Source organism: Scyliorhinus canicula, chromosome 4, assembly GCF_902713615.1.
Source record: "Scyliorhinus canicula chromosome 4, sScyCan1.1, whole genome shotgun sequence".
Lineage (NCBI taxonomy): Eukaryota > Metazoa > Chordata > Chondrichthyes > Carcharhiniformes > Scyliorhinidae > Scyliorhinus > Scyliorhinus canicula.
In genome coordinates, this window is record NC_052149.1 from 29,919,855 (window position 1) to 30,149,596 (window position 229,742).

Here is a 229,742-nt window from a genome sequence, read left to right on the forward strand (position 1 = left end):
ATTCATCGGTGGTGCAGTGGTTAGCACTGCTGCCTCACGGCGCCGAGGTCCCAGGTTCGATCCCGGCTCTGGGTCACTGTCCGTGTGGAGTTTGCACATTCTCCCCGTGTTTGCGTGGGTTTCGCTCCCACAACCCAAAAGTGTGCAAGGTGGGTGGATTGAACACGCTAAATTGCCCCTTAATTGGAAAAAATTAATTGCGTACTCGAAATTTTTTATTTTTTTTTAAACGTGGCATTCATCTGTTTCTCACAGCTGGGCCTCATTACTCTAAGTTCAAAGGGGGCATCCCTGACTTCCAAGCAGGCTGACCAGTAACTCTACTTTAAGATGCAAATGGATAAGTGAAGAGAGATTGCTGAGGGACAAAAGTCATCATGGAAGCTGCCCAGGAATTTCGTACATACCTACATCAACATCTTGTTATGGTCGCACACTAGTTGGGCATTGATGGAGCAGACTCCCCTGCATTGGACAAACGCTCTGAGGTGATCTGAACTGTCTTAATTGTCACATATATGCAGTTGATGACGCCCTGCACCTGTGGGAAGCCAGCCAGAGCCCCAAACCCTCACTTTGACTGGGAGTGTCACAGGCAAAGTTGAGATAATTGCTGGCCCTGACAAAGAGGCCATCAATCGCCCATCATTTGCATTCTTGGACCACGAACTGCAAGATCCCTTCAACTGACTCTGGCAGAACCCTTCAGCAAGCTGCAAGTGTCTGCCGCCAACTGATGCCTCAGCCTGGACAGCATGTGTCAGACAGAAGTGTTTAGAATTGTCAAGGAAACGTGACCTACATGTACATGCTATGTGCTGGTACATCCTATCCTGTGAGCTGCACCTCACTGCTTTGCAACTCTCTCTTGTGGAGGTGAAGGTCGGTGAGCAGCAGATTGCTGGTACACCTATGGGCTGTGCCAGTTCCGATAAAGTCTAAACTAGGACAGCATATGAACGGCATCCATGCTGATTTGACATATCAGAGCTTCAAATTGTGGATAACACCTCCAAAGTATGTAAAGTTACTCCAAAGTAACCCCTCAGCACAAGTGGAACCAGCTTCCCAACATACATCTCTGGCAGATTTAACTCTCCACTCAGACCTAGAGCCACAAACTCGTCCAGGTTAAAATTCCCCGCACACCTTCGTTTCTATGGTAGAAATGAGGTGAGTCTTGGAGCTATGGCTAGCATCTAATTTGTTACAGGCAATAAAACTCTGAACTAGAACTTCATAGAATCCCTACAGTGCAGAAGGAGGCCATGCAGCCCATCGAGTCTGCACCGACCCTGTGAAAGAGTACCATACCTTGGCCCACTCCCCATAACCCCGCCTGTAACCCCACCTAACCTTTGGACACTAAGGGGGTAATTTAGCATGGCCAAGCCACCTGACCTGCACGTCTTTGGACTGTGGGAGGAAACCGGAGGAAATACACACAGACACGGGGAGAATGCGCAAACTCCACACAGCCACTGACCCCAGTCTCTGCTGCTGTGAGGCAGCAGTGCTAACCAATGGGTAACTTTACAAACATTTGGGGACAAATGGGAAAAGGGTATCAACTCAGCAAGGTCACAAGATGAAGAAAAAAATCTGCCAAGTCTCATGAGAATAGAGTAGGGAACTTTACTTGTTGTATTGCACTCAACCTTGGAGTTCTTGATGCTGACATGAGCTGCTCCAAATGGAAAGTCTCATTCCTCAGCATTAACCGCACTTACCTTCGCATAATTTTTCAAACAAAATCCTGCATGCAACATGAATCATAGAATCCCTACAGTGCAGGAGAAGGCCATTCAGCCCATTGACTCTGCACTGGCCCACTCCCCCACCCTATCCCCATAACCCCACCTAACCTTTGGACACAAAGGAGCAATTGTTAGCATGGCTAATCCATCTAACCTACACATCTTTCGACTGTGCGAGGAAACCAGAGCATCCAGAGGAAACCCACGCAGACATGGGGAGAACGTGCAAACTCCACACACAGTCACCTGAAGTCAGAATCAAACCAGGGTCCCTGGTGCCGTGAGACAACAGTGCTAACCACTGTGTCACTATGCCATCCCCAAATTAAACATCCAAATTTTATTTTCCAAGTAGGTTTTTGTGGCTATCATTTCTTTACGGCATCCCAAGTACTGTCTTACTCCCTCTCACAAGCCTGGATTTTTCACCTAATTCTGTTGACTCAGGAACATTTTAAAAATGGCAGGCGGGTCCTGATTCTGGGATTCCCAACCCCATCTCTGGGCTGAACAATTCTCGGGAGTGCCTTCAAATGCTGGTTCCTGTCGAAAGCTTGCACCCTGCATTCCCGACCTGACCGGCTGCATTGCAGAGATCGGCATCTCTTACACCGTTGCAAATTCCATGGAAGCAGGCCACGTTTTGAAGAGTTGTGTTTCACAGCCCCTCAAACGACTTCAGAAGGTAAGTTCAAAACGTCCCCCTCGAGCCCCCCATTCCAACCGCCCAATCACTCACTGTCTCCCCCCCCCCCCCCCCCCCCCCCCATGCCCCCAGGCTAAGTTCTGCACACCACAGGGATCAAAGAACCTGAGCTGCCAACAAACAATATTTCCCCTGGGGAGCTGTTGTTCTGGTATTTTAATAACTAGCTGGGCTCTCTGCCAAGTCTCATTATGTATGCTTGGCTGAGACAGCTATTGTGTGGTTTATGGTTTTTGAAACTTGAAAAGGCTGGGTGACTGACACTTTTAGCTGGTGCTTAAGATGTTTTTTTACAACTGGAGCAAATTCTCAGTGTGTGCCGTTTTGTAGTTCTTTTATGTATGCCACCTTAAACTAGAGGGTTCGTTGGTTCTACAAAATGTCCATTGGGTCATTAGGGCTGGAAATGCCAGAGCTTGGCAGAGGGTACTTCAGGGGTTATGGGAAGCGGGCGGAAGGGCAGAACTTGGCACAAGGAGCATGAAGGGACATAGACGTTAGGTGGAAAGGCAGAGCTTGGAATACATAGAAATCTAGGAAATAGGAGCCGAAGGAGGCCATTTGGCCCTTCGTACCTGATCCACCATTCATTATAATCATGGCTGATAATTCACCTTTTCCCTCCATCCTTTGATCCCATTAGCCCCAAGGGATCTATCTAACTTCTTCCTGAAAACATACAGGGTGAGATTCGCTGGGCTCCTTGTGAGGTGTTCCCTTGCAGTGGGAGATGGCCTGCCGTTGATCAGGAGCAGGATCGTCTAGATAAATGCCGGGGGTGCATCATCGGTGGGACCGAAAGATCCCACTGGTGTGAACAGCTGGAAGATCTCGCCCACAATGTTTTGCCTCAACTGCTTTCTGTAGTAGTGAATTCACCACTCACTGGGTGAAGAAACCTCTCCTCATCTCAGTCCTAAATGGCTTTAGACTGAACCCTGGTTCTGGACTTCCCCACCATCTGGAACATCCTTCCTGCATCCACCCTGTCTAGTCCTGTTAAAATTTTATAGGTTTCTATGAGAGTCCCCCCTCATTTTTCAAAAGTACAGTGTCGGAGCTTGGCATAGGGTACTTAAGGGATTATGGGAAGCGGTTGGAAGGGCAGAACTTCGCACAAGGGGCATGAAGGGACATACATGTTTGGTGGAAAGGCAGAGCTTGGAATACATAAAAACCTAGAAATAGAAGCAGTTGGAGGCCCTTTATACCTGCTCCACCATTCATTATAATCATGGCTCCACTCTCAGTCTCACTCTTTCCTGCGCTCTTTTATGTCCCCAGCTCTACTGAGTCTCACTTTTTCTTGCGCGCTTTTATTCTCCTGGCTCTGCTCTCAGGCTCACTCTTGCGTTTTTACCCTCCCAGCTCTGCTATCAGGCTCACTGTTTCTCACTCGCTTTTATCCTCCTGGCTCCGGTCTCAGTCTCATGCTTTCCGGCGATCTTTTATCACCACTGCTGTTCTTTGTCTCGCTCTTTCTCACGCTCCATGACCCTGGCTCCACTCTCAATCTTGCTCTTTCTCACGCTCCTTTTATCCTCCCGACTCTGTTCCCAGTTTCGCCCTTTCTCATGCTCCTTTACCCTCCGGGCGAGGTCAACACCTCCACCCTATCCCCATAACCCAGTAACCCCACCCAACACTAAGGGCAATTTTGGACACTAAGGGCAATTTAGCATGGCCAATCCACCTAACCTGCACATCTTTGGACTGTGGGAGGAAACCGGAGCACCCGGAGGAAACCCACGCACACACGGGGAGGATGTGCAGACTCTGCACAGACAGTGACCCAAGCCGGGAATCGAACCTGGAACCCTGGAGCTGTGAAACAATTGTGCTATCCACAATGCTACCATGCTACCATTCTTTCATGTTTTTCAATTGATTTTACGTTATAATATTTTTCTGCGCAGTTGGAAGAAAATGTGCTGATGATTTGCATTGAGAAGCAAAGTGGTTTAATCTTGAACATTTTAAACAGAGTTTTCCTTGAGCAGGACTATTTCCCTTTAAGTGGACGTTACCACATTTGTAGCACGTCATGGTATCTCTCTGACTCATGAGTGATGTTCACGCATGCGCAGATTACTTTTGCGGAGTCTCGCATTTCAGTACGAACTGCGCATGTCCCGAGTTGGAATATGCACGCGCAAGATAGCTGCCGTCTCGAATATGCTTCTTTTTTACCTGCGACACATTTTTAACTTTCTCAACCCTGTGGTGGACTTTCGCACCTTTTTCTCGTGGACAAAATTCTAAGTATTGATTTTTACTCTGCTCGTTTGAAATGCACTTTTCGACAGCAAATTTTAAAGTTACTTCATTTTGCTGTAATAGAGCCTGTATCTAAGGAAGGATGTGCTGGCCTTGGAAAGGGTCCAGAGGAGGTTCACAAGAATGATCCCTGGAATGAAGAACTTGTCATATGAGGAACGGTTGAGGACTCTGGGTTTGTACTCGTTGGAGTTTAGAAGGATGAGGGGGGATCTTATTACAGGATACTACGAGGCCTGGATAGAGTGGACAAAGAGAAGATGTTCCCACTTGTAGGAAAAACTAGAACCAGAGGACACCATCTCAGACTAAAGAGACGATCCTTTAAAACTGAGATGAGGAGGAATTTCTTCAGCCAGAGGGTGATGAATCTGTGGAACTCTTTACCACAGAAGGCTGTGGAGGCCAAATCATTGAATGTCTTTAAGACAGAGTTAAATAGGTTCTTGATTAATATGAGGATCAGGGGTTATGGGGAGAAGGCAGGAGAATGGGGATGAGAAAATATTAGCCATGATTAAATGGCGGAGCAGTCTCGATGGGCCGAGTAGCCTAATTGTGCTCCTATATCTTATGGTCTTATGGTCTTCTCTGAGACTTTCACCCTTTATCCCATATTACATGATTTCTGATCATAGAGTCATGCAAATCCACAAAATTACAAGCTTGGGCTAGAAGTTTAAGATCAGTGATGAAGCTAGTGATGGATTCTCGATTCTTTGTAAACGCTTGTGAAACCTGAATCACTCCAGGATTTCATTGGTTTGCATTTTGCAATGATCATCAAATTTTGCGACAATCACTCCGAATTTACTTTTATCTTTGCCTTCAGCAAAAATAAACAAATTACAAATTTCAATAGCTTGCTGACCTGCCAGGGACAGAAGCAAAGCTATGCGTCTAGCTTCAGAGGCTGTATTTAAATCGTGAGCTTCTAAATAGAGCTGGAATTGTTGTTTAAATAACTTCCAGTTAAGATTTAAGTTACCTACAGGTAGTTTTCAGATGTCTGGGAGCCAGCACTTGGTCCATTGAATCGATTTGCAGTCGAGGATCTGTTTGCTGCGATGACTTCCGCAGTCGAACAGTTAATATCAGAGCTTTATCTTTTCTTTTCTAATTTTCTTACTCGTCTTTCTTAAAGCTTGTTTTGACATGATACCATGTTATATTACTAAATTGTAATATAAATATTACTCTTTTGTCTTGCCGAGTTGTCTTGAATTCTGATGAGAAAGTCAAAGTCTTCCAGATGATGACAAAATGTTTATTGAGTAATATATAATAAACTAGTGAGTTCTACCACTTCAATACTAAAGCAGTAAAACAAGTAACTTTATATTAAATTAACAATTATAATTATAATACACTTGTTGACTTCTTTCTATGTGAACCACAAGCTGTTTCTTATATTGACCGAATGACCACACAACCAGTATATTAGTTCAAAGACAGTTTATTAATAAGACAAGACTTATTTCTGTATGCAATAATACACGCGACTGCGCACTAAACTAGACCTAATAACTAAGATGACCTTTACTTAACTTTGGGGTGACCGGCACTGTGCGAGATAAGGCCTTCATCTGTGTCCACGTGGGTCGGTTGGAAGTCTTCTCGGTTGGGCTCATCCTTCAGGTAGCGATCGCGGGTCCTTGAACTTGGCTAGTTGATATGCTGCAATTTGTCGCACACAGACCGGTCCAAAAGAGGCTGATCCCTAGTGTGCAGGGCTTCTTATCCTTCTCTTTCGTGCCCATTTGGGCGGTCCTATCTCCACCTCCAATGGATCGTAGGGTTTTGATCACCCTTATTGATCCTGGCCAATTAGGGGGCGGATACCTCGGTGGCTGGGCGGGTCCTAGCTATCATTTTCCTAGGCACGTAGGCCTTTCCAAACAAGGGGAAGTGGCGCCAGTTAGTCTGCTACTGTTGTAACTCCCTGATTCAAACTCTATTGTTCTGGGGGAAATGTTGATTGACTCTTAATGCATATAAGTTTTGGTCAGGTCTGGATTCTTTGCACAATACACAGAGGCTGTGTACTTGTCTGTGTCCAAGTTGACCACAATTCCCATGGTCCTTTGCAGGTGGCTATTTTAGATGGCTACACACTGCACTCTGATCCAATCACATCTTCATTCTAGCTGCTCTCTACCCACACTAACTCACACACACCAAGAAAGAGCGGGAAACTTCTTTTCATAGGTCCTGTTAGTGTTGACATCTAGTGATCATTTGTCTGTATTACTTTACATTAACTAACACATACATAGATCACTACAGCACTCCTTTATCTCCCTGGCTTCCTTCTGTCTCATTCTTTCTCACACCCCTTTATCCTCCAGGCTCCGTTCTGTCTCGCTCTTTCTCACACTCCTTTATCCTCCCGACTTTGATCTCGACCTTGCTCTTTCTCGTGCTCCTTTATTCTCATGGCTCCATTCTTAGTCATGCTTTTTCTCGCTCGCTTTTATCCTCCCGACTCTCATCTCAGCCTTGCTCTTTCACTTGCTCCTTTGTCCTCCAGGCTCCATTCTGTCTCACTCTTTCTCATATTCCCTTATCCTCCCATTTCCATTCTCAGTCTCGCTCTTTCTCGCATCCCTTTGTCCTCCCTGTTCTCAGTCACACTCTTTCTCACGTTCCATTATCCTCCCGGCTCCGTTCACAGTCTCGCTCTTTCTCACACTCCTTTATCGGGTCGGGTCCCTTCTGTCTCGTTCTTTGTCGCATTCCTTTGTCCTCCTGACTCCGTTCTGCCTCACTCTTTCTTGCTCTCTTTTATAATCCAAGTTCTGTTGTTGGTTTTGCTCTTTTTCACACCCCTTTATCCTCCTGAGTCCACTCAATCTTGCTCTTTCTCATACTCATTTATCTCTCCGGCTCCGTTCTGCCTCACTCTTTCTTGCTCTCTTTTATAATCCAAGTTCTGTTGTTGGTTTTGCTCTTTTTCACACCCCTTTACCCTCCTGAGTCCACTCAATCGTGCTCTTTCTCATACTCATTTATCTCTCCGGCTCCGTTCTGTCTCACTCTTTCTCACTCGCTTCTATCCTACCGGCTCCATTCTCAGTCTCACTCTTTCTTGCTCTCTTTTATAATCCAAGTTCTGTTGTTGGTTTTGCTCTTTTTCACACCCCTTTATCTTCCTGAGTCCACTCAATCTTGCTCTTTCTCATACTCATTTATCTCTCCGGCTCCGTTCTGTCTCACTCTTTCTCACTCGCTTCTATCCTACCGGCTCCATTCTCAGTCTCGCCCTTTCTTGTGCTCTTTTATCCTCCCAAACTCTGCTCTCAGTTTCGCTCTTTCTCACACTCTTTTATCCTCCCGGCTCCGCTCTCAGTCTCGCTCTTTCTTGCCCTCTTTTATCCTTCGTGCACCACTCTCCTAGGGGTATGACATAGGTGGGTCGAGGGGCAGAGGTGGCATGAGGATCACGGGGTTGGGTGGGGTGCACGAGGTGGCATGGACAGGACATGGAATTTGGAGGGTGAAAGCGGGGTGACGATGGATTGTCTTTGTGTTTTTAGCTTAGCTGTGACAATTCCCAAGGCACCCATTAAAGCAGCTTGTTTCAGCACCTGACTCCAGCCCACACCTACCCCCTCCAGGAATGAAGATCCTTTGCGTTCTAAGCTGGGAATTTCCCAGACTCCTCCTATTCACCCATGAGGATGAAAGTTCAGGGCACTGTGGCCCACAATCTAACTCCCTCTTTGTCGTTCTCAGCCTCTTTCTCCTGGTCACAAATATACTTTTCTACACACAAGGGAAAGCTATGGATGGCGATTCTTACCCACCCTAAACATGACACAAGTGCAATGTAACCAGTAAACCAGTATAACTTTATCATCAGGAGCAGAGATGTATGGACTTCCATCAATGAAAATCAAACTGCATTGTTAAAAAGAATATCAATGACAGGATGAACTGTGAGGGGTGAGTACTTTCATAGAACATAGAACATAGAACGATACAGCGCAGTACAGGCCCTTCGGCCCTCAATGTTGCACCGACATGGTCCAAAAACTAACAGCCATCTAACCTACACTATGCCATTATCATCCATATGCTTATCCAATAAACTTTTAAATGCCCACAATGTTGGCGAGTTCACTACTGTTGCAGGTAGGGCATTCCACGGCCTCACCACTCTTTGCGTAAAAAACCCACCTCTGACCTCTGTCCTATATCTATTACCCCTCAATTTAAGGCTATGCCCCCTCGTGCTAGCCACCTCCATCCGCGGGAGAAGCCTTTCACTGTCCACCCTATCTAACCCTCTGATCATTTTGTATGCCTCTATTAAGTCACCTCTTAACCTTCTTCTCTCTAACGAAAACAACCTCAAGTCCATCAGCCTTTCCTCATAAGAATTTCCCTCCATACCAGGCAACATCCTGGTAAATCTCCTCTGCACCCGTTCCAAAGCTTCCACGTCCTTCCTATAATGAGGCGACCAGAACTGTACGCAATACTCCAAATGCGGCCGTACTAGAGTTTTGTACAACTGCAACATGACCTCATGGCTCCGGAACTCAATCCCTCTACCAATAAAGGCCAACACACCATAGGCCTTCTTCACAACCCTATCAACCTGGGTGGCAACTTTCAGGGATCTATGTTTTCCTCCCACTCCTGCAATCTTATCGGAAGCAAAAGATAACATGTCAACACAAAGTTGTAATTCAGAGGGAGTATCAGTTAGCAGATTAATGCTCTGTTTCCTGACAGTTTCCTCCTTCTGGTCACTGAGCTGTGAGGCCACTTCCACAAATCTGTCGTCTCAACTGAGTGAACAAATTAACCTCAACACAGTGTTCCCTTTTAAAGCGACAAGCACATCAGCATTTATCAGAGTTGCAGGAAATTCGTTTTGCCATTGTTATGTATCCCTGCTGGTGTCATGTCATGTGATCTGTAGCAATGTCAGCAGAGTGCTGTTTGAGCTCACTTCAGTTATACATCTTTGATTGTATCAGCAACATTTAACAAACCACTCATCGTATATGTAAGTAATCCAACAGTGTGGCACCTCCATACCTTTTCGCTTTGCAGTACACATCGAGAATACAACAGCCACGCATTGGCACAACCTCTCGCCTTCAATGGCACAATGGGTAGTGCCTCTGAGCCAGATACTATGGACGCGATCTTCCTAAAAGGGAACAAAGTCCCATAGCGAGCGCGTTTAACCGTGTGTTTCCCGGCGCTCGCAGCACTGAGAAATACAAGGCTATAAAACACCACTCGCATTTGATAGGGGCCTCATTAGGCAATGCGTACCCAAGGCCGCACATAGCCCCTTTTTGGGCACTGAGGAGATTCGCATGCCGGAATTCCTCAATGTAGCAGGAGATCTCCAAGGCCCCCAAAACGATCCCCCCCAAGCCCCAATGCATTATGGGAGAGTCCCCAGACACCCCCAGCCCGATCGCCAGCACACAAAAATTATCTGCTTAGCACCACCACCTGGGCACCTTGTTAGTGCCAGGTGGTCCTGCCTGGACACCACCCTGCCCATAGGGCATGGCATGCACCAGGAGCCTTGGAGACCCCCCCCCCCGAGTGCCATTCTGTCTGGTCTCCATTTCTGGAGACCAGTACAGAATGGCACTCACCCAAGGTCTCTGAGGTGAAGTGGATTGATCCTACACCTCAGGTAACTCAGGAATCTGCACAATAAAGTGAGACTAGCTGCCTCACTGTGATATGCAGATTTGCTAAAACGTGATCCCGCCCACAACAGGCAGGATTTACATTGCAATGTATCGCGAGAATGCTTTAGATCTCGTGAGGCTTTGCGTGCTGGGTAGATCACGGAGCGGGGTCTCCCGGCTTCTATCGCTCACATTGCACCATGGTGAGCCGCTTTTATGGGGCAGCCGTACAATTGCGCCCTATGTGTTCACGTCCACCTCGAGGACTTGTTGGCCATTCATGATGTAGCCAAACAACTTCATCAACTTTCCTAATCCTTCTAACATGCCCATGGCAGGTAAATAAGAGTGAGAGAGATTCCTGGTTAGCCATGCTTGATGTGGAGTGCTGACCCACAAATTAGAACTGTTTGTCCCCGCTCTCTCTCTCTCCCTAACAGAGAAAGATGCCTAGAGCTTGCTGTGTACTCCTGTGAAGTCAGGCTCCATTCAAAAGCCCATCCAGTTTCCATCCCACTTATTTTACCACTGGATGTATTGAAAAAAATTAAATTGGAATCGAGACGTAGGATAGCAGTTGTGACATGAAAATCCAGTTAGTCTCTCCCTCCTATGACTCAGCACCATCTGTGTAGCATTAAAGAAAATGTGTCAAGTTCAAGGCTCCTACCAAACTAGCAGAAAGGAAATAGGTTTGAACTCAGTACTGTTGGGCTAGGTAGGTAGCCTGTTGTTGTTTGCGATCTAATGAACAATTGGAAAGAGTGGGGAGAATGTTGGCTCCCCGACTGCCAACTATCCCCTTCCCCACCCCTCATGCTCTTTGAGTAGGGAATTTACAATGGAGCTGAACACTTAACCGATGGCTTCCACCCTTAACCAGCTCAAGCCACTGTTGTCCTTGTTTAACTATGACAGCCTTAACCCTGAGGCCTAAGTGTAGAAACTGTGATGACTGCACTCCCACCCCCAGACTACAACTGTGCGGCAGGGAATCCATGGTCAGCAGAGGTTCAGCAAGAGTTTTTGTAGCATTTCTTTGTGGACCAGGACGAGGACTGGTCTTCCACTCGTGCCTCCCCTGCGCTGGGCTTCATTCCCCTCACCCCACTGTGATCCCACCCCTCCCCCTCCCCCCCTCCCCCTTAACACTTACTTCCATGAATTGTATTAAAAAATTATATGAATATGGCAGAATTTACAACAATTGTCTGCATTGCAATTTTTTTTAAAGGTTTCATAATTCGATATCACCCAGGGATGCCCAAAGATGCTCAATGGCAAATGTGTAGAGTGAATCTTCAGTTACATTTGTATGGTGCAAAAATGAATGCATGCAGTTAAAAGTTCGGAATATGCAACAGACATGCTTACTTAAATGTTGGTTAACTTGTGTAAGCAGTACCTGCCGTATTGGAACTTCAGAAAAATAGATATTAAGCTTGATTTAATAGTGGGTCATCAGTGGTACTCTTTCACTTCAGCTTAATAATTTTTTTTTTTAGTAATCTTTATTGTCACAAATAGGCTTACATTAACACTGCAATGAAGTTACTGTGAAAAACCCCAGGTCTCCACATTCCAGCGGCTGTTCACGTACACAGAGGGAGAATTCAGAATGTCCAATTCACCTAACAAGTACGGGACTTGTGGGAGGTAACCGGAGTGCCTGGAGGAAACCCACTCAGACACAGGGAGAACGTGCAGACTCCACACAGACAGTGACCCAAGCCGGTAATCGAACCTGGGACCCTGGTGCTGTGAAGCAATAGTGCTATTCACTGTGCTACCGTGAAGCCCGCTGGGTACCTACCCACACAATCAAGAAGGAAGAGCCCTCAGAACACTGAACGCAAATCACTCTCCTATTGATTGAAGATTTGGTGCACACTTTGTGTCGACACTGCGGACTGTTAATTCACACAAATGGACAGCAACTGTCCCCACTCTGAATATCTGGGGCGGGATTCTCTGGCCCCACTGCCATGTCAGAGAATTGCCAGGGGGGGCGGCGTGAATCCCGCCCCACCGCTCCGACGCCAGCTGCCGAATTCTCCGGTTTTTGGGCGGGGACAGGGATCACACCGTGCCGGTCGGGGGCAGTTGGCAGCGGCCCCCTCGGCAATTCTCCGGGCCCTGATGGGCCGAGTGGCCTCCCGTTTTCGGCCAGTCTTGCCGGCGTGAAATAGACATGGTCCATCTCGGCGGGACCTGGCTTGGACGGCGGCTAGCGGAGTCCTCGGGGGAGGCGCGGGGGGATCCGGCCCCGGGGGGGGGGGGGGGCACCCACGGTGGCCAGATCCGCGATCGGGGCCCACTGATCTGCAGGCGGGCGCCTGTGCCATGGGGGCAATCTTTCCCTCCGCGCTGGCCTCTGTAGAGCTCTGTCATGGCCGTCGCGGAGAAGAAACCCCCAGCGCATGTGCAGGGAACACGCCGGCGGTTCTGCGCATACGGCAGAACATGCCGGTGGTTCTGCGCATGTGCCAATTCACGCCAGCCCACGCAGCGCCAAACCCACCGGCGCTGGCCTAGCCCCCGGAAGTGCGGAGGATTCCGCAACATCCAGGCGGCCCGACGCCGGAGTGGTTCACGCCGCTCTTGGTGCCGGGCCGTCCCACCAATTGCGGGAGAATCCCGGCCCTGGTGTCTTTATATAGCAATACGCTTGATACACTGAACGCCTGTTTAGAATGCAAGATGAAAGCTTCTCTAAGGATGTAGTTGCATTTATGTAGTGGCTCCCACAATCTCAGAGTGTCCAAAGTGCTTCATAGCCAATGTAGCACTTGTGAAATGTAGTCATAGTTATGTTGTAGATAAAGTGGCAACCAATTTGCTCACAGTAAACTGCTGCAAATGGCAATATGGTGATGGGCAGATAATTTGTTTCACTGATGTTAATTGAGGTTAATGATCATTGGCCACGATGCCAAGGATAATTCCCCTACTCTTGTTCAAGATGTTGCCATGGGACCTTTTACATTCATGTGTAAGAGCAGACGGAGTCTTGCTATCCTGTCATATCCAAGAGATGCCACCTCCGACATTGCAGCATCAGCCAGCATAGCTCAGTTGGTAACACTCTGCCTGAGGTTGTGTTCAAAGCCCACTGCAGGTCTTGAATGTGAAAATCAAGGCTGCCGCTCTGAGGGGTGCTGCACCATTAAAGGTGCGACCTTTGGATGAGAGAACACGTAACCCTGTCAGCACTCTCTCAGGTGGGTACAAAGAATCCCAGGGCACAATTTCAAAGAGCAGGGGTGTTATCTCCGATATCCCAGCCAGTATTTATCTCAGCCAACATCACAAAACAACAAATTACATGCTCATTATCACGTTACTGTCTGTGGGGAATTTGCTGTGTGAAATTGGCTGCCTCTTTTTCTACATTACAGCAGTGACTACACTTCAAATGTACTTCATTGGCTCTAAATTGTTTTGAGATGTCCAGTTATTGGGATAGGTGCTTCTGGACACAGGGATGGGTCTGGTCAAAGACAAAAAGCTCTTGAAAGTTTTTGTGTGAAGTACCCAGCTTTAGACTGCATCCCTTCAGCACAGCTGCAGTCTGGGCTGACTGGGTGAGAGGCAGGAACAAGCGCACTCACAGAGTGGCAGCGGTGGGAGCACGAATGCTGATCCTCTGAGAGAGGATGGCAGGTCCTTGCATAATGGAGCTGTTCCCCACAGAGCTGCACTTCTGCAATCTTTTGGAGGACAGATTGCTGAATTATTATAAAGAGCCTGCATGTTTCTTTCAGCACCGGTACCCAGTCATAGAATCATGGAATCGCAGACTACACTGCAGAAGAGGCCCTTCGGCCCATCGAGTCTGCACCAATGCATGAAAGGCTCTCACCCGCCCACCTAATCCCACTTGCCAGCACTTGGCCCATAGCCTTGAATACTATGGCGTGCCAAGTATTCATCCAAGTACTCTTTGTTTTTTTTTAAATTTAGAGTACCCAATTAATTTTTTCCAATTAAGGGGCAATTTAGCGTGTTCAATCCACCTATCTTGCACATCTTTGGGTTGTGGGGGAGAAACCCGCGCAGACAAGGGGAGAATGTGCAAACTCCACATGGATAGTGACCCAGAGCCGGGATCGAACCTGGGACCTCAGCGCCGTGAGACTGCAGTGCTGACCCACTGAGCCACCGTGCTGCCCACAAGTACTCTTTAAATGATGTGAGGTATTCCACCTCTACAGCCCTTCCAGGCAGTGCATTCCATACTGTCACCACCCTTGGGTAAAAAAGTGTTTCCTCAACTCCCCCCTTAAAACTCCAACCCCTCATTTTGAACTTGTGTCCCCTCGTAACTGACCCTTCAACTAAGGGGAACAGCTGCTCCTTACCCACCTGTCCAAGCCCCTCAATCTTGTAACCTCAATCAGGTCACGTCTCAGTCTTCTCTGCTCCAGAAAAAACAAGCCAAACCTATCCAACCTCGCTTTACAACTTTAATGTTCCATCCCAGATAACATTCTGGTGAATCTTCTCTGCACCCGCTCCAGTGCAATTACATCCTTCCTATAATGTGTTGACCAGAATTGAACACAATACTCCAGCTGTGGCCTCACCAGAGATCTATACAGCTTCATCATGACCTCCCTGCTTTTGTAATCTATGCCCCGATTGATAAAGGCAAGTGTCCCATATGCCTTTTTCACCACCCTATTAACCTGCCCTTATGCCTTCAGAGATCTATGGACAAACCGGCCAAGGTCTCTTTGTTCTTCAGAACTTTACAGTGTCAGATCTTTCACAGTATACTTCCTTGTCAAATTGCTCTTTCCACCATGTTAAGAACAAAGAACAAAGAAAATTACAGCACAGGAACAGGCCCTTCGGCCATCCCAGCCTGCGCCAATCCAGATCCTTTATTTAAACCTGTCGTCTATTTTCCAAGGATCTACTTCCCTCTGTTCCCTGCCCGTTCATATATCTGTCTAGATGCATCTTAAGTGATGCTATTGTGCCCGCCTCTACCACCTCCGCTGGCAAAGCGTCCCACGCACCCATCACCCTCTGCGTAAAAATCTACCCACGCACATCTCCCTTAAACTTTCCCCTTCTCACCTTGAAATCGTGACCCCTTGTAATTGACACCCCCACTCTTGGAAAAAGCTTGTTGCTATCCACCCTGTCCATACCTCTCATAATTGTGTAGACCTCAATCAGGTCCCCCCTCAACCTCTGTCTTTCCAATGAAAACAATCCTAATCTATTCAACCTTTCTTCATAGCTAGCACCCTCCATACCAGGCAACATCCTGGTGAACTTCCTCTGCACCCTCTCTAAAGCATCCACATCCTTCTGGTAATGTGGTGACCAGAACTGCACGCAGTATTCCAAATGTGGCCTAACAAAAGTCCTATACAACTGTAACATGACCTGCCATCTCTTGTACTCAATACTTCGTCCGATGAAGGCAAGCATGCTGTATGCCTTCTTGACCACTCTATCAACCTGCGTTGCCATCTTCAGGGTACAGTGGACCTGAACTCCCAGATCTCTCTGTACATCAATTTTCCTCAGGACTCTTCCATTGACCATATAGTCGACTCTTGAATTAGATCATCCAATTTGCCTGGATTGAACTCCATCTGCCATTTCTCTGCCCAACTCTCCAATCTATCTATATTTTGCTGTATTCTCTGACAGTCCTCCTCACTATCTGCAACTCCACCAATCTTAGTATCATCTGCAAACTTGCTCATCAGACCACCTATACCTTTGTCCAGATCATTTATGTATACCACAAACAACAGTGGTCCGAGCACGGATCCCTATGGAACACCACTAGTCACCTTTCTCCATTTTGAGACACTCCCTTCCACCACTACTCTCTGTCTCCTGTTGCTCAGCCAGTTCTTTATCTATCTAGCTAGTACACCCTGAACCCCATACGACTTCACTGTTTCCATCAACCTGCCATGGGACACTTTATCAAACGCCTTACTGAAGTCCATGTATATGACATCTACAGCCCTTCCCTCATCAATTAACTTTGTCACTTCCTCAAAGATTTCTATTAGGTTTGTAAGACCTGACCTTCCCTGCACAAAACCATGCTGCCTATCACTGATAAGTGAATAGATCTTATCCCTCAGTATCTTCTCCAAAAGCTTGCCTACCACTGACGTCAAGCTCACAGGTCTATAATTCCCTGGATTATCCCTGCTATCCTTCTTAAACAACGGGACACGTTAGCAATTCTCCAGTCCTCCGGGACCTCACCCGTGCTCAAGGATGCTGCAAAGATATCTGTTAAGGCCCCAGCTATTTCGTCCCTCGCTTCCCTCAGTAACCTGGGATAGATCCCATCCGGTCCTGGGGACTTGTCCACCTTAATGCCTTTTAGAATACCCAAAACTTCCCCCTTCCTTATGATGACTTGACCTAGAGTATTTAAACATCCATCCCTAGCTTCAACATCCGTCATGTCCCCCTCCTTGGTGAATACCGATGCAAAGTACTCATTAAGAATCTCACCCATTTCCTCTGACTCCACGCATAAATTCCCTCTTTTGTCTTTGAGTGGGCCAATATTTTCTCTGGTTACCCTCTTGCTCCTTATATACAAATAAAAGGCTTTGGGATTTTCCTTAACCCTGTTTGCCAAAGATATTTCATGACCCCTTTTCGCCCTCTTTATTGCGCGTTTGAGATTTGTCCTACTTTCCTGATATTCCTCCAAAGCATCATCAGTTTTGAGTCGCCTCGATCTTATGTATGCTTCCTTTTTCATCTTAGCTAGTCTCACAATTCCATTCGTCATCCATGGTTCCTTAATCTTGCCATTTCTATCCCTCATTTTCACAGGGAGATGTCTGTCCTGCACTCTAATCAACCTTTCCTTAAAAGGCTCCCACATTTCAAATGTGGATTTACCCTTAAACAGCTGCTCCCAGTCCACATTCCCTAGCTCCTGCCGAATTTTGTTATACTCGGCCTTTCCCCAATTTAGCACCCTTTCTTTAGGACCACTCTCATCTTTGTCCATGAGTATTCTAAAACTTACGGAATTGTGATCGCTATTCCCAAAGTAATCACCAACTGAAACTTCAACCGCCTGGCCGGGATCATTCCCCAATACCAGGTCCAGTATGGCCCCTTCCCAAGTTGGACTATTTACATACTGCTCTAAAAAACTTTCCTGGATGCTCCTTACAAATTCTGCTCCATCTACGCCTCCAACACTACATTAGTCCCATTCAATGTTGGGGAATTTAAAATCTCTCATCACAACCACCCTATTGCTCCTACATTTTTCTATAATCTGTCTGCATATTTGTACCTCTACTTCATGCTCGCTTTTGGGAGGCCTGTAGTAAAGTCCCAACAATGTTACTGCACCCTTCCTATTTCTTAGCTCTACCCATATTGCCTCAGTGCTCGAAACCTCCATCGTTCCCTCCTTAATCACAGCTGTGATATCATCTCTGACTCGTAATGCAACTCCTCCACCCCTTCTACCTCCCTCTCTATCCCTCCTGAAGCATCTTTACCCTAGGATATTCAGTTGTCAGTCCTGCCCTTCCCTCATCCAAGTCTCAGTAATACCAATAACATCATATTCTCAGGTACTAATCCAAGCCCTAAGTTCATCTGCCTTACCTGCTACACTTCTCGCATTAAAACAAATGCACCTCAGACCACCTATCCCTTTGCGCCCATCATCTCTTCATTGTCTATTCTTCCCCTTAGTCACATTGAATTTATTATCTAGTACCTTACTGGCTTTAGTTGCTGCCTCTTTACTGACCTCTAACTTCCTAATCTGGTTCCCATCCCCCTGCCACATTAGTTTAAAACCTCCCCAACAGTGTTAGCAAAAGCACCCCCTAGGACATTGATTCCAATCCTCCCCAGGTGTAGACCATCCGGTTTGTAATGGTCCCACCACCCCCAGAACCGGTTCCAATGTCCCAAAAATCTGAACCCCTCCCTCCTGCACCATCTCTCAAGCCATGTATTCATTCTGACTATTCTTGAATTTCTACTCTGACTGTCTTGTGGCACTGGTAGCAATCCTGAGATTACTACGTTGGCAGTAGTATGAGTTTACATGGCATCAAGTGGAGCTGCATGGTAACAAACGTGATCTATGATCTAAGTCTGAGTTTCCACTGCAGTACATAGATGTTGGGTAGCTTATGCCTGTGCTGTAACGGAAGCCAACACATCCTGTCTGCATCTACAAGTATTCAAATGGAGTTGTGCACCTTTTCAATGCTGGGCAGGGTTGGCTGCAAGCTCATCACAATACCCTGTACTTGGTTGGAGCCAGACACCTCAATGTTCCTCAACACTGACAATAGGTTCTGTGCGAGGCTTGCCAATGAACAAGCTTCTCTTGTGTTCATGCCCATCTCTCTTATTCTGTACACAGAAGGAAAGAATACTAAAATGCAGAAATAAGAATACTGGTCTGAACTGGCCTTGTATACTTTAAAATGGAACATCAGTAAACCGAGGAAATAGGAATATTGATCTGAACGTTTTTTTCCTTCAGGGTATATGCCTTTCTTGGCTGCAGCCCCAGCCTCTGGGGAGCTGGCACACACACAACCCTTTCCACATAACACGCTCATAGTGAGAAGATTGAAAAGCCATTGAATCATAGAATAGTAGAATTCCTCGGTGTACACATCATCAACAATCTGCCCTGGTCCACCCAGGTCGATGTTACAACCAAGAAAACACAACAGCGCCTATACTTCAAGAAACTAAGGAAATCCGACATGCCCACATTGACTCTTCCCAATTTTTACAGATGCACCATAGAAAGCATCCTATCTGGCTGCATCGCAGCCTGGTATGGCAACTGCTTGGCCCAAGACCGTAAGAAACTACAGAGTCATGAACACATCCCAGTCCATCATACAAACCCGCCTCCCATCCATTGACTCTGCCTATACCTCCTGCTGTCTTGTGAAAGCAGGCAGCATAATCAAAGACTCCTCCCAATTGGGTTATTCTCTCTTCCAACCTCTTCCATCAGGCAGAACTTATAAAAGCCTGAAAACGTGCACGAACATTCCAAAACAGCTTCTACCCCAGTTACCATATTCCTGAATGACCTCTTATATGGACTGAACTGATCATCCTATGCATCTTGTCTACTGTTGTTAGTAATACTCTATATATGCTTCACCCAATGTCTATGTATTTACATTGTGTATTTATCATATGTCCTATGTTTTGTGATGCATGGAACGATCTGCCTGGATTGTACACAGAACAATACTTTTCACTGTACCTCGGCACACGTGGCAATAAATCTAAGTCTAAATCTAGTACAGGAGGCCATTCACACCCCACTGGATCTGAAAGGACTCTTCAAAGAGTAATCCAATTAATCCCACTCCTAATGCTTTCCACATATCCCTGTAATTTATTTTTCTTTTCAAGTATCCAATTTCCTTTTGAAAATTGACATTATTGCTGGCTACTTGTGAGAACATGCACTAACAAGTTCAAAAACAGCTTCTTCCCCACTGTTACCAGACTCCTGAATGACTCCCTTATGATGTGAACTGATCTCTCCACGCACCTTCTCTACTGAGTAGCACTACACTCTGTATGCTTTGCCCGATGACTGTGTCTATCGTATGTCCTATGTTTTTTCATGTATGGCGCGATCTGTCTGCACTGTACATAGAGCAATACTTTTCATTATACCTCAGTACACGTGGCAGTAAATCAAATCAATCAACCAATCAAATGGAGATGGATGTCCATGTCCACAGATACATCATCGAACAATGTGGTGAGTGTGAGGCCACTATCGTCCCTTGAAAAGTTCTTGAGAAAACATGGCCAATCATAAAGAGTTAATGGTTAGTTTAGATGGTTACCTGACTCTCATGGAGCCTCAGGAATGGGGAAGAATTGTTCAGTTTTCTAGAAGTGGTCACATTTCTTTGTCCATTCCCAGGAGACAACAATCCTGCCACAGTATGTGTTGATCACTTTTAACTGGATGGGACAAGGTTGATCAGCCTGATGGTCTTTAAGTTGCCAATGTTATTGTATATTTATAGTGTGCAGATTGGACCTTGCCAGGTCTGTGTCCCATTGAGTTTACCCAGTAAGTAATGGTTCCCAGTGACAATCCACAGGCTGCAATCCACCATCTGTGAACCCATCTCTTCCTCTATCTGTTCCTCTCTCGGATCGGTGCAGAAATCAGACCACACACACAATTAGTTACTTTTCCTTCCTCGTTTATTTCCAGATGTTAAACTACTTGTATTTAAGTCACTGAAATGAAACATAAGCACATACAAAAAAAAGAGAGTCAGCTGCAATGTTTTAATATATAGGCTTGCCAGCCCAGTCGAGACCATGTTAATTCCTGGCAGAGTTGCCAAAATAGATTAAGTAGAGATAGGTTTCTGTGAATTTCCTCTCCGACTTCCTGAGTTAATAGGGGATTGGCCCAGGAAATCACTCTGGTTCCACTTAGATTATGAATTGGGCAGTGATTTTCCATTCCTATTTTGCAGCCAAACACAAGGGGCTGGATTGTCCAATCTCCGATGCCGAAATCGCGTCCGGAACCGCCACAGTCGGGGGAGGGCCGATCCACGGGCAGGGGGGGGCTTCATTCGGGGCTGGGGCACTGTGGGCAGGCGGTCCGGGGCGCGCAAGTGGCCGAAGAGGGGCACTATTTTTGCAGTCCGGCTCCGTGGGCTGAGTCCGCCATCAAGCGGGACGTGGCCGTTGCAAACCGCCGCCGTGCGCATGCGGGGCCACGGAACTGGAAATGCTCAGTGCCATATCGGCAGCTAGAGTTGCTAGCCCTATGCTGCCTCCCTGCTAGCCCCCAGCAAAACGAGGAATCGGTGGCTATTTTGCGCAAGTTGCCCTGGCGTAAAAGACTATCGTTTACACGCCGGCGTGTGGACTTAATTTCCAAAACGGAGAATCCAGCCCAAGGCCTCGGATCCTGGACTCCATCGATCCCCAGTCCTACTCAGTATCTCCAACAACTTCCTCAACATTCATCAATGATTAGAAAACTGTTGATGTGTTGTCCTCTCTGTCATATAATTGAACACAAACTGTTCCAATGTCATTATTTTAAATGCCAGCTAGTAAGCTCCTTTAATTAACTGGGATCTGATCCCAATGCTTTCATCACCGGTATGGTGGCTTAGTGGTTGCGTTACTGGATGTATTATCCAGAGCACTGGACTGATAATCAGGAGACGCGAGATCAAATCCCACCGTGGATTTGGATTTGGTTAGTGAAATAAACGTCTGAAAAAAACGTACGTTCAGTAATGGTGACCATCGCGTTATCAGACTGATCTGAAAACCCAACTAATGACCTTTGGTGAAAGAAACTGCCGTAATTTCCCAATCTGGCGTATGTGAGACTCCAGGTCCATTATGAATGGCCCAGCAGATTCCATAGTTGTATCAAAAATCACTTCAGAATTATACAAGAGGAATAATATTGGCCGGGCCACCCAACGGACCTGTGCACTGGATTTGGAAAACACAACTAACGCATACTCACCTCAGTCAATCCTGCAAAATGCTCCTCAGAAACATATGGGGACTTGTGCTAAACTCGGGAGAGCTGTTCCACAGAATAGTCAACCATCAGCCTGAGCTCAGCATTACTGACAGAATCACATCCATCATGCAGCATCCCAGAGATATTTTACCATCATCCCTGTCAATGTCTTAAGGAGGCAGCACAGTGGTATGAATGACCCTGGAAAATTTGAAGTCTCATTTCGGACCCCATGAAATCTCATGGCATCAGGTCAAACATGAGCCTTCATTTGCCTAAGTTATAGAATTCTCGCTAAAGTCCTGTCTTCTTCTTTAACGTCCTCATCCCTCCATGTCAAACACCATCTGGAAGAAATAATAATAATATTCTTTATTAGTGTCACAAGTAGGCTTAACACTGCACTGAAGTTACTGTGAAAATCCCCTAGTCGCCACACTCCTGCGCCTGTTCGGGTACACTGAGGGAGAATTCAGAATGTCCAATTCACCTAACCAGCATCATCTTTTGGGACTTGTGAGAGGAAATTGGAGCACCCAGAGGAAATCCACGCAGACATGGGGAGAATGTGCAGACTCTGCACAGACAGCGACCAAAGCCGTGAATCGAACCCAGGTCCCTGGCGCTGTGAAGCTGCAGTGCTAACCACTATACTACAGTGCCCACCCACTGAACTAATCCGCCCCGCCCCTGCACTCACTTAATGGGTCCAGTGATCACATTTCTTGTAATTATATTCACAGGTTACGATGATACTATTACGGATGCCTGGTCTCAACAAAGGTTAAGATACAAAACCAGGCGTGTAACGTTTTTAAGTTTTAAGACTGTGCAGAAAAGATAGACTAATTCTGGGAGTGATAATATATAAATTTGGGCTTTGTTATTTTATAAACAAAACTTTATTAAAATAAAATATTTAAACTTTCAAACTTCACTTCTAACACTGACACATTATATGCAGTTTCTTAGCTTTAACACAAGATTCCATTAAAATACAGCTCTCGTTCAACTTACACATCCAAGCAAAGTCAGCCCTTTCATTTGGGAAGCAATCTTATTATTCTGTTTGACATCTCTTTCAGAACCCTTTTTCAAAGCTTTCGCTCTGTGTGGCAACTTTTCATGACCTGTTCCATGGCTGCTTACATCTTTAAGTTAGCAGGCTTCATGACCAGACTGGCTACTCTCCACAACCTTCTGCTTTCAGGTTTCCTGACCTGTCTTCTTGGCTGTCCATTTGCTTTGCCTTTGTTCTCAAAGCTCTGTCCAGCCCATAAAACAAAACTTCTCTCCCGAGGTGGCCAAGCTTGAATCTATTCTCATTATTTGACTGATAGCCCATTCCTGTTTACACAAAAGATTAGATTTATGCCATTCATATGGAACTACCATCCATCAATAGACAATTAGGTCACCAGACTCTGTTAATGGGATATTGGTTGGTCATGTAGGAATGTCCCGAAAGAAAACCAGTGGAGTCTTGGAACCCCCACCAGGTCGGAGAATTCCCCGGGGGGGGGGGGGGGGGGGGGGGGGGGGGGGGGCGAATCCCGCCCCGATGCCGGCTGCCGTATTCTCCGGCGCTGGTTTTCTGGCGGGGGCAGGGTTCACGCCACGCCGGTCATGGGCTGATGGCAGCGCCCCCCCCGGCAATTCTCCGGGCCCCGATGGGCCGAGCGGCCATCCATTTCTGGCCAGTGCCGCCGGCATGGATTAGACATAGTCCCACACGGCAGAACCTGGCAGATAAGTCGGCTGGGGCGGTCCTCGGGGGGGGGTCAGGGGAATCCGGCCCTGGGGGGGGGCCACGGTGGCCTGGCCCGCGATCGGGGCCCACCGATCTGCGGGCGGGCCTGTGCCGTGGGGCACCCCTTCCTTCCGCGCCGGCCCCTGTAGGGCTCCGCCATGGCCGGCGCAGAGAAGACAACACCCTGCACATGCACCAGAATACGCCGGCCGGTCTGCGCATGCGCGGAACCACGGCGGCAGTTCCACACATGCAAGAGATCACCCTGGCCCTTCAGCACATACGCTAACTCGCGCAGTCCCTTCGGCGCTGGCTGGCACAGCGCCAACCCCTCCGGCGTCCACCTAGCCCCCCAGGAAGTGCAGAAAATTCCGCACTTTCGTGGGCTGTTGACGCCAGAGTGGTTAACGGCGGTTTTCCCACCAGCGTGGCGACTTAGTCCCCAGAAAGGAGATTCCCGCCCAATGTGTCCTTGGTGAATCACACAATGCATTCCCTAACAGGTTTAAGTCTGAATGGGAGCATGTGACTCAGCCAGGTATGGGCGAATCCCTTTGAGTTCAGGCATTTTCCTTCAATCTGTTTAAATCTTTAAATTATCTGCTTTATTTTTGGACCCCATTTCTAAACCAATTTTCTCGTTTCTCCCTTACCATGATAATACAAGGCAACAGTGTCGACAGCCTCCTGCCTAACCTACTGCGGGAGGCTACACATCTCTGCGTAATAAAGCCTCTATTACACTCTACTCTGATTAACCATCAGAGATTATTTAGGTGAGTGCCTATAGCAACATTTAGAAATAATTATGAAGGCTTTTTGCTAAATTTCATTCTTCCACCCAGAAAAACTAGCACCCCTGTAATGACGCAGAGAATGTTGGCGGTAAACGTAAAATAGATTTATTTACAATGGTCTGCATAACGCAGTATTTCACTCCCAATGCAACCCTAGCAGATCCTGATCTGGGCATGCATTTAACCTTTGCTCATCACGAACCCCAGGTGAAAGGCTTCCATCCCCGTCCTAAGGAGCTTGTACTGCATGTGGTAGTCACCACTGTTGCATATACATCGCATACAAGGGTATTACGGTAAGGCCCCTGTACTACAGGTACGGGGGTAGATCCCTGCCCTCTGGCTCCACCCAGTAGGCAGAGTATAAATGTGTGTGCACTCCGAGCTGCAGCCATTTTGGCAGCAGCTGCGGGAGGCTACACATCTCTGCGTAATAAAGCCTCTATTACACTCTACTCTCGTCTTGTCGTAATTGATAGTGCATCAATTTATTACGTGGAGATTTTACAACAATGGATCTCTGCATCAAGCCTGATCGCCTGCAGCTGCACCCTCAAGCAGACAATGCCAAGTCGGCCTTTGCACATTGGCTAGCTTGCTTTGAAGCATACATCGGATCTGCGACAGAACCCCTCTCAGAGGCACAGAAGCTCCAGATCCTGTACACGCGGCTGAGCTCCGATATCTTTCCCCTCATCCGGGAGGCGCCTACCTACACTGAGGCCATGGCGCTACTGAAGGAGAACTACACTCAGCAGACCAACAAAATCTACGTCAGGCATCTCCTGTCCACGCAGCATCATCTCCCCGGTGAGTCTGTGGAAGATTTCTGGCGTGCCCTGCACGCCCTGGCGAGGGACTGCGATTGCAAGGCTGTTTTGGCCATTGAACATTCTGAACTTCTAATTAGAGACACTTTTGTTACGTAAGTGCGTGTTCAGCACTAACCGATTAGCCATCCTCGGCTATGTGGTTCAAAATGGAGTTCTAGGACCCGGCCCCGATCGCATGCGCCCCCTCATGATACTCCCCCTTCCCCACTGCCCGAAGGCCCTCAAATGATGCCTGGGGTTCTTCTCGTACTACGTCCAGTTGGTCCCTAACTATGCAGACAAGGCCCGCCCACTCATTCACTCCACCGTTTTTCCACTGACGGCCGAGGCTCACCAGGCCTTCAACCGTATCAAGGCCGACATCGGCAATGCCGCGATGCACGCGGTCAACGAGACGCTCCCCTTCCAAGTCGAGAGCGATGCATCAGACGTCACTCTGGCCGCCACCCTCAAACAGGCAGGCAGGCCCATGGCATTCTTTTCACGCACCCTCCATGCCTCCGAAATTCGGCACTCCTCCGTCGAGAAGGAGGCCCAAGCCATAGTAGAAGCTGTGCGACATTGGAGGCATTACTTGGCCGGCAGGAGATTCACTCTCCTCACTGACCAACGATTGGTTGCCTTCATGTTCAACAACACACAACGGGGCAAGATCAAAAATGATAAGATCTTGAGGTGGTGGATCGAGCTCTCCACCTACAATTACGAGATTTTGTATTGCCCCAGTAAGCTCAACGAGCCACCCGATGCCCTATCCCGAGGTACATGTGCCAGCACACAAGTGGACCGACTCCGGACCCTTCACGGCAATCTCTGTCACCCAGGGGTCACCCAGTTTTTTCGCTTCATAAAGGCCCGCAATCTGCCCTACTCCATCGAGGAAGTCAGGGCTATCACCAGAGACTGTCAGGTCTGCGCGGAGTGTAAACCGTACTTCTACCGGCCAGACCAAATGGACCTGATGAAGGCCTCCCACCCCTTTGAACGCCTCAGCGTGGATTTCAAGGGACCCCTCCCATCCACCGACCGAAACATGTACTTTCTTATCTTGGTCGACGAATACTCCAGACTCCCCTTCGTCGTCCCATGCCCCGATATGACATCTGCCACCGTCATCAAAGCCCTCAACCAACTTCGCTCAGTTCGGTTTCACTGCCTCCGCCCACAGCGACCGGGGATCCTCATTTATGAGCGATGAGCTGCTCAGCAAGGGCATTGCCTCGAGCAGGACGACCAGCTACAACCCCCGAGGAAACGGGCAGGTGGAGCGGGAGAATGGGACAGTCTGGAAGGCCGTCCAGCTGGCCCTATGGTCCAGTAATCTCCCGGCCTCCCGCTGGCAGGAGGTTCTCCCCGACGCCCTTCACTCCATTCGGTCGCTCCTGTGCACTGCGACTAATGAAACCCCCCATGAACGTCTCTTTGCCTTCCCCAGGAAGTCCACCTCCGGGGTTTCGCTCTCAACGTGGCTGGCAGCTCCAGGACCCGTTCTCTGCAAGCACATGCGAATCCACAAGGCGGACCCGTTGGCCAACAGGGTACAGCTACTTCATGCGAACCCGCCGTACTCCTACGTGGCATACCCCGACGGCCACCAAGACACAGTCTCCCTCAAGAACCTGGCTCCAGCTGGGTCCCCTCACCTCCCCCCCCCCCCCCCCCCCCCCCCGTCCCAACGCCACCCTCCCTCACCCCAGCGCATCTCACCACAGGCCCCGCTCCAGGACGATCCGTCCTCCCCTTGGTCCCACCTGGGGATGAAGATGAGGTCGACACACTCCCGGAGTCACCGGCGACCAAACCGACGCCTGCATCGCCACCAGGACTGTGGCGCTCGGAACGAAGGATCAAGGCGCCCGATGGTCTGACTTTGTACAACATTTGCATTTACATAATCTTCCACCACCACCGCTGGACTCTTTTTTAACAGGGGTGAATGTGGCAGTCACCACTGTTGTATATATATCGCATATTAGGTGTATTACGGTAAGTCTCCTGTACTACAGGTACAGGGGTAGATCCGTGCCTGCTGGCTCCGCCCAGTAGGCGGAGTATAAACGTGTGGGCTCTCCGAGCAGCAGCCATTTCAGCAGCAGCTATGGGAGGCTACACATCTCTGCGTAATAAAGCCTTGATTACACTCTACTCTCGTCTCGTCGTAATTGATAGTGCATCACTTCACGAATCCCACTGGGAGATCAATGAAGGTTTCCCCATGGTCCTTGTTGGGGTTATGACAATCCCCAAGCCTCTCATTACTACACCTGTGTTTTTCAGTACACATCTCTACCATCTGTTGAATATTGGTTTCAGTGTGGCAATGGAGCCAAACAGTGCTGATGGGAACCGTAGTTGGAGCAGAATCTAATTCTTGCTGGGCTATTTACATGTTGGAGCCAAGACATTTCAACAAGCCATTGCCAAGAGAATGGCCAGGATAGGTGAACCAATTCCATTAGGCTCTATTCTGTCATTCAAATAGCAGGGGTTAAATGTCTGCCTGGGACTTTAGAGTGTGTCTATCAAAGATGAAAACCTTTTGCCCAACCTCTAGAATATCTCAAACAAAACCAATGATGTTAAGCAGCAGAATGTAGTTACACAACAGTGCCTGAGAACTAAACTCACAGACTGGCGGAGCTGGTCAGTCAGAGACCGATTAACCATCAGAGATCAAGGTCCAGGCACCTGACTACCCATGAGGAATGAGATGGAGAATTTACTCATGACAACAAACACAACTGTTCTATCCCACCTTGCAGCAATATTATTAGCTGAGTTTATATGATCCTTCACAAAATGCAGGATAATCATGTTGAAACAAAGCTTCCATGTAAGGGCATTTAAATGGTCATTGGATAAACATATGGATGATAAGGGAATAGTGTAGATGGGCTTTAGAGTGGATTCACAGGTCGGCGCAACATCGAGGGCCGAAGGGCCTGTACTGCGCTGTAATGTTCTATGTTCTAAATCTATGGGTTGATGGTATTGTTCACGCTTCCTTTGCATAGTAAAGTTGTTCAGGTCTTCATGCTGATTGCATATCAGCCAGTAAGTACGTGTGCAAGCTCCATTTCTTTCATTTATACAGTCTCCTGCCTCAGATATACAGTTTGCAAACCTATTGTGATGTTTGATCTCAATGTTATACACATTGCGAGGGTGAGACTTGCTCTGTGATGTCACTGTTTTGCCACTCAGTTCAAGGTAGCTTTTGATCCTGATGAAATTGTGTTTGACAAACTGCCTTACACTTCATTTAGGAAACTGCCGATAGCAACATTTATCCATCCACAAATTATAGTCCCCCCAAAATCCCTCAATGCTACATCTCAGTGTTCCCAGTGTTAAGCTCCAGTGGTATCTCTGTAATAAGAACTAGAAAGCAAATCTTGACTTCTTCAACTCCAATGTTATTGTGTTCTACAATCACTTCTCCTTTAACTCCACAGTGCTATGTTGTGTTCCCTTTATATAACTGTGCCGTCAATCAAACAATAAGTGTGGTCTATTAAACAAAGCTCCAATTCTAACTTAAACACTGGGGAACATTAATTCTTACACTGTCTAAAAATGGGCCTATAGTCTGTTTCAGCCTCACAGAATTAAGCTGCATGCGCAGAACAGTAGTTTACAATAAACGTCAGTCTTCCTGAGGCTATGTCTGGCTGAGTGCATTACAAAATCAAATGTTCTCAATACAGGCCCCTGCAGAAGGCTTTACTTAAGATAATTATACTTAGTAATTGACAAACGACTTGGAATTCAAAATACAGTAATGGTTTCTTTGCTCAAAGCAAAACAGCTGTGCAGATTAAAAGTAGAATGGAAATATGAAAATACGAAATAAAGATAGTAGATAGTGAGGAAAACAGGATAAGGTGATTCTAGAATGAAATAATAGCCTAAAGCTATTACCTTTAAGGAATTTGTTATCAGTCTAAGTCAATCTATTCCTACCCCTGTAACATGTTTATTGGTTTGGATGAGTCATCTAGAAAACACTCATCATTTTAGCCCAATGCTGGAATATCTCAAACAATGCAAATCATATAAGTAGCTGAATACAATGGTTATGATCACCAAACTCAGACTGGCTGCATTGGTCAGTCAGGGACGCCGAGCAGTGATTTGAGAGTGGAACTGATTTAACATTCAGAGATTAGGCTCCCGGCATCTGATAACCCATGACTCAAGACCACAAATACAACTATTCCGGGGGCGATTCTCTGATATGGCGGCCAAGTGTTCGCGAACAGGGCCCGGGCACGACCGATTCTGGCCCCCACAGGGGGCCAGCATGCCACTGGAGCGGTTCACGCCACTCCAGCCTCCATACGCAGCGCCAAATGGGCACCACGCCAACCCGCACATGCGCAGTTGGGCCAGCTCAATCCTGCACATGCACAGTTGGGCCAGCTCAATCCTGCACATGCGCAGTTGGGCCTGCTCAATCCTGCACATGGGGTTGGTGTTCAGGGGCCGGCTGCGGCGGAAAGTACGCCCGGGGGGGGGGGTAGGCTGGCCCGCCGATTGGTGGGCCACAATCGCGGGCCAGACTCCTTCGGAGGCCCCCCTGGTGAAGAAGACCCCCCCCCCCCCCACAGACCTCCCCCTCTGAGCGTTCCCGCAGAGTTCCCGCCGGCAGCGACCGGGGTGAACAGCACCGGCGGGCCTCTGTCGTGTCGGAGTGGCTGCTCAGCCAATCCGGGCAGGAGAATTGGCGGCCCCGCCAATTCCAGCGGCCCGCGGCCAGCGCTGCGCAAAACGCGCCGGTGCAAATGGCACTGATTCTCCGCACCTCGGAGAATCGCGCGCCGGCATCGGGGCGTCGTGGCGCAGTTGCTCCGATTATCTGGCCCGGGAATTGCCCCCTCCATCTTACTGTGGACAGCAGTATTAGCTGAGTTTGCAAAATCCTTCACAAATTACAAGATAACCAAGGTAAGAGTGATGAAGAGTGCCCTTGTGTTAATGTATTCTCCTATACAATTAACGAGGCAGGAATTTGCACTAGACTTCTCGAATGCAAAATTAAATTGTACTGGTATCTATTGATTATAAAGAGAGTAATCTTCTTGTGATTACAAAATCAAATATTCTCAATACAGGCCCCTGCAGAAGGCTTTACTTGAGATAATTATACTTAGTAATTGACAAACGACTTGGAATTCAAAATACAGTAATGGTTTCTTTGCTCAAAGCAAAACAGCTGCTCAGATTAGAAGTAGAATGGAAATATGAAAATACAAAATAAAGATAGTAGATAGCTAGGCAAATAGTATAAGATGATTCTAGAATGAAATAATAGCCTAAATCTATTACCTGTAAGGAATTTGTTATCAGTCTAAGTCAATCTATTCCTATCCCTGTAACATGTTGATTGGTTTGAATGAGTCTTCAATCTATTTGGTTCGATAATTGGGTTGTCAATCTTCAATATGCAACATTAACTTAGAATTATCAGCCAGAGGGCAGCACGGTGGTACAGTGGTTAGCATTGCTGCCTACGGCGCTGAGGACCAGGGTTCGAATCCCGGCCCTGGGTCACTGTCCGTGTGGAGTTTGCACATTCTCCCCGTGCCTGCGTGGGTTTCGCCCCCACAACCCAAAGATGTGCAGGTTAGGTGAATTGGCCACGCTAAATTGCCCCTTAATTGGAAAAAATAATTGGGTACTCTAAAATTTAAAAAAAAAAAGAATTATCAGCCATGTTGCATCTGTGAACTCTTTAGTGGGCATTGGTATGCAAAAATCTGTTCTTATCATGGACTGGTATGCACTTTATCCTTCTTTCGGACAATGGAAGGCTCATATGTACCCTAATGTCAACCTGACCTTCAATAGAAATGTTGCATTTGCTTAGCTCATTTGCAAACTGTTTCAAATGCTGTGCCTTCGCTTTGACTTATTTCTGCAAGCTATGTGCTTTGTAACCTGATGTTAAATTTGTACAGTTTTGCAGTGTCATGAAGGAATCCATTTTAAAATGACTTTTGAACTGAGTTTTTAAACTCTATAATCAAAGGATCATTAATTAACATTTTTACCTATCAGAACCAGTGGGTTTCCTTCAGAGGCACCTGATAACCCATGACTCATGACTACAAATACAACTATTCCATCTTACTGTGTACAGCAAAATTCTTCACAAGTTACAAGATAACCGGGGTAAGAGAAACTTTCCAGTATCAACAATCTGCCATCGAATCTACCAGTTCATGACATTACCATTGTTCACACTCCCTGCTTATCGTGTTCTGTCACAGAATAATCAACTAGTAAATACATCTGGACAGCTCTATTTCCTTTACTTAAACTGGCTGTGCAGCCTCCTGTCTCAAACGTGCATAGTTTGTAAATCTGTTACGATGCTTGATCTCCACGGTGACTTGCTCCGTGATGTCATGGATTAGTCTTTCAGTTAAAGGTGCCTTGATCGTGATGAAATTGTATTTGGCAAACAGCCTTGAGCTTCATTTTGGGAACTGCTTATAGCAACATTTGGAAAGAATTATGGAGCATGAAGCTAATTTGCTGAAACCTCATTCATCCAGAAAGATTACAGTTCCCCCAAACCCCTCATTGCTGCATCTGTGTGTTTCAGTACACACCTCCACTATCCATTGGACATTGTTTTCAGTTTGGTAATAGGCAAATACAATGGGTCAATTTACCAGCCTCATCGCACCTGACCTAGTGCAACAAAGCTGATGAATCTCGTGAGAAGCCACACCGCGCAATTCTCAAAACTTGAGATGATGAATCTCGCGAGACTCTGTGATCTGGATCTCATCCGATCAGCATATTTTTGAATGAGCCATTAGACTTATTTAGATATGTCTGCGCCGGATTCTACTGAGCCCAGGAACTAACGGCCTTGCCTGGGAGGCCTGGACAAGGCACTGTTTAATACTAGTCTACACATGCGGACCAGGCTAACGGCACCTGGGTGGGGGGGGGGGGGTTCTTAGGCCTTTGGAGACCCCATGGTGGTCAGGGACAGGGCAAAGTGGCCCCCTGGCTGTGCCACTAGCACCCGGACACCCTGACACTTCCAGCCTGGCATCTTGGCCAAGGTGCCAGGGTAGCACTGCCAGGCTGGCTGGAGCACTGCCAGGGTGCCCAGGTGACAGTGACCTGGCTGCCATGGTGGCACTGCCAAGGGTCTGGGGTGTCATTCCCATGAAACAGGGGATGAAGGAGGGTATGAAGGGTGGAGGGGTGAACGTTGGGTATTGCCCATGTGTGAGGGGAAGCGAAATGGTCTGTGAGTGGGGTGTGTGATGGACCCTCAAGCACACTTAGAGATCAGGGCACCCTTTCAAAATGTCGCCCTGATCGTTGAGGAGCCGGTGTCACCAGCGAGTGCAGGTGTTGAAAAAATGTTTTCCCTGGTGTTGAAAAAATTTCAAAGTGTGGGCTTGACCAGGAAGAAACTCCCCAAGCCCCAAAAAAAATGATTAAGTGTGGTTGAATAATGGTGTGGATCTCACCCAAAAAGCCGGTAAGAAGCACCCCACGAAACTCACCCAAAATGATTTAGAAATGCTTTGGTTGAACACGCCCCTAGTGTCACGTAAATCGCACTAGTCTATTTAACTCTCAACCAATCAAGCTACATTTCCACATGCATACAAGCAGAATTACGTATTTACAGCAGCTATGCAGGCTGCTGCGGGAAATGCCGTGGATCCATCCAGCAGCCAAACCAGAGGAGTTACACCTTCTCTTGGCACTCCTACACCTCTTTCCATCCAAACATTTTACCCCTCAGACAGGGAAAGGACCGGAAAATTCCACCAAACTCACAGACTGGCAGCACTGGTCAGTCAGGAGAGAACCAAGAGTGGGGGACTGATTAACAATCAGCAACCAGGTTCCAGACATCTGAGACCTATGAAATATGGCACATAACATGTGGAGACAAATCAACAAATATGAACAGACAATTGTATGTTTTTACGTTCTTAAACCTCCATTGAATCTATTGGTTTTCAACGTTACCATTGTTCATGCTATCATCACAAAATAAACTGGTTCAGATCACGTCCAGTCCTAGAACACAGACCATTGAACAGTAGAGCACAGTACAGGCCCTTTAGCCCATGATGTTGTGCCAACCATTTATCCTAATCTAAGTTCAACCTAACCTACACCCCTTCAATTTACTGCAGTCCATATGCATGTCCAAGAGTCGTTTAAATGTCCCTAATGACTCTGACTCCACCACCCCTGCTGGCAGTACACTCCATGCACCCACCACTCTCTGTGGAAAGAACCTAACTCTGACATCTCCCCTATACCTTCCTCCAATCACCTTAAAATGATGTCCTCTTGTAACAGCCATTTCCACCGGGGAAAGTCTCTGGCTTTATCCACTCTATCCATGCCTCTCATCACCTTGATGTTGCCGGTGTTGGACTGGGGTGAGCACAGTAAAACGTCTTATAACACCAGGTTAAAGTCCAACAAGTTTGTTTTGAATCACTAGCTTTCGGAGCACTGCTCCTGAAGGATTTGAAACAAACCTGTTGGACTTTAACCTGGTGTTGTAAGACTTTTAACTGTTCTCATCACCTTGTGCACCTCTATCAAGTCACCTCTCTTCCTTCTTCGCTCCAGTGAGAAAAGCCCTAGCTCCCTCAACCTTTCTTCATAAGACATGCCCTCCAGTCCAGGCAGCATTCTGGTAAATCTTCTCTGCACCCTCTCCAAAGCATCCAGAACTGGACACAATATCCCAAGCGTGGTCTAACCATGGTTTTATAAAGCTGCACCAAAACCTCGCGACTCTTAAACTCAATCCCCCTGTTAATGAAAGCCAACACACCATACGCCTTCTTAACAATCCTATCATCCTGGGTGTCAACTTTTGAGGGATCTATGTACGTGGACCCCCAGATCCCTCTTTTCCTCCACACATCCAAGAATCCTGCCTTTAACCCTGTATTCAGCATTCAGAAAGAACCGGTTGTGCAGCCTCCTGCCTCAAACGTATCCAGTTTGCAAACTTATCATGATGTTTGATCTTACCCTGGTGAACATTGTGAGGGTGAGATTTGCTCTGTGATGTCATGGTTTGACCGTTCAGTTAAAGGTGGCTTGATCGTCACTGTTCACGCTGTCTTCACAAAGTAAAGTGGCTTGGATCTAGGAGGCAATCGCTTTCAATCCGAGAAAGGTCATCCAGTTTTGAGTGCAGCTTAATGTTTTTTACCTAAACTGATTGTAGCCATGAAGTGGAGATGCTGGTATTGGACTGGGGTGGGTACAGTAAGAAGTCTTACAACACCAGGTTAAAGTACAACATGTTTATTTGGAATCACTAACTTTCAGAGCTTAGCTCGTTCACCAAGTGATGAAGGAGATACGCTCTGAAAGCTAGTGATTCCAAATAAACCTGTTCAACTTTAACCTAATGTTGTAAGACTTCTTACTGTACCTAAACTGTTTTACTGTGCAGTCTCATCCTGCTTCCAAACGTACCCAGTCTATCAGACTATTGTGATGTTTGATCACACAGCGATACACATTGTGAGGGTGTGACTTGCTCTGTGATGTCACAATCTGACTTGACCAGTTAGAGGGGCTAAACCTTGAAATTGTGTTTGATAATCATTGGGCAATGGAAATCATCTCCAATCAATGATACCTGAGAGTGGGAATGCGGTAACCGTTGGTAACTGGGTTGCAAGACCCTATAACATATGAGCAACAATATTGAAAATTTACTAACAAGAGCAAATTCACTTAATCCACCCGAACCTGCATTAATCGGCTGGGTCTAATGATCACATTATGACATTCAAAAATAACAAAACAAGATAACCATTTCCGCAGCCTCCTGTCTAATCTACTGGTCCACGATATTGATGTTGGCCATGCTTCTTTCACAATTCTAACCAATCAGTTTCAGTCCCAGAATGATCAGCCAAATAATAGCAACTGTTCAGTTCCATTTCTTTCACTTAAACTGAATGTACAGCCTCCTGCTTCAAATACATAAAGTTCACAAAACTATTGTGGTGTTTGACCTCACTGTGATGCTCATTGTGAATGTGAGGCTTGTTCTGTGGTGTCAGGGTTTGACACAACCAGCTAAGTACCTCACCGTGACGAAAGGGTTGGACAAACACCCTTCGATTCCATTTCGATCACAAGGAGAGAATGAGTAAAATTTTTAAAAACTGGTTTCCATGTAGTTACAGCCCAGTGAACACGGCCAGTGGGCAACGGTAATGGGGATATTTGCCTTCTCCATTTTTCATTTTCTAAGGATGGCTCCAATATTTCCATGTTATATTTCAAAGCAGTGTAGAGCTGGATACTGCCGCTCATATCAGTGGTGCTGGATACCATTGATCAGGACCCTCTGAGTCTGGTTTCGTGCCAGAGGTAAGGCAGCCAAACAGTGCTTACTTAGTTGGAGCAGAATAAATTCTTGCTGAACTATATATGATGTTGAAGCAGAGTTATTTCAACAAGTCAATGTTAAGAGAATGTCCAGAAATTATTCAGCTCCATTAAGCTATATTCCATAATGCAGACCATAGGGTTTAAATGTCTGCCTAGGACTTTAGAGATGGTCTATCAAACATTAATAATTTTAGCCAAATCTCTAGAATATCTCAAATAAAGCCAATGATGTTAATAGAACATAGAACATAGAACAGTACAGCACAGTACAGGCCCTTCAGCCCACGATATTGTGCCGAACATTTATCCTAATCTAAGGTCAACCTAACCTACACCCCTTCAAATTACTTCTGTCCATGTTCCTGTCCAAGAGTCACTTAAATGTCCCTAATGACTCTGACTCCACCACCTCCACGGGCAGTGCATTCCACGCACCCACCACTCTACATGTTAAGTAGCTGAATGTTGAGACAGAACAGGTCCTGAGTACCAAACTCAGACTGGCAGCTCTGATCAATCAGAGATTCTAAGAAAGAACGCAGACTAAGGGATTAATTAGCCATCAGGGATCAGGCTCCAGTCACCTGACAAACCATGAAGAATGACATGGAGGATTTACTCATGACCATAATTACAACTTGTGGTGAACGTAACTTAGTAATTCACACTGTATTTACCAATATCATTGTAAACGCAGTAGCGTTATCTGACCACTAGGGGGAGTAGCTCTGGGAATGCTCAGGAGTTTGTACAGGGCTCCACCCTTAGCTCCGCCCACAACTCCTCCCCCTAGACTGCTCTATAAATAACCGTGTCCAGAGCCAGCCTGCAGTTCATCGAGAGTTCAACGGGTAACAGGCTGGCTCTGTAGTAAGTAGATTAAAACCACTGTTCATATCTTAAAGCCATGATGTGGATTACATTCGGCCCCCACCAACAAGCCTGGACTTGCAGAGGCCTACCGACTGAACTGGCTTGGGACAATTCACACCTCTTTAACCTGGAGTTACCTCTCTCTCTGCATCTTTGATGATTTGATTGCCTGCAGGTGCTCGCATTCCGGGGCATCTCTGACTGTGTCTATATAAACATTTCTGGAACAAGCCTTTCCATTCACCTGAAGAAGGAGCCGTGCTCCGAAAGCTCGTGTTTGAAACAAACCTGTTGGACTTTAACCTGGTGTTGTAAGACTTCTTACCATATCTTAAAGCACGTGTCTCGTGAATTGATGGTTCCATCACTATTCCATCCTACTGTGCAGTACGACTAGCTGAGTTTGTAAGGTCCTTCACAAATGACAAGATAACGACGTTGAGACAAACCTTCCACATCCAGCAACTTTCCTTAAGTCTACGGGTTGATGACATTGTTCATTCCCTTTGCAAAGTAAACTTGCTCAGATATTCCAGCTGATTACATTCAGTCACAGATCAGCCGTAAATATACGGTAAATATACCGCACTTCTACCGGCCAGATCGAGCGCACCTGGTGAAGGCCTCCCGTCCCTTTGAACGCCTCAGCATGGACTTCAAAGGGCCCTTCCCCTCCACCGACTGCAACGCGTACTTTCTGAACGTGGTCGATGAGTACTCCCGCTTTCCCTTCGCCATCCCATGCCCTGATATGACTTCTGCCACGGTCATTAAAGCCCTCCACAGTATCTTCGCCCTGTTCGGTTTCCCCACTTATGTTCACAGCGATCGGGGATCCTCCTTTATGAGCGATGAGTTGTGTCAGTTCCTGCTCAGCAAGAGCATTGCCTCGACCAGGACGACCAGCTACAACCCCCGGGGAAACGGGCAGGTGAAGAGGGAGAACCGGTCGGTCTGGAAGGCCGTCCTGCTGGCCGTACAGTCTAAAAATCTCCCGATCTCCCGCTGGTAGGATGTCCTCCCCGAAGAGCTCCACTCCATCCAATCGCTCCTCTCTACCGCAACTAACGAATTCCCCCATGAACGTCTCTTTGCCTTCCCCAGGAAGTCCACCTCCGGGGTCTCGCTCCCAACATGGCTGGCAGTTCCTGGATCCGTCCTCCTTCGCAAATATGTGCGGACCCATAAGTCAGACCCATTGGTCGAAAGAGTCCACCTCCTGCACGCGAACCCACAGTATGCCTACGTGGCGCACCCCGACGGGTGCCAGGACATAGTCCCCCTCCGGGACCTGGCACCCGCTGGATCCCCACCCATGGCCCCCCCTCCGACACCCCCCCTCCGGTTGCCCCTGCGCCACTCACCCTCCCCTCAGCACACCTCACCGCAGCCCCTGCCCCAGGTGGATCTGTCCTCCCACTGGTTCCACTCAGGGCGACGAAGATGAGGACAACACACTCCTGGAGTCACAGGTGACCAAGTCGGTGCCCACATCACCACAAGGACTGCGGCGATCACAGCTGAGGATCAAGGCCCCTGACAGACTGAACTTGTAACATTTTTCCACCAACCCCGCCAGACTTTTTTTTAACAGGGGGTGAATGTGGTAGTCACCACTAACTGTATAAGATGTAGTACGGTAAGACTCATTTACTGGAGGTACATGGGTAAATCCCTGCCTGCTGGCTCCACCCAGTAGGCGGCATCTAACTGTGTGTACTCGCCGGTGCTGCTCCCATTCTGATAGCAGCTACAGGAGGCAACACATCTTTGCTCAATAAAGCCTCGATTATTCACTACTCTCGTCTTTGTAGGAAGTGATAGTGCATTAGCTATATCTAAATTCTTCTTGGAAGCAAACAATGTTTTGGTCTATTTCCTGTGGTAACAAATTCCTCAGGTTTACCACTCTCAAGATGAGTCAATTTATCCCCATCTCTGTCCTAAATGGTCCACCCCATATCCTCAGATTGTGACCGCTTGTTCTGGACACACCCACCATCGGGAACACCCTTCTTGCATCCACCCTGTCGAGTCGTGTTAGAATTTTATAGGTCCAAATGAGATCTCCTTTCATTCTTCTGAACTCCAGCGAATGCCATCCTATTTTTAAATAAATTTCAAGTGTCCAATTCATTTTTTTGCCAATTAAGGGGCAATTTAATGTGGGCAATCCACCAACCCTGCATATTTTTGGGTTGTAGGGGTGAGACCCACGCAGACAAATGTAGAATGTGCAAGCACCACATTGACAGTGAAGCCAGGGCCTGGATTGAACCCGACTCCTCGGTGCCGTGAGGTAGCAGTGCTAACCACTGCGCAACCAGCGAATACAATCCTAACCGATTCAATCTCTCCTCATACATCAGTCCTGCCATCCCAGGAATCAGTCTGGTAAACCTTTGCTGCACTCCCTCTGGAGCAAGACCATCCTTCCTCAGATAAGGAAACCAAAACTGCGCACAGTATTCCAAGCATGACCTCACCAAGGCCCTGTATAATTGCAGCGAGACATCCCTGCTCCTGTACTCAAATATCTCGCAATGAAGGCCAGCATTCCATTTGCCTTCTATACCACCTGCTGTGCCTGCACGCTTACTTTCAGTGACTGGTGTACAAGGACACCCAGGTCTCGTTGCACATTCCCTCTCCTAATTAATGGCCATTGAGATAATGAGTTGCCTTCTCGTTTTTGCTACCAAAATGGATAACCTCGCAGGAGTAGGATTGATTAAAAATCAGAAACTAGGCCCCAGGCAATCGACTACTTACGAAGTACGATATGGAAGATTTACTGCTAATCTTCAGCAGCATTAATTGAGTTTGTAATGTCTTTCACAAATTACAAGGGAAGATTACCACGTGTAGTCAAGCCTTTCAACATCAGTAATTTTTCATAAGATGGTATGTTGATAACCCTCGATTGAATCTATTCGTTTAAGGCATTCATGCTTCCTTCACAAATGAACTGATTCAGATCTTACAGCTTATTGCTTTCAATCCGAGATCGATCACCAGTAATTTAATCTGTGCAGCTTCATTTCCTTCACTTAAATTGGTTGTACAGCCTCCTGCTTCAAACATACCCAGCTTACAAACCTATTGTGCTATTTGATCTCCACTCTGATCCTCACTGTGGGAATGAGGCCAGTGGCGGACTGGCCAGGGTGTCAGCTTGCCCGGTGGCAAGTGGGCCCCTGATGAAGTGGGCCCCCTATATCAAATAAAAATGCAATAAAGAAACAAACACAGACAACTGTTTTAGTAATAAAAAGGAATAAGAAAAAAAAGAGAACAGGACACAAATAAGCAGTGCATGAAAAGGAATGAAGCAGGGGAGGTAGTGGAAGGATGTGGAATAGGGGGGCCCGGGTCGGGCATAATTAAGGAAATTCCATGTTTTCAGCAAGAGTGAGTGAATTTAAAGATAAAGTTACAATTCGTGATTTGAGATGGTCGGCAACTTCAAAGGATATCAAGCAGTAGTCTTGGTTCAGCCGGTACATCGGTCCGGGGCCCGGAGAGCCAAGAAGGGGCCCGTGAATCTCTGAAGGGCCCTTAAAAATTATAATTAATTAGATAAATAAATCTCCAACTTCTTTCCTAAGATTTGTATTCTAACTTAATAAAATATAATTGTTTTTAAAAAGAGCAATACCAAATAAAAATGCAATAAAGAAACAAACAAATAATCACTCAGTGTATGAAGGAACGAAGCAGTGTTAAATGGATGTGAAAAGGAGTGGATGGGGGGGGGGGGGGGATGGTTCACCCGGGTCGGACATAGTTGGAAATCCACGTTTTCAGCAAGAGTGTGTGAATTTAAAGATAAAGTTACAGTTCGTGATTTGAGATGGTCGGCAACTTGAAAGGATATCAAGCAGTACATACGGTCGTGAGGTCACCAAAAAGGAGAAGCGGTACCTTTGACCGTGAATCATGAGGTCAAAGATATTGAAGTGATCGGTAAACTCAAAGGGTTGCGGCTTGTAACACTACACTGGTATCAAACTGGACATGTTAACTTTGGTCGTGGGACCATTCTTAATGTCTTACTATAGTCGGACCAAACTTCTAAGTTTCAACAGTTGTCTCAGTTGCTTGCTGGTGTGAACACTGGACAGTGGATTGTCTCCTCTTCTGAAGCTGCATAGGCCACAGTAGTATTGACTAATGAACATAGCCTATTTTCCCGTACCAGCCTCCCCGGACAGGCGCCGGAATGTGGCGACTAGGGGCTTTTCACAGTAACTTCATTGAAGCCTACTCGTGACAATAAGCGATTTTCATTTTCATTTTCATATTGAAGTGTAAGTAAGTTATTTTATATTTTTTATCAAGTAGGGGTTTATCTGGCGTTATTCTTGCAATCATCAATATTTATTTTCCCCAATGTGGGCTATTTTTAATTAAGTTTTTATTTCAGGAATATTACCCCTACCAGCATGGAAAAGAAAAAGCATAAATCTGGGTCACTAAAACGCAAAGAACAAAAAGCAGCAGAAAGGAAGGAATCAGCCAAGCGATGCAGGCCTATTACAGAGTTTATAATACCACAAGCACAATCCACATCAATATCCAGTTCTGCAACAAATAATAAAGAAGCAAGAAACAATGCTTATGGTGATTATGCAATGACATGCGAGTTGCAAGAACAGAGAAGAGCTACTTTGAATGTAGAGGCAAATACAAGTGCACCCATTACTAATCAACCCAGGCCCAATATTTCTTCTGGCTTCCTTGTTCTGGTATCTGTACTGCCTGTAGTTGCAACATCTGAACACATAGCTTCAACTAGTGACAGGGAATCAGATATTCCTTCAAGCATAAATGACTTGGTTTCTGAAGCACATCCTGTAAATGAACCTACGCAAGAAAATGAAAGATCAATTACTGGAATCTTCCAATATCCATCACGAGCAAAGCTAAAACAGTTTTTTGCTGAACATCCACTTCAGCCACTTGATGATCTGCCATTTGATGCTCGTTAATATGAGAGGAAAATTATGAATGACTCAGTCCCAAGAAAATGGCTAACATATAACAAAGAAAATAGATGCTTATATTGTTCATACTGCTTAGCCTTTGAGTTTCCCAACACTTGTAATCCATCACCCTTTGTACGTGGCATTAGTGACTACAGGCGTATTAGCCCGAGCTTGACTTTACATGAATCGACAACAACACATGTCAGAAATGCTCAGCAAACCTGGATCAATGACATGGCGGGTTTCATTAAGCTAGAGAAGGTCAAATTCGCCCTGAGAGGGTCGGTACAAGGGTTCTTTAGGCGGTGGCAACCTTTTCTCGACTTTCTGGCTCAACGATAGGGTACGGGGACAGTAGCAGCAGCAACCCGGGGGGGGTGGGGGGAAGGGGGAGGGAAAAGGTGTTTGGGGGGGGGGGCGGACGATGACTATGTTTGTTTATTTAATTTAAATTTATTTTTAAGTTCTTCTGTTGTTCATTGGGGTTGGGGGGTTGGGGGATGGGATACATGCGTCGATACGGTCTGGGGGTGTTACAGTTATTATGGGTTATTTTGTTGCATTTCATTGTTTGTCGTTACGTTTTATATTTTCTGTAAAAAATTCCAATAAAAATTATATTAAAAAAAAAGAAATGCTCAGCAATATATCAGTGTGGTTAATGATGGCACTTTAGATAAAATTTTTGCAACATAACTAATCAAAAGGAAAGAAGAAGTATTGAAGCAGAGAAGTATTGTCATGAGGATTATAAAGAACAAAGAAAATTACAGCACAGGAACAGGCCCTTCGGCCCTGCCAGCTTGCGCCGATCCAAAATTATGGGACAATTTAGTGTGGCTAATCCACTTAACCTGCCCGTCTTTGGGTTGTGGAGGTAAAACCCACATAGACATGGGGAGAATGTGCAAAGTCCACACAGTCAGTGACCAAGAGCCGGGATCGAACCCGGTTTCTTAACGCCGTAGGCAGCAGTAATAACCACTGCTCCGCTGCGCCGCCCAACCAGATGGGTTTTTATGACAATCAACAATGGTTTCATTCCAGGTTTATTTTTATTGCATTCAAATTTCACCATTTGCCGAGTTGTGATTTGAACCCGGGTCTCCAGAGCATTACCCTGGATTACTAATCCCGTGACAATAACACTATGCACTAGTTAATCTACATTAATCTACATTAATCCATCCAGAAATTCAACGGTCTCCCAAAGCCCTCATTTTTTAATTTTTTTTCTAAATAATTTTTATTGAAGTTTTTACAAAATATAAACATCTCAACTCTATTAACAAAACAACCGCGGTAACACCCCAAGAACAATACCCACCCAACTTCAAAAGCAACTACAAACAAAAGAAAAAAACAAAAGAACACCCAAACAACTAAAGGGAAAGAGATAACACCCGCCACATCCCACAAACCCATGTTCTCCCTCCCACCGATCCAAAACTCCCCCCCTCCACCTACCCCCCCCCCCACCCCCCACCCCCCACCCCCCACCCCCCCCCCCCCCACCCCCCCATCCACCCCCCCCCCCGGTTGCAGCTGCCGCCGGCCTATTTCCCTACCGTTCCGCCAGGAAGTCCAGGAAAGGCTGCCACCGCCTAAAGAACCCTTGTACTGATCCCCTCAGGGCAAATTTCACCTTCTCCAATTTAATGAACCCGGCCATATCATTGATCCAGGCCTCCACGCTTGGGGGCCTCGCATCCTTCCATTGGAGCAAGATCCTCTGCCCGGGCTACTAGGGACGCAAAGGCCAGAACACCAGCCTCTTTCGCCTCCTGCACTCCCGGCTCCACTGCAACCCCAAAAATTGCGAGTCCCCAGCCTGGCTTGACCCTGGATCCCACCACCCTCGACACCGTCCTTGCTACCCCCTTCCAAAACTCCCCCAGCGCTGGGCGCGCCCAAAACATATGGGCGTGGTTCGCTGGGCTCCCCGAGCACCTAGCACACCTGACCTCTCCCCCGAAAAACCTGCTCATCCTCGTCCCAGTCATGTGGGCCCTATGCAGCACCTTGAAATGTATGAGGCTAAGCCTCGCACAGGAAGAGGAGGAATTCACTCTCTCCAGGGCATCCGCCCACGTCCCCTCCTCAATCTCCTCACCCAGCTCCTCTTCCCATTTACCCTTCAGTTCCTCCACCGAGGCCTCGTCTACCTCCTGCATTACCCGGTATATGTCCGAAATCCTCCCTCCTCCAACCCACACCCCCGAGAGCAACCGATCCCGCACCCCTCGTGGGGGCAGCAAGGGGAACCCCTCCACCTGCTGCCTGGCAAACGCCCTCACCTGCATGTACCTAAGCATGTTTCCCGGGGGGAGCCCAAACTTCCCCTCTAACTCCCCCAAGCTCACAAACCTCCCCTCCACAAACAGGTCCTTCAACTTCCTAACCCCTGCCCTGTGCCAGCCCAGAAATCCGCCATCAATGCTCCCTGGGACAAACCGATGGTTCCCCCGTATCGGGGCCTCCATCGAGCCCCCCACTTCTCCCCTATGTCGTCTCCATTGACCCCAAATTTTGAGGGTACTCGCCACCACCGGGCTCGTGGTATACATCGTTGGAGGGAGCGGCAACGGCGCCGTTACCAGCGCCTCCAGGCTCGTGCCCACACAGGATGCCATCTCCATCCTCTTCCATGCTGCCCCTTCCCCGTCCATTACCCACTTACGCACCATCGCTGCGTTGGCAGCCCAATAGTACCCACAGAGATTGGGTAACGCCAGCCCCCCCCCCCCCCCTATCCCTGCCCCGTTCCAGGAACACCCTTCTCACCCTCGGAGTCCCATGCGCCCACACAAATCCCGTAATACTCCTGTTGACCCTCCTCAAAAAGGCCTTCAGGATAAGGATGGGGAGGCACTGGAACAGGAACAAAAACCTCGGGAGCACCGTCATCTTAACGGACTGCACCCTCCCCGCCAGTGACAGCGGTAACATATCCCACCTCTTAAACTCCTCCTCCATCTGCTCCACCAACCTTGTGAGGTTGAGCTTGTGCAGGGCCCCCCAACTCCCAGCCACCTGGACCCCTAGGTACCTGAAGCTCATCCCTGCCTGCTTCAGTGGGAGCCTATCAATCCCCTCCTCTTGATCCCCCGGATGCACCACAAACAACTCACTCTTGCCCAAGTTCAACTTACACCCAGATAAACCCCTAAATTCACTAAGAATCCTCATCACCTCCGGCATCCCCCCCACCGGGTCCGCCACATACAGCAACAGGTCATCCGCACACAGCGACACTCGATGCTCCTCCCCACCCCGCACCAGGCCCCTCCAGTTCCCTGACTCCCTCAATGCCATGGCCAGGGGCTCAATCGCCAACGCGAAGAGCAAGGGGGACAGGGGGCACCCCTGTCTCGTCCCCCGGTACAGCCGAATGTTCTCCGACCTCCTCCTATTTGTGGCTCCACTCGCCATCGGGGCCTTGGAGAGCAGCCTCACCCACCGGATAAACCCCTCCCCAAACCTAAATCTCTCCAACGCCTCCCACAAATACTCCCACTCAACCCTATCAAAGGCCTTCTCCGCATCCAATACCACCACTATCTCCGCCTCCCCTTCCATGGCCGGCATCATAATGACATTGAGGAGCCTTCGCATGTTCGCATTCAACTGCCTTCCCTTCACAAACCCTGTCTGGCCCTCATGAATGACCCCAGGCACACAATCCTCTATTCTAGTGGCCAGGATCTTTGCCAGCAGCTTAGCATCGGCGTTTAGCAGCGAAATCGACCAATATGACCCGCACTGCAGAGGGTCCTTGTCCCGCTTCAGGATCAAGGAAATCAGTGCCCATGACATAGTTGGGGGCAAAGCCCCCCCCCCCTTGCCTTGTTAAAGGTCCGGACCAACAGGGGGCCCAACAGGTCCAAATACCTTTTATAAAATTCCGCCGGAAATCCGTCCGGCCCCAGCACCTTCCCCGACTGCATGCTCACTATCCATTTGACCACCTCCTCCAGTTCGATCGGCGCCCCCAGGCCCTCCACCTGCTCCTCCTCCACCCTCGGGAATCGCAGCTTGTCCAAGAAGCGCCCCATTCCACCCCCCTCCACCGGGGATTCCGACGGGTACAATTCCCCATAGAAGTCTCTGAAGATCCCATTAACATCTACTCCCCTCCGCACCACCTTCCCAGCCTTATCCGTCACTCCCCCAATTTCCCTGGCCGCATCCCGCTTTCGGAGCTGGTGTGCCAACATCCTGCTCGCCTTCTCCCCATACCCATACACCGCCCCCTGTGCTTTCCTCCACTGAGCTTCCGCCTTTCTGGTAGTCAATAGGTCGAATCTGGCCTGAAGGCTACGCCTCTCCCCCAGCAATCCCTCCTCTGGAGCCTCCGCATATCTCCTATCCACCCGCACCATCTCCCCTATCAGTCTCCCCCTCTCCCTCTGCTCCCCCCTCTCCCTATGGGTTCGGATGGAGATCAATTCCCCCCTCATCACCGCCTTCAATGCCTCCCAGACCGTCCCCACTCGGACCTCCCCGTTGTCATTGGCCTCAAGGTACCTCTCAATACACCCCCGTACCCTCTCGGCCACCTCCTCATCTGCCAGCAGCCCCACCTCCAAGCGCCAGATCGGACGTTGGTCCCTCTCTTCCCCCAGCCCGAGGTCCACCCAGTGCGGGGCATGATCTGAAATGGCAATGGCGGAGTATTCCACATCCTCCACCCTCGAAACCAACCCCCTGCTCAGGACAAAAAAAATCAATCCTCGAGTAGGCCTTATGTACGTGGGAGAAAAACGAGTACTCCCTGGCCCTTGGCCTCGCAAACCTCCAGGGATCCACCCCCCCCCCCCCCCCCCCATCTGGTCCATAAATCCCCTCAACACCTTAGCCGCCGCCGGCCTCCTACCCGTCCGGGACTTGGATCGATCCAATGGGGGATCCAGTACGGTGTTGAAGTTCCCCCCCCCCATGATCAGGCCACCCACCTCCAGGTCCGGAATGCAGCCCAACATATGCCGCAGAAACCCCGCATCGTCCCAATTTGGGGCGTAAACATTCACCAACACCACCCGCTCCCCCTGCAGCTTACCACTCACCATCACATATCTCCCGCCACTGTCAGCCTCAAATGATACCTTCTTCCCCACCAGGATCGCCACCCCCCTACTCTTCTCATCCAGCCCTGAGTGAAATACTTGGCCCACCCATCCCTTCCTCAGCCGAACCTGGTCCACCACTCTCAGGTGTGTCTCCTGGAGCATGGCCACATCCGCCTTCAGCCTCTTCAGGTGCGCAAATACCCGGGCCCGTTTGACCGGCCCATTCAGCCCCCTCACATTCCAGGTTATCAGCCGGATCAGAGGGCTCCCTGCCCCCCTCCCCTGCCGATTAGCCATACCCCATCCCTTGCCCACCCCCGGCCAGCGTCCCCCGCTCTGCCAGTTTCCCACGGCGGCAACTCCCCCCCTCCAGAACCCCCTGCATCCTCCAGCTCCTTCCTGACCGTTTCAGCAGCAACCCTGTTCCCCCCCCCCCCCCCCCCCCCCCCCCCCCGCCCAGGCTAGGACCCCTCCTAGCCGTGCCCCTCCCTCCATAGCACTCCCGTGAGCCAGCTAACTTCTGCTGACCCCGGCGACTCCCGCCCTACCTCCAACTCCTCCCCACGTGGGACTACCCCTCCTCCGTCGTGTCCGTCAATGGGTCCTCCTCCCCCCCCCCCCCCGCTCTTGCGCGGGAAAAGAAAACAGCCAGCAACGACCCGCGCTTCTCAGCCCCGACCCCACCCCCACCATCTCCCAGCACGGGAAACCCGCAGAAAGCCCGCGCTTTCGCCCTGCCCGGCCCCGGCCCCGGCCCCTCCAGGGCAACTCCCATTGTCAGTCCACCCCACCAGCTCCCCGAACTCCCCGTTTACCCCCCTGCCCGAACCCGTCCACCAGACCCCTACAGAAAAACCCATATAGAAAAGACAAATCGACATCACCACACCCACCCTAAGGCCAACCCACATCTTACATTAAACCAAGCAAATACAAATACAGTATTATACAGCATCCCCCATCTTAGACCCTCAGTTGGAGTCCAATTTCTCGGCTTGCACAAAGGCCCACGCCTCCTCCGGGGACTCAAAATAATGGTGCCGATCCTTATAGGTGACCCACAGACGCGCCGGCTGCAACATGCCGAATTTCACACTCTGTCTATGGAGCACCACCTTCGTCCGGTTTAACCCGGCCCTCCTCCTCGCCTACTCCGCATTCCAGTCCTGGAAAATCCGCACCTCTGTGTTCTCCCACTTGCTGCTCCGCTCCTTCTTGGCCCACACTCACGATCCATGAACCGATGAAACCGCACCAACACTGCCTGCGGCGGCTCGTTCGGCTTGGGCCTCCTAGCCAGAATTCTCTGGGCCCCCTCTAACTCCAGGGGCCCCTGGAAGGACCCAGCCCCCATCAGCGAGTTTAACATAACCGCCACATAGACCGCCAGGTCCGACCCCTCCAGCCCCTCCGTGAGGCCCAGGATCCGCAAATTCTTCCTCCTCGACCGGTTGTCCAGCTCCTCGAACCGCCCCTGCCATCTTTTATGGAGCGCCTCGTGCATCTCCACCTTCCCCGCGACGGCAACGGCCTCATCCTTTCGGAGGCCTGCTGCTGCAGCTCCCGGATCGCAGCCCCCTGGGCTGTCTGGGTCTCCATCAGCTCCCTGTTGGTTACCTTCAGCGACTCCAGCAGCTCCAACTTAAGCTCCTGGAAGCAGCGCAGCAGAGTCGCCTGCTGCTCCTGAGCCCACTGCCTCAGCTCCTCAAGGCCTCTGCCGGCCGCCATTTTGTCTTCCTTCCCCCGCTTTTTCAGGGGTGCTTTCTCCGTTTTTCTCCTTCCCCCACTCCTGGTCCGGACCATAGGACCGTAGGGGCCGACTCCTGTCCTCTTCCCACGTCGGGATTTGCCGACACAGCTCCGTTGGGGGCCCTGAAAAGAGCCCCAATGTCCGTTTTCAGCGGGAGCTGCCGAATGTGTGGCTTAGCTCCGCATTGCCGTCACCGGAAGTCATCCCCAAAGCCCTCATTGCTGCATCTCAGTGTTTTCAGTTTGCACCTCCACTATCTGTTGGATATCAAGGGCTGTTTAGCACAGGGCTAAATCGCTGGCCTTGAAAGCAGACCAAGCAGGCCAGCCGCACGGTTCGATTCCCGTAACAGCCTCCCCGAACAGGCGCCGGAATGTGGCGACTAGGAGCTTTTCACAGTAACTTAATTTGAAGCCTCCTCGTGACAATAAGCGATTTTCATTTTTTTTTTCATAATGTTTTCAATGTGCTCGTAGACAAGGAGTCTGCCCAGTAATTGCACTGGTCTGTTTAAGTCTCACACAAGTAAGTTGCATCTTGCACATGAGCAGAAGTATTGGTTGACAGTACATTAGCGGTAGGTGAGGGTAAATATCTACCTAGGAATTTAGAGTGCATCCAGTCAGCCTAACTCCTAGAATATCTCAAACGATGCCAATGAATGCTGAGTGTGGTTGAATGTAGTTACAGAAGAGTGCATGAACACCAAACCCACAGACTGGCAGAGCTGGACCGGCAGAAGCTCCAAGGAGAGCCCCAGGTGCGTGGGTGATTAACGAACAGAAATCAGGCTCCAGGCTCCATGCAACCATATCCCTCTGAGAAATTACGCAGAAGAATTACATGTCACAACAAATACAGTTCTGCCATCCTAATACGCAGCAATGTTCACTGACTGAGTAATATCCTTCACCAATCTCATTAGAAGCTAACTATGTGGGGACAAAACTTTCAACATCAGCAACTTTCCATTGAACCTACCATCAATTGATGGTGTTGCCACTCCTGCCTTCACAAAGTAAACTGGTTCAAATCTTCTAGTCAACAATAGTCAGTCATTGAGAGATCAACCAGTTTGAGTGCAGCTCCATTTCTTTCACTTCCTGCATCCTCATGCCTCGAACTTAGCCAGTTTATGAGGCCATTATGATGTTTGATCTCACTGAGTGTGAGATTTCCTCGGTGATGTCACAATCTGACTCAACCAGTTGACGGGGGAAATTCTTGATGAAATTGTGTTGATAAACATCCTTGGGTTTTGTTTCGGGGACAATGACTTCCTGCAGTAGAATGAACATGTGGTCACATCCCAGAGAACATGGTGTATGAACGATGGGCAGCAACGGTATTCTTTATCTCTACTATCCCACACAAGTTTACAGAGTAGGGATGATCCACTACTCCATGAAGATTGCAGAATATGAAGCCCCCCTCCCCGATAAGGGGAGAGGGACTCTTAACAAAGCTCATGTGTTTTTATATAAATAGAGTCGAGAGTCAGGCATCGACTAGAGACGACCCAGTAGAGATCCTCAGTAGGGATCTACTGGAGCTGTACATACTCATACTAGATAACGTGTTAAATAAAGTAAGTTTTGTTTTTCTCTACAACTTGGTGTGGACTCTTTGTTGCCCCTTACAGAAGTTTCCTACCAATGATGTTAACTAGTTGTATCCATTTACAGAGCAGGGAGTGAACAGTAAATCCAAGGACTGGTAGCAGCTAGTCAGTGAGGGACAACAGGGAATTACCTGAGAGTTGGGATGTGTGACCATCAATTCCCAAGTTCCAAAACCCTATGATGTATATGCAACAACATTGGAGATTTACTAACAACAGCTACTTCAACTAATCCACCCAACCCGCCATCAGCTTTGTGGGTCTACTGATCACATTTCTTGTTATTGAGTTCACAAATTATGACACAAAGCAACAATGTCTGCAAGCCTCCTGTCCATGATCCTAGTCGATGACATTGCTGTTGATCATGCTCCCTTGACAAATTAACTTGTTCAGAACTTCTAGCAGGTCAGATTCAGTCCTAGAGCAATCAATCAAGTAATAACTATCTGTGCAGTTCAATTTATTTCACTTTAACTGGATGTACAGCCTCCTGCTTCAAATGCACAAAGTTCACTAACTTATTGTGATGTCTGATCTCTGGTTTCCATGTGGTTAGTGGCCAGTGAACATGACGGGTGGGCAATGGCGATGGGATAGTTTACAATCTCCATTTCACCCTTTCCTGGCGCAGAACGGTTCCAATTGTTTAGAAAGAGTGATTGTGTTTCTTGACTTTGGGGCAGCCGGACACACCAGTAGTAGTGCCAGAGGTAGGAGAGATAAAATGTTCTGTTGGGAACCTCAGTTGGAGCAGAATCAATTTCTTGCTGGTCTATATACGTTGTTGGAGCCAAGACCTTTGAACACAATATTACCGAGAGAATGGCCAAGGAAGATGAACCAGTTCCGTTCAACTCTATTCTATAATTCAGAAAGCAGGGATTAAGGGGGCGATTCTCCGCAGTCACGACGGTGCAGAGAATAGCGGGGGTCGTAAATTTTTACGGCCATGCTAGTCTGACGCCCTCCCGCTATTCCCCCCCCCATGCCCGCCTCCCGACACGAATCGCTGCCCACCGTTTTTTTACAGCGAGCAGCGATTCTTAGCTGGCCGATGGGCCGCAGTCCAAGTCCTGTACGACCGTTTTTAGGAACGTTGAACACACCTGGTCTGACCGTTCGAAAAACGGCCGTAAAGTTCGGATCTTGGGAACCATGGCACCGATTGGCACGGCAGTACCATGGCTGTGCCAAGGGTGCAATGGGCCCGCGATTGGTGGGCACCGATCACGGGCAGCGGGTACTTACCCCGCGCACTCTTTGTCCTTCCGCCGCCCCGCTGTATCCATTCACGGGGCAGCTGAGGGGCATCCCGGCCCGCGCATGCGCGGGTTTCGCGCAAATGCGCGATGACGTCATCCGCGCATGCGCAGGTTGGAGTCTTCCAATCCGCGCATGCACGGCTGACGTCATGTGACGCGTCAGCCGTCGCAAACTCTGGCAAGTGGGCTTAGCGAAATTTGTTAAGCCCGCGATGCCGGAGTTCACGGCCGCGGGATGCTAGCCCCGACCGGGGACCAGAATCGGTTCCCGGTCGGGGGGGCGGAGGCTGGCGTCAAACCCGCCCATTTTTGACGCCAGCCTTACGATTTCTCCCGGTTTGGGAGAATCTCGCCCTAAATGTCTGCCTTGGGCTTTAAGTGTGTTTATCAAACAATTATTATTGCCCAGCCTCTAGGATATCTCAAACAATACCAATGATGCCAAGCAGGAGACTGTACTTATCCTAACAATGCCTGAGTGCTAAACTCACAGACTGGCAGAGCTGGTCAGTCAGAGACTCTGAGAAAAGACCTGACAATGGGACTGATTAACCATCAGAGATCAGGCTCCAGGCACCTGACTACCCATGAGGAATGAGATGGGAGATTTACTCGTGACAACAAACACAACTGTTCCATCCCGCCTTGCAGCAATATTAACTGAGTTTGTAAAGTCCTTCACAAATTACAAGAAAAGTAGATTGAGGCAAATCTTCCATTATCAGCAACGCTCCAGTGATTCTACAGGTTGATGATGTTACCATTCTTCGTGCCCTCTTCACAAAGTAAACTTGTTCAAATCTTCTAGCAGATCGCATTCAGTTCTGATAGATCAGCGAGTAAGTTCCATTTCCTTCACTTAAACTCACTCTGCAGCCTCCTGCCTCAACCTTAACCGATTTTCAAACCTATTCTGATGTTTGATCTCACTGCGACTTGCTCTTTGATGTCACGGTTTGGCCACTCATTTAAAGGTGCCTTGATCATGATAAAATTGTGTTTGGTAAACAGCCCTGGACTTCATTTATGGAACTGCCTATAGCAACATTTAATGATAATTATGGAGCATGAAGGCAGTTTGCTGAAACTTCATTTATCAATCCAGAAAGGCTACAGTTCCCCCAAACGCCTGACTGCTGCATCTCTGTATTTTTCAATGCAGACTTTCATCATCTGTTGGATATTGTTTTCAGTGTGGTAATAGACACAGACACTGTGCAAAATACTCCGCCACATGGCAAACGTGGACCACTATTGGGCAGAGAATCAGGCATCTGGCCAAAATTGAGGTCTGCACCCGGCGCCGATTAGGGCACATTCTCTGGTCCTTCACTGCTGGTGACGTTTGCAGCCCACGTGCCAGCGATGGCATGCAAAACCAGCATTTGCCTGCATTTAAATGTGATTAGCAGGCTGGACACAGTATGCTCCGCCCAAGCATGATGCTCCGCTCCTCTCAGACGGATGTCTCGCGGGCATGAATTACTACAAGTATTTACAAATGTGGACTTGGTGCCATGGCTGCGGAGGAGGACTGAGAGGCTAAAAAAAACTGAAACACTGTTGAAAACTCTCAGGCTGGTCATCCAGGCTGGGGACAGTAGTGGGTAGTGACATGGTGCCAGATCCATGGACATGGGGTGCCCCCCTCGGGGTGGCCTGGCTCAGACTGCCATTGCTTTTAAACGCACCCCGTCTGTCTTTTAAACGCACCTCCTTGGTGCTACTTACAGCCTCCTGGCTGCTCACACTGCTGACTGTGTCCTTCAAATGCTCAGAAAACGTCTGGTCATCTGGGAGCCCTCCCAGTCTGCCCCTCTGGACATCCTCATACCCCAGCTGCATCATCAAGGGCCAAGCTCAATTAGGGAGCTCACCAGGTGTCAGCGCTCCTCAGAAGCGCTGCCCCATTGCAGAGGAAGCAGGGAATCAAGAGAGCTCACCCCAAGCAGAGGACACCTGCACTGCAGCCTTTGGAACCCTCCCTGGCACACTGCCCCTCTCAGGGCAGAGGACTCACCAGTGACCCCCACTCCTCCATTCACCTGCTGTCTCCTCCTGGTGGGACTGGCAGCACCGACTGCCACTGCCACCACCTCCCATGCAGTGTTCAGGAGGGCAGGCTTGTGTCTGTTGCCCACAATGGGGAAGAGACCATAAGACCATAAGACCATAAGACATAGGAGCGGAAGTAAGGCCATTCGGCCCATCGAGTCCACTCCACCATTCAATCATGGTTGATTTCCCTCTGCTCTTCATTGACATGGAGCGATTGGTCCATCCAAACTCCCAACTTCGGGGGTGGGGGGGGGGGGGCAGGTCTTCTGTGAGCCATCTTGGTGGCTGCAGTGAGTGTGCGGTAAGTGGAGCACTTAAAAACACCTCTGGGGGTGGCACGGTGGCGCAGTGGTTAGCACTGGGACTGCGGTGCTGAGGACCAAGGTTCGAATCCCGGCCCTGGGGCACTGTCCATGGGAGTTGCACATTCTCCCTGTCTTTGCGTGAGTTTCGCCCCCACAACCCAAAGATGTGCCGGTTAGGTGGATTGGCCACGCTAAATTGGCCCTTAATTAGAAAAAATGAATTGGGTACACTAAAAAAAATTTTAAAAGAAGAAAAAAAACAGCTCCAGCTGCCAGGCTCGATCGCACTAACTCCAGCCCCAGCAGTTAGAATGCTGGCTGAGCCGGGAATTGCTCAGAATTCACAACAGACGACTGCTGGCCAATTAGCATGACCTGAATTGCTCCACAAATAGAGCGCCCAATGGGAAACGTGAACCGAACACATTTCAGTCCCTGCATCAACACAGTGTCCCAAACTGAGAATTTCACCCATTGCTGAGTCATGCTGCTGGTGCCTGTGGGGGAGTTTTGGTGGATGAGAGCCAGGGGTGAAGAGACTCACTGCCAGGAGTGGGGGGTGGGGTGGGTGGTGAAAGAGGGTGGATGAGAGAGACAGCGTCTGTGAGAGAGACAGTGGCCTAGATTCTCCGTTTGAGAGACTAGGTGCTGATGCCTGGACTGAATGTGGGGGGTATGGGGGGTGCAGAGGCAGATGGTGGGGGGGGGGGGGGGGGGGGGGGGGGGTCCACGGTCCCGATGAGAGCCACTCAGGACATGCCAATGGGCCAGCAATCGCCCCACTAGTGCAATTCCAACTGACACCGGCATCAAATTTGGTGCGGTTGGGAATGACACCAGAGAGCCTGACAAGCTAGACCTCCGTATAAGCACTCAACTGTGGAAGCCTTGGATGTGAGGGTCACAGCCATGGGTCAGGATGTCCAAGGCCTGGGGCACTCTGGGCAGGTGGTGGTTGAGGCACAGGACAGGGCAGCCATGTCACAGGCGGTCATATACCAGGGCCACATAGACATTGCTGTGGCGCTCCAGACCATCGCCCAGTCGCATCGGATCATGGCTGCGGGCATCGAGGGCATTGGCTTGGCGCTAACTGACCTGAGCCAGTCACAATGGGGCCTAGCACAGTCCGAGAGGGATGTGGCCCAGTCCCTGTACTCCATGACCGCGAGCATGGAGACTCTGGTCAAGATGAGAGCGGGCCGCCAGGCCTGGCAGCGTCAGGTGACGGCGGAGCCCGAGGAGTTTGCTCCAGCCGCACCGCCATCCCAAGGAGTAGCTGGAGGGCATCAGGCACCCCGAGGGAGGAGGAGGTGCGGTGCCCACGCTGGTGACTCCTGCAGCCGAGGTGCTGGCACAAAGCAACACCTCCGAATCACCCCCATTTGTCGCTGGCACATCCGATGGACAGCGGGTAGAACAGGGTGGCACCACGCCACGTGTGACACCCGGAAGATGGCCAGGCCCATGCAGGCCCGGTTGCTTCCAAGGAAAACCACGAAAGGGCACTCAGGTCACAGGGTTGGATATGCAGCAGGTTGCCTCCACATCTGATGTGCAGCTTGGGGACCCAACATTGGTTTGGGATGTCGGTGATGTGAAGTGTAGGTACAGGACTCCAGATACAGTACGACATTCCCCACCCCCCCCTCCCCCCCTTGCAGTCACCCACAGAGGCGACATGGGACTAGGCCAGAAATTGGGGGGGGGGGGGGGGCATATGGTAAAGCCTACACGGTGAGTGACCCATCACCACCCCAATAATCACTCCTCGCCAACCACCCTTTACTCAATCCCAGGAGGTCTACGTTCTCATGTGATGGAATGGCCAGCATGCATGCTGGAAGAACCCGGGAGGACAGTGGATTGTGACACCGGGGCAGGAGTCAGACTCTGTAAAATTATGCAGAGCACCAGAGTCCATCACACTGCGGGCCGTCATCATCCTTCGTCCCATGGACCAGACCTGCTGATGCTACCGACCCAGGGCCGACCCCCTGTGGCGAAGCAGATAGGAAGTTCGGAGGGGGGTACAGATCCTGGGGTGGGGGAGTGGAGATCAGGCAGGGGGTGGGTGCCCATGGTGGGGGGAGGGGTATGTGAGGGTGGGACGGAATGGTTGAGATGCCAGTGGCAAGACTGTCTAGTCAGCGAACCCGGGTGCGATTAGGTTGTCCTTTGCGCAGCGACCCTAATGCGTGCCTCGTGCAACCTCCTGGCCATCCTCCACATTCTCCTCATCAGTCGAGGCTTGGCATTCATCCTCCTCCTCCTCCTCCAGCTTATTCCCCTTCTGTAACGCAATGTTGTGGAGGACATAGCAGGCCAAGACGATGTGCGAGACCCTCCTAGGACTATATTAGAGGACAACACCAAACCGGTCCAGGCACCTGAACCGCATCATCAAGACGCCAATGCACCACTCGACAACACTGCTGGTCGCTGCGTGGGCATCACTGTAGTGGTTCTCCGCATTAGTCTGGGACCTTTGGAGAGGAGTCATTAGCCACAACCGCAGCTAATAACCCCTGCCGCCAAAAAGCCAACCCCTCACCCAAGGGAGCGCCTCAAAGTTGTTGGGCACCATCGAGTACGCCAGGATGAATGCATCATGCACACTGCCTGGATACCGGGCAAAGACTTGGTCACACACCAGATGTACATTCATGGAGTGGAAGCTCTTCCAGTTTCTGAAGGGCATCCCCTCATGCGGCAGTGCCTGTAAGAAGACAGGTATTCCATCGATCACCCCCGGATCTGGGACATGCCTGTGATGGCAGCGAACTCTGCTGCCCTAGCGACCTTGTGGGCTTGCTCTGTATTGAAGTTTATATAATGCGCTGCCCGAGCATATAGGACATCCATGAGGCGCGAATGTACCTGTGTACAGAGGTCTGGGAGATCCCTGACAGGTCCCCACTCAGCATCAGGAATGACCCCATGGCATAGAAGTTCAGGGCGACCGTCACCTTGACCTCTGAGTGGCTCCAGAATCTCAGGCTATGGCGCTTTGGCTCTGTCCCCTCCATTCACCTGCCATTCTGCCGTTCTTCCTCTTACTGCCAGGTCTTAGCCATATGTCACCGATATTTATAGCCTTGTAAGACGGGGAGGGACAAAATCTAGCACTCAGTAGAGTGTTCCACAGTTGAAAAAAGGCCTCTACCTCAAATGATTTCAGTCTGCTTATTCAAATTAGCACAACCTGCAGTCGCTGATGTAATAACGGCAAAGCTGAAACTCTATGCCCAGCTGTAGCTTTTAAACCCGCCATAACAAGATTGCCCATGAAAAACAGATTCTCTGTTTGATTCCTAGTGTGATTCTAACTGTAAGGCTGTATTATTGCCTTCAGAATATACTGTGGCAGTTAATTGTGTCATTAACAACCTTAATTATACCTCTAATTAAGATTACTATAGCGTTCTGGGTCACTGTCCGTGGGGAGTTTGCACATTCTCCCCGTGTCTGTCTGGGTTTCACCCCCACAACGCAAAGATATGCTGGTTAGGTGGATTGGCCACACTAAATTGCCTTTTAATTGAAAAAAAATAATTGGGTACTCTAAATTTATGGAAAAAAAAGATTACTGTAGTGCTGGTGGGGTTCCGACTTTTAAGCTCATCCGCATAGCGTATCATTCAAAACTGGTGCAAAGACGTCGTAAACGCCGGCTGTGATCATCACGCTTGATAATACATCAGCGATGAGGAAATCACTCTGGTTTTGGGTGCGTATTATACAGCCCCCCACCCCCTTCCCCCCCCTTCACCCGGTTTCAGGATTCTCACTCACCTCTCACTCCCACACACCACACATGTTCATACCTCTCACGCGGTAAGTGAAGCACCCTGAAACTGGGACTGATCCAGACCCACACACTTTCTTCTCACACTCAAAATGGCCATCCTTATGAATGGCTCTATTTTTAATGAGCAACCTATTGCTTTGACATTGCTTTACTTTTGCTCAGCAGGTTGTTTCTATTCTTTATACTTCAAGGTTTCTTTGAAACTCAAATATCGTACCAAACCTTATCTCGCTGAAATTTGCTCCTTGAGTGAGAAAAAAAAAGAAGAAAATGTGGCCCCCTTCATGAAAAGGTTGGACAAGCCCGGTCTACTTTGAACCTGCCAATTGAAATTTATGTACTCAAGCTAGTGGCTCCCTGATCCATCCAGACGTCACCAATGTATGAAAATTCAGGGAAAGGCCATCGTCTTTTATAGCTGGGGGAAGGGCAATTATGATGCCATTAGACATGACTTAGGATGTGTTGGTTGGAGAAGTAGGCTGCAAGGGTTGGGCACACTGGATATGTGGAGCTTGTTCAAGGAACAGCTATTGCATGTTCTTGATAAGTACGTACCAGTGAGGCAGGGAGGAAGGGGTCAAGCGAGGGAACCGTGGTTTACCAAAGAAGTGGAATCTCTTGTTAAGAGGAAGAAGGAGGCCTATGTGAAGATGAGGCGTGAAGTTTCAGTTGGGGCGCTTGATAGTTACAAGGAAGCGAGGAAGGATCTAAAGAGAGAGCTGAGACGAGCAAGGAGGGGACATGAGAAGTCTTTGGCAGGTAGGATCAAGGAAAACCCAAAAGCTTTCTATAGGTATGTCAGGAATAAAAGAATGACTAGGGTAAGAGTAGGGCCAGTCAAGGACAGTGGTGGGAAGTTGTGTGTGGAGGCTGAGGAGATAAGCGAGATACTAAATGAATACTTTTCGTCTGTATTCACTCAAGAAAAAGATAATATTGTGGAGGAGAATGCTGAGACCCAGGCTATTAGAATAGATGGCATTGAGGTGCGTAGGGAAGAAGTGTTGGCAATTCTGGACAAGGTGAAAATAGATAAGTCCCCGGGGCCGGATGGGATTTATCCTAGGATTCTCTGGGAAGCCAGGGAAGAGATTGCTGAGCCTTTGGCTTTGATTTTTAGGTCATCATTGGCTACAGGAATAGTGCCAGAGGACTGGAGGATAGCAAATGTGGTCCCTTTGTTCAAGAAGGGGAGTAGAGATAACCCCGGTAACTATAGGCCGGTGAGCCTAACGTCTGTGTTGGGTAAAGTCTTGGAGAGGATTATAAAAGATACGATTTATAATCATCTAGATAGGAATAATATGATTAGGGACAGTCAGCATGGTTTTGTGAAGGGTAGGTCATGCTCACAAACCTTATCGAGTTCTTTGAGAAGGTGACTGAACAGGTAGACGAGGGTAGGGCAGTTGATGTGGTGTATATGGATTTCAGTAAAGCGTTTGATAAGGTTCCCCACGGTCGGCTATTGCAGAAAATACGGAGGCTGGGGATTGAGGGTGATTTAGAGATGTGGATCAGAAATTGGCTAGTTGAAAGAAGACAGAGAGTGGTAGTTGATGGGAAATGTTCAGAATGGAGTTCAGTTACGAGTGGCGTACCACAAGGATCTGTTCTGGGACCGTTGCTGTTTGTCATTTTTATAAATGACCTAGAGGAGGGCGCAGAAGGATGGGTGAGTAAATTTGCAGACGACACTAAAGTCGGTGGAGTTGTAGACAGTGCGGAAGGATGTTGCAGGTTACAGAGGGACATAGATAAGCTGCAGAGCTGGGCTGAGAGGTGGCAAATGGAGTTTAATGTGGAGAAGTGTGAGGTGATTCACTTTGGAAAGAATAACAGAAATGCGGAATATTTGGCTAATGGTAAAATTCTTGGTAGTGTGGATGAGCAGAGGGATCTCGGTGTCCATGTACATAGATCCCAAAAAGTTGCCACCCAGGTTGATAGGGTTGTGAAGAAGGCCTATGGTGTGTTGGCCTTTATTGGTAGAGGGATTGAGTTCCGGAGCCATGAGGTCATGTTGCAGTTGTACAAAACTCTAGTACGGCCGCATTTGGAGTATTGCGTACAGTTCTGGTCGCCTCATTATAGGAAGGACGTGGAAGCTTTGGAACGGGTGCAGAGGAGATTTACCACGATGTTGCCTGGTATGGAGGGAAAATCTTATGAGGAAAGGCTGATGGACTTGAGGTTGTTTTCGTTAGAGAGAAGGTTAAGAGGTGACTTAATAGAAGCATACAAAATGATCAGAGGGTTAGATAGGGTGGACAGCGAGAGCCTTCTCCCGCGGATGGAGGTGGCTAGCACGAGGGGACATAGCCTTAAATTGAGGGGTAATAGATATAGGACAGAGGTCAGAGGTGGGTTTTTTACGCAAAGAGTGGTGAGGCCGTGGAATGCCCTACCTGCAACAGTAGTGAACACGCCAACATTGAGGGCATTTAAAAATTTATTGGATAAGTATATGGATGATAAGGGCATAGTGTAGGTTAGATGGCCTTTAGATTTTTTCCATGTCGGTGCAACATCGAGGGCCGAAGGGCCTGTACTGCGCTGTATCGTTCTATGTTCTATGTTCTATGTTCTATGTCTTGGCATAATCTGGGAAAGTGACTGCAAAATTGGGCATAGCTCAGATACCTGAGACTGCAGGGGGAAGGCTCCAAAATTACTAGGCTTCTACCAGATATGAGCTGGAAGAGTTATAGGTATTCAGCCCCAATATTTTTTGCCCTGACTGTTCAACGCAGTTCAGCATTGATGACCCTCTTCCATAGTAAAATTCCACAGTTGCAAGTAAGAGGGTCTGGTGCATATAGGGTTAACCTGGGATTAAATACAGTACCGTTTATAGAGAAATTTAAGAAAACACATGTCCCACACCTAGGAATCGGTGTAGCCTTGGTTCCCCAATGTCCTTTAGGGAAGGAAATCTGCTGTCCTTACCCAGTCTGGCCTATATGTGACTCCAGATCCACAGCATTGTGGTTGACTCTTAAATGCCCTCAGAAATGACCTAGCAAGTCACTCAATTCAAGGGCAATTAGGGATGGGCTGTACTGGCCCAGACAGCGATGTCCGCATCCCTTGAATGTGTAGAAGCAAGCATGGAGACAGCTTCTAACTTGGACCTTTTGTGTACCTATGTATGAAAGTTCTTGTAATTAATAAATGATTACCTATGACTATGAATAACTTAATAAGACCTACTGAACTAAGTCCAACAGCTGGCACTTTCCATTTTAGGTTTGGAGAAAGAAAAGGAATTCCTCAAAATGTGGAAAGTCAGCAATTGTAATGTCATTGAATGTCAAGGGGCGGTGGTTAGATCTCTCTAGCAGGAGATGGTCATTGCCTGGCACTTGTGTGGCACAAATGTAACTTGCCACTTGTCAGCCTAAGCTTGGATATTGTCCAGGTCTTGCTGTATTTTGGACATGAATTGCTTCAATATCTGAGTTGTTACAAATGGTGTTGAACATTGTGCGGTCATCCACAACATCCTCACTTCTGACCTTATGATGGAAGGAAGGTCATTGATGAAGCAACTGATGATGGTTTGGCCTAGGACACTACCCTGGGGAACTCCTGCAGTGATGTCCTGGAGCTAAGATTTTTTTTAAAATGTTTTTAATAAATTTAGGAGTACCCAATTCATTTTTTCCAATTAAGGGGCAATTTAGTGTAGCCAATTCACCTAACCTGCACATCTTTGGGTTGTGGGGGTGAAACCCATGCAAACACAGGGAGACTGTGCAAACTCCACACGGACAGTGACCCAGAGCCGGGATCAAACCTGGGACCACGGCGCCGTGAGGCTGCAGGGCTAACCCACTGTGCCATCGTGCTGCCCTGTCCTGGAGCTAAGATGATTGACCTCCAAACGCCTCACCTATCTTCCTTTGTACCAGGTATGATTGCAACCAGTGGAGAGTTTTCCCCCTGATTCGCATTGACTCCAGTTTAACTCGGGCTCCTTGATGCCATACTGGGTCAAATGCAGGCTTAATGTCAAGGGCAGTCACTCTCATCTTACCTCTGAAGTTCAGCTCTTTTGCCAATGTTCAAGCCAAGGCTGTAATGAAGTCAGGAGCTGAGTGACTCTGGCGGAACCCAAATTAAGCACCCATAAGCAGGTTATTGCTCTGGTATAAATTGTGTCCTACACTAAAAATCCTGATCTGCAGAGTATATCCAATACAGTGACTGTCTTACCTGACTAAAACATCATTGCATTGAAATTTTTCTCTACTGTTTCGTTTCAATGATGACAGTTGTCTACCAAAGCCAGTTGTCCGTGTTGCTGCATCAAACATGTTACTCTAGTCTTGTTTGAGTCAACAAGGTATGTCATTTTACCAATGGGAATATAGGAAAAGATGGAGATGGTCATAGACTTTCATGAGTACTGTAACTCTGGAAGAATGGATCAGTGCTTGCTAGGCGAGAAGGGCAGTGCTTGTTGATGTGGACAATGACCAACAGGAACCCCCAAAGAAAACTGAAAGAAAGAATAAGAGACCTTTCCCTGCACCTAAATTATTGCGTTGTGAGATTGAAGCAGTACTTCTAAAGGTTGGGCAGATAACCAGACCGAAGAGAGATCTGACCAACTTTTGTCATCACAACAGGAGAAATGGTGTGGCCAGAAGGACTGGAAGTTGAAATTGGACCCTTGCGCACAAGGAGAAAGAAGGAAAAAGAGAGATGAAAAATAGTGAGCCGGCTGCTGCACACACAAACATGTATCTCCAATGACAGCTCCAGCCTCTACTTCAGAAAATTTGTGTGCCATTCTTGTTCTCTATCTACCCCTATCATACCGCACTGCCAGCTCCCTCACCTCCAGTGCAAACAACGTGTTCTGCCAATTACCCTCAAGTCCCTCCAAACATCAAATCAAGACCAAATATTGCAAATAAGATGCAATGCTTTTGTTTCTCCGCTGCATCGATATTTTCTTCCCCATTGCCTCTTCTTGATTTTAGTGTCTCAAATAAGGCTGCTTCCTTGGGGTCCCTTTCTCCATCGACATCTCTGGGCTTCCTTCACTAAAAAGACCATTATATGAGCTATTGTGCCCAAGTTGCCAATCAGTAAATGTGATCAACTTTGAGAGCACAGACCAGAGAGTTGCTCAGTTATGCACATGCAAACACAATTATACTGATATGTTGGATAGGGGCTCTAATTCTCTGGAGTACAGTTCCTTTTATTCTAGGAACTCTGAAAAGTCAAGTGCAGTAAGCTGCCCCTGTCAGATAGAGTGAAGTCCTAGAAATCTTACCCAGCTCCCTTATCTTATAAGCAATGGTTTCAGCATTGGGTGATCAGCATTGGTCCTGGTCGCTGAACATCTGGAGTGATTTTATTGAGGGCGTGGACGCACCCTGAATTGCAGACCCATGCCACGCCTTGTCAGTTTCCTGAGGATGTGCCTGTTCCCACTTCAACTTGCAAACTCCTCCTGTTCTGAGTCAGTCCTGCAAGCAAGGGCAGAGAGACAGAAATGCCTTTATTGTTGTAGGGAAGAATGTGTCGCTGTGCCGTGTGGCTCCTGTTTGGGGGGTATATGTATTTAAACACTATCTCTGTGACAGGTTTGGAGAGTTGGAACTTCCTCCAGGAAGGTAAGCTGAATAGCAAACTTTTTAAATGGTTGAAGACATACTGTTGAGTGTAAGAGGTTGCCAAAGTAACAGAAGATCTTTAAGCGTGTTTAGTCCCAAAGGTCTCATCAAACCACTGCAAACAGTTATTTTTGTTATTTATATTTAATAACTATCCAATAGATCTGGTTTAAATCAGATCAGATTGTGTACACATCTTACACATAACAAATTAACTGCAAACAAAAGGCATTTATATGTGAGTAACAAAAACATGCGTTAAAAGGTGGTCAGAATAGCTTGAATTGAAAATATCAGGTTGTGTTTGAAACAATAGAAAGGGTTAGGTGGGAATGAAAGTGGGGAGAAGGAAACAAAAAGGCTGCAAATAGATAGACAGTTTAAGAAAGGTGACAGATGGATTATGTGACTTTGCTCATAAAAATAGAAAAGCAGAATACTTTTTTTTAAAGTTGCGAAGTTTGCCAATACTGATGTTCAAAGGAACCTGGGTATACTCATACAAGGGGCAGCAGGGTAGCATGGTGGTTAGCATAAATGCTTCACAGCTCCAGGGTCCCAGGTTCGATTCCTGGCTGGGTCACTGTCTGTGTGGAGTCTGCACGTCCTCCCCCTGTGTGCGTGGGTTTCCTCCGGGTGCTCCGGTTTCCTCCCACAGTCCAAAGATGTGCGGGTTAGGTGGATTGGCCATGCTAAATTGCCCGTGGTGTCCTAATTAAAGTAAGGTTAAGGGGTTGTTGGGTTACGGGTATAGGGTGGATACGTGGGTTTGAGTAGGGTGATCATGGCTCGGCACAACATGAAGGGCCTGTTCTGTGCTGTACTGTTCTAAGGAATGGAGAAATTCAGCCTGAAGGTACAGCAATCAATTATGCAATCCAATAGAGTGACTATCGTACCTGACTAAAACATCAATGCATTGAACTTTTTCTCTACTATTTCATTTCAATGATGACAGTGGTCAACCAAAGCTGTCTGTGTTGCTGCATCAAACATGTTACTCCAGTCTTTTTTGAGTCAACAAAGTTTGTCATTTTACCCAATAGAAATATGGGAAAAGATGGAGATGGTCAAAGACTTTAATGAGTGGTATAACTCTGGAAGAATGGATTAATGCTTGCTAGGCAAGCAAACATACAAGATTGCGATGAGGCTTGTCAGGGTAGATACTGAGAGGTTGTTTTGCCTTGCTGGGGGAGCTAGAATACTGGGGGCTCAGCCTTGGGATAAGGGACCAATGGCACTGAGATGAGGAGAAATATCTTCATTCAAACGGGTTGTGAATCTTTGGAAGGTTTCGCCCCGGGGAGTTGTGGACACTCCATCGTTGAATATATTTAAGGTTGAGGTGGTCAGACCTTTGGTCATTAGGGGAACCAAGGGATTTGGGGAGTGGGCAGGAAAGTGGAGTTGAAGCTCAAGATCAGCCTTTAAATGGGGGAGTGGACTTGACAGGCCGTGGTCTACTCCTGCTTCTATTTCTATATTCTTATCAAATCATGGCTAAACTCAAATGTACAATGCTATGATGATGTAATTTTGTGCTTTTATGGTGCTTCAACATGAAATAACAAATCGTAACATTTAGTGACATAGTAATGGATATAAAGGCTGAAAGGTTTCCAATGAGGCTGCTACAAACAATTGTTCTTTGCTTGTGTTTAATACCTTCAAAAATGAAAAGATTTACTTTGAATCATTTAAGACCTTGTGGATTAGTAATCTTCAATAGATTGTAGTACATTTTTAAAAATTGGATGCATTCAGCAAAGTCTGAATTTTCTTCAAATATTAATGTTGACCAGAGTCAAATATAGTCCTGACTTGGTTAGGTTCTCTTCACAGAAGGACACTACTTAAAATGTTCACTAATATTGAAATGTATTGATAAAATAATCCTAGAATTATTACTTCAAAGAACACCAAGAAAGAAGGATTAGAAGACAAAAATGAAAGGTATGTCAATTTTTCATAATAATCTGCCAATTTGAGAGAAGGACATTCATTTCAAGAGATCTCCTTCCTCTAGAATATTACGCTCTCATTTTGGCATCCCGTTATATTTTATTAACATTGAGGGAAGAAATGCAACTACTCAAAACACAGCTGGGTACCACTAACATTTCTTTCCTTTAGTGTTCGCCTCATCAGTCAAGGTGCAATTCCAGTTCGGGACTCAATCTATGGTGTCTGATAATCTTCCTCCAAATCTCCAATTTATGGCGGGAACAGAAGAAATCCTGAAGAATTTTTACCATATGATGGGAGGTTTAGTAATTTTAATCTAACTCCCTGAGCGGGAAGTCCATGGTATTGGGTGGATTGCTGATTTTTAGACCCCACCTAACATTGCTCTTTCCACCTTCAAAGAGTATAAAATTGGACTGGGTGTAAAACCAATGTTGCCCCAATCCCATTATTTTCCGCACAGGTGATATAGGTTAAAATTGCCCCCATAAGGGCAGCACAGTGGCCTAGTGGTTAGCACAACCGCCTCACGGCGCTGAGGTCCCAGGTTCGATCCCGGCTCTGGGTCACTGTCCGTGTGGAGTTTGCACATTCTCCCCGTGTCTGTGTGGGTCTCACCCCCACAACCCAAAAATGTGCAGAGTAGGTGGATTGGCCATGCTAAATTTCTCCTTAATTGGAAAAAATTATTGGGTAATCTAAATTTATTAAAATAAAAAAAAATTTTTAAATAAAAAAATTGCCCCCATAATCTCCGAGAAGGCTGAGTTCAAATGAAACAAATGTCCTTTTCTTATCCCTGCCTTTCCTGGGCAGCACGGTGGCCTAGTGGTTAGCACAGCTGCCTCACGGCGCTGAAGTCCCAGGTTCGATCCCGGCTCTGGGTCACTGTCCATGTGGATTTTGCACATTCTCCCCGTGTCTGCGCGGGTTTCGCCCCCACAACCCAAAAATGTGCAGAGTAGGTGGATTGGCCATGCTAAATTGCCCCTTAATTGGGTAATCTAAATTTATGGAGAAAAAAAATCCTTGCCATTCCTTATGACTATACATACTGGGTAAACAATGTCATTTTCAAATAATGTATGTAATAAAACAAAAGAGTAATGTTTCCTGTATTACCCACAGGCACTGCATCATTAGTCTCACAAGCTGAAGAACTGAAATGTTTCACTCGTATGTTAGATGACCTGACCTGTTTCTGGGAAGACAGTGAGAAGACAAATTCTACTTACAAGTTCTTCTATAGCATTGAGTACGTCATCATATTAGCTTATTTGTGTGCACTGCATTGCTGAGAAATTACTTTGCACAGAAATTACTTTGCACAGTGAGTTAGTTGCTGACTGACTTGAGGCCAAAGCTGACCAGAACATGTGCCAGCCTGTGTGGTGTGTCTAGTAGCAGGCACCCTTACAGCAGATGTCACTGCACTATATTTGTAGCTTGATAATGATAGCAATGCCTGCAAATATGATTAGTGGAATCTTGCTTGCTATCCAATCAGGCTTTGCTGGTTGATAGTCACTTTGGTTGATAGTCGCTTTCTCCCACATGTTGTGCCACTGAAAATGTGATTGGAAACCTTCAGAGGAATTGTTCAGTTTAACACATACTTGAACCATTATGAAGTGCCTACCTTGAGAGTCGGTGACTCTGCATTCACCAATCCCCTGTTATGTCCCCCAGGTCTAACAGCGCCTCATATTTGATCGAGTGCAGGAGCTTTTCATAAATTCATTATTTCATGGGATGTGATCATCTCTGGCAAGTCATAAGAAGAGAAGAACTAGGAGCAGGAGAAGGCCATCTGGCCCCTCGAGCCTCCTCTGCCATTCAATAAGATCATAGAACATAGAACGATACAGCGTGGTACAGGCCCTTCGGCCCTCGATGTTGCACCGACATGGAAAAACACTAAAGGCCATCTAACCTACACTATGCCCTTATCATCCATATGCTTATCCAATAAATTTTTAAATGCCCTCAATGTTGGCGAGTTCACTACTGTTGCAGGTAGGGCATTCCACGGCCTCACCACTCTTTGCGTAAAAAACCCACCTCTGACCTCTGTCCTATATCTATTACCCCTCAATTTAAGGCTATGTCCCCTCGTGCTAGCCACCTCCATCCGCGGGAGAAGGCTCTCGCTGTCCACCCTATCTAACCCTCTGATCATTTTGTATGCCTCTATTAAGTCACCTCTTAGCCTTCTTCTCTCTAACGAAAACAACCTCAAGTCCATCAGCCTTTCCTCATAAGATTTTCCCTCCATACCAGGCAACATCCTGGTAAATCTCCTCTGCACCCGTTCCAAGGCTTCCACGTCCTTCCTATAATGAGGCGACCAGTACTGTACGCAATACTCCAAATGCGGCCGTACTAGAGTTTTGTACAACTGCAACATGACCTCATGGCTCCGGAACTCAATCCCTCTACCAATAAAGGCCAACACACCATAGGCCTTCTTCACAACCCTATCAACCTGGGTGGCAACTTTCAGGGATCTATGTACATGGACACCGAGATCCCTCTGCTCATCCACACTACCAAGAATTTTACCATTAGCCAAATATTCCGCATTCCTGTTATTCTTTCCAAAGTGAATCACCTCACACTTCTCCACATTAAACCCCATTTGCCACCTCTCAGCCCAGCTCTGCAGCTTATCTATGTCCCTCTGTAACCTGCAACATCCTTCCGCACTGTCTACAACTCCATCGACTTTAGTATTGTCTGCAAATTTACTCACCCATCCTTCTGCGCCCTCCTCTAGGTCATTTATAAAAATGACAAACAGCAACGGCCCCAGAACAGATCCTTGTGGTACGCCATGACTGATCTCTTTATGGACTCAGCTTCACGTGCCCACCCGCTCACCGTAACCCTTAATGAATGAAATGAAATGAAAATCGCTTTATTGTCACGAGTAGGCTTCAATGAAATTACTGTGAAAAGCCCCTAGTCGCCACATTCCGGCGCCTGTCCGGGGAGGCTGGTACGGGAATCGAACCGTGCTGCTGGCCTGCTTGGTCTGCTTTCAAAGCCAGCAATTTAGCCCAGTGAGCTAAACCAGCCCCTAATTCCTTTACTGTTCAAAAACCTATCTATCTTTGATTAAAAACGTCCAACGAGGTTGCCTCAACTGTTTCACAGGGCAGGGAATTCCACAGATTTACAACCTTTGGGTGAAGAAGTTCCTCCTCAAATCTGCTCCCCCTTATTTTGAGGCAATGCCCCCTAGTTCTAGTTTCACCGGCATTTGTTGCCCATCTCTAACCACCCTTGAACTTGAGTGGCTTGCTCGTCAACCACATTGCTGTGGGTTTGCAGTCACATGTAGGTCAGACCAGGTAAGATTGCAGATTACCTTCCCTAAATGACATTAGTGAACCATTTGGGCTTTTAGTGAATATGGATGATATTTTCATTGTCTCGATTACCGAGACTACCTTGATAGAAGGGATTTGAACCTGTGCTGCCAGGGTATTAGCCTAGGCTGTTGGATTACTGATTCACTGACAGTAGCACTATGCCACCCTCCCCGCTAAATGTTTCAGGTACTTTAGCAGATTGGATGTCATCATTTTATCTGTCCCACTTTATTATCAATATTGTTAATATTCATATATTAGAGTCAGTTTTCCTCACCTACCAAGGGGCGGCACGGTGGCACAGTGGTTAGTACTGCTGCCTCACGACACTGAGGACCCGGGTTCGATCCCGGCCTCGGGTCACTGTCCGCGTGTCTGCATGGGTCTCACAACCCAAAACGATGTGCAGGGTAGGTGAATAGGTCACGCTAAATTGCCCCTTAATTGGAAAAAAAAGAATTGGGTACTCCAAATGTTTTTTTAATGTTTTCCTCACCTGCCATTGTCCATGGATAATTGAGACGGACACATTGGAAATTAGATTTCCTGGGATGAACATCCCAGTACCTGAACTTCCTCTCAGGCCTCACTGAAGAAATGCAGCACAGTGCTCATTTTTCCTTTATATCACAGTACTATTTTGGGTTATATTTGGAAGAAGGGCCTAGGAAAATTTGGTTACTGGGCAGGTAGGTGTATAACTCGATATTTCACAGAATGTCCCAGAGGGTTACTTTTAACTCTTGTGTGATGTTGTAAAACAGCTAATAGAAAATGACTCAAATGGAAATAAAAATCAGGAGAGGTGTAAGATGGGTTACTGAAGTGCAAAGACTTTACTCTATCACACAATGTCAGTTACCCACACAGAGTGCTGTCAAATGTATCCATGTATTCGAGTACATAGAGTGCTAACAAATGTGATGATAATTCTTCTGATAATGTAACTAAAAAGGAGAGGGGTTTAGCACCAGAAATTGACACAGCTGGTCTCATCCATGCTCTCGAGGCAACCTTTGAACCTTTTTGTATATTGATGAAACACTCAAGATTCCATATGATATGTCTTCTTCCCTTACAGTCAAATAATCCAGAAACCTTGTCACACAACCTCACACCTGGTTCTCGGGAATATAGTACGACACGTTTGCGTTATCCCAGAAGAGGACATTCTGCTATTTCAACCATTTGTTATCGAACTAAGTGAATCGTTTACCAATGTGTCTAAAATCAGACACGTGTCGATTGAATCAGTGGGTGAGTGACAGTCTTACTCCTCCTCTCCTTTCACTCAGTGGACACAGCTTAATACTGATGTAACAGCCTTGCCAGGTGGCGGTCAACTCCTGTCATTCGCAACTCCTCAAATTTGTTTACCTGCATGAAAGTGTCTGTAGGCCAAATCGGGTTTTGCAGTCCCAAAATGTTGCCCAGCCGCAATTTGGACTTTCAGGTTAAACTGCCAGACTGTAAAACTCTCATCTTTGCCACGTGGCAAGCGGGCACTGCTCATGAACCATCTCGGCACATGTGCAAGTTCGCTGTTCTTGATTTCACCCTTTGAGAGATTTTGTAAGAACGGAAGCCCCTGCGAACAACAGGAGTGGATTGTACTATCATCCCAGGCAAAGAATTTGGCATTCGTATGTTAACAACAACGTGCATTTATAAAGTGCCTACAACGCGATGCTTCACAGGAGAGTGATGTAGTGAAATTAGGCATCACGCTGCATCAGCTGACATAAAGGAAATTGGCCCAAGGCTTGGACAAAGGGAAAGGTTTAAAGGAGTGCCTGAACATAGAAAAAAAGAAGTAGACAGTCAAGGAACGTTAGGGAGGAAATTCCAGAGATTCAGAGCTAGGTGTCTGAAGACACCTGCAGCCACCAATGGTGAAGCAATTAAAATCAGGGATGCAAAAGAAGCCAGAATTGGATGAGTGCTGACATCCCAAAGATTTATGGGGCTGGAGGGTATTAGCAAGGTCAGCGAATATGATATGAGAACAGAACTTGTAAGGGCTGCAAGGGCCCGAGTGGCTGAATTTGGATGACCCCCAAGTTACAGAGGGTAGAATTGAAAACCAGCCGAAAGTGCTTCGGAATATATCATCAAATCTTGAGGTAATGAAGACATGAATACGTTTTTCAGCAGCAGATGAATTAATACAGGGGCAGTGATCCGGAGGTGGATAAAGGCAGTCTTAGTGATGGTGGGGACATGTAGTCAGAACCTTATATTGGTGCAAACAGATTTGTAAACAGTCTGGTTCAGTCTCGGGCACTTGCCACAGAGAGGAATGGAGTCAGCAGTGAGGGAACGAGGATTGGAGTAGGGACTGAACAAAACGGGGCCAGTCTTCCCAATATTAATTTGTAGAAAACGTCTGGTATCCAGTATTATGTGTCAGCGGCGTTTGATAATTTAGCAATAGTGGAGTTGAGAGAGTTGATGGTGTGGTAAACCTGGATGTCATCAGCATATAGGTGAAAGTAATGCTCTGCTTTCCTATGATGTCACCGAGGAACAACATGTGGATAAATCCTTGGCGGACATGAGAGGTAACTGTGCAGGAAGGGGGAGAGAAGCTATTGGAAGTGAAACTCTGACTATGATTAGATATGTAAGATTGCAACCAGGTGAACTCATTCCAACCCAGCTGGACAACACTGGAGAAGCATGGGAGGAGAATGGTGTGCTCCATTGTGTCAAAAACAGCAGACAGGTCAAGAAGGAAGAGGTGTCACAGTCACGTTGGATGGTATTTGCGACTTTAATGGGAACAATTTCAGGACATAAATACCTGACTGGAGCTATTCAAACATATAGGTCCAGGAAAGATGGACACTGATTTGGGAAGCGACAACATGTTAAATTTACTTTGGAAAGCAAAGGAGGATCGGTGACAGTAGGGTCAAGGGTTTTTATTTGAGGAGAGACTGATGATTTAAAGAAGGGACAACTGCAGAAGAGACAGAACTGTTAACAATATCAGCTAGCATGGGCAGCCAGGAAGAAAAGCTGGGTGGTTAGGAATGAATTGGGAATACGGTTGAAGGAGCAGCAGATTGGTTTCATGGAGAACATAAGGGGAGGAATTCTCCGACCCCCTGCAGGGTCGGGGGAATCGCCCGGGGCCTTCGTAAATGCCGCCCCCGCTGTGGCCAGAATTCCCCACCACCCGGGAATCGGCGGGGGCGGGAATCGGACCCCGCCGGTCAGCAGACCCCCCGCGGCGATTCTCCGGCCCGCAATGGGCCAAAGTCCCGCCGCTGTCAGGCCTCTCCCGCCGACGTTGTTTAAACCACCTCTGTGCTGGCGGGAGTAGGCGGCGCGAGCGGGCCCCGGGGTGCTGGGGGGGGGGGGGGCGCAGGGCGATCGGACCCCGGGGGATGCCCCCACGGTGGCCTGGCCCGCGATCGGGGCCCACCGATTGGCAGGCGGGCCTGTGCCGTGGGGGCACTCTTTTTCTTCCGCCGCCGCCACGGCCTCCACCATGGCAGAGGCGGAAGCGACCCCCTCCACCGCGCATGCAGTGGAAAATGAAGGAATTAGTAGTTTTGGCACAGGGAAACTCAGAAGCCATGTTTATGCCAACAGCAACAAGAAGCATCTTTAATGCAATAAAATGACCCAAACCACCACACACAGGAAGCAGGTCAGGCTACAGTAGAGGAGTAGGGAGGTCTGTCAAAAATATGGGGCCGGGTTTTCCGCCTCACGATGCCAGAAACTCGAACTGCGATCGGGCGGAGAATCCAGCACCTGGCAAAAATCGAGGATTGTGCCCGCCGTCTGATCGGGTGCCATGCTCCAGTCCCTCCCCAGTGGCGAAAACGAGGTTTGCGTCCTGCACCAGCAGTGACATGCAAAACCCACATTTCCATGCATTTAAATGTAATTAGCGGCTTGGACTCTTCATGGTCTGCCCTTCTGCGATGTTCCTCCCCTCGCAGACGGATGTCTCGTAGATGCAAGTTACTAGAATATTTATAAACGCCATGGCTGTCAAGGGGGAGCAGGAGGCTATAAAAACACTGAAGCACCATTGAAAATCATCGGGCTTGCAGCGGGGCTAGTTGCCCAGGCAGCAGTGGGGAGTGATTTGGTGCTGAGTACATGGACTCGGGGTGTCCCTCTCAGGATTGGGATGGCCTGGCTCAGACCACCATTGCTGCAGTCTGTTTTTCAAACGCACCCCTTTGGCGCTGCCTACAGGTTCCTGACTGCTCACACTGCTGACTGCTGCCTGGTATCTTTCGAATGCTCAGAAGGCCACTGGCCATCTGGGAGCCCACCCAAGCCACTCCTATGGACATCCTGATACCCCAGCAGTTTCATCAAGGAGATGGGCGTGGCCAAGCTCAATCAGGGTCCCGTCAGGTGTTATTACTCCTCAGAAGCGCTGCACCATCGCAGAGGATGCAGAGGGGGTCAGCAGCATTCACTTCAAACAGAGGAGGCCTGCACCGCGAGCTTTGAAAATCTCCCTGATTCTCTGCCCCTCTCAAGGCCTTACCAGTAACCCCCACCCCTCCGGATCACCAACTGTGTCCTCCTCATGAGATTAGCAGCACGGACTGCATCTGCCACCACTTCCCAGGCGCTGTCCAGGAGGGTAGGCTGGAGTCTGCAGCTCAGCCTGGGGAAGAGGATGTCCCTCTGCTTCTTATAGAGCTGTGGGTCCACCTTGTACTCCCGACCGCGTGTGCGGAGGGTGCGGGGGGGGGACAGGTTTACTGTGTGATATCTTGGTGGCTGCAGTGAGTGTGTGGTAAGTGGAGTGTTTAAAACCAGCTGCAGCTGCCAGGCTCTTCAGTACTAACCCCGGTCCCAGTGGCTGGGAGTTGCTCTGAATTTGCTCCAGCAGAGTGCCTGCTCTTTAGCATGACCTGAATCACTACACAAATCCCCCCCCCCCCCCCCCACCCACGTGAAAACTAACCACAAGCAATTGAGTCCCGGCATCAACACCAAGAGGATGATCTACCGGCCGCATTGTGCCCGAAAGGCAGCATGGTGTCACCGGTAGATGCCGAGAGATCCCCCGACGTTGCGATCTGAATCCCGCTCATTGTGGGCCAAATCACTATTTTGCAAATTTGCACATTAGAACGAGACAGCTAGTCTCACTCTAATATGCAGTTCCCTAAGGTACCCAAGGTGTTGGGATCTAATCCCTTCACCTTGGATACCTTGGGCGAGCACCGTTCAGTGCTGGGGACTGCACAAATGGGGACCAGATGGAACAGCACTCAGAATAATAATAAGAAGAATCTTTCATTGTTACAAGTATGAAGTTACTGTGAAAAGCCCCAAGTCGCTTTTCCGGCACCTGTTCGGGTAGCCTGTACGGGAATTGAACCCGCGCTGCTTGCCTTGTTCTGCATTACAAACCACCTGGCTAGCCCACTGAGCCAAACCATTGGGGTCTCCCAGGGGATTGGAGGCCTCCAGGTTCTTGCCCTCTGGGCAGGGTAGCACCCTGGCACTGCTAGCCTGGTACTGTGGCAATGCAACCTGGGAGCCAGCCTGGCAGTGCCAAGGTGCTTGGGTGGTACTGCCAGGCTATCAGTGCAAAGGTGGCAGGCTGGCATTTTTCCCACCCCAGGAATTGGGCCCAGGGGTGCCTTGCAACGGGCTGTGTGAGAGGCCCCCCATGGACCCCCTTATAGATGAGTTGGGGCTTTGGTGGGTCGAACATGGGATGGTTGAGAACTATGCAATCTCGGGCGGCACGTGGCACAGTGGTTAGCATTGCTGCCTACGGCGCTGAGGACCCGGGTTCGAATCCCGGCCCTGGGTCACTGTCCGTGTGGTGTTTGCACATTCTCCTCGTGTCTGCATGGGTTTCACCCCCACAACCCAAAGATGTGCAGATTAGGTGAATTGGCCACACTAAATTGCCCTTTAATTGGAAAAATAATAATTGGGTACTCTAAATTTTAAAAAAAACTATGCAATCTCTCCCAACTAGCAGGGCTACTCAGTGCAGGAAACGGGACTAAGTGCAGCCTCATCAGGGCACTGCGGAAACAGCCAGCTAAACGCGCTCGTCCTGGGACTCTGTTCTCATTCAGTTAAATCATGCCCTGCCTCTCTCAAATGGATAATCATGCCCATGGTCTAAAATAGACACGTAGGCAAAAAATAGCAAGGCAAGAAATGGGAGGCACGGTGGCACAGTCGTTAGCACTGCTGCATCGCAGCGCCAGGGTCCTGGGTTCGATTCCAGCCTTGGGTGTCTGTGTGGAGTTTGCACTTTCTCCCCATATCTGCGTGGGTTTCCTTCGGGTGCTCTGGTTTTCTCCACAGTGCAAGGTTAGTGGATTGGCCAAGTTAAGTTGCCCCTTAATATCCAGGGATGTACAAGTTAGGTGAGGTAACCTAAGGGATACTTAGGGATAGGGCAGTGGAGTGGTCCTGGGTAGGGTGCTCTTTCAGAGGGTCGATGCAGACTCAATGGGCCAAATGGCCTCCTTCTGAGCTGTAGATATTCTCTGATTCTATGGCAGGAAATGTCAGAGTGTAATACTGGTGGTGGAAGAGGAGCGATATATAGACAGTTTCACTCTTCAAATTAGATTTACCGAGACATTGCCTGGGCTGGAGCATTTTAGCTGAGAGAGATTGGATAGACTGGGGTTATTTTCCTTGGAGCAGAGGAGACTAAGGGGGAACATGACTGAGATGTATAAAATTATGATGGGCGTAGAGTAGACAGGAAAAAACTTTTCTCCTTGGTAAAGGGATCAATGACCAGGGGGCATAGATTTAAGGTAAGGGGCAGGATATTTAGAAGGGATGTGAGGAAAAACATTTTCACCCAGAGGGTGGTGGGAGTCTGGAACTCGCTGCCTGAAAGGATGGTGGAGGCAGAGACCCTCAGAACATCGGAGAAGTATTTAGATGTGCACTTGCGATGCCAAGGGGCTGGTTTAGCACAGTGGGCAAAACAGCTGGCTTGTAATGCAGAACAATGCCAGGTTCAATTCCCATAGCAGCCTCCCCGAACAGGCGCCGGAATGTGGTGACAAGGGACACAGTAAATTCATTGAAGCCTACTTGTGACAATAGTGATTATTATTATTAAGGCACACAAGATTAGATTAGATTAGAATACCTGGAGGTTGTTTCTAACTGGCACATACGCAATGGGCCAAAGAGCTTTTTATGTGCTTTAGATCAATGGCTCTATGGTCCAGGCTGTATACTACCTGATTCATTCTGAATTAGCATTAGAAATTTCTGGCTATTACTTGAGGTCAGTCATGCTATCTGGCAAGTGGAAAATTGAGAATCCTGTTGTTAAGGTAAAATTGCACATCATTAGGGCAGCACGGTGGCCTAGTGGTTAGCACAACCGCCTCACGGCACTGAGGTCCCAGGTTCGATCCCGGCTCTGGGTCACTGTCCGTGTGGAGTTTGCACGTTCTCACCGTGTCTGCGTGGGTTTCGCCCCCACAACCCAAAAACGTGCAAGCTAGGTGGATTGGCCACGCTAAATTTCCCCTTAATTGGAAAAATGATTGGGTACACTAAATTTATTTTTAAAAATTTTTTTAAAAATTGCACATCATTAACATTGGTATAAAAACTAACCTGTGATATTGGCCTTGACGGTAATGCAGTGTTGATTTACTAGAATCATAATCAGGGCAGATGTAAGAACTCTTTCAATGGAACTGGGTACCTCATTGTGTATGCTTGGTTGAGAGCCCAGTCTCTTAAAATTATTATCTCAGCAGAGGTTTCTGTTTTGACACAACTTTGCTTTATCAGCATCTTTAAGTGGTGATAATAAATTGTTCATTCTGTGATCTCTTTTGTCAATGTCTCAAAGTTTATTTGGGCAAGTTTAAGTGCTGTGTAATGTTTGCTGCCTCTGTCATTGAAATGAAATGAAAATCACTTATTGTCACGAGTAGGCTTCAAATGAAGTTACTGTGAAAAGCCCCTAGTCGCCACATTCTGGTGCCTGTTCGGGGAGGCTGTTACGGGAATCGAACCGTGCTGCTGGCTTTCCTTGGTCTGCTTTCAAAGCCAGGGATTTAGCACAGTGAGCTAATGCTTTAATGATGTGTTTGATTGTCATTTTTATAGGATTGTATGAACAATCCTATTCTGAATATTTTATTTCTCAGCACTCCCACATATTCCATTGTTACTCTGCGGTTCATTAGTTCAGTATGGTGTGTACACTGAGTGAATGGGCGTGGAAGGGCATTTGGGGTAACTGGGTGTGGGTGGGAATATGAGTTGATATGAGGACTATAAAAGGCAATGGAGGGTGGGTGGGAGTGTGAGAGTGTGAAGGCGAGTCTTTAATTGTCCAGCTTGGCCGCAGGTGCGGCCACCTCTGATCTGCTTTCGGGGGATGGTAGGCCCAACTACCGAACACAAGCATTCCTGGAGCAAAGATCACACCATACAAGGACTTTCTACCGAGGTGGTTCAGCATGTTGGGAAATTTCCCAACTCGAGCTACCCACCTCGGTAGCGAAAATCCGGTCCTTAGTGTTTTATGCAGGAATTGAAGGCTTAAAGTGCATATAGTGTCAAAGAAGGTGGTTGCTCATTTAGAATGAGTCTGGGATTTTTGCTAATCTTTCAGAAATACTTCGGAATAATGCTGTAGGGAGGGAGACAGAATATTGCCTGAGAAGGACAAGCCAGATATGATGATGTACACAACCAGAACAGTTATTTGTATAGAAGTATATTTGAGTCTGTTGTGTTCAGACTTCAGGGTGCATATTATAGGTTCGAGAGACTACTCTAGGGTGATGGTGGAGGATGATCCCATCAGCAATTTGGAAGGACAAATATTGAATCAAGGGAAGATTAAGATGGATGGATGGTAAAATAATCCATTGGTATGGCTCCATTTTAATATCCTCTTTGGTCGCAAGGCCAAACCTAGAATTCTACAGAATTTGTGGCAAGAGACTATGAGCAGGGTATTTCAAGGCTAGGCTGCGCACTGTTTATACTTAGAGCTTAGGTTACTGTAACTAACCCTAATAATGCATCCTATCTCTTCCGAGCCCGAAATACCAGTCGGTTAGTATTGGGACTGGATATTTTATTGAGATAAACATTCAAAACACCAGGACCCTCTGATTAAAAAGTGGAGCAAACTTTATCAAGATTATATGAAATAATTTGTAGTTAGAAGGACATTAGCACAGTGAACTTGCAATTGGTTTCCACTCAGAGGGTCATGAGTCTTTGGAACTCGCTTCCTGAAAAGGCAATGGAAGCCTTGAATATTTGTAATGCAGATGTGGATCGGGCCTTGGTAATTAAGGGGGTGTTAGGCCATCAGGGGGTAGGTGGGGTGCAGCTTTAAAGTTACGATCAGATCAGCTATGACGTTATTAAATGGTGGATTAGGCTCGAGGGGTGAATGGCCAACTCCTTTTTTAAAAATAAATTTTATTGGATGTATTTTCAGATATGGACAGAACAAAAACGAGCAAACAGCAACAGCAACCGATAACCGTGCACAGTTACCACTATTCACCAGATCACTCCCTCCACCCCCTCCTTCCTCCCCCCCCCCCGCCCCCCAGGCACCCTCAACCCAAACAAAACCCTCCCCCCCCCCTCACTGACATGTTAGTGTCCCTTAAAGAAGTCGATGAACAGCCTCCATCTTGTGGAGAATCCCTCTTCCGCCCCTCTTATGGAAAACTTGTTTTTTTTTCTTGGTGGAGGAACTCTGCCAAGTCGCTAACCCATGCCCCGCTTTCGGCGGCTCCGAGTCCCTGCCAGCACAAGAAGATCCGCCTCTGGGCTATCAGGGAGGCAAAGGCTACCATGACAGCCTCTCTTCCCACCTGCATTCCTGGAGACTCTGACACTCCAAATACCGACACCCACGTTGTAGAAATCTACCCTGCTGTAGTCTCGTATACACCTTAACTCAGTAGAAATTTGCACTACACGTCTCGGATGCGTAATTAAATCTTTTATTGCGTCTATTGATTATAATTGGGTGTTTGAAATCCTCTTGTGGTTACAAATCAAATATTCTCAAAAAAAGCCCCTGCCAGCAGAAGACTTTAAGAGATATAATTAAACTTAGTAGTGTACAAACAAATTGAACTTTCAAAATATGGTAATGGTTTATTGCTCAAAGCAAAACAGCTTGTGCAGACTTTAGAGTTAGAGTGGAAATATGAAAATACAAAATAAGATAATAGATAGTCAAGCATATAGTATAGACTGATTCCGGAATGAAAATGGCTGCCTGGACCTCTATCTTTAAGGAAAATGTTATCAATCTGAATCCATCTGTTCCTACCCTTGTATTGTGCTGATTGGCTTGGATGAATCTCAAATGCACTTCATTGGATGGTTATTGTCAATCATCAATGTGCAACATAGATACGACTATGTTGCATCTTTGGGTGTTTTCTGTGTGCTAGAATGTAACTTACACTTATTATCAGGCCTGGTATTTGCTGACTGCTATACTATTCACATTTTGAACAATGGTAGATTAATGTTAACTATGGTCCTCATTTTGACCTTCAGTAGAATTGTTTCATTTGCTTCTGGTTAGGCTGCAAATGTTTCGAAATCCATGCTTTTATTATTGCAAGCTATACACTTCTGTCATCTGAGGTTGTGTTTGCAGTCTTATGATCGGATCCATTTTAAAATTGATTTTTGAACTGTGTTTTAGTATTTACATCAAAATGGCTAAATGAATGATCCTTTTAGCTATCAGAAGTAGCTGGTTTCCTTCACATGGGCTTGGTGCCACCTCCACTCCCAAAATCTTTGACATTACATTCGCAAACTCTTTCCAGAACCCATCCAACTTCGAACATGCCCAAAACACATGGACCCCCTGCGCACCGACCACACCTATCCTCCATCCCTGGAAAAAAAAACAACTCATCCTAGACCCTGTCATATGAGCCCTTTGTATCATCTTAAACTGTATGAAACTCAGTCTTGCATATGACAAGGATGAGTTTATCCTTTGCAACGCCTCACTCCACACCCCAGTTTGCATCGCCTCTCCCAACTCCTCCTCCTACTTGCGCCGGATCTCCTCCACTGGAGCTCCCCTTCAGTTCCTCATATATATCTTACACCTTGTCCTCACCTATCTCATCCTTGGACAGCAGCTTGTCCTGTAGCGCTGGAGGCGGTAGCCACAGGAATGAACCCAACACTTTCCTCAAAAAGCCCCTCACCTGCAGGTACTTGAACTCATTCCCCTTCGGCAACGAGTGCACCTCCTCAAGCTCCTCCAATTCTGCAAATTTACCCCCCACAAACAATGGGATTGGATGAAGACCCCACCAGTTTCCCAAGCACGTTCGCTACATACGTTGTGGCCTGCATTCCCTCTATGCATTTGGACAATCCCACAATCCGAAGATCCTGCCTCCTCGACCGGTTCCCAAATCGTCCACCTTTTCCCTCAGCTTTCTTTGTCCTTTAGCCACCAACATAATCTTTGCTGCCAACGAGGCCAGCCAGTCCTCATGGTCCACCACTGACTTCCACTTTTTGGAGCTGCGCACTATAAAAGTGCCTTCAACCTCTGCCCCACTCTCTCAATGGCTGCCTGAATCGGGTCAGCCACCTTAGCTAGATCTTGTGAGGCCTCCTGTCTTCGCTGCCGAAACTTGACTGTCAAAAACTCGACCAACTGTTCCGTGGATCACTGAGCGGGCAATGACGCCACAGAGCTCTCCGCCATCTTTCCTTCTATCGCACTCCTCGAAAGCTCCTGGACTGACTGTTGCACCTTTACAGTTGCACTTCTTGTTTGATAGGACTGAGACATACCCACCCAGAGGAGAATCCTGAGCTCTGTCTGTTCCTGTGCTTTGAGCCAGCAAACACCCCTTGAACAAGTAACAAGGACCAAACAATTCCGCCTCATGCAGGAGCCACCAAATGTGCGACCACTCACTGCATGGCCGTCGCTGGAAGTCCAACTCCTGCTTCTTGTTTGAATGTTCACAATAAGAGGCTGAGAGATGGATAAATAATGTGTATATATATCTTTTCTGACCCAACCTTGCTGTTGGGTATTTGGCATCAATAAGCTGCAAGTTTTTGGTTTGTGTCTAAGTATTGCTATGTAGGTGCCATGGTATTATATCATTTATTTCCCCAACAACATTACCATAATGATAGCTGCAGGTATTCTCATACTTTTTTGTAAAAATTATTAACTGATTAAAATATGAACGTTGGTTTAAATATTCTCATTGTATCTCATCACCCAGTTCTCCTGGACCCACCTTCTAACCTGGCAGTGTATTTAAATGGAAATCCACATCAGCTCCGGATTAGCTGGGTCCCACCAAGAAATCCTGATATAAACGAATTTCTAAAGTATGAAATTAGCTACTGGAAGGATAAATCTGGATATGCCTCGGAAAAGGTACGTAGATCCTATGATATGAAAAGCATCGACTGATTACAATTACAACTTGCCCAGATCCATTTTATTTCAGAGTGCACTTACAAATATAGACATTGCGCGTGATTCTCCCAAAAGGGAACAAAGTCCACGAGCAAGCACTCCTATTGAATAAGGGGCCTGAATGGGGAACGCACAGCCAAGGCCGTACATAGCCTAGTTTTGTACAGTGGGGATCTCCGCTCACCGGAACTCCCCATTTTAGCAAGCGATCGGGACCCCATTTTTAAATGATGTTCCGATCTCCAAGGTCCCCAAAACACTCCTCGACTTCTCCCCCAGCCTGAACGCAATATGGGAGGGTCCCCAGCTGTGAGCCTCCGATCCCCTTGGAGAACTCCACGAGTGCTGTTCCATCTGGTCCCTGTTTGCGGGGACCAGTTCTGAATGGCACTCGCCCGAGGTTCTGAGGTGAACGGGTTGAATGCCAAAATCTCAGGTACCTCGGGAATCAGCACATTAGAGTGAGGCTTACTGCCTCACTCTAATATGCAGATTTGCTAAAAGGTGATCCCACCCATTGGGACTGGGATTTACATCGCAACGTCTTGCGAGATTACGTTGAATGCCGTGAGGTGTTGCGAACCGGGTAGCTCCTGGCGAGCGGGGTCTCCTGGCTTTCAACAGCCACGCTGCACCGTGGTGAGCTGCTTTTCAAGCATAATGTGGCCGTTGGATTGCACCCACAGATACAGAGAAAATAGGAGCAGGAGGAGGCCATTCGGTCCTTCAAGCCTGCTCCACCATTCATTCCAATCATGGCTGATCATCCACCTCAATCGCCTAATTCCACCTTCCCCCTTATCCTTTGATCTCCTTCGCCCTAAGTGCTATATCTGACTGTTCTTGAAAACATACAATATTTTGGTCTCAACTGCTTTCCGTGGTGGTAAATTCCACAGGCTTACTGCTCTCTGGGTGATTTCATAGAATTTCATAGAATTTACAGTGCAGAAGGAGGCCATTTGGCCCATCGAGTCTGCACCGGCCCTTACAAAGAGCAACCCACTCAAGCCCACGTATCTACCCTATCCCTGCAACCCCCACTTAGCTTTTTTGGACACTAAGGGCAATTTAGCATGGCCAATCCACCTAACCCACACATCTTTGGACTGTGGGAGGAAACCGGAGCTCCCGGAGGAAACCCACGCACACACGGGGAGGACGTGCAGAGCCCGCACAGACAGTGACCCAGCCAGGAATTGAACCTAGGACCCTGGAGCTGTGAAGCAATTGTGCTAACCACTATGCTGCCGTGCTGCCCACTTTTTTAAAAACACATCTCCTCTTGGTCTCCCTTTTCAACATTCTGAGAAGACCGTTTCCTCCGTAATATCCTGCTCCACTGCTCACTCTCCTCCCAACACTATCTCCCTTCCCTATGGCATCTTACCATGCAAGAGCATCTCTTGGATGGAGCAATTTCTCCTCATCACTGTACTAAATGGGCTACCCTGTATCCTTAGACTGTAACCCCTGGTTTTGGGCACCCCCACCATCAGGAAATCCTTTTTGCATCTGCCCTGGCTAGTCCTGTTAAGTTTTCCAGGTTTCTGAGACCCCTCCTCATTCTTCTGAACTCCAGCGATTACAATCCTAATCAATTCAATCTGTCCTCTTACGTCAGTCCCGCCATCCCAGAAATCAGTCTGGGTAAACTTGGTACATTAGTTGGTACATTAACAGTAAGGTAAAACCAAAGGCAATAATTACATTAACAATTGCCTCATAAAACGGACCATATGAGTTGCTGAAAGCTTCATGTAACCTGGAAGATTCGAAGATACAATTACTCACCTTCATTCCCATCTCTTACATAAAATCATAAGGTGATACAGCTCAGAAGAAGGCTATTCAGCCTATCCTCCTCCACAATAGTCCTCAATACCGGTGCCCCGCAATGCTGCGTACTTATCCCCCTACTCTACTCCCTGTACACACACGACTGCGTGGCAAAACTTGGTTCCAACTCCATCTACAAGTTTGCTGACGATACGACCATAGTGGGCCGGATCTCGAATAACGACGAGTCAGAATACAGGAGGGAGATAGAGAACCTGGTGGAGTGGTGTAACGACAACAATCTCTCCCTCAATGCCAGCAAAACTAAAGAGCTGGCCATCGACTTCAGGAAGCAAAGTACTGTACACACCCCTGTCAGCATCAACGGGGCCGAGGTGGAGATGGTTAGCAGTTACAAATTCCTAGGGGTTCACATCACCAAAAATCTATCCTGGTCCACTCACGTCGACGCTATCACCAAGAAAGCACAACAGCGCCTATACTTCCTCAGGAAACTAAGGAAATTCGGCATGTCCACATTAATCCTTACCAACTTTTACAGATGCACCATAGAAAGCATCCTATCTGGCTGCATCACAGCCTGGTATGGCAACTGCTCGGCCCAGGACCGCAAGGAATTTCAGAGAGTCATGAACACAGCCCAGTCCATCACACAAACCTGCCTCCCATCCATGGACTCCATATACACCTCCCGCTGCCTGGGGAAAGCAGGCAGCATAATTAAGGATCCCTCCCACCCGGCTTACTCACTTTTCCAACTTCTTCCATCGGGCAGGAGATTCAGAAGTCTGAGAACACGCACAAACAGACTCAAAAACAGCTTCTTCCCCACTGTCACTAGACTCCTAAATGACCCTCTTATGGACTGACCTCATTAACACTACACCCTGTATGCTTCATCCGATGCCAATGCTTATGTAGTTACATTGTATATCTTGTGTTGCCCTATTATATATTTTCCTGTATTTTCTTGAATTTTGTTTAATTCCCTATTCTTCCCATGTACTGAATGATCTGTTGAGCTGCTTGCAGAAAAATACTTTTCACTGTACCTTGGTACACGTGACAATAAACAAATCCAATCCAATCATGCCTGTGCCAGTTCTTCAGTAAAACAATGAAGCATCACTCAGAGGGTGGCGAAACTGTGGCATTCTCTACCACAAAAGGCTGTGGACGTCAAGTCGCTGAATATATTTCAGAAGGAAATAGAAAGATTTCTAGACTCTTGTAGCATCATGGGGTATGGAAAGAGTGCCAGAGTATGGATTAGCCATGGTCTTATTGTATGACGGAACAGGTTCAAAGGGCCAAATGGCCTACTCCTGCTCCTATTTTCTACATTTCTATGTTTCACTTAGAGAGTGGGACCATAAAAGCCTTAAAAATGGGATTTCAAACAGGTCATTGTTTATTTTTCGATATTTAAAAGATCCTCATTTGACCCTTTCGCTAAGATTTCTGGTTTCTTTGTTTATCTTCACCACCCTTCCGCCTCACAAAGCTTCTTCCCGGTGCTTACACTTTTTAGATCAGAGTCTGTTTTTTTGTCATATTGTCGGAGTTGAAAAATAAATTGTTTCTTTTGGATTATTCAAATGGAGTCCAACTTCAGTCCTGTACGGTGTGGATGGTCTAAAGGTTGGAATGCAGGATAAATAAAATATAGCACCTACATAATTAGAAGCACACGACCAGCACGGTGGCGCAGTGGGTTAGCATTGCTGCCTCACGGCATTGAGGTCCCAGGTTCGATCCTGGCTCTGTGTCACCGTCCGTGTGGAGTTTGCACATTCTCCCCGTGTTTGCGTGGGTTTTGCCCCCCCCCCCCCCCCCCCCCCCCCACAACCCAAAATATGTGCTGGGTAGGTGGATTGATCACGCAAAATTGCCCCTTAATTGGAAAAAATGAATTGAATACTCTAAATTTAAATAAATAAATCGAAGCACACAGAAGCAGATTTGCACTTACATCTTGTGAAATATTCACATTTACACAAATGCCCAGATTTGGTGAAATCAAATCCAGCTCCTGAAACCACTACTACACATCGCACAATCCTGGTGCTACAGTTGCAGAGAGTGTTGTGTAATTTCTCTAACCCTGTTATTACCATGGGAGGAAAGTGACCTAATCCCATCGCATGTGAGCTAAATTTAAAACCCCAGTCCCCCAGGCTACCGTCTTTGTTAAGTGCTTGGTTAATTACCAACCAATCTCTTTTTTCAGAATGAGACAGTCAGTAGCAAACAGCAGCATGATCTTCAGGACCTAGAGGCTGGAATTAGGTACATGGTTCGTCTGCGCTCCAAACCTGATGGCATTTCATTGGACGGTTTCTGGAGCTCCTGGTCAGAAACAGTATCAGCTGTAGCTCCCTATTCTTCAGGTAACTTAAAAGCAAATCACTGCTAAGTGTTAACACTTTTCAGTCCCCATGGTGCTGGTTTAGTACAGTGGGCTAAACAGCTGGCTTGTAATGCAGAACAATGCCAGCAGCGCGGGTTCAATTCCCGTACCAGCCTCCCCGAACAGGCGCCGGAATGTAGTGCCTAGGGCAGGGGTGGGCAAACTTTTCCGTGCAAGGGCCACATTCAGAAATTCACCAGTTTAAAGGGCCGCATAGTATATTAAGTAAAATAATTACTTCACCCGGTTATGATTCTGGGCGCCTCATATAGAACATAGAACAGTACAGCACAGAACAGGCCCTTCGGCCCTCGATGTTGTGCCGAGCAATGATCACCCTACTCAAGTCAACGTATCCACCCTATACCAGTAAGTAACCCAACAGCCCCCCCCCCCCCATTAACCTTAAAAAAAAAATTTTTTTTTAATTTTTTTTTTAATTTAAAAAATTTTTTTTTTTTTTTTTAAATTAAAATTTTTTTTTTTTTTTTTATGACTTGGTGGGCCGCATAAAGACCTTTGGCGGGCCGCATGAGGCCCGTGGGCCGTAGTCTGCCCACCCCTGGCCTAGGGGCTTTTCACAGTAACTTCATTGAAGCCTACTTGTGACAATAAGCGATTATTATTATTCTTGCATACAGCACAGGGGTATAAAAAAGAAGCGTAGACTTACTCGGAAAGACTACTTCAATGTTTCCTTGTTATCATTTGGTTTCCAGATGTTGTTAATAACAGCAATTCAAACTTGGAAAGATCAGAAACACATTATGTTAAATTTTGCCATGCTGCCTCTAGTGCAAATGCGAAATGTGGCCTGCTGGAACACTTCCCCATAACAATTAGTTCCTAGCTCTTTACAGATATTACAAAAATTAGGTCAGTCACCCCTTTGAGGGAGAGAGCTGACTGGTGGTGATTGAACCTGAGGGTCACTACACCTCAGGCAAAGGGCAAAGTTGAGAAGGTGGGGTCTTCATGAATAATCTCAGCCAATACAGGAATTGAACCCATGCTGTTGGCCTTGCTCTGCATCACAAACCAACTGTCCAGCCAACTGAGCTAAACCAGTCCCATAAGAATTACAGTATTTTCAAACAAGGAATACAGACCCTGTAACACCTGATAAATAATTACAAAATGCACATCTTTCTAACATGCATGATATTTCCTTTCGGGTAAAATGTAATTTTTTTTCAAAGCTAACAGACAAATCTCATATTCCTGTTGCGTCCTCTCTTTTGTCTATTCATTGATTGAAAGCCTCTCTTTTGTTTTCAGATGAAGTAAATCTACGCTGTTCAACCCCTGACCTACAAACCATAACGTGCCAATGGAAAGTGAATAAAACAGAGTCTGCTGCTCTCTACAGTTTGTACTACCAGACGAGGTAATTCTGCTGTATAAATATTGATATTCAGAATCCATGAAGGCAACTCCTATGTTACTGGAGTGGGATGGGGTAGGGTTGGGGTACATCACTATAGGATAGTGGTGGGCAGGGAAAGACTTTCAGAACCCACTTTACCAAAATCTATGACCTAGCTTAGGGCACCATCTGAGTTCCTCATGATCCATACTGATCTCCCAATTCTAACGAGGGACGGAATTGGGAGAATAGGGCATTTAGGGTTCAGAAGGCAGAGGAATTGGGATAAAAACAAAAAGTGAGGCAGTATCTGTGGAGACAAATGGTGCCCAGGATTCTCCATTCGGGAGTTAGTGTTCTCCTGCCAGAGTTGAATTGGAATTGATTTGCACTCCAAGCAGTCATTGGGATTCCCTTCTCCCGCGGGCAGTGCACCCCGCCAGCAGGTGTCATGGCGGAGTGGGGTGGTTTGAATGGAAAATCCCATTAACAAGCGGCGAGAGGATAGAATCCCTCCGGTAGCAAACGGCACGCGCCTGAGAAACACACAATCTTGCCCCAGTTCAGTCCCTCTCGCCATGAGAATGTATGCGTAGTGACGAATATGAGGGATTCCCGAGGGTATTCTGCTTTTGGGCTGCCATTTTGAGTGGGCGATCCGTTAGTGAGGTTCCGCGGCCGCCCACCCACCCCCACCCCAGCATCACAAAACATCCCCCCAACCCCCACCCCCGCATCGTGGAGCAGCCCCCACCCCCCTCCTCCTCCCGCATCACAAAGCAGCCTCACACTTCCAGATTTTCTGGGTCTCTCTCCCTTCCCCCGTGACCCAACCCGCCCACCTCCTAGAGACCCCCTGAGACCTCTTAACTAAAGGGACCCCCACCCCCCAATATCCCCCCCAGAAAAGAGACCCCTGACTGGAAGCAAGAGAGCAGTCCAGGCAGGGGCCGTGAAAAAAGTACTGTTGTAACACTGACCTGAGCATACACCTGCTGGTTCAGACAGAGGAAACACCATGGGCTGGATTCTCCCCTACATGGCGGGGAGGGGGGTCACGGCGGGATGGAGCAGCGTGAACCACTCCGGCGTCGGGCCGCCCCAAAGGTGCGGAATCCTCTGCACCTATAGGGGATAAGCCCTCACCTTGAGGGGCTAGGCCCACGCCGGAGTGGTTCCCGTCCCGCCGGCTAGCATGGAAGGCCTTTGGCGTCAAGCCAGCCGGGGCCGAAGGGAATTCGCCGGCCGGTGGAGGTCCGCACATGAGCAGGAGCGTCAGCGGCTGCTGACGTCTTCCCCATGCATGCGCAGGGGAGGGGGTCACTTCCACGTCGGCCATCGAGTAGTCTATGGCCGACGTGGAAGGAAAAGAGTGCCCCCATGGCACAGGCGCGCCTGCGGATCGGTGGGCCCCGATCGCGGGCCAGGCCACCTTGGGGGCATCCCATGGGGCCAGATTGCCCCGCGCCCCCCTGCCCCCCCCCAGGACCCCGGAGCCCGCTCGCGCCGCCAGTCCCACCGGTAAGGGTGGTGGTTTGATTCATGCCAGCGGGACAGGCATTACAGCAGCGCGACTTCGGACCATCGCAGGCCGGAGAATTGCTGGGGGGGGGCCTGCCAACCGGCGCGGCGCGATTCCCGCCCCCGCCGAATCTCCAGTGCTGGAAACTTTGGGAGACGGCGAGGGCGGGATTCACGCCGGCCCCCGGCGATTCTCCGACCCGGCGGGTGGTCGGAGAGTCCAGCCCCATGTGTCCAATCCTGGAAAGAGAAAAGCATTAACCTGTATTTAAACCCCTCAGCATCTTTAGCTGCAAGCCATCCACTAATTTCTCTTAGGGGCTGTGATCTGAGGAGTTGGCACCGCATGGTGGAGAATCTAGCCTGGTGTTTCATTCCGTTGAAAGATCATTGGCCTGAAAGGTGAACTCTGTCTCTCTCTCCCCGGATACTGCCTGACCTGCTGTGTATTTGCAGCTTTTTCTATTTTTATTTCAGATTGAGCATCCATAGTGCTGTTTTAGTATTAGAGAAGGTGGGATGTTGGTTCAGCCTTATGCAAATGAGTGGAAGAGGAACTTGTGTTGAATATGAATGACTATACAAGCTGTTTGAGTTGAAAGCAAAAGTGGAAACAATTGAAGGCATTTTGGCCAGCGTGATGCGTCTCAAATGTATCTCAACATATATACCATTCTAGGAACTGTACCGGTCAGAACCTCCGATGGGGAGAGGGGGGATGGAGAGCTTCATGAACAGGCTATGTTTCCCAAGGGTTCAAGAGGAGCTGGTAGAGGGGCTGGGGGCACCGATAGAGTTGGAGGAGCTAGTCAGGGGGATCGGGCAAATGCAGTCAGGTAAGGCGCCGGGGCCGGACGGGTTCCCGGTGGAATTTTATAAAAAGTATGCGGATCTGGTGGGCCCCCTGTTGGTGCGAGCCTTCAATGAGGCATGGGAGGGGGGGGCTTTGCCCCCGACGATGTCGCGGGCACTGATCTTTCTGATCCTGAAGCGGGATAAGGACCCCTTGCAGTGTGGATCATACAGGCCTATCTCGCTCCTCAATGTTGACGCTAAGTTGCTGGCGAAGATCCTGGCCACCAGGATAGAGGACTGTGTGCCAGGGGTGATACATGAGGATCAGACAGGATTTGTCAAGGGACGGCAGCTCAACACGAATGTGCGGAGACTACTAAATGTTATTATGATGCCGGCAGTGGAGGGGGAGGCTGAGATAGTGGTGGCGCTGGATGCGGAGAAAGCATTTGATAGAGTTGAGTGGGGGTACCTGTGGGAGGTGCTGGAGCGGTTCGGATTCGGGGAGGGATTCATCAAATGGGTGAGGCTGCTCTACGCGGCTCCGATGGCAAGTGTAGTTACCAATGGAAGGAGATCGGAGTACTTTAGGCTCTACCGTGGGACCAGGCAGGGGTGCCCCCTGTCCCCCTTGCTCTTTGCACTGACGATTGAACCTTTGGCTATGGCGTTGAGGGAGTCAGGGAGATGGAGGGGTCTGGTTCGGGGTGGGGAGGAACATCGTGTATCGCTGTATGCGGACGACCTGCTGTTGTATGTGGCGGATCCAGAGGGTGGAATGCCGGGGGTGATGGAGCTGTTAGCGGAATTTGGGGGCTTCTCGGGCTATAAGTTAAATTTAGGCAAGAGTGAGGTATTTGTAGTACACCCGGGTGATCAGGAGGAGGGAATCAGGAGACTCCCATTTAAGAGGGCAGTGAAGAGTTTCAGATACCTGGGGGTGCAGGTGGCCAGGAGTTGGGGGACTCTCCATAAGCTTAATTTTACCAGGCTGGTGGAGCAGATGGAGGAGGAATTTAAAAGGTGGGACATGGTGCCGCTATCGTTGGCGGGTAGAGTGCAGTCCGTCAAAATGACGGTTCTCCCGAGGTTCTTGTTCCTTTTTCAGTGTTTGCCCATCTTTATCCCTAGGGCCTTTTTTAGAAGGGTGACTAGCAGCATCATGAGCTTTGTTTGGGCGCATGGGACCCCGAGGGTGAAGAGGGCCTTCTTGGAGCGGGGTAGAGATGGTGGGGGGCTGGCGTTACCCAATCTCTCGGGGTATTATTGGGCGGCCAATGTGTCGATGGTGCGCAAGTGGGTAATGGAGGGGGAGGGGGCAGCATGGAAACGGATGGAGAGGGCGTCCTGTGGAGATACAAGCCTGGGGGCCCTGGTAACGGCGCCGTGGCCGCTCCCTCCTACGAGGTATACCACGAGTCCGGTGGTGGCGGCTACCCTTAAGATTTGGGGTCAGTGGAGGCGACATAGGGGAGAAGTGGGGGGCTCAATGGAGGCTCCATTAAGGGGGAACCATAGGTTCGTCCCGGGGAACATTGATGGGGGATTTCAGGGTTGGCACAGAGCGGGCATCAGACAGCTGAGGGACCTGTTTATTGATGGGAGGTTTGCGAGCCTGGGGGAGTTGGAGGAGAAATTTGGGCTCCCCCCAGGGAATATGTTCAGGTATCTGCAGGTAAAGGCATTTGCTAGGCGGCAGGTGGAGGGATTCCCTTCGCTTCCTGCGAGGGGGGTGAGCGACAGGGTGCTTTCAGGGGTCTGGGTCGGGGAGGGGAAGATATCCGATATCTACAAGGTTATGCAGGAGGCGGAGGAGGCGTCAGTAGAGGAGCTGAAAGCTAAGTGGGAGGGGGAACTGGGGGAACAGATCGAAGACGGGACATGGGCTGATGCTCTGGAGAGGGTTAATTCTTCCTCCTCGTGTGCGCGGCTTAGCCTCATCCAATTCAAGATGCTGCATAGGGCCCACATGACTGGGACGAGGATGAGTAGGTTCTTTGGGGGTGAGGACAGGTGTGTCAGGTGCTCGGGGAGTCCAGCGAACCATGCCCATATGTTCTGGGCATGCCCGGCACTGGAGGAGTTCTGGAAGGGGGTGGCGAGGACGGTGTCGAGGGTGGTGGGATCCAGGGTCAAGCCAGGATGGGGACTCGCGATGTTTGGGGTTGGGGTGGAGCCGGGAGTGCAGGAGGCGAAAGAGACCGGTGTGCTGGCCTTTGCGTCCCTAGTAGCCCGGCGAAGGATCTTGCTACAATGGAAGGATGCGAGGCCCCCAAGCGTGGAGACCTGGATCAATGACATGGCTGGTTTCATTAAGCTAGAGAAGGTCAAATTCGCCCTGAGAGGGTCGGTACAAGGGTTCTTTAGGCGGTGGCAGCCTTTTCTCGACTTTCTGGCTCAACGGTAGGGTACAGGGACAGTAGCAGCAGCAACCCGGGGGGGGGGGGGAGGGAAAAGGGGAGGGAAAAGGGGGGGGGGCGACAATGACTATGTTTGTTTATTTAATTTTAATATATTTTTAAGTTCTTTTGTTGTTCATTGGGGTTGGGGGGTGGGGGGATGTGATACATGCGCCGATACGGTCTGGGGGTGTCACAGTTATTATGGGTTATTTTGTTGCATTTCATTGTTTGTCATGTTTTATATTTTCTGTAAAAAATTCCAATAAAAATTATATTAAAAAAAAAACATATATACCATTCTTGGATAGTAGCAATCCAGGAATCAACCATCACTTGTATAACAAAAAGTAGGTGCATTTATTGATACAATAAAAGAGGTGAATGAGCATTTGTTCAAGAACAGGATTGAGGCTCCATTAGATAAAAAAAGTAAATAAACAAATGCTCCTGAGGAAAAACAAGTGACACTTCTTGAGAACATGGGAACAGCATCTATGAAGTGATTAGGTATTCTTGTGATTTCCCGGTTGGTCTATCCGAAAGTGGATGCCAAAACTGATCTGATAAACTCACTTGAACCTTTTGCATCCACTTTAAGAGAGGCGGGCTTGGAAACCAAACACCGTCTTCCAGTAAGTAACATGGGGAAAGTGTTTAGAAGCAGGAATATCTTCAAATTTAAAGGGTTACCAAAATTAAACATTCCAACCGTCTGTTACAGGAAATTGGTCTGATTTCCAACACGAAGTCCATCTCTCTTTGCCTCCCTATCATGCTCTCTGAAGATGCTCCAGATTTAAAATGCACTTCAACGTAATTAGTTCCCCTTACAGTCTGTGCACCTCTTGCGGAAAGGCAAGGAAATTCTCCAAGCGGATTCCTTGTGGATTTGAAAAGGGAGCCTCATTTTCACAACTGGATCACCTGAAAAAAAAATATGTTCTATTTGAGCTGTGAATCAGACTTGTGAAGCGACACCTTGTGGTCAATGACAAGCTAAATGGAGCAAATGTCCATGTGGCCATTGCAAAATGGCAACGGGCTCTCTGTAGTTAATAATACCAACACCGCTTTTTCAGAGGATGAATCCACAGCACCTCCTTGTGGTCAGCAGCAGATTTAAGTGACGAACTGGAAAAATACATCCTTGAAACTCACTCAGGGCTTCAGCTCACATTGATTTCCAATCTGGGGAGTAGATATCAAAGCACTATGAGTAGATTAGAGGAGTTTAAAATAGTCCATTCTGGAAATGGGCTACTCTCTCCGTGGCTTTCCACCTAGTTAATAGGCCGAACCTTGTTCGATTGGCTATTTGACATTGTATGCAGCTTGAAACACTTTCTATTGCTACACTCTGGCAGCTTATACCGCAGGAGCAATGAGAGAAGAAGTTAGAGCAGGACAAGTGTCTAATCACTAATTTTGTCAAAGGTTTATGAGCAGGCATCCAATGGTTTTCTGATTCGTACTTTGCTGCAGTTAATTTAACAAGTCACGGAACGCTTTGAGGAGCTGGATCACCGCATGAGGCGGAAAAACCTGCAGATCTTGGGCCTTGCAGAGGGGCTGGAGGGATCGGACCTGACAGCCTATGTGGCTGTAATGCTGAATTCGCTAGTGGGGGCCGGATCTCTCCATCTGCCCTTGGAGCTGGAGGGAGCGCACAGGGTGCTGGCCAGGAGGCCCAAGGAAGATGAACCCCCGCGTGCGGTGCTGGTGAGGTTCCACCGGTTCAGTGATTGGGAGTGCGTGCTGCGCTGGGCCAAGAAGGTGAAGAGCAGAAATTGGGAGAATGGGGTAGTGCGGGTCTACCAGGACTGGAGTGCGGAGGTGGCTAAGCGGCGGTCCGGATTTAATCGGACGAAAGAGGTGCTTTATAGAAAAAAGATAAAGTTCGGAATGTTGCCGCCCGCGCGCCTGTGGGTAACCTATTTGGATCGGCACCATTATTTCGATTCCCCGGAGGAGGCGTGGGCCTTCGTGCGGACGGAGAAACTGGACTTGAACTAGGGGTTGGGGGTTGCGAGGTCGGCTGTAAGATATTAGTGCTGGATTCTGCTGTTGCTGTGTTCTCTTTTTCTTCTGTTGTTTTCTTCTTGTTTAGTACTTTTGCAATTTTGATATGGTTATTTACGGAGGGGTTGTTCTGCTATGTTTTTGTTTTTGTGCTGTGGGACATTGTTTGGGCTGTGTATCTTGAGGGGAGGGTCGGGGGGTATGTTGTATTCTATGCCGGAGTGGGGGTATGGAGTGGGGCTGATATTTGGGAGCTGCGTCAGAAGGGTGTGGTGGGGCAGTGCGAAAGCGCGGGCTTTCCTCTGGTTTCCCGTGCTGCGGGGCTGGGGGGTGGAGATGGTGACGGGGGAGGCGGGGCCTTAACTGGTTCTTCCCCGCGCTGGAGCGATGCCAGGAGGAGGGATAGATTGGGGGATGACCCCACTTCGGGAGGGGTCGGGCTATTGGCGGGAGTTTCCGGGGTCAGCAGAAGTTAGCTGACCCACGGAAGTACAATGGAGGACGGTTCGCGGCTGGGAGGGTTCCTAGCCTGGGGGGGAAGGGAGGGGTAGGGTTGCTGCTGGTAGGGTCAAGAAGGAGCTGGTGGGGGCTGGGGGGACAGAGGTGAGGGGTTGTCGCTATGGGGACGGGGTCGAGCAGGGGGTGCTGGCCTGGGGCGGGCAGTCGACGGGCTATGGCTAGTCGACGGGGGAGGGGGGCGGGACGCCCTCTGATCCGGTTGGTCACCTGGAATGTGAGAGGGTTGAATGGGCCGGTAAAGCGATCGAGGGTACTGGCTCAACTGAAGGGGCTAAAGGCGGATGTGGCAATGCTTCAGGAGACCCACCTGAGGGTGGCGGACCAGGTCCGCCTGAGGAAGGGATGGGTGGGGCAGGTTTTCCACTCGGGGTTGGATGTGAGGAACCGGGGAGTGGCGATTCTGGTGGGGAAAAATGTGTCGTTTGAGGCATCGGAGGTGGTGGCGGATAAGGGGGGTAGGTATGTGATGGTTAGGGGCAGGCTACAAGGAGAGAAGGTGGTACTGGCTAGTGTGTATGCCCCAAATTGGGACGATGCGGGCTTTATGAGGCGCATGTTGGGACGGATCCCGGATCTGGAGGCGGGAGGTCTGATCATAGGGGGGGACTTTAATACGGTGTTGGATCCTTCACTGGATCGGTCCAGCTCTAGGACGGGTAGGAGGCCGGCGGCGGCCAAGGTACTGAGAGGGTTTATGGGTCAGATGGGTGGAGTGGATCCATGGAGGTTTGTGAGGCCGAGGGCACGCGAGTACTCTTTCTTCTCCCACGTACATAGGGTCTACTTTCGGATAGATTTCTTCGTGGTGAGTAGGGGACTGATTCCGAGAGTGGAGGAGGCCGAGTATTCGGCCATTGCAATCTCCGACCACGCTCCGCATTGGATAGAGTTGGAGATGGGAGAGGTGCGAGACCAACGTCCGTTGTGGCGGTTGGATGTGGGGTTGTTGGCGGAGGAGGAGGTGTGTAGGAGGGTCCGGGCAAGTATTGAGGGGTACCTTGAGGTGAATGATACGGGGGAGGTTCAGGTGGGGATGGACTGGGAAGCCCTGAAGGCAGTAATTCGTGGGGAGCTGATATCCATCCGGGCACACAGGGAGAGGAGCGAGAGGAGTGAGAGGGATAGACTGGTGGGAAAGATGCTGGAGGTGGACAGGAGGTATGCAGAGGCACCAGAGGAGGGACTGTTGGGGGAGAGGCGCAGCCTACAGGCTAAATTTGATTTGCTGACCACTAGAAAGGCGGAGGCACAGTGGAGGAAGGCACAAGGGGCAGTGTACGAACATGGTGAAAAGGCGAGTAGGATGCTGGCTCATCAGCTGCGTAAGCGGGATGCGGCTAAGGAGATTGCTGGAGTGAGAGATAAGAGTGGGAATGTGGTGCGGAAGGGGGTAGAGGTGAATGAGGTCTTCAAGGATTTTTACGGGGAACTGTACCGGTCGGAGCCAACGGGGGAGAGGAGGGGAATGGAGAGGTTTCTGGACGGGCTTTCTTTCCCGAAGGTGCAGGAGGAGAAGGTGGAGGGGTTGGGTGCGCCGATTGAGCTGAGGAGCTAGTTAAGGGGATCGGGCAGATGCAGTCAGGGAAGGCACCGGGGCCGGATGGGTTCCCGGTGGAATTTATAAAAAGTTTGTGGATCTAGTGGGCCCCTTGCTGGTGCGAACACTCAATGAGCGTGGGAGGGGGGGACTTTGCCCCCGACGATGTCACGGGCGCTGATCTCGTTTATTTTAAAGAAGGACAAGGACCCCCAGCAGTGTGGTTCATACAGGCCCATATCTCTCCTCAACGTGGACGCTAAGGTGCTGGCAAAAATCCTGGCCACCAGGATAGAGGACTGTGTGCCAGGGGTTGTGCACGAGGACCAGACAGGTTTTGTGAAGGGAAGGCAGCTGAACACGAATGTGCGAGATTGCTGAATGTCATTATGATGCCGGCGATTGAGGGGGAGGCAGAGATAGTGGTGGCACTGGATGCGGAGAAGGCCTTCGATAGAGTGGAGTGGGGGGTACCTATGGGAGGTGTTGGGGAGGTTTGGATTTGGTGAAGGGTTTATTAGATGGGTGAGGCTGCTATATGAGGCCCCGATGGCGTGCGTGGCCACGAATAGGAGGAGGTCGGAGTACTTCCGGCTTTACCGAGGGACCAGGCAGGGTTTCCCCCTGTCCCCCTTGTTGTTTGCACTGGCAATCGAGCCGCTGGCGATGGCATTGAGAGATTCAGAGAGGTGGAGAGGCTTGGTGCGAGGTGGAGAGGAACATAGGGTGTTGTTGTATGCCGACGACCTGTTACTGTATGTGGCGGACCCGGTGGGAGGGATGCCGGGAGTGATGGAGTTACTAGCCGAGTTTGGGACCTTCTCAGGTTATAAATTAAACTTAGGCAAGAGCGAGGTGTTTGTGGTGCACCCTGGAGACCAGGAGGAAGGAATTGGTAGGCTCCCGCTTAGGCGGGCAGGGGAGAGCTTTAGGTACCTGGGGGTGCAAGTGGCCAGGGACTGGGGGACTCTCCACAAGCATAACTTTACCAGGCTGGTAGATCAGATGGAGGAGGAGTTCAGGAGGTGGGACATGCTGCCATTGTCGTTGGCGGGGAGGGTGCAGTCCGTCAAAATGTCAGTGCTTCCGAGGTTCTTATTCCTTTTTCAGTGCCTGCCCATATTTATCCCCAGGGCCTTCTTTAGGAGAGTGACTAGCAGTATTCTGAGTTTTGTGTGGGCACATGGGACTCCGAGAGTGAGGAGGGTGTTCCTGGAGCGAGGAAGGGATGGAGGTGGGCTGGCACTGCCCAACCTTCTGGGGTACTATTGGGCAGCCAATGTGTCAATGGTGCGTAAATGGGTGATGGAGGGGGGAGGGGCGGCGTGGAAAAGAATGGAGATGGCGTCATGTAGAGGTACGAGCCTGGGTGCCATGGTAACGGCACCGTTGCCGCTCTCCCCTAAGAGGTTTACCACGAGCCCGGTGGTGGCGGCGACCCTAAGAATCTGGGAACAATGGAGACGGCATCGGGGGGAAACAGGGGGCTCGATGGAGGCTCCACTGGGTGGCAATCATCGGTTCATCCCGGGGAACACGGATGGGGGATTCAGGGGGTGGCAAAGGGCGGGCATCAGCAAATTGAGGGACCTGTTTATTGGCGGGAGGTTTGCGGGCCTGGGGGAACTGGAAGATAAATTTGGCCTTCCCCAGGGGAACATGTTCAGATACCTGCAGGTAAAGGCGTTTGCTAGGCGACAGGTAGAGGGATTCCCTTTGCTGCCCTCGCAGGGGACGATGGACAGAGTGCTTTCGGGGGTGTGGGTAGGAGAGGGGAAGGTGTCTGACATCTATAAGGTAATGCAGGAGGTGGAGGAGTCGTCAGTGGAGGAGCTGAAGGCTAAATGAGAGGAGGAACTCGGGGAGCAGATAGAGGACGGGACTTGGGCGGATGCCTTGGAGAGAGTCAATTCTTCCTCCTCATGTGCGAGGCTTAGTCTCATCCAATTTAAGGTGCTGCACCGGGCCCACATGTCCGGGACTAGGATGAGTAGGTTCTTCGGGGGTGCGGACAGGTGCACCAGATGTTCGGGGAGTCCTGTGAACCACGCCCATATGTTCTGGGCATGCCCAGCACTGGAAGAATTCTGGAAGGGGGTGGCGGGGACGGTGTCGAGGGTGGTTGGGTCCAGGGTCAAACCAGGGTGGGGACTCGCGATTTTTGGAGTTGCGGTAGAGCCGGGAGTGCAGGAGGCGAAAGAGGCCGGTGTCCTGGCCTTTGCGTCCCTAGTAGCCCGTCGAAGGATTCTGTTACAATGGAAGGATGCAAGGCCCCCAAGTGTGGAGACCTGGATCAGTGACATGGCGGGATTTATAAAATTGGAAAAGGTCAAATTTGCCCTGAGAGGATCAATACAAGGGTTCTATAAACGATGGCAGCCTTTTCTGGACTTCCTGGCTCAGAGATAGGTAACTGGGTCAATAGCAGCAGCAACCCGGGGGGGGGGCGCGCATTATTGTAGTGTTTATTCTGTAACTTTATAGTGTGTTAATTTGCGTTGTTGTTAAAATGCTGGGTTGTTCATGGGGATGGGGCGAATGTATATGATTGTTGATATTATTGTTATTTTCGGTATTTTACTAAGGTGCGTCAATGTTGTATAAAATCAGAATTTCTCAATAAAAATTATTTTTAAAAAAAAATTTAACAAGTCACTCATCTTTCCGTCAGAAAGGTGGAGTGGAAAAAATGCATCAATCAAAGAAACGCCACCATAGGTGCGGCCCTCGCCTACCACTGCACGATTGCAACTTCAGAAGTGAACACGACAGTCATTATAATTAACGCGTCCTATCCACATCACACACAGACGTTTTACAAAAAGCCTTTCAGAACTGAAAATGTTGGTAAGTTAGTAACCATGGGTACTGTAACACCGCATTACACAGACCACACCTGTCTACCGTGCACATAATTACTATAATCTTGTGATGTCTCTGTCGTGGTAACCATCTCTCCCTTCTGGCACACGTAAATACCAATTCAAGGGAGTAGGCGTGCGCTTCTGTCCCGCTTCCCAATCTATAAAACAAAGAACTTAATGTGTACGCCCTCACAAATGCAGGGCATTTACAGGCAACGATGTTCTTTTGAATTGTGGCCATTGTTCTAGAAAATGCCGGTGCCAATCTGCTCACGGCAAGCTCCTATAGCAGCAGTGAAATAAATTAGAACTTATTGTGGGGTGAATGTTAGCCAGGGTACTAGAGAGGACACAGTGTTTTTCAAATAGTGCTATATGATCTTTTACATGCACCTGAGAATGTAGATGGGACTGTTGTCTAATATGTCATCTGAAAGATAGCAGCTCCAACAATCGGAATGCCCTCAGAACTGCACTGACCTGTCAATCCAGAATTCTTTTGCATTTATGTATCTGGAGTGAGATGCTAACCCACAACTTTCTGATTCAGATGCAGGGGTGCCACCCACTCAACCACATGCGATTTCTATGGGTTAAGCAATCTGTGATTTGTTACTGAGCTCTCAAATTATAAGTGGGAGAAGTGTTCAGAGATATATAAAGTTTGGGGGCACAGGCAGAAGGTCTGGCTGACGGGTTTGATGTCCCTTTCTCAGATGGCCAATTCCTCAGTGGCTAACTCAGACTTTCATTCATATTCCAAGCTGTAAAACCAGCCTGACACTTTCTCTGGGCCACACTTCTAGTGCCGACAGGTTCTGTACACCTGCAGGCATACATTGTGTCAGGTTCTCCCAAGGTGGGTGATGAGACCATCAATTCACGCAACACGTAGTTAGAAGCGAACAGTGGTTTTAATCGTCTTACAACAGAGCCTGCCTGTGACGAGATGAACTCTAGATGAACTGGCAGGCAGGCTCACAACAGCAACCTTTATACTTCTGGTTAGGGGGACGAGCCATGGGCGGAGCCAAGTACAAGCTCCTCATCTCCCCCTATGGGTAGAGCCGCGGAACTACACATGATCTGATACAAGGTACAGGCTCAACACATGTTGTACAATACAGTGTGGATTATTAGTGTTTATAATTCACCACATTCACCCCCTGTGAAAAAAATCAAGTCCGGCGGGGGTGATGGCTTACAAATTGAGTCTGTCCGGTGGTCGAGTTGTCCGTTGTGATCGGCGGAGCACCGGGGTTGCAGCCTCTTCTGGTGGCTGGACGATCACGGTTGGTTGGGGTACAATGGCGGACTCCGGGGGTGATTCTGTCCGAGCTCCGTACCCATCTGGTTCGACTGGAGACTGGGGGGCTGGAAGCTTGTGGGCGTGGGACATGTGTAGCGACCCGGTAGGTGCGGGGGCGTGGGACGCGACGAGTTGGGTGGGGTGTTGTGTGAGGGGTACCTCGGCGGTGGTAGTGGTGGGATTCGATCCTACCGGCGCTAGGTCCCGGAGGGATACAGTGTCCTGACGGCCGTCAGGGTACTCTATGAAGGCGTATTGGGGGTTTGAGTGGAGTAGGAGCACTCTTTCTACGAGTGGGTCAGATTTGTGTACCCTGACGTGCTTCCAGAGGAGTACCGGGCCCGGTGTCTTCAACCATACTGGGAGCGAGGCCCCCGTGGTAATGCCCCTGGAAAAAACAAAGAGCCGCACATGAGGGGTCTGGTTGGTGGCGGTACATAGGAGGGACCTAATAGTGTGGAGCGCGTTGGGGAGGACTTCCTGCCAATGGGAAACCGGGAGATTCCTGGACCGGAGGGTCAGTAGGACGGTCGTCCAGACTGTCACATTCTCCCTCTCCACCTGCCCGTTCCCCCTGGGGTTATAGTTGGTAGTCCTGCTCGAGGCGATGCCCTTGTCGAGCAGGTACTGACGCAGCTCGTCGCTCATGAAGGACGAACCCCGGTCGCTGTGTACGTAGCTGGGGAAACCGAACAGGGTGAAGATACTATGCAGGGCCCTAATGACTGTGTGGGAAGTCATATCGGGGCATGGGATAGCAAAACGGAAGCGAGAGAACTCATCGATGACATTCAGGAAGTACACATTCCTATTAGTCGAGGGGAGTGGCCCTTTGAAATCGATAGCGAGGTGTTCAAAGGGCCGAGAAGCCTTGACCATGTGGGCCCTGTCTACTCTATAGAAGTGCGGTTTGTACTCCGCACAGATTGGGCAATCCCTGGTGATGGCTTTACCTCCTCAGTGGAGAAAGGTAGATTTCGGGCTTTGACGTAGTGGGCGAGCCGGGTGACCAGAGGTCATTGTGGATAGTTTTCAGGCGGTCGCTCTGCATGCTGGCGCACGTGCCACGGGACAGGGCATCTGGGGGCTCGTTGAGCTTCCCCGGTCAATGCATGAGATCGTATTTGTAGGTGGAGAGTTCGATCCTCCACATCAGGATTTTATCATTTTTAATTTTGCCCCTTTGCGAGGTGTCAAACATGAAGGCAACCGATCTTTGGTCGGTGATGAGGGTGAACCTTCTACCTGCGAGGTAGTGCCTCCAGTGACGTACAGCCTCCACAATGGCTTGTGCTTCCTTTTCGACCGAGGAGTGCCGAAGTTCTGAAGCGGAGAGGGTTCGGGAGAAAAATGCGACTGGTTTCCCTGCCTGATTCAATGTGGCTGCAAGAGCGACCTCTGAGGCATCGCTCTCAACCTGAAAAGGGACGGATGCATCCACCGCCCGCATGGCCGCTTTGGCAATGTCCTCCTTGATGCAGTTGAAGGCCTGGCGAGCCTCAGCCGACAGGGGGAAAGTGTGGCCTTAAATAGTGGGCGGGCTTTGTCTGCATATTGAGGGACCCACTGGGTATAGTATGAAAAGAATCCCAGGCACCGTTCAAGGGCCCTGGGACAATGAGGGAGAGGGAGTTCTAAGAGTGGGGGCATACGGTCCGGGTCGGGGCCCAGGACTCCGTTTTCCACGACATAGCCGAGGATGACTAGCCTGGTCGTGCGGAAAATGCATTTCTCCATGTTGTAAGTGAGGTTGAGTTTCTGAGCCGTCTGGAGAAATCGATAGAGGTTGGAATCGTGGTCCTGCTGGTCATAGCCGCAGATGGTGACGTTATCCAAGTACGGAAACGTGGCCCACAGCCCGTACTGGTCCACCATTCGGTCCATTGCTCGTTGGAACACCGAGATCCCGTTCGTGACGCCAATGGGAACCCGGAGGAAATGGAAGAGGCGGCCATCGGCCTCGAATGCCGTGTAGTGGCGGTCCTCCAGGCGGATTGGGAGCTGGTGGTATGCAGACTTCAGATCCACCGTGGAGAAAATACGATACTGGGCGATCTGATTCACCATGTCTGCAATCCTGGGGAGGGAGTACGCATCGAGGAGCGTAAACCGATTAATGGTCTGACTATAGTCCACGACCATGCGGATTTTTCCCCGGTCTTGACGACCACCACCTGAGCTCTCCAGGGGTTGTTACTGGCCTCTATGATCCCCTCACGTAGGAGCCTCCGGACCTCAGTTCTGATAAACACCCTGTCCTGCAGGCTGTACCGCCTGCTGCGAGTGGCTATGGGTTTGCTGTCCGGAGTGAGATTGGCAAAGAGTGGAGGGGGGGAGATTCACCGCGTGGCTAGGCTGCAGATGGTGAGTGGGGGTAGGGGTCCACCGAAGCTGAGGGTGAGACTTTTGAGGTTTCACTGGAAGTCGAGTCCCAGTAAAAGTGGGGCACAGAGTTCGGGCAGGACGTATAGTTGAAAATTAGAGTAGCTAGCGCCTTGGATCGTTAGGGTCACAACGGTGCGCCCTTGGAGGTGAACAGAGTGGGAGCCCAAAGCGAGGGAGATAGTTTGCCATGCAGGAAAAACAGGGAGCGAAGAGCGTCTTACCAGATCTGGGTGTACGAAGCTCTCGGTGCTCCCGGAATCGAAGAGACACGGTGTACTCTACCCGTTGATTTCAACGGTCATCATGGAGTTGTGGAGGTGTTTCGGACGTGACTGCTCCAACGTGACCGCGCTGAGTTGTGGGTAGTCGGCGGCTCGATCAGCTGTGCTGGAGTGGCCCCGTGATGAATGCCCGCTGAGGTCGCAGTCTTCGATCTGAGTTGCCGAGGATGGAGCCCAAGATGGCCGCCCCCGTGGATCGCATGTGGTGGGCAGCGAGGAAGATGGCGTCCAAGGTGGCGGCCCCATGAGTCGCACGTGGCCGGCCGCATGGTGGGGGTTTGCCAAGATGACGGTCCCCATGGGTCGCACGTGGTGGGTGGGGGCGGAGTCGGAGTACAGGGCCAGAGCGTTATGGGGCCTGCGGGCCTGCCAATTCTTCGCCAGACATACTCTGGCATAGTGTCCTTTGCGACCGCGGCTGCTGCTGGTCGCGTTACGGGCCGGGCAGTGCTGCCGCGGGTGCTGGGGCTGACCACAAAAGTGGCAGGCCGGAGTAGCATAGTGGCTGGGTGGCAGCGCGGCGCAGGCCTGGGGTAGTCGCTGGTCGGGGGCCCATGACGGGGTCGCGGAGTCCGCGGGGAATGAGGTGAGGCTGCGGAACGAGACCTCCATAGTAGTGGCAAGTTCTACAGTGTCTTCTAAGTTTTGGGGCCCCTTCTCAAGCAACCGCTGGCGCACGTATTTGGATCTGAGGCCTGCAACAAATACGGGGCAGCACGGTAGCATGGTGGTTAGCATAAATGCTTCACAGCTCCAGGGTCCCAGGTTCGATTCCCGGCTGGGTCACTGTCTGTGCGGAGTCTGCACGTCCTCCCCGTGTGTGCGTGGGTTTCCTCCGGGTACTCCGGTTTCCTCCCACAGTCCAAAGATGTGCGGGTTATGTGGATTGGCCATGCTAAATTGCCCGTAGTGTCCTAAAAAGTAAGGTTAAGGGGGGGTGGGTTGTTGGGTTACGGGTATGGGGTGGATACGTGGGTTTGAGTGGGGTGATCATTGCTCGGCACAACATCGAGGGCCGAAGGGCCTGTTCTGTGCTGTACTGTTCTATGTTCTATGTTCTAAATACATCGCGGACAGCGAGTTCCCTATGTTCTGCAGCATTTACAGCTTGGTAATTACAGTCCCGGAATAAGGTTTTTAAGACTCTTAGGAATTCTTCTAGCGATTTCGTGGGGTGCTGGCTGCGAGTCGCAAAAACGTGGCGCGCGTAGACCTCATTTTTTTTTTTTATAAATTTAGATTACCCAATTATTTTTTCCAATTAAGGGGCAATTTAGCATGACCAATCCACCTACTCTGCACATTTTTTTTTTGGGTTGTGGGGGCGAAACCCACGCAGACACGGGGAGAATGTTCAAACTCCACACGGACAGTGACCCGGAGCCGGGATCGAACCTGGGACCTCAGCGCCGTGAGGCGGTTGTGCTAACCACTAGGCCACCGTGCTGCCCTCACGTGTAGACCTCATTGACGGGCCTCACGTACATTCTGTCGAGCAGGGCCAGGGCCTCTGTATATGAGCCGGTACAATTAAGTTGAGTAGATATATGATGGCTCACCCTTGCGTGCAGTAGACTGAGTTTCTGCCCCATAGTTTCTGTAGTGCTTGCTTCAGCCAGGTAGGCCTTAAAACATCGGAGCTAGTGTGAAAAGATTTCTTTCGCCTCTGCATCCTGTGGGTCTAGTTCCAGTCGTTCAGGTTTGAGGGCTGATTCCATGGTCATTCCTTACTGTTTCTTAAGATGATTAAATTGATGAGACCATCAATTCACGCGACACGTGGTTAGAAGCGAACAGTGGTTTTAATCGTCTAACAACAGAGCCTGCCTGTGATGAGATGAACTCTTGATGAACTGGCAGGCAGGCTCACAACAGCAACCTTTATACTTCTGGTTAGGGGGAGGAGCCATGGGCAGAGCCATGGGCGGAGCCAAGGGTGGAGCCCAGTACAAGCTTCTCATCTCCCCCTATGGGTAGAGCCGCGCAACTACACATGATCTGATACAAGGTACAGGCTCAACACATGTTGTACAATACAGTGTGGATTATTAGTGTTTATAATTCAACACAGTGGGATCAGTATTGACAATATCGCCCTGCCAATTCTACCTCAGGTTAGGCTGCAAGAAAGGCAACACTAGCTTAAACAGGCCAGAGGCCCATTACAAAGGGGAACTGTTCAAATTCCCACCATATGTGTCCACCTGTTCTGAATGAACCTCAAATCTGCCAAAATGCAAATTTTCAGAGTTACTCTGTTTGCTGAATGATTATATTCTAATTGCCTCTTAGCATTACAAGAGATCAAACTTCTAAAATTAAGCAAACAAAATTAAACAAATTACAAGTGCAGCCTTGGGCTGATGTCCTTTGACCTATCCCTATAAGCCTGGTCGTCGCTGTGAGCTCAGAATTGGTCTTTATGGACACGATTTAACCACCGTGTAGCATTCAGCGTGGATCTGGGCTCAGCAAGTAAATAGCGGGAAAGGCCAAAATCGAGATTCACCCGGTCCACTCCCGATGGCGAGTTCCCGATCTCGCCCAAAGATGGGTAGATTATCATTAACCCTAATTTTTATTCATTTCAATCTCTTAGCAAGATTGTAGTTGAACGCAGCGGCCTCCCGGGGAATAACTCAATGCCCCAGCGAGACATTACGCGGGCATTGTTTAGTATTCCTTTTTTTAAATGTGAAGCTGACATGATGGTTTGTGAGGGGAAGTGAGGAGGTGAGTAGCCATTTCCATTTTCTGGCATGCAGCTCAAGGGCACCGGAGCTGCTGCCCCAGTACTCGGTGGGGGGGAGGGTTATGTTTGGTCAGGGGGCTGAAGCATTCTAGATTGGGGTTGCCCCTGGACCAGCAGAGTGTGCGGCTTTGCATCTGTGAGGCCTTCAAGCCATCTTTAAATATTGTGGAGACCCATAACACAGGTAACCACAGCTGCAGCCTCTCTGTCCTACCAAACACCTCAATGACTGAGCCCTGCTGTGGCTTCTATCCCGAAATTCAATATTACTCCCTTTGACTGTGAGAAGCCACTAGCTTCACAGCAGAAGGCTATTCACTTCACACTCCTCAACTCTCAAGTGCCTACTGCAGGGTACACGTGCCATGCCTCAGAGGATGATTAGTGCATTGCACGTCAAGCAAACTTTGATACCATGGAGGCAGCTGCCAACTATCAAACAGAGCTGGGCTTCAGCACTAGGGAACCTCTCGCAACCAAATAGTACATGTGTGGATCAGGGGAGGCTACCTGAGCACAGTCTCCCTAATGTTTCTGCCAGAGATCTGGGGTCTAGGAGCTCCTAATGTGGCTGGTGTGTGTGTGCAGAGCAAGGTTTGCCAGCTTGATGGATGGCTCTCTGAGAGAAGGTGCGAAATGTAATGGTGGGGGAGGCTTGGGGGATTTGAGGGTCCTGGGAAGGAAGCCCGAACTGATTATTGTTCCATTTCCTTCTCCAAATGTTTGCTGGTGTCAATCCCGCAGTGGCTGCCTTCACGTTACTGGTGGCAGCCAAGGCGGCCAGGCGCCAGAGAAGGCAGCAGCGACAACACCGGCCGGAGGCAGCACCCCATGTGCAGGAGGTCACCACACACCCTGAAGACCCGGCCGTCAATCAGGCTGAGGGAGGACTCAGAAGGGGAGGCTAGTGATGGCCCGAGGTGTACAGTGTCCTTGGTCATTCAATGAGCTGACAGACTGCATGTGCCGTGGAAGACTTCATCTGAGGAGAGAGAGACAGTGCGGCATCTGTGCCACATCCTTGTGAACTTGGTGCCCCATTAAGGAGGAGGATACACACTCCCAGTGGCCGTGAAGGTCACCGCAGCCCTCAACTTTTATGCCATCAGTTCATTCCATAGCTCAAACTGGGTCATGTGTGGCATTTCTACAACCCACAGGCGCATCCGGGATGTTCTGTATGCCCAGGCAGCAGACTTTATCACCTTTGAGCTGGACCAGGCCCACTAAGATGCCTGGGTTGCAGGATGTTCCACCATCACCAGAATGGCCCAGGTCCAGGTGGCTATCAATGGCACGCATGTTGCCTTGTGCGCACCGGGGCATCAGGGAGTACCCTTTATTTTATTTTTTTTAAATAATTTTTATTGAAAGAGTTTTTCCATACAAACATTTACCCCTACTAGTTTTTAAATTATTTACAACACGATCCCTCTAGGCGAATATCCCTCCCTCGCCCGCCCTCTCGCGCGCACCAGTCCTCCCCCCCCCCCCCCCCAAGCAACAACTTAACAAACAAGGCAGCCTACAGTTTCAGACATGAGCAGCGAGCAGACTTGCCCGCGTTACAGTCGTGCATGTCCCCCCACGACCATTGCTGCCCCCACTCCCCTCCCTCCCCTCCCCCCCCCCCCCCCGGGTTGCTGCTGCCACGACCCCGAACGTCTATCTCTGATCTAAAAAGTCAAGGAAAGGTTGCCACCGCCTGGAGAATCCCTGTACCGACCCTCTCAGGGCAAATTTGATCCTTTCCAGCTGAATATAGCTAGCCATATCGTTAATCCAAGTTTCAACGCTTGGAGGCCTCGCGTCCTTCCATTGAATTAATATCCTTCGTCGAGCCACTAGGGACGCAAAGGCCAGTATTCCGGCCTCCCTAGCCTCCTGTACCCCCGGTTCTACCCCGACCCCAAAGATCGCAAGCCCCCATCCTGGTTTGACCCTGGACCCCACCACCTTCGACACCGTCCTTGCCACCCCCTTCCAGAACCCTTCCAGCACCGGACATGCCCAGAACATATGCACATGGTTCGCTGGGCTTCCCAGACATCTGACACACCTGTCCTCACCCCCAAAGAACCGGCTCATCCTTGTCCCCGTCATGTGAGCTCTATGCAGCACCTTAAATTGAATGAGGCTCAGCCTCGCACACGAGGAGGAAGAATTGACCTTCTCCAGTGCATCCGCCCACGTCCCGTCTTCTATCTGCTCTCCCAGCTCCCCTTCCCACTTGGCTTTCAGCTCCTCCCCTGATGCTTCTTCCGCCTCCTGCATTATCTTGTAGATGTCTGATATCTTCCCCCCTCCGACCCAGACCCCCGAGAGCACCCTATCACTCGCCCCCTTACTGGGGAGCAGGGGGAACCCCTCCACCTGCCGCCTAGCAAATGCCTTCACTTGTAAATATCTGAACATGTTTCCCGGGGGGAGCTCAAACTTCTCCTCCAGCCCTCCCAGGCTCGCAAACCTCCCCTCTATAAACAGGTCCTTCAGCTGCCGTATGCCCACCCTGTACCAGCTCTGAAATCCCCCGTCGAGGTTCCCCGGGATGAATCTATGGTTCCCTCTTATTGGCGCCGCCAACAGACCTCCCATTTCCCCCCTGTGTCGCCTCCACTGCCCCCATATCTTGAGGGTGGCCGCCACCACCGGGCTCGTGGTGTACCTCGTGGGGGGGAGCGGCCATGGTGCCGTTACTAGGGCCCCCAGGCTTGTGTTGCCACAGGACGCCCTCTCCGTTCGTTTCCAAGCTGCCCCCTCCCCTTCCATCATCCACTTGCGCACCATTGACACATTTGCCGCCCAGTATACCCCGAGAGATTGGGTAGTGCCAGCCCTCCACTGTCCCTACTCCGCTCCAAAAAGACCCTCCTCACCCTTGGGGTGCCGTGCGCCCACACGTAGCTCATGATGCTACTCGTCACCTTTTTGAAGAAGGCCCTAGGGGGGAAGATGGGCAAGCACTGAAATAAAAACAGGAACCTTGGGAGGACCGTCATTTTGATTGACTGCACCCTCCCCGCCAGCGACAGCGGTACCATGTCCCACCTCTTAAATTCCTCCTCCATCTGTTCCACCAGCCTGGAAAAGTTCAACTTGTGGAGGGTCCCCCAGTTCCTTGCCACCTGCACCCCTAAGTACCTAAAGCTCTTTCCTGCTCGCTTGAAGGGGAGTCTCCCAATACCCTCTCCCTGGTTCCCCTGGTGTATCACAAAAACCTCGCTTTTGCCCAAATTTAGTTTGTACCCCGAAAAGTCCCCAAACTCTGCTAATAGTTCCATTATCTCCGGCATTCCCCCTTCTGGGTCTGCCACGTACAGCAGTAGATCATCCGCATACAGCGATACTCGATGTTCCTCCCCTCCCCTAGTCAGTCCTCTCCACCCCCCTGAACCCCTCAGTGCCATCGCCAACGGTTCAATCGCCAGTGCGAAAAGTAGGGGGGATAGGGGACATCCCTGCCTGGTCCCTCGGTGGAGCCCGAAATACTCCGACCTCCTCCCGTTTGTCACTACACTCGCCGTCGGGGCCGAGTAGAGCAACTTCACCCACTTAATAAACCCTTCCCCAAACCCAAACCGTTCCAACGTCTCCCACAGGTACTCCCACTCCACCCTATCGAATGCCTTCTCCGCGTCCAGCGCTACCACTATCTCAGCCTCCCCCTCCACTGCCGGCATCATAATTACATTCAGCAATCTCCGCACGTTCGTGTTGAGCTGCCGCCCCTTCACGAACCCCGTCTGGTCCTCATCGATTACCCCTGGCACACAATCCTCTATTCTAGCTGCCAGGATCTTTGCCAGCAACTTGGCATCCACGTTCAGAAGCAAGATAGGCCTATAGGACCCGCACTGTACTGGGTCTTTATCCCGCTTCAATATCAGGGAGATCAGAGCCTGCGACATTGTCGGGGGCAGAACCCCCCCCTCTCGAGCCTCATTAAAGGCTCGTACCAGTACCGGTCCCACCAAGTCCACATTTTTCTTGTAGAATTCCACCGGGAACCCATCTGGCCCCGGCGCCTTCCCCGCTTGCATCTGACCTATTCCCTTGACTAGCTCCTCTAGCCCTATTGGCGCCCCCAGCCCTTCTACCAGTCCCTCCTGGACCCTTGGGAACCTCAATTTGTTTAGGAAGTCCTCCATTCCCCCTCTCCTCGTCGGCGGCTCAGACCGATACAACTCCTTGTAAAAATCCCTGAAGACCCCATTCACTTCTTGCCCCTTCTGCACTACCTTCCCGCCCCTCTCCTTCACTCCCCCAATCTCCCTAGCCGCATCTCGTTTGCGAAGCTGGTGTGCCAGCATCCTGCTCGCCTTTTCCCCATACTCATAGACCGCGCCCTGTGCCCTTCTCCACTGCGTCTCTGCCTTCCTGGTGGTCAGCAGGTCGAACTTGACCTGCAGGCTGCGCCGTTCTCCCAGCAGCCCCTCCTCTGGTGCCTCCGCATATCTCCTATCCACTTCCAATAGCTCCCCCACCAGCCTCTCCCTCTCCTGCCTCTCCTTTCTTTCTCTGTGTGCCCTTATGGAGATCAGCTCTCCCCTGATCACTGCCTTCAGGGCCTCCCAGACCATCCCCACCTGCACCTCACCCGTGTCATTCAAGTCCAGATAGCTCTCAATGCACTTCCGGACCCTTTTACACACCTCGTCGTCCGCTAACAGCCCCACATCCAGCCGCCACAGCGGGCGCTGGTCCCGCGCCTCCCCCATTTCCACATCCACCCAATGTGGTGCATGATCAGAGATCGCAATGGCCGAGTACTCAGCTTCCCGTACCCTCGGGATCAGCCCCCTGCTCAACACGAAGAAATCGATCCTGGAGTACACTCTATGGACGTGGGAGAAAAAGGAATACTCCCTCGCCCTCGGCCTACCAAACCTCCATGGGTCTACTCCTCCCATCTGCTCCACGTACCCCCTCAGCACTTCTGCCGCTGCCGGCCTCCTATTGGTCCTTGAGCTCGATCTGTCTAGCCCGGGGTCCAGCACTGTGTTAAAGTCCCCCCCCATGATCAAGCCCCCTGCCTCCAGTCCCGGAATGAGGCCCAATAGGCGCCTCATAAAACCCGCGTCATCCCAGTTCGGGGCATATACGTTGACCATCACCACTTTCTCCCCCTGCAGCTTACCCTTCACCATCACATACCTACCCTCCTTATCTGCCACCACCTCCTCCGCCACGAACGACACCCTCTTTCCCACCAGAATCGCCACACCCCGGTTCTTTGCGTCCAATCCAGAGTGGAACACCTGTCCCACCCACCCCCTTCTCAGGCGAACCTGGTCCACTACCTTCAAATGGGTCTCCTGTAACATTGCTACATCAGCCTTCAGTCCCTTCAGGTGTGAGAATACCCTTGATCTCTTGACCGGCCCATTCAGCCCCCTCACGTTCCAAGTGATCAGCCGGGTCGCGGGACGATCCGCCCCCTTCCCCTGCCGATTAGCCATGTCCTGTTCCCTGCTCGCCCCGGGTCGACCCTCCCCTTCTGACCCGCTCCCCATGGCGATGGCCCCCTCCCCCCACCTCTCCAGTCCTCCACTTCCCGTTTCTGGTCTTTCCAGCAGCAACCCGGTGTCCCTCCCTAACCCCCCTCTCCCCCCCCCCCCTCCCCCCTAACCCCCCTCTTCCCCCCCCCCCCCCCCCCCCCCCCCCCCAGGCTAGGACCCCTCCTAGCCGCGATGTACCCTCCATCGTACTCCCGTAAGTCAGCTGGTTTACGCTGACCCGGCTGCTCCTGCCACACTCCAACTCCCCCCGGCTCGGGGGGAGGGCCTCCCCCCCCTTGCCACTCCTCCCTGGCCCCGCTCCAACGCGGGAAAGGTCGCCATTGCTAGCCACGCCCCGCACTCCTCCCCTCCCCCCTCCTCTGCCCCGCGCGCGGGAAAACAGAGGAAAGCCCGCGCTTTCGCCCTGCCACACCCCACCCCGCCATCTTCAGTTCCACCCCCGTCCTCGTCCATGCCTGTAAAGAACCCCCCCTAGGAGCCCATATCCCCGATCTGCTCTCCCCCCCGTCCCGCCTCCCCAACTTAACATTATAAATAACAGATAGATAACAAATAACAATGTACTTAACAGTCGCCCTCTACCAAACAGTATAAATAACCATAAATAACCATGAATAACCACAATAACAATAGCTAAGGGAAGTTGGCAAAGGGGGGAAAAAACATCAGAAGAAAAACCCAAAGCAAGAGTTCAAGATCCAAACAAGGAAAGAAGAAAAAAAAAGGAAACCGTTCCAATAAGAGTTGCCCAGTTCCGACCCAGCCGAGAAAAAAAAAACCGCTTGTTCAGCTGAAAGTACCCGAGCGGCTACGGCCGCCAAGTATCCCCTGGGTCTAATTCGAGTCCAGTTTCTCTTCCTGTACAAAGGCCCACGCCTCCTCTGGGGACTCAAAATAGTGGTGTTGGTTCCTGTAGGTGACCCACAAGCGCGCTGGCTGCAGCATTCCGAACCTGATCCGTTTTGCATGTAGCACCGCCTTCGTCCGGTTGTACCGGGCCCGCCGCTTAGCCACCTCCGCACTCCAGTCCTGGTAGACCCTCACCGTCGAATTCTCCCACTTACTGCTCCTTTCCCTCTTGGCCCACTCCAGCACTCTCTCACGATCGCTGAGTCGCTGGAACCGCACCAGCACCGCCCTCGGGGGCTCATTTGCTCTTGGCTTCCTAGCCATGACCCTGTAGGCCTCTTCCAGCTCCAGGGGCGAAGGGACGGCCCCTGCCCCCATCAGGGAGCTCAGCATTTCTGCTACGTATCCCGGGAGGTCTGACCCCTCCAGGCCTTCTGCCAGGCCCAAGATCCTCAGGTTCTTCCGCCTCATTCGGGTATCCAGCTCCTCAAAACGGCTCTGCCATTTCAGGTGGAGTGCCTCGTGCACCTCTACCTTTCCCACGAGGACCGTGGCCTCCTCCTCCCTCACAGTCATCTCCTGCTGCAGCTCCCGAATCGACGCCTCTTGGGTCGCCTGGGCTCCCATCAGCCTGGTGGTCGTCGCATTCATTGACTCCAAGAGCTCCATTTTCAGCTCCGTAAAGAAGTGCAGGAGAGCGGCCTGCTGCTCCTCCGCCCATTTCCTCCATTCCTCGGGTGCGCCACCGGCCGCCATTTTGGTCTTCTTCCCCCGCTTTTTTGGGGAGCTGCTGTTGCTTTTTTTACCACCCCACTCCGGGTACCGACCATAAAGTTGGTCTGGTTCTCCTCAGGGAGCCTTCCCCCACCGGGATTTGTCCTTACAGCGCCGTTGGGGCCCTCCAATCGGCCCGAAAACACCTTTGTAGCAGGAGCCGCCAAACGTGCGACTTAGCTGGTCATAGCCGCAACCGGAAGTCCACCAGAGTCGGGGGTACCCTTTATTAACAGGAAGGGCACTCCATGGCATTCACTTCCTGAATGTTCAGATTGTGTGTGACCACCGCCTCTGTATCATGCATTTGTGTGTCCGCAACCCAGGGACTATGCTGGACAGCTACATCCTGGGACACTTGGAGATCCCCAGTGTCAGGACCATTCCAGGATGATTAGTTGGCTCGTGAGGAATACCTGCTGAGGTCATGGCTGAGACCAAGACGGAGATCCAATATAATGAGACCAATATTGCTAGACGTGCTATCATTGAGTGGTGCATCGGACAGCTGAAAATGCGGTTTTAATGCCTGGACTGATCTGGTGGTGCACTACACCCCCCAGAAGGTCTCCCACTTTGTGATGGTCTGCTGTGCCCTCCACAATCTGTCACAGCAGTGGGGCAACATGTGGAGAAGGAGGAGGAGAGACATGAGGCCTCATCTGAGGAGGACGACGAGGCTGACCAGGAGGGGCTGGAGGATTGGCCAGAAGGGGATGTGGTGGATGGAGGACAGGCAATGGCAAGGGTCCAACATGCCAGGATAACCAGAGAGGCCCTTGTTATCTCCAGGTTCTCAGAGGCCAAGGCTGTAACCGTCAGCTCAACCGCCCCACCATTTCCCTCCCATCTTGCCACTTCTCTCGCTCCCCCATTTCCCCCACATCTCACCTCCCCCAATCCACCCCTCCCCTTATTTTCTCCCTCCAGCCCAATGTCGCCCTCTCCCCCATTTTCCCCCCTCCGCTCCAATACAGGCCTGCTATGAAGATTAAGGTGACAGAAGTTACACATGTATCAGGTGTTACATGTTTCAATAGTGAACATTTTACATTTACATTCCCCCTAGCTACAGATCCTCCAATGCCCACTTATTGCTCCTCACTCTTCTTGATCTTTCATGGCCTAGTACTTTGCCTAGGTATGCCCCCAGTGTTAACATGTACTAGATGCTGTGGTTATGAAGAGGCAAGACTTCAGCTCCTTTTTCACCAACACACCTTTAATGGTTCAAATTCACTTTGCACAGAATTCTACAGATCATCACAAGCTCCAGAGTCCACCTGAAGCCCCTTTACATATAAGTGTCAATCATTGAACACTTAACATAAATGAGACAATCATTAAACACTTAACATAAATGAGACAACTAATTGCAATGTCTCTTAACCCATTACTTAACACCCAGGATGCATATCAGAGGCAGAGGCAGCCTGCTGCTTTCCGCGCCATGTGGCCTTCCTTTGGAGGGCAGGGAGCTGGAGGGCTCCTACCGACTTACTAGTTTCATTGGCGTTGCGGTACAACCCTGTTCTGCCCGTTGCCGTTGAGGTGTACCAGTGTCAGGGAGGGGGGAATTGGAAGAACTGGAGACTGCCATTGTCTCCTTGATGGCAGACACGGGTTGGCCTCCAGTGCCTCCTCCTCGACGGTGCCTGCAGGGCCCTGGGGAACTCCATGGGACGGAGAGGCACCTGGAGTGAGCTTCAGAGGCCCCCGAGTCATCTGCCTCTGCCAGCTTTAGTCACATGGTGTTGACGGCCTCTGCGACGCTCCTCAGTGACTGGACCCTGCTCTGCAGTGCCTCAGCAACATCCACCTGCATCTGGGACACGTCCCACAATGACTGGGTCATGATGTCAAGGATCTCAGCCATATGCGTCACAGACTGAGCCATGGCTTGGACACCACCACTCTAGACATGGGCACTGTGCTCCAGGCTTTCCACTGCAGTCGCCACCCTAGCAGTGTTGGCCTCAGTGTCACACACTGTTGGCACTATCTCCTGCACCTGAAGCATTTGGGACTCCTCCTATAGACTATGCAGTCACTGGAATTTCATTGGCATCCCCTCCTGATTGTCACTGCTGTGTCCTAGCATCATTATCAGCTCTGGGAAAACCTTGTCCAGAAGCGCGGCATCTGACTTGTACCCAGCTGTGTCCTGGGATCTAGCAGACCTCCGACTCCCTTGGATGGTCCTACCTCCACCTGATGTGAATCAACGACTGTGCTGTGTTCATCAGGTTGTGCCCCAGAGGTCTGTCTACTAATGTCGCCCACTGAGGTGTGTGTCTCTGTGCTGGTGGAAGGTCGGGGTGACATCTGTGATGCCTTGATGGTGGTCTCCACGGAACTCTCCTCTGAGGTGGTCTCTTGGTGGCGGGGGTCGGGAGGGAACGACACCGATGGCCCGACCTCATCACATGGTGATCCTGTGAGACAATGGGCATGTGGTCAGTGAGAGGGAAGGATATTTTGTCTGAGATGAACAACTCACTTGAGACAGGTCATCTGAGTGAAGGGGCAGTTGACTCTCACCTCTATGGGGCAGGCCAACCTCGCTGTCAGCGACTGTTCTCTCTTCGGTCAACCCCACGATTTCCAGGGCCGGTTCCTCATAGTGGGTGAGGACTCGAATCTTGATCAGGGGGATCTATAGCAGGTGGTGTGTGTGGGCACCGCATGTGGATATGAAGGGGTTATGCTGGTAGGTTCCAGAAGACGCTGAGGAGCCAGCACAAAGATCGGAGGTGGAGAGGGTATGAGGTGTCAGCCAGTGATTTATGCGGAGGGAGGAGTTTGGGAATTTGGGGGTTGGCAGGCGGAACTGATGCCAGGAGAGAGGTGGTAACCTACCCTTGCAACTCAGTGAAGCTAATTGATCTTCTGACATTGTACGGTGGTCCTCCTGGTCTTGCTGCCCGCACTGACAGCCGCTGCCACTCCCAGGCAGCATTCCTGACCCTGCTGCTGGTCCTCCAACATCCTTGGAGGAACAGGCTACCCCGTCTCTCATCGACGACGTAGGGAAGCCTGGCCAGGTTGGCATCCCCAAAACGAGGAGCAGGTCTGCACACTGCCATGCTTGTGTGCTGACTGGCAGTGAGTGGTGACAGTGTGTTTAAAAGCAGCTCCCCCTTGTGAGCGGACAGCAGTTGAGGCGTGAGGCAAACAAATCAGACGGTGAGGGAGTCAGGAATGGCAAGAATGTCGTGGGGTCTCATTTTTGAATACCGGCCAAGATTTTGCCGATGCGGCCGTCGATAAGCACCCTGCTAAGCACACCCAAAATGACACAAATGTTTCTGCAGAATCGCGCAATATATGTCTCCATCAATACCCACCTTGCACTGTGAACGTTTGCGCTGTCTACGTGTTACCCCTACCAAACTGAAAATCTCTGGGGCAGCAGGGTAGCATGGTGGTTAGCATAAATGCTTCACAGCTCCAGGGTCCCAGGTTCGATTCCCGGCTGGGTCACTGTCTGTGTGGAGTCTGCACGTCCTCCCTCTGTGTGCGTGGGTTTCCTCCGGGTGCTCCGGTTTCCTCCCACAGTCCAAAGATGTGCGGGTTAGGTGGATTGGCCATGCTAAATTGCCCGTAGTGTCCTAATAAAAAAAGTAAGGTTAATGTGGGGGGGGGGGTACGGGTATATGGTGGATACGTGGGTTTGAGTAGGGTGATCATGGCTCGGCACAACATTGAGGGCCGAAGGGCCTGTTCTGTGCTGTACTGTTCTATGTTCTAAGGTCCTGCCCATTCTGCACTAGACATGCGAGACTTGGACTATGTACCAGCATCATGCCAAGAAATCCATTTGCAGTTCTACGATCAGGAACAGCACTCCCTGGATAAAATATCTCCAATGAGTACAAAAGCAAGGAGGTTGTACTAAACCTTTAGAATGCAATTGTTGGACCTCAGCTAGAGTACTGCACCTACGTGTTTGTTTACACTAACCTTCCCTTCTGTCGCCTCCGTAGCTTAACTGTATTTCAACGGCTAACCTATCAACTTTTGTCATTCCTTCACAATTCAGAGCTCCTCTGTGCTACCTATGGCCTTTCCCACCCAGGTGTAATATTTATTAACTTTACATTCTCTGTTGTCTACTCTTTTACTTCATCTGTTTTTTTAATCGTTCATGGGATGTGGGCGTCGCAGGCTGTGCCAGCATTTATTGCCCATCCCTAATTGCCCTTGAGGGGGCATTTAAGAATCAACCCCCCATGCCCACTGAATGCCATCCGATTTCCTCAGCTCACTGCCAACCTTTAAGTCTCTCTATCGAATTTAATGAGCTGCCTCGATTTCCTGAATTAAAGTTAGTGATTAATATTGTGTGAAGAAGCGTGCAGAAGATGGTACCTTCCTTGCGAGCTGGGTGCTGTATGTAACGTAGACAGTGGCTCAGGTAAATTCAAATGGGGCTATTTGAAACAGTTTCCTGATCTGATAACATACTAAAATTAATATGTTTGTTCCCGTTTATTTAAACTGCGTAGTTCGTTCTGATCCCCCGAAAATTGTGAAGATTGACGTCAGCACAGGTGGTGGGAAACTACGTCTCTTTTGGGAGCCACCAATCAAGGAGCTCCTAGGGCAAATGATGTATCAGATCAGATACTCTGAGGAAAACGGCAGCGGCTGGAAGGTGAGTGGCAGTAATATTTAAATGACCAAACAAGCAAGACAATTGGTGGATGGGCCTGCAATTTTCCCGCCACCATTCAGCGTGCCAATCTCCCGCCATGGCCGTGGGCCAGTTTTGACCCAGGAGGATTGGAGAAGGGCTGGCATGATGGTTGCCCATCCACAAGCAGCGGAAAGACCGTCAGGGCAATTAAAGGGCCCATTAAACTGAATTGCCAAACACCAACAGGAATTTTCCAGTCAGCGTGTGGGCCTCCCACTGAGGCCAAAGTACAGTCAAGAAATGGAGACAGTATCCAAGTGGCAGACCACAAATAGGGACCAGGCGGAACATTGCCCGTGGGGGTCTCCCAGGGGAATGGAGGCCCCAGATACATGCCCTTTGGGAAGGGTGCCCTGGCACTGCTGACACCCTGGCATTTATGGTTATTTAGGACAGCCGACAATGGTTACATGGTCTTCATTAGATTTTCAATTCCAGATTTTTTTTATTGACTTAAAATTAAACGCCATGGTGTGATTCCAACCAGAGAACGATCTTGAATTGCTAGTTCAGTAAAGTAACCAAAATCACCATAGGCTGCTTCCCCTTTGAGCAAGCTGACTGGTGGGGATTTAACCTGAGGATCACCACACCTCAGGGAAGGGGCAAAGTTGAGAAGGCAGGGCCTTCGTGAATAACCTCAGCCGGTACAGGAATTGAACCTGCACTGTTGGCCTCGTTCTGCATCACACGCCAACTGCCCAGCCAACTGAGCTAAAGCAGCCCTCACTAGTTCCATGACAATACCACCATGCCACTGCCTTCCCTTAATTGCTAATTGTATTTCCGATTACTAAATAACAATTCTGATGACAAAATAATCCATATTTGCGCAGCATGTGTATGTGAACTTTTTGTGTGTTTGGTGTTAAAATAATAAGATGAAAAGTAGAGGGTGCAAATATGTTTTGATCATTGTGAATGTGGTACCTGTTTGTAGTTATTGAATTGTGACTTGTGTTTGTTAAATAAAGCCACATAGGAAAAGTATTTTATCTTATTATGTGAGATCATGGAAATACGTTTTGTCTAAAATTAGCGTATGCTGCTAATGTGATGTCATCATGGCCACACGATGTGATTTGCACCAGGGCAAATGTTCCAAAAATTAGAAAGCAAAAAAACAGAAAATACTGGAAAAACTCAAGCAGGTCTGGCAACATCAGGGCAGCATGGGGCACAGTGGTTAGCACTGGGACTGCGGCGCTGAGGACGCAGGATCGAATCCTGGCCCTGGGTCACTATCCCTGTGGAGTTTGCACATTCTCCCCATGTCTGCGTGGGTTTCACCCCCACAACACAAAGATGTGCAGGTTAGATTGATGCCAAATTGCCCCTTAATTGGGAAAAAAAAATAATTGGGTACTCTAAATTTAGAAAAAAAGGTCTGGCAGCATCTATGGGGAGGGAGAATAGAGTTGCCGTTTAAGGTCCATATGATTACTTCAGAGCAAAGAGAGGGAGAAACGTGATGGATTATAGAGTGTATAAGAAAGGGTGGAGCAGCTGGAAGAGAGTAGAAGGTCAGTGGTTGATGAACGAGGAGAGACTGCAACAACGATAGAGGAATCATAAATAGCGAAGGACTACAGACGGTGCTAGTTGTAGCATTAAAATAAGGTAGCAAAATGTGTTACTGGGAGAGCGACGGTCAATGCTGAGTGAAAGCAAATCTAAAGACCTAGAAAGTATTTGAGTCTTTTGTATTATCTCAGTTGGTCATTGGCAGTCTGATGGACAGTATAGACCGTGAAAGTAAAGGCTGCCTGGGACCATGCTTAGATTTCCTGTTATTCCTTTCTAGACACTATTTATTCAGAAGCCATTGCACAGTGAGGTGTTGGATCTTCCCCACAGCAAAACATACTACATGCAACTCAGAGCTAAGCCCAATGGAGTCACATACAGCGGATACTGGAGCAGTTGGTCAGAGACTTTCACTGCAACAATCCCAGGCTCTATGCGTAAGTGTTCTATACTCCCCAATAATGCAATGCCAATATTATTGTCAAGACACGTTCTGGACTTTAATATATTTTTTGGTGTACCTGCTTAAAAGGCTGTTTTTCCAAACTGCATGTTTTTGTTCTGAAATGCAAAAATCAAGCATCAGTTCGTATAATGAGATTGTGAATTTTGGCCCCCAAACTCCGAGGTTCAGGCAGGAGGAGAACCCAATTTATAACAAAATTAAATTGAATGATCTGCAAGTAGTCAACAAAAGCATCTATGGAGAGAGGAACTGAGGTAATAGTTCAAGTTGAATATGACTCTTCTGCCAAATCCAAAAGGAAACTCGAACAGAACCTTATTGTGAGGAGGAATGAGAACCCAGTCCAAACAGGCACTCCAGCCCATTTAGACAGGCCTTCAAAATTTTGACGGGTGAACCAGCAGGTGATCTTCTGCCCATATCAAATGGATATGTACAGGAGGATTCCCAAGTTTCCCCAGAACATTTTATTTATAGCCACGATCCCATTGTTGGCTGAGGAAGGGAACTCAATCAATTTGAGAGCTAAAAGGGCCATTGAAGTTCCTAAGAGAAAGCTCACTTTTACAATTTTGTATTGTTCCCCTTGAGGTTGTGGATATTCTCATCTTTATGTTTTGGCCATGAGTAGGGCATCCAGCTCCTTCAACAGCATGACTTTGGGCCATTCTGCTCAGAGTAGATGGAGCACACAGCTGTTGCTGACTAATTGCTGTGGATGTGCCCTCTGGTCATCTAACTGATCAGAACTCGGGAGAGAGAGTTTCCACCTTGGTGCTGGAGTTCCGTTCTGTCACACTTATGCTAGTGGCATGGACCCCTACAGGAGAAGGCTGACAATGCAGCACATCTTCAGTATTATATTTTAGACTTCAACAAAGTGTACATTTAAGTACACAAGTTTGACTTGAACCTAAAAACTGACACAGAGGCAAGGAAAGTAATAACATTCTACTCCAGATAGCCAGGGAAGGATAGAACTATAACTTATGATCCCTTTTATCTAGAGATTTTTTGAATTAATTTACAGGATGTGGGCTCTGCTGGCTAGGCCGGCATTTATTACCCATCCCTAGTTGCCTTTGAGAAGGTGGTGGTGAGCTGCCTTCTTGAACCACTGCAGTCCATGTGTTGTAAGTATACCCACTGTACTGTTAGAGAGAGGGTTCCAAGATTTTGCCCCAGCGACAGAGATATATTTCCAAGTCAGGATGGTGAGTGACTTGAAGGGGAACCTCCAGGTGGTGATGCTGTCAGGTATCTGCTCCCCTTATCCTTCCAGATGATGGTGGTCATGGGTTTGGAAGCTACTGCAACGCAACTTTTAGATGGTACATACCATTGCCACTGTTCGCCGATGGTGGAGAGAGTGAATGCTTGAGGGCAGCATGGTAGCAAAGTGGTTAGCACAGTTGCTTCACAGCTCCAGGGTCGATTCCGGCTTGGGTCACTGTCTGTGCAGAGTCTGCACATTCTCCCCATGTCTGCGTGGGTTTCCTCCAGGTGCTCCGATTTCCTCCCACAGTCCAAAGATGTGCAAGTTAGGTGGATTAGCCATGATAAATTGACCTTAGTGACCAAAAAAGGTGATGTGGGGTTACAGGGATAGGGTGGAGGCATGGGCCTAAGTAGGGTGCTCTTTCCAAGAGCCAGTGCCGACTCGATGGGCCAAATAGCTTCCTTTTGCACTGTAAATTCTATGATATTCTATGACTACAATTGTGGCAATCAAGCAGGTCCTGGATGGTGTTGAACTTCTTCAATGTCATTGAACTTCACTCATCCAGGCAAGTGGAGAATATTCCATTAGATTGCTGACTTGCGTATTGTAGATGGTAGCCAGGCTTTGTGGAGTTAGAAGGTGAGTTACTCACCACAGGTTTCTCAGTCCTGCTCTTATAGTCACAGTATTTATATTACTTGTCCAGTTTAGATAAACATTTACAAACAGGCAGCCCCTAGCTTTGCTCCCATGTGTCAGAGCTCAAGTGAGTTATAATGCCCAACACCTGAATACAATTCAATACTCAATTAGTATCCAATTAACTACCAAGTAAACTATCTTGACAGTTACAAATGTTAAAGAATCCATACCAGTACCAAAGCAAAACATGGAATTCGCCAAGTGTCACGTCCAACATTCTTCCCTCAAATCAATGCTACCTAAAACAAATTAAAACAGATTAAGTGGTCAATCATTCTGCTGTTTGTGATATTTTAATATGAGGGGAGGGTACCCTGTTTCTCCAACATAAAATTAGTGTTTGTACCATTTGGCCTTGTATATATTTTTACTGTTTTACTAAAAAGATATACCTCCTAATAACAATATTAACTCTACTCCAATATAGATTTTAAATGCCGTTCTTTGTGATATACCAAGTGTTGTATGAATGCAAGTCATTTCCCCTCTAACTCAAATCCCCTTTTTCTTACAGATCTGACTGCAGTGCCACTTGTTGTTGGTGTTGCATTTCTGTTGGTGATAGCACTTTTTGTGTCTTATCTCATCTTTCCAAATGTCTACAGGTAATGTCACACTATATTCAAGTAAACATCAGGCAAATTGTCATAACATGGAGTCAGAGGGGTCAAATCTATCCCTCCACATACAAATGACAAATTATTGTAATAGAAAATCAGATAGTACCGCTGATGAGACCATCAATTCACTAGACACGTGCTTTGAGATATGAACAGTGGTATTAATCTACTTACTACAGAGCCAGCCTGTTACACGTTGAACTCTCGATGAACTGCTCGGCTGGCTCTGGGCATCGATATTTATACAGCAGTCCAGGGGGAGGAGCTGTGGGCGGAGCCAAGGGTGGAGCCCTGTACAAACTCCTAAGCATTCCCAGAGCTACTCCCCCTAGTGGTCGGGCAATGCAACTGCGCTTACAATCGTATGGTCTCATATATATATCACAGTGTGAATTACAGAGTTACATTCACCACAACCGCTGCACGCAAATCCATAATTTACTGCTCAAACTCTGTCCATAGGAAACGAACATGCAGAAGCTCACGTTTGGCCCTGCATGACATGTTACATGATTAAGTACGGTACTTAATTTGACAAGATTGTAAAATAAAAAGCCAAGAAAACTGAAATTCAAAATTAAGTTAGAAGATTGACTGAATATTGTAGCCAAGGATGTCGTCAATCTAGTAACCCACCGTATTCTGTCAAATGATGAGAACTCCTCAAAGGTGTAATTTCTAATGGCTTTGGATTCACACTATCTGCACTATAAGTCCAATGTTAGCAAAGAGCAATCAGACTCATGAGCTTTTCTTCAAAATAAAACATATAGCACCTATGTGCTGGAAGGGGGAGGTTGTGGGGGAAGGATGATGATGTGGAGTATTTGTCAAAGCCAATGTACTTAGTAGTTGAATCAATGGACAAAAGGACCATGTGGCATCTCGTTCACTGAGGGAGCAGTTTGAAACTCAGGCCTTGCATAATCCAGCCAAGATCTTTGTATATTTTTGTATTTTAAATCCATTCCCTTCACCAAAATTTGTTATATATTGGTGTGGTATTTGTCCCCTATATGGGGCAATCTGCCGAGAGGGTCACGTGACACAGGTAACCAATCAGGGACTGAGTGGAAGTCACCCTAGCAAGCACGCATTTCTGATCAGTTCAGTCCTGGAAGCTGACCCGGTGCCACAAGGCTGCAAGCCTCTGCATTGTAGTTATATGTAAATACACATTGTAGTTGTTATTTATCTAACTGATGAATGGGAAATGTTACATTGGCGATGAGGATAAAAATAGTGGTCAAAGATTAAGACCCGTTGAAGTTCAGTTCAAATTGAAAAACAGAAGAGTGTTTGCAGATATCCCCTTATTTGGATGGATAGATTGTTTTGATGTCTCTGTGGAGGATTGCACACAATACATTGAATATTTGGGCTACATTTTTCAGGCCAATTAAATAAGGAGGAGATGAAGAGAGAGGCAATCCTTCTGAGCGCATTTTAATATACAGCCTCACATCCCCAAATGTGCCCAACTTCAAGTCATTCATTGAGATAGTTGAATTGGTGAAAACACACGACCACCTGAAGCCATCGGTAATATTACAGCGATTTAAGTTTAACTCAACTGGGAGAGCCCTTGGGGAAACTTGCAAGTTATCTTACCAAGTTATGACAGATCGCAGAGCTTTGCAACTTCGGAGACACCCACAATGAAATGCTGCAGTGGAAGCACCCCCGACAGAGGAGTTACTCCGCTCCACTAGAAATCGGAAACCGCCTGAAAGACTCGTTTTATGATGGACTGAATGCATGTGGTTATGTTCTAATTATTGGAGACCAAGTAACTTAATTATTATCGACGTATAAATTAATTTAGAGAGGGAGGGAATGAGATGTTTGTCCTCTTTATGGGGCCTTCTGCCGAGAGGGTCATATGACCCGGGTAACCAATCAAGGGCCAGGGTGGGGGATCACCCTAGCAAGCAGGGGTTTCTATATCAGTTCGATCCTGGACACTGACTTGCAGCAATGAGGCTGCAGACCTTTGCTTTGTAACCTCTGCTTTGTAGTTATATGTAAATAAACACTGCAGTTATCATTTACCTAACTGGGGAATGGGAACTATTACAACTGGAAGAAACTTGTAAAGGGAGACCAACACCAAGCTGGCCAAAACAAATGTTTAATGACCTAATCGTACACTGGCAATGCTCTTACCGTGAAGACATCAAAAAACAATTAAAGGGGGAAACAGTGAAATGAACTATTTACGGGCACACCAGCAAAACCACTTCTAAACCAAATAAACAAATCTCTGTGGATATTCACACTTGGTAAAATAACTAGCGACTTCTTTTTTTCTCTTTTAAACTCTATCCCTAAATCATGTCCAGCAACAGGTTAAGATCGTCTGTGTCTGACATGCTGAGATCTTCAGCTGGTGGTCAGTGATTTCTTTGGGGGGCTCAGCATTATTTTCACAAATTACAAGACTGCAATAGAAACATTTTTTAAAAAGTTTTATTTGAACATCGCTGGCACTGCAACGTGACAACTTGAAAGATGAATCATCTCAAGCCAATGATTGCAGTTTGAAGTGAAATACTCCATGTGTATATAGCACCCAGTACTGAAGGGATAATCTCCACTCTGGCCTTCTTTAAACATTGAGTGAATTTCCTGTACTAAAAGTGTTTGTAATAAAGAATAGTACATTTTTAAAGGCTGCGACATTAGGACTGTGAGGAATACTGTGGTGGAGGAAGGTCCCGTTCATTAAGGCATCATCAGCGCCAGGGAAGTCATCAACATTTAATATTTTTGTTATTTGATGATGATAGGATTTGCAGCATTTAAGTGATTAACAGCGTTCTGAAAACATTCCTCAAATTTAAAAGTATCATCCTTGTCTTCAAATTCCTCTTTGGCCTTTCCCCTCCTTATCTCCACAACTTCCTACAGCCCTCAGAGAATACTGTTCCTCCTGTTCTGAGCAACCCCCATTTCTTACACCTGACCATTCTTGGCTGTGCCTAAGCCTGAGCTCTGCAATTCCCTCTCTAAGCGCCTTTGCATCTAACTCTCTCTCCCTCTCCTCCTTTACAAAGTTCTTTAAAAACTACGGCTTTGACCAAGTTTTTGTTCGCTTGTCCCAATACCTCTTAATGTAGCTCGGTGCCTGATAACATTTCTGTGACGAGCCTCGGAATGCGTTACTATGTTAAAGGTACTATAGAAATGCAATTGGTTGTTTTGGGAATATTTAGTAATCAGACCAGATTCAGTAATCAGAAGATGATCACTACTGAGAAGATATGATGATATGCCAAAATGCTAACTTGTTTCAATGATCATGTTTCCTCTTTGTCAGTAAGGTGAAGAAGAAACTATGGCCACAGATTCCAAACCTGGAAAGGCTCCTTGACGGATATCTCACTGATTTTCAGAAATACTCCCAAGTAAGGTGACAATTTAATCATGCAAACATCACTGGCAATAAGACTTATCTTTGAATTGATTTGATTTTTTGGCACGTGTACCAAGGTACAGTGAAAAGTATTGTTCTGCGTACAGTCCAGATAGATCGTTCCATACATGAAAGAACATAGGACATACATAAATGCACAATGTAAATACATAGACACAGGCATTGAGCAAAACATACGGAGTGCGGTACTACTCAGTCGAGAAGATGCGTGAAGAGATCAGTTCAGTCCATGAGAGGGTCATTCAGGGATCTGGGAACAGCAGGGAAGAAGGTGTTTTTGAACCTGTTGGTGCATTTTCTCAGACTTTTGTATCTCCTGTCCCAATGGAAGGGGTTGGACGAGAGAGTAACCCAGATGGAAGGGGTCTTTGATTATGCTGCCCGCTTTCCCAAGGCAGCAGGAGGTGTAGACAGAGTCAATGGGTGGGAGGCGGGTTCGGGAGATGGACTGGGCTGTGTTCACGACTCTTTGTAGGTTCTTATGGTCTTGGGCTGAGCAGTTACCATACCAGGCTGTGATGCAGATAGATTGGATGCTTTTCATGGTGCATCTGTAAAAGTTGTTAAGAGTCGACGTAGACATACCGAATTTCCTTAGTTTCTTGAGGCGATTCTAATTAAGAAAAGAGTCCAATTTTCTTCCTCTTAGATAGTAGTTGACCCCAATAGTCGATAGGTTATTGTTTATGGCTCCCTGTTGAACATCCTCCCGTTGTTATAGTCAACATTTATGTCCCCAACTGGGATGATACAAAATTTATTAGCACCCTGCTGGCCTCCCTCCCCAACCTCAATTCACATCAGCTTATTTTATTTAGATGGGAACCTGAATTGTGTTTTGGATCCTAGATTAGACCGTTCCAAACCTAAATTTCTTGTTCCATCGAGAATGGCCAGGACTTTGTCTTCTTTTATGATTCGGATGGAGGAGGGTTGGCTCTTGGTGCTTTATGACCCAGACGATAGAGACTTGTTTTTTTTTTCACATGTCAGAAAGGGTTTTTCTCCCTTTGTTGGTAGCACCCAAGTACTCAGCAATTGTTATTTTGGACCATGTCCCGCACTTTATTGCTTTGTTTTTAGAGTCTGGCCCCACCCAATTAGATACTACATTGTTAGCTGATAAAAAATTTGTGAGCGTGCGTCCACCTCCTTAGACGACGATATAAAGTCTAATAGTTCCAATTCAATTTCACCTTCCACACTGTGGGAGGCTCTTAAGGCACTCCTCAGGGGGGAAGCTATCTCTTACAGAGCATATATATTAGAGACAACGAAGCTGGAGCAGCAGAGGCTACTGGATTCCATTCCAGAGGTTGCTCTCTGGTACTCGCTTGATCCTACTCCAGATATTTTGGCAAGTAGGAAAATATTACAGACATGGGGCGGGATTCTCCCCTACCCGGCGTGACGGGGGTCCCGGCGTAGGGGAGTGGCGCCAACCACTCCGGGGTCGGGCCTCCCCAAAGGTGGGGAATTCTTCCCACCTTTGGGGGCTAGCCCCGCGCCGGAGCGGTTGGCACCAGAAGACTGGCGCAAAAAACCGGCGCCCCCGGCAGCAGGGCTGGCCGAAAGGCTTTCGCCGGTCGGCGCATGCGCCGGCGGTGACGTCAGCGGCCAGCTGCCGCTGACGTCACCACCGGCGCATGCGCGATGTGGGTTTCTCTTCCGCTTCCGCGGATGAGAAAGAGTGCATCCAGGGCACTGCCCTGGAGTCTGAGAGGGGGGCCCCGATCGCAGGCCAGGCCACCGTGGGGGCACCCTCCGGGGTCCGATCACCCCCCACCCCCCCCAGGACCCCGGGGCCCGCTCGCGCCGCTGATCCCGCCGCCACCAGAGGTGGTTCAAACCTCGGCGGTGGGAGAGGCCTCCCAGCGGCGGGAGAGGCCTCCCAGCGGCGGGACTTCGGCCCATACGGGCCGGAGAATCACCGCAGGGGCCTTTCCGATCGGAGTGGCGAGATTCCCGCCACCGCCACTTCCCGGGTGGCGGAGAATCTCTGCCACGGCGGCGGCGGGATTTTCGGCGGCCCCAGGCGATTCTCCGACCCTGCTGGGGGTCGGAGAATTTCGCACCCAGTTCGAGCTATTGTCTACTAGCAGGGTGGTATGTCAGTTACAACACTCCAGAAACACTTATTATGAGTACGGGGAGAAGGCCAGTTGCCTTTTGACTCACCGACTCAAACAGCACGTGGCCTCTCGGGAGATCAGACACTCAATTCGGGCAGCAACCTCGTTTCTGCCGCTCTCCAGAATAATTTGGCTTTTAAATCCTTTTATCACAACCTTTATAGATCAGAGCCTCCTGCAGATAAATCGGTCATGTCCGACTTTCTGTACAGTCAACCCATCCCAATGGTTGAGGTGGAAAAGAGCAGTGAGTTGGACTCCCTGTTCTGCCCTGACGAGATTTTAAAATGTATTGGGCTGATGCAGTCGGGCAAGACTCCTGGTTCAGATGGCTTTCCAATTGAATTTTACAAGAAGGTCTTAAAGCAGCTTTCGACATGTTCAATGTTTCCTTATCCCGGGTGTCGCTGTTTCCTTGTTCTTTAAGAGGGACAAGGACCGGACATAGTGTGGTTCATACCATCCTCTCTCACTTTTGAATGCAGACATCAAGCTACTTGTTAAGGTTTGCTAGGGGCTGGTTTAGCTCACTGAGTTAAATCACTGGCTTTTAAAGCAGACCAAGCAGGCCAGCAGCACGGTTCGATTCCCGTACCAGCCTCCCCGGACAGGTGCCGGAATGTGGCGACTAGGGGCTTTTCACAGTAACTTCATTGAAGCCTACTTGTGACAATAAGCAATTTTCATTTCATTTCATTCAGGTGTTGGCACTTCGGCTGGAGCTTTGTGTCCCAAATATAATGTTGGAGGATCAAAAAGGTTTTGTGAAAGGCCGACAATGTCACCTGTTAAATGTCATCCTTTACCCCTCCCCAGTCCCTGAACCTGAGGTGATAGTATCTCTTGATACTGAAAAGGCATTTAACAAAGTGGAATGGAGTATTTATTTGAGATTCTTGGGAGTTTTAGGTTTGGTCATAAATTTGCTTCCTGGATTCATCTATTATATAATGTCCCTACTGTCAGTGTCTGTGCAAACTGTTTGAACTCTGATTATTTTCCCTTGAATAGGGGCTAGACAGGGATGCGCACTTTCTCCACTCTTGTTTGCCCTGGCAATAGAGCCACTATCTACAGCGTTGTAGTCCTCTAGTCAGATGAAGGGTATTTGCCATGATGGGATGGAGCATCGAGTGTATCTCTACGTGGATGACCTACTTCTTTATATTACAGATCCAGCTCCTGCATCGAAGGCATAATGAAGTTGCTTAACCCCTTCGGTTCCTCCTCTAGGTATAAATTCAATTTAGGCAAGAGTGAATGTTTCTCGGTTACAAGAAGCAAATAGAAGTAACAAGGGATCTTTTGAGAATGTTTAGTACTAACTATAGTGCAAACTGGGAGTTAGCGCATTTTGTTGCAAATACCCGGAGAACATATGTGCAGGTTTTGGGTGGGGGGGTTGCTGTTTGCTTTAAGCCCCCAGTGGTCGGGTACTCAACCTCTCTGTTCTACTATTGATGTGTGGCTTTCTGGTACTGAAACATACCAGGGGCATGCTTGCAGTCCCCCATGTGTGCCTTTCCTGTTGCTGCTCTGGGCATCCTTCCTGGACTGCCCTCTCTTCCCCTGTACCCTTTTGGCCCCAGTGCCCTGCATCCCCTGTGTTGCAGGTTGTGTCTTTGTCTCCCTCTTCTTTTCCTCCTATTCTTCTTTTTCTATTTCAATGTCCCTCCCCCCCCCCCCCCCCCATTCCCTTATTGGTTACTGGTTACAAATAGGCCCTCAAACAAGTTGGTAAATTACTTCCATGTTTTGTGGAAGCCCTCTTCCAATCCTCTGATGACAAATTTCATATTTTCCAATTTGGGGAACTCTGCAAGGTCGGACAGCCAGTTCATCGCCTTAGATGGCGCTGATGATCTTCAGGCGGGTGACAAGGGAAGCAAAGGCTGGGGCATCTGCCCCTCTCCCTGTGAAGAGCTCTAGCTGCTCTGATACATTGAAGACAGCCACTTTTGGGCATGGCTCCACCTTCACCCCCACAACCTTGGACATGACCTCAAAGAAGGCTTTCCACTACCCAACAAGTCCAGGACATGACAAGAACATGTGGGCATTGGTTGATCGGGCCTCCCTGGCACCGTTCACATTTGTCCTCCACCTCCAGGAAGAATCCACTAATGTGTGTTCTTGTCAAGTGCGCCATACCTTTAGCTGTGTTAAGCTCAGCCCTGCACATGAGGAGATGAGGTTTGCCCTGTGCAGTGCCTCGATCCAGAGTCCTCCCCCTATTTCCGTGCCTAGTTCTTCCTCCCAGTTTTCCCTTGTCTCGTCCGGTTGTGACCTTGTTTCTTCCAGTAGTCATCCATACATGTCAGCACAGTTACCGTCCCCTAGCTCGCCTACGGTTAGGAGTCTGTCCTGTAGGGGGTATCCTGGTCATTGAGGGAATGTTGCTGTCTCCTTGCGGAGGAAGTTCCTCAGTTGCATGTATTGCAACCTGTTCCCTTTCGGGAGCTGTAGCTTGTCCGTCAGTTCCACCAGGATTGCTATCCTTCCATCTATGTATAGGTTCCCTCCATCAGTGTCCCCTGGTCCTGCCTCCAGCTTTTGAAGGATGCGTCCAGTGGCGCCAGGGTGAATTTATGATTCTTACAGATGGGGGCCATGGTGGACAATGCTAACAATCCATAGTGTTGGCTTTGTTGGTTCCACGCTCTGAGCATGGCCACTACCACTGGGTTTTTCGAGTATTTGGCTGGGGTGAATGGGAGCATGGACAGAGGGAATTCCCCGTGCAGGAGGTTTCTTCCAATTTTACCCATTCTGCTCCTGGGTCTTTGACACAGCCGCGTACTCTCTCTGCAGTGGCCGCCCAGTGGTAGAGCTGGAAGTGCAGAAGAGCTAGTTCTCTCTCTCTCCCCCCCCCCCCCCCCCCTCCCAACCGCCGGCCTCCCTGCCTCTCCTTCTTTGTGGGTCCCTCTTTCGGACCCAAGGATTCTTTTTACCCCTCACAAATGCCATGATTGATTTGTCCAGGTTGGTGGAAAAGGTCTTGGGGATGAAGATTTGGATGGATCTGAACAGGGGGAGGAACCTCGGCAGTACATTAATTTTGATAAACTGCACTCTCCCTCCCAAGGAGAGCGGGAATGAGTTCCAACTCAGCAGGTCCCTCTTTATCTCCCCCCATTAGGCTCGACAGGTTCTATTTGTGGATCCATGTCCAGTCGTGGGCTATTAGGGGACTGATTTAGCACAGTGGGCTAAATAGCTGGCTTTTATAGCAGACCCAGACAGGCCAGCAGCGCGGGTTCAATTCCCGCACCAGCCTCCCCGAATAGGCGCCGGAATATGGCGACTAGGGGCTTTTCACAGTAACTTCATTTGAAGCCTACTCGTGACAATAAAGATTATTATTATTATTTGGATCCCCAGGTATCGGTATCTGATTTGGGCCAGCTTGAACAGCATTTTCTCCACCTCCGGTCGCCCCCCCCTCTCACTGCAAACGGATTCACGGGGAATATTTTGCTTTTACTCAGATTGTAACCTGAGAAGGCTCCAAACTCTCTCAGTAGGTCCATTATTCTTCCCATACTGGCTACGGGGTTTGGGACGTAGAGGAGCGGGTCATCTGCATAGAGCGATATTCTCTTTTTTCTCTCTGGGTGCCTCTCCGCCCCTTCGCTGATCTAAGGGCCAGTGGCTCAAGCACCAGGGCAAAGAGCAGTGGGGATAATGGGTACCTCTGCCTCGTCCCTCAGTGTAGCCTAAAGTACCCAAAGCTGGTGGTGTTTGTCCGTACGCTTGCCATGGGAGCTTCACCCATGACGTGAATCCTAGCCCGAACCCAAACCGTTCGAGTACCTCCATGAGATACTCCATTCGACTCTGTCAAAGGTCTTCTCTGCGTAAAGGGATTCGACCGCCTCTGGTGTCTCTTCCCCGATTGGAGTCATAATCACGTTCTGCAGGCATCTGAAGTTCGCTGTTAGTTACCTTGACAATGCCCACCTGATGCTCCGTGACTACCTCGGGTATGCAACTCTCTAGTTGCCTCAACAAGGCCTTCGCGAGGACTTTAGAGTCAGTGTTTAGGAGTGAGATGGGACGAATATTGAGTGGCTGGTGATCCCCTATTCCGCCTAATGCCTCTGCTTGTTTGGGTGACTTAATGGCGTTCCTACACTTGGAGAAAGTCAAATTCACTATCATGGGGGGTCAGTGGAGTGGTTCTATGTAAGGTGGCAACCATTCATTGCCTTTTTTAAGGAGTTAGTCACCATCAGCCGTGAGGGGGTTTAGGGTGGTTTTAATATTTGAGTTAATTATGTTTAATATGTGTTTTTTTAACTTTCATATTGGCTTGTGATTTTCTTGCATTCTTTTGTTCTAGCTTGTGCTTTTTATGAAAAAATTCTGATAAACATACTTTAAAAAATATATAAAGCTTTTAAAGAACTCGAAGATCAGAGCGACACAAAGTATAGATCCTTAAAATTAGAGGACAAATTGATAAAACTGTAAAAATACAAATAGAATCCCAGGTTTTATAAGTGGAGTCACCGAGAGCAGAAAAATAAATTGGTAGTGACAAATTCTATTTGTGTAGCACCTCTAATAAGGTAAAGTGTCCCATGCTGCTTCACAGAAGCAATATCAATCAAAATTTGACACAGCCACATAAAAAGATTCATTAAGACAGGTTTTAAGGGGGTCTTAAAGGAGGAGAGGTAGAAAAACTGAGGGGATTAAGAAGGGAATTCCAAAGCCCAGAGCCCAGGCAACTAAATGCACAACAAATCATTGGTTAGGCCACAGTTAGAATATGATATCCAATTTAGGGCATTATACTTCAGGATTAGATTCTAAACTAAGACCCTCCTTCTCCCAAATCCATCACTGCTTCATCATTTGTTTTCATCTCTGATGTAATCAATAAAGCTGGTGCGAGTATGAAGGAACTAAATGTTGGGCTGGATTCATCGATTTGGAGGCTAAGTGCCGACGCTGACGTGGGAACTGTGGCGTTTTACGACACATAAATCAACACCGAACCCTCACCAATCCTACGACCAGTGAGGGGCTAGCAGCCGCGCCGGGTAAAGCTCCTGGCTCCCACAAAAAAAAACGGCTGGAGAATGGCCGGGTCCGTGGCCGCACATGTGCACGTCGGCGACCTGTAGCGGTTGCGCTATAAAACGTGGCGCAGGCCATGCGTGGAACCGACTTGCCAATTACTGCCCCCTGGCCATCCCCTGGCCACCCCCAACCAGTCCCCCCAGCCCTCGCGGCTCCCAGCTGATTGTGGCGGCACTGGACACAGTCCGCAGTCGCCACGCAGGATTCCCGACCGTTGAGACCACACGTCAACCGTTGGGAACTTGGTCCATCGGGGTGGAGTATCGGGGGTAGGACCTTCAGGTGATGCGCTAACGCCGTTCCAATGGCGTGCGGTGCATGACTCGATAACTCCATGCTGTAGGCGGCAGAGGATAGAAAACATTATAGAAAGGATTCTCCGCCCGATCGCCGATTACAATATCGGCGTTGGGAAACGGTGAATGTCGTCCGCTGTCCCCTAAATGAATACTTTGCTTCAGTATTCACTAGCAAGAGGGACCTTCTTGCCCATGAGAACAGTGTGAACCAGGTTAATAGACTCAAACAGGTTGATATTAAGGAGGAGGATGTGCTGGAAATTTTGAAAAGCATCAGGATAGATAAGTCCCCTGGGCCTGACGGGATATATCCACGGTTACTACGGGAAGCGAGGGAGGAGATTGCTGCGCCATTGGCGATGATTTTGTGTCCTCACTCCACTGGAGTAGTAACGGATGATTAGAGGGAGGTGAATGTTGTTCCCTATTCAAGAAAGTGAATAGGGAAATCCCTGGGAATTACAGACCCATCAGTCTTATGTCTGTGGTGAGCAAAATATTGGAAAGGATTCTGAGAGATAGGATTTATGATTATTTAGAAAAACATAGTTTGATTAAAGATAGGCAGCATGGCTTTGTGAGGGGCAGGTCATGCCTCTCAAGCCTCATTGAATTCTTTGAGGATGTGACGAGACACATTGATGAAGGTCAGGCAGTGGATGTGGTGTATATGGATTTCAGTAAGGCATTTGATAAGGTTCCCCACGGTAGGCTCATTCAGAAAGTTAGGGGGCATGGGATACAGGGAAGTATGGCTGTCTGGATACAGAATTGGCTGGCCGAAAGAAGACAGAGTGGTAGTGGATGGAAAGTATTCCGCTTGGAGGTCGGTGACCAGTGGTGTTCCTCAAGGATCTGTTCTGGGACCTCTGCTATTTTGGGTTTTTTATAAATGACTTGGATGAGGAAGTGGAAGGGCGGGTTAGTAAGTTTGCAGATGACACGAGGGTTGGTGGAGTTGTAAATAGTTTTGAGGGTTGTTGCAGGTTGCAACAGGACATTGACAGGATGCAGAGCTGGGCTGAGAAGTGGCAGATGGAGTTCAACCTTGATAAATGTGAGGTGGTTCATTTTGGAAGTCGAATTTGAATGCTAAATACAGGGTTGAAGGCAGGATTCTTGGAAGTGTGGAGGAACAGAGGGATCTTGGGGTCCACGTACATAGATCCCCAAAGTTGCCACACAGGTTGATAGGGTTTTTAAGAAGGCGTATGGTGTGTTGGCTTTCATTAACAGGGGGATTGAGTTTAAGAGCCGCGAGGTTTTCCTGCAACTTTATAAAACTCTAGTTAGACCACACTTGGAATATTGTGTCCAGTTCTGGATGCTTTGGAGAGGGTACAGAGGAGAGTTACCAGGATGCTGCCTGGACTGGAGGGTATGTCTTATGAAGAAAGGTTGAGGGAGCTAGGGCTTTTCTCACTGGAGCGAAGAAGGCACAGAGGTGACTTGATAGAGGTGTACAAGGTGATGAGAGGCATAGATAGAGTGGATAGCCAGAGACTTTTCCCCAGGGTGGAAATGGCATGACAATGGCTGTCATGGTTGGGGCAGCACGGTAGCATAGTGGTTAGCACAATCGCTTCACAGCTCCAGGGTCCCAGGTTCGATTCCCGGCTTGGGTCACTGTCTGTGCGGAGTCTGCACGTTCTCCCCGTGTGTGCGTGGATTTCCTCCGGGTGCTCCGGTTTCCTCCCACAGTCCAAAGATGTGCAGGTTAGGTGGATTGGCCATGCTAAATTGCCCTTAGTGTCCAAAATTGCCCTTAGTGTTGGGTGGGGTTACTGGGTTATGGGGATAGGGTGGAGGTGTTGACCTTGGGTAGGGTGCTCTTTCCAAGAGCCGGTGCAGACTCGATGGGCCGAATGGCCTCCTTCTGCACTGTAAATTCTATGATTAAACAAGGGGACATAATTTTAAGGTGATTGGAGGAAGGTATAGGGGAGATGTCAGAGATAGGTTGTTTACACAGAGAGTGGTGGGTGTGTGGAATGCACCGCCAGCAGAGGTGGTGGAGTCAGAGTCATTCGGGACATTTAAGCGACTCTTAGACAGGCACATGGACAGCAGTAAATTGAAGGGGTGTAGGTTAGGTTGATCTGAGATTAGGATAAATGGTCGGCACAACATCGTGGGCTGAAGGGCCAGTGCTGTGCTGTACTGTTCTATGTTCAATGTTTAAATGACCGTAGTTATTGGCCACTAGAAGCCAACATACCAAAAGAGTTCCTGGTTTCTGCACAGATAATTTATTCATATTTAGCTGCTTAAATACGTTGGTGCTCCCTTAATGGTGTCTAAATGCACGACTGCAGAGATACCAATCTGCACAATCTCAAAGATTTCCACGTGCAATCCCTGGATTGCTTTGAGTTGGTTGATCGAATACAGGCCAGTCCGGCAACCACCTCTCCAACTGGCCTCAGTGCCCTTGAGCATAGGAAAGGAAATATCAGGAAATGTATAGAGCATTTGGGTAACATCTTGGGGGTTACGAATGTAAAACAAGGATGCTTATTTTTTGCCATTTATTTAAGTAAGGGCAGGTAATCAGTCCGACTGTTTCAAGACCAGGGAGGATAATCATCACCCAATATCCCCTAGCTTGAACTCTGCTGCAGATAAAGAATGGCCCACTTGTTGAGGTAGTGACAAACCAACACCTCATGGAACTTTATACTAACAAGATCCAGACTAAAATGCAACAAATCCCTGAGGGAAAAAAATCGAGGACAGATAAAATTACAAAAACATGTCCTTTTTCTCTTCACAGCCTTTGCCGCCTACCTGTGACAAACTTGTTGATGATGAGCTCCTGCCTTCAGTACTGGAGATCGTCTCTGAGATAAGTGAAAGTGAGGGCACAAAATGTGTGGAAAAGCAAGAGAATGCTTGTCAGAAGCCTCGCTTCAGTGAGTCCTCCATTACCAAGCAACACAGAGGAACGCCAAATAATGAAACTGAGGGTTCCACCGACTCCAGTCAGAATTATATATTTTTGGATCTGCCAGACTCGTCGTCTCTTCCTGATGAAGATATCAACTTTCACAAAAGAGACGAATCTAGTTCATTGCAGGATTCTCAGTCACGCATGTGGCCTCTTGTCCCTGACATAAAGTGTTATAAAGGTCACATCCAAAATGACATCAATTGGAATAAACAGTTCTCATCCGTGCAGCCAGTCAATGTCACTGGCATGAAGCAACAACACCCAACATCATTGGTCAGTTATGACGACATGTTCCATTTATTTGGCCACTTGCATTTCCCAGCAACATTTGATTATCGATCAATGAGTGCAACAGACATTTCAAACCACTCTTATCTCCTACTTCCTGATTTGGAACCACGTATTTTCTCACAGCAGGCCCGTTGGCCAGAGAATAAAAACATCTAGATAGTGTGCAGTGAAGAAATACGCCGCCAAATACGTGTGTTAATGTTTGTGGTCTTCTATTCCTTTCAATACAGTTGCAAACTCCAGTAAACCATTTAAATGTTTATCTCAGCTAATCAACAACCTGAAAAGATTTAATTATAGTTTGTTTTCATTGTCAATTAAACAATCATTCTCCTTTATAGAACAGTAGATCTCATCTATCTGGTCATGATATCCCTGAAAAAGAGTTTGACCCGAGCACGGGCGGCACTGCTGCCTCACAGCTCCAAGCACCCAAATTCAATTCAGGCCTTGGGTGACCGTCTGTGCAGTTTGCATTTCTCCCCTTGTCTGCGTGGGCTTCCTCCAGGTGCTCCGATTTCCTCCCACAGTTCAAAGATGTTCAGGTTAGGTGGGATAACTGGGCTGGAGCAGGGGATTGGGTTTAGGTAGGGTGCTCTTTCAGAAGGTCGGTGCATGGACTTGATGGGCCAAATGGTCTCCTTCTGCATTGTAGGGATCCAATGGATTCTATGGACTTGTACACTCATTTATCTGTACACGCCTAATATGACATAAACATTCACATAACATACTGTATTTGATCCATTTTTGACGTCATCCTCCCATTGGGGAACTGGCAAAGTACATTGTAAATTCTGGTGAGATTTGTTTGACTTGCTAATCGTTGATTTAAATTGCTAGATAATTGTACAAAGGGTATACCTGAATTTTTCATGTACATTCAGTTAGCGAGTCTTTGCCTCGGGAGAGACAAGTTTGTAAATAACCTCCAGTTTTGTCACTTTTAAGACAAAATTACATTTTCAGGAACTGTAATCCAGCTGTGCATGCTACTATAGAGAACATTTGGGCCCACTTTTTTTGTTCTTGTCAGACAGGCACCTCTGGCAATACCACACCAATTGACTATCTTTCATGCTCCCAGAGGGCATTGGTGTGTCTGGTTCTTGATCCTTGCATCAAGGGGAGCAGTTTCTATCTAGTCTGTCCCAGATGCCTCACAATTTTGAACACCTCTCTTAAATCTCTTCCCAAACTTCTCTTCTCCAAGAAGAACAGTCAGTTTCTCCAGTCTTTCTCTGAAACTGATGTTCCTCATCCCTCAAACCATGCTCCCGAATCTTTCCTGTGCCCTCACTAACTGCCTAGACATCCTTCCTAAAGTGTGGTACCCAGAACTTGATGCAATACACCAGTTGACCAAACCAATGTACTCTCCAAGGCAATTAGAGATGGGTAATAAATGATGGTCAAGTCAGCGACACCCATATCCAGGGAATGAATAAAAAGAAAAATCTGTATGGAGGAGGTGGTTCTGGTGTGAGGTGCTCCGGAGGGTGAACACCTCCACCTCGTGTGCGAGGTTGGGGCTGATACAGCTGAAGGTGGTGTATAGAGGACACCATACAAGGGCGAGGATGCTGACTCTTTGAGGGGGTAGAAGATGTGTGTGAACGTTGCGGGGGGGGGGGGGGGGGGGCGCAAACCACGTTCATATGTTTTGGTCCTGTCCGAAGCTGGAGGATTACTGGAAGGAGGTTTTTAGGGTAATCTCTAAAGTGGTGCATGCAAAACTGGAACTGGGCCCTCGGGAGGCCATATTCGGGGTTGGAAACGGGTGCGGAGGCAGATGTTGTAGCCTTCGCCTCGTTGATCGGCCGAAGGCGGATCCTGTTAGGGTGAAGATCAACCTCTCCACCCTGTGCCCTGGCGTGGCGGGGGGAACTGCTGGAATTCCTGACGCTTGAGAAGGTCAAATTTGAACTGAGGGGAAGGATAGAGGGGTTTTACAATTCATTGGCGTTATTCATTATGCACTTTCGAGAATTGGATTACATCGAATATTAGGCGGGAGCTGGGAGGGTTGGGGGGGAGGGGGACTGTGTGTTAATGGTGACTGTGGGTGATTCCTGATTCCTTTTGGTCATTTGTTTATGTTAACATGCGGGCTAATGTTTGGGGGTTTGGTGGGAGGATGGGATCGTTGTTATTGATATGGGGATTGACATTGCATTCATTACTGTTTATTGTTGGGTGTAAATTTGGGTGAAAATGTGAAAAAGAAGGAGAATAAAAATAGTTTTTAATTAAAAGAAAAATCTGATTGAGTTGGTGATCAAGGTGTCGAAGGCCCAGTTTTAATCATTTTCCATCTGTGTACCCGTGTTGGTCTGGAGAAATGGAAGTTAATCAACAAAAGACAGTTCCATGTTTCATTGTTTATGGTTTTGAACAGTCAAAAATCATTGTGCGGGATCTTGGCATTTCTAAATTTTTTGGTGTCTAGAATTTTGAAAACTTTCTTGAATAACTGGGATAAAAAATAAGAACCTGAATAGGAGACGGTCGTGTGACAGTAAGCTAGATAACTTTGATGAGATGGATTAATCACAAAAGAGCTCAGAAAAATCTGCTCGACGGTTGCCTTTTGAAAATTAAATCAAACGTGCTTCCCAAACAAATCGGCGTGGAAAGCTTTGCAGCACGAAAGGTTTTCTCGTGTCACTGGATAGTGAGATGTAACCCTTGTTTATACAAACCCATGTGGTGATAAGCAGAAAGTGACAAATCCATTGCCAAGACATGGGCTGAGGAATAGTTAGCAGTGTATCCACTCAGCTGCATTCGCAATGGCGATAGAACTGGACTTGCCTATCACACCCGGGCTGATCAAATCTTGTCGTGAGGCAGGGTTCAACCTTTCTGACTGATGCAGGAATCATTTCTTTTCCCTTGGAAAACTTGGCGGTAGAAGCTGTGAAAGATATAAGTGAAGATATGCCAGAGCTGCAAACGCCCATCGAGAAATAAGCCCTGCATTGTCTGTTCTCCAGAGATTCAACAAATCAAGAGGTGGTGAAAAGTTTGATGAATTTCATGCTTTGTAAGATGGTGATTTCTGTTCTCCATCAAAAATGTAAAGAATTAAACACTTTAGAAGTCATAAGTCATGTGTAATTTTTTTAAATTGATAAGACGTTATACTGTATTCACGTTATAAGCTGTTGTAGTTTTTGGCATTCATCCTTGTATACAGATATTGGATAGCATTTAAGGAGGTTGAAGTTGTTATACAGCAGATCTTATTTTCTTGCTTTTAGCTCAATAGAAATTCTAATGTTATTGCGTTTTGCGAGTTTTGTCTCAAGCAGTGTCAACTAGCGGACTCCACCTTATAACTGACTATCCAATATAACAGTATTCATTATGGCTGTACTGCAGAGTATGTGGGGAGCACAATTGTAGAATACACAAATGATTCACTGTCTGCTCTATAAAGAGATTGTACATTGTGTTTCTCTGATATACATTGTGAATACAGCAATAGTTTGATAGCTGAAATGTTGTTCTAGTGTAGTTCTGTATGAACAGAAAAACAAAACAAAACTATTGTAACGTTCTATTGTGTGCACTATTTATTCATATTCTAACATACTTTATTCCTTGTAATATTAGCCATGTAAATACCATTCTGTCTTCAATGGTGCAGCTAGATTAATAAAGTTACATGTTTTTTTGAGATTGACTCCATGTTGTGGATTATGGAATTCCCTGCTTAATTAATTGAATAAAACAGTTTTTTAAAATAAAATGTGGCACTCTTTGTAGACCGAGTTTTAATTTGGTCTGATCTAAGAAAGGAACTTGATTTTTCAGTCCATTGAATCATGTAGGACAAGATGTGCCCTTTGAAGGGTTGAGAATGGGCCTCTCATTTTACAATGGATACTACGGACAATTTGGCAGCAAGCGGAAATATTGCACAATATATTTTTTGATTCATTCACAGGACATGGGCATCACTGGCAAGGTCAGCATTTATTGCTCAACCCCAACAATGGAGTGCCTTGTTAGGTTGTTTCAGAATGAACCACATTGCTGTGGATCTATGAGTCACATAGGTGCCAGATTGGGTAACAATGACAGATTTCTTTTCCGAAAGAATATTTGTGGACCAGATGGGTTTTTGTTATGACAATTCGATAGTTCATGGTCACCATTACTAATTCTAGATGTTTTATTCAAGGCTGATTGTATTCATTAACTCAATTTAAAATCCTTTGCTGCCATGGTGGGATTTGAACTCAATTCTCTAAGTTATTAGCCCAGGCTTACTATAATTTGCTAGTCCAATAAGATGACCACTGTGCTACCGTATTCTTAGGTGTCTAGACTCTTTTCCTCAGTAAGCCAGCTGAAGGTGATGATGAATTATGTTGTCCATGTCTGCTTTCTTCGAGAGTTGGCTCCGAAATCATGGAAAATGGGCCAGTTTTTCCACGATTTTGCCTATCTTAATCAATGGGGAATGTGTTTTGCTGTGGAAGCTGACGAAAAGAATATTTCAGGATCAGGGTCTCAAAAATCTTCCTTGCTGTTTAGAGGCAGCAGTAATTCCATACTCCTATGTGCCTTGGAGACTTAGGCAACCTACAGTAGACACCTCAAAGCACTGGAGTACAACCAGCGGTGCCTTTGCAAGATCTTCCAAATCCAGTGACAAAGAATGCAGGCCAATAGCAGCATCCTCTCCCAAACTAACATGCCCACCATTGAAACACTTATCACTCAAAACCAACTCCACTGGGTAGGACGTGTTTTTTATATGCCTGAGACCAGACCCCCAAAGCAAATATTGCTTAGTACTTGGTCCCAGCAGGAGACTCCCAGGAGGAGAACGGAAACACTTTAGGGATATCATAAAAGCATTCCTGAAGAGTTCAAACATTCCCCACCAACTCATGGGAGTTCCTGGCTTGTGACCACCCGAGCTGGAGAAGGTTCATTCACTGGAAAGTATTGAACACATTGAGAGATTTCTCACAGAGGCAAAGTCAAGGCGTCGGTGAGATCGTTAAAAAAATACTCAAACAACTCATCTATCCAGCCCTTCAAGTACCAACTGTCCCGCATGTAGCAGAGCTTGTAGATTGCACTTTGGATGTATCAGCAATCTCAGAACTCCTTGAACTGAGGTGGAAGTAAGTCATCCTCATTCCCAAAGGATTGTCCAAGATGTATGAGTAATGCTTATATTTCAAAATGGTCAAATTATATGACACAGCAATAATTAAATCAGATTTGTACAGTTGGTGGCACTTTCACCACCTGATCATAGGGTTTGGGTTCAAGCTCACACAAGGGGCTGGAATTTACCCATGCGTTCTCTGAACTGGCCGCTGTAACCTTAGTAAAAGATCTCTGGAAACCCTGGAGAAACAATGTAAATGATGTGGCCATGCCTTCATCCACCTCGGCTTCAGGCACTGGATTTTCTTTCGGAAACCTTCTTCATTTAAGACTCTCTTTAAAACACCACCTTTTCAACCAAACCTTTATTCTTCTTAATATCATGCATCCTTACTGTTTAACTCCTCTTAATATTGCCTCATTTAACTCAGCATCCATTTTTTCAATACATCTCCATGAAGCACTTTGGGATAGTTGTGTATATTGAATTATGTATTAAATGCAAGTTAATGTTGTCATGAAAACATGAGTGACATTAGACAAGACACATTTGCTATGTCTTCTCTTTGTATTTTATGACATCTCAGCAATGCCAACCCCACTGTCTCATAAATAGACAAACATAAAAATGAAGAGTTTGGGAATAAAAATCATGATCTGCTATTTTTTTTCAAACATAAAACAACATGGATTGATAATTGGTTTACAAACCTTATTAGTGGCTTATTTAATCACCAACAGATCATACGAAGCTGAACTTAGTCCTGGAGTTTACCTATGGTTATAAGAGTAGACCTGTGTGTGGTTCTCAAAGATCCTTGATCTCCACACACCCCTCTCATCGTTTAATTTTCTTCCAGCTCTATAACACCCTGAAGCTGTATCTATTGTTGTCATATTGTTTTAATAAATTTAGAGTACCCAATTAATTTTTTCCAATTAAGGGGCAATTTAGCATGGCCAATCTACCTAGCCTGCACATCTTTGGGTTGTGGGCCGAAACCCACGCAAATACGGGGAGAATGTGCAAACTCCACACGGACAGTGACCCAGAGCCGGGATTGAACCTGGGACCTCGGTGCCGTGAGGCAACAGGGCTAACCCACTGCGCCACCATGCTGCCTTGTTGTCATATTGTTTACTGTGAATTAGTCTTTCTGCACACTCGTTCTTTCATGGAAAGCTCCATGCCATAGTTGCCGTGTTGCAGGCATTATATAATTTATTTTTGCTCTTATATGACGTTATATGTCACAATGGCACCGTGGTTAGCATGGCCTCAGAACACCAGGGACCCAGGTTCGATTCCAGCCTTGGGTGTGTGGAGTTTGCGCATTCTCCACCTGGCTGCGTGGGTTTCCTCCAGGTGGTCTGGTTTCCTCCTACAGTCCAAAGATGTGCACGTTAGGTGGGGTTATGCGGTTACGGGGATAGGTAGGGAGGGGACCTAGGTAGAATGCTCTTTCAGAGGGTCTGTGGAGACACAATGGGCCGAATGGCCTCCTACTGCACTGTTGGAATTCCATGGATGCTATGAATTTTAAATAATCTTAATTCTGGCAGAGGCACCAGCAGTATACTATACAGGGCGGCATGGTAGCAGTGGTTAGCGCTGTTGCTTCTCAGCATCAGGGTCCCATTCACAGCATCATGTTCCCAGGTTCGATTCCCGGCTTAGGTCACTGTCTGTGCGGAGTCTCCACGTTCTCCCTGTGTCTGCGTGGGTTTCCTCCGGGTGTTCCAGTTTCCTCCCACATGTCCCAAAAGACGGGCTGTTAGGTGAATTGGACATTCTGAATTCTCCCTCAGTGTACCTGGATAGGCGCCAGAATGTGGCGACTAAGTACTTTTCACAGTAACTTCATTGCAGTGTTAATGTAAGCTTATTTGTGACAATAAAGATTATTATAATTAATATTACATAGTGTCATGAAAGTCCACTACAGCTTCCCCAGCCACCTATGGGCATGTTGAACTTTTTAAAGAAGACCTAGGTTTTTTTAAGAAGTAAGTAAAGACAGGGACCAAAAGGTAGTCGAGGCTGAGGGCAAGCATGATGGGGCAGTGGTTAGCACCGTTGTCTCACGGCGCCGAGGTCCCAGGTTCGATCCTGGCTCTGGGTCACTGTCCGTGGGGAGTTTGCACATTCTCCCCGTGTTTGCGTGGGTTTCGCCCCCACAACCCAAAAATGTGCAGGCGAGGTGGATTGGCCACGCTAAATTGCCCCTTAATTGGAAAAAATGAATTGGGTACTCTAAATTTATAAAAACAAAGATAGTGGAGACTGGAAAGTGATCAAAATTCCTATGTGGATTACACTGACAGAACTTCCTGGGAGGACATCGAATTTCGCACCCTAGGAGGTGTCAAGTAGTCCCACTTCAAAAAGAGACACTTTGAAGAAACGTATGGCAAATGCAAAACCCTGGACTAAACTCCTGGGTTTATGGGACCACGGAGACAGTTACATCTCATCAAACATCCAAGAAAAAAAGTCCTCTGCTGATTTTTCACAGAATATGGAAAAGGTTCTGAGAGGAAGGCAAGACGTGATATTTTCTCACACTGGAGAAAAATGGGTTTTAAAACTGGCTGACAACTAGTGAGACGTTTGGGGGTCCAGTGGAGGGGTATTAAAGTGTGTGTGTGGGGGGAGGGGCAGGGGTTACAAGTAGCTTTAATCCTTCTAACTTTTGTAACTATTTTGATGAGAGTTGGAACCATCCCAAGTGTCTGATTTAAGTTAGCGTGCGGACTTCCGGGTGTCCTTCAAACCCAGTCCGCCCGCTGCGACCTTCGAGGACCGTTCCTTTTTCCACCGACGCGGCCGTACCAGCTGCGTCCTCCACCCCACCCCACCCCGCCCCCTCCACTGTAAATTTCTCACTGCGGCAACGTTTGATTTCGTAGGGAGGAGACATTTGGCTTGCGAGGGCGGAAGGTTCCTCGCCTTTATCAAACATGGCGTCCAAGGTCTCAATTGGGCACGGGACGTAACGCGCATGCGTTTCCCCGCAGCTGAGCGTTGGAGAGCGCGCGCGTGGTTTCCATGGCGATCGAGCGGCGGTTGGAATCGGTCAATCGATTGGTTTCGTAGGGCGGCTGTTTTGCTTTGAGTGGTCCAATGGGAGAGCGCCGTTTGCCGAGCAGTTTGGCGGCTGCAGTTTAAATGCCGTGGCGAGGTGGCGCGGCCATTTTATGCGGAGCCCTGTTGCTGAGAGTTTGCGGGAGCACGGCGAGTAACCGCTGATTCATCTTTCCAAGACTGGCCTAAGGAACCGGTGAGACTGCTGCCTGACGCATATCTGTGTGTTTTTCAATTCTCGGTTCTGTTCAATCCAAAGGGTGGGACGTAGGGGTTTAAAGGGGATTCTCTTGTATTGCTGGGCATGATCCTCGAGGGTTGTCGACCCTCCAGCTTTGGCCCGGAGTCTCCAGGAATTGGAGGCCAATGTCCAGGGCACTACTTTGTGCAACCCCCCGGAGAAAAGTCGCTCTGACGTTTAGAAAGAAAAAGTTTTGCCATTTTCTTTCAGTATTTCTTTTTGCCAGATATACAAATACTGAAGAGTGGAGTCGTGTGGACTCGAAACGTCAACTCTATTTTCTTTCTCCACAGCTACTGTCAGACTGGCTGCGTTTTCCCAGCGTTTTCTGTTATTGGTTCTTGTTCCAGCCTCTGCAGTATTTTGCTTTTTATAAATTTATTAGAATCTTATTCATTCGGCTACTGCAGCTGTATCCCTGTAACTCCACCTAATCCTTCGGACAAACGAGCAATTTAACATCGCCAATCTTTTGGACTGTGGGAGAAGGAAACCAGAGCACCCAGAGGAAACCCACGAAGACACTTGTGTTTGCACAGTCACCCAAGGTCTGAATCGAATGGGATCCCTGACACTGTGAGGCAGCAGTGCTGACCAACATGTTGCCCCTGAAATGAGGATCAAATGAGGATTTGCTCTGGCGTTCATCTGATCTGCATGCCAGCTGTCTAGTCAACTGAGCAAGTTGCCTCCCCATAGTGAATATGGGCAACAACAAAAAAAGGCTGAACTAGCAGTCAAGAATCATCCATTTCATTAATTGAGTTTTTGTGCTTTCCAATTAGCTGAGGAAGGCAATACTTCACAAGGATGGATATGTTGGCTAACTGATGGATTGTGTGGGGCAAGTTGTTTCACCTGAGGAAGGAGCTGTGCTCCGAAAGCTAATGATTCGAAACAAACCTGTTGGACTTTAACCTGGTGGAAGTCTTCTTACTCGATTGATAACTGCGTGTGTCCCATGTTGCCTTTTTTGTCACCCTTTTAACCTGCCTTCAGAGATCTACAGACAAATACGGCAAGGTCCCTTTGTCCCTCAGAACTTCAGTGTTGTGCCATTCATTAAATAATTTTTCAAATTTTGCGTGCCATGGTGTAATTCTCACCCCTTACTATTTATTGTGTTTTTAAAATAAATTTAGTGTCGATTCATTTTTTTTTTAAATTAAGGGGCAGTTTAGCGTGGCCAATCCACCCACCCTGCACATCTTTGGCTTGTGGGGGCGAAACCCACGCAAACAGGGGTAGAATGTGCAAACTCCACATGGACAATGAGCTGGAATCGAACCTGGGGCAACCCATTCTGCAGCTTTGGGTGGTGCTGCGGATTGCTAGCCGAGCAGGATTCTCTGGCAGGCGATAGGGAGGCAAGGGCAGTGGCTGCCCTCCCTGTGAAGAGATCTGGCTGTTCTGATACCTCAAAGACTGCACTCGTGTATGGCTCCACCCTCAGACCCACCACCTTCGACATCACCTCGAAGAAAGCTGTCCAGTACTTGGCTAACTTTTCCGCTAAGTGACCCCCCTTCCTGCGGTCGGTTATGTATCTACCCTTTGCCTGCTATCTGTTTGCCCTACCTGCCCTTCTCCTCACCTTTTCCTGTGCTCTGCTGCTCTCACTCTTTCCTTCCTCTGCTGTAACTCCTGTCCTCAAAACAAAGCAATGTAGTACCGCGCATAGGATTCTTTGAGTTGGTTAATTTAATAAATAAAGCCTCTTCGGGTGCCCTTTTCACTGCTGTCCCTGCTGCTATTTCTCCAGCCTGTGCTCCAGGACAAATTTGTCCTCAGTAGGGGCTGTGAAGAAGTGCTCCCTGTCCTGGAATGTGACCCAAAGTTTGGCAGGATACAGCATCCCAAATTTTATGCCGCTCTTGTACAGGGCTGACTTTGCTCTTGAATTCTGCCTGCTGCTTGGCCAGGGCAGTCCCAGATCCTGGTAGATCCTGATCTGGTGACCTTTCCAGTTTCAGTTTTTCATTTGTCTTGCCCAGCACAGGATTCTTTCCTGGTCTTGATACCTGTGCACTTTAGCGACTATCACCCTCGGTTGTTCTCCAGCCTTGGGTCTTGGATGGATGGCTGGTGGATTTCTGTCTATTTCTGATGGGTTGGGAAGCTATCCCTTCTCACCAGATTGCCTAGCATTTGGCCCACATAGTCTGTGGGGTCTTTGCCTTCGATTTCTTCCAGCAGGCCCATTGATTTTGGCGCCTTGGTCGTTTTTCCTGATCTTCTATCTTCCCCTCCGAATCCTTTATGTCGCAACCAGTATTGTTATTTTCTTTTCCAGGGTGGCGATCCGGTCGCTCTGGTGTGTTGAAGCCTTTTCTAGCTCTGTTATGGTGTTCCTTGGGCCTCCAAACTTTGCCTTGTCCAGGGCCCCCTGCATGGTCTGTCCTTCTCTCTGTGGTGTGGCCTGAGCTTCGTCACCTCGTGTGTATGCCGGCTCAGCCACTTGCTTCTCATGGCTTTTCCCATTTCTTGTCTCTTTGCAGCCTTTGAAGCTGCAGTTTCGCTACATCTTTGTTCGTGTTGATGTTGGTTGAGATGCGGGGATATCTTGTATTAGCGGGCTATTTCGAATAAAAGCCTATTTTCGGTTTCACAGGAGGAGAACCACCTGATGTGCGACTACTCGGCACATCACCGTCACAGCCTGGATTCACATTCGGAGGGTAATTGTGTCTCGCTTAAAGAAAGTTGAATTCTTTCCAGTTTTGCCAGACAGGATTTCCCTTTCAACAGCTTTGTTCACATAAGATCTACAGACTCTTAGTGATCCATATGTTCTTGGTGCTTGAACCATAGTTGAACACTAGCATTAGTTTTGTTACACTACTTACACTAGTAAGTTTTGTTATAGGTGAGATTATACCTTGTCATAACATTGAGTCAACTTCCTGCTTTACCTGTGACAAAATGGGTCAGGAACTTTCTTTGATGTAAACAAACACACACCAGCTTTGCTTTGGTTGAGATATAAAGTGTTGAGATATAAAATAATCTGTTTTCAACTGCCAAGCTGTTAAATGTGGAAATCTGGCGTTAAAATCTTTAGGCTGCTCTTGGTTTTCAAATTCCTCCATTCTGTAGATCCATTGTAAATCTGTACAATCTCTTGTGATTGCCCTCTCTATATGTTGAAGCATTATGGTCACCTGTCCCATGGCTTTCTGGAGTTGTACGCTTGATGGCTAAGGATCCTCCTTCAGCCACGGTTCAATGCACAAAGGGATCAGAACTCCAGCTCCGCTGTCCAGTTAAAACATGTTTTATATCTGTTGGTCAAAATCTCCGCACATAAACTTGTTGACCTTTAATTGTGCCCGGAACAGCATCTGTAAATCATTTATATCAATTTGTTGGATTTTTTCTTTATTTCTGCAATGTTTTGAATAACCCGACCTCAGAACACCACAAACACAAAAAAAACTTTACAATTGCATCCGGTGACTGAAGGAAAAGTATTGATTTGCTCATTAATGATTTATGGCAATTGCAAGAATTACTTTAAGGTAGAATCTCAGCGGAGTTGGTGAAATATAGTCAGACCTCTTGCAGCCAAAGGCTGCCTTAACACACCAGTCAAGGCAGTTTAGTCAGCCAGACAAGTGGAGGTTAGGAAGCAGAATAGTTCAGTAATTTGTTGTGGTAGAGACTCATTTGCAAAGAAGCACTGACTCAATGGAGTTTAACTTTCAAAATAAAAACATTTTAGTACAGAAACAGGGAAAATGCAAAGATGGCACAGCAACAACCAAAACCAAGTGTTTTATATTTGGTAGGAAAAGGCAGCATCAACAGAGATTGTCCCACCAAAACGGCAGAGTGCAATTTTTTTTAAGATGGGTCATTTTAAAACGGGTGTTGTAGCAAGGGCAGCAGTGCTAACCACTGCACCATGTGCTGCCCCATTCTGATTTTTAAAAATCTGTTTGGTTGCTAGCTGTTTATTTTCCTGTCACCATCTATTGTTCTGTTTGTGGTGTTCTGAGGTCAGGTTTAACATAAAGCTTATTAAAAACATACGTAATAACTACATCTAGAATGAGACTTTTTCCTTGCCAGGAGATTGATCGTGTGATCTTGCATCTCACCCCAAAGATATGAAATCAGTTAAATGGACCTTTACACTACATGTATTTAACTAACTTTATTTTTGATTAGCATGGGGTAGGTTTAGGTATTTGGGGATTCAGGTAGCAGAGAGAATAGTCGGGGCTCCGTAAGAGGAACTTAACTAAGTTGGTGGAGGGTGTTGCTGAACCAGCTTTATTATTATTGGGTGGCGAACGTGGATAAGGTGTGGCGATGGTGATAAGGTGAAGGGGTGTAGTGGGTTAGGATGGAGGAGGAATAGGGGTCTAGTTTGCAGGCTATGGTGATGGCAGTGTTGCAGATTGCTCCGAATAGGTTTTCAGGGAGCCCGGCGGTGCAATCCACGATGAAGATATGGAATCAGTTTGAGGAGGTATTTTAGGGTGGAAGGGATGTCGATGCTAACGCCGCTGTGCAAGAATCATGGGCTTAAGCTTGGGGGGGGAGGCGGGGTGCATAGTGTATACAAGAGGTGGTGGGAAGTGGGGCTGGCCAAGGTGAGGGATCTGTATTTGGAGAAAGGGTTCGCCAGTCTGGAGGAGCTAAGGGAGAGGTAGAGCTGCCGAGGGGAGAGAGTTCAGGTATCTGCAGGTCAGGGACTTTGCGCAAAAGGTCTGGAGGAGGGAAGAATTGGGGATATATACAAGTGAGAAATGGGAAGGGGAGTTGTGAAATGAGATCAATTGGGGAATATGGAGTGAGGCAGTCCGTTGGGTAAACAGGGCCTCCTCCTGTGCAAGGATGGGCCTGATACATTTTAAGGTAGTGCACGGGGTACATATGACTCGGGCGAGAATGAGTGGGTTCATTCAGGGCGTAGCAGATGAGTGTGAGGTATGGGTGGGAGCCAGCAAATCACACGCATATGTTTTGGGGTTGCGAAAAATTGGGAAGACTCTGGACGAGAGTGTTTGCGGTCTTAGCCAGGATAGTGGAGCAGGGGCAATATATTTGGGGTTTCAGAGAAGCCGGAGCTCATGGCGAGGGGGAAGGCCGTGTCGAGACCTTTGTGCCTGATTGCACGGTGGCGAATTCTACTAGAGTGGCGGTCGTCATCATTACCGGGTGGGGATAGCGGCTTGGTTGGGTGACCTGTACGACTTCCTGCAGTTGGAGAAGATAAAGTATGAGTTAAGGGGCTTCGCAGAGGGGTTTGAGAAAAGGTGGGGGATGTTTGTGACCGTGTGCAGTTGGTGTCTATGGACTTCCAAAAGGTGTTTTTGAAGTGCCACATAGTCGACTTATGTGAAAGCTGAAGCATGAGTTGGCAGTGTCTAACTAAAGTGCTTGTATTGAAGGAAGATAGTGTGGTTCTGCAGGTGTCTACTAGGATCATTGTTTTTTGTTACTATATTAGAACTTAGATGTGTGCTGCACACACTTTTGAAATTTCAGTTACATGAAGCCTGGAAATATTGTGAACTGTGAAATGGACAGACACAGCAGGTAAAATTTAATGCAGAGATACGTGAAGTGATACATTATTTAGGAAGAACAAGGAGAGACTTAAAAATAAAATACATGGTGTCATGACCAGCCGAGGTCCCTAAATTTGTTAACTTCTCATCTGCACCCAAAATGTGTTATGCTCTCGAGTGAGGAGGAATGAGCCAGCTCCCCTTTTTATTAAAGTTGATCCATTTCCTATTAGGGAGAAGTAAATTTAACCAGGTTTTCTCGAGTCCAGCAGGTGAAATTTAATGCAGAGATACGTGAAGTGATACATTTATGTAGGAAGAACGAGGAGAGACTTAAAAACAAAATACATGGTGTCATGACCAGCCGAGGTCCCTAAATTTGTTAACTTCTCATCTGCACCCAAAATATGTTATGCTCTCGAGTGAGGAGGAATGAGCCAGCTCCCCTTTTTATTAAAGTTGATCCATTTCCTATTAGGGAGAAGTAAATTTAACCAGGTTTTCTCGAGTCCAGCAGGTGAAATTTAATGCAGAGATACGTGAAGTGATACATTTATGTAGGAAGAACGAGGAGAGACTTAAAAACAAAATACATGGTGTCATGACCAGCCGAGGTCCCTAAATTTGTTAACTTCCCATCTGGACCCAAAGTGTGTTATGCTCAAGTGAGGAGGAATGAACTAGCTCCCCATCTTTATTCAACCCCTCCCCCTCCCCTCAGTTTGCAGCAACAACAGTAATTTAAAGTTAATCCATTTCCTATTAGGGAGAAGTAAATTTAACCAGGTTTTCTCGAGTCCAGAAAAGAGTAAGTTTATTAGTTACTAAAACTTGGGTGGGGGGTGGAATATATATGTTCAGGAGTATAGATGGGAGTATGTTGTGGCCCTTATGTTGGGTGATTCCAGTAGGGCTGACGTTGGCTTATTAGATTGAACATACTAGTTTCTACAGAGTTGGCTGAAAAGACTCCCTATTTCCTTTCGAGGCTTCTGTCTCTTTTCAGTGACAGACGTCCTTTGTCTGCTTGCCTTTTTGCAAGGGTGACTGGCTGTTATCTCTTGTTCCTGTGCCACATATGCACTAATGCCCCAGCACCAGTCTGCAGCCAGCTTTTTTTTAAAACCCATGTCCCTGTGTATTCTTGAAAAACAGCAGCAACCAAACAAGTCTTTTGCCCATAGTCAGTTTTCTTTGAACTTGGACCATTCCACGTTCTTGAGATATAAATCAGCTGGAGATGTGTTTTCACAGGATTAAAGCTTAGTCTTTTGCATCTTTGGGGTTTCCCTCTTTCAAATCCCTGTTTGAAGAAATCCATGACACCTTTCAGGTGTGATATCCCATGCTCTCTTAGGACTAAGTATAATCCACATAGGAAGTTTCCATTCTCAGTTTACATTGATTGATTGATATTTATTGTCACATGTACTGAAGTACAGTGAAAAGTATTTTTCTGCGGCCAAGGAACATAGCGCTCACAGGGCTAATCGCTGGCTTTGAAAGCAGACCCAGGCAAGCCAGCAGCACAGTTCGATTCCTGTAACAGCCTCCCCGAACAGGCGCCGGAATGTGGCGACTAGGGGCTTTTCACAGTAACTTCATTTGAAGCCTACTCGTGACAATAAGCGATTTTCATTTTCATTTCATTTCATAGCATGTACGTAGTAGACAAAAGAATAATCAACAGAGTACATTGACGATGGTACATCAACAAATAGTGATTGGTTACAGTGCAAACATTCTCAGCCATCTTTGTCACCATGTCTTTTCTTGTGTTTCTTTTAGAAACACGTCTCCTTAAAAAGTTCAATATGCCTGTTGTGACAATGGTGCCATTGAAAAGGCAGTGCAGGACAAAGATACCTGGGATGTATGTACACATTATTGATGGTTGCAGTGCAAGTTGAGAAGCTGGTTACTAAGGCATGGGATCCTGGGCTTTGTAAATTGAGACATGAGGGCAAAAGTACCAGCCTCCCCGAGCAGGTGCTGGAATGTGGCGACTAGGGGCTTTTCACAGTACCTTCATTTGAAGCCTACTTGTGACAATAAGCGATTTTCATTTAACGTAAGGAAATTATGATGAACTTTTATAAAATGTGGGCTAACCAAATATACTGAATTTAGGATTCCAGTTGCATTATTAAATGTCATCTGCTAATGTGCTTGAAGACTGAATAAACTAACCCGAATCCATTGTTGAAACAATGGCACTTGTACTTCAAATATATTGAATTGTGCATATGAATTAGGTCAGCTTGTTCACATCCCCTTCTGACTTGTTCTCTTAATTTTCCCTTTCTTCTATACAGAGGTGTGCTCAGAATGTCTCAGTTTGTTTTTGAGAGTGACATCAACAACCTCCTGAAATTGGATGCTCCCATAACAAATGGGCCGCTTGCCAGGTGGCAGCGGAAAGCAAAGGAGAACAATCCCAGTGTTTCTGGGTCAATGTCTACTTCAGCGAATACCAGTAGTCTATCGCCAATGAAAACTACAAACTGGTCACTGAATGCATCCAAGATGGTAACACCCAGCAAGACACCAGGTAACTGGGAGAGGTCCTGCTTGCTGGATTAATGTTGTTCTAGTTTTCAATGTTTGGCTCACAGCTTTTTCTAATGAGGATGGGATTTTGGATAGCATTTGTTCAGCTTCCAGATTGTTGCTTGCCAAATTTTTGGGGTAAAGAGATAGAAATAGAACAACACATATAGTTTCTCTTGAAACTTGCTTGGAATGGGCTCCTTTTGACTCTGCCACATTTTGTTCCATGCAATGTTCTCATTTTTTTTTCTTTGTGTGGCCTGTGTAGTATGTTCTGAATTGCTGTGGGAGCTTGAAGTGGACATTGTTTCTATGTGTGGCTTATTTTTGTTCTTGACCTACCTAGGGTTTCTTTTTTTTAAAACATTTAGAATACCCAATTATTTTTTTCCGATTAAGGGGCAATTTAACATGGTCAATTTACCTAACCTGCAGATCTTTTGGGTTGTGGGGTGAAACCCACTCAGACACGGGATAATGTGCAAACTCCACATGGACAGTGACCCAGAGCTGGGATCGAACCCGGGTCCTCAGTGCTGTGTGCAGCAGTGCTAACCACTGTGCCACCTGTTGACCTACCTAGGATATGGTGATGGAATTTGAGATGGGAAACATTTTTTAAGTAAGCTCACTAACCACTTTACCTTCAGAAACAAATTAGAGCTAATAATGCCTATATTGTTTAACGTGAATCTAAATCTTTTGAGACTAGCTGGTTAAGAATTGATCTGCAAATACTTATTCAGATGGCAAATAGTTATGCAGATGGTATGTTTATTGCACTAGATTGTCAATCTGTAGGAAGTTCTAAGGATGATAATAAATTCTCCATTAGTGAACAGATCCTGGGATGTTGGAAGTACTTGTCTGTAGTGCCAGCAAAGGGTTGCCATTTTCTACAATTGGTTTGACTAATCTCAAATGGTATTGGTCCAAAAGGAAATTGTATTTACTGGATTTATGTGTGTGTCTCCCCCGAGTACATACGATGTTTTGGCCTCAGCTACTGTCTGTGGTAGTCAATTCTGCACGCTCACCACTCCCTGGGTGACATCATTTCTCATCTCAGTCCTAAAATGTTTACCCTGTATCCTTAGACCATGACTCTTGGTTCTGGTCCCCTGCACCATTGGCCGCATCCTGGCCAATAGCATCTTGTGGTTACCCAGTCTTGAGTGCTATGTCCGTTCAAAATCTATCTCATTTAGAGTGTATCCTCAATGTGAAGATCGGAATTTCTCTCAAGTTTAGTGGTTATCTTGCCAAAACTATTTGTGAGGACAGCCTAGTCAAACAGGGGCAGCATGGTAGCATGGTGGTTAGCATCAATGCTTCACAGCTCCAGGGTCCCAGGTTCAGTTCCCGGCTGGGTCACTGTCTGTGCGGAGTCTGCACGTCCTCCCCGTTTGTGCGTGGGTTTCCTCCGGGTGCTCCGGTTTCCTCCCACAGTCCAAAGATGTGCGGGTTATGTGGATTGGCCATGTTAAATTGCCTGTAGTGTCCTAAAAAGTAAGGTTAAAGGGGGGGTTGTTGGGTTACGGGTATAGGGTGGATACGTGGATTTGAGTAGGGTGATCATTGCTCGGCACAACATCGAGGGCCGAAGGGCCTGTTCTGTGCTGTACTGTTCTATGTTCTAAACAGCTATGTCCTTTAAGAACAAAAAGAACGGCAGCCTTTTCTGAACTTCCTGGCTCAAAGATAGGTATCTTGGTCAATAGCAGCAGCAACCCCGGGGCGGGTGTTCCTTATTGTAGTTTCTATTCTGTAACTTTATATTGTGTTAATTTGCAATGGCCATTGAAGTCCCTGTCCTGAGTACATTTTGCGTCCTTGCCATCTCAGTGTTTCCCCCAAGTGGTATTCACCATGGAGATTACTGATTCATCAACTGAGTGGGTGGTATGTGGTAATCAGGAGGTTTCCTTGCCCATGTATGACCTGATACTTTGAGACTGCATGGGAGCCTGAGTGAATGTTGAGGACTCTTGGTGCAACTCTCCCCTGATTGTACACGACTATAATGCCACCTATTTTGTCAATGGGACAGGGCATAACCAGGGATGGTGGTGTCTGGGACATTGTAAAGTATGATTTGGTGAGTATGACTCTGGGCTGTTGCTTGACTAGTTGAGAATCGCTCTCCACATTTTGCCATAAACTCCCAGGTGTTAGTGAAGAAGGTCAACAGGGCTGGGTGTGCCATTGTTTTTGTTGCCGAGGTTGATGCCAGGTGCTCCACCTGATTTTGATCCTGTATTGGCTTTTCTGTAGTTGTTTCTTTGAAACAACTGAATGGCTTGCTGGACAGGTTCAGGATCAATGACATTGCTGTGGGTCTGGAGTCCTGTGTAGACCACTCTAGGTCAGGTCCCTTCCCTGAAGGACATTTGTGGACCAGATGAGTTTTTATATTAATGAAAGCTGTCATGATCACCATTGCTGATTGATTCCAGATTTATTTATTTTTTTAAAATAATTTTTATTGAAAAATTTTGTATTTATACAACGACGAACCGTAATAAAATACCAACAATAACAATAATGATAGCAGTCATAAACATTCGCCCATCCTCAATGAACAACAAAACATATTAACAACAACTTAAATTAATACAATGTTAAGTTACATAACCATAGAAAAGAAATAGAAACAATAATAAGGAACACCCCCCCCCAAGGGTTGCTGCTGCTATTGACCAAGACATCTATCTATGAGCCAGGAAGTCCAGAAAAGGCTGTCACCGTTTATAGGACCCTTGTATTGATCCTCTCGGGGCAAATTTGACTCTCTCCAATTTTATAAATCCCGCCATGTCACTGATCCAGGTCTCCACACCTGGGGGGCCTCGCATCTTTCCACTGCATCAAGATCCTCCGCCGGGCTACTAGGGACGCAAAGGCCAGGACATCGGCCTCTTTTGCCTCCTGCACTCCCAACTCCACCGCAACTCCAAAAATCGGTTCCCACCCTGGATCCAACCACCCTCGACACCATCCCCGCCACCCCCTTCCAGAATTCTTCCAGTGCCGGGCATGCCCAGAACATATGGGCATGATTCGCTGGACTCTCCGAACACCTGGTGCACCTGTCCTCACCCCCAAAGAACCTACTCATCCTAGTCCCGGACATGTGGGCCCGGTGCAGCACCTTGAATTGGATGAGTCTAAGCCTCGCACATGAGGAGGAAGAGTTGACTCTCTCCAAGGCATCCGCCCAAGTCCCGACCTCTATCTGCTCCCCAAGTTCCCCCTCCCATTTAGCCTTCAGCTCCTCCACTGACGACTCCTCCACCTCCTGCATTACCTTATAAATGTCAGACACCTTCCCCTCTCCGACCCACACCCCAGAAAGCACTCTGTCCATCGCCCCCACCCCCCCCCCAAACGAGGGCAGCAAAGGGAACTCCTCTACCTGTCGCCTAGCAAACGCCTTTACCTGCAAGTATCTGAACATGTTCCCTTGGGGGAGCCCAAATTTATCTTCCAGTTCCCCCAGGCCCGCAAACCTGCCGCCAATAAACAGGTCCCTCAGTTTACTGATGCCCACCATATGCCACCCCCTAAATCCCCCATCAGTGTTCCCCGGGATGAAATGATGATTTACACATAGTAGAGCCTCCATCGAGCCCCCTGTTTCCCGCCATGCTGTCTCCACTGTCCCCAGATTCTTAGGGTCGACGCCACCACCGGGCTCGTGGTATACCTCTTAGGAGAAAGCGGCAACGGCGCCGTTACCAAGGCACCCAGGCTCATACCTCTGCAAGACGCCATCTCCATTCTTTTCCACGCCGCCCCCCCCATCACCCATTTACGCACCATTGACATATTGGCCGCCCAATAGTACCCCAAAAGGTTGGGCAGCGCCAGCCCGCCTCTATCCCTCCCTCACTCCAGGAAAACCCTCTTCACACTCGGAGTCCCATGTGCCCACACAAAGCTCAAAATACTGCTAGTCACCCTCTTAAAGAAGGCCCTGGGGATGAAGATGGGCAGGCACTGAAAGAGGACCAAGAACCTCGGAAGCACCGTCATTTTGACGGACTGCACCCTCCCCGCCAACGACAATGGCAGCATGTCCCACCTCTTGAACTCCTCCTCCATCTGATCCACAAGCCTGGTGAAATTATGCTTGTGTAGTGTCCCCCAGTCCCTGGCCACCTGCACCCCCAGGTACCTAGAACTCTCCCCTGCCCTCCTAAGCGGGAGCCTACCAATTCCTTCCTCCTGGTCCCCAGGGTACACCACAAACACCTCACTCTTGCCTAGATTTAGTTTATAGCCTGAAAAGGTCCCAAACTCAGCTAGCAGCTCCATCACCCCCGGCATCCCTCCCACCGGGTCCGCCACATGTAGTAGCAGGTCATCGGCATACAACGACACCCTATGTTCCTCCCCACCTCGCACCAAACCCCTCCACCTTCCTGAATCCCTCAACGCCATCGCCAACGGCTCGATTGCCAATGCAAACAACAAGGGGGACAGGGGGCAACCCTGCCTGGTCCCTCGGTAAAGCCGGAAGTACTCCAACCCCCTCCCATTCGTGGCCACGCACGCCATCGAGGCCTCAAATAGCAGCCTCGCCCATCTAATAAACCCTTCACCAAATCCAAACCTCCCCAACACCTCCCATAAGTACCCCCACTCCACTCTATCGAAGGCCTTCTCCGCATCCAGCGCCACCACTATCTCAGCCTCCCCCTCAATCGCCGGCATCATGATGACATTCAACAACCTCCGCACATTCATGTTCAACTGCCTTCCCTTCACAAAACCTGTCTGGTTCTCGTGTACAACCCCTGGCACGCAGTCCTCTATCCTGGTGGCCAGGATTTTTGCCAGCACCTTTGCATCCACATTGAGGAGAGATATGGGCCTGTATGAACCACACTGCTGGGGGTCCTTGTCCCTCTTTAAGATTAACGAAATTCAGTGCCCGACATCATCGGGGGCAAAGTCCCTCCTTCCCACGCTTCGTTGAGTGTCCGCACCAGCAAGGGGCCCACTAGGTCCACAAACTTTTTATAAAACTCCACCGGGAACCCATCCGGCCCCGGCGCCTTCCCTGACTGCATCTGCCCGATCCCCTTAACTAGCTCCTCCAGCTAAATCGGCGCCCCCAACCCCTCCACCTGCTCCTCCTGCACCTTTGGGAAGTTAGCTCGTCGAGAAACCTCTCCATTCCCCTCCTCTCCACCGTTGGCTCCGACCGGTACAGCTCCCCGTAAAAGTCCTTGACGACCTCATTCACCTCTACCCCCTTCCGCACCACATTCCCACTCTTGTCTCTCACTCCAGCAATTTCCCTAGCCGCATCCTGCTTGCAGAGCTGATGAGCCAGCATCCTACTCGCCTTTTCACCATGTTCATACACTGCCCCTTGTGCCTTCCTCCACTGTGCCTCCGCCTTTCTAGTGGTCAGCAAATCAAATTTAGCCTGTAGGCTGCGCCTCTCCCCCAACAGTCCCTCCTCTGGTGCCTCCGCGTACCTCCTATCTACCTCCAGCATTTTCCCCACCAGTCTATCCCTCGCTCCTCTGCCTGTGTGCCTGGATGGATATCAGCTCCCCACGACGACCCCCCCCCCCCCCCCCCCCCCCCAAAATAATCAGACTTCCTGCCTCTAGATCCGGGACCCGTCCCAGCATACGCCTCATAAAGCCCGCATCGTCCCAATTTGGGGCATACACACTAGCAAGTACCACCTTCTCTCCCTGTAGCCTGCCCCTAACCATAACATACCTACCCCCCTTATCTGCCACCACCTCCGATGCCTCAAACAACACATTTTTCCCCACTAGAATCGCCACTCCCCGGTTCTTCACATCCAACCCAGAGTGGAAAACCTGCCCCACCCACCCCTTCCTCAAACGGACCTGGTCCGCCACCTTCAGGTGGGTCTCCTGAAGCATTGCCACATCTGCCTTTAGCCCCCTCAGATGAGCAAGTACCCTCGACCGCTTCACCGGCCCATTCAATCCTCTCGCATTCCAGGTGACCAACCGGATCAGAGGGCGTCCCCCCCCCGGCGACTAGCCATAGCCCGTCGACTGCCCGACCCAGGCTAGCACCCCCTGCCCGACCCAGTCCCCACAGCGACAACACCTCACCTCTGTCCCCCCCTGGCCCACACCAGCTCCTTCGTGACCCTGCCAGCAGCAACCCGGTAGTTTTCCCCCCCACCCAGGTTAGGAACCCTCCTAGCCGCAAACCGTCCTCCATTGTACTTCCGTGGGTCAGCTAACTTCTGCTGACCCTGGAAACTCTCGCCAAAAAACCCAACCCCTCCCAAAGTGGGATCATCCCCCATCCTGTCCCTCCTCCAGGCACTGCTCCAGTGCGGGGAAGAACCAGTTAAGGCCCCCCCACCCCCATCATCGTCTCCACCCCCCAGCCCCACAACGCGGGAAGCCAGAGGAAAGCCCGCGCTTTCGCACTGCCCCACCACACCCTTCTGACGCAGCTCCCAAATACCAGCCCCACTCCATCCCCCCAACCCGATATAGAATACAACAAACCCCCCCAACCGTCCCCGCAAGATACAAAACTCAAACAATGCCCCCCAACAAAAAACAGAACAACACCCCAATAAATAACCATATCAAAATTACAAAAGTACAGAAAAAGAGAACACAGCAACAGCAGAAACCAGCAGTAAAGCATTGCAACCGACCCAGCAACCCCCAACCCCTAGCTCGAGCCCAGTTTCTCCGTCCGCACGAAGGCCCACGCCTCCTCCGGGGAATCAAAATAATAATGCCGGTCCAAATAAGTTACCCACAGGCGCGCAGGCTGCAGCATTCCAAACTTTATCATCTTCTTGTAGAGCACCTCTTTCGTCCGATTAAACCTGGATTGCCGCTTAGCCATCTCCGCACTCCAATCCTGGTAGATCCGTACTACCCCATTCTCCCAATTGCTGCTCTTCACCTTCTTGGCCCAGCGCAGCACACACTCCCGATCACTGAACCGGTGGAACCTCACCAGCACCGCACGCGGGGGTTCGTTCTCCTTGGGCCTCCTGGCCAGTACTCTGTGGGCTCGCTCCAGGGGCAGATGGAAAGATCCTGCCCCCACTAGCGAGTTCAGCATCGTGGCCACGTAGGTTGTCAGATCCGACCCCTCCAGCCCCTCCGCAAGGCCCAAGATCCTCAGATTTTTCTGCCTCATGCGGTGATCAAGCTCCTCGAAGCGGTCTTGCCACTTTTTGTGGGGAGCCTCGTGCCCCTCCACCTTCCTCACGAGGACCACGGTCTCCTCCTCTCATTCAGTGGCCTGTGCCTGCAACGCCTGGATGGCAGCACCCTGGGTCGTCTGAATCTCCGAGAGCCTTTTATTCGTTTCCTGCAGAGAGCTCAGCACCTCGTCCTTGAAATCTGCAAAACAGTGCAGGAGAGCAGCTTGCTGCTCCTGGGCCCACAGCTTCCACGCCTCTGGTGCTCCGCCGGCCGCCATCTTGGAATCCTTCCCCTCTTTTTTTCTGGGGAGCTGCTGCCGTTTTTTCCTCCTTTCCACTCCGAGTTCGAGTCATGTAATGCGGAGAAAGTCGATCAGCACACCTCCCACCGGGAGACGTCGAAAAAATTCCGTTTTGGGCTCTCAAAAGAGCCGAAAAGTCCGTTTGAATCGGGAGCTCCCAAATGTGCGGCTTCCTACGTCATCGCCGCCACCAGAAGTCCTGATTCCAGATTTATTAATTGCATTTCAATTGCACAAAACTGTCATGGTGGGATTTGAACCTTTGGATGCCAGAGCATTGGCCTGGGCATCTGGCTTACTCATCCAGTGACATCACCGCTACACTGCCATCTCTCCCAACAACCACAGACTGTTCCTTACTGGCTTTTTGGCCATTTAGACGGTGCTCAGTACATCAGTTTTTTAAAAATAAATTTGTCGTATCCAATTATTTTTTTTCCAAATAAGGGATAATTCAGCGTGGCCAATCCACGTACCAGGCATATTTTTGGTTTGTGGGGGTGAGACCCACGCAGGCACTGGGAGCTCAGGAGTTTTGTCAGAGTGCTTGTGGAGCTGGCTTCAAGGGGATAATTGCATTTGTTCGTCCTCCCAAATCGGAGGATGGAGAAGAGGCATTGGTGATGGATTTTCTCTAGTGCACGTGTGTTGCTGCAGTACAGTGGTGTGGTGATGACACCTGCTCTGTACAGATTACTGTCAACCTGTGGAGGTCTTTGTTGTCACACTCAAAAGGTTGAGCTGGCACAAGTGATCTGGTATGGGATCTGCTTATCAATGGTTCCCTTTGAGAGAGATGGCTGCCAAAGTATGGCAAATGCTCAACATTTCAAGTGTCCACTTCAACATACAGGTATATGGAAGGTGAATATTTGGCTGAGTAGGTGTGGGCACATTCCGGGACAGTCTTGAGTCTCTTGTATGCAGAATTGCAATGATCTGGAATGGCTTGTAAATGTGATACAAAGTGGGCAGCAACATGCAGTCATTGAAAACTGTAGACCAGGTATGTCTATGATGCTCAGTTAGTTTGACATGTCAGGCAACTGAGTTTTTATCTAGATGTTGTTTAATACTCAAACCACCAGAGGGCTGTTGAGCTGAATAACTATTATCAGGTAGATTGTAAATAGTATGCAGACAATTACAACCTTGCTTGACACCAGTCTGGATTTTGAAGGCTTCTGTTTCAGATCTCCCACTCTATTGTTGCATTCATATCATGGAATAGATGGAGGATTGAGATTAAGTTTCTTGTGTGAAGTGCATACATACAGGGCCCCACTATTTACTGAATCACATTCTTTGGTCAGATTGTTGAGTGCAGTGAAGAGTTAGTGGTGTAACTCTTGACATTTTTCTTGGGTGATTTTGGAAGGTCTAAAAACAGTGTCTTTGGGAGGATTTCCTCAGCAACAGGAAGTATGCATTTCAGAAGAATTTGTCCGCATTTTCCCTACTTTGGAAATGAGGGGAATGCATGATTTGCTTGAAAATAATGACCGTTGTCATATCCTGGGGTTGGGGTGGCACAGTAGGGGGTTTGTTCCCTCCCAAATCCATAGAAAGTGTGTACTGAGTCTTGATGTGAGCAAAAGCCGACCTGCTGTGAAGGCCTCAGCTGGAAATATCAGGGCTGCAGTCTTTTATCTTTTTTGTTGCAGCTCTGGTTCACAGATTAATTCCACCATAGGATACTGTGGGAAAGCCTGGAGAATGGATTTCTAGTTGCGTTACTGTTGAAAGTGTTTTTTTGAAATTCATTTATGGGATGTGGGCATTGTTGGTTAGGACAGCATTTATTGCCCATCCCCAGTTTCCCCTCAGAGGGTGTTGGTGAGTAATCTCTCACTGTCCTTGAAGTGTAGGTACACCCACTGTGCTGCTAGGGAGGGAGTTCCAGGATGTTGCCCCAGTGACAGTGAAGGAGCGGCGATATATTTCCAAGTCTGGGTGGTGAGTGTCTTGGAGTGGAACTTCCAGGTGGTGGGTTCCCAGGTATCTGCTACACTTGTCCTAGATAGCACCTTCCAAACCAACGACTACTACTATCTGTGGAACCTTACTGCAGTGCATCTTGTATATGGTATACACAGCTGCCACTGTTTGTCGGTGTTGGAGAGTTTGAATGTTTGTGGAAGGGGTAGCAATCAAACGGACTGCTTTGTCCTGGATGGTGTAGAGCTTCTTTTTTTTTTTTTTTTTTTTTTTTTTTATAAATTTAGAGTACCCAATTATTTTTTCCAATTAAGGGGCAATTTAGAGTGTTCAATCTACCTATCCTGCACATCTTTGGGTTGTGGGGGTGAAACCCACGCAGACACGGGGAGAATGTGCAAACTCCACATAGACAGTGACCCAGGGCCGGGATACGAACCCGGGTCCTCAGCGCCGTAGGCAGCAATGCTAACCACTGTGCCACCGTGCTGCCCGGTGTAGAGCTTCTTGAGTGTTGTTGGAGCTGCACTCATTCCAGGCAAGTGGGGAGTATTACACTCCTGACTTGTGCCTTATAGATGGTGGACAGGTTTTGGGAGGTCAGGAGGTGAGTTACTTGCCATGGGATTCCTAGTCTTTGACCTGCCCTGGTAGCTACAGTATTAATGTGGCTAGTCCAGTTCAGTTTCTGATCAATGGTATTCAGTGATTTAAAAAAATATATAAATCTAGAATATCCAATTTTTTTTCAATTGAGAGGTACATTAGCATGGCCAATCCACCTACCCTGTACATCTTTGGATTGTGGGAGGAAACCCACGCAGACACTAGGAGAAGGTGCAGACTCTGCACAGACAGTGACCCAAGCCGGGAATCGTGTACTTTATCTTCTAAATTTATCTTTGGGTGCCAACCTTGGGGTCTTGGAATGCTGTGATTTGTGACCGTGGGTTGTTCTCCAGGTGGGTTGCCAAGTGAGGAAGGCGGGGGAGATCCTACTTCTCAGCTGCTTGTCTCTTCTGCTGAGAAAATATGTGCTTAAAACATACATGGGTTGGCTTGTCATGGGACCCAATTTCTGGGGGATCCAAATAAAGGGCGGCATGGCGCCACAGTGGTTAGCACTGCAGCCTCCAAGCTCCAGGGTCCCAGGTTCAATTCTGGCCTCGGGTGACTGTCTGGGTGAAGTTTGCACTTTCTCCCCATGTCTGCATGGATTTCCTCCAGGTGCTCTGGTTTCCTCCACAAAGATGTGTAGGTTAGGTGAATTGACCATGCTAAATTGCCCCTTAGTGGCCAAAGTTTAGGTGGGGTTGCTGGGTTACAAGGATGAGGTGGAGGCTTAGGTTGGGTGCTCTTTCCAAGAGCCTGTGCAGACCCAATGGGCCGAATGGACTCCTGAACTGCAAATTCTATGATTCTATAACTCTTATCAGTGCAGTCGAGGGTAACTTAATTAGCTCGTGTCTGGAAAGGTATCTGATGGTCCTTACCAGCAGTTGAATATCTCTGGTGATTGCCTTATTATTGGGCCAGGAGATGTTGATCCTTCATATTCCCAGGAGCCATTGTCTTTAGGTTTTGCAAACATGCCATCTGCATTCCAGTAGGTTGAAATGAGGAATGTGCTGTGCAGTAATTTGGGGTAGCCATCTTTGGCTGTGATGTCAAGTCACCTTAGTCTCTGTTTTCATAAAGTCTTTTTTTTTTTTAAATTCAATTTCAGTTTCCAGCCAGTGGATTATTATTCAACAGGAAAAGTATGGCAATAATAATGGGTGATTTTAGTATGCACATAGACTAGAGGAATCAAATTGGCACGGGTGGCCTTGAGGCAGAGTTAATTGAATGCATTAGAGATGTTTCCTGGAACACGATGTTGGGAAACCAACCAGTGAAGAGGCTACTCTTGATTTGGTATTCTGTAATGAGGAGTGATTCATCAATGACCTAATTGAGGATCTACTAGGGAGTAGTGACCATAGTATGGTAGAATTCGAGATTCATTTTGGGGGTGAGAAAGTGGAGGCCCACAAGTATTCTAGAATTGAATAAAGGAAATTACATAGGCTTGAGGATAGATTTGGCCCATAAAGGCTGGGCAAGAAGTAGAACAGCTGATGAGTAGTGACAGTTGTTTAAGGAGATACTCCATTCTTCACAACTAAAATATATCCTAATGAGGAAGAAAGATGGGACGAGGGGTTAAAAACATCCATGGCTAAACAGAAGGTCAAGGCCATTATAAAGAGAAAAACTAAGTTTATATCATACTGCAAAGGCCAGTGACAGGCTGGAAGATGAGGAAACTTTAAACATTAACAAAGGGATACTAAAAAAGTAAGCAATGGTAAATTATGAAAATAAACTAGCACAATATTAAAAAGGGTAGGAACAGCTTCTACCGGTACATAAAAGGGAAGAGTCGCTGAGGTGAATGTTGGCTCTTTGGAAGATGAAACCGGTGAGTTAATAGTGGGGAACACAAGTGGCAGAGATGCTAAATCAATACTTTGCCTCAGTTTTCACTGTGGAAGACACCAGTATCATTCCTATAAGAATGGGCAATTCAGAGGTGATAGTAAGGGTGGAACTTGGAACAATCGGCATCAATAGGGAACAGTACTCAACAAGCTCTTGGGATTGAGGGCAGACAAGTCCCCGGACCTGATGGCCTACATCTGACGGTGTTAAAGGAATTGGCAGCAGAGGTAGTGGATCCATTGATTAAGATATTCCATTGACACAGGAAAGGCTCCAGTGGATTAGAAAAATGTTAACATAACACACTTATTCAAAAAGGGAGGGAGGCAGAATGTGGGAAATTGCAAACCAGTTAGTTTGACATCTGTTGTTGGAAAATTATTAGAATTAATTATCAAGGACGTAATATCAGGACATTTGTAAAATGTCTATCCATCAAAGTCAGCATGGTTTTACAAAGGGCAAATCATGTTTGGCTAATTTGCTTGAGTTCTTCGAAGATGTAACAAGCAAAGTGGATAATGGGGATTCTGTAGAGATCTGGACTTCCGGAAGACGCTTGATAAGGTGCCACACCGAAGGTTAATTCACAAGGTGAGATCACATGGGATTAGGGATAATTTATTAGCTTGGATAGAATACTAGCAGGTGTCTTTTTTACCTGCTATAAATATGGCAATCAATAAGGTTGCCCTTCTTTCTTTAGATAGCGATGATATATTGCTCAGAGTCGCCAGGTATCAAATGATACCACCACAAGGTTCAACCGGATATCGATCAAAGAGCCAAACACCAGTTAGTTGGCTCAAGATCAATGGTACTTTATTTACACACAAGATTAATTATGGGATGGGCCAGAATGGGGCGGGGGTGGGCCAGAATGGGGCGGGGGTGGGCCAGAATGGGGCGGGGGTGGGCCAGAATGGCGCCGGGGGGTGTGGAACTTGGATAAGTGTGAGGTCATGCATTTTGGTTGGAAAAATGGAAAGGCAACTTAGACTTCAGGGTGCTCCGATGCAGAGGGACCTGGGTGTCCTCATGCGTGAGCCACAGTAAACGGGCATGCAGGTGCAGCAGATAATAAGGAAGGCAAATGGAATTTGATAGCGAGAATGGAGTATAAAGGTAAGGAAGTTTTGTTGCAACTATACAAGGCATTGGTGAGACCACAATTTGAGGAAAGATGTAGCATTGAAGGCAGTTCAGAGGAGGTTCACTAGATTGATTCCAGAGATGAGGGGTTTGTCATGTGAGGAGAGATTGAACAATTTAGGCCTATACTCTCGAGAGTTTAGAAGAATGAGGGGAGATCATGGCTTTCATATGAGGAATGCATGTGACAAATTTAAGGATACTCCATGAGTCTTTTAAAATAAATTTGGAGTACCCAATTCATTGTCCTTAATTGAAAACAATTTAGTGAGGCAAATCCACCTACCCTGCACATCTTTGGGGTTGTGGGGGCGAAACCCACGCAAACACGGGGAGAATGTGTGACCCAGGGCTGGGCTTGAACCTGGGACCTCGGTGCTGTGATACAGCAGTGCAAAACACTGCACCACCGTGCTGCCCCTTACTCCATCAGTTTTTGTGGTTCTGAATCAAAGTCTTTGGAGGTCAGAAGCGGTAATGTAAAATGTACGGTAATGCTTTTCTTGAATTGGCCATGCAGTTACGATCATGTCTGTGGCCATGCTGACTCAGGATTCCTCAACTGTTGAGAGGTGGTAGTTAGAACAGGTAGTTATTACGAGGAAGGAAGTGTTGCGTATGTTAAAAAGCATTGCGGTAGCTCCAGCTTGGCAGCCCTGGTCACAGCTCCTCTACAGCTGCCGCCGGCCAGGTACTCCACCAGCCTGGTAGTGGTGGCGACTCTGTGGATATGGGGCCAGTGGAGGAGGCATGTAGGGGAGACTGGGGTGTCGGTTTGGGTGCCAATCTGCGACCACCATCGGTTTGCCCCCGGGAGTATGGATGGGGGGTTTCGAGCATGGCGGCGGGTAGGAAGGGTGGGCGATATGTTCCTGGAAGGGAGCTTTGCGAGTTTGAGGAGCTTGGAGGAGAAATTTGGGCTGGTAGGGGGAAATTATTTTAGGTACCTACAGTTGCGGAACTTTGTTCGTAGACAGGTCCCATCTTTCCCACGCCTCCCGCCAATGGCATTCCAAGACAGAATAGTCTCTAGGGGGGGGAAGAAGGGGAGGGTAGAGTCTCTGATATTTATACGGTGCTCATGAGGGAGGAAGGGTCCCAGACGGAGGAACTGAAACTTAAATGGGAGGAGGAGCTAGGCGGGGAAATGGAGGACGGGCTGTGGGCAGAGGCCCTGAGTACATGACGGTGGCTCGGATGAGCAAATTCTTTGGGATAGAGGACAAATGTGCTAGGTGCGCGGGAGGAACCACGTTCACATGTTTTGGGCATGCCCTAAGCTTAGGGGGTACTGGGAGGGATTTGCGGGCGTCATGTCCTGGGTGCTTTAAAAAAAAGGGTGGCGATGGGTCCAGGGGTGGCAAGGAAAAAATTAAGTTCGCCTTGAGGGGATCTGGACGGGTTGACCCGGAGGTGGCAACCATTTATTGACTTGGCGGGAGAGTGAGCGTCAGGGGTGAGGGAGAGAGAGAGAGAGAGAGATGGCTTCTATCCTAGATTACTGAGGGAGACGAGAGATTAAATTGCTGGGCCTCTAATAGAAATCTTTGTGTCCTCGTTGGCCACAGTTGAGATCCCAGAGGATTGGAGGATAGCCAATGTTGTCCCATTATTTAAGAAGGGTTGTAAGGATAACCAGGGTAATTATATGCCAGTGAGCTTGACGTCAGTGATAGTGAAATTGTTTGGAAAGATTCTCAGAGATGGGATCTATGCACATTTGACTGAGTTCTGGCGGCTTTCCTCTCTCTTCTTGAAGAAATTAATAATGGTTATTTCATGTGGAAATTGAAACAGAATGAAAGCTGCAACCATGTTGGGCTCTTCAACAAGCTTTTCTGCCTGCTTTATAGGGAAAACAAAAACGCCTAAATCTTCTAAATGTTCCCGGGTGCAAGGGACACCATCAAAAGCAGGCGGTGATCGTTACATTCCAATCCGTAATGCAGCACAAATGGAGGTGGCACATTTCTTAATCTCTAAAGAAAATGAGCAGGAAAATGAATCTCCAACCAAGAAAGTGAGTATAAAAGATTATCTAACTGAAATTGTGTTTTTTTTTTTAAGTCAATTGAACATCAAACTATTGTGATGCTTCATTTCTTAAGTTCCATGGGTGGTTGCAAAACCTATTCCTCCACACTAAAGATAATTGGATATTTCCTTGCTCTTGGTGCTTTGATTGCTGTTTGGAGGCAGCTTGGAAGCAGATGTTTTTGCAAGGACTCTCTCTGGTATGAGAAATATGTTCTACATCCCACTGTTTTCAATTATAAAGCGCTTCAGAGGCGAGATTAAAAAGTCTATCTATTTTTCTCGATCTGTTGGGTTGACAAATGCAGAAAGAGATTGTAATATTATTAGGTATTAAAAAGCATAATAGTGCTCTAAGAGCAGGCAGAATGACCCATCTGGCTAATGGTGAGAGAGATTAGCTTCAAATATTATTCCCAGTACTAGCACAAGTGTGTGAAGAATAGCGATGCATTTTTTTTTGTGCGAACATTATAATCACTTGACGCACAAATTCATAAAGGAATGTATGCTTCCTGAAACCAAGTGTGTTCACTTCATGGTTGTACTCTTAAACCTAACAAGTATGATTAATGTTGAATGAAGTAAAAAAGCTAACAGTTGCTTGCATGCATTATCAGTAAGAAACCTTTTTAAACTAATTGATTAACCACCGTGTTAATTTTCATGTTAATTGAACAACTGAGTGCAGGATGTCTAATGACCTCACTTGGGAATTTAAGAACACGTTGGTCAGATTGAGCACTTGGAAAAAGGGCTGACGGTTTGATAGGAACTAGTGGGATGCTGTAAGAGATGAAGAACTAAGCACCAGCAAGAGCAAAGTAAACTAAATTGCATCCATCAAAGTTCCTGCAATACATTACAGTATCTTTCCTGTTCAGGAGCAACAGAAGACCTGGTCCTTAAACTTGAATGGCTATGATGTTAATCAGGCAAAAGTTCTACGCATGAGTGGGAAACCCCTTTCTGCACCAGAAGGTATTTTAATTTACATGTTTTACTATAGAATATTTCTCAAGTGATCATTATTTGCTCTTTATCATAACTGTTTCTTGCTAGTGTTAAGAGGCTAATAGAATCAGTGTTGAAAAGAAAAATGGAGGGGGCAAAAGAGCATAAAAATTTATAAAGTTGTCTGAACATCCTGCTTAAATGATTGTTATAGAACATACAGTGCAGACACTGACCCACTTAAGCCATCACTTCCACCCCATCCCTGTAACCCAATAACCCCTCCCAACCTTTCTGGTCACTAAGAGCAATTTATCATGGCCAATCTTTGGACTGTGGGAGGAAACTGGAGCACCTGGAGGGGACCCACGCAGGCACTGGGAGAGTGTGCAGACTCCGCACAGGCAGTGACCCAGCAAGGGAATCGAACCTGGGACCCTGGTGCTGTGAAGCCACAGTGCTAGCCACTTGTGGTACCGTGCTGCCCGCAAGTACCTCATAAGTTGAGCTACTTAATATGCAAGCCAATGTATTGATTTCTGACTACTGTCTAGAAGGAAGCTCTACCAGTCACTTCTTACCAATTATTTTTGTTCTTTATTTGCAACCACTTTTTGACTATCTTTTGAGATTCAAGTTGAACACTTTCCAAAAGTGCTTGCTCATCAACCAACGACTAGGAAATTCTAGCACTTACAAAGTTTGCAGCTTATATCTGCTTTGCCTGTGGCTGATAAAGAAGGCCAAGACAGTTGTTTCTACTATAATAAAATTGGAAAATGCTGGAAATACTCAGCAGGTTTGGCAGAATCTGTGGGGAGAGAATGAGTTGGCATTTCAGAATTGATCAGAACTGGATGAAGTTAGAATAGCAATGGCCTTGCAAGACAGGCAACTGGAAGCTGTCATGCTTTCAGATTAAACAGTGGCTAACATTCTGTGTTTGGTCTCGTCGATGTCGATTTCAGTTTGCGCAGTGAATATAGTTTACAGAATTGAAAAGGTACAAATAATTGCTGTTTCACCCGAGGGATATTTGAGCCCTGGACAATGAAGATTGGTTGTTGTTTAAATGTGAGCCAAAGTAGGTCAATGAGGATGGCGGTAGTGGGGGAATGCTGTTGAGTGCAGAATTTAGAAAGTGAGATTGCTGCAAAGAAAAGATTACGGTTACAGCGACAGTTGACTGAGTCAAAAAGTTATGGTGGTACAAATGGGCAGTCTTACTGAAGGTATACACATGTATTCAAAAGCCCTTCTTGGGATCAAGCACAATGCCACGGTTGTGAACAGTCTATTTCAACCTCAAACATTTGCCAGACAGAGAGTTTTTCACTGGGCAACATTTTGTGATGGAGATTGAAGATACTGGCTTAATCTTCCCACAATTAAATACTGGGAACTTTCTGCTCCTCTAGTAATGAATGTCAGACAAGTGGCCTAACAATTCGGAGATGAAACAATTGTGTTGTCTCCCCAATGGGTTATGTAGATTTGTGGGGTGGGAGTATACCAGAGCTGTGTGTGAAGTGGGAGGAAAATCCATTGCAGTTGATACTCTGGATATAAGTAGATAAGAATGGAAGTGGGAGAGTGCAGTTCCTCCCAACTGGACAATGGAGGACTGTTGGAAGAGGATTTTGTCAACGGCTGCAAACGGGTCACTTAATGGCAAGGAATTACTTTGTCACAGTCACGTAGGAATCATTTGTGACTTTGTGGTGCTGTGGCAGGGCAGAAACTCAATTGGAGACATGGAAGCTCCAGGAAAGAGAGGTGACAACTTGTTCAAGGGAGGTTGGAGGCAGGGTGGCAGTTTGCGAAGGTCCAGGAGTCTCAACGGTCTCCAGCTTCACAGGTTTTTTTCACAAGTCCTTCCCAGGTGAGAAGCAAGCAGTATTTCCTACTATTTTCTGTAACTATGTCTAGATAACTAGAGTTTCCCTGTGCCCTTTCATGAACCGGTTTTGACTGCCACCCAAGCCTACAATTTGCATTTCCCTTTCTTTTTTTCCTTCCCTCATTGACGAACCTTTTTGGACCCCAGTGAGAACATAACATCTGATGGCTTGGTGGTACACTTTTTTTGATAATGCAGTTGAGATGTTTTACTGTGTTAATAGTGCTACTTAAATGCAAGTTACTGTTTGGCACTTTTAGAATCCTGGGGACAATTAAGCTGTTCTTGTAGGAGCTTCACAACTTGTCCATTCTGACTTTGCTTATTAACTGCAAAATATTATTGATTTTTAATGCTCTTGTTGGCTGATACTTTAATGCTGTTATTTGAGCCATGCTTGAATTTTAAACCAAGAGTGCACAAAATGGAGGAGAGGGCAGGCAGTGAGATGGTTGGATGCCCATCCAAAAATGTGAATTACTTGAGTTGGCCTCCATATTTTTGTGGGGTGATTTCAATATCATAAGTTAATACGGTATAGGAGCAAATTTGGGCCATTGAGTCTGCTCCACCATTCGATCGTGGCTGTTCTCATCCTGGCCTCAAGTCCACTGTCCTGCCCATTCTCAACCCTTTAATCGATATCAAGTCCGTTGGAGCTTTACTTGGCGAGTAGGGCGTTTATAGTTAATATAAATGGGTCGGGTGGGCGGGCAAGGGTGCACGTTATTGGGGCTGTACTTGCCCAAGACTATCTGTAAAATAACAGTGCAGAGGATTAAATTGTTTTATCCTGTATTTGGGTGTTTCTGTAAAATACTGCTAGTTGGCTATTCCTAGAATCCTCCTGTTCTGTGGTTTTGTCAGCTGGAGTCCCATCCATTGGGTAGGGAAGCCCTCCCATCATGTCCTGTTGTTTTAGTCTCTGCTTGTTCTCTAGGTTACCAGAATAATCTGAAAGTTCTGTACAGCCAGTCAACGACACCAAGTTCTACCAAGAAATCCACACGGTACATTCCCTCGATGCCAGAGAGAATCCTGGATGCTCCAGAGATCAGAAATGATTACTGTAAGTTGTGGGGTTAAACATTATTTAAGCATCCAGGGGGAGGAGAAATTGCTTGTGTCCATAATACGGACTCTTTTGATTTATATAATATTGGTAAATCAGTTTTTTTGCCTTTATTGTTACCTGTTCACTTTTTTCTCCTTTTTTTTCTTCCCTTTTCTAACACCACCTTTCAGATCTGAATTTGATTGACTGGAGTTCACTGAACTACCTGGCTGTGGGACTTGGGAATAATGTGTATCTCTGGCATGCTGAGTCTGGTAATATCGTACCACTTGTACAATTGGAGGGTCAGGAGGACTACATTGCTTCTGTATCGTGGATAAAAGAAGGGAATTTTCTGGCAGTTGGAACAAGGAATGGAGAGGTTCAGGTAATAGCAGAGTGCAAAACCTTTAGTTGTAGTAGACTGAGAAGCAGCTATTGTAATATCTAAAAATGCATATGAGGAGTTGTGTTTTATCCTTGTACACCATTATAATGACTGGTTCTGCTATTGTCTACTTTACTTCTCTTGGCCATAATCTACTTGGCTTCACATCCTAGCCAGGCAAATAATTAATTCTAACACAGACCGCAAATTTTGGCATCAATTATAATTAAGGTCCAAGATGGCTAGCATTCTAAGCTCTGCTTTGCAGATAATGCATTTGGTTAGTGGCCAGCTTGAACAGCTGATAACCCTCACATGGAAGGGTTACATGGAGCGCTATGTGAACCAAATTTACTCATTGACCCCGCTCCAATGTAGAAATCACCATGAGATTCCATTTTTGTAGCCTATATTTGAACGCAAATCTGAACCAATGCAAATTAAACATGAATGATCAGGAAAATTATACTTCAAATAAAAGGATACATTTCACTTTAGTCGATACAAGTAAGATATGTCCTACACAAGCACTTGCATAACTTGGGGCATTTCGTAGCTACATAGTTCTGCAATATGTTCTTCATGCCAGATAGGTTAGTGTTCTATCCAACAACAACTTTCACCTTGTACACCAGCATGGCACACTTCTACAAACCTTCTCCCTCAGTTCATGACAGTCCTGCTGGTGTAGTTTCCCAGTTCCTTTTCAGCTGACCAAATAATAACATCCTTGGTACAGTTTGGCCACTTTGTTGGGGGTGGGTGGGGAAGGGGTGGTTTCGTGCTTCCTGGCAGAGCATCTCCAAGTGCTCCTATCTCAGTTTCTACTGAATAGAAAAGCTAAGCTCTTCCTGGCAGTGATTTGCTGCATTTTTGTCTCTGCTTTCTTTTAATTTGTATCTGTACACTGATTGCCTTCATCCTCCAGCTCCTCTGTTTGGACAATTTCTTGTCTGCCAGCCATACAGCTTTTTAAACTTAATTCCTGTTGATACTGCTTCCAGGTCAACAGCTCACATGCAACAGTATTTGTTCCTAGAAATTTACAATTGATGGAAACACACTTTTTCATCCTTTTCGAACATTATCATAAAATCAATTGGATTCCTGGGACTTTTTAATAAAATTTAAGAATTTTCCTTTATCAACTGCTTCAGGGTCTCATTACACTGATTTTTGCTGCATTGCTGTGTGGTATTTGCTTTAGGAACTGTCTCGTACAAAGCTACGGCTTGTGTAGAATAAATATTTTCTAGTTCGCAGCTGTTCTTGTCTTGTGTTTGAGCCTGAGGTGTGCAAAGTTTCTGCAGTATAGATTTACTGTAAACATCTTTGATTTAAGGTTTGGGATGTTGAGCGCCAAAAACGCCTAAGGAATATGGTGAGTCACACTGTACGAGTAGGAGCACTCAGCTGGAGCAGTTATATTCTATCCAGGTAAAACAAAATATTGTAATATATGCAGCAAAGCATCTCAAGTTATTTCTTATGCATTATAGAATAAGCATTTTGAAGTTCTGAATGTTGATGTGCAAACTGTTTCTGAATTATTTGTTCCTCGGCATTCAGTGGCTCCAGAACCGGTCAAATCCATCATCACGATGTTCGTGTGGCACAACATCATGTAGCTACTCTGACTGGACATACTCAGGAGGTCTGTGGCTTGAAGTGGTCACCTGATGGGAGGCATCTTGCTAGTGGTGGGAATGACAACATTCTGAATATCTGGCCTAGTGTCCTTGGGAATGATGCAGAGTGCTCACCATTACACACGTTCACACAGCACCAGGGTGCTGTTAAGGTAAATAGTTTTTCATTGTCAAATGGATTAGAGCTTAACTAGGGTTGAAGTTTGATCTATAGAATTCAATTTTTCAACAGATTGAGAAAAGATGGTAGCAATGGGACTACCCAGATAGTCAATATCTCAATGGCAACTAAATCTGAATACGTGAGGCATTTTTGATAGATTACTGCAGCTAATAGAGTACATTAGCCTGAATTCTGTCAGTTTCTTCTGGTTATTCTCTCCTCTTCCCCCCCCCCCCCCCCACACACACACACACACACACAATATGTACATCACAGTATAACGGTTTTTAGATGTTGACTAATTTAGATTTTTTTTGTATGTTTGATGCAAAACCTGCTTTAACACTAAGCCGTAAAAGTAATTTTAATTATAAACTGCTGTTAATTATTGACTGTCATCTTTAGTGTCACTAATTTTTCTTTTGCATGTCCTTTCATTTTACAAAAAAAGCAGACCATCAGGCCCATTATGTTCACACACTTCATTTGTGGGTGATGTCTCCTCCTCACCTGCAGATACTAGTTATTCCAACTTCTGAGTGCACGTAATATGTAGTTAATTTACAGTTAACCCTTGAACTCCTTTTCTCTCCTATAATCCAGATATCTCCTTGCAAATTAGGTTTTTGCTGGAGGTGAGCTTCGTCATTTCAATATGTCATAGGCTCAAAGCTGACCTTTAACTACTTCATTGTGGTTTTTCTAGGCAGTTGCTTGGTGCCCTTGGCAAGCAAGTATCCTTGCAAGTGGTGGTGGCACCAGCGATCGGTTCATTCGTCTTTGGAATGCCAATACTGGATCTTGTTTGAATTCTGTGGATACTCGGTCTCAGGTTAGTTCTACCACCCACCAAGATAGTGAGATAGGAAAACCAGTGTAGATGTTTTTACTATTGCACCCAAATCTGGTAAACTAGGTTGACTTTTTAATGCTGGTTTGAACATGTTTGGATGATGTTCCATTTAATAGGGTGATTACTAAAAGTTACATTGAGTCAACTGAACAGCAAGAGGATCAGGATGTGTAAAAGAATAGAAAAATTTGCAAAGCAAAGTGTGGTAAGGAAAAAGACAGATACAAGTGAGATTATAATGGATGATTAAGAATTGGTAGACTTGTCAGTTACAAATGTAAATTTCTTTTTAAATATTTCATTGAAGCATTTGTAATTTTCACAATTTAACATTGACATTTATAAAACAACCGCGTGGGTTGACGCACAGAATGCTCCCTAAAATAACAACACACAATAAATCACGTATACCACTTCTCCTGCCCTATCCCCAATTACCCGTATACTAAATTCCTTGTCCTTATTTAACATTACCATGCCTCCTATTTTCCTCCTCCCCCCCCCCCCCCCCCTTTCGCTTTTCCCCCTTTACTGCTGACGTTCAGTTTTTGTTAAAGAAATCGATGAACGGCTGCCAACTTCGGGCAAATCCCTGTATTGATCCTCTTAAAGCAAACTTGATTCTCCCTTTACCCCGCCCCCGGATCTTCCGACACCCCAAATATTGCTAGTTCTGGGCTCTGAGTTACCATATCTTCCAGGACTTGACATAGCATCTGCAAATCTCTGCCAGAATTCCCTCAGTTTCGGACATGCCCAAAACATATGAACATGGTTGGCTGGGCTACCTCCGCACTGCCCACATCTGTCCTCCACCTCCTCGAAGAGCCTACTCATCCGGGCTACCGTTATGTGGGCCCTGTGGACTACCTTGAACTGAATCAAGCTGAGTCTAGCACAGGACGAGGATGCATTTACCCTTTTTGAGGCTTTTTCCCACAGTTCAGTTTCCAGCTCCCCTCCCAACTCCCCTTCCCACTTCCTCTTCACCTCTCTGATGGGGCCCCTTCCCACTCTAACAATTCCCTGTATATGTCCGAAACCTTCCCATCTCCAACTCCTGTTTTTGAAGCACTTTATCCTGTAATCCCCTCAGGGGGAGGCAAGGAAAGCTTGGGACCTGTCTCCGTACAAAGTCCCACTCTTGAAGATACCTAAACCCGTTCCCTCCCGGCAAGTCAAACTCCTCCTCTAATGACTCCCAAGGTCGGGAAGCCCTCCTGGTTGAATAGATTCCCAAACCCCTCAATCCCTGCCCGCTGCCATACCTTAAAGCCCCCATCCAGTGCCCCGCTGCCCCAGGACAAACCGGTGATTGTCACAGATTGGTGACCACACTGACACTGCCTTGAGTCTCATATGCTGCCTACATTGCCCCCACACCCTCAGGTTTGCCACCACCACAGGACTTGTGGAGTACCAAGCCGGTGAGAGCGGCAGGGGCGCCGTTGGTAAAGCCTCCAGACTCGTACCTTTGCAGGATGCTGCCTCCATCCGCTCCCAGGCCGACCCCTCCCCGACTTCCTGACCATCGATATGTTGGCAGTCCAGTAATAGTTAATAAAGCTTGGGAGAGCCAATCCCCCTTCCCCGCGGGCCCGTTCCAGGAGTGTCCTCTTTACTCTCAGGGTTTTACCCGCCCATATAAACCTCTATATCGCCACATTAGCACTTCTGAAAAAGCCTTTGGGACAAAAATCAGAAGACACTGAAAAAAAGAAATGCAGTCTCGGAAGGACAGTCATCTTCACCGTCTGAACCGTCCCCGCCAGCGTCAGTGGGAGCATGTCCCACCTACAAAAATCCCTTCTCATTTGATCCACTGCTTTGCCCAAATTTAACTTGTGAAGTTGCCCCCAATCCTTGGCCACTTGAATCCCCAGATACCTAAAACTCTTCCCAACCACTTTAAAAGGTAGCTTCTTCAGCCTCCTTTCCTGCCCTCATGCCTGAATCACGAACGTCTCTCTTTTTCCCATGTTTAAGTTTAATTTTATAGCCTGAAAATCGCCCAAATTCTCCTAGTACCTCCATGATTTCGGTCGTCCCCCCCCCCCCCCCCCCCCCGGTCCGTGATATAAAGCAGCAAATCGACCACATAGAGAGAGAGACCCTGTGCTCCACCCCCCCCTCACTATTTCCCCTCCAGGTATTCGCTGCTCTGAGCCATTGCTAGGGGTTCTATGGCCTTGGCAAACAGTAATTGGGAGAGTGGGCATTCCTGCCTTGTCCCATGGCAAAGACTAAGTATTCTGACCGAAGTCGGTTAGTTCTTGCATTTGCCACCAGGGCCTGGTACAGTAGCTGAACCCACTCCACAAATCCCTGCCCAAACCCGAACCTGCCTAAAATATCCCATAGCTACTTCCACTCCATTCTCTGCGTCCATGGCAACTACCACCTCATCCTCGTGCCCCTCCGCTGGCATCATAATTACATTAAGAAGCTGCCTAATGTTGGATGTCGGATGCCTGCCCTTTACAAATCCTGTCTGATCCTCCCCAATTATCTCCGAGACACAATTCTCTATATGAGTGGCCAGGATCTTTGCCAATAATTTGGCATCTGCATTCGAGAGGAAAATTGGTCTGTACGATCCACAGCTCTCCGGATCCTTGTTGCGCTTCAGTTACTCCCAGCTCCTTGGACTCGTTGAAAGCCTTAACCAGGAGTGGCCCCAGTAACCCAGAGACCTCCTTATAAAATTCCACTGGGAACCGATCAGGTCCCGGGGCTTTACCCGATTGCATCACCCCCAGCCCATCTATCACCTCCCCAAGCCCAATTGGGTCCCCCCAGGGCCTCCACCAGCTCCGCATTTACCTCAGGAACTCTAGTCTCCCCAGGAATTGATTCATGCCGCCCTCCCCATCCAGGGGTTCCGACTTGTATAGCTGGCTATAAAATTCCCGGAACACTTCATTCACCGCCCCCCGGGTCCGTCACTGTCTTCCCCCTCAAATCCTTTATTGTCCCTATTTCTCTTGCTGCCTCGTTTCCTCAGCTGATGTGCCAGCATCCTGCTAGCTTTCTCCCCATGTTCATGTATTGCCCCTCTTACCCTCCTCAGCTGACCCTCCGCCTTTCCTGTGGAAAGGAGCCCAAACTCCATTTGAAGTCTCTGACGCTCCTTCAGGAGCTCCTCATTTGGAGACTCAGAGTATCCCCTGTCCACCTGTGAAGATTTCTCCTACCAACCTGTCCAGTTCCGACCGCTCAGTTTTATCTCTGTGGGCTCTAATCGAAATACATTCCCCTCTAATGACTGCTTTCAGTGCCTCCCAGACCACCACAGCTGTAGTCTCTCCCGTGTCATTGATCTTTATGTATCCCTGAATAGCCTCTCTCACTCGCTCACAGATCTCCTCATCCACTAACAGCCCTGTATCTAGTCTCCACTGTGAGTGCTGGGACATTTTATCCAGTGTGGTGCATGATCTGAGACCACAATTACTGTGTCCTCAGCCCCTGTTAGCAGTGTTTTATCTGGCACGAAGAAATCTATCTTGGAGTACACCTTATGTACATGGGAGTAGAATGAATATTCCCTGCTCCTTGGTCTCTGAAATCACCATGGATCCACCACACCCATGCGCTCCATGAACCCCCGCAGTTCCTTTGCCATTGCTGATGGCTTCCCCAACCTAGCACTTGACCGGTCCAGCCTTGGGTTCAGGACCGTATTAAAGTCACCCCCCACGATCAACCAGTGCGAGTCGAGGTCTGGGATCTTCCCCAGCACCTTCCTGATAAACGTGACATCATCCCAGTTTGGGGCATATATATTCACCAGCACCACTGCCATTCCCTCTAGCTTCCCACTAACCATAATAAATCTGCCTCCCGGGTCTAACTCTGTCCTCCCCACCTCGAATGTCACCCTTTTATTAATCAGGATGGCCACCCCCTTGTTTTAAAGTCAAGTCCTGAATAAAACACTTGCCCAACCCATCCCTCCTTTAATATAATTTGGTCTCCCAGCTTCAAGTGTGTCTCCTGTAACATAGCCACGTCCGTTTTTAACTGTCTCAGGTGTGCGAACACATGCTCTCTTAATTGGCCTATTCTGTCCACTAACATTCTGTGTAACCAGTCTGGTAGGGGGTGCTTTTGCACCCCCCCCGCCTCCCCTGTCGGTCAACCATGACCTTTCCTAGGCCAGCTCCTAGCCTGTGTTCCTGTTGATCCGCCCCTCTGTGTCAACTACCATCTGATCTCCATCTCCTCTATTCTCCTAACTGTCCCTTACCAGCCAGCAGTACCCCACCCCCCCAACTTCGTCTTTCCTCTGCTCTCCCTCCACCTTGCTCCCATGAACCAGCTATCCAGCTAGCTCAGCATCTCTCTCTTTCCTTCTCTCTCTCTCTCTCCTCTTTTCTCTCTTTCCCCCCCCCCCCCCCCCCCCGGGCGTCAGAAAGCCTGCCGACTGCCAGATTCTGTAACATCCAACAATAAAACAAGCACTTAACACAGTAACAACAATCCCAAAAAGCAAACATACCCTTCCCCAACATGCAGGACAGAGGCAAACCCCCCCCCCCTTTAACCGATTCTTATCAGTCCTATCACCATCAAACAGAATCCAACACGAAGGAAGAAGCTTGAAGCATGCAAGAATCAACCATCATTCTTGCAGAAGCTAAATCAGCCCATCGCATCTTAAAAGTCTTTCCCTCTGACACTTCCGGTGGCGGCTATGAGGGAGTAGGTCGCACATTTGGTGGCTCCCGTCTCGGTTGGACTTTTGGACCTGCGGAACTGGCAAGCAATAGTACTCTGGCACAGGACCCATACAGAATTGTATGGACCTAAGAAGCCGGAGGGACCGTAAACAGCAGAAGAAGTGGTCGAATAAGGGCAAGGTAGAGGCTGCGAGAGGGACAAACATGGTTGGTGTTCAGAGCAAGGCACTGGCGGCCCTGCCCATAATGGAGCAGCTGCTGCCGACTATGCAGGAGGGCTTTTTGGCTCTGAAGCGTGCAACTTGGAGCTGCTACAGAAGTCGGTTGACTGGATGGAAAAAAGGCTAGATGATCAGGCTGAGAAGCTCCAGCAGTTGGAGAAGTCGGTGGAGGAGCAGTGGTGGATGTGGAGATTCGGAGGTTGAGACCAGCAAAAAGTGCTCCTGGAAAGGCTGGAGGACCTGGGCAACAGATCTCGTCAGCAGAACATGAGAATCGTGGGCCTCCCGGAGGGGGCAGAGGGGCCGGATGCTGTCGCTGTTTGTGGAGGGTATGTTTCAGAAGTTGCTGGGGAACGAGGTGTTCCCACGCCCGCCTGTGGTGGACAGGGCACAGAGTGCAGGTGAGGCAGCTGCCACGAGGGGGTCCCCACGAGCGATGGTGGTACGCTTTCACAGGTACCTGGACAAGGAACGGGTGCTACAATTGGCATAGAGCCCACAAAGCTGCACTTGGGACAATACCACTCTGCGTGTTTACTAAGATTTGAGCGCTGAGGCGGCCAGGAGGAGGGGAGGCTACAGGCAGGTGAATGAGAGAATGTATAAAAACAAGGTGAAATTCAGGCTGCTTTTTCCAGCGCGACTGTAGATTACGTATGAGGGTCAGCACCACTATTTCGAGGAACACGAAGAGCCGATGGACTTCATTAAGAACCAAAGGCTGGCCCTGAATTGATGGCATTTGGACTCGTGTTAGAAATTTTAGGTTATGGTGGTATCTCTCCCGTTTTGAAAATTGCCTGTATGTTTGGGTCCGCTTTTGTTTCTTTGCGTGGTTTACCTGAATGTTTCCTTTTTGGGCTCTTTGATTAGTTGGAGCTTGGCTGGAGGGAAAATAATAAAGAAAACAGTAAAAAGGGTTGGGTTGAGAGGGACTTCAGGGGAACTTGGTGCAATCTTTTCTGTGTCTGTATGGGAAGGACTGAGTGCCTGTTACTACTTATCTCTTTTTTTTTTTGTCTTTAATTTGAATTGTGCTATTGTAGGGGTTGTTTATGACTTGTATAGAGTGTTTGCTTAAGTAGGGCTGATCTGGGTTAAGTGGTGTGGATGGGTCGGGGAAGGGCAACTGGGAACAATGGGTGGGAGATGCGCTGGCGCCGAGGCTGGGAGCCCCAGGCTAGCTGATTGGGGCTAGTCAACTGAAGCCGAGGTGGGGGGGGCGTGCATATAGTTATATTAGAGCAGGGCTTAGGTGATATGATGGTGTTGCTGGGGGGGAGGGGGCGTGTAGTTGTCCTGCTGATGGGGATGGAAACTGGGCATGGAAACGGTGAGGAGGTCGTGGGTGGAGCAGGTCAGGAGGTGGGCCAGATGAAGCACGACACATCGCTGGGGGGCTGGCCAGGGAAAGGGGATGGCTGGTAGGCAAAGGGGAGGGAGGGCGAAGTGCCCTCCAACCAGGCTGGTCACCAGGAATGTTGGAGGGTTAAACGGGCCAGTGAAGAGGGCGTGTGTGTTTGCGCATCTGCGGGGTCTGAAGGCGGACATAATCATGCTGCAGGAGAGACACCTGAAAAGTGGCAGACCAGGTTAGGTTAAGGAAGGGCTGGGTCAGTCAGGTCTTTCATTCGGGGCTTGATTCTAAGATGAGGGGGGGGGGTTGCGATCCTGATTAATAAAAGGATACAATTTAAGGTGGCGGGCACAGTCTTGGATGGGGGTGGCAGGTTTGTTATGGTGAGGGGTAAGCTCGAAGGGGTGAGTAGTCCTGGTCAGTGTGTATGTCCCTAATTGGGACGATGTGGATTTTATTAGGTGGATGCTAGGGAAGATCCCCGACTTGGACTCGCGTAAGCTGATCATCAACAGAGAACATACAGTGCAGAAGGAGGCCATTCGTCCCATCGAGTCTGTACCGACCCACTTAAGCCCTCACTTCCACCCTATCCCCGTAACCCAATAACCCCATCTAACCTTTTTGGTCACTAAGGGCAATTTATCATGGCACGTCTTTGGACTGTGGGAGGAAACCGGAGCACCCGGAGGAAACCCACGCAGACATGGGGAGAACGTGTAAACTCTGCACACAGTGGCCCAGGAGGGAATCAAACCTGGGACCATGGCGCTGTGAAGCCCACTGCTATCCACTTGTGCTACCGTGCTGCCCTAAATGGGCGGGGACTTCAATACAGTCCTGGACCGGTCATGTTCAAGAACGGGCAGGTTGCCAGCGATGGCAAAAGAACTGAGAGGGTTCATGGAGCAAACGGGGGGAGCAGATCTGTGGAGATTTAGCCGGCCGACGGCGAGGGAGTTCTCGTACTACTCCCACGTCCACAAGGTGTATTCCCGAATTGACTACTTTGTTGTGAGTCGGGACCTGCTGGCTGGAATGGTGGGGGCAGAATACTCGGCAATGGCCATATTGGACCATGCTCCGCACTGGATAGACCTACAGTTTTGTAAGGACAGCTTTCAGCACCCACCTTGGAGGCTGGATGTTGGATTACCTGCGGACGAGGCGGTGTGTGAGTGGCTGAGGAAATGCATGCAAAATTACCTGCAGGTGAATGATACTGGAGAAGTCTCGGCAGCGGTGCTCTGGGAGGCGCTGAAGGCAGTGGTGAGAAGGGAGCTGATTTCAATCCGGGCGTACTGAGACGGGGCAGACATAGATCGACTGATTAAGGAAATTCTACGGACGGACAGGAGTTGCGCGGAATCCCCGAGGCCAGAGTTACTCAGGAAACGACCGAGGTTGCAGGCTGAATTTGGGGTGCTGACTACAGGCAAGGCTGTAGAGCAGCTTAGAAAGGTAAAAGGCGCGATTTATGAGCATGGGGAGAAGGCCAGTAGAATGTTTGCGAAGCAACTAAAGAAGAGTGAAGCAGCTAGGGAAATAGGGAGGGTAATGGATGGGAGGGTAATCTAGTGGGTGACCTGGCAGGGCTGAACAAGGTCTTCAGGGACTTTTATAGGCGGCTGTACAGTTCGGAACACCCCGGGGGGGGAGGGGGAGGAGAGGAGGAGGAATGAGGTGATTCCTGGACGGACTGACCTTCCCAAGAGGGGGGTGGTGGACGGGCTGGGGGGCCTGAAGGTCATGCAGTCGGGTAAAGCCGGACGAGTATCTGGTGGAGTTTTACAAAACATTTGCCAGGATAGTGGGGCTGGTGCTGGTCAGGGTCTTTAACGAGGCAAGAGACAGAGGGAGTTTACCCCCGACGATGTCGCAGGCCACCATCTCGCTTATTCTGAAACTGGATAAGGGCCCGAGGCTTGTGGGTCATACAAGCCGATCTCTTTGATCAACGTAGACGCCAAGTTACTGGCCAAGATCTTGGTGACCAGAATTGAGGACTGTGTACCGGATGTAATTGTGGAGGACCAAACCGGGTTTGTAAAGGGAAGGCAGCTGGTAGCCAACCTAAGAAGGCTGCTCAACCTGATTATGATGGCCCCGGAGAGTAGGGAGGTTGAGATAGCGGTAGCCATGGATGCTGAAAAGGCTTTTGACCGGGTCGAGTGGGATTATCTGTGGAAGGTACTAGGACGGTTCGGGGCAGGGTTTGATCGACTGGGTTAGGCTATTATATCAGGCCCCAGTGGAGAGTGTAAGGACGAACAGGACAACATCGGACTACTTTAGACTGCACCGTGGGACAAGACGGGGCTGCCCTCTCTCCCCTCTGCTGTTTGTGCGGGCCATAGAACTGCTGGCAATTGCACTGAGAGCTTCTAGGGGCTGGAAAGTGCTGGTCTGGGGGGTAATGAACATAGAGTCTCGTTATACGCAGACGATCTGCTGTTACATATATCGGACCCAATGGTGGGGATGGACGGTTTGAAAATCCTGAAGGAATTTGGCCGGTTCTCAGGATATAAATTGAACATGCCTAAGAGCGAGATGTTCTTAATTCAGGCGAGGGGGCAGGAGAGTAGGCTGAAGGGGTTGCCGTTCAGGCTAGTGGGGGAGAGTTTCCGATACTTGGGGATTCAGGTGGCACGGGACTGGCAGGTTGCATAAGCTCAACCTGTCCCGACTGGTGGAACGAGTGAGGGAGGAGGTCCAGAGGTGGGATGCGCTCCCGCTGTCATTGGCGGGGAGGCTGCAGACTGTTAAGATGACGATTCTCCTGCGGTTCTTGTTTTTCAGTGTCTCCCCATCTTTATCCCGCGGTCCTTTAAGAGGTTGAATAAAATTCTGGGATTTGTATGGGCAGGGAAGTCCCCGCGGGTGAAAAGGGTGATGCTTGAAAGGAACAGAGAAGAGGGGGGCTGGCGTTGCCGAACTTCAGCAACTATTACTGGGCGGCCAACATTGTGATGATAAGGAAATGGATGGTGGGTGCGGGGTCGGTTTGGGAGCGGATGGAGGCTGCTTCGTGCAGGGGCGCTAGCTTAGCAGTCCTGGTCACGGCGCCTCTGCCACTTCCGCCGGCATGGTACTCCATCAGCCCGATAGTGGTGGCGGCTCTTCGGATCTGGGGCCAGTGGAGGAGGCATGTAGGGGAGGTAAGAGCATCGGTGTGGACCCCAATCTGCGGCAACCACTGATTTGCCCTGGGGAACATGGACGGGGGGTATCTACTGTGGAGGAGGGTGGGGATTGTGAGGATGGGGATCTGTTCCTGGAAGGGAGCTTTCCGAGCATTAGGGTGCTGGAGGAGAAGTTTGAGCTGGCGAGAGGGAACGACTTTAGATACTTACAGGTGTGGGATTTTGTATGCAGACTGCAGGACTTTGTACGCAGACTGGTGCCGTCCTTCCCACATCTCCTACCGAAGGGGAGGCAGGACAGGGTAGTTTCTAGGGGAGAGGTAGTAGAGGGTAGAGTCTCAGACGTCTGCAAGGAACTAATGGGAGCTGAGGATACGCAGACCGAGGACTTGAAGCTTAAGTGGAAGAGGAGCTGGGGGGGAAGAGATGGAGGACGGTATCTGGGCAGAAGCCAGGCAACATGCGCCAGGCTCAGAGTGATCCAGTTTAAGGTCGTGCACCGGGCCCACATGACGGGGGCTTGGATGAGCAGATTCTTCGGGCTGGAGAACAAGTCTGCTAGATGGGCTGGCTAACCATGTACACATGTTCTGTGCCCTAAACTCGGGGGGTATTGGCAGGGATTCGCAGATGTCATGTCCTGGGTATTGAAAACTGGGGTGGTAATGAGCCCTGAGGTGGCAATCTTTGGGGTTTCGGAGGACCCAGGAGTCCAGGAAGAGAGAGAGGCCGACGTTCTGGCCTTTGCTTCACTGGTAGCCCAGCGACGAATATTGTTAGCATGGAGGGACTCGAAGCCCCTCGAGGGCTGAGGTATGGCTATCGGACATAGTGAGCTTTCTTGGCCTGGAGAAAGTCAAGTTCGCCTTGAGCGGTTCACTATTAGGGTTCGCCCAAAGGTGGCAGCCATTTATTGGCTTCTTCGCAGAGGAGTAAGTGTCGGCGGGGGGGGGGGGGGATATTGAGGCAGGTCCGTGTGTGAACACAGCCGTGGTTTGCACTATGTTTAATTTGTGTCTTGACTTTTTTTGTACTGTACAATGTCACTTTTGCTATATGCCTAAAATGCCTCAATAATATTTTGTTAAATAAAGTTCTTCCCTCTGTGATATCATACATAAAGCAGTAAATCAGATTACACAAGAAGAGAGGAAAGAGAAAAAGAAATATTAAAGCACCAAAACCCTTTTCTTCCCGAACATTGCAACTTAACTCACAGAATTAAAAGACTGAAATTTTTTTTTTTTTTTTTTTTTTTTTCCCCCCTCCCCAAAGACTGAAATTTTAAACAGGACATAGCAAAACATAGAACCATTTTTTTCACCTCCCCGCCATACAAATGTAGTTTTTACTGCTCAGTGGTTGTGTGTGTAATTTGCTCACTATATCCAGTGACTGAAGTCATCAAGAAACCTTCATAAAATGCAGATGATTTTGATCCCTCATCTCCACACTGTCTAAATGGTTGCACCATTTGCCTGATATTGGGTTAAGCAAAGACCATGTGAGTGGTTGGGACGATGCTTTGTATTGGTTTTAATGGTGGCGGAACAGTACAAAATACCAGCAATACAAGGGAACCTAAGCAATACACCAAGGAATGAAACTTAGTGGATGTAATACATTTATTTGGAATTCAGGGTAATGCTGGAACCTGGCAAATAGCCAGGATTTAGTGTCTATCTGAAGGTATTAAAGTGAGGAATTTTTATGTTAATTTGTTATAATCATCCAAAATGCTCTAGATTCAAGCATTGTATCTTTGATTAGAAAATTGTAAATGTCTGTTTTGTGGTACTTAATGAAAGGAGAGACAAATCTGGTAACCAAGACCTGTTGGTTAATATTATGCAACATCATGGAATCTGTTAGACATTGTGCAAATATCTGCAAATAGGTCTATTGGACTTGAGAAGTCTATCATGTTTCAAAAACCTTGTTGAATTTGAGGAGATCTGTAGCAGTGTGCAATAAGGGGTTGTCTATATGGACTTAAAGCAGAAGGTGTTTGAGAAGTTCCATGTGGTGTTATTGGCAAAAATGAATGTGCAGATAGCAGCAATTTACCCTATGCGATGTAAGAAGAGGTGCTCTCCTGGGATCAGTACTGGGTTCAATTTTTCACCAAATATTCTTTGGCTGAAGCAACTGAATGGCATATCCAAATTGCAAATTACACTAAATAAGGCAGCAATTGTGTGGATGGGAGTCAAATTGCAAAGGGACTGATTAATTGATAGACGAAACTATATCTGATAAATTGAAGTCTCGACTGAGCTGTGAAAGAGTAAGATTTTTGCCATCCATATCACCAGGATGGTGAATGATGCTTTTTAGAGATTTTAAATGTCTTGCTAGCTTCATCCAATCTGGCTAGATAATTTGGGTTAAGCCTGTCCTGTTAAGTGGGTTGAGCTGTGCACTTGCAGTGTTTTCATATGGTGTGTTTTTTCCTCCTGAACAGTTTCAATTTACATTGACTCTTGTTATTGTATGTTCATCATAGGTCTGTTCCATCGTCTGGTCAACAGAATACAAAGAAATGGTGTCTGGTCATGGATTTTCACAGAATCAGTTAGTAATCTGGAAGTACCCAAACTTGACCAAAGTTGCTGAGCTCAAAGGTAAAATGTTCCTCACACAATTGAAATGTTGTCCAAGTTCTAGGTCCAATTAAATCTTTTTTTTTGTGTGTAACATTTGTTTTTCCTTTACCGGTGTGTCTGTTGAAGAAATTCTGAACTGTCAGCAGCTTTGTGGTAATGTGGTGTTGACTATACTCTAGTTACAATGACTTGAATTATGGACACTTTTTTTACACAATTTGAAAACATATTTTAATTTTGTCCCACTGACCCGAGTAAGCCAAAACAATTGTGCATTATCACTCTAGGGACTGGACATTCAAAATAACATCTAATATTTTAAACTAATCAACAATGAGGTTAATATTTCAAATATAAGCCCTTTGTGATGCTTTCAAACGCGCAAAAGGAAGTTTAAAATGTTCTTGTGTGATTCTTGCAACTGCTTGTTTACCAGCTGTTTAGATTTAGATGCAACGGGTTATCTGATTTACCTTTCTGTTTCTCATGCAGGTCATCAGGCCCGGGTGCTAGATCTTGCTCTGAGCCCAGATGGAACTACAGTATGTTCTGTGGGTGCCGATGAAACTATCCGCATATGGAAGTGCTTTGCTGTAGACCCAACAAAAAAGAAAAAGATGGCAGTTAATCAATCCAGTGTGCTGCACCATGGCATTCGATAAAACATTTATACAATTGCTGTTATCGTGTGTGCCGAAAAGGAAATTTCACTCAAGAACCAAAACTCCTGTTTTTAAGACTGAGGATGACTGATGTTTTGCAAGTGTTAAAACCACCCAGTTGGAAAGAAACTAGTGTTCGTTCATATCGCATTATCCCAATCCTCCTCTCGCCACTCGTTCTGTGATTCTGAATTATTTGCATATTGAATTTTCATTTTTTTTTACACTAATTAAAACTGGGTGGTATTATTTCTTGTACACATGTTTTAATGTATATAAAAAACTCTTAATATTTTAAACTGTATAGATTTTAATCTTTTTACATTTTTCAATAAACTTTGATGGTTTATCCAAGCTCTATGCAGTCTACTTTATATCACCGTCTAGCTTATTTTGATCTCACAGTGGATTTGCATTCTCGTGTGAAGCCAAAGCAGTTAGATTATTTGCACTCATTCACATGAGTCAGCTGAAATTTAAATCAATAATTTAGTGTTGGGGCAAAGCTTGCATCACTTAACAAAATCAAATTTGCATCCACCAAATTACTATTAACTTGATATATGTTGCCGGTGCATCACATCTCTTTTTTTTCCCTATACAAAGAAACTTGCAGCACAGGAACAGGCCCTTCGGCCCTCCCAGCCTGCGCCGATCCAGATCCTTTATCTAAACCTGTCACCTATTTTCCACGGTCTACTTCCCTCTGTTCCCGCCCGTTCATATACCTGTCTAGATGCATCTTAAATGATGCTATCATGCCCGCCTCTACCACCTCCGCTGGTAAAGTGTTCCAGGCACCCACCACCCTCTGCGTAAAAAAACTTTCCACGCACATCTCCCTTAAACTTTCCCTCTCTCAACTTGGAATCGTGACCCCTTGTAACTGACACCCCCACTCTTGGGAAAAGCTTGTTGCTGTCCACCCTGTCCATACCTCTCATAATTTTGTAGACCTCAATCAGGTTCCGCCCTCAACCTCTGTCTTTCCAACGAAAACAATCCTAATCTACTCAACCTTTCTTCATAGCTAGCACCCTCCATACCAGGCAACATCCTGGTGAACCTCCTCTGCACCCTCTCCAAAGCATCCACATCCTTCTGGTAATGTGGCGACCAGAACTGCACGTAGTATTCCAAATGTGGCCTAACCAAAGTCCTATACAACTGTAACATGACCTGCCGACTCTTGTACTCAATACCCCGTCTGATGAAGGCAAGCATGCTGTATGCCTTCTTGACCACTCTGTCAACCTGCGTTGCCACCTTCAGGGTACAATGAACCTGAACTCCCAGATCTCTCTGCACATCAATTTTCCCCAAGACCCTTCCGTTGACCAGATAGTCCGCTCTTGAATTTGATCTTCCAAAATGCATCACCTCGCATTTGCCTGGATTGAACTCCATCTGCCATTTCTCTGCCCAACTCTCCAATCTATCTATATTTTGTTGTATTCTCTGACAGTCCTCCTCGCTATCTGCAACTCCACCAATCTTCGTATCATCTGCAAACTTGCTAATCAGACCGCCTATACCTTCCTCCGGGTCATTTATGTAGATCAGAAACATCAATGGTCCAAGCACGGATCCCTGTGGAACACCACTAGTCACCCTTCTCCATTTTGAGACACTCCCTTCCACCACCACTCTGTCTCCTGTTGCCCAGCCAGTTCTTTATCCATCTAGCTAGTACACCCTGAACCCCATACAACTTCACTTTTTCCATCAACCTGCCATGGGAAACCTTATCAAACGCCTTACTAAAGTCCATGTATATGACATCTACAGCCCTTCCCTCATCAATTAACTTTGTCACTTCCTCAAAGAATTCTATTAGGTTTGTAAGACATGACCTTCCCTGCACAAAACCATGCTGCCTATCACTGATAAGTCTATTTTCTTCCAGATGTGAATAGACCCTATCCCTCAGTATCTTCTCCAACAGTTTGCCTACCACTGACGTCAAGCTCACAGGTCTATAATTCCCTGGATTATCCCTGCTACCCTTCTTAAACAAAGGGACAACATTAGCAATTCTCCAGTCCTCCGGGACCTCACCTGTGCTCAAGGATGCTGCAAAGATATCTGTTAAGGCCCCAGCTATTTCGTCCCTCAGCAACCTGGGATGGATCCCATCCGGTCCTGGGGACTTGTCCACCTTAATGTCTTTTAGAATACCCAAAACTTTCCCCTTCCTTATGACGACTTGACCTAGAGTATTTAAACATCCATCCCCAGCCTCAACATCCGTCTTGTCCCTCTCCTTTGTGAATACCGATACAAAGTACTCATTAAGAATCTCACCCATTTCCTCTGACTCCATGCATAAATTCCCTCTTTTGTCTTTGGGTGGGCCAATCCTTTCTCTAGTTACCCTCTTGCTCCTTACATACGAATAAAAGGCTTTGGGATTTTCCTTAACCCTGTTAGCCAAAGATATTTCATGACCCCTTTTAGCCCTCTTTATTGCGCGTTTGAGATTCGTCCTACTTTCCCGATATTCCTCCAAAGCTTCATTAGTTTTGAGTTGCCTCGATCCTATGTATGCTTCCTTTTTCATATTAGCTAGTGTCTCAATTTCACCCGTCATCCATGGTTCCCTAATCTTGCTATTTCTATCTTTCATTTTCACAGGAACATGTCTGTCCTGCACTCTAATCAACCTTTCCTTAAAAGACTCCCACATTTCAAATGTGGATTTACCCTTAAACAGCTGCTCCCAATCCACATTCCCTAGCTCCTGCCGAATTTTGTTATACTCTGCCTTTCCCCAATTTAGCACTCTTCCTTTCAGACCACTCTTGTCCTTGTCCATGAGTATTCTAAAACTTACGGAATTGTGATCGCTATTCCCAAAGTAATCACCGACTGAAACATCAACCTCCTGGCTGGGATCATTCTCCAATACCAGGTCCAGTATGGCCCCTTCCCGAGTTGGACTATTTACATACTGCTCTTAAAAAAAACTCCTGGATGCTCCTTACAAACTCTGCTCCATCTATACCTCCAACACTACACGAATCCCATTCAATGTTGGGGAAGTTAAAATCTCCCATCACAACCACCCTATTGCTCCTACGTTTTTCTATAATCTGTCTGCATATTTGTACCTCTACTTCATGCTTGCTTTTGGGAGGCCTGTAGTAAAGTCCCAACAATGTTACTGCACCCTTCCTATTTCTCAGCTCCACCCATATTGCCTCAGTGCTCAAATCCTCCATCGTGCTCTCCTTAATCACAGCTGTGATATCATCTCTGACGAGTAATGCAACTCCTCCACCCCTTCTACCTCCCTCTCTATCCCTCCTGAAGCATCTATACCCTGGGATATTCAGTTGCCAGTCCTGCCCTTCCCTCAACCAAGTCTCAGTAATACCAATAACATCATATTCCCAGGTTCTGATCCAAGCCCTAAGTTCATCTGCCTTACCTGCTACACTTCTTGCATTAAAACAAATGCACCTCAGACCACCTGTCCCTTTGCGTTCATCATCTCTTCCCTGTCTACTCTTCCCCTTAGTCATATTGAGTTTATTATCTAGTACCTTACTGACTTTAGTTGCTGCCTCTTTACTGACCTCTAACTTCCTAATCTGGTTCCCATCCCCCTGCCACATTAGTTTAAAACCTCCCCAATAGTGTTAGCAAAAGCACCCCCTAGGACATTGGTTCCAGTCCTGCCCAGATGTAGACCATCCGGTTTGTAATGGTCCCACCGCCCCCAGAACCGGTTCCAATGTCCCAAAAATCTGAACCCCTCCCTCCTGCACCATCTCTCAAGCCACGTATTCATTCTGACTATTCTTGAATTTCTACTCTGACTGTCCCGTGGCACTGGTAGCAATCCTGAGATTACTACCTTTGAGGTCCTACTTTTTAAACTTATCTCCTAACTCCCTAAATTCTGATTGTAGGACCTCATCCCTTTTTTTAACCTATATCGTTGGTGCCTATATGCACCACGACAACTGGCTGTTCACCCTCCCCCTTCAGTATGTCCTGCAGCCGATCGGAGACATCCCTGTCCCGAGCACCCGGGAGGCAACATACCATTCGGGAGTCTCGTTTTCGACCACAGGAACGCCTGTCTACTCCCCTTACAATTGAATCCCCTATGACTATAGCTCTGCCAGTCTTTTTCCTGCCCTTCTGTGCAGCAGAGCCAGCCATGGTGCCATGAGCCTGGCTACTACTGCCTTCCCCTGGTGAGTCATCTCCCCCAACAGTATCCAAACGGTATCCCTGTTTTGGAGGGAGATGACCGCAGGGGACACCTGCACTGCCTTCCTGCTCTTTCTCTGCCTTTTGGTCACCCATTCCCTGTCTCCCTCACTAATCCTAATCTGCAGTGTGACCAACTCACTGAACGTGCTATCCACGACCTCTTCAGCATCCACTATAGGTGCTGATTCACCTCTGAATTCCTAGTATTTTTGTTTCCAATTTCCACCATTACTTAGTCGTACAGTGCAGAAAGGGCCCTTCAGCCCATTGAATCTGCACCGACAATAACTGCCTCTAATCTCATGCTAATCCCATTTATCAGCACTTGTCCCATATCCTTGAATGTGATGGTGTTTCAGGTGCTCATCCAAGTTATTTTTAAACGTTAAGACTTCCAGTCTCTACTAACTTCCCAAGTAGTGCATTCACGATTCCCACCACCATCCAAAGATGTGCAGGTTAGGTGGATTGGCCATGATAAATTGCCCTTAGTGTCCAAAATTGCCCTTGGTGTTGGGTGGGGTTACTGGGTTATGGGAATAGGGTGGAGGTGTTGATCTTGGGTTGGGTGCTCTTTCCAAGAGCTGGTGCAGACTTGATGGGCCGAATGGCCTCCTTCTGCACTGTAAATTCTATGATCCGAGTGAAAATTATTTTTCTTCAATCCCCCTTGGAGTCTCCTGCCTCTTACCCTAAAACTATGCCTCCTTGTGATTGATCCCTCAACGAAGGTGAACCAACCGCTGCTTCCTATTCACACTGTCCAAACCCCTCAATTTTACACAACCCAATCTTATTCCCAGTCTTCTCTGCTCGAAAGAAAACAATCCAAGCCTATCCAGTATCTCATTGTAGCTCAGATGCACCCTCCCAAGCAACATCCTGGTGAATCTCCTCTGGTACCCCCTCCAGTGCAATCGATTCTTCCTATAGTGAGCGATCAGAGCTGCGCACAGTACACCAGCTGTGGCCTAACCAATGTTCTGTACAGCTCCATCATAGCCTCTTTTTGCTCTTATTTTCTATTCCACAACTGATGAAGGCAATTGTCTCATGTGCCATCTTAACCATCCTTCTCTGCCTTCTGGGATCTGTGAACAAGTACCCCAAGATCCATCTGTTCCTCAGAGCTTCCTAGCGTCCTGCCATTCATTGCATACTCCCTTGTCCTGTTTCTTCCTAAGTGCAGCACCTCGTACTTATCAGGGTTAAATACCATCTAACCAATGCATCTACGTCTTCTGTATACTATGACCCTCTTCACTTTTTCTTTTAATCAATCTAGAATACCCAATTTCATTTTTTCTAATTAAGGGCCAATTTAGTGTGGCCAATGCACCTACCATGCACAGCTTTTGGGTTGTGGGGGCAAAACCCATGCAAACATGGGGAGAATGTGCAAACTCCACCCGGCAGTGACCCAGAGCCAGGGTCGAACCTGGGACCTCCGTGCTATGAGGGAGCAGAGCTAATCACTGCTCTACCATGCTGCCTGACGCTCTTCACTGTTAACCACCCAACCAATCTTGGTTTCATCTGCAGACATCCTCACGTTCTCATCTATATCATTCGTATAACAAACGTTAATGATTCTCTGATTAAGGGACCCAGAACTGATCCACAGACCATAGAATTTATAGTGCAGAAGGAGGCCCTTCGGCACACTGAGTCTACACCGGCCCTTGGAAAGAGCACCCCACTTAATCCCATGCCTCCGCCCTATCCCGGTAACCCAGTTACTCCAACTAACCTTTTGGACAAAAGGGGGCAATGGCCTATCCACATAACCTGCACATCTTTAGATTATGACGCGACACTGGGGAAAGTGCAAACTCCATACAGTCACCCGAGGCCGGAATTGAACCCGGGTCCCTGGAGCTGTGAAGCAGCAGTGCTAATCACTGTGTGACCGTGCCGCCCCTTATCCAGACCTGGATTGTCTTAGACAAGTGCCTGCTTGTTGGTCTAAGGGTATGATTCTCACTTTGGGTGTTTCAGTCCAAGAATTTGCGAGAGGTCCTGGGTTCAAATCCCAGGTGAGCCCTTTATGAGCGGCACGGTAGCACAGTGGCTTGCGATGTTCCTTCACAACGCCAGAGTTCGATTCCCTTGGCTCACTGTTCCCAGTCAATTTGGCCAGATCCTGCCGCCTTTTGGTAAAATCTGCCTTGCCCCAATCCAAACTTCTTTTTCTTGTCAATAACAAACTTGAACCGTACCATGTTATGGTTCCCCAGATCCAGCAATGCTTCATCTCTTGTTGGGCCTTCTACATATTGATACAAATTCTTCTGCATATTGATACAAAAACGCCCCTGAATACATTTCAAAAAAATTGCTCCTTTACACTATGACTAACCCAATTCATGTTGGGTAAACTGAAATCCCCTACTATAATTACCCGATCATTATTCTTACACCTCTGTACATTGTATACATATCTGCTCTTCTATTTCCCACTGACTCTTTGGGGGCCTATAATACTCTCCCAGTAATGAAGCTGGTCATTTTGTATTCCTAAATTCTATCCATCCAAGATATCATCTCTCCTTGTTGCAGAAATTGGTTCCTTGATTATAGTGCCTTGCCTACACTCTGGAATGTTAAATGGCCAGTCCTGCCTTTCCCTTAACCCTGACTGATGGCAGCAATGTCACAATTCATGTTAATCCATGCCCTTAAGATTTTTTTTCTAATAAATTAGAGTACCCAATTCATTTTTTCCTATTAAGGGGCAATTTAGCGTGGCCAATCCACATCCTGCCCATCTTTGGGTCGTGGGGTGAAACCCACGCAGACATGGGAAGTGTCTGCCAACTACACACTGACCGTGGCCATGGGGCCGGGATTGGATTGAACCCCCGTCCTCGGACCTGTGAGGCAGGAGTGTTAACCACTATGCCACCATGCTGCTTATGCTCTTAACCTATGACTTCAGGGCATCTAGTGGTGACATGCAGAAGGAGGTCACGTAAGGTAGCTGCCACTAGAGTTTTTGTTCTTTTTACCTGGCTTCCAGGGTAATTGGTGGACAGACTCCCATTCGACAATCTTTGGTGATGTTGTATTTTATATTTTCCCCGCGTCTTGACTGTGATAGAGAAATTCAAACAGCATTCATTAGGTAAGCAAAACTGAACTATATTCTCTAATTAGAACTGCTAGCAGAAAATGGCTGATACTTGGAGTCGGAAAGCAGTCAATTACAAACTGCTGAGTCCGTCCCAAGTCTGCGATAGTACAGAAAAGAAGGCGATTCTTATACATTATAGGATCAAGATAACATGAATACAGCTTGGTCAGGAATTTGATTGAAAGTAAAACATAAGTAATAATCGTTACAATGGCGTCACCTTGCGGACCTTTAGGGGACTTGAGTTTCATATCATTATCTTGTCTTTGTTTTAAGAACTGGACAAACTTGTTTACATACAGGCAGAGACAGTTTTTTAGCTTATCGTATATATTTAGACTCATCTGGTCTCATGACGAACGCGTCTTATCTGAGTGTTAGAGTCAGCCAGTTCTTGGTTGACCTCGGCTGTTTGTATCTGTGCCTTAGGTTTAAATTCAATTGTACCAAGAAGACTTGACTAGTTTTCCCATCATGCCATTATTTGCTTCACACAATACCACAGTGAGAAGATGTCAAAAGACGCAAGAAAGAGTGGTAATCCTTTGGAGGAGCAGAGCAAGGTGCAGAATCCTGGGGATGGCAGAGGCAAGTTCATCAGGTGCAGCCACACATCTCATGGTGGATAAGCTGGCAGAAGTAATGTTGTTGAATTTGATAAACAGTTCGGCAAGCATTTCGAAAGGGTTGGGAGGGAAATGATGGAGACCCTCAAAGTCGGTGGATGAGGCCCAGGTGTCGATAAAAGAGGTTTTGGCAAAAACATCAGAGATGATGCAGCAGCACAGAGAGGTGTTGAACAGGGCAGAGGAGATGCTGTCACAACACAGCCATCAGTTGGCCTCGCTGGATGCTGAGCTGCATAGGGTGGAGAAAAGAAATTAGGGTTTGAGAGCAAAGGTCGACGATCTGGAGAATAGAACAAGGCAGCAGAACCTGTGGATTGTGGGGCTGCCTGAGATGGGTGGATGGTCCGAGGCCTGAAATACTTTGAATTGATATTTATTAAGCTGATGGGGGAGGAGGATTAAGGTCTCCTCAATGAGGTAGATCGGGCCCACCGTTTGCTTTGGGCGAAGCCATGGGGCAATGAACCAATGTGAGAGGTGATGCTGTAACGGCATTGGTTGGAGAAGCGGGGTGGACCAAGGTGAATCGCAAGGTGCGAAGGTATGACATCAGTATCCTGATATCAGGACAATGTGATGGAATTGACAAGAAAGCGGGCGGCCCTTAACAGGGTGAAGTCAATGCTTTACAAGTAATGGCATAGTGTACCTGACAAGACTGAGGGTTACGCACCAGGCTAAAGCCCATTTTTTTTAGATGTCGGAGGAAACATAGGCATTTATTAAAGCTGAAGGACTTGGATTGGACTGAAGGGACTTGGTTGGTCGTTGGGACGGTCTATATGTGGTCGTTGCAGTAACAATTGTGTATGTACTTTTGGGGCAGCATGGTGGCCTAGTGGTTAGGACAACCGCCTCACGGCGCTGAGGTCCCAGGTTCGATCCCGGCTCTGGGTCACTGTCCGTGTGGAGTTTGCACATTCTCCCCGTGTCTGCGTGGGTTTCGCCCTCACACCCAAAAATGTGCAGTGTAGGTGGATTGGCCACGCTAAACTGCCCCTTAATTGGAAAAAAGAATTGGGTAATCTAAATTTATTTTTAAAAAAGTGTATGTACTTTTTTTGCCTTGTTCTTTCACCCGCTTTTCTCGCACAGAATTGGTGGTAATTGAAATTGTTGCAGTTTGGCTTGGGGGAGCTACTTCCCTTTTTAATTTTTCATATTAAGGGGTGCTTGAGGTTTGGAGGGAGCATTTGGTTGGGGGGAGGGGTGTTGGACTGTTTTGGATGGTGGAAGGCAGGGTGGGGGAGTTTTGGTTTGGGATCTGGCTTTTTTTGCCTTGTTTATTTGGGCATTGTGAGCTCTGGTGTGTGTGGGGGGGGGGTTACCTTGCAAGCTGAGTGAGATTGGCTAGTGAACGGGAAGGGAAGGGACTGCAGCTTGCAGAACCTGTTTAGGTTCGTTTTGGTTAGCCGAGAAGATGTGAATTGTGGGGGAAAGGGGATGGAGGAGAGAGGAAGTGGCTAGGGGGATTTCTGGGATGGGATTCACACTGCTGCTGATCAGGGATTTTGTGTGAAGATAGCCAGGGTGATTCTTGAATATGAGGGGTTCAACAGGAATGGGGAGGTGTCACCCTCGGTACTGTGGAACGCCCCGAAAGCAGTGGTGCAAGAGGAGGTCATTTTGCACAAGTCACAGAAGGATCGGGAGATGAGAGAGGAGCGCCAGTGGTTGGTGGACGGGATCCATAATGTGGATGGCAGGTTTTCAAGCAACCTGATGCCAGAGCTCGTGGCTAGTAGAAAGAAGTTGCAGATGCAATTTGATCTGATATCCGCTGAGAAGGCACTGCGGTGCTCAAGGTGGGGTAGTATACGAATATGGAGAGAAGGCCATTTGACTGGTCAGCTGAGGCAGCCTCCCGGGAGATTGTACGGATTCGGGGGGGTAGGTTAGTGTTGGCGCTAAATAAAGTTAATGGGGCATTTGAGGTTTTCTATAAGAATCTTTATAGGTCGGAGACTCCAGAGGAGGAGTCAGATGTATTGAAGTTTTTGGTGGGGTATGGAGTGTCTCAAGCTGGAGGAGGAAGATCGGGAAGGGTTGTAGGGGCCGCTGGGGCTGGAGGAGATCAGAACACCACTTTTGCGAATGCAAATGGGTAAAACGACAGGGCCAGATGGATTCCCGGTGGAATTTTATTAAAATTTGCTAATCAATTGGTGCCACTGCTGGTGGAGATGTTTGAAGACTCGTGTCTCAAGGGTCTCTCCTGGAGACCATGATGCAAGGGTCCATCTCACTTCTGCTAAATAAAGATAAGAACCTGATGGAGTCTGGGTTCCACTGCCCGATTTGATTTAATAAATGTAGATGGCAAGATTCTGGCTGAGGCTAAGGTAACGCTGAGATTGGTGGGATGTTTTTGGCAGGTTATTGGGAAGATCAGATGGGGTTTGTGAAGGGTGGGCGCTTGTTATCTAATGTGAGGCAGCTGTTGAATGTGGTATTGCCCCCAGTGGAAGGGAGGGAGCAGGAGGCCATTGCGACATTTGATGCTGAGAAGGCCTTCGGAAAGGGTAGAAGGGTAGAATGGAGATATTTGTTTGCAATGTTGGAACAGATAGGGCCCAAGTGTGGGTTTGGTTATTATATAAGGCACCTAACAATGTGATCTCTGGATATTTTCAGTTGCAAAGGGGAACGAGGCAGGGGTGCCGTGTATCCTCCCTCTTCATGTTGTGTGTGTGTGGTGGGGGGGGGGGGGGGGGGGGGGGGGGGGGGCCGTGTTGGTTACAGGTTGTCCTTCTACGCTGATGATCTTTTATATCTTACAATGCCAGGTTAAAGGCCAACAGGCTTGCTAATTCTGTGAATCAATTGGCTTTGTCTTTATATGCTGTGTTTGTGTAACCTACCTCTTCATTCACCTGATGAAGGAGCTGCGCTCCGAAGGCTAGTGATTCTAAATAAACCTGTTGGACTTTAACCTGGTGTTGTATGACTTCTTACTGTGCCCACCCCAGTCCAACGCCGGCACCTCCACATCAAATCTTTTATATGTAATGGATCCAACCCACCTATCCTGCACATCTTTGGGTTGCGGGGGTGAGACCCACGCAGACACGGGGAGAATATGCAAACTCCACACGGACAGTGACCTGGGGCTGGGTTCGAACCTTGGTCCTTGGCATCATGAAAATGAAATGAAATGAAAACTGCTTATTGTCACAAGTAGGCTTCAAATGAAGTTACTGTGAAAAGCCCCTAGTCGCCACATTATGGTGCCTGTTCGGGGAGGCTGGTACAGGAATCAAACCATGCTGCTGGCCTGCCTTGGTCTGTTTTCAAAGCCAGCAATTTAGCCATGTGCTAAACCAGCCCCTGAGACAGCAGTGCTAACCACTGCCACCATGCCGGCCTCTTGCCTTTTTTTTGCCAAAATCCTTTTTTGGAGGGGGTGTCAGAGAAATTGATTTTGACGTCCATTTGGTCAGGAAAAGTAGCTAGGATTCGGAAGATGGCACTTCAGAGGGATCAACAGTCAGGAGGCTTGCTGTTGCCAAGTCTGATATTATTGCCGGGTACGCTGAGAAGGTGCTGGGATAATGGGATCCGAAGGCTTTATGGGTGTGGATGTAGGAGATTGGGGCTGTAGTGATATCATGGCTGTGTTATAATTCACCGACTGACCACTAGGAGTCTCATTAGTATATAAGTGAATGTTAGAGTCAGGTGACCTCAGACTGACCAGGGAGCTGGGAGCGAGGTTGTTTGTGAATGTTCATACTGTTAGTCATCTGTTGTTTTATATATTTGACAGTTAATGTTAATAAATCGTTTGCAGCTTTAGCTGCAAGTGTTCTTGTAATATAAAAGGCCATCCGACAAGAACATTACAGGAGCTAAGGATGTTGATGACGGCTTTGCTACCTTTTTCTCCTGGGACGTACTCAGGGAATCTGGAGATGGACTCCACATTGAAGATGTGGAGACAGTTTCAGCATCACTTCAAATTGGGGGAGGTATGGAAGTTGGTGCCGGTCTGTGCGAACCACATGTTCGAGCTGGTGATGCTGGACGCTAGGTTTAGAGGATGGGAGGAGAAGGGGACTGCTGGGATGAAGGATTTGCTTTTGTAGGGCCAATTTGTGAGCCTTGAGAAGTTGGCGGAGAAATTTGGACTTTCACGGGTGGATACATTTAGATAATTACATGTGCTTGACTTTGCGAAGAAGATCTTTCCAACATTCCCTATGCTGCCGCCTACCTTGTTGCTGGAGAGGATTTTGCCATTGGTAGGGACGGAGGAAGGGATTACCTCGGGGATTTATGGGAGGCTTATAGCGGAGGATGCAGCATCCTTAGAGGGGGTTAAAGACATGTTGGAGGAAGAGTTGGGGTCCGAGCTGAAGGAGGGGGTGTGCTGCGAGATTCTACCTCGGATGAACAGGCTATTTACAGGTGTGGAGGATGAGTGTGAGCATTGTGGGAGGGGCCTGGCTAATCATGCACACATGTTCTGGTCGTGTCCCAAGCTCGCAGTGTTCTGGGTCTCCTCCTTTAGCACCATGTTGGCAATCCTACAAATTGAACCTTGTCCCCTTGAGGCTAAAGTTGGGGTATGGGACCTGCCAGAGCTGCAGACTGGGGCAGGGGGCTGATGTTCTGGCCTTTGCCTTGCCGATTGCTCGAGGGTGGGTGCTGATGGTTTGGAGGTCTGCTTCTCCACCTCGTGCTTCGGTATGGCTGCGGGATCTTATAGCCTTTTTGTTCCCCGAGAAAGTTAAGTACATCGTGAGGCGAACAACGGAAGGGTTCTACCAAAGATGGCAGCCGTTTATTTTGAGCAGGTTACTGACAGTGGGGTGGGGGGGCTGGGGTTTTCTATTTAGTTTTCTGGGGGAGGAAGGGTTGGGGGCGGGGGGGGGAGGTAGACTGTTATTACCCATTATTTCTTTTGTCATGTATAAAATTGAAAAAGCTGAATAAAAAGATATATTTTTAAAACTCATCAGTCTTGCCTATTACACTCCCAGCATTAAAATAAAGACATAGCTGAACTCACTCTAACTCTTTTCCTTTACTACAGCATGATATGTTTTTACTAATAGTGTGTCCCCTCCCCCCGTCAAACTAATTTTAACTCCTCCCAACTGCACGAGCAAACCTACCTGCAAGGACTTTGGTCTCAATGTGGATCAGATGCAGGCCGCCCACCTTCCTCAGAATCGGTCCCAGTGATCCAAGAATCTAAAACCCTCCCTCCTGCCCCAACTCTTGAGCCACGCATTAATTGTCCCTATTTTCCTATTTCTATACTCGCTAGCATGTGGCACAAGGAGTAATCCAGAGATTACAACTTTAGAGGTCCTGCTTTTTAAACTCCTGCCTAGCTCCCTAAATTCTTGATGCAAGACCCTTGCCCTGAATTCTACTTACATTGTTGGTACCAACATGTACCACAAACTCTGACTTTTCACCTTCCCCCTTTCGGGTGCCCTCCAGCCATTCAGTGACATCCCTGACCCTGGCACCAGGAAGGCAATACACCATCCTGGAGTCACGTCTTTGGCCGCAGTAACGCCTGCCTAATCCCTTACCTAATGAATCCCTTATTACTATTGCTCTTATTTTATTATTCCTGCTGTGGAGATCCGGTCTTGTACTGGGGTGAGCACAGCAAGAAGTCTTACAACACCAGGTTAAAGTCCAACAGGTTTGTTTCGAATCACTAGTTTCGATTCACCTGAGGAAGGAGCAGTGCTCTGAAAGCTAGTGATTCTAAACAAACCTGTTGGACGTTAACCTGGCTTATTATCCCCCCCCCCCCCCCCCCCCCCCCCGCCTTGCCCACCACCGCCGCATACAGTCAAGCCGCTTGTGATGCCAGAAGCTTAGCTCTGACTGCGTTCCTCTGTGGTACCAGCACCCTCATCAGCATCCAAAATGAAATACTGATTGTGAACGGGACCCAAGGGGACTCCTGCGCTACCTGCTTGGTGGTCACCCATTTCCTTTTTTCTTCTTGTTCCTTGAGCTGTGGTGTGACCACCTCTGTAAATGTGCTACCTACTTAACACACAGCTTTGCAGATGCACCACTATGTCTCCAGCTCTGACACCTGGAGCTCCAATGTCTGCAGCTGGGAGCACTTCTCATGCATGTGGTCATCTGGGACACTGGTAGGGTCCAAGAATCCCCACATGTCACTGACCACACATTCCACTCGGCTGTCCTCACCTGACATGTCTTAAAAGTAAAAACATAAGCCTTCGATTAGAACAAATCTAGAAGTAATATTTCTCCCAACATGTAATATTTCTCCCAACAAATAATACGTTTCTTTTAGCTTCAGCTATTTAGACACGGTCCCTAATATTAGTTACTCACCAAGCATTCAGCTTACTGCTTTCCTGTGATGTCATTCTTGGGTTTCCTTTTGTTTCTAATGCATGTTTAGCCATGGTGCCAGGGGCTGGTTTAGCTTGCGGGGCTGGTTTAGCTCACTGGGCTAAATCGCTGGCTTTTAAAGCAGACCAAGGCAGGCCAGCGGCACGGTTCAATTCCCGTACCAGCCTCCCCGGACAGGCGCCGGAATGTGGTGACTAGGGGCTTTTCACAGTAACTTCATTGAAGCCTACTCGTGACAATAAGCGAGTTTCATTTCATTTCATTTTCATGTTGAATGTGTCTCCTGACTGAAACAAGATGGCAAGAGGGAAAGTACAATAGTGGAACTCTGAGGGCCACAAACTATCCCTTGTCAATTGAATCCTACAGTAATGGCCATGCTATATCTCAACAGACTTCTGTTCTTTTGATCCCACTTTTGTACTTGAAATGCAAAATCGGACATAGTTCTTGAAGTCAACTTATCTGATGAGCTAAACACTTGTTTTCTAACAGTTGTTAGCACTGTTGCTTCACAGCGCCCGGGTCCCAGGTTCGATTCCCGGCTTGGGTCACTGTCTTCGCGTTCTCCCTGTGTCTTTGTGGTGCTCCGGTTTCCTCCCACAAGTCCCGAAATATACGCTGTTAGGTAATTTGGACATTTGAATTCTCCCTCCGTGTACCCGAACAGGTGCCGGAATGTGGCGACTAGGGGCTTTTCACAGTAACTTAATTGCAGTGTTAATGTAAGTTTACTTGTGACACTAATAAAGATTATTATAATGCCTTCAGTGCAGATGGAGGCCATTTGGCCCATCAAGTCTCCACCAGCCCTCCAAAAGTGCACCCTACCTAGGCCCACACCCCAGCCCTATCCCTGTCACCCCACCTAACCTGCACATCGTTGGATGCTGTGGGGAAATTTAGCTTAACCAACCCGCCTAATCTGCACTTGACGATTTTATTCCTGAAATTAAGAGCTAGAGAATAAGAAAAGAAAGAGAAACGTTATCAGTTGTTGGTCTTATGACAAATGTTATTGACATTTTGATTTACCTCGGTTAGTTCACCATAAAACACCTTGGCATTTTCTTCCTGTCCCCAAAATCACAGCATAACTGTTCCCACAGTCTTAGTCTATTGCTTCCATCAGGAAGTCCATTTCATGTTTACTTTGTGGGGAGTAATTGCTTCTGTTTCTTCAGTTTGAAGTAGTGACCGAGGTTTCCTTTTGCATATATTATGTCAGTTCAAACAATAAATGGAAAGTCACTCTTAGCAAGAAATGCAGAAACACATTAGAGCTTCTGCAAGCATGTTAAAAAGAGGAATCTCTTAGGTAGAGATGAGAGAAGTAGGTAAAGACGAGAAATGGTGGAAATAAGGAAATAAAGACATTGAAAACATACAAAATACTTATTTATAGTATTACGATCTCGGACTAGACCCCCAGCATTTGCTAGGATACTGGACAGGAACACCAATCACTTTTTTCAATTTGTCAAACTGAGAGGAAAATATACTTTGCTCCAGGAGTGATTCCACTCCCAAATAGGGATGTGGTATATTAAAACAAATTTTTAATATACCTTTTAATACACCTACCCTATCCACCCAGCCACCCGGAGGTGCTTGGTGATCTCCAGCCCAAGAGGATCCGCCTCCTTGCCACAAACGAGGCAAAAACCAGGACGTCAGCCCCCGCTGCCGTCGGAGTTCCGGCACATCCAAAACCCCAACAAACGGCACCAGTGGGCAAGGCTCCAGCCTAATGCCCAGGATTGCAGACATGGTATCAAAAGAGGACATCCAAAAGCCTATCAGCTTTGAGCATGATCAGAACATGTGCACTTGGTGCGTCAGCCCCCTCGTACACCGGTCACATCTAACCTCCACCCCATGAAAAACCAACTCATTCTAGCCTTCGTGAGGTGTGCTCGAAATGCTACTTTTAGCTGAATAAAACACAGGACGAGGTCATGTTCACCCTCCTCAGTGCCTTCCTCTAAATCTCCTCCTCCAAGATCAACCCCAGCTCTTCTGCCCACTTTGCCTTCACTCCCTCAACCGAACACGTCTCCTCCCCCACTGTCCCCTGGTATATGCCCGACATACTGGCCACCTCCGACCCTGAGCAGGATAACATCCACTGGAGCAAAATAGAAGGCTGCTTCACTGGGAAGGCTGGAAAGTACGTTTTGACCCAGCTACGCACCTACCGAAACCTGAATCCATCAGTTCTCCCACCCTCTCCAATCCTTTTCTTCCACTCCTTAAACATCACATCTAACCTAGCAGACTTGAACAACTGGTTTGCGCAAAGGAGCTAGCCTTGAGGCGGCCTTCAACTTGAAATGTTGATGGAGTTGCCTCCAAATTTCTGATGTGGCTACTCCCACCGGGTTAGTCGAGTGTTTCTTCGGTACAACCGGGAGCGGAGCAGTTACCAAAGCCCCCAGGCTTGCCCGCGCCCCCCCCCCCCCCCCCCACCCCCCCCCCCCCCCCCCACCCCCTCACAGACTCTGCCTCCACCTAGAACCACAGCTCTTTCATGTCCCCACACCACTCCAACATTTGTCAACATTAGCTGCCCAGTAGTAATATTAAAGATAAGGCAAGGCCAGGCCCCTTGCTTGTCTCTCCCTCTGGAGTACCGTCCTCCTTGAACCCTTTCCCACCCAAATAAACCCAGTCACAAACCGGTCGATCTCCCTGAAAGAGGCCTTGGGCAGGAACACCGGGAGGCACTGAAATAAATAAATCTCGGCAAGTTATTCATCTTAACCGATTGCACTCGGCCCGCCAGGGATAGTGGGAGACCGTCCCACTTGTGCAGGTCTGTGATAACCTTCCTTACCAGACTCATGGAGTTTAACCTCCGGAGATTCCCCCAGTCCCTTCCCATCGGGACTCCCAAATACCAAAAATGACTTCCTGCGAGCTGGAAATGCAATCTCCCAAACCACCCTCTCTGCCGCACTGCCCCAACCACCAAGTATTCGCTCTTTCCTACATTTAGCTTACAGCCAGAAAAGGCCCCAAAAGGCTGCAAGATCCCCATAATGTTTCCCACTGACGCCTCAGAACCCCTAACATATAATAGCAAATCGTCAGAGTAGTGAGACCCCATGCTTCACCCCTCCTCTAACTATTTCTTCCCATGCTTCTGAAGTCCTCATCATCCCGCCCGGGATTCAAATAAAATATTACTGCAGCAGCAATAACCCTAACCCAGGCCTTTAAAACATTACACCAGATAAATATAATACATGCTTGTCCCTATTCTGCTATCAGTTTGTATCCCCTCCCCTTGCCAAAGTGGGGTAAACTCTTCCCAACAGCACTAGCAAACCCGTCAGCAAGCATGTTAGTCCAGCTCTGCTTTAACTGTAGACCATCCAGCCTGTATAGGTCCCACCTTCCATAAAAATTGTCCAAATGGTCCAGGAATCTAAAACTCTCCCTCCTGCACTAACTCTTAAACCTCACATTCATCTGTGTTATTCTCCTACTCTGTACTCGCTAGCACGTGGCACTGGGGGTAATCCAGAGATTACAACCCGAGAGGTCCTGCGCTTTAGTCTATTGTCTATTTCCCTGAATTTTTGATGCAAGACCTCATCCCTCTTTCTACCCATGTCATTGTTACCAACGTGTACCATGACCTCTGCCTCACCACCTTCCCCCTTCAGGACGCCCTGCAGCCGTTTAGTGACATCCCAGACCCTGGCACCAGGGAGGCAACACACCATTCTGGAGTCTTTTTCGCGCCCACAGAAGTGCCTATCTGTGCCCCTGACTATGGAGTCCCCTATGACTATTGCTCTTCTGCACTTTGACCCTCCCTGCTGAACAATACAGCCAGCCATTGTGCCACTGCTCTGGCCGCTGCTGTTATTTTCCCCCGATAGGCCATCCCCCTCAACAGTATCCAAAACAGTATATTTTTTATAGAGAGGGGGATAGCCACGGGGTATTCCTGCACTGACTGCCTGCCCTTTCTATCAGTCGCCCATCTGTCTGCCTGCACCTTGGGTGTGACCATGTCTCTATAACTCCTGTCTATGATGCTTTCCGCCATCTGCATGCTCTTAAATGCATCCAACTGCTGCTCCAACCAAACCACCATGGTCTGTGAGGAGCTGCCATTTGTGACACTTCCTGCAGACATAGTCATCCGGAACGCTGGAAGCGTCACATTTCACAGTTAGAGCACTGTCTTGTTATGCTCTTGACGTAGCATAAGCTGCTTCCTTGATGTTCACTCTGACAAAGGAAGGTTCAGACGTGGAGATAACTTCAACACGTTTATTAAACTATTTACAATTCTCCTACTCGGATTTGCCACTACTGTTAATCCTTCTATAGCTACTCAGACTGACAAACCAGTCTGCTACAATCCATGTGGTGGGTATGATGTTCAATCAACCCTGTGTCTGTACTCACTGAGTGTCTCCACTGGAAAGAGGAAGATCATGTGTGCTGTGTCCTTTATATATGGGTTGGTGTAATGCCCCCCTGTGGTAGTGTCACCTCTGTGTGTATCGTGAATGCCCATTGGTCATGTCCTATCTTACTGACCTATTGGTTGAGTGTCTGTGTGTCATGTCTCTGGTGCTCCCTCTAGTGTCCAGCTAGTTTATGTGTACCTACATTAACCCCTTGTGTGTCTACAGTGATGCATATCACCACAAGCACTAACTGACATTTCTAACACTAATCAATGATATCCGTCAAAATAAATAGTTGTTCAATTTAGTACTAATAAATCATATACCTCAAAATAAAGTTATTCAATTTAGTGCTAATTAATTAAATCAAAATAAATAGTTATTAAATTAAGCACTAATTAATCAATTACATTAAAATAAATACTTATTAAATTTAAGTTCAAATGAACGATATGGTCCCTTGCACTAGATTTCTCTGACAAATATTAAATGCTAAATGCAATAATCTCCACGTTATTCCTCTACTTTGTTAATTATTCTAGTTTTAGATTCCCAACCAGGAAATCAGGTCGCAGCTCTACTGTAACGTCACTTTACAGTGTTTTTTCCAGCCCCCGATACACCACAGATAGGTTATTAATACTTACTGTTCCAAAGCTCCTCCTCCCCGAGTTCACGCCAACTCTGCTCCCTAGCGACTCGTAAAATTTATTTTTTTTTTTTCTTTTTTAAAAAAAAATTTAGATTACCCAATTATTTTTTCCAATTAAGGGGCAATTTAGCATGGCCAATCCACCTACTCTGCACATTTTTGGGTTGTGGGGGCGAAACCCACGCAGACACGGGGAGAATGTGCAAACTCCACACGGACAGTGACCCAGAGCCGGGATCAAACCTGGGACCTCAGCGCCGTGAGGCGGTTGTGCTAACCACTAGGCCACCGTGCTGCCCTCGACTCGTAAAATTAACTCCAATTTTCTATGACCCTTCTTTGCTTGGCGTCTTACTACCAAATAGAGTCCTTACAGATTACAAACCACAAAACTTATTTTCAAACTATAATTGATGAAAGTTGTAAAGACCTTGTCCACTACTTACCAATCAGCTCTCACCCTTGTATCCTCAACTGCAGCAGGTCAAGACCACTCTCTGAAGATTTAAAAGTTACAAAGCAAGGGGGAAAAGCAAAGAGCACCTTTTTCCGCTCTGCACCAAATCCCCACTCTGCTTCAAATTCCCAAGTTTAAAGCTTAATGCTGACTCTGCCTGCCGCCTCACTCCCACTAGCCGTGCGCAAAGCTTACTGTGAGTGCTTTGAAGCTCTTTATTTAAGAGATTGATAGAAAACTGCCACTCAAATATTTGGGACAACTCCTTATTAACCTTTTAACTGGATAACTAATCATATAGAAAATGAAACTTATAGAAAATGAAACTTATAGAAAATGAGAATGAATAGACTTACCAATTCAATCTCCACTCTGCCTCAAACTCCCAAGTTTAAAGCTTAATTTTTTTAAAATGTATTTTTTACAAAAATGTATCAAAACAGGTTACAGCAAATAAACACCCCGGGAAACATACTTCCCAGCAATCAACTATACAGTGTATAAATTTTATCCATTGGTCACCCTCCTCCCTGCGGCAAACAGCTCCTCAAACACGGTCACAAACATCTTCCACCTTTTTTCAAACCCCTCTGCAGAGCTCCTTAACTCATACTTTATCTTCTCCAACAGCAGGAAGTTGGACAGATCACCCAACCAAGCCGTTAACCCCAATGGCGATGCTAACCGTCACTCCAGTAACATTTGCGCAATCAAAGAGGTGAAGGCCCCGACATCGGTCTTCCTTCTCTCCATGAGCTCCGGCTTCTCTGAAACCCCAAATATCGCCACAAAAGGGTCCGGGTCCGCCTCCTACCCCACTATCCTTGCTAGGACCGCGAACACTCCCGCCCAGAATCTTCCCAATATTTCGCAACCCCAAACCATGTGTGGGTGATTCGCTGTCCCCCCACACCTCTCACACTCATCTGCTACCCCCTGGATGAACCCACTCATTCTCGCCCAAAACATATGCGCCCTGTGCACCACCTTAAACTGTATCAGAATCCTCCTTGCACAGGAGGAGGTCCTGTTTACTCTATGCAGTGCCTGACTCCATACTCCCCAATTGATCTCCCTTCCAAACTCACCTTCCCATTTCTCCTTGATCTTCACCACTTGCTCACCTCCCTACTTGGAGCCATTGGCAACGCTGCTGTCACCGTAGCCCTAAAACTGGACCACTTACAAGATTCCTTCTCCATCCTAACCCACTCTATCCCTTCTCCTTCCCACCATCGCAACATCTAATCCACATTCACCGCCCAATATAGTGAAGCAGATTCGGCAACATCAACCCCCCCCCCCCCCCCCCCCTCACCTGCCCCGCTGCTTATGCCTGTAGCAGGGTCCCCCACCCTCAGCACCTTTCCAGCCCATACAAAGCCTGAAATGACCGTGTCCAATTTTCGCAAAAAAGGCCTTTTGGTATAAAGAGCAGGAGAGCCTGAAAAATAAACAAGAACCACAGCAGAATATTCATTTTCACCACTTGAACCATCTCCGCCATCGTCAACTGCAATGTACCCCACATCCTGAGATCCCATCTGGCTTCCTCCACCAGCTTCGTTAAGTTCCACTTATGGAGTCCCGTCCATTCCCTCACTACCTGAATCCCCAAGTACCTAAACCTATCCTTGTTACCGTAAATGGCATCCTCCCTAAATTAGGCCGCTGTCCCAGCACATTCACCAGGAAAACCTTGCTTTTTCCTACATTCAGTTCAATAACCAGAGAACCCTCCAAACCTCCCCAGCAGGCCCATAATCCTTCCCATACTCTCCAGCGGATCCGAAACATACAGCAACAGGTCATTGACATAGAGCGACACCCAATGTTCCCTCTGTCCCCTCATAATCCCCTGCCACTCCGCCGACCCCTTAAGAACCATCACCAATGGCTCTATGGCCAGTGCAAACAGCAACGGCGACAGCGAGCACCCCTGGCTCGGACCCCAAGTTTAAGGCTTCATGTTCATTCTGCCTGTGGCCTCACTCCAGATGTGGCCTCTCTACCACTGCTCATGCGCAAAGCTCAAGACGTGCTAGGTAGGTGGACTGGCCATGCTAAATTGTCCCTTAATTGGCAAAAAAATAATTGGGTACTCTAAATTGCAAAGGCCAAGACTCCTCCACATCTATTTTCTTGATTCCCTTCCCTGCCTCATTCACAGTCACATCCTCCTTTCTCTGATCAACTCACGAGACCACAACCTGAGGAGCCTGACCGCCTCCTGGAATAAAATATCCAGGTACCTTTCCCCGGCTCCCTAATGCACAGTGTCTGCAGATTGGGCTCTAGCTCAGTGACACAGTTGAAGCTGCTGACACTAACTATGGACATGATTGACCCAGATCATACTGGTGTCCAGAAACCTCCACATTTCTGTAGTCACAACATATCACCTGCTCTGCCATGTTTATTATGATTTAAATTATTATTAATTTACACAGCTCTCTTACTGCTGGTAAACCTCACTAATAAAACCTTACATTTACTAACAAGTTACCAGAGTGTTGAAAGGTAAATTAGCAAAATAGTCACTACCCAATCACTTGCTTCCCTCCTCTTTCACTGCCCTTACTTACCAAACTCCCAAGTTCACACTGACTAGCTGTACTCTGTGATGGGGTACTGTCTCTGTGATTGCTTACTTGAGGTTATGGGTAATAACATGGATAGAGGATTGGTTAAAGGACGGTAATTAGGAATAAATGGCTAATTTTCAGGCTCTTCCAAATGGGGTTTTAAGAATCAGTGCTGAGGCCTTGTCTATCGACAATCTGTATTCTGATGTGGGAGAAAGGACCAACTGCAAAGTATGCATGTTCGCAGTTGTGGGAAGATAAGTTGAGGAGGACATAAGGCTGCAAAGGAATGTATACAGGTTATGTCAGTGGACAAGGAGGAGGATAACATGAGGTTCTTCACTTGGGTAGGAAGAGTAGAAAAGCTTTAAATGATGAACTGTTAAATTGTGGTAAGAGGAATTGTGTGCCCTTGTACACAAACAGTCAACAGTCAGGTACAGCAAGCAATTAAAGCAAATGGTTGTGTTATTCCTTGTGTTTGAACAAAGCTCGTAGTCTTACAGTTGAAGTAGATGCTTTATTTGTATGAGATTGTTCTCTCTCCAGCGCTTATACTCTGTTACATCTGAGCTGCCTGTCTGTGTCCTGCTCACCAGCTGCCGTTCCTGTGAAGCGTGCCTCTGACTTCCTGTCTGTCTATATTTATACATCACCCATGCTCCCTCTAGTGATTGCTTAGTTGTAGTGCATTTACATTGACCCCTTGTATATATACAGATATGCAGATCACTACATTCCCCCTTTTTTCTTTTACATATTTTCTGTACAGTGTTAAAGAAAATTGTATAAAACAGTTAGATTAATTATGATATGTATATCTGTACAAGTCGTGATGATATTGGTTATTATACAAAGCCAATTAATATTTATGAGTCCAATCTTAATAACTTTATGAATTTGTTCGGTTGAGTCTTTTTTTCTGTTTTTGACGTGGTGATAGTGATATTGTAACTTCTTTGTGAATGTCATCAGTGTTATTGTTTTTAAGTAACCAACAAGTCATCATTTTTTTTTTTAAACATTTTTTTTTTTTAGTAAATTTAGAGTGCCCAATTATTTTTTCCAATTAAGGGGCAATTTAGCGTGGCCAATCCACCTACTCTGCACATTTTTGGGTTGTGGGGGCGAAACCCACGCAGACACGGGGAGAATGTGCAAACTCCACACAGACAGTGACCCAGAGCCGGGATCGAACCTGGGACCTCAGCGCCGTGAGGCGGTTGTGCTAACCACTAGGCCACCGTGCTGCCCTACCAACAAGTCATCATGATGTGTTCAAATGTTCGAACCACTGATGTTGACTGACGTGGACTTTTTTCTGTGCTTGTGGTATCGATTTAGTGTGTCATCTGCCCTGAAAGCTGGAGCAAATGTGAATTTGTGAGATTCGTTGTCATGCCATGGTCTGTTTGTACTCATGTCATTCTTTTGGAGTGTGCTGTTTCATTGTCCTTCATGTGCAGAGTTGTACCATGTTGTCCAGGTCATTGTTTCATTGTTGTTGTTTCTGTTGTTTCTGTCTTTGTTGTTTTCGTTGTCGTTCTTGTTGTTTATGTCATGCTTCTTGTTGCTGTTGTTGGCTTTGTTATGCTTCTTGTTTTTTTTTCTAGTAAGCATTCTGAAGGCTCCTGGTACCATGTGTTATTCCTTGTGTCTGAATAAAGCTCATAGTCTTACAGTTGAAGTAGATGCTTTATTTGTCTGAGTTTGTTCTCTCTCCAGCATTTATCTATGTTACATCTGAGCTGCCTATCTGTGTCTTGCTCACCAGCTGCCGTTCCTGTGAAGCATGCCTCTGACTTCCTGTCTGTCTATATTTATACATCACCTGTGCCCCCCTAGTGATTGCTTAGTTCTAATGCATTTACATTGACCCTTTGCAGATATACAGATATGCAGATCACTACAATGGTATGTTGGATGTTATTGCATATATACAGTGGCACAGTGATCAGCACTGCTGCTTCACAGCGCCAGGGACCTGGGTTCAATTCTGGTTTTGGGTGACTGTCCGTGTGGGGGTTGGACATTCTCCCCCACAGTTTCCTGTGAGTGCTCCGGTTTCCTCCCACAGTCCCATGATGTACAGGTTAGGTGGATTGGCCGTGCTAAATTGCCCCTTAGTGTCCAAAGATGGGCAGGTTAGATGGATTAGCCATGGTCAATGAGCTGGGGTGAGCGCAGGGGAGTGGGACTAGGTGAAGTGAATGTTCTTTCAGAGGATTGGTGCAGACTCAATGGTCCAAATTACTTCCTTTGTACTGTAGGAATTCTATGGATTCTATGGATACATAATTAAGGAAGTCTTTCTACAACTGGAGAAGGTGATACCACATCAACTATCCTCTGCACCACGAGAAGCAGATATTTTCCTCTAAGCATAATTCAGTGGATGCAGGAAATCTAAACTAAAACACAATTCCAAGAGAGAAACAGTTAACGTTTCAGGTTGGTGATCTTTCATCAGAATTAGGTCACCAACCGAAAACATAAACTTTGCTTTTCTGTCTCCATAGATGCTGCCAGTTCTTTTATTTCTGTTTTTTTATTTTAGGCGAGTTTTCCAGCTGTCCTGGTCAATATTTATATCTCATTGAAGATCTGTAAAAACAAATTATTTCACCATTCATGTCATGGTTTGTGGGATTTTGAGTTATCCAAATTGAATGCCACATTTACCTATAAAAGTCAGTACTTCAAAAGTAATTAATTGGCTGTAGGTTTTGTTGGATATACGAAGAAGGTATACAAAGAATTGCAAGTTGTCTTATTTTATTTATGTACTTTTAGGTAATGTTTTTTTCATTTTCATGTAGTTTTCAAAATCTTTCCATGTTATTTTCCATGTATTTTTCCAATGTTTTTTGGCTCAGACCATGAAGGGAATGTTTATGTAAAGAGTGTAGCAGCTGAATAAGTGTTGTCATTATCACAGAGAAGCTAAATTTACAGTAACTCTTTCCAAGAGTTCTGCAGAACAGGAAGATCCTTAAAGAAGATGGACCAATAATAGAATAGAATGGAATCCCCACAGTGTAGAAGGAAGCCATTTGGCCCATCGAATCACACCGAAGCTCCGAAAGAGCACCCTACCTTGGCCCACTGTCCCGCTCTTTCCCCATAACCCCAGTTACTCTGCACATCTTTGGACTGTGGCAGGAAACCGGATCCTCGCAGACATGGGGAGAACGTGCAAACTCCACACAGACAGTCCCCCAAGGTCTGAATCAAGCCCTGGTCCCTGGCACAGTGAGACAGCAGCGATAACCACTGTACCACTTCTTCACAAAGCCAGTGTTCCTTCTACGCTTTTATAGGCCATAACTGAAAGAGACATCAAATGCATGTCCTTTTAAAAATTCCTATTGCCTTAATAAAATGAATATTTGCGTTTATCTAGCATTTCCACAAACTATGTATGAGTCATGCTGTTTGATCACTTCAGGGATTCTTTGACGACATCCCTAAAGCTTTTCTGCTGTTCTCCAGGGAGCCTCTTTCCGTGACTAAGATCTGAGTAGAGTAGTTGCTTCAGGGCTCTGGTGTCAGGCAGTCAGCTGACATGTCCTGTCCAGTTGAGCTGGTTTTGAGTGGTTAGTGCCTTGATACTTGTCATGTTTGGCTTAGGCGAGGATGCTGCTGCAGAACCAACTGTCTTGTCACTGGATTTAGAAGATCTTTCCAAGGCACCACTGGTGGTATATCCCCCGTGTTTGAGGCCCAAGTCTCTGAAGCACATCGGAGATCACGGCTGCCCATTATCCTGGTCCGCAAGTACTCTTTTCCTCAGTCGGCCAAAGGCTGAGCTGGTATATTGAGGTTGATGAAGAATTTTGTCGTCTATGTCTGCATTTGTCGAGAGCTATGGAAAATAGTGTACCTTTTCCAGGACCTCGCCATTTATCTTAATCGACAGAGTCAGGTATTGTGCAGTGAGAGCTGGTTGAAAGAAGTCTTTAGTTTTCCAAGGTGTTTAGTGAAAGGCCCATTTTCTGATATCCTTCAAAGAAGGAGTCGACAATGGCCGGGAGCTCAGTTTGTGAGTGAGTGTGGACACAAGTGTCAACTGCAAACTGAAGATGAATGACTGAGATTGGAGTGATTTCGTTTTTGGATTGAGGGTGTAGGTTGAACAGTTTCCCACCTGTTCTACAGATTATCTCCACACCTGTGGGCATTTTCTGGCGGTAAGGTGCAGTATTGCAGCGAGGAAAATGGAGACAAGAATTGGTTCAATGGCACAGCCTTGTTTTACCCCAGTTTTCACTGAGATAGGGGTTGTGTTGGCTCTCAGAGTAAAGATCAAGACTTGCATGTGTGGAGTGTGTGGAGGCTGGTGACAAATTCAGAGTGCAGCCAAATTTGAGGAGGATCCTCAATAATCCTTCTGGTTGACCGTCACAAAGATTTTGCAAGGTCAAAAAAGGCCATCTAGAACAATTGCTGCTCATGCTTGCACTTATCTTGAGTTTGTTGCGTAGTGAGCATCATGTCTGTGGTGCCTCTTGATGGATGAAAGCCATGCTGTGACTCTGGAAAGAGTTCCTCAGCCATTAAATGGAGGCAGTTGAGGAGGATTCGTGCAATGATCATGCAATGACAGCAGGGAAACCCCTCTGCAGTTGCTGCAATCTGACTTATCTCAATATAGTCAAAATTACAGAATCTGGGGGTGAGACCCACACAGACACAACTAGCTCCACAACAATTTTCTAACAATTGCAAGTGTACCTGCGGCTGAAGGGTTAACATTGATAGATACAGGAAAGTATTACGTTCCCAAGCCAGAGTCCAACAGTGGTGAGGATAATGGACCGAAACCCCAATATTTTAGTTTATTTATAAGACTGTGTGGAAAGTATAATTCACTTCAGGAATGATTACAAGAAGAAATAGGGGTTTGGTATTTTTTGAAACAAAACTTTATTATGAATACAATATTAAACTCTTTAACTTCATGCCCAAAAAGAACAGCTTACAATACCTCTTAAACACTACTACTCAATTTCCTATTGAACAACAAGAAATGAAACATGCAGCTCTCAATCTTCCTCAAAATCTACATGGCATAGAGAAACACTTGCTTTATAAAACAGAGTTGGCTCCTGTTAGAACCACTTCAGACTCTGACTGAATTTCTTCAAAGAGCTCGTTCACCTGGCGTATTTCAGCTTCCTGTCCCCAGACAAGACTGCTCTGCTTTAAATATTATTGCTTTTTTATAACTATCCTACTGTGAGAGAATTCTGGACTCAGTGTCAGACAGGTCCGACTTTACCTCTTCTCTCTCTGAAGCCTGCTCCAAAACTGATTCTCCACATTCCTCATCTCCACCCAACAATGACGTCATCTCCCCAAACTGAAAAAAGTTTAGCTCTGCAGACTGAAAGTACATTAACTCCCCAGGGATTTTCCCCAGTCAAACCACAGTGCATTAGCCCAGACTGAAAACCACATTCCTTTGGTCAATTTCACCTTGTGGCTCCTAGAGGCTCCCAGGCCTTTACAAAACAAAATCCTTTTTGAAAACACTTTTTTAAAAATAAATTTGGAGTACCCAATTCATTTTTTCCAATTAAGGGGCAATTTAGCATGGCCAATCCACCTACCCTGCACATCTTTTGTGTTGTCAGGGCGAAGCTCACGCAGACACGGGGAGAATGTGCAAACTCCACACGGCCAGTGACCCAGAGCCAGGATCGAACCTGAGACCTCAGTGCCGTGAGGCAGCAAGGCTAACCCACTGCACCACTGTGCTGCCCTTCCTTTTTGAAAACATGACCCCTGCAGTCAAATACACTATAACCTGCGGCTTTCAACCCTTAAATTGCCCCAATATCTATAAGCCAATATTCCTAAAATCCTCCATTTGTCACAAAATGTTGCTATTTTGCTCATTGATTTTTGCTGTGCTTTCTTGCAGTGATCATTGTTGCAAAACAATCTGAAACAAATGATTTAGTAGGAGCACTGCCCATCAATGAGCGGGATCAATGAGTTCAAGCCCTACTCCCAGACTTGAGAATATGGTCAAGGCTGACACATCAGTTCAGGACAGAGCAAGTGCTGGGGTATCAGTTGCTGGGTGGGATACTCCATTGCCCGACCTTGATATCCTAATTGGCGATTGGGCAGAGAATCCCTTTTGACTCCGAAATCGGGAGAGAGCGCCTGTTTTCAGATGCTCCACCCCCTCCAAAATGGCATCATCGATGAGTACGCTGCACTCCACTGGGGCGGCTTCAGGACGTTACCTGAAGGCCCTCCCCCGATGCTCCGCACCCGATGTGCCGGGTTCCCGATGGTGTGGGACACGTGTACTCTGAGTTTTTATCCGGCGCCACCACAGTCAGTGGGCGGGAGCCGTTCTACTGGCTGGGAAGGTTTTGGCGGGGGCTGGGGAACTGGTGGGGGGTGGTCCGGGTGTGGCGACGGGGGTACAGGGGGCACTATCTGGCAGGCTGAGTTTGCACGCGGCCGGCGCCATGTCGTATGGCACGACCACTGCAGGTCTCCGGCATGTACATGCGCGGCCATGGATTGGCAATTCTCCGGCCGTTTATGTCGGGAACGGCAGGAGTTTTATGTGACACGGCTGCTAGCCCCGCACCGGGTGGAGCATCGGGGGCGGTGCTGACTTTTTTTGTAAAACTACACATTTCCTCCAGACATAGCCTCAAAATGGGAGTATCCAGCCCTCTGTCTTTAAAACTGGATATTAAACTGTCTACCTGCTTTGGGCTGTTGTACATCTCATGGCCTTGTTTGAAGGAATGCAGAAAGTGTCCTGCCAACAATTAACCTTCAACACTGCCAGGAATATAAATAACTGGACATGGATTTAACTCTGTGTTTGGGCTTTAGCTACTAATATCACCCAACCAACTACAATTCAAAAGTCATGAGTTGGCTGTGTAACACTTTGAATTGCCAGAGATCCAGGGCACTGGATCATACATTAATCACAATTACCAACTATGACGGCAAGGCGCCGTGTCAGTATTATAATCTGGTTGCAGTTTCACCAGTATAAGTGAGGATAAGCTACAGTTAGAACAAAAAAACTGTTCAAACAAATAAGGAATGCATGTAGCATAAACTTTACATCTATTAGTGAAATGCCTGTACTAACTAAACCGGATCGTTTGAGCATTGAACAAACTTGTTGGGAGAGTGTGATGAAATCTATACGGTTGCTTTTCTTTGCATTTTTCAGGGAGTGGCAGTGGGTGCAGGTATTTGATAACATGCCACAGGTGGGTGAGTTACACTGGCAATTCTTAAGGGACTTAACTTCAGCGGAAATGAATAAAGAGACATTTGAAAAGCTTGTAGTGATAAAAAGAAACAATAGGATATCCTTCCCTCCCAAGTAGAGATTAGACAGACAAGGGTTCAGGGAGGGCTTGGAATGCACCACTCCTCTGCCACACCTGCCCGCAATGCAGGAAATCCTCATCTTCCTTTCTCATTTTGACTTCATCATTTCTTTCCTGCTCCCTCCACCTCCTCACATGTTCAAGAAGCTTATTTGACCTCTTTGAATGGTCTCACTCTTGGTGACATTTAGCTGCCTCTTGTATCTCCACCCTCAAACGCTCCCTCTTGCACCCTTAACCAGATCTTTTAAAAAACATTTAGAGTACCCAATTCATTTTTTCCAATTAAGGGGCAATTTAGTGTGTTCAATCCACTTACCCTGCACATCTTTGGGTTGTGGGGGTGAAACCCACGCAACCACGGGGAGATTGTGCAAACTCTACACGGACAGTGACCCAGAGCCGGGATTGAACCTGGGACCTCGGCGCCGTGAGACTGCAGTGCTACCACTGTGCCACCGTGCTGCCCTACGTTTAATCCGATCTATTGCATGCGCTTGCCCTATAAATCTGTGTGTTTAGGTTTTTTTCCATCTCCCCTCTTGCCCTCTCCAAGCTTACTCTGCCAATGATATCCATCTGCTGCTCCCTTGACCCCATTCTAATTAAGCTCTTCACCCACAACCTCCTTTCCTGGCTACATTGTAAATGGTTCCAGGTATATAATATAATAATAATTTTTATTGTCACAAATAGGCTTACATTAACACTGCAATGAGGCTACTGTGAAAAGCTCCTCGTCGCCACATTCCGGCGCCTGTTCGGGTGCGCAGAGGGAGAATTCAGAATGTCCAAATTACCTAACAGCACATCTTTCGGGGCTTGTGGGAGGAAACCAGTGCACCCCGGGGGGAAACCCATGCAGACACAGGAAGAACGTGCAGACTCCGCATATACAGTAACCCAAGCGGGAATCGAACCTGTGACCCTGGAGCTGTGAAGCAACAGTGCTACTCACTGTGCTACCGTGCCGCCAGGTAATCCTTCCCTTTCAAAATGACCACTATTACTCCCCTCCTTAAAGGTGAAAGTACCATCATTGCAAATTACTGCCCTATCTTCAATCTCCAATTCCTGACCAAAACCTTTAAATGTGCATTACTTCTCAAATCTATACCCATCTTTCCTGCAGCTCCCTGTTTAAATCACTCCAGGTAGCTTTCTGCTCCTCCCACTGCACAGAAAATACCCTGACCAAAATCACAAATTAAATCCTTAACTTCTTTGCAGTCTTTGATCCAGCTGACTACAAAATCTTCCTCCTATTGTCCTTTATCCTGATAAGTAGGATAAAACTCACTTGTTTCTATTCTTACTGATTCAATCATCCTCAGAAATGGCTTCTCTTTCTGCTACTGTACAATTTCCCAAAGACCTGATCTCAGCTCCATGTCCTCACCACACCCTGAGCCTTTGTGACATCATCTGGAGACATGAGGTATGTTGCTACTATTGATTGTTGATACTCAGCTCTACTCCACCATCTCTTCTTCACAATCCTCTATTGCCTGTTGGGGTCTAACTGTTTTTCCTCATATTTTTCTTTATTCTTTAATGGAATGTGGGTGGCGCCGGGAAGGCCAGCATTTGTTGCCCATCCGTGATTGCCCTTGACCCGAGGGCAGTTAAAAGTCAACCACATTCCTGTGGGTCTGGAGTCACAAAACGAAGGAGATTGTCATCGACTTCAGGAAGCGTTGTGGAGAACATGCCCCTGTCTACATCAATGGGAACGAAGTAGAAAGGGCCGAGAGCTTCAAGTTTTTAGGTCTACAGATCACTAACAGCCTGTCTTTGTCCCCCCATGCCGTCACTATAGTTAAAAAAGCCCACCAACGACTCTACTTTCTCAGAAGACTAAGAAAATTTGGCATGTCAGCTACGACTCTCACCAACTTCTACAGATGCACCATAGAAAGCCTTCTTTCTGGTTGTATCACAGCTTGGAATGGAGCCTGCTCTGCCCAAGACCGCAGGAAACTACAAAGGTCGTGAATGTAGCCCAGTCCATCACGCAAACCAGCCTCCCATCCATTGACTCTATCTATAATTCGCGCTGCCTAAGAAAAGCAGCCAGCATAATTAAGGACCCCACGCACCCCGGACATACTCTCTTCCACCTTCTTCCGTCAGGAAAAGATACCAAAGTTTGAGGTCACGTACCAACCGACTCAAGAACTGCTTCTTCCCTGCTGCCATCAGACTTTTGAATGGACCTACCTCGTATTAAATTGATCTTTTCTCTGTACCTTGCTATAACTGTAACATTATATTCTGCAGTCTCTCCTTCCTTCCCTATGTACGGTATGCATTGTTTGTACAGCATGCAAGAAACAATACTTCTCACTGTATACTAATAAATGTGACAATAATAAATCAAATCAAAATCATGCAGGACAGAACAGATAATGGTGGCAGATTGCTTTGGAATCTCTGGAATTCTCTGCCCCGGAGGATGGTGGAAGCGGGATCATTAGAAGTATTTAAAGAGCCTCTAGGTCGCTTACAAGGAGGGTAACTTGAACAGCATTCCAGTAAAAAATGAAAATCTGCAGGCCAATAAGGATTCCATCTCCCAGAACGGGATGGTGTTGGAGGACAAAAAATATACTATTGTTAATAACCAGTCAAGTTCTTAATCGAGTTCTTTCAATTGGATTTGCTTTAAGAAGAAGGCCACTAAATTGGAGGAACAAAATACTCAGCAGTAATGCGGCAGACCCAAAGAGCACTCATTTTTGTTGTGATCAAAACCCCAGATGTGTTGGGAAGCACTTTGCTCGCGGCCTTGAAAGAGCTGGTGGCAGCCTTTCCGAACTGTCACTGCTGATGGTGATGTTTTTACTTTGACAGTGTGCGAGATGTCGCTGATTCACGATTGCGACTGGGAGACTGAAGATTCTGCATTATATTTCCTCACTCACTTCCCACGGCAGTGATGCATTTTTGTACCATTGACTTAACTTGTGTTAAGAAAAAAGTATTTAAAGGTGAGGTGGGTAAATATTTGATAGATTGAGGAATAGAGGGGCTCTGGGGAAATGGCACAGAAAACAAGGCCAGCATCGATCAGCCATGATTTCATTGAATGGCACGGCAGGCTTGAAGGGCAAGGTGGCCTACTCCTCATAGAGTCATAGAATCCTTACAGTGCAGAAGGAGGCCATTCGACCCATTGAATCCGCACCGACTCTTTGAAAGGCCACCCCACCTAGGCCCAATCCCCCGTCCTTTTCCTGCAACCTAAGGGGCAATTTATCATGGCCAATCCACCTAACCTGAACATCTTTGGACTGCGGGAAGAAATCGGAGCACCCAGAGGAATAATAATCTAATAATAATAATCTTTATTATTGTCAGAAGTAGGCTTACACTGCAATGAAGTTACTGTGAAAATCCCCTAGTCGCCACATTCTGGCGACTGTTCGGGTACATTGAGGGGGAACTCAGAATGTCCAATTCACCTAACAGCACATCTTTCGGGACTTGTGGGAGTAAACCGGAGCACCCGGAGGAAACCCACGCAGAAAAGGGCAGAACGTGCAGCCTCTGCACAGACAGTGACCCAAGCTGGGAATCGAACCTGGGGCCAGAAACCCACGCAGACATAGGGAGAACGTGCAAACTCCACACAGACAGTCACCCGCGGTCAGAATCAAACTTGGGCTGTGAGACAGCAATGATAACCACTGTGCCACCATGCCGCTCCAAAGACATTATGAACCAGATGGGTTTTTACAGCAATGGTTTCACGACCACTATTACACTTCTGATTCCAGATTTTTATTGAATTTAAATTGCACCATCTGGTGGGATTTGAACCTGCATTCAGAGAGTATTACCCTGGGTTATGGCATTACTAGTTCAGTGACACTACCACTATGCCAACGACTCCCCTGCTGCCTCTATTTCTTGTATTCTTGTGTTCCCTAAAGGACATTTGGGAATCAAATGGGTTTTTAATTGCAGTCATTTGCCATCACTAGCTTTACATTCCAGATATATTAATTGAACCCAAACCATTTTCTATTTTTACATAAGAAATAACAGCAGGAGTAGGGTATTCAGCCTTTCAAATCTCATGTACTACGATAATGACTGATACTCTGCCTCAGCTGCACCTCCCTGCACCCTTCTCATTTCCCCAATTCCCTTATTATCACCCCTACTAAAGAGATATTCTTACTTGACTCAGCAACATTTATCGATTACACACGTGTGAAGTGTCTTTGCAGTGTTTCCAATATTAAACATGCAGTACTTCTTGTTGTTTAGTCTCTGTATTTACTGCAAGTAACAGTCGTCAATCCTCCTGAAGCAAACTCAGCAAACAGGTTCTTGCAGTCAAATGAAGGGAAAATTCAGTATGAAGACTGATGGCAGCCAAGACAAACAGAGCATTAATATGCGGGAGAAGCTTTTTAACAAAGTTAAATGAAGTTTTTTTTAAATAAAGCATCAAATTTTTTCAAAACATTCAGTAAAATATTTTTATTATATTCAATTGCATTCATATTGTCCCGAGTTTACAAGGGAGGAATTTAACATGGAATGCAAACTAAACTCCCTATGACCACTGCCTAATTTAATTCTTACAGCAGAGTGCAACATTTCATTCTCTTTCTCCTCTCCAACTTTTCCTATAATTTGTCTTCCCTCGCCCCTCTCCTGAAGGTGACCCATTATTTTGAATGGCTGAGTGCCAACCCCATGGTAGCATTGCCAAAGTGGCCACTTCATTGTCTGGTAGTTCAGTGTGAATAGTGTTAGCTAACCATCTGACATTGGAGTCGTCACTGTTTGGGTTGTACTGCCGGCCATCAGAGCCAAACAAGACAAGACATATTTGTCCTCCATTAATGGCCTCCCTAATGGCTCAGAGATTAAATGCATTGCATGATCTGTTGCTGAATCACACAAACCAATAAGGTCTCAGATTCAAGTTCTGTTGACTTAGTTGATCGTAACTGAAATAACATCAGGACCTCCACAATTATTTTTTAAAAATTAATAATCTTTATTGTCACAAGTAGGCACTGAATTTACTTTGAAAAACCACTAGTTGCCACATTCCGGTGCCTGTTCAAGTACATTGAGGGAGAATTCAGAATGTCCAAATTACCTAACAGTACATCTTTCAAGACTTGAGGATGGAAACCGGAACACCCGGAAGAAACCCACGCAGACACGGGGAGAACGTGCAGACTCCACACAGACAGTGACCCAAGCAGGGAATCAAACCTGGGACCCTGGAGCTGTGAAGCAACAGTGCTACCCACTGTGCTACCGTGCTATCCTTGGCAGTACTTTGGGGATGGCTAGGTTATGGTAGCAATTAGGATGGAAAGCTGGTTCACAGGGGTATCTGCCGGCTGGTGAATAGATAAAAAGCTTAGAATGAGAATCTGAAGATTCTTTAAGTCTGGGATGTAATGGAACAATGCTCAATTCAATGAGCATTCAAGTACGAGGGCAGCCAGTAACTTTGGAGGGGATCAGAAGAAGTTTTGGGGTGACGGGAGCACCAAGGAAGTCTAGAGGAAACACAAGTTATATGCAGAATCCTTGAGAATATCCCTGAGCCTCGAGAATGGAGCGTTGGAAAAATAGAGGTAGCGAGCTGCAGTTGAGAAAAAGTGCTGAACAATGGTTAGCGATATGAGAAAGGTGCAAGTAAGCTTAAAAATGCAGCCATTATATCGCCCCAGAGGGGCTCACTATTTGTTGAAACAAAATCCTGTAGCTCTGGTGTCTCATTTGCTCAGAACCTTGGTCAGATTTCATCAAGATTTCTACATTGGTGGCAGTACAACAGAATTGACCCTTTGACTGAGAAAATTGTCAACGTCATCCCATTACTTAGGAAGGGTAGCAGAGATAAATGAGGAAACTATAAGACAATAAGACATTCGTTGTCAGATCGTTACTAGAATCTGTTATTAGGAACACTGTGACTGAGCATTCTAAATATAAACTGATCAGAGTCTGTATGGGTTAATAAGGATATGTCATATCTAAAGCGCGAGTTGAATTTTTGAGGGTGTGACTAACACGGTAGATATAAGGGCAGCATGGTGGCGCAATGGTGCTGCCTCACGGCACCGAGGATCCGGGTTCGATCCTGGCCCCGGGTCACTGTCCATATGGATTTTGCACATTCTCCCCGTGTCTGCGTGGGTCTCACCCCCACAACCCAAAGATGTGCAGGGTAGGTGGATTGCCCACGCTAAATTGCCCCTTAATTTGGAAAAAAAGAATTGGGTGCTCTGATAAATAAACCTACCCGAGAAAAGCAGGGTGACCAAGGATACACCAACCATGCTCAGATGTGCACCAGTAAATATTTCCCCAAACCCCAGCTATGCCAGAGATGCCAACAACAACAAAACTCAGTCGTTCCCAGGATACATATCAGTCTAATCCTAACAGAAGGCTATCAAGGATTCTTTAACCCCAAAATAAAAAAACCCCAAAATAACCCAAAGTACAAAAGAAAAACGCAACATCCATAGTACTAACAGGGGTTTTCCTCACCTACAATGAGGACTTATAACAGTCAGTTTCAAACCCAGGGTCGCGACCCGCGGATGGGTTGCAGGTGGGCGTCGGGAGCGCCACGTGGCCATGTGACGCAGCGTTCCGAATTGCAGGACATAGTGCCCAACAGCTGCGACTGCCTTTTTAAAATGCCGACTGTGACCAGCTTTCAGAATGCTGGCCATCCGGGGCAAGTGTGTCCCCCTCAGCAGTGCGCAGGCCCGGTTCCCAGCGGATTAGACCGCCTCCTCCTGACATCAACGCATTGACCCAGGTGCAGATTTTAAAAAATGAATGCAGTCTGCCTGCCTGGAGTGGCGGCAGAGAGCAGGTCACGTGACCCACACACAGATGTCATGTGCTCTGGGCTGAAGAGAGAGTCCTCTATTTTCTGAGCAGGAAGCAACAGGACTGAATAGTTTAAAATGGATTGTTTGGTAATAAGGAGACACAAACAGGCCAGGATCTCATAACAGAATCTGTTGGAGAGAGCTGCTCAGGAGAATCCACAGCAGGACAAAGCAGTGCTGGTGTGAGTTCCGGAGCCTCTAGTGAAACAGTCCATTAGGAATAAGCTGAAATTAGGAACAAAGCAGCATAAAGATGATTTTTAAAGGTCCGGCTTTACTAAATGTGCCAAAGCAAATCAGGGTGCAAAGTCCATGTGTGTTACTTGCAGGGAGGTACATGCAAATGAAAGTTTAAAAGCCTCAAAACTTCAAAGGCATGGCGAGTTTGAGGACAAAGCACTTGATGTTTTACAAAGGATGCAGTGAGAACTTAAATGGTCAGTTGAAGTCCTTAGCAGAAATGGCATTTATAGCTAAAGGAATAGAGTATAAATGTACAAGGCATTGGTGAGACCACACCCGAAGTATTGTGCACAGTTCTGGTCCCCTTGAGGAAAAATGTAGTAGCATTGGAGGCAGTTTAGAGGAGGTTCACTAGGTTGATTCCAGAGATAAGGGGTTTGTCGTATGAAAAGACATTGAACAGTTTAGGCTTATAATCTCTAATTTTTAGAAGAATGAGGGGAGATCAAATTTAGGTGTGCAAGAATATAAAAGGATAAAGTAGACATGGGGCACGATTCCCCGCTCCCCACGCCGGGTGGGAGAATCACGGGAGGGCCGCTCTGGCACCCCCCGTGATTCTCCCACACCCCCCGGGTTGGAGAATCGCTGCTCACCGTTTTTACCGGCGACCGGCGATCCACCGGCCCGGATGGGCCAAGCAGCCTGATGACCCCTACGGGTTCACGCCGGCGGCAACCATACCTGCTCGCTGCTGGCGTGAACATCGCGCAACAGGTAAGTGTGGGGGCTGTGGGGGCGGAGAGGGGATCGAGCACCACGGGCGTGCTCGTGAGGGGACTGGCCCGCGATCGGTGCCCACCGATCGTCGGGCCAGCATCTCTAAGAGACGCACTCTTTCCCCTCCACCGCCCCGCAAGATCAAGCCGCCACGTCTTGCGGGGCAGCGGAGGGGAAGACGGCAACCGCGCATGCACGGGTTGGAACCGGTCAACCTGCGCATGCGCGGCTGACGTCACTTAGGCGCCGCCGGCCGCGTCATTTTCAGCGCGCCGCTTTGACGCAAGTGTCAAAGCCCGGCGGCCGAGTTTCTCGCACAACGCCACTCCTAGCCCCCGGCGGGGCGGGGCGGGGGGGGGGGGGAGAATAGGGGGCGAAGATCGGCGTCCGCGCTGGAGTGAAACACTCCGGGTTTCACTCTGGCGTCGGCCGTTGCGGAGAATTTCGCCCATGGAGTGGATGCTTTCTATTGCGTGGCATTCTAGAACGCGAGATCATAGTCTTAGGATAGGATGTAACAAAGTTAAAACCGATTTGAGGAGAAACTACTTCTCCCAGAGGGTTGTGAATCTGTGGAATTTGCTATCTCTCTCCCCCCCCTCCCCCCCCCCCCCCCCACCCCGAGTGCGGTGGATGCTGCGACAGTGAATAAATTTAAGAAGGAGTTCGACATATTTTTTTTTTTATAAATGTTTTTTATTCAGTTTTCATGTTTTATATTGAACAAATTACAAATTGTTAGAGAGAGAGAAAAAAAAAGAACACACAAAAATTAACATATATATTTACAGGTGAGCATCTTCGTAGTAATAACTGTGGCCTCCCCCTTTTCGCCGGCATACATATTTTACATTCCCCAACATGTTTATTGGCATTTATTTAGTTTGGTTTTGGGCCTTAGCTAGCCATCAAACCCCCGTAACGAGCCCGTAGCCCCCCCCCTCCCCGCCGGCTACCTTCCCCCGACTATTCTTCCTCTTGTACGTTGGCCACAAACAGGTCCCGGAACAATTGCATGAATGGCTCCCACGTTCTGTGGAAGCCGTCGTCCGACCCTCGGATGGCAAATTTGATTTTCTCCATTTGGAGAGAATCCGAGAGGTCGGACAGCCAGTCTGCAGCTCTGGGCGGTGCTGCTGACCGCCAGCCAAACAGGATTCTACGGCGGGCGACCAGGGAGGCAAAGGCAAGGGCGTCCACCCTCCTCCCCAGGAATAGATCTGGCTGGTCTGAAACCCCGAAGACCGCCACTATCGGGCATGGCTCCACCCTCACCCCCACCACTTTGGACATAGCCTCGAAGAAGGCTGTCCAGTACTCCACAAGTCTGGGGCAAGACCAGAACATGTGGCCGTGATTGGCCGGGCCTCTTTGGCACCGTTCACATCTGTCCTCCACCTCCGGGAAGAACCTACTCATACGGTTTCTTGTTAAGTGGGCTCTATGTACCACTTTTAGTTGCGTCAAGCTGAGCCTTGCGCACGTGGAGGTGGAGTTGACCCTATGCAGTGCTTCGCTCCAGAGTCCCCACCCTATCTCCATCCCCAGGTCGTCCTCCCATTTCCTTCTTGTTGCGTCCAGTACGGTGTCGTCCCTATCTACCAGTCGGCCATACATGTCACTACAGTTCCCTTTCTCTAGGATACTTGCGTCCAGTAGGTCTTCCAGTAGTGTCTGTCGTGGCGGTTGTGGGTACGTCCTTGTCTCCTTTCGTAGGAAGTTTTTGAGCTGCAGGTACCGTAGCTCGTTCCCCCCAGCTAGCTGAAATTTCTCTGTCAGTTCGTCCAGTGTTGCGATCCTGTCGTCCGTGTATAGGTCCCTGACTGTCAGTGTCCCCCCCGTCCTGTCTCCACCTTTTGAAGGTGGCGTCAGTCAGTGCTGGTTTGAACCTATGGTTGTTGCAGATGGGAGCCTTGTCCGACATTTTGTTCAGGCCAAATTGCTGCCGCAGTTGGTTCCAGGATTGGAGGGTGGCTGTCACCACTGGGCTGCTGGAGTGTTTTTTGGGTGGGGATGGGAGTGCTGCCGTGGCGAGGGCCCGGAGGGAGGTCCCCATGCAGGAGGCCTCCTCCGCACGCACCCACTCGGCTTCTGGCTCCTGGATCCATCCCCTTACTCGCTCGGCTGTTGCCGCCCAGTGGTAGAATTGTAGATTCGGGAGGGCTAGCCCCCCCCTGGATTTTGTTTTCTGTAGGACCTTCTTTGGGATCCTAGCATTTTTACCCCCCCATACGAACGCCATGATAAGTTTGTCCAGCGCTATGAAGAAGGCCTTGGGGATGTAGATCGGAATGGATCTAAACAGGAAGAGGAACCTGGGCAATACGTTCATTTTGATCGTCTGGACTCTTCCTGCGAGGGAGAGTGGGAGTGTGTTCCATCTTTGCAGGTCCTTTTTTACTTCCTCCGCCAGGCTGGTGATGTTCCATTTGTGGATCCCTTTCCAGTCATGGGCTATTTGGATCCCCAGGTAGCGGAATTTATGTCGGGCTTGTTTGAACGGCAGCCCCTTTAGTGCTGCCCCCCCCCCCCTTGCTGGTGTACTGGGAAGATCTCGCTTTTGCTCATGTTGAGTTTGTAGCCCGAGAAGGCTCCAAACTCTTTCAGGAGCGCGATGATTCCGTCCATGCTGCTTTGTGGGTCCGAGATGTAGAGGAGCAGATCGTCTGCATAGATTGAGACTCTGTGCTCTCTGCCTCCCCTTCGGATCCCCCTCCAATTTTTTGCTGCCCTGAGCGCAATTGCTAGCGGTTCGATTGCTAGTGCGAACAGCAGTGGGGACAGCGGGCATCCTTGTCTGGTGCCCCTGTGCAGCTGGAAGTATTGGGAGTTGGTATTGTTGGTCCGTACACTCGCCATGGGGGCGTCGTATAGGAGTTTTACCCACGCGGTGAACCCTGTTCCAAGCCCGAACCGCTCCAGTACCTCTATGAGGTATTTCCATTCAACTCTGTCGAAGGCCTTTTCTGCGTCCAGGGAGACGATCACCTCTTGTGTTCTCTCCCCGGAGGGGGTCATTATCACGTTCAGCAGGCGCCTGATGTTCGAGGTGAGCTGTCTACCTTTGACGAAGCCCGTCTGGTCCTCTGTGACCACCTCAGGTACACAGTCTTCCAGCCTTTTGGCTAGGATTTCGGCCAGTATTTTGGCGTCTGCGTTTAGCAGAGATATGGGTCTGTATGACCCACATTCCGTTGGGTCTTTGTCTTTCTTAGGTATCAGCGAGATTGAGGCGACATATTTTTAATTGGTAATGGGTTGAAGGGTTATGGAGAATGGGCAATATGGTGGAGTTAAGGCCAGGCTGAGATCAGCTATGATCGATTAGTGGAGCAGACGCGATAGACAAAATGGACTAATTCTGCTCTTTTATATCGTGTGAATTTATAAATGTAACATTGAATGACAAAGCAACTGAGATCGTGAGGACCAAGCAGGCATTAAAGGTAAGCGAAAATGGTAAGTTACGAAGGTCGGTTGGTGTTGGTCGCGAAAGATGGCCAGTTGGTAAGAATGGCTTCCGGGCAAAAGTTTTGAAAAACACTGGTATGGGGCATTAGTGAGGCTACACCTGGAGAGTATTGTATGCAGTTTTGGTGTCCTGAGGAAGGATAGGGTGGCAGAGTGGTTAATACTGCTGCCTCACGGTGCTGAGGACCCAGGTTTGATCCCGGCCCTGGGTCACTGTCCGTGTGGAGTTTGCATCTGTCTCACCTCCACAACACAAAGATGTGCAGGTTAGGTAGATTGGCCACGTAAATTGCCCCTTAATTGGAAAGAAAAATAATTGGGTGCTCTAAATTTCAAAAAGAAATCTGAGGAAGGATGTTCTTGCTATGGAGGGAGTGCAGCAAAGGTTTACCAGACTGATTCCTGGGATGGCAGGACTGTCATATGAGAAGAGACTAAGTCAGTTAGGATTATGTTCATTGAACTTTAGAAGAGTGAGAAGGAATCTCATAGAAACTTACAAAATTCCAACAGGATTAGATAGGGCAGATTCAGAAATAATGTTCCTGATGGTGGGGGAGTCCAGAACTAGGGGTCATAGTTTGAGGATAAGGGGTAAACCTTTTAGGACTGAGGTGAGGAGAAATGTCTTCACCCAAAGAGTGATGAATCTGTGGAATTCACTACCACAGAAAGTAGTTGATGCCAAAACATTGTGTAATTTCTTTTTCTTTTAATTTAGAGTACCCAATTCTTTTTTTTTCAAATTAAGGGGAAATTTAGTGCGGCAAATTCACCTAACCTGCACATCTTTGGGTTGTGGGGGTGAGTCCCACACAGACAGGGGGACAATGTGCAGACTCCACATGGACAGTGACCCAGGGCCGGGATCGGACCGGTTCGGTGAGGCAACACTGTTAACCACTGCGCCACCATGCTGCCCTCCTTGTGTAACTTCAAGAGGGAATTAGGTATAGCTCACACACAACAAAAACAGAAAATACTGGAAAATCTCAGCAGGTCTGACAGCATTTGTGGAGAGAAAAGGGAGCTAATGTTTCGAGTCTGGATGACTCAAAGATAAAGATACTGCTTTGAGGCTAAAGGGATCAAGGAATACAATGGGAAGGCAGGATCAGGGTATTGAACTTGATGATCAGCCATGATCATAATGATTGACGAAGCAGGCTTGAAGGGCCGAATGGCCTCCTCCTGCTTCTATTTTCTACGTACATCTCTATGTACGTTGCTAAGTGTGGTAAACTGTAAAATGGAAAACTTTCAACATTTAACAACAAAAAAGGCAACTCATCACCACCTTCTCAATTAGGGATGGATAACAAATGCTGGTGGCTAACGACACCCACATCCTGTGACAAAATATTTTAAAAATAAGATGGAGATTAGCTGTGGTCTAATTAAATGGAACTGGCTTTACGGGCTGAGCAGTCTCCTCCTTTTCCTTCATCAGCACATCACCCTCCTGTGACTGGTTGCCATTCTCACAGCACACTGCTTTCCAATGCAATTGGTAAGTCAACAGACCCTAAATTACCCAATTGGGTGGTGCTTGACTGTCAGTCAAATAGTCTTTTGTTTGCTTTTAATAAATTTAGAGTACCCAATAATTTTTTTTTCCAATTAAGGGGCAATTTAACATGGACAATTCAGCCAGACTGTCTGCCTTCTTCCGCGGCTACATTCGTGGCTGGGTGTCCCTGCAAAGGGAGCATGCGGTGTCCACAGACATCATCGAGACGTTCCGTGCCTGTTGGGCACCGCAGGGCTTTATTGACCCCTTTAATTGCACTCTTATTTGATGTTTTTAAGTTTCCGTTGATCTTTGTTATGTTCGGGCAGTACCCCTAACAGGAGTGGCCCTTT

General features: G+C 47.7%; 2 protein-coding genes across 2 annotated transcripts; both read left to right on the forward strand.

Moving 5' to 3' along the window:
* The first annotated feature begins 62,992 nt into the window (after positions 1 to 62,992).
* mpl (MPL proto-oncogene, thrombopoietin receptor) lies at positions 62,993 to 135,938 on the forward strand. The gene is made up of 12 exons (XM_038793960.1): positions 62,993 to 63,123; positions 66,220 to 66,346; positions 69,547 to 69,722; positions 80,726 to 80,883; positions 84,956 to 85,115; positions 86,414 to 86,522; positions 97,966 to 98,141; positions 116,536 to 116,684; positions 118,531 to 118,690; positions 121,158 to 121,248; positions 124,583 to 124,670; positions 134,992 to 135,938. Exons 1-12 carry the CDS (start codon positions 63,027 to 63,029, stop codon positions 135,613 to 135,615), a joined length of 2,115 nt encoding a protein of 704 aa, XP_038649888.1. The 5' UTR covers positions 62,993 to 63,026; the 3' UTR covers positions 135,616 to 135,938.
* A 7,733-nt stretch (positions 135,939 to 143,671) lies between these two features.
* On the forward strand, positions 143,672 to 187,063 carry cdc20 (cell division cycle 20 homolog). Its single transcript, XM_038793961.1, has 11 exons — positions 143,672 to 143,873; positions 151,753 to 151,988; positions 166,894 to 167,060; positions 167,959 to 168,055; positions 170,869 to 170,997; positions 171,174 to 171,370; positions 172,713 to 172,807; positions 172,940 to 173,171; positions 173,889 to 174,014; positions 185,948 to 186,065; positions 186,540 to 187,063. Exons 2-11 carry the CDS (start codon positions 151,766 to 151,768, stop codon positions 186,707 to 186,709), a joined length of 1,554 nt encoding a protein of 517 aa, XP_038649889.1. The 5' UTR covers positions 143,672 to 143,873; positions 151,753 to 151,765; the 3' UTR covers positions 186,710 to 187,063.
* The last annotated feature ends 42,679 nt before the right edge of the window (positions 187,064 to 229,742 follow it).

Excerpts from the sequence above, each read along its gene's own strand:
- cdc20 (XM_038793961.1), top strand. The coding sequence starts at position 151,766 with ATGTCTCAGTTTGTTTTTGAGAGTGACATCAACAACCTCCTGAAATTG. Across the intron at positions 170,998-171,173 it reads AGAGATCAGAAATGATTACT|ATCTGAATTTGATTGACTGG; the intron begins GTAAGTTGTGGG and ends ACCACCTTTCAG. Across the intron at positions 172,808-172,939 it reads AGCAGTTATATTCTATCCAG|TGGCTCCAGAACCGGTCAAA; the intron begins GTAAAACAAAAT and ends CTCGGCATTCAG.
- mpl (XM_038793960.1), top strand. The coding sequence starts at position 63,027 with ATGTGTCGCTGTGCCGTGTGGCTCCTGTTTGGGGGGTATATGTATTTA. Across the intron at positions 69,723-80,725 it reads CGTGTCGATTGAATCAGTGG|TTCTCCTGGACCCACCTTCT; the intron begins GTGAGTGACAGT and ends CTCATCACCCAG. Across the intron at positions 86,523-97,965 it reads AGTTTGTACTACCAGACGAG|AAAGGTGGAGTGGAAAAAAT; the intron begins GTAATTCTGCTG and ends TCTTTCCGTCAG.